Source organism: Delphinapterus leucas, chromosome 3 (assembly GCF_059928025.1).
Source record: "Delphinapterus leucas isolate spDelLeu-1000000601 "Yukka" chromosome 3, BTC_Dleu_Yukka2, whole genome shotgun sequence".
Classification (NCBI taxonomy): domain Eukaryota; kingdom Metazoa; phylum Chordata; class Mammalia; order Artiodactyla; family Monodontidae; genus Delphinapterus; species Delphinapterus leucas.
In genome coordinates this window covers 35,395,575-35,683,932 of record NC_143131.1, presented here as the reverse complement: position 1 = coordinate 35,683,932, position 288,358 = coordinate 35,395,575, and the positions used below count along the sequence as shown (strand labels likewise).

Genomic DNA, 288,358 nt, shown 5'->3' with positions numbered 1-288,358 from the left:
TATGGTACTTTGAAAAGTATCTTGCAAGACATAAAATACTACTCAAATATTAGATTGTTATTTTCATCATAGTGGAGCTTTAGGAAAATGCTGTAGGTTGAATGTTTGGGTCCCCACAACATTCGTATGTTGAAACCTAATCCCCAATGTGATGGTATTTGTAGGTGGAGCCTTTGGGAGGGGATTAGGTCATAAGAATAGAGCCCTCACGAATGGGATTAGTGCCTTTATGAGAGATCTCAGAGAGCTCTCTTGCCCTTTCTACTATGTGAGGTTATAGAGAGAAGACGGCGACCTATGAACCAGGAAGTGGGCTCTCATCAGACACTCAGTCTGCCGGCACCTTGATTTTGGACTTCCCTCCAGGATTGTGAGGAATAAATTTCGGTTGTTGATAAGTCACCCAGCCCATGTATTTTTCAGCAGCCCAAACCAAATAAGACAGAAAATTATCTTGGTAACAGTGGTGAAGATGCATGGGGCAACTAGAGGTCAAGAAGAAAACTAGGAAGCTGACCCAAAAGCTTAGGCAAGACCTGCTTGATCTCAATCAGCTTTTTTTGTTGCCCTTTTCCAGACGGCCCTGCATTGAAATCTAACCCAGGTTTCTCTATAATCCTAGAAGGGGCAAAAGCTTGCAGAGGTTTGAGTTGTTTTATCTTAAAATACATATCTATTACATAGATATCTGTAAGTTAAACCAGTTTTTTTTAAATTCTTTTTCATATTCTTTTCCACTATGGTTTATTACAGGATATAGGATATAGCTCCCTGGGCTATGCAAGAGGACCTTGTTTTATTTATCTATTCTACACATAAAAGTTTGTATCTGCTAACCCCAGACTCCCAATCCAACCCTCCCCCACCCCTTGGCAACAACAAGTCTGTTAAACCAGTTTTAGATTAGGAGCCTAACTAACATTTTTTTTTTTTTACATTCCAAAGAATCATCAAAAGTTTTATTCAATTTAATATCATCATTATGCATCACTGAATAATTCAGCATGTAAATAAAAACAATTCTTGGAGCACTTTGCTGCAGGAAAGATTGTTGCTTCTTATGCCAAAAGAGTGAGAACATACATGGTGAATTTTAGTTAAGGGCATGTATCTAAAGGCATAATGTAAAATTCAACAATTTTCTTGCAAACTCATTGTGTATAGACAACTTAACTCAATTAACAATTAACTTCTATGTTAATCAATTACAAAGATGAATATTATTCAGGTCCCATCATTAAGGAGCTTTGAATATATTGTATGGAGTAAGGGAGACTAGGAGATAACATACAAATAATCATAATACCTGGCAATATCTGATGAGTTTCATATAAGAGCTTACAAAAAAGGATGAAGGAATCGTATAGCATCTGACCTTAAGGGCAAAAATGTCTATAAAATGTAGAAACGTTTAAGAAGGAAACATATTTGGAATGGCCTTAGAAGAACAGATGCACAATACACTAATATTTCAGAATTTGGAATTGAGGAAAAAAAGTTTCAAGAAAGAAATACAATGGTAGGAGAAACTGTACCCAATTTTGAAGGAAGAGCAAGTTATCCAATATAGCTGGATGATGGAGAATACGAATGAAAGGAGAGAAAATAAGTCTACAGAGGTAATGCAGGATCAAATTGCTCAGGGTTTTAAAAATTAGGTATTACAAGAGTCTTTGGAAAAGAGCAACATTGAGGTTTTGAGTCGTGTTGTGACACTGGGAGGTGAGCTATAGAATGACTAACCTGGCAGAGGGTAGTTCAGAAGGAATTAGAGGAAGAGTCCTAAGGCTCAGAGACCAATTAAGCCACTGATGCGATCTTCAAGGTATGAGTTCATTGTTGCTCGAGGTGGAGCTGTAGCTGTAGACATGGTGAAGAGGTGGAAAAGATGGGAAATGCATAGACAAGAGACACTTCAGAGGTAAGAGTTACAGAAGTTAGCATGTAGTAGAATAGACGAAGCGGGAGAGAGAGAATGTCAATGTCACCATTGTGATAGGATGTTCTATTTGGATACTATTAGTGAACGAATATTAGAATACAGAGATTGGTGGACAAGAACCAATCAACACAAAGGTGATAGGTAATGACATGGAAGCAGATAAAATGCCTTATGAAAGAAAAGAGGCTGAGGATATAGTTCCAGGTGGGAGTAGAAAGAGAATCATAAAGAGAGGAAAGAGAGAAATTTCCTGAGAAAAAGATGTATTGTACCATGTCCAGGAGCCAATAGAGGATTCAGAAGTGGTTATTCAGTTTGGCAATTAGGGGGTTACTGATGGTCATTGAGAGAATAGTTCTTTAGGCTGGTTGTATTTATAACCCAGATTGCAAGTAGTGAAATTAATAAGGAGTAGATGGTAAGAAATTAGATGCAGTTAATTTAGACTATTCTAATAATTTTAGTAGCAAAGGAAAAGAGAAAAAGATCGTGGCAGCCTGAGGTCCAAAGCAAACTTCTATTTTCTCCACTTGAGACTTTTGATCTATGATTCTCCGAGTGAAATAATTTAATTTGCAATTTCACTTTATCGATGCACACATTGACTGACAAAGTACACTCAAAAGGACTTGTGAAATAGATGGGATCATTGGTCTTGGCTCTAATGAGAAATTATAGTATTTTTGCTATAATGAAAAGTTGGCATGTGACTATTTAGCATATGTAAAAGCCTCAGAGAATCAGCAGCTTCCACTGATCGTAATCTTACGTTTGGTGTTATTTTCGTGGCTGAAAATACCATTTGGATGTGAATCTGTCATCATTAAGACAGGCATAAATATTTTTAACAGAATACATATTCTCCTTCTGGAAAAATGATAATTGCTCCATTTTAACTTTCCACGTCCTGGCTCCTCCTCCTGTGGGTCCTTCCCACACTCTTCTCTTCCTTTACAATTAAAGCCTTTTCTACCGATCAGTCTACCTTTAAGCTCACTAGCAAAGTTCTACATTATGAAAATACGGAGCATCTTGTACGAAAAGGTATTCCACGTCACCAGCCAACATTTTAGAAAGTCTGCCATTGCTTAAACAGCTCTGGAAAACTTCATTATATGCTTTGTTTCTCAGCAGCATGCATCCAAATATTGTTTAGAGAGCACTCATATTCTCACCCAGAGGCAGACCTGAACACAATTGTACACAAGCATTCAGTTCCTAGCTCTGGAACAATCATCCATTTATCAGATCCAAGTAAGACTACTTCTGCTTCCCAAAGCCAACTGGATATTGTGGTTGTATTGATCAGACCAGAAATCTCTCCCTTTTGGGCTGTAGGGTTCACTTTTTCTGTAAAGGGCCAGATAGTAAATATTTTTGGCTTTGCATGCTATACAGTCTCTGTTGGAACTACTCAACCCTTCTGTTGAAGTGCAAAAGCAGCCATAGACAATGACTAATTCTGTGACTTTATTCCAATAAAACTTTATTTACAAAACAGGCATCAGGCTAGATTAGCCTCACTGACTGTAGTTTGCCAATCCCTACTCTAGAAAAGGATCCTGAGTGGGATGTGTCATTTAACCATTCATGGGGACCCAAGATGGAGAATCCAAATACATCATTTGGATGTATTTGGATGCTAGATTCTCCTTTGATGCCAGGTCAGTTCTGGGTCACAGACATTTGCATTCCCTCTCAAGAATTCCTCTATACGGCCTTCAGCTGTTTCCACCTGTATTTTTCCTGTGCCATGACACACACCTTTTCACTTCTCTGTCTTTCTCATAGGCCAGGTTAATTAACAACCCTATTTAGCCTCATCCTATTGGCTCCTGACTCTTGCCTCTCCAGGGTCTGACTTTTAGCATTTTCCCTTAACTCCAAACACCCTGACCTGAGGGAAAATGTATTTAAATTTTAAAGAACCAACTAGAAGAAGTACACACATTTAAAGGATATATTTTCTTGCTCAGTCCTAAAATATTTTCTCTCATCTTTATTGTCTCAGATACTCATGGGTGAAATTGCTACACCAGCCCCAAGTGTCTTCAGCACAGGTCTGCAGCATACCACTCTTCCTTCCTAGCTTAAATTTTCAGTCTTTAAAGTCTCAGTACAGTATAGGAGAAAGAAAACAGACCTGTATTCTCGGTCTGACTTGCTTTGGTCTTGGATAAGTTACTACCATGCATGTTAAAGCATGTTATCTTGGAGTACTGGCTCCTTGCTGTGCTTCTACGAATCTTTATACCCACTGAAATAATCACTCCCTGTCACTTGGTGAAAGTTTAATTTTTCTGAAGAATATTTGTTTTAGCCATTTTTCATATTAAGGATATAATTAGTATTTTTAAAGAAATTTTCTACTATTTTGAAAAAAAGTTTGAAAAACATTTAATTTACAAATAAGGAAACAGTTACAATGAAGTAAAGTGACTTGTTGAAAGTCACCTAGCTGGTTATTGCAGATTCAAGAGTAAAATATGTCTCCACATTCTCAATCCCTAGTTTTCTTTTTTTTTTTCTATTGCACTATTTTGTCTCACTTCACCTTAGCATAATTACCCATATTAGCAACTCTCAAGCTATACTGTGAACCTTTCATAGAATCATAATTGTCATTAGATGTAAAGAGCACATTTGACCATTGCTATTTTAAGTCTTTCCAGATTAAATATTTTATTTGGTTTTGCTGGGATACAGAAATAATTTTTTCTGTAATAAAGTTGTATCTAGTAATCTTATTAAATTCATTTGTTAATCCTAATATGTATCTGTAACTCTTTTTGGATTTTCTATGTACACAATCATTCTGTCTGCAAGTAATACCATTTTCCTTACTTTCTTTTCAGTATAATACCTTTTTTTTCCTTCCTTCTTGCACTGGATAAGATCTCCAGTACAGTATTGAATAAAAGTGGTGATAGGGGCTTCCCTGGTGGCCAGTGGTTGAGAGTCCTCCAGCCGATGCAGGGGACACAAGTTCGTGCCCCAGTCCGGGAAGATCCCACATGCCGTGGAGCAGCTAGGCCCGTGAGCCATGGCCGCTGAGCCTGCGCATCCAGAGCCTGTGCTCCAAAGTAGTGATAACGGGCATCTCTGTTCTGCCCTTAGGAAGAAAAGGTTCAATATTTTTCCACTAACTATGATATTAACTACAAGTGTTTTAGGTTTTGTTTCATTTACTTTATTCTACCTCATATCATTTATAAAATTATAGTGTAACTATAGAGAACTAAAGACGATTTCTGAAATATAAAACTATAGGATTAACTGAAGAAAATTTAGGACTATATCTGTGACTTTAGATTTCTTAAACAAAATGATTTCTTAAGCGAAAGAAAAACTATCCAAAGCAAAAATTATTAGGGAAAAATAGACAAATTAAATTACATTAAAGTTAAGATTCTCTCATCAATCAAAGATACCATAGATAAAACTAACACATAGGTGACAGACTGAGAGAAGAGAGATCTGTAAAATCCAAATCTTACAAGACACTAATATCTAGAATGTATGGGGCACACCTGAAAATCAGGCAACAAAAGTATAAAGGAGCACAATAGGAAAATAATCAGAGAATATGAATTGTTAATTCACAGATAGCCAGAATGTCTGGCGAGCATGGTTTACTGAAGTTCACTACTGATCAGAGACATGCTACTTAAACCATCTTGAGATACCACTTTACATGCATCAGAGGTAATATCAGTAGGTTGGCTAACAAAATATGCTAGTAAGAAGTCCACATAGGCTGCTGGTAAGTGTGTAAACGTGTATAGTTTTTCTGAAGAGCAACCTGGAAGTCTTTAGGAATTTTCTCACAGGTTCACAAGGAAAGAGCAAATTGTGTTTATAACTGCAGAGAGTTGAAGCCAACAAAAATACCTGCTAAAAGAGTGGATAAATAAAATGTAGTTGATACAATGAATGTCTGTGTTCCAGTAGATTTACACTGAATAAGGCTCAGAAGCATAATGTTGAATGAAGGAAGTAAAAAACCAAATAAAACTTTTAGCAAAATACCATTTGTGTAAATTACAAAAATGCACATGGAAAATAATCTTTGTATTTTTACGATATAAACACATATATCTAAATAATCATATGTAACGACAAACATGAAATATACTAACACATAACTAATCTGGGAAAAGAAATTAAACAAGATCATGGAGGAAATTAGTGAAATAAAGTAAAAGATCTGGGCTTCCCTGGTGGCGCGGTGGTTGAGAGTCCACCTGCCGATGCAGGGGACACGGGTTCGTGCCCCGGTCTGGGAAGATCCCACATGCCGCGGAGCGGCTGGGCCCGTGAGCCATGGCCGCTGAGCCTGCGCGTCCGGAGCCTGTGCTCCGCAACGGGAGAGGCCACAACACTGAGAGGCCCGCGTACCGCCAAAGAAAAAAAAAAAGGTAAAAGATCTTTCACAGACCAATGACGATATGGTTCTATAAACTGTGGAATGTGATAAATTCTGTGCAGTTAAATCTTTTTAAAAATATATGCTCTCAGACTTCCGGGAAGATGGCGGAAGAGTAAGACGCGGAGATCACCTTCCTCCCCACAGATACACCAGAAATACATCTACACGTGGAACAACTCCTACAGAACACCTACTGAACGCTGAGAAGACCTCAGACCTCCCAAAAGGCAAGAAACCCCCCACGTACCTGGGTAGGGCAAAAGAAAAAAGAATAAACAGAGACAAATGGATAGGGACGGGACCTGCACCAGTGGGAGGGAGCTCTGAAGGAGGAAAGGTTACCACACATTAGGAAGCCCCTTCGTGGGCGGAGACTGCGGGTGGCAGAGAGGGAAAGCTTCGGAGCCGCGGAGGAGAGCGCAGCAACAGGGGTGCGGAGGGCAAAGCGATGAGATTACCGCACAGAGGATCAGCGCCGACCAGCACTCACCAGCCCGAGAGGTTTGTCTGCTCACCCGCTGAGGCGGGCGGGGCTGGGAGCTGAGGCTCGGGCTTCGGTCGGAGCGCCGGGAAAAGACTGGGGTTGGTGGCGTGAACACAGCCTGCAGGGGGTTAGTGCGCCACGGCTAGCCGGGAGGGAGTCCAGGGAAGAGTCTGGACCTGCCGAAGAGGCAAGAGACTTTTTCTTCCCTCTTTGTTTCCTGGTGCACGAGGAGAGGGGATTAAGAGCGCACTTAAAGGAGCTCCAGAGACGGGTGCAAGCTGCGGCTAACAGCGCGGACTCCAGAGACGGGCATGAGATGCTAAGGCTGCTGCTGCCGCCACCAAGAAGCCTGTGTGCGAGCACAGGTCACTATCCACACCCCCTTCCGGGGAGCCCGCTATTGCCAGGGTCCCGGGATCCAGGGACAACTCCCCCCGGAGAACGCACGGCGCGCCTCAGGCTGGTGCAACGTCACGCCGTCCTCTGCCGCGGCAGGCTCGCCCCGCACTACGTGCTGAGCCAGAGCTCCCGAATCAGCGGTTCCTTTAACCCGCGAAGAACAGACGCCCACAGGGGACCTACACACAGAGGCGGGGCCAAATCCAAAGCTGAGCCCCTGGGAGCTGTGAGAACAAAGAAGAGAAAGGGATATCTCTCCCAGCAGCCTCAGAAGCAGCGGATTAAAGCTCCACAATCAACTTGATGTACCCTGCACCTGTGGAATACATGAATAGACAATGAATCATCCCAAATTAAGGAGGTGGACTTCGAGAGCAAGATTTATGATTTTTTCCTCTTTTTGTGAGTGTGTATGTGTATGCTTCTGTCTGAGATTTTGTCTGTATAGCTTTGCTTCCACCATTTGTCCTATGGTTTTATCCGTCCATTTGGGGGGGGGGTTGTTGTTTTTTTATTTTTTATTTTTTCTCTTAATAATTATTTTTTTATTTTAATAACTTTATTATATTTTACCTTATTTTATTTTACTCTATCTCCTTTCTTTTTTTCCTTCCTTCCCTCCCTCCTTCCTTCATCCCTCCCTACTAATTATTTCTTTCTACTTTTTCTCCCTTTATTCTGAGCTGTGTAGATGAAAGGCTCTTTGTGCTGCAGCCAGGAGTCAGTACTATGCCTCTGAGGTGGGAGAGCCAACTTAAGGACACTGGTCCACAAGAGACCTCCCAGCTCCACATAATATCAAATGGTGAAAATCTCCCAGAGATCTCCATCTCAACACCAGCATCCAGCTTCACTCAACGACCAGCAAGCTACAGTGCTGGACATCCTATGCCAAACAACTAGCAAGACAGGAACGCAACCCCACCCATTAGCAGAGAGGCTGCCTAAAATCATAATAAGGCCACAGACACCCCAAAACACACCACCAGACATGGACCTGCTCAAGAGAAGGACAAGATCCAGCCTCATCCACCAGAACACAGGCACTAGTCGCCTCCACCAGGAAGCCTACACAACCCACTGAACCAAACTTAGCCACTGGGGACAGACACCAAAAACAACGGGAAGTACGAACCTGCAGCCTGCAAAACGGATACCCCAAACACAGTAAGATAAGCAAAATGAGAAGACAGAAAAACACACAGCAGATGAAGGAGCAAGATAAAAACCCACCAGACCTAACAAATGAAGAGGAAATAGGGAGTCTACATGAAAAACAATTCAGAATAATGATAGTAAAGATGATCCAAAATCTTGGAAATAGAAGAGACAAAATGCAAGAAACATTTAACAAGGACCTAGAAGAACTAAAGATGAAAAAAACAATGATGAACCACACAATAAATGAAATGAAAAATACTCTAGATGGGATCAATAGCAGAATAACTGATGCAGAAGAACGGATAAGTGACCTGGAAGATAAAATAGTGAAAATAACTACTGCAGAACAGAATAGAGAAAAAAGAATGAAAAGAACTGAGGACAGTCTCAGAGACCTCTGGGACAACATTAAGTGCACCCACATTTGAATTATAGGGGTTCCAGAAGAAGAAGATAAAAAGAAAGGGACTGAGAAAATATATGAAGAGATTATAGTTGAAAACTTCCCTAATATGGGAAAGGAAATAGTTAATCAAGTCCAGGAGCACAGAGAGTCCCATACAGGATTAATCCAAGGAGAAATATGCCAAGACACATATTAATCAAACTGTCAAAAATTAAATACAAAGAAAACATATTAAAAGCAGCAAGGGAAAAACAACAAATAACACACAAGGGAATCCCCATAAGGTTAACAGCTGATCTTTCAGCAGAAACTCTGCAAGCCAGAAGGGACTGGCAGGACATATTTAAAATGATGAAGGAGAAAAACCTACAACCAAGATTACTCTACCCAGTAAGGATCTCATTCAGATTTGATGGAGTAATTAAAAGCTTTACAGACAAGCAAAAGCTGAGAGAGTTCAGCACCACCAAACCAGCTTTACAACAACTGCTAAATGAACTTCTCTAGGCAAGAAACATAAGAGAAGGAAAAGCCCTACAATAACAAACCCAAAATAATTTAGAAAATGGAAATAGGAACATACATATCAATAATGACCTTAAATGTAAATGGACTAAATGCTCCCACCAAAAGACACAGATTGGCTGAATGGATACAAAACAAGACCCATATATTTGCCATCTACAAGAGACCCACTTCAGACCTAGAGACACATACAGACTGAAAGTAAGGGGATGGAAAAACATATTTCATGCAAATGGAAACCAAAAGAAAGTTGGAGTAGCAATTCTCATATCAGACAAAATAGACTCTAAAATAAAGACTATTAGAAGAGACAAAGAAGGACACTACATAATGATCAAGGGATCGATCCAAGAAGAAGATATAACAATTGTAAATATTTATGCACCCAACATAGGAGCACCTCAATACATAAGGCAAATACTAACAGCCATAAAAGGGGAAATCGACAGTAACATGTTCATAGTAGGGGACTTTAACACCCCACTTTCACCAATGGACAGATCATCCAAAATGAAAATAAACAAGGAAACACAAGCTTTAAATGATACATTAAACAAGATGGATTTAACTGATATTTATAGGACATGCCATCCAAAAACAACAGAATACACATTTTTCTCAAGTGCTCATGGAACATTATCCAGGATAGATCATATCTTGGGTTACAAATCAAGCCTTGGTAAATTTAAGAAAATTGAAATTCTATCAAGTATCTTTTCCGACCACAACGCTATGAGACTAGATATCAATTACAGGAAAAGATCTGTAAAAAATACAAACACATGGAGGCTAAACAATGCACTACTTAATAATGAAGTGATCACTGAAGAAATCAAAGAGGAAATAAAAAAATACCTAGAAACAAATGACAATGGAGACACGACGCCCTAAAATCTATGGGATGCAGCAAAAGCAGTTCTAAGAGGGAAGTTTATAGCAATACAATCCTACCTTAAGAAACAGGAAACATCTCGAATAAACAACCTAACCTGGCACCTAAAGGAATTAGAGAAAAAAGAACAAAAAAACCCAAAGTTAGTAGAAGGAAAGAAATCATAAAGATCAGATTAGAAATAAGTGAAAAAGAAATGAAGGAAATGATAGCAAAGATCAATAAAATTAAAAGCTGGTTCTTTGAGAAGATAATCAAAATTGATAAACTATTAGCCAGACTCATCAAGAAAAAAAGGGAGAAGACTCAAATCAATAGAATTAGAAATGAAAGAGAAGTAACAACTGACACTGCAGAAATAAAAAAAATCATGAGAGATTACTACAAGCAACTCTATGGCAATAAAATGGACAACCTGGAAGAAATGGACAAATTCTTAGAAATGGACAACCTGCTAAGACTGAATCAGGAGGAAATACAAAATATGAACAGACCAATCACAAGCACTGAAATTGAAACTGTGATTAAAAATCTTCCAACAAACAAAAGCCCAGGACCAGATGGCTTCACAGGTGAATTCTATCAAACATTTAGAGAAGAGCTAACACCTATCCTTCTCAAACTCTTCCAAAATATAGCAGAGAGAGAAACAGTCCTAAACTCATTCTATGAGGCCACTATCACCCTGATACCAAAACCAGACAAGGATGTCACAAAGAAATAAAACTGCAGTCCAATATCACTGATGAACATAGATGCAAAAATCCTCAACAAAATACTAGCAAACAGAATCCAACAGCACATTAAAAGGATCATACACCATGATCAAGTGGGGTTTATTCCAGGAATGCAAGGATTCTTCAATATACGCAAATCAATCAACGTGATATATCATATTAACAAATTGAAGGAGAAAAGCCATATGATCACCTCAACAGATGCAGAGAAAGCTTTCGACAAAATTCAACACCCATTTATGATAAAAACCTTGCAGAAAGTAGGCATGAGGGAACTTTCCTCAACATAATAAAGGCCATGTATGACAAACCCACAGCCAACATTGTCCTCAATGGTGAAAAACTGAAAGCATTTCCACTAAGATCAGGAACAAGACAAGGTTGCCCACTCTCACCACTCTTATTCAACATAGTTTTGGAAGTTTTAGCCACAGCAATCAGAGAAGAAAAGGAAATAAAAGGAATCCAAATCAGAAAAGAAGAAGTAAAGCTGTCACTGTTTGCAGATGACATGATACTATACATAGAGAATCCTAAAGATTCTACCAGAAAACTACTAGAGCTAATCAATGAATTTGGTAAAGTAGCAGGATACAAAATTAATGCACAGAAATCTCTGGCATTCCTATACACTAATGATGAAAAGTCTGAAAGTGAAATCAAGAAAACGCTCCCATTTACTATTGCAACAAAAAGAATAAAATATCTAGGAATAAACCTACCTAAGGAGACAAACGACCTGTATGCAGAAAATTATAAGACACTGATGAAAGAAATTAAAGATGATACAAATAGATGGAGAGATATACCATGTTCTTGGATTGGAAGAATCAACATTGTGAAAATGACTCTACTACCCAAAGCAATCTACAGATTCAATGCAATCCGTATCAAACTACCACTGGCATTTTTCACAGAACTAGAACAAAAAATTTCACAATTTGTATGGAAACACAAAGGACCCCAAAGAGCCAAAGCAATCTTGAGAACAAAAGACGGAGCTAGAGGAATCAGGCTCCCTGACTTCAGACTATACTACAAAGCTACAGTAATCAAGACACTATGGTACTGGCACAAAAACAGAAAGATAAATCAATAGAACAAGATAGAGACCCCAGAGATAAACCCACACACATATGGTCACCTTATCTTTGATAAAGGAGGCAGGAATATACAGTGGAGAAAGGACAGCCTCTTCAATAAGTGGTGCTGGGAAAACTGGACAGGTACATGTAAAAGTATGAGATTAGATCACTCCCTAATACCATACACAAAAATAAGCTCAAAATGGATTAAAGACCAAAATGTAAGGTCAGAAACTATCAAACTCTTAGAGGAAAACATAGGCAGAACACTCTATGACATAAATCGCAGCAAGATCCTTTTTGACCCACCTCCTAGAGAAAGGGGAAATAAAAACAAAAATAAACAAATGGGACCTAATGAAACTTAAAAGCTTTTGCACAGCAAAGGAAACCATAAACAAGACCAAAAGACAACCCTCAGAATGGAAGAAAATATTTGCAAACGAAGCAACTGACAAAGGATTAATCTCCAAAATTTATAAGCAGCTCATGCAGCTCAATAACAAAAAAACAAACAACCCAATCCAAAAATGGGCAGAAGACCTAAACAGACACTTCTCCAAGGAAGATATACAGACTGCCAACAAACACATGAAAGAATGCTCAACATCATTAATCATTAGAGAAATGCAAGTCAAAACTACAATGAGATATCATCTCACACCAGTCAGAATGGCCATCATGAAAATATCTAGAAACAACAAATGCTGGAGAGAGTGTGGAGAAAAGGGAACCCTCTTGCACTGTTGGTGGGAATGTAAATTGATACAGTCACTGTGGAGAACAGTATGGAGGTTCCTTAAAAAACTACAAATAGAACTACCATATGACCCAGCAATCCCACTCCTGGGCACATACCCTGAGAAAACCATAATTCAAAAAGAGTCATGTACCAAAATGTTCTTTGCAGCTCTATTTATAATAGCCCAGAGATGGAAACAACCTAGGTGTCCATCATCGGATGAATGGATAAAGAAGATGTGGCACATATATACAATGGAATATTACTCAGCCATAAAAAGAAATGAAATTGAGCTCTTTGTAATGAGGTGGATAGACCCAGAGTCTGTCATACAGAGTGAAGTAAGTCAGAAAGAGAACGACAAATACCGTATGCTAACACATATATATGGAATTTAAGAAAAAAAATGTCATGAAGACCCTAGGGGTAAGACAGGAATAAAGACACAGACCTACTAGAGACCCAAAGGATATGGGGAGGGGGAAGGGTATGCTGTGACAAAGCGAGAGAGAGGCATTGACATATATACACTACCAAACGTAAGGTAGATAGCTAGTGGGAAGCAGCTGCATAGCACAGGGAGATCAGCTCGGTGCTTTGTGACTGCCTGGAGGGGTGGGATAGGGAGGGTGGGAGGGAGGGAGACCCAAGAGGGAAGAGATATGGGAACATATGTATATGTATAACTGATTCACTTTGTTATAAAGCAGAAACTAACACACCATTGTAAAGCAATTATACTCCAATAAAGATGTAAATATATGCTGTCACAAAATTATATACCACGTTATATATATATATATACACACATTCCTTTGAATGTGTATACTTACACAGAGAGACACATACACATACATATTATATGACTGGAAGTATTTACTCCAAATATCAATAGTGGTTTTGTTTGTTTATAAAAAATGATTTTACTTTTCCTCTTCATACTTTTCCACATGTTCTAAATCTTTCTCAATAAATATTATATAATGAGAAAAAATCTATATTTTTTAAATTAAATGGACAAATTCCTAAAGGGGGAAGGCAATTTTAAACAATTTATTCTAAAAGTTTTTCGAAATGAAGTCAGAAACTTTTCAGTAGCAATACCCATTACATTACTTGAATGGGAAAATCATTGAAAAATCAGGACCCTGTGCAATATCTCACTCTGAAGGGTTGCAGGGTTACTGCTGATTTAAGTGATCATTTGCAAAGTCCAGAGTTTCTAGGGAATGTTTATTTTAACAGCACTCTAGGTGTTGTTATATCTCTGGGACATGACCTTGTGTTAGTTAGCGATGGGGAAAAAAGACTTGTTTGGATTGTCTTATAAACCCTTTTCACTGTGAGTACCTATTGTTTCCTTAGCCATCGCAGATTAGTTCCCTGGATACCACAAACTCTGTTTAAGGTGAGTGACATAATGATCTCCTTTGTATTCTTAATATTTCAAAATCATATATCATGTTTCTAACAAACTTACCCTTTCATGCATGAAAAACATAAGCGCTTACAGCCATTTGTCTTTCTTTTAATATAAGATATAACGATTTTGCTTAATTCTCAAAAGAACCAAAATATTTATATTTCTTAAAGAAGTGTCTTTCCAGAGAGCTGCCTTGGTGAAATCAAGTTTTTCTATGAGCTAATCTACAGTTAAAAGTAAAACAAACATACCGTTTAGCCAAAGACTAGTCATGTGCCAGAACGCCCCAGCCGGCCCTAGCAGTGGTAAACATAATTTCTTGAGCTTCCAGGGCATGTGTGGAAGGAAAAAATAAGAAAAAAGAGATTCAAGACATTTACAAGAAGATGGAAAGGAAGAACCTGCAGTTGGGGGCAAACTAGAGCATCCTCTGAACCTGTCGGGTAAGATGTGTTGAACTGCCTTAGGGACAAATCATTCATGTAAGTCAAGGACCTGGGAAGGTGACAGGTCAGAATAAAATGGATTTCATCCTGTGCTAGAATTCCCCAAATGCTCACAAAAGCCATCTTCAATTGTTCAATGGGATCACTAATTTTTAGAGTTCAAGAGGGGATGACAATTATGAGAAAACTGCAGACTGCTGCTCTTCTACTATGTTACTGCAGTGGAAGATTTTTCATAACTATCTTCCTCTATTCACTGAACATTCTTTTTGTTCCATGTTTATAAGAAAATTGTATGGTAATGGGTATAATGCCTGCATGAAATTTTGGATATCTCCAAAATGCCTAGAGATGTTGAAAATTAATAAATAAGGAAGCATTTGATATTAGATGCTGGGCTATGCTAATAAAAAAATAAGAGAAATAATTCTCTTTATTTGAATTAAAATTATCATTTTAACATAAAACAATTTTTCCTTATAACAATAAAATGTTATAAAAAGAGAACCTACTAATTAGCTCTTTTATTAGCATCTCCTCAAATAAGAAGCTTTGGCATTACCATCTTCATTTTAGCATTTTCCAAATTGTCTCAGAATACTATAGCCAAAGAAGAGATCAGAATATTTTACATGAGTTCTGTTCTTACAGTTTTTGATTATAATTGGAATAAAATCCACCTATATTTTTCAAGCTTTTCGACGTTAAAACAGATAGCATCTGCTGAGAATTGAGAACTGGTAATCTCTTGTAATTCAACTTCTACCTATTGTTTACATGCTGATTCCAAAAAATACTTTAAGAATTTGTTTTCTCTACAGTTGAATTATTCTGGAAAATATCTATCTGTTCAAAATTTAATAAGAACAACAACAAAAACCCCCTCTTTTAAGTTTCCTTGCTGAAGCATTTTCTATATGAGAAGATCCCAATTTGAGGGTGGAAGGATGGGGTGGTGGTCTGTCTAGTGATTAACAGGGAAACTTCACATTGTTTAGGAGCCTCAGCTGCCAAGGGCCCTGAAGACAGTTGAAAACCAATCTCAACTTGGGTCTGATGTATAGGGTATAGGACTCATACTATGTATTTGGTCTGATCACAGCCTAATTTCTGGACACTCTTGTCCCAAAGTCTATGGTTCTGTGCTGCTGAAGAAAGCCAGAAAAGGTGAGTTACATACCAGTGAAATAAAATTGGCAGGCAAGTGCAGTGGTCTTTAAAGGAGCCTCTCTTTTTTATGATTGAAATAGCTTAGGACCGTAGCAGCTTATCTATGAGTTGGATAAAAAAGCTTGGATAAAAATCATGGGGAGCATCTTCAGTTTCTCTCTACCCTCCCCAGACAATGATAATGAATTCTATTTCTTTTTATTTCACTCAATGGATACTCAAATGTGTGTCAATTCCATTTTAAATTGAAGGGTATATTCAGCCATATGTCAGGGGATTTAGTTGCTTTTATTCTAGCAGTTTTCTCTGAGCTTGTAAGACAGTTTAAAAATGCTTACTGACTTACATACTAAGTGAAGTAAGTCAGAAAGAAAAAGACAAATACCCTTGATATCACTTATATGTGGAATCTAAAATATGATACAAATGAGCTTATTTACAAAACAAAAGCAAACTTACAGACATAGAAAACAAACTTATGGTTACCCAAGGGGAAAAAGGGTAGGTGAGGGATAAATTAGGAAATTGGGATTAGCAGATACAAACTACTATATATAACGTAGATAAACAACAAGGTCATACTGTATAGCCCAGGCAACTATACTCAATATCCTGTAATAAACCATAATGGAAAAGAATCTGAAAAAGAGTATATATATATATATATATTCAGTTATGTATGTATAACTGAATCACTTTGCTGTATGCCCGAAACTAACACAACATTGTAGTTCAACTATACTTCAATTAAAAATTAAAAAAAATTTTAAATGCTTACTGATTTATTATGAAGAAATGCTCTAACTTCTGAGCATATTGGAGAAAAAAATTTTTTTGTGGGGAAACAATTCTTATATCTGATCTCAAACTCTTGGCTTGAATGAAGATTTATAAAATGAGGAGACTCATTTTTTTAACTGAAGTACCCTTTCATCCAAATAAAAAACAAAGTAAACACATTAAAATATAATTTTAACTCATCCTCTGAGACTTTTGAGGGAGCCATATTTCAGTAGGGCAATTTGGCAAAATCTATCAACATTTTAAAATTTATATCATTTGACTGAGCCATTCTACTGCTAGGAATATTTGTTGGTCCCATGGATATACTACAAAAGTATGCTAAAATATAAAGATGTTTATTGCATTATGTATGTATACTAAAAGTCTACAGTTAGAATAATGGTTAAGTTCAGTATAATACATCTATACAGTATAAAACTATGCAGTCATTAAAAATAACGAAGTAGGGCTTCCCTGGTGGCGCACTGGTTGAAAGTCCGCCTGCCGATGTAGGGGACACGGGTTCATGCCCCGGTCCGGGAAGATCCCACATGCCGCGGAGTAGCTGGGCCCGTGAGCCATGGCCGCTGGGCCTGCGCGTCTGGAGCCTGTGCTCCGCAACAGGAGAGGCCACAACAGTGAGAGGCCTGCGTATCGCAAAAAATAATAATAATAATGAAGTAGATAGGACTTCCCTGGTGGCACAGTGGTTAAGAATATGCCTGCCAGGGCTTCCCTGGTGGCGCAGTGGTTGAGAATCTGCCTGCTAATGCAGGGGACATGGGTTCGAGCGCTGGTCTGGGAGGATCCCACATGCCGTGGAGCAACTAGGCCCGTGAGCCACAACTACTGAGCCTGCATGTCTGGAGCCTATGCTCCGCAACAAGAGAGGCCGCGATAGTGAGAGGCCCATGCACCGCGATGAAGAGTGGCCCCCGCTTGCCACAACTAGAGAAAGCCCTTGCACAGAAACGAAGACCCAACACAGCAAAAATAAATTGATTAATTAATAAACTCCTACCCCCAACATCTAAAAAAAAAAAGAATATGCTTGCCAATGCACGGTACACGGGTTCAATCCCTGGTCCAGGAAGATTCCCACATGCCATGGAGCAACTAAGCCCCTGCGCCACAACTACTGAGCCTGTGCTCTAGAGCCTGTGAGCCACCACTACTGAGCCCATGTGCCACAACTACTGAGCCCACACACTGCAACTACTGAAACCCGTGCACTCTAGGGCCCACATGCAGCAACTACTGAAGCCCGCATGCCTACAGCCCGTGCTCCGCAACAAGAGAAGCCACCGCAATGAGAAGACCATGCACTGAAACAAACAGTAGCCCCTGTTCGCCACAATTAGAGAAAGCCCAAGTGCAGCAACAAAGACCCAATGCAGCCAAATAAATAAAATTTTTAAAAAAAGAATGCTAGGGGGCTTCCCTGGTGGCGCAGTGGTTGAGAGTCCGCCTGCCGATGCAGGGGACACGGGTTCGTGCCCCGGTCCGGGAAGATTCCACATGCCGCGGAGCGCCTGGGCCCGTGAGCCATGGCCGCTGAGCCTGCGCGTCCAGAGCCTGTGCTACGCAACGGGAGAGGCCACAACAGTGAGAGGCCCGCGTACCGCAAAAAAAAAAAAAAGGAATGCTAAGGGAAAAAAATTGAAGTAGATATACATCTATTAATATGGAAATATCTTTAAAGTATAATGTGAAGTGAAAAAAGTACAGAGTAATATACATCATACTTCTTTTTTGTGTATATATTTAAAGAACATGCATACATGTATATGTGTAAGGGAATGTGTGGAAGAATTTTCCCTCCATTTTCTACCTATAAAAAGAGAAAAGTGATTATGTGTAGGAAGAGGTTCTGGCTATAGGTAGAAGAGACCTCAGGTGTTACATTTTTCTTTCTGTTCTTTTTAAACTTTTCAAATGCAGGCGTATTTTTTAAATGTCAGCAGAATTTTTCTGGTTGGTTATATAATAAATCATCTTAATTTTCTTCTTCATGCATTTCTATATATTTTAGAACACAATAAATATTATCAAATAAATAAGAGGCAGACTAACTTAATATATTATGGTGTTCTAAAAATAAATTTGAATCTCAAGAGATCTAGTTTTTTATTTCAATCAACTATTACAACAAACTAGAAATAAACCAGTTATGCTACAAACTATCACTCTTGCTGAAACAATGGGTGACAACTGAACAGACAAGTTCATTTCTAGTCTATGAAATATACTTAATCTGGCAGAAATTTTGAGAATAATATTACAGAAGTGGCTGTAATTATGGACTTAAATTACATTATTCAGATTTCATCAAAACCCGTTTCTAAACTGTTTCCTAGACTCAATTCTACAACATTTATTCATTGCGTGGTATGCTTGCTCTCATTCTTCTAAATGCTGAAATGAACAAAACAGACAAAAAAGATCAACTGTCATGGTGTTCATATTTTAGTGAAGAAGGAGAAAGGAAAGAGGAAATATTTATTTAAATTACATAGTACTTTATATATTAGGAAGGTATGAATAACAGAGAAAAATAAAGCAGTGAAGGAGGATAGGAAACACTGGTGGGAAATTGTAATTTCAAAAAAGATGGTCAGGGATCTGATTTTATTTGTAAGATGAAAAGTAACTAAAGCCGTATTTCTAAATCATGTTAAACATGGATAGTCTTATTTAACATCAAAACATATTTTCAATTTTCACAAGATTCTTGCTGTAATTTGAGGAGCCCATTATTTTGAAAAATTCATGACCGATAGCTACAATTAACTTTGAAACACTCAAGTGTTACTACTCTTTTGAAAAACTAATATTTATTGAGTGATGATTCTATACCAAGGATTGTTCTAAGCACTTTACATGAATTTTCTTCTTACTGAATCCTAACAGAAGTCTTATGAAGAAGGTAAAAGTATTATCCCTATTTTATGGATAATAAAACTGAGACACAGAGAAATTAGGTGAATGGCATTCTATTAATATTTCTTTAAATGGAAGTTACTATACTAATTACAGCAGCATTTTCTGTACATATTTAACCATGTTGTGTGTTTTGTTAGAGATACAAAAATCAAAATGGCAATATTGGGAGGGCAGATAACAGTTTTGCAATTTCCATCCAATAACACACAGATCCTCAAGGCTCCACAGCACATGAGGAACCACTGGTCCAAGTTTTCTCTGGCATTCAGCCACATCTGAATAAATCCTCTCGTGTTCTGGGTAGTGGAGTTCCAAGCATCTAGATGCTCCAGGAACACTAGTTAGCGTTATTAGAAATTCAACGAAGGAATGCATCTCATCCAAGAATGAGGAGTCTTGGGCTGTTACTTGTCATGTAGTCTCAACCTTACTGTTCCTGCATAAGCCTCCGTCTCATCATCCATAAAATGAGGGAGTTTAATCTGAAGGTTTCAAAGATCCATTCCAGCTCTAACTTCTATGACTCTAAAACTAGAGATAGTTGGACAGTGAACTCTCTTTAACAAGCTTCCAAGGTGCCAGAAAAGTAAATAGAGCTTCAAAAAGAAGGGTTCCAAAGTCCTTCCCCAGGCCCAGAAAAGTATGAAAAACTGAAAGGTAGTACTAGGCAGTACTTGAGGGCACTGTCCACAAACAATAAGCAGTTATTTTGAAAAGTATAAGATTACATAAAAATTTCCATTTAGGAATGAAATGAGATACAAATATATACTACATAGTTTGTCTTGTAGCCTATCACTGACAGTTCAGAGAAACTTACTAGTACTGGGGTTTGTAACTATGGGAATGTCCACCCTAAAAATCTTTAGAAATAACATTTATACTCATAAGCATGTGAATTTACAGGTGTTACTTTGCCTTAAGAAAGGCAAGATGTTTTCTAAGATCATATTTGAGGTTGTAACTGAGAATGACCTGTAAAGTTTTACCTCACAGATGTTTGGTATGTTTTATATCATTTCTTTTCAGGATCTGGAGGCTCTCCAGGCATGGCCAGACACTCCGTCTTATATTTCATCCTGCTGAGTGCTCTGATTGACAAGGGCCAAGCCTGTTTCTGTGATCATTACCCATGGACTCAGTGGTCCAGCTGCTCAAAGACCTGCAATTCTGGAACCCAGACCAGACAGAGGTGGGTGTGGACTTTGTAGCTTTTCTTTGTGCCCTGTAAAACCTCAAGGACAGGGTTAGCAAAATCAAAAGTGCCACACTAAGTGATGGGAAAAAATATATCTAAAAGTATAACTTTTGCAGACTATAATCCACAATTTTTTTTTAATTCTGAAAAGAATTCATGAATTTGGATGGAATTTGAGGTCTTTTCCACATAAGGTTGAAATGGAGTCTACTTTTGTTCTCCATGAAAATTGAGGTGTTTCAAAGAAATTTAATTAAGAATCTGTGCAATATTTTCAGTTGACTAACTTACTTAGAATCACTACTCAGGCTTTTTTTCAATCAGCACATAACTCTGCTTGCCTACAGTTAGAGAGTTAATTATAGAGAATTTTCTACTCAGTCTAACAGGACCTCAATTGATCAGCACTGCTAGCTATTAGCTTGATTGTTGTCATGGACCAGTAGGCAAGAAACTGTGTTTACTTGATAACATTTAATAATTCAGCCTTTTCATCAATTCAGACTACCCATCCCCCACAGTTTCTTTAAATCTGTTAGATATTTCTAGTCCATGAAGATGCACACATGACTTGGAGGAGAAAGGCATATATTTAATGTGTTTTAACTGTTATAGCACTTTTTTGAGATCTATTTTAGAAAACTATTTTTACATATGTAGTGTGTCATTAAATCACCAACTGACTGCCCCAATAAACCATCCACGAAGGATGTAAGAACAGATTTGTTTATAATACTTCTCTACTCAAGAGTCCCTCAGTAGCTCTCTACTGCCTACCAAATAAAGTACCACAATATATTCCATCCCTCTCAATTATGCACTTCTCAGGTCCGTCCCACAAGTCCCTCCACGGACGTGTCATACTCTCCACCTCTAATCTTTGCACATGATCTTCCTTCTGAATGCCCTTCCCTTTCTTGCCTGGGAAATTCACATGAATTTTTCAAAATGTATCTCTCATGTCACTTTCTCCCTTACTCTTTGGGCCCACGGCACTCTGGCTCTATCACAATCATTGTATTTATCACCCTGTGTTGTCATCTTTTAAGCAATTTGCAGAAACTTTCTTCTTCCTTTTCTTTCCCTTTTAGTCCCTTCCAGGAATTCAGTCAGGGCCAGCTTCATGGACGTGTGACCTGTGCAGTCACACAGGACCGCACACTGAGAAGGGCTCTGTGCTTGGCTTAATGCTCTGCAGTCATTTTCTTGAAATTCTTAATAAGCTTTGAACGTGAGCCCCCCCCATTTTCATTTTGCACAGGGCCCAACAAATTATGGACCCAGTGCTGAGTTCCAGTAAGTGGTAAGAATTGCACATATGCCACACTGCCTGATTTTCCATGAAAACCTTCTTTCCTTGTATTCACTGTAATTGAGTCAATGATCTTTTTCTTATGGAGCTGGAGCCACAATGAATACACTCATTCTGAGCAGCTTTTTCCTCACTGTTACAGACAAATCGTTGTGAATCAGTACTATCTGGAAAACTTTTGCGACCAGCTTTGCAACAAGCAGGAGACCAGAGAATGTAACTGGCAAACTTGTCCTATCAATTGCCTTCTGGGAGATTATGGACCATGGTCAGACTGTGACCCTTGTGTTGAAAAACAGGTAGGTGATATGTGGGTGTATTCAGGAAGTCGGAATCACAGTAAAATTCTCGAATTCCCTGACAGACTCAACAGTCATAGAAATGCTGAATTTCTTCAATATTTGAAAATGAACTGTCCCAGCTTCCATTGAAGGAAAATTCCATTTAGCAACATGTTGGGGGGGAAGGAGGATTCATTTTGCATGGTTTATTGTCATGTGAACACCAAAAACAATGTTCTACACCCCAGAATTGGTATTGCACTCGCCCAGCTCTGAATTCCACTGCCTGTGCCCTCTGAGAGCTCACAAAGCAAAAACAAGTGCTAAAAAATGGGGATTTCAGTCCAAGGTTTAAAATCAGACAGAAATGAGGGGCATTAATTAAAATGACTCCTTGCCTTTCCTCTAACATCCCTCTCCCCATGGGAAAGTCCCTCTATTTGTTTATTGTTCCCAGCTGCAATATTTACCCATCTCAAGCTCATTCCTGTAAGGACACTGGCCCATGTGAACCCCAGTCAGGTCAGGGGCTAAGCATTCAGACATTAGGGAAGTGGAAAGAACTCATTATTGGAGCACCCACTCTCTGAGAGAAATTGTTCTACGCCCTTTATGTACATCACCTTATTCAAACTTCACATCACATTGTTTTTCTACCCATTTTATAGATGAGGAAGTGACAGCTCATTAGGGGTTAAGTAATTTGCCCAAGAATACACCACTAATGAATAGAAGACTACATTTCGAACTTGGATTTTTCTGACTTCAAAGTCAGTACTTTTTAATCCTGTCCTATTTCTTTCCGTCTCTGACTCTTTGTTTTACTACTGCCTGTTTAAAATCTTTTAAAGTGAGGAGAATGTGTCAGCCCTGGTTTCCATGGTGACTTCCTCATGCAAAAGAGCCCCCAAATCCTTTCACATTTATCACGTCACACTATCTTTGAGGAATAAAAGAGCTACTGTTATTACCTGGAAGATTTATTGCACTCAGGACACGCTCAGTAAATATGTGTGCATTTGATTTCTATTCAATTTAGAATCATATGATTTCAGAGTTAGAAATCTTAAGAAATCTTTTGTCCCAGTTCCTCATTTTACAGGTTGGAAAAGTGAGACCCAAAAAGTACTGACTTCCCTAAGGACACACAATAATAGAACTGGAAAAAGTCATTATTTAATTCAGCAAACGCCACTATAGGAAAAATCACTATTGTGATTGAGAAGCCCAGTTTTCTTAGATAGTTTTTGGCTTTGACCCAGCCTCAGTTACTCACCTTTCTCTCCTTTTCTTTCAGTTTAAAGTTAGGTCCATCTTGCGCCCCAGTCAGTTTGGAGGACAACCATGTACTGAGCCCCTCATGACCTTTCAACCATGCATCCCTTCTAAGCTCTGCAAAATTGAAGAGGTTGACTGCAAGAATAAGTTCCACTGTGACAGTGGTAATGTACTTTTGGAAAATGTTCAGTCTTCATTAAAAATGGCTAAATAAATTTATTCCAATTGACTCCCAGTGAAAGTCATGATAGAGAAGTCCCACCATATTTTAAGCCTGTGGGGACAGGGGTGTTATGCTACCAATTACATGCTATTCATGTGTAAAATTACAGCTTTCAAGCTATAATCATCTTGACCACTTACTTGATTCATTTGCTCATCAAGTACGACTCCCAGGTTCCCACACTGTGATACAGCAGTAAGAAGAGAATGAGGAGAAGGAAACGGAGGAAGAGGCAGATACCTTTAAAAATTGGCTAGGGCTTCCCTGGTGGCGCAGTGGTTGAGAGTCCGCCTGCCGATGCAGGGGACATGGGTTCGTGCCCCGGTCCGGGAGGATCCCACATGCCGCAGAGCGGCTGGGACCGTGAGCCATGGCCGCTGAGCCTGCGCGTCCGGAGCCTGTGCTCCGCGACGGGAGAGGCCACAACAGTGAGAGGCCCGCGTACCGCAAAAAAAAAAAAAAAAAATCGGTTATTAAGAAGCACAAATCTAGAATCAGAATAAGCAATTGAAAAGGGGTGACAGAGTTTTAAAATTTTAATATAGTTTATTAAGATAAGAATATTAAAGCTAAGATAGTATGTCAAGGGGATGACTAGAGATGATGTGACAAATTTTCTGGTGTGGTCCATTGAATGACTCCAAAGGTAATTGTCAGAAGAGGAGGTTGAAAATGATTTAAATGGTGGCAATGTTCCCTTCAAGTCCAATTCTCATTCAGAAAATTGTAAATTTTTTAAGTATCATTAGATTATAATCAAATTTTGAATATACCACTTAATCTATGTATTCTCTTGCTAATTAATGGCTCTCCAAAGCTCAACACTTTGAACAGTCTAGATGAGATTTCTACACAGTTTTTCAGGAAAGGTCCAGATAGCAAATATTTTAGGCTTTGCTGGCCATACGGTCTATGCAGCAGCTGTTCAACTCTGGCATCTTAGCATCAAAGCTGCCATAGACAGTAGATAAACAATTGAGCATGGCTGTGTTCCAACAGAATTTTATTTACAAGAGCAAGTGGCAGGTCAGTTTTCATCCATGGGCCATAGTTCACTGATTTCTTATATAAATAGTCAATTTAAAGTTAAAATTAGAGTTCAGATGAATAAAATCCCATCATTTCTGTGTACTCTGAGATACACTGAAAAGTATTTAGAACTAAATAGCAGATTTCAAATTCCTATAGAAAATTGACCCCAGACCTGGGTCTAATGTTTCTCTCTTCTTACTCCTTGCTTGCTGCCTTCAGCTTTGCCAGTCTTTTCTGAGTGTCAGGCAGGAATGCTCGTGTCAGGGTTTTCCCTCTGTACCTCATCCCCCAAACCTGAGATGTGAGGGTGGGACATGGGTAGGGAGATAGACATTATGCCTACAAAAATAAGGTCATGTCACATATTGACAAAAGAGGGAATATAAGAAAAATCTTGATGGCAATGGCTCAGGGGAATGCAGACCTTAACATTAGAACCAGAATATTAAGATAAAAATTTAGAACTGAAGCACAACTATTTGAACCTTGAAGGGTAGTTTTTAGAACAGATTACCAGGAAGAGCTCTTTTATTCAACAGATGATAAATCTGTGAGATTTATTGCAAAAGAGCTTTGTTTAGGCCAGAAATATCCACAAGTTTGAGAAGGCTTTAGATACATCCATGAGCTAACAATTCATAATGAGGGAGTTCAGGAAAGTTAGTGGTATAGGCACAGCTGATCTCTAGTTCATCAGCAATATGTCCATAACTAGTGATAGAAACTGAACTGTTGAAATACATCTGTAATGGTTGGTAAGCAACTGCTACCCTGAGGTCTCTTAGTGACCTCTGCCCTACTGTCCAGATCCCTTCACCAAGAATCTAGATCTTCCTAGGATCCAACCACTAACCAGCTAATCCCTGGCACAAATATGGTTGGAATCCATTCTGACTGAGTGGTGCCATGGCCTATTGGTTGTTAAATATTCCACTGAAGATGATATACCACTGTGCTCTCCTAGAAACATCCACTAATGCCACTCTGAAAGGGAATAAAATGTTGAATGGACCATTATTTGTCTGACTCAGGATACTCAGAATGATGTTTGGCTCAGTTAACAACAACATCAAAAAATGTCTATCTTTCCTTTCCTCTCATCTTCAGAGTCCCCCAAGACTGAATATATTACTTTAATGTATACATGGATCTTTGAGAAGTACCCATGAGGGTAATCCCCATGCACTATGCCAACTCCTCTCTCAAAGTTGTAACTTTAAGCATAAAGATGAGAATTTGCAACTAGTTATAAAAATAATATACCATTGTAGTAACACAAATCAGTTCAAGTAAATAGGAAAATCATGTACCATTCAAATGACTACATAGTTCCAGGTGTAAGTATATATAGGCATGTGCTGGCTAAAGCATGCTGACTTCTACAAATCCTGTATTATCCGAATTTCCCTTCATTTTTCCCATTCCTTCTTTGGTATAGGATATATTTATGGCTTACAATCTCTCTCCCCTTGTGCTTCCTATTCCATTGTGTTTCCAAGTCCTGGAATCATTCTCAGCTGTGTCCCGTCACAGACCTATATCACTCCTGCCACCCATTCCTAAACATCACTGAAGAGAATTCCTCTTGCTTTCATCCCTACCCTTGTTAATAAATCCTCTCTAATATCCCTGGAAGTACCAAATGAATAGAATTCCTAACATATCTGGTACCCTGCTCACAAACCTAGGTTAATGAGAACCGTACCTTACATGTGTACCCCTATCTCCACCTGATAAAATGGGAGATTTTTTAATGTAACGGTATCAAAAATTAGCTTTTGTTCAAATTTGTAAGTGCTAGGTTCAAAACTTTTAAAAACTATCATATTTGTCCTTTCTTTTTCTTTAGGAAAAGCATCTCTATTGCATACTAAATTACCCATTCTGCTCTGCCCTAAGAAAAACAAACAGAAAAACTAGAGATGTGCTGTTTTAAAAACAGAGCATCTTTCAGTTTATATCTTGGGAATGACAGGAATTCAATTCCCTCTGTATTTTCAGTCTTGTATGTTTATGATGCTCAGAACTATAATAATGGTCTCAATACAAGATTTTGAATAATCAAAGGAGGACTTAATTACTTTCATTACATTCTACCTTCTTACTGAATGTTATTAACAAAAAAACTAAGTACTTTCTGGGGAACTCCCTATTAGTACAAAAACTTAATTCAATAGAATACCCAATTTCCCCAAGCATTTCAGTTAGTCCAAATAGTCATGCATAGCTGTAGTGAGATGTTGATCACAATTTAAAATAGGTAACCAGATAATCCTGAGTAAAACATTTAATCATTGTCAGTGAGACCTGTACGTAATGGTACAGATGCCAGCATCCCTGACTATAGGCAAGAGGCTGAGGGGCAGGAGGCGGCTATCTGTCATTGTACATAAACCATTTCAATTTCAGTAATATATAGGCACATACTGATTCCTAGGATCCTTATGAAATTCATCAAGTTTAAAAAGGAAGGGAATTGTCTGGGTACATGGGGTTGGTACTATTATCTAAATTCACTCAAACTGCTACCTAATACTGTAGTACACAGGCATTTAATTTGTCCAAAAAAAATAATTAGATATAGTAAATTATATGCAGTGAAACAATTATTAACAGTAATCATAAACAGTGAATATCTACATTAAAATATGTAATAATTATGTATAGTAAAATACACTGATAGTAAGTGTGCCATTTGATTTTGACAAATATATACACCCATGTAAACAATCCCCAATCAAGGTACAGAAAATCTCCATAAACCCAAAAAGTTCCTGCTTTCCTCTTTCCAGTTAATCTCTCTCCTTGTTGTTGAACATCAGATAAAGGATTCAAACGGCATGACTCTTCTGTGTCGGGCTTATTTCACCCAACATAAAATTTCAGACATTCAGCCACGTTGTTATGTGTACCAGTAGACGTGTGTGTGTGAAATTATAGTTTTTTTGAAAAAAACAGTGACCTTGAGTCTGTTATCCTGAATCAAAAAAAATTCTGAGCCTATTGTTAATTTTCTCCTACAGAAGATGATTTCTGCAGCAAGCTCACTGTAATGGTAATGGGATTCTAGAATTATTTCCCTTATTTAAGACAATGAGCTCAACAGTGACTAAATAATTATATCCTGACTCTTGTAATCCTAAAAAATAAGGGAAAACATCAGTTTGTCATTCCATTTCCATATTTCCTAATTTTTTATCAAAAATAATGAAAACTTGCCTTCAACCTTCCCTTGAAATTTAAAGTACTCATGTTTCAAATCAGCAAATACTTTCTTAAATGATCATTTGTTGTCAATGTTGCTGTTTCTTGACTAGGTCGCTGCATTGCCAGCAAGTTGGAATGCAATGGAGAAAATGATTGTGGAGACAATTCAGATGAAAGGAATTGTGGGAGAAAAAAATCAGTATGCTCACGGCAGTATAATCCCATCCCTAGTGTACAGCTGATGGGCACTGGGTATGTATCATCTTTTTATCATTTGGGAAGTAGGACCATCTCAGAACTAATGAGTTGGAAGCAACAATGAAGCAATGAGACCCACCACTGTCTACATTCCTCATGAATGTCTTACTCCTCTCACCAGCCCTGTCCCGGACACTAGGCTACCACGCTCAAGCAGCTCACGCAGGCCATAATCCTCATTCCTAAGGAATAAAAGAATTTAGCATTTTCACATTTAGTTCGTAGCGGACAACGCTGTGAGTACTTCATAAACATAGTTTATTTTAATTCTTATATAGCCTTCTGACAGCTCTGGAGGGGATCGGGGGAAACCGGTGGGAGGCCAGCCAAGCTGGGAGGTACCAGGGTGGATTCCCGGGACTATATCTTGAAAGGGTGAGGACCCACTCAGAAATGTGCAGTCTCCACATCTGTATGTTGGAAGACTACAAACTGATTTGAGGTTAGGTCCTAAAATTTCCTAATTAGAGTTGATTTCAATGAGAGTGCTTCAACAGCATCTTCTTATCGATGTGCAGAAATCGTTTCCTTCTTCTCCATTCCCTGGAAGAAAACCTCAGCCAAAAACGCCTACTGACAATGGAGAAAAAGGGCATCAAAAAGTACGCTTGTGAGTGTACTGAAAGTGAAAACACTGTTAAAAATAGCAAAACCATTTTTCAAGCATGAGAGGCAAGCCCTGAGCCAATAGTGGAGACAGAGCCAGAAGGAAAGGAGTCAGGCAAACACAGAAAAGATAGGGTGATCAAAAAACAATGATGTGAAAAAGTAGGGGAGTAAGAGGAGATATGAACATGGCGAGGGCGTCCAAAACTTCCTCTTACATGGACTATGTGATGTATGGGTAGGTCAGTACAGTTTAAAGGCAGAAGGTCAGACCTGCATTACCATCTGGTTCTACTTGCCCAACTTACAAACCAGGAAAAGGAGCCTCAGAGAGATTAACTAACCTGTCCAAGTTTAACAGCTAGTAAATGGAGGAACAGGATTCAAACCCAAACTCCAAGACCTGGGTTATTTCTACCATTTCATTCTGATTTGGGACAATATCCACCTTAGAGATGAGAACGTAATGGAAGAAACCTCGGTGGGCCACGCCACCCTCCTCCTGATCTTTAAATAGTGCTCAGAAATTCTAATGTTCCTCTTTTAGGTCACGAGGACATTGGAGGTTTGGCAAGGGATTCTAAATTCATTAGACTGAGACAGTGTCTGAGAAAACTTGAGGAAATACAAGAAAAATTGAAAACAAGAGCTAAGCCTTAGTTGGAAGCATAAGAAAACCCAGTAATCTCTTGTACTCTCCTTTTCTCATGGTAAAGAATTCTTCTTTCAATTTTTGCCCAGAAAGCAAATAGTTTTCTACAAACTTTTACTGCTTTGTAGTGGGGTTTTTTTTGTCTTTACTTGTATGGCCAGACTTGCATAAAATGAAACCTTGAGGCACCAAAGACAAACAACAGAAATTGCAAATACAACCTCATTTGATTAGAATAAAAACTAGAAGCTATTGAAACAAACTCAAGGACAGCAGTACAATGGAACAGCCATTAGTCTGGAAATAAGGGGAGCCGTGTTCTAGACCTACTTCTGTATTAATTCACTAGATCATGACCAAGTAATTGAACATCTCTGGGCTGTAGTTTCCTCATCTGTATGTTGGATGACTACAAACTGATTTGAGGTTCTGTCCTAAGAACTCCTAATTAGAGTTGATTTCATCGAGAATGTTTCAACAGCATCTTATCAGGGTACAGAAATGGTTTCTTTTTTTCCTTTCTTTGGAAGAAAAACTCAGCCAGAAACTCCCACTGATAATCACATTTTCTAATGTTCTGATTGATTAGGGATGACATTACAAACTCACCTCTTGTTCAGTTGGTCGAGACTCTCGAGTTACAGCTGGGGAGGACCACATGCTCTGTGTACTTTGGCAGAAGGACTGTGTGGGCCCCTGCCAACCAGAGCTGTTGTCCCAAGAGTTCTCAGAAATGAGCAAAACCTACTGGCTCAGGGACAGCCAGTCTTCTCCTCGCCTCCCCAGAGATTGAGAGTTTTGAGAGCTGCTTACTGGAATCTCTCTAACCTGCTGGCCTTAGAATCTCTGCCTCCCTCCAACACATTTCTACCCAAAATAAGAAGTTTCCGGGGTAGCTATCCCTCTTTTTAAATGGCATCTCTCCAAGAAGGAATTTAATAAGACATACCAACATTGCTACTTCGTCAACATCAGTCACAAGGTCTGAAATCTGAAGCAAGAATCAGGCGATAGTAGTATGCTGTTTGTTTTTTCTCAGGCTCATCCAAAGTACAAACGCGTATACATACACACACACACACACACACACACACGTATAATACATGAACACACATGCATATTTATGTATCTGTATATATGAAATTTTTAATTAAATTCAAAAAGTTACAAAATATAACATTAAAGCCAAATTAGATAAAGCACTTTAGAAACCTAAAATATTAAAAGCCACAATGTATTTGAAACACCAAAATATTTAAAGTCAACTTAAATGCCACAGAGGGGAGGAGAAAGAATAGAGCTCAAAATTGCTGCATAGTTGGCTTCACTCCTAAAAGTTTCCTCAGACGCACCCTGAAAGAGTCACCTCCACAAGAATCCTACCTTCAGGCTCTCTGCCAGCAGCTGCTACCTTCACAGATTCCTCATGACCTGGGAACCATTCTTCTCAAGCCCTTTCTTGTTTGTGACAAATTTATAGTACATGGTATAAGGCAGTTAAAGGTAAACAATTCTTTTTTCCTCATTGATCCCTCTTAACTCAGAAAATGAAAGAGTCTTAAATACACGTGTTTGTCATGCAACTTTAAGTACTTTGGAAAGTTCTTTCCAGACCAGCTCCTCTTATTTCCTCTCTCAAGTACCCATTGATACAAATTCAATAAGGGTGAGAATTTGACTAAGAGATACAACTTACAGAACCCAGAAGAATCACTCTTTTTTTAAAAAACAGCTTTACTGAGATCTGATTCACATATGGGTCCTCCTGCTGTGTACCTCATTTATTCTCACACTACTGCCACACTCACAACACTTCTGATGCCAGATGTGGGGTAGGTTTCCCCCAACCAAGCAATTCTCTGTGTCACCAGCCAAGAGCCCTACAGTTTAACTGAATTTTGACCCAATCTACTTGGAGATAGTGTCAGATCCCATAGGTTAAGGGCTCAGTCCTGGAAAACTGCCCCTGCCCCCTGCAATGTCAGATGCCAATTGCAACTTCAGGTTCTCACCTGTGCCTCTGACACATCGAAGATTTCCAAGAACTCATCCTTGGGTTTGATTAATTTGCAAAAGCTGCTCACAGAAATCAGTAAAATAACTTACTTATATTTACCAGTTTACTATAAAAGGATATGATAAAGGATACAGATGAACATCCTATTGGGAGAGATGGGTAGGGCAAGGATGTGGGAAGGGGAAGGAGCTTCCATGCCCTGGTTAGGTACCACTCCCCCACACCTCCATATGCTCACCAACCCAGAAGCTCTCTGAAGCCCATACTTTGGGGATTTTTATGGCGGCTTCATTACAGACGTGTGATAGATCATTACTCCTATTCCTAGCCTCTTTCCCCTCTCTGGAGAATGGAGGGTAAGGCAAAAAATTCCAAGCCTTGAATCATGGCATGATCTTTCTGGTGACCAGCCCCCATCCAGGAGCCCACCAAGAGTCACCTCATTGGAACAAAAGACACACAAGTGCTGTCACACAAGAAATTCCAAGGGATTTAGGAGCTCAGTGTCAAAAACTGGGGTCAAAGAACAAATACTAGAAGAAAAGATGCTGTTAGTGCTCTCATCATGCAGGAAATTACAAGGGTTTTGAGAGCTCCGGTCCAGGAAATGGGGGCAGAGACCAGTATACGTATTTTCTATTATCTCATCTTATGTAATCCAGCATCATCAAATTTTTGACACAAAACTTTTATTTTCACAGAATACATATTAATATCTATAAGAACTTGGAAAACAATTAGCATTCCGAAAAAATTTTCATCTACCACAAAACAATTTCTTAAATACTTGATTTGTACTAAGCTAATTAATCTCTCTATGCTTCAGTTTCCTCATTTGTAAAATGGGTATAATAATTATATCTATATCACATGGTTATCATAAATATTAAGTAAATATAATATTAATATTAAATACAGATCAAACAGTACTAGACTTATAGTAAATATTATGTAAGCATTTGTTAAACAAATTTTAAATATCATTATGGTTATTAATAAAAACTATAATAATGTGATTACAATTCTATTAAAAGATTGCTATTACTATTTCATTATTAGCTCTCTATAAGAATTCTTTTACTGGATCATACTGAAGGAAGAGAACCCAGATTGGCATTAGTTATGTAATAATTTATTTCATAATCTACTTCCAAAGTTTGTACTGGTTCTGTAACTCATGAAATAATTATAAACTCAAATTTTATGTCATGATGAAAGCCTAGAACAATTAAATAAATGGAATAGGGAGAACCTAACAGAGCCAGAGGGGCTGAGTTTGGCTTCCAGCCCTTTTTGGATACCTCACCATAAACTACAAAAAATGGGCTTTCCTTCAAGCCATTTGTCATGAGTCAAGAACGTCTAAGAGAATAATTTCTTTCATATACAGTAAATTTTAAAGATTGCTCTACATCTATTGAATTCTTAAAAATTACTTTGTTTATAGGTTTCATTTTCTGGCAGGAGAGGCCAGAGGAGAAGTCCTCGATAACTCTTTCACTGGAGGAATATGTAAAACTGTCAAAAGCAGTAGAGCAAGTAATCCATACCGTTTCCCGGCCAATCTGGAAAATGTCAACTTCGAGGTACGACAGCTTATCATGGGGCATTCCAAGTGCCAATGGTGATTATAAGCTAAATTTCCAATGAAAAATGAGTCATGAAGGAAGGGACAGAATAAAAAGGTAATGCACATTTTTCATCACCTTTTATGTGTTGGTGTTTAATCCTTCTACAACCCAGTAAGGTCAGTGTTATTATCATCAATTTACAGATGGAAAATAAGGAAACTAATTTGTCCAAAGTTAAACAGCTAGTAAGTAGTGGATTAGAGATTTAAGCACAACTTTTCCAAATTCCAGAGTCCATGCTTTCTCCCGTGAACAAATAGCTGTAACATGTCCCCACTCAGATAAATGACTTGGTTTATTCAGAATTTTCTTCTACCATAGTTCTCTCGGATAACCACAAAATTTAGACATAAAAGAGGGCCTGGCTTCCAAAAACAAAAATTAAGATAAACTTAAGTATAATGGGGGTACTTCTGCTTACCTTCCACCCCATTTTATTAGTTGGTTTGGTTTTCTGTTTGTTTTCCTGAGAGGTAACAAGCAGCATACTATATATTCTCAGAATCCAGCCCAGTGCCTTACACATGATAAGTACTCCATACTTGCTGAACTAAACAATTTGTTTCTTTTAATTTATAAGAGAAACAGGAAAGACATGACTTTAATGGCTACATCCATGCATACAAATTTGACATACTAGAGAGAATTTCAGAAAATCTAATGATTTCTGAGACCACTTTACAGATAGTATGTGTTCAGCAAAATTCACTCAATCCCTTCTTAAAAATAAAAAAAAACTTTTATATTCATATAAATACAGGCATTTGACAAACTCAATTTAAAAACCATCTAATATATGCTAATGGGTGTGGGAAAATGTCCTTGGGGTCCAACTGCCAAATTCAAACACGTTTGGGGAGACTTGCCCTGAGAAGTCCCATCCCTGCCTGGAGGTAGATGCGACAAGAGTAACACGTGACTCTGACCAGGTAAAGAGAATACTCACTATCTCCCCACAGATCCAGAAGATGCTAACCCCAGAGGGCCCACCACTACCAAGGGAGGTAGAAAAGGTCTTGCTGGTATGCTGAAAAGGAACTCAAAAGAGACCTTTTTCCAAAGAAAAAATAACATCAAAAAGTCTGTCAATGATGGAAGATGTATTCTATTCTTAAGATGTATTGAGTAGGCTTTGTAGACAGAGCTAAAACCCAGACATTTACATATAATATCATTATGTTGGAGGATGCTTTCTAACTCCTAAACAACCAATCCATAAGCTTACTTTCAAAATACAATAATCTCCAAAGAAACATACTGCCTATATTCTCTGCAAGCATCCCTTTTATACAGTTTTACAAGTGACAAATGTTAATTAAGCTCAGCACAAGAGAGCAAACACGGGCTTAGATAACACTTTACACTTATATGATACTATGCCCTTGAGGTTACTTACACCTATTGTATCTTAAAAATACTATATAATAATTTGCAGGACAAAACACTTAACCATCAAAGCCAACTGTCAGTCCTTGCTAAACATTATAAACCATTAGTTGTCCCACCAAAAAAATACTAATAATTTGCTACTGTGCATCTCTTCCCAAGTTTGAATTCAGGGGCATCATATAGGTAGCTTGAAATCAGCTATAGTAGGAATATTTATGGCACAAGAAAAGGCAAACGCTGTAGTAAATCACAGATTTTTTTTTCCCTCTCAGAGAATTGGTTGTTAAACATTTACCAGCAGAATGTTGGATCCACCCATATAATTTAGTAACCCAAGCGTGTATGGCAAGTTATATCAGGAAATACAGCCTGAAAAATCCTCATTCAGAAGAAAGTAGATTCATTTCATTATCCGTGTAGTTCTGAAACTTGTCCAACCTTAAGAAGCTGCCTGAGCTGATCTCTAACTATACGTCATTGAATTTTAGATAATATTCAATTGCTGAGGAAGGTCATAGTGATATTTCTTCAAACAAAGATTTGGAAAAGACCAGACCCAAGGTCACAGCTATTGGTTTACTTTCCACTGATCTCTTTATTACTTTGTTCATACCGTTAACAGGCAGCTGTGCAAATCTAAGCTATTCCTTACTGAAAACAGTAGAGGAAGAGAAATTCAGCAGGCATCTGACTTCCTTTCTTCTACAGTATCAGAGCTTATTGAGACAGATGAAATCATGGGCTGGCTGGCACACAAAGATTAGAGGGGGCTCCTGAAAGGAAGGCAATTGGACAGGAAGTCAGAATGGAAGACCATAGGAAGAATTCTGCCCCTCAGGGATCTTCCAAACGCTAAATGCAGAGCTAAATATCATAAGATCCCTGCACCAGTCCCCAGAGTTGTATCAGTGTCTCAGGAATCCTCCTCTCGTTTCTTTGGAGCTGCTGCTCGCTACTGGGTGTACGCTAAAGCACTTGCTGTCACCAGCAAACTACAGAGTGCAGTTACCACTAGACTTTTGATTCTTACCAATATACTGACCTACCTAGACAAGGTCTCTTGCTATATCCCAAAGCCTCAAGCCTTTGTAGATCTGCAATGCCCCCAAAGCCTCCCTAAATCCCTTGTGAAATTCACAACTTCAGGTTCTGTCTCTAACCCTCACACCACAGAAAGTAGGTGTCACCCTGCCCCCTCCATTCCCCAACTCTCTCTTAACTCTCTTCTGCCCCTCCCTACAAACCCAGCTCCTTTCTTCAAACACAAAAGTGAAAGTGTCAACACATATCGATCCCCAGGAGGTCATCAGCCCACAAGATCCACAGGTAGTCAGGAGGGCTAAGAATAAGATGTAAAAGAGGATTAAACCTTTTCCCCAGAGTTTGCTTAACATCTCTTCCTGGAAAAAGCTAGGAAGATGGAGCTAATCAGAGCCCACCAGCTGCTCCTTACACCTCACGAAAAGAGCTCATCTTTCTCCTTTCAAATGTTGTCTTGGCTTTCCATATTCCCATTCATCAAACAGCATTCCCATTCATTCACTCATTCTCTCTCTCTCTCTCTCTCACACACACACACACACACACACACACATACACACACACACACACACATACACATTTACTTGGTCAAAAACTTCTGTTGACTTACCTCTTAAATATCTGTCAAATCCACCACTTTCTCTCTACCCAGCCACCATTCCCCTATACCTGGCCATTCTCCTGAATCACTTGGCTGATTGCAACAGTTTTTTAAACTGCTCTCCTTGCCTCTACTTTAGTTATCTGTAGCTAACATGATCTTTACAAAACAAATGTGATGACAACATTCTCAACTTTTCAGTCACTCAAATAATATTTTTAAAGAACTTATCAGATGCAAAATCTTGCATTTAGACGTCAATTCGAATGCTTTAGCAGGGCATACAAGGCCAGGCCCCAGTTTCCCAGTTCAATCTAATTTTCCAGCACTGCTCATCTATAAAACCGCCTTCCCACCAAGCCAATATAGGTGGTCAGATTTTCTCTGAGCTTCTGCCCAGGATACCCAATGCCCCTACTTTACGTGCAAATATTGTTTTCTTTAGGCTGACGCATCTTTTCTTGTGTAAGAGTTAATTTATAAAATAAAATATTTGTAGTCTGAATTATTTTAGGCAAATGGTAAAGAGATGTCAGCAACTACATTTAAATATGGTTGTACTGCTTTGTTAACAGATGAGCCTCATTTGTGGACATTTTAAATGCTAACTAGCAGGCCCTGCAATGTCTCAAAAGAACACTGAACTTTTGACTGTATTTTACTGTTGAGCAAGATTCTCTTACAGCTGGGTTATTTCTTCCCTTGACTAATTGTGCAAGCTATTTAATTGTGACATGTGGTTTGCCTCACAGTGCATTTTAATATTGAATATTTTAAAACAAGGGATTTTTCCATTGCAAACCAGACAAGCATTTTTTTTTATTGGAATATAGTTGATTTATAATGTTGTGTTAGTTTCAGATGTACAGACAAGCATTTTTAACATAAAGAAGTACTCTTCAATCAATTTACTTTGCAACTTTAAAAAAATTGTCCATTGTTCTCTTCTTACCAGCATAACCATAACAAAGATTTACCTTGGACTTGGCAAATACCTGCTCCACTCATAATTCAAGTCCCACTGGCTTTTTTTTTCTTCTTCCCAGACCCAGTCAGGTGAAAACTGATAACCACCCACCAGGCAGAACCAATGGATTATTTGATTATTTGTCCTCTGTCTTGCAGACTTGGCCAGTGGAGTGCTAATGCCCAACATATGAATGAGACTAAAAGGTTGGTGATGGAGCCAGAGCAGGGTAGGACAGGATCTGCCCTCCCCTTTTCTAGGCCTCACTTTTCTGAAAGATACCTTCCATTAGCTTGCAAATGGCATCAAATTCACAGGCAGATTAAAAATAACTCTCTATTCTTATCACCTCACTAAATCTCAGTTATGGAGTCATTTCCTTGATAGAGGTTTCCCTGGTATTGCCTCTCTGAGTTTTATAGTTATTTGTGGCACTCCCCTTGGCAACACAACACTACCCACATTGAATTAAGTGTCTGTGATTATCTTTCTTCCTCACTAAACTTTGACTCCCTGAAGACAGGGACTAACACTATACCTCGTTCTCTAGCAAGATGGGTCTTCAACAAACCATTTACTGAATGCATAAATGAATGAATGATCATTGCATTAAGTGTTCACAAGTAACTCCAATATTTCCTAAATTATGTCTTACTTCACATGGATTTTTCTCCAGGTACAAACTGAAGAAGATGATTTGGAAACAGATTTCTACGAGGATTTAATTTCTCTTGATGATAATAAAGATCAACAAAGTTTAGCTATGGGCCAAGAGAAGAGCTCTTTTCGTGTACCAATTTTTTATTCCTCAAAGAGAAAGCAAAGCAGCACCCATAATTCTGCCTTCAAACAAGCCATTCAAGCCTCTTACAAAAAGGTAAAGAAATGGTTCCTGATCTTTTTATTCTTTCCTGAAAATTAACACCAATTCCAGCAATCATTCAAGGAGGAGAGAGTTTTTAATATCAAATGAATAGGATTTCTAACACAGATTTAAATAGACTTACATTTTTGTGGTTATATCCCACTTCAAAAGTTATAGAGATAATATGTATAATAATGCTTCTTTTTTGCATGCATTTGGCTGTGTTTACGGTTGTGTTCTCTTTAACATTTTTCTCATTATTTTAGGTGTATTTCTTACAAATCACATGCCACAAAATGTTCCTTTTTAAATGTGATCTGACAGTCTAGGGTCTTTGCTAGAGAAATTCAGCCAACTTATATTTAGTATATTCCCTGAAATATTTGATCATATTTCTTCCATCTTTAATTTTTTGTACTCAACTTTATTGCTGGTTTCCTATTTCTTTACTTTTGTTTTGTCTGGTCACATTTCTGTTGACTCCTTTTTGTCCTTTTGGTTATTTTGGAAGTTCTACTAAACTTTTAAATTCTGCTGGTAGTTACCTTTCTCTAGTTAACAAGCATAATTGAACATATGTTTTTCTTTTATCCCTTGAAGTAATATCTGTATCCTCCCAAAGGATGTTTTATTTACCTATTCCCCATATCCCATTCCAAAGATCTCCTTGAAAACATATTTCCTTGTCTTTTTCCCAACACTATAATAACAGGGCTCCAAAACCTCAGTTTTATTGAGGTGGTTCAAAATCTTTGTATTTCAAGTTATTCCTAGGATTCCTAGGGATTGTTTTGTATTCATTTATATATTATATATGTTCATTTGTAATTTATTCTGGTTCTTGTCTTCCCAATTAACAATTCCCCACATAACACTTATAAATTTCAAGTTCATAATCTGTATTTTATATTTGCATTATATTTTATATATGTGTGTATATGTATGTGTATATATATACATATATATATGTATATGTATATATCCATCCCATATACTCATTACTGTTTCCTCTTCTTTCATCTTCCCTTTCTTGAGATCCTGTTCTCATTCAATAGCCATATTTTTAGTATTTTCTTCAGGTAGGATACATGCAAAGTATATACCCTAAATCCTTATGTATCTACAAATGCCTACCTTTTCACTGAGCAATAAAGATAAAGAACATTATGGCTGGATAAAGGAATCTTGGAACATTGTCTTCTTTTCTTGATAGCTGGTGGATGTTATTCCACTATCTTCTAATTTCTATTGTTACATAGGAAAAATTACATGTAAGTTGATCTTTCTTTTGTTTTCTCTCTGGAAATTTACAATTTTTTTGTACTCTAAGTATTGAACTTTTTCCACTAATCTTGCCAGAAACTAATGGAACTCTTTCAATATATAAAAATGCATCTTCATCCATTAATTTTTCCTCATCTGTTCCTGTTTCTTTTATTATTTGCTTATAAAATCTCCTAGATATGTATTCCAACTCTTAAATGATTTAGGGGATAGACATTTTCTATTAGACATTTTTAGACATTTACAAGTGTCTTTTAAAATGGTATCTGTTGCTCATTACAACCACCACTCTAAGTAGGGTTTGTTCTTTTGAAAGAGATGAATGGGGAGACTGAGCCCTGAATCATAGAACCTGAGGGGAGAGGTGAAAAGAATAGACAGAGGTACCAACACCAGAACCAATGGCACCAACACTGGAGGGAACCATTTTATGGCTTCTCCTGTTTTTACCGTAGTGCCCCTCATATTTTTTATTTATTAACCATACATTTATGTAAATATAAGAACTTATAGCACTACACAGATAATCTTTCCAAGCATTTCATTTATCTTCAAAAGAACCCTAAAAGGTAATAGTGAATTTTTTTTGCTTTATTTTTATAATTGAAGTATAGTTTATTTACAATATTGTGTTAGTTTCCGGTGTACAGCAAAGTGATTCAGTTATATATATATATATATACATATATATATATATATATATATATATACATACATATACACATGTATATATTCTTTTTTGGATTCTTTTCCATTTTAGGTTACTACAACATATTGAATATAATTCCTTGTGCTGTATGGTAGGACCTTGTTGGTTGTCTATTTTATATATAGTAGTGTGTATCTCTTAATCACAAACTCCTAATTTATCCCTCCCCCTACCTTTCCCCTTTGGCAACCATAAGTTTGTTTTCGAAGTCTGTGAATCTGTTTCTGTTTTGTAAATAAGTTCATTTGTACTGTTGTTTTTTTTAGATTCCACATATAAGCAACATCATATGATATTTGGCTTTTTCTGACTTACTTCTGTCTGACATACTTCACTTGGTATGATAATTTCTAGGTCCATCCATGTTTCTGGATAATAATTTTTTGATGTACTGTAGAGTCCAGTTGTGTCACTGGTGAAGTCAACTTGATACCAGTGTTCTTTGAATGGGAGACTGATCACTGTTTTGCTGAAATCCAAATGTACCATATCCATAGCAGAGGTTCAACCTCCAAGTGGAGGAATGCAGGACTTAGTTCCTGGCCTCTTCTCTCTAGCTGTCTCAGGCCTTGGAGTTCCTGGCCTCTTCTCTCTAGCTGTCTCAGGACCTTGGAGATGCCAACCAGACTCACAGCTTCAAATACTATCTATATGTTGATGAAGCCAACATTTATGTTTCCAGCACTGTCAGTTGAACTCTATTCCAACTGCTTGTTCAACATTTCAACTTGGATTTTAATAAGCAACTCAAAGACAGCATGTCCAAAACTGGGCTCTTGACTTTTCTTCCTGCTGTAACTTGTCCTTTTCCCAGTCTTCCCCATCTTGGGAAAGGCAATTCTAACTGTGCAAGTGGCTGTGGGTAAAGACCTTGAGGACATGATTGATTCCTTTCTTTTCTTCACATCCCTATATACAATCGATCAGCAAATCCTACTGGCTCTGCCTTAAAAATACATCCAAATTCAGACCATGTTCTATCACTATCCAGACACTATGGCCTGGATAATACCAATAGATATCCAAGGGGTCTTCTTCCTTCCTCTTTAACTGTCTTTCAGTCTATTTTCAACAGAGCAGCCAGAGTGATACTGACTGGATACTGGCTATAAATCATACCATTCCACTGCTCAAACCCTCGAAGATTAAAAGCTTAAGTCTGTCCACTGACCTACAAGACCCCTCATTATTTTTCTGCCTTCATCCCCCATTATTCTCCCCTGTCCTCATTCAGTTCAGCTCATAATGCCTCCTCACTGTTCCTCAGACACAGGCTGGCCACACTCTTACCCCAGGACCTTTGCACAAGCTGTTCCATCTACAAGCTTTCCCCCAAGATTTCTGCTTGCCTTCCTTTCATTTTTTTTTTTTTTGAACTGGAGTATAGTTGGTTTACGCTGCTGTGTCAGTTTCTGCTGTACAGCAAAGTGAATCAGCCATACGTATACATATATCCCCTCTTTTTTGGATTTCCTTCCCATTTAGGTCACACAGAGCACCAAAGAGAGTTTCCTATGCTATACAGTAGGTTACCATTAGTTATCTATTTTATGCATAGTAGTGTATTTATGTCAATTCCAATCTGCCAATTCATCTCACCCCCCGTTTCCCCCTTGGTATCCATACCTTTGTTCTCTACATCTCTGTCTCTATTACTGCTTTGCAAATAAGATCATTACCATTTTTCTAGATTCCACAAATATGCATTAATATACCATATTTGTTTTCTCTTTCTGACTTACTTCATTCTGTATGACAGTCTCTGGGTCCATCCACATGGCTGGATGTAATATTTTATGGCTGAGTAATATTCCATTGTATATACGTACCATATCTTCTTTATCCATTGCTCTGTTGATGGACATTTAGGTTGCTTCCATGACCTGGCTATTGTAAATAGTGCTGCAATGAACACTGGGGTGCATGTGTCTTTTTAAATTATGGTTTTCTCTGGGTATATGCCCAGTCGTGGGATTGCTGTATCATATGGTAGTTCTATGTTTAGTTGTTTAAGGAACCATACTGTTCTCCACAGTGGCTATATCAATTTACATTCCCACCAACAGTGTAAGAGGGTTCCCTTTTCTCCACACCCTCTCCAACATTTGCTGTTTGTAGGTATTTTTGATGATGGCCATCCTGACTGGCATGAGGTGATACCTCATTGTAGTTTTGATTTTCATTTCTCTAATGATTAGTGATGCTGAGCAACTTATCATGTATCTCTTGGCCATCTGTATGTCTTCTTTGGAGAAATGTCTATTTAGGTCTTCTGCCCATTTTTTGATTGGATTGTTTTTTTTGATATTGAGGTACATGAGCTTTTTCTATACATTGGAGATTAATCCCTTGTCAGTTGCTTCATTTGCAAATATTGTCTCCCATTCTGAGGGGTGTCTTTTCATCTTGCTTATGGTTTCCTTTGCTGTGCAAAAGATTTTAACTTTCATTAGGTCTCATTAGTTTATGTTTGTTTTTTATTTTCATTACTCTAGGATGTGGGTCACAAAAGATCTTGCTGTGATTTATGTCAAAAAGTGCTCTATTTTTCCTCTAAGAGTTTTACAGTTTCTGGCCTTACATTTAGGTCTTTAATCCATTTTGAGTTTATTTTTGTGTATGGTGTTGCATTCTTTTACATGTAGCTGTCCAGTTTTCCCAGCACCTCTTATTGAAGGACTGTCTTTTTTCCACTGTATAGTCTTGCCTCGTTTTTCATAGATTGGGTGACCATAGGCGGTGGGTTCCACGGATATATATTTCTGTTTTTGTGCCAGTGCCATACTGTCTTGATTACAGTAGCTTTTTAGTATAGTCTGAAATCAGGGAGTCTTATTCCTCCAGCTCCATTTTTCTTTCTCAAGATTGCTTTGGCTATTCAGGGTTTTTTGTGTTTCCAAACAAATAGTAAAATTTTTTGTTCTACTTCTGTGAAAAATGCCATTGGTAATTTGATAGGGATTGCACTGAATCTGTAGATTGCTTTGGGTAGTATAGTCATTTTCACAGTATTGATTCTTCCAATCTGAGAACATGGTATATCTCTCCATCTGTCTGTGTCATCTTTAATTTCTTTCATCAGTGTCTTATAGTTTTCTGCATACAGGTCTTTTGCCTCCTTAGGTAGGTTTATTCCTAGGTATTTTACTCTTTTTGTTGCAATGGTAAATGGGAGTGTTTCCTTAATTTCTTTTTCTGATCTTTCATTGTTAGTGTATAGGAATGCAAGGGATTACTGTGTGTTAATTTTGTATCCTGCAACTTTACTAAATTCATTGATTAGCTCTAGTAGTTTTCTGGTGGCATCTTTAGCATTCTCTATGTATAGTATCATGTCATCTGCAAACAGTGACAGTTTTACTTCTTCTTTTCCAATTTGGATTCCTTTTATTTCTTTTACTTCTCTGATTGCTGTGGCTAAAACTTCCAAAACTATGTTGAATAATAGTGGTAAGAGTGGACACCTTTGTTTGTTTCTGATCTTAGTGGAAATGGTTTCAGTTTTTCACCATTGAGAACGATGTTTGCTGTGGGTTTGTTGTATACGGCCTTTATTATGTTGAGGTAGTTTCCCTCTATGCTCACTTTCTGGAGAGTTTCTATCATAAATGAGAGTTGAATTTTGTCAAAAGCTTTTTCTGCATTTATTGTGATGATCATATGGTTTTTCTCCTTCAATTTGTTAATATGGTGTATCACGTTGATTGATTTGCGTATATTGAAGAATCCTTGCATCCCTGGAATAAACCCCACTTGATCATGGTGCATGCTCCTTTTAATGTGTTGTTGGATTCTGTTTGCTAGTATTTTGTTGAGGATTTTTGCGTCTATGTTCACCAGTGATATTGGCCTGTAATTTTCTTTTTTGTGATATCTTTGTCTGGTTTTGGTATCAGGGTGATGGCAGCCTTATAGAATGAGCTTAGGAGTGTTCCTCCCTCTGTGATTTTTTGGAAGAGTTTGAGAAGGATAGGTGTTAGCTCTTCTCTAAAAGTTTCATAGAATTTGCCTGTGAAGACATCTGGTCCTGGACTTTTATTTGTTGGAAGATTTAACCACAGTTTCAATTTCATTACTTGTGATTGGTCTATTCATCTTTTCTATTTCTTCCTGGTTCAGTCTTGGAATGCTGTACTTTTCTAAGAATTTGTCCAATTTTTCCAGGTCGTCCATTTTATTGGCATATAGTTGCTTGTAGTAGTTTCTTATGATCCTTTGTATTTCTGCAGTGTCAGTTGTAACTTCTCCTTTTTCATTCCTAATTTTATGGATTTGAGTCCTCTCCCTTCTTTTCTTGATGTGTCTGGCTAAAGACTCAATTTTGTTTGTCTTCTCAATGAAGCAGCTTTTAGTTTTATTGATTTTTGCTATTGTTTTCTTCATTTCTATTTCATTTATTTCTGCTCTGATCTTTATGATTTCTTTCCTTATACTAACTTTAGGGGTTTTTGTTGTTGTTGTTCTTCTTCTTCTTTCCTTAGTTGCTTTAGGTGTAAGGTTAGGTTGTTTATTTGAGATATTTCTTGTTTCTTGAGGTAGGGTTGTATTGCTATAAACTTCCCTCTTAGAACTTCTCTTGCTGCATCCCATAGGTTTTGGATCATCGTGTTTTCATTGTCATTTGTCTCTAGGTATTTTTTGATTTGCTTTTTGATTTCTTCAGTGATCTTTTGGTTAATTAGTAACGTATTGTTTAGCCTCCATGTGTTTGTGTTTTTTACAGTTCTTTTCTGTAATTTATTTTAATTTCATAGTGTTGTGGTTGGAAAAGATGCTTGCTATTTCAATTTTCTTAAATTTATTGAGGCTTCATTTGTGACCCACGATATGATGTATCCTGGAGAATGTTCCATGTTCACTTGAGAAGAAAGTGTATACTTTTGTTTTTGGATGGAATGTCCTGTAAATTTAAATTAAGTCCATCTGGGCTAATGTGTCATTTAAAGCTTGCGTTTCCTTATTAATTTTCTGTCTGGATGATCTGTCCATTGTTGAAAGTGGGGTGTTAAAGTCCCCTACTATAATAGTGTTACTGTCAATTTCCCCTTTTATGGCTGTTAACATTTGCCTTATGTATTGAGGTGCTCCTAAGTTAGGTGCATAAATATTTACAATTGTTATACCTTCTTCTTGTATTGATCCCTTGATCATTATGTAGTGTCCTTCCTTGTCTCTTGTAACATTCTTTATTTTAATGTCCATTTTATCTAATATGAGTATGGCTACTCCAGCTTTCTTTTGATTTCCATTTGCATGGAATATCTTTTTCCATCCCCTCACTTTCAGTCTGTATGTGTCCCTAGGTCTGAAGTGGGTCTCCTGTAGACAGCATATATATGGGTCTTGTTTTTATATCCATTCAGCCAGTCTATGTCTTTTGGTTGGAGCACTTAATCCATTTACATTTAAGGTAATTATCAATATGTTTGTTCCTATTACCATTTTCTTAATTGTCTTGGATTTGTTTTTGTGGGTCTTTTTCTTCTCTTGTGTTTTCCACCTAGAGAAGTTCCTTTAACATTTATTGTAAAGCTGGTTTGGTGGTGCTGAATTCTCATAGCTTTTGCTTGTCTGTAAAGCTTTTGATTTCTCTGTCAAATCTGAATGAGATCCTTGCTAGGTAAAGTAATCTTGATTGTTAAGTTTTTCCTTTTCATCACTTTAAATATATCCTGCCATTCACTTCTGGCTTGCAGAGTTTCTGCTGAAAAATCTGCTGATAACCTTCTGGAGATTCTCTTATATGTTATTTGTTGCTTTTCTCTTGCTGCTCTTAATATTTTTTCTTTGTATTTAATTTTTGTTAATTTCATTAATATGTGTCTAGGTGTTTTTCTTCTTGGGTTTATCCTGTATGGGACTTTCTTCACTTCCTGGACTTGGGTGACTATTTCCTCTCCCATGTTACGGAAGTTTTCAACTATAATGTCTTCAAATATTTTCTCAGACCCTTATCTTTCTCTTCTTCTGGAACCCCTATAATTCAAAAGTTGGTGCATTTAATGTTGTCCCAGAGATCTCTGAGACTCTCCTCATTTCTTTTCATTCTTTTTTCTTTATTCTGCTCTGCAGCAGTGAATTTCACCATTCTGTCTTCCAGCTCACTTACCCATCTTCTGCCTCAGTTATTCTGCTACTGATTACTCTAATGTATTTTTCATTTCTGTTATTGTGTTCTTCATCACTGATTGTTCTTTAGTTCTTCTAGGTCCTTGTTAAACATTTCTTATATCTTCTCAATCCCTGCCTCCATTCTATTACCGAGATCTTGGATCATATTTACTATCATTACTCTGAATTCTTTTTTAGGTAGATTGCCTATTTCCTCTTCATTTATTTGGTCTTGTGAGTTTTTACCTTGCTCCTTCGTCTGCAACATATTTCAATGTCATTTTGTTTTGTCTCACGTACTGTGTTTGTGGTCTCCTTTCAGCAGGCTACAGTGTTGTAGTTCCTCTTGCTTCTGTTGTCTGCTCCCTGGTGGATGAAGTTGGTCCAGGTGCTTGTGTAGGCTTCCTGGTGGGAGGGACTGGTGCCTGTGCTTTGGTGAGTGGAGCTTAGTCTTTTCCTTCTGATAGACTGGACCACATCAGTTGGTGTGTTTTGGTGTTTCTGTGAACTTAGTACAACTTTTGGCAGCCTGTCCACCAATAGGTGGGGTTGTGTTCCTGTCTTGCTGGTTGTTTGGTGTGAGGTGTCCAGCACTGGAGCCTGCATGCAGTTTGGCAGAGCTGGGTCTTGGTGTCAAGATGGTTATCTCCAGGAGAGCACACACCGATTAATATTTCCTGGCACTAGGAATTCTCTGGTGGTCCAGCATCCTGGACTTGGCACTCCCACCCTGGATGCCTAGGCCTGATCCCTGGCAGGAAACAAAGAGCCCACAAGCTGCACAGTGTGTCCAGAGGAAAAAGGAAAAAAAAGGAAAAGAAAACAGACAGATAAACAAAACCCAATACAAATGACAAAAACAAACAACACAAAAAAAGGAAAAAAGAAAACAGACAAAACCCAAAACAAACGATAAAAACAAACGAATAAAAAAAGCCAAAGAAAACAAAAAAACAGGAGAACAAACAAAAGAGCTCAAAAATGAAAACCATTAAAGACTAATTTAACAAAAACAAAAAATAAAAAGCTAAACAAAAAAAGAAAGCAAACTAAATAAAAGGCAAAGAAACTATAAAACAAACACACAAAATGACTAAAAAAGAACAAAAAAGAAAAATAAACACAAACAACAAAAAAGTAAAGTAAAAATAGAAAAAATTTTTTAAATATTAAAAAATAAAATATAAAACATAATAAAAACAACAAAAACTGAACAAAATGAAACAAACAAAAAAGAATAATAGTGATAAGAATATTTTCCTGGGGACTCTGCTGTCAGTGTCCTTGCTCCCACAGTGAGCCACAGCCCAAATCCACCTCCCCAGGAGGCCCTCCAATACCTCTATGTAGGTCTCAACCCTCTGTGGGCTCTGTAGGGTCAGCTCAGACTCCAACCTGGCCCAGCTTGCATGTGTACTTGCCCCCAAAGTCCACTGCTTTTAAAGCTAGACAGGTCTCTGTTGTGGGAACACTCATTGTCTATTCAGGTATTCCACAGATGCGGGATTTACCAAGCTGATAATGGGGGTTTAATCCACGGCTTGTACAGCTGCGTGGAGTGATTTCCTCCTCCTTAGTCACACCACCACTGAGGCTCAGCTTTGGCTTTGGCCCCACCTCTGCATGTGTGCCCCCCTCCAGCATCTGTTCCCTGCCAAGGCAAGAGGGAGCAAAAGCCACACTTGATTGGAGCACACTTACTCTATCAGGCCAGGGAGGGGTATGGCAGCCACAACTGGGGTGTGTGTGAAGTGTCTGTGCCAGCAGAGACCAACAGGCAGTTGCAACAGACTGGGATGCACTCACTCTGGTGGGAGTCCTTCCCTGTGCTGCAGAGACAGGGGCTGGCATGTGGGGGCAGTGGCGGCCCTGCCCCTTGAACACCACTCAAAGATGGCACTTTGTTTCCTAGGCAGACCACACTTCCTCTAGGGGCGTTCCTGGCCTCAGAGCCCCTCACTCCTGTCCCCTGTTGTATCCGTGCAGCCAACAGTGGTCCTTTCCCCAGATATAATCTCTTCACCCCACACTTTAGCACTCAGCCCCTGCCAACACTGGCAGATTCCCATCTCAGGCAGGGGCACCCAGGGCTGACTCCTGAGGAGGCTTTGGCATGGGCAACGCTCAGGAACCTGGAGCCTATGCAGGGAAAGGAGGCCTTGGATTGAGGGGCAGGTGAGCCTGCTCAGATGGGTGCTCCTCCCAGTGCCCATGGAGGCCAAAACAGTTGGGTGGGGAAGGAGGTTGCAATGGTGGCCCCACCCCTTGTGTGCCACTTAACAATGGCATCTTGCTTCCATGGTGTCCCAGGCTTCTGCAAATTTTTCCGGTTGTGGATCTCCTTACTCCTGTCCCTTTCACAGCCAACAGCTGTCCCCTCCCTGGGTCCATGCTCCAAACCCCGCTTTCCAGCACCCAGCCCCCCTCTGCACCAGGAGACACACGACTCAGGCTGGGATGTGCAGAGCTGTGTTGTAGACCATGCGCACAGCTCTTACTTTGTCCTGCCTTCCACAGATGGTCTGCTGCATTCCCCTTTGATCCTCTGAAGGTCCCTTTCTGTCCCAGCTGATTTCCCCACCATGAGGGGGTTTTACTGAGTGCAGGAACCTCTCCTCACCTTTGGCTTCCTACCAGGGGTACTGGTCCCTTTTTTGATTCCTCTTTTCTTTTGTCTTACCCAGTCGTGAGGGGATTTTTCTTGTCCTTTTAGGTGTCCGAAGTCTTCCGCTAATGTTCAGCAGGTGCTCTGTGAGAATTCTTCCATTTGTAGATGTATTCTTTTTTTTTTTAATTGGGATATAGTTGCTTTACAATGTTGTGTTAGTTCCTGCTGTACAATAAAGTGAATCAACTATATGTATACATATATCCCCTCCCTCTTGATGTACTTGTGAGGAGAGATGAATCCAGCATCCTCCTATTCTGCCATCTTGACTCCTCCCCCTCAGTAGTAGATGTTTTTAACACCATCTTGCAGATGAGTAAATTGAAGTCCATATATTTATTTTTAATTCAACAGAATTCATCAAATACCTACCATGTGTCAGGCACTACACTAAAGTCCAAGAAGTCAAGTCACTCCCGTGATCTTACTATGAGTAAATGCCAGAGTTGGGAATTAAAATCAATTGTCTAATTTTTGCCCACTATCACATCTACCACATTATATCTCAAGCTACTTGCTTATTCATTCATTCCTTTATTCATCATTTCACCAAACTCTGGAAAGAGTATAGCTCTGGTGATATGAGCATGTTGAAAAAGAATAAAATAAATTCCTTTTGTAACACAGACTGTTAGTTCACTTTTGAATGGACTCTGGGTCATATTGTTCCCCTCACACTTACCAAATTATATTCTTAAGACAAGTTAGTGTCAGAATTACCAGGAGGTAAAAAGACACCTCCCCGACCCTTCTTTTAATTTATTGATTCAGCATGTCTGGGATTGGGCATGTGAGTCTGGCTTTTTTTCAATAAGCCCCCCAGCTTGCTCTGAAGCAAATCTATTATTTATAAATATATACCAGTCTCAAAATTAAGGTTTGCTTCACAGAATTTGTTTATAAATGTTTCAAACATGCTAGAGAACACTTGTAAAACCCTTATCTGTAGGTAAACAGCTGTTATTTTATCTCTAATAGTCTGAGCCAAAGTGGAAACATTTCAGGCTATTCACAGTATCAGGGTCGAACATATGAAACTGCTGATATTCAACCATTTTTGACTTACAAGATTGTCAACTTTGTGTGGTTCAACCCAACATCTTTGATTAGATCTGAGCGGAATAAGGATATCTCAGGTTAAATAGAAAATGCTACTGCAAACTCTCTTAATCTTCAAATAGATAAAATAACATCCCACAAACTTGAAAATCAATCCAAGCCCTTAAGTGGAGTTTAATGCTTTATTTATCTTGTCACTAAAAGGTCTGACTAAACATTTGTTGGGCAGATAGTCTGTTTCAAGTCAAAATACCAGTTATCTCAGCAAGATTCAGTGTTTTTTGAATTTTTTTACAAAATTGAACCAACAAAAAGATGGTTAAAATAAAGCAAGCTCTCACAGAATGTTGAAATAGACCACACATGGTTAATAACATACTGTCACATAATTTTTTAGTCCAGAATAGCCAGTTCTAGCCACCAGGCACTGACAAGTGGGGCACCAAGGAGGTGCTTGTGCTAAGTTGAGTTACCAAAATTTCACTTGTATTTTCCACAATTTCATTTTTTAAAGCAACCTGGAAATTTTTAACAACCCATTTCAATGCGCATATCCAAACAGGCACGTTTCAGTTATTCAGGAAGTTAAGTGTGCTTCTTTCTAAAAGCACAATGTCCCTCTACTTTTCCAAAGCCACACCTCCATGACAAAATTCAAGTATTAAACTTAGAATTAATGGACTCTTAAAATGTAAGCTCCATAAAGACCTGAATTTTTTCTTCCTTGTTCACATCTATGTCCACTGCATATGAGATAGCTGAGAGATAAATGTATTGAAGGTAAGCAGATAGGAAAGAGTATGGAAAGGGACAGAAGGAGGGAGGAAGAGAGAGGAAAAGAGAGAGAGAGGTAGATGAATATTGACTCTTCCTCAAGCCTTGTGAGGTTTTTCTTCTTTTGTGTTAATAGTCATTTTGTTCCACAATTATAGCACACTGAAAGATAGCTGTTTAATAATTTACAGCTATAATAATTTAATTAATAAAGTTAACAATTTAACTAATAAAGACCTTTGGCTAAAATATGCCCCTCTCTCTTTTTATTAAACTTTACAATTTGCTAAAATTGAGAAATCAGTTACAGTATATAAATTTTTTTTAAAAGAACAGTATACATGGATACACACATAAAACAGTGGCTATGGAGAAGGACAGTATAATGAAATGAAATTTGGGGCATAATACCAATCACCTAATCCTAAATTAATTTGACATAACAAAAGACAATTAAAGAAAAAAGAACCTCCAAACAAATATTTCCGTTTACGGATAGAGAGAGAATACAAATAATTTTGTTTAATTTTACTCCTTATGTAATTTTAAGTCATAACATTTTGGAGTTGAAAGGGGTGTGAAATGTCACAGATGAAGGCTGTGCAGCAGGTGACATTTCCCAGACAACTGAGGCCCAGAGAATTGACATGCTTTTCCTGAGTATATGACAAAGTTATGACTTGAATCTCATTGGGTAACTTCCAGTCGAAAATTTACACAATCTTTGTTCAATTATTTGCATTAGCTAGGCTTTCTAAATAATAACGTGGTAGGGGTGCACCCACAATTGACCATCAAGAAAGAAAGATTTACTTTTTGATACTTAGATCTCTTTTTGGTAGACAGCACATGCCTCAGTCACACAGTTTACATGATTGAGGTCATCTTAATCTGTTTACCATTTTGAACATCTGAGGAAGAGGTACTGGAAAAAAATAAAATGAAAATTATCATTTTGTCTGTGGGAACATGCAATGGAGAGTTAACAATTATTGTAATGCTGTGGTTAGAATGAAGCTGATGGTAAACATTTAATGCTTGATCCCTCAAGCTTTCATTACCTTTAATAATCTTTTTTTTAAATCCTTTCTCCTCTTCCATTTAGGATTCCAGTTTTATTAGGATCCATAAAGTGATAAAAGTCTTAAATTTCACAATGAAAACTAAAGATCTGCAGCTTTCTGATGTCTTTTTGAAAGCACTTAACCACCTGCCTCTAGAATACAACTCTGCTTTATACAGCCGGATATTTGATGACTTCGGGACTCACTATTTCACCTCTGGCTCCCTGGGAGGCGTGTATGATCTCCTCTATCAGTTTAGCAAGGAAGAACTAAAGAACTCAGGTTCGCTTTCTTCAACCTTCATTTTTAACTGATAAGATAGTGTGCAATACATTTTTCTCTTTCTCTATCCTTTTAGTTCTTCTTTATTGACTTTATTTCGACCCTGCTTTATTTCCAAAACGATATGAAGAAAACCCAAAAAGTACACTCAAGGAAATAAAATAGAAATAGAAAATTCAGACAAAAAGAAGAAGGAAAAATAAACAGGCTTCACCTCTTTGGGCATCAGATTTGACCCAGAATTTCCTGACATTAAGAACATCATAAGCTGCTTAGTAGTGGTAAACTAAAGAGAGACGCATGCCATCACCTCAAGGAAAACAAAATTTGTCTTGGAACTAAACTCTAAAAGATAATTTACTTATAGCAATTTTATAGGAGATAATAATTTTATAAAACTGTAATTACAGCAAATCCACTGGCAGTCTTTTTTCTTGCTTTCTTTCTTTTCTTTTTCTTTTTTTTGGCCGAGCAGCTTTTGGAATCTTAGTTCCCTGACTAGGGATTGAACCCAGGCCCTCAATAGTGAAAGCGCAAAGTCCTAGCCACTGGACTAATTCTTTTTCTTTTAATGATTTTAACTGAAAGTCAAGGGCAAAGGATGAAAAGCGATTAAGGACTTGACAAGGGACTAAGTTAATATGGGCCAGATATGCACCTACTGGTGACAAAACTTGAAGCCAGATGGGAAGCACTTTCATTTGAAGAAAGATTGCAATTTTATATCTTGGGATATAATCAGTGATATTTTTCTGCTTACATATAAAATAACAATATAAACCTTGGTTTAAAAAATAAATCTTGGGGCTTCCCTGGTGGCGCAGTGGTTGAGAGTCCGCCTGCCAATGCAGGGGACACGGGTTCGTGCCCCGGTCCGGGAAGATCCCACATGCTGCGGAGCGGCTGGGCCCGTGAGCCATGGCTGCTGAGCCTGTGCGTCCGGAGCCTGTGCTCCGCAACGGGAGAGGCCACAACAATGAGAGGCCCGCGTACCGCAAAAAAAAAAATTTTTTTAATAAAAAATAAATCTTGGTTTCTTATTATCCTAGATTGCCAATATTAATTACTATTACTTAAGTACCTTTGTATAAATTTTTCAGGCTCCTGTGTGAAATTTTTCAGGCTCCTGTGTGAAATGACACAGCATCCTTGTGATGCTTCTATCTTGAGAACATGGTTAGGAAATTGTATAATAACCAGAACCCAACTGACAGATTCCCCTAAATAAATCAGAATTCTTGATAATTTAACTTTTTTTTTTTTGCAGTACTTGGGCCTCTCACTGTTGTGGCCTCTCGCGTTGCGGAGCACAGGCTCCGGACGCGCAGGCTCAGCGGCCATGGCTCACGGGCCCAGCCGCTCTGCGGCATGTGGGATCTTCCCGGACCGGGGCACGAACCCGTGTCCCCTGCATCGGCAGGCGGACTCTCAACCACTGTGCCACCAGGGAAGCCCTGATCATTTAACTTTTATACAAAAGAAATTAAGAATTTATTTTAAAAGACACCAAGCCAACTCTGAGGTCAATAGAGTTTCAATCCTTCTGTTCTTAATATCTCATTATGGCAAATGGTAATGTTTAATGGGGCTTCCCTGAGTCCTTCTAAACCTTAATTGATCAGATGTCCATCATGATCTGCTTTTTAAGACAGGAGATGGGATAAATGTCTTTGAGAAAGATTTTCAGTAAGAAGGTCTTCAAAATTTTTTGCCTGACAGAGTTACTGAAATCCAAAAGACTTATGCTGTGATGGGCTTTCCACACTGCCTGCCTCTTATGTCTCCTTACAGTTATCCTTTCCACTGGAGCAATGTTTGCTTGATGAATTTCATCAAAATTTATGATGAGCAAAAATCGTTTGGGGAAGTCTCTGGCCCTTGACTTGGTTTCATCTCACCCTTGGGATAAAATTATTCTGGTCACTGCTGCTGTAGCCAAGAATAATTTCTCACTTGATAAGCTATACTCATCATGCATTCACAGCAAAGCCTCTAAAGGCTTAGAGTTCAGGTCAGTTAAAGAACTATGTGAATCTTTAATCAACCATCCAGCATTTTAATAGTTGAAGCCCCATAACAAAAATGAAGAGTGATGAGCTATACTTCCTGAAATATTCTCACCTTCCATATTTTTCTCTTTAAATAAAAATAGAGACTTCAGACACAGAGCCACACATAATAAGAGAAAGAAAGGGAGTTTGAGATATGATATAAAACTGGAAATATATAACCATACACACCTATGTACACACACACACACTATATATATACATAGTATTTTAGTATGTGTATATATATTTAATATATTAAGATATATATCCTTATATTCAATATTTTTATATGTAATATATATTCTTATAGCCATTAAATATGTGCATTTCCATGTATATATATACTTCTCTGAGTCACAATAATAATATTGGAGCTCAATTTTAATTGTGGTTAAGATGAAGCTCACTCAGACAGAAACAAATCTCAATAAAATGGAATTCTCCGGTGGGTGTGCTTACCTGTTTTTGCCCACTCTTCAGATGAATACATATTCTGGCCTCCTCCCTTTTCCCTCTTTTAGTCCTTCTCCCCTTACTTCTCAATAATGTAGAGTTAGAGTTTAGGCTTAGTTTTTATTTGCTCTATTCAATAAGAATTATTTGCTTTATTCAATAAGAATTATATCCCTTGTCATTATTTTTTTAAATGACTTGAATACTTCATAGTACTTTCTCCAGTGCAAGAAGAATAAAACAAAATTAAATTGTTTTTTATTTGCATCCCTTGATTTATTCCTCTACTGCACAGTGTCCCATAGTCAATTTAAAACCTTGAATAAAAGTTGGCATTGCTTCAGCGTGCAACGTAAAAAGAATTTCAGGAATACAGAGACAACATTAAACAATTAAAATATCATGTTATACAAGATGGTAATTTTAAAGTCCTTTGACTGGGAAGTCATTTTCTGCTCTGAATTAGAGGAGAAAAACTGTACACCCCACTATTTATCAGTATGACTTTTTTTTTTTTTTTTTGGTACACGGGCCTCTCACCATTGTGGCCTCTCCCGCTGCAGAGCACAGGCTCCGGACGCGCAGGCTAAGCGGCCAGGGCTCACGGGCCCAGCCGCTCTGTGGCATGTGGGATCTTCCCAAACCAGGGCACGAACCCGTGTCCCCTGCATCAGCAGGTGGACTCAACCACTGCGTCAATCAGTATGACATTTTTGATTGACACTGTTGACCTTTGCCCAGTCAGAGTAGCTGAGGACATTTCTGAAATACTCATCTCTGTGTCACATCAGAGGGACACTCAGGCTTGAGAGGGCAAGTGCTTCAGCATCAAGAAACTCCTGTGTCAGTGTGGATATGGGTCAGGCACAAGCTATAGGACATCTTGTGAAGAAGAAAAGGCCGGCACAGAAATTCACTGATAAAGCCTTGATATTTTGATCACTGCATGACCAACACCACAACTCATAAGAGAGATTCATCATTCAAATCTTTAAGCATTCTCCTATAACCCTCAGCAAATGTAATTAACTTTACAGTTAATTAATTATGTTATAATTAGTGAATTGGTCACATACAATTTAATTTTCACTTATAAATCATAGAAACCTAATGAAAGGATAAGAGTTGTGAACCACAGACGTATTAACTTCCTCATGTGGCCTAAACATTTGCCTGACCCACTTATAAGAACAATACTACCAGAAGAAAAATGAGTTGTGTTTATTCAGTCTGACCAAAACAGCCATCAAACCAAGAATTCTTTACTCCAACCTGTAATACATCTCTTTGAATGGGTCAAACTATTGAAAGAACGGTGAAGTAGGAAGCCCCATCCCCATCTACTCAGCCTCATTCCTCGTTGATCTGCGCCCTCAGGTTTAAATTTCAGCATCATACTCACATGACACATCCAGCTCTGAAAACATTCTTCCCTGCCTCTTGTAACCTGCAACCCTAAGAATCAGTATCTGATAAACTACTTTGCTTTAAGTTGCTTAAGAGCTCACATAACAGCTCTATCTCTCATGAGCTTGTATTTTTCAAGGCAATTTTTAACTAAACATCAAAAAAACTGGATTCTAGTTTAGGTGTTTGGGGTACCAGGTGACTTGGGAAGCTGTTAAAAAAAAAAAAAAAAAAGGAAACATTTATTCTCCTCAAATTACCCCAGATAAGCAGTACAACTTAGCCTCCAAACAGCCAGGCCTGTTTCTCTGTGCTCTGTCCCACTCAATCCCTGACATCCCCATCGGTTTTGAAGTCATTAAGAATAATAGCTGGCACTGGGGTGGAAAAGACTGATTCAGATACCAAAATCTTTAACAAATGATGCTTCGAAGTTTGTTAAAAGATAAGAACAATGAAGACCAAAGGAATTAGAATTGGATGTCCTGGGCTTCAGAGCAACAAGACTTTTAGAAGAGTTATAAAACTGTGGAGTGTCATCCTATGAAAGCAGCACTGGGAAAGTAGGAAGATATCAAGCCCAGCTCCAACTCCTAAAGAGGCTGGGAATGAGGCAGCATCAACCTCCCTTGGAGACAACAGTGGAAATATATCAAGTATAGGCTTGAATTAAGATGAGGAGAAAGAGTGAACAGTCATCGAGGACATAAAAGAAGAGTTCATGAGTCAGGAAGTCAGAATTTCTGATAGTAAAATGAAAGCGTTTTGGAGGTAGAGGTGGAGTGAGCAGCTAAGTCAGGGAGAGGAAGCATAGCCAAGTATGAGAATGAGTGTTCCGGGAAGGAGAGGTGACCAATGAGATCTACATTTTAGGTGGTGAACAGGGGAAGAAGGGATATGGACTCAGTTCTCACAGAATCAGCTGTGGCCCCAAAAGAAGGCCTGTCAGCGGGGCACCAAACAGAGCATGTGTTTATCTCTTGACTTGTGAGGCTATACAAGGGCAGTGGCCAGCAGGACAGGAAAGCTTAGAGATTTATTGTGTGTAGGCAACATGGAGACGCCAACATGATCCCCATGGGGGAGACGGCAGGGACTCATATATACCTCTTCTCTTCAGCACGTCCCAGGGCCTGTGAAGGACTGCCTCTGTAGTAAAAGCCATTAATCTTTTGAGCTCACGGGAAGTGGAGGAGTTGTGTGCTGATATGGAGTACCTGTAGCTCCCCAAGTGCCCAGAGCCTCATGTTCCTCTTCCCTGAATTCTCCATGGTACATTCTCAGGGTTTTTTGCTTGTATTCCATTTCCTAGGTCTAACGAAGGCAGAAGCCCAAAACTGCATCCGGGTTGAAACAAAGAAACGCTACCTCTTCTTTAAGCAAACAAAAGTGGAACACCGGTGCACCACTAACAAGCTGTCAGAGAAATATGGAGGTAACAATGCTTTCTCTTAGCAGCTTACCCAGTGCGTCCTGACTGGCCATAATTTAAGTACCATATTGCACATGATTGTGACTACACTATTTTTCACTTTTCATTAGCTTCATTTGTTTGCCTCAGAGCCCTATGTGTGGTGGGGGAAGGGAGCAAATCAAATATTAGTACTGCTTAAAAGGGGACATGGTTAAGATTTTCTTTATCTCCTATTTAGTTTATTTAACTGAATAATTAATAAATTATTATTGATTTATTGATTCTTCCTATTTATTTATTGATTCTTCCTATCGGCCAAAACTCAGTATTAAGCATTGTAAAGCATTGTACAGATGGGCATGAACTAGGTCTTCCAGTCAAGGAACTTACAAAGTAAGGATACATATAGACAACCATTAAAAATACAGAAGATGTAGTACATATATACAATGGAATACTACTCAGCCATAAAAAAGAATGAAATAATGCCATTTGCATCAATGTGGATGGACCTAGACATTATTATACTAAGTGAAGTAAGTCAGACAAAGACAAACACCATATGATATCACTTCTATGTGGAATCTAAAATATGATACAAGTGAACTTATTACAAAACAGAAACAGACTCATAGACATATTATAGAAAACAAATTTATGGTTATCAAATGAGAAGGGGGGGTAGAGACAAATTAGGAGTTTTGGATTAGAAGATACAAACTACTATATATAAAATAGATAAGCAAGGTCTTATTCTATAGCACAGGGAACTATACTCAGTATCTTGTAGTAAACCATAAAGGAAAAGAATATGAAAAAGAATTATATATGTGTGTGTGTATATATATCCATATATATGAAAAATTGAATCACTCTGCTGTACACCAGAAACTAACAAGACATTGTAAATCAACTATACTTCAATTAAAAAAAAGACAAATAAGTTGTAAGAGAAGTACATTAAAAAAGCTCAGGCAACAAAGCCAGAAACCTGAGTGCTCTCTTTGATTTCTCCCTCCCTCTTTCTAGCCTCTACATCCAATAAGTAGTCATTCCTCCTCCTTAATATTTCTCCCAGTTCTCCCCAGCTCTTCATTTCCATACACATGCCTTCCATTCATCATTTCCAACCTGGATTACCACAGAGGCCTCCCAACTCATTCCCTTGCCTCTGGTCTTGCCTTCTTCCAATCTATTCTACACATTTTCTGTTAAAGGAATATTCTCCAAGGCAAATCTTATGAAACACTCATGCCTTAAACTTGTCATGGTTTCACACAGCCTTGAAGATAGGTTCCTGCCTCTCTCCCTGCCTAGCTAAACTTTATGCAGTCTCTTAAATAAGTCATGCTCTCTTCTGTGCCTTGCCATTATAAATAGCTCCTTCCTCTGTGTAAAATTTTCTTATTTCCTTACTCTTCCTGACTGATTGCTACTTCTGCTCAGAACAAAGGAAATCAGAACCACAAAATCTCCCAAAATATGAAATTTATATGGTCATGGGAGGACAGCCAAGGAACAGATAATAATATCATATTTACTATAATAATAAATAGGTAGTTTTAAATGTCAGAGCCTATCAATGGTCTACATGTGGATGCCCATGTTGAGCATAAGCAAAATGAGAGTTGACATGACAACTACACATTTGTATTATACCCCCCCAAAAAAGAACAGTATGCAAACAATCAATCTAGTAATATAAACCAAACAATGTACAGATTCTATACCAGTTTGTCTTGCAATAGAATAATTTAATAAGAATGTGAATTCAGTAAATCAAAAGCTCAGAGATAAAAACATTAAATATAAGAATTAATTGAAAAGGAAGATTTCAAAGCTAAGATACAAAGACAGCAAATATTGAAAAGTATTGCCATTATAGTTATAAATAGACACTGCAACTTCAAAATATAATTGTCTGAAGATAAAATTAATAAAGAAAAATCTAAAGTAATTCATAATGAATGCAGAGAAAAAAATCCAGATATTAACCATTACTAAAGAATATCTAATGGAAATGGAATGACAAATGTAATTCTATAGATGGGAATTAGTGTTCCTGAAATAGAGAGCCCAAGAAATGAAACAGAAAAACTATTATTAAAAATATATATAAATAAATATACACACACACACACACATATATATATATATATATATAAAGCCCCTGAAATAAAGGAAGAAATTTGTCTTCATTATTTGTATCAGAAATATTGTTCAAATATACAATTTCAAGACAAATTCTAGTTAATTAACTAAATACAAAGATTTTTAAAATGAATTCAAGTATCCTAGCTGAAAGAACAAGTTCCCTACAGAATAACAACAAAATCTGGCTGGCGTCAGACTTCTTCTTGACAAAATGCAAAACTACAAGATGATAGAGGAATGTCCACAAATTTCTAAAAGAGAAAAGAAAATGTGTTCATATGTAGAGGTAACAGAAAGATGTCTCAAAACATGAGAGAATTCTGGTAATATTCATTCTTGAATACTTACTGAAAAAAAACGACTATAAAATCCATCCAACATAGAGATGAGAAAATGTCAAATATGAATTCTAGTTTTCAGCTTGTAGGGACACTGCAAAATCAGAGACTACTGCAATAGTCTCCAAACTGGTTAATCAACTATCAATCCTGCCCAGCTGACACACTGCTAATATTCCTGAATTGTGTCAACTCCCCAACCCAAGTTTTTAGTGCCTGGCTTATAGCAGATTCTCAACTAATGCTTATTAATCACAATGACAATTTGCCTAAAAAAAGAGACACATTTATGTTGTTTTCTAAAAGCAAAGCACACTTAAGAACATAGATTTGGATGGACTGGTTCAAGATGGCAGAGTAGAAGGATGTGTGCTCACTCCCTCTTGCGAGAGCACAGGAATCAAAACTAACTGTGAAAAATCATTGATAGGAAGACACTGGAACTCACCAAAAAAGATACCCCACATCCAAACTCAAAGGAGAAGCCACAATGAAACAGTAAGAGGGGCGCAATCACAATACAATCAAATCCCATAACTGCTAGGTGGGTGACTCACAAACTGGAGAACAATTATACCACAGAAGTCCACCCACCAGAGTGAAGGTTCTGAGCCCCATGTCAGGCTTCCCAACCTGGGGGTCTGGCAACAGGAGGAGGAATTTCCAGAGAATCAGACTTTGAAGGCGAGCGGGATTTGATTGCAGCACTTCAACAGGACTAGGAGAAACAGAGACTCCACTCTTGGAAGACACACACAAAGTAGTGTGCACATCAGGACCCAGGGGGAAGGAGAAGTGACCCCACAGGAGACTGAACCAGACCTACTTGCTAGTCTTGGAGGGTCTCCTGCAGAGGTGGGGGGCAGCTATGGCTCACCATGGGGACAAGGACACAGGCGGTGGAAGTTCTGGGAAGTACTCCTTGGTGGGAGTCCTCCAGATTAGCCCCACCAAAGAGCCTCTAGGCTCCAGTGCTTGGTTGCCTCAGGCCAAGCAACCAACAGGGAGGGAACTCAGCTCCACCCATCAGCAGACAAGCGGATTAAAGTTTTACTGAGCTATGCCCACCAGAGCAACAGCCAGCTCTACCCACCACCAGTGCCTCCCATTAGGAAGCTTGCACAAGCCTCTTAGATAGCCTCATTCAACAGAAGACAGACAGCAGAAGCAAGAAGAACAACAATCCTGCAGCCTGTGGAACAAAAACTACATGGACAGAAAGATAGACGAAATGAAAGGGCAGGGGCTTCCCTGGTGGCACAGTGGTTAAGAATCCACCTGCCATGATATACTTAAAGTGATGAAAGGAAAACCTACAACCAAGTTTACTCTACCCAGCAAGGATCTCATTCAGATTCGATGGAGAAATCAAAAGCTTTACAGACAAGCAAAAGCTAAGAGAATTCAGCAACACCAAACCAGCTCTACAACAAATGCTAAAGGAATTCTCTAAGTGGGAAACACAGAGGAGAAAAGGACCTACAAAAACAAACCCCAAAAAATTAAGAAAATGGTAATAGGAAAATATATATCAATAATTACCTTAAACGTGAATGGATTAAATGCTCCAACCAAAAGACACAGGCTTGCTAAATGGATACAAAAACAAGACCCATATATATGCTGTCTACAGGAGACCCACTTCAGACCTAGGGACACATACAGACTGAAAGTGAGGGGATGGAAAAAGATATTCCATGCAAACAGAAATCAGAAGAAAGCTGGAGTAGCAATACTCATATCAGATAAAATAGACTTTATAATAAAGAATGTTACAAGAAGGAAGGACACTATGTAATGATTAAGGGATCAATCTAAGAAGACGATATAACAATTATAAATAAATATGCACCCAACATAGGAGCACCTCAATACATAAGGTAAATGCTAACAGCTATAAAAGAGGAAACCAACAGTAACACAATAATAGTGGAGAACTTTAACACCTCACTTACACCAATGGACAGATCATCCAAACAGAAAATTAATAAGGAAACACAAGCTTTAAATGACACAATACACCAGGTAGATTTAATTGATATTTATAGGACATTCCACCCAAAAACAGCAGATTACATTTTCTTTTCAAGTGCATATGGAACATTCTCCAGGATAGATCACATCTTGGGTCACAAATCAAGCCTCAGTAAATTTAAGAAAATTGAAATCATATCAAGCATCTTTTCTGACCATAACACTATGAGATTAGACATCAATTACAGAGAAAAAAACATAAAAAACACAAACACACGGAGGCTAAACAGTATGCTACTAAATAACCAAGAGATCACTGAAGAAATCAAAGAGGAAATAAAAAAATACCCAGAGACAAATGTCAATGAAAACATGATGATCCAAAACCTATGGGATGCAGCAAAAGCAGTTCTAAGAGGGAAGTTTATAGCTATACAGGTCTACCTCAAGAAACAAGAAAAATCTCAAATAAACAATCTAACGTTACACCAAAAAGAACCAGAGAAAGAAGAACAAACAAAATCCAAAGTTAGCAGAAGGAAAGAAATCATATAGATCAGAGCAGAAATAAATGAAATAGAAACAAAGAAAACAATACCAAAGATCAATAAAACTAAAAGCTGGTTCTTTGAAAGGATAAACTAAATTGATAAACCTTTAGCCAGACTCATCAAGAAAAAGAGGGAGAGTACTCAAATCAATAAAATTAGAAATGAAAACGGAGAAGTTATAATGGACATGGCAGAAATACAAAGCATCTTAAGAGACTACTACAAGCAACTCTATGACAATAAAGAGGACAGCCTGGAAGAAATGGACAAATTCTTAGAAAAGTATAACTTTCCAAGACTGAACCAGCAAGAAATAGAAAATATGAACAGACTAATCACAAAGAATGAAATTGAAACTGTGATTAAAAACCTTGCAACAAAAAAAGTCCAGGACCAGATGACTCCACAGGTGAATTCTATCAAATATTTAAGAAGAGCTAACACTCATCCTTCTCAAACGCTTCCAAACAATTGCAGAGGAAGGAACACTCCCAAACTCACTCTACGAGGCCACCATCACCCTGATACCAAAACCAGACAAAGATACTACAAAAAAAGAAAATTACAGACCAATATCACTGATGAATATAGATGCAAAAATCCTCAGCAAAATACTAGCAAACAGAATCCAACAATACATTAAAAGGATCATAGACCATGATCAAATGGAATTTATCCCAGGGATGCATGGATTCTTCAATATATGCAAATCAATCAATGTGATACACCATGTTAACAAATTGAAGGATAAAAACCATATGATCATCTCAGTAGACGCAGAAAAAAACTTTTGACAAAATTCAACACCCATTTATGATAAAAACTCTCCAAAAGCTGGGCATAGAGGGAAGCTACCTCAACACAATAAAGGCCATATATGACAAACACACAGCAAACATCATTCTCAAGGGTGAAAAACTGAAAGCATTTCCTCTAAGATCAGGAACAAGACAAGGATGTCCACTCTTGCCACTATTATTCAACATAGGTTTGGAAGTCCTAGCCACGGCAATCAGAGAAAAAAAAGAAATAAAAGTAATACAAATTGGAAAAGAAGTAAAACTGTCACTGTTTGCAGATGACATCATACTATACATTGATAATCCAAATGATGCCACTAGAAAACTACTAGAGCTAATCAATGAATTTGGTAAAGTTGCAGGACACAAAATTAATGCACAGAAATCTCTTGCATTCCTATACATTAACAATGCAACATCAGAAAGAGAAATTAAGGAAACAATCCCATTCACCACTGCATCAAAAAGAATAAAAAACCTAGGAATAAATCCACTTAAGGAGACAAAAGGCCTGTACTCAGACAACTATAAGACACTAATGAAAGAAATCAAAGATGAGACAAAGAGATGGAGAGATATACCATGTCCTTAGATTGGAAGAATCAATATTGTAAAAATGACTATAGTATCCAAAGCAATCTACAGATTCAATGCAATCCCTATCAAATTACCAATGGCATTTTTTACAGAACTAGAACAAAAAAATCTTAAAATTTGTATGAAAACACAAAAGACCCCAAATAGCCACAGCAATCTTGAGGGGGAAAAATGGAGCTGGAGGGATCAGACTCCCTGACTTCAGACAATACTACAAAACTACAGTAATCAACACAGTATGGTACTGGTACAAAAACAGAAATATAGATCAATGGAAAAGGATAGAAAGCCCAGAGATAAACCCCCACACCTTTGGTCAACTAACCTGTGACAAAGGAGGCAAGGATATACAATGGAGAAAAGACAGCCTCTTCGATAATTGGTGCTGAGAAAACTGGACAGCTACATGTAAAAGAATGAAATTAGAACACTCCCTAACACCATACACAAAAGTAAACTCAAAATGGATTAGAGACCTAAATGTAAGACCGGAAAGTATAAAACTCTTAGAGGAAATCATAGGAAGAACACTCCTTGACATAAATCACAGCAAGATCTTTTGTGACCCACCTCCTAGAGTAATGGAAATAAAAACAAAAATAAACAGATGGAACCTAATGAAACTTAAAAGCTTTGGCAAAGCAAAGGAAACTACAAACAAGATGAAAAGACAACCCTCATAATAGGAGAAAATATTTGCAAATGAATCAACAGACAAAGGATTCATCTCCAAAATATATAAACAGCTCATGCAGCTCAATATTAAAAAAAAAAAAAATTAAAAAATGGGCAGAAGACCTAAATAGACATTTCTCCAAAAAAGACATACAGTTGGCCAAGAAGCACATGAAAAGATGCTCAACATCACAAATTAGTAGAGAAATGCAAATCAAAACTACAAAAAGGTATCACCTCACACCAGTTAGAATGGGCATCGTCAGCAAATGTACAAACAAATGCTGGAGAAGGTGTGGAGAAAAGGGAACACTTTTGCACTGTTGGTGGGAATGTAAATTGATACAGCCACTATGGAGAACAGTATGGAGGTTCCTTAAAAAGCTGAAAATAGGATTACCATATGACCCAGCAATCCCACTACAGGGAATATACCCAGAGAAAACCCTAATTCAAAAATACACAGGCACCCCAGTGTTCACTGCAGCACTGGTTACAATAGCCAGGTCATGGAAGCAACCTAAATGCCCATCGACAGACGAATGGATAAAGAAGAAGTGGTACATATATACAATGGAATATTACTCAGCCATAAAAAGGAACAAAATTGGGGCTTTTGCAGAGATGTGAATGGACATAGAGACCGTCATAGAGAGTGAAGTAAGTCAGAAAGAGAAAAACAAATATCGTATATTAATGCATATATGTGGAATCCAGACAAATGGTACAGATGAACCAGTCTGTAAGGCAGAAATAGAGACACAGATGTAGAGAACATACGTATGGACACCAAGGGGGGAAAGCGCTGGGGGGGGGGATGAATTGGGAGATTAGGATTGACATATATACACTAATATGTAGAAAATAGGTAACTTATAAAAACCTGCTGTATAAAAGAAATAAAAATTTAAAAAAGAGCTTTGATTTGTCTATTTCTAACTCTGAGCTACTTTGATTAAATCATTTGACTCCAAATTTTTATAATCTGTAATGGTACCATTAAATTTTTTTGAGGCTATATCCCTAATATATGTATACTTACTAACAAATGTTTATAAATATATTATTTCTAAAAATACATTATGGACAAAAATATATACAAGTGTGCAAAATAGAAAATATCAAAAGATAATCTATATGAAATAAACAGAATTTTCCTTGTCTTGCTCATATCATAATGATAATACTTCATAAAATTCCTTAAAATTTTTGATATGTTTTGAGAGTGGCTTGCTGTCAAACTCATGTTGTGATTGATGAGAAGCTTGTGGAAGAAATAGAAGTGTCTGCTCTTCCTTCTATTAGTTGTTTTCCTTATGTTTGCACTGTTGGTATCATCTTCAGTCTGCATTTTCTTTCTGGAATCCTTTTAAGCAATTTATTCACTTGTAAGCGTTCTGTTCAAAGTAGCTAATAGAATAGTAAATAGACTTAACTAGTTCTTTCTTCAGGGTCCCATTCTTAGCATATATAGCTCTTACCAGTGTCAATCCATTTATGACATATATCAATCTGCATATCAGAGTCACCGTCAATAGGTATATGATATATTGGCAAATAATAATTTCTCCCTTATTTTATTTGAAAATTAAATGCAAAAAAACTCTAAAAATTTCTTCTTATACCCCTCTTAAGCAGCTCACTTTGAAAAGGACCATACTTTTTTCATAGAGACAGTATTTCACCCATTGTTCTAATCAACCTAGACTCTCCTACTGTAGAATTTCTAAACAGTTGGGGGCATAGCTGATCCTTACTGACACTCCAGAACAGACACCAGATTAATGCCATTAACTATTACCCATATCACTAGCCTCTTTCCCATTTGATTTTATTTCTCACTATAATTTCTTATTACTCAGTTCCTACCCATATTAAAGACACCATTAGTTAAGAGGAATAGTTTTGAAAATTTATATGAAAGATCTGTGCTGTATAGAGTAAACGCCAGTACCTCTAAAGCAACATTGTGCCAACTTTTAACTTGAGATTTTTTTTTTTTGGTTAGTTGTACTTTTACTCCTGTCTTTAAGCTTAAAGGTATTCTATCAACATTTTTCTGTAATTGTAGTCAGTTATGGCATGGCAGTCAACTGATTGGGTACCAGAAACCATGTGGTTTACGTTATTCCAGGGGCCCAAGACATATGCCCATATAAGTCAAAAGTGGGAGGCTTGGCATCAAAGAGCAGGAGACAGAGTCCTCAGGCCTTGGGCTACATCTGCATCCCAGCCCCACTCCGCCCCCTTAGTATCCATGTGTTCCAGGCCAAATTACTTCTGGCTTCAATGTCCATGTTTGTAACACCTACTGCTCCGGGTTGTTAAGAGAATTACATAAATAATGAGTGCAGAGTGCCTGGCATACATGTGTTGCTTAATAAATGGTAGCTGTTGGCACTATTATTATCATTTCTATTATTAAACTCCCTATAGGGACAAGAGACGTGTTCTCTTGCTTTTCACTTAGTTTACTTAATTGAGCTACATGACTCTGCCATCTGCTTCTTTCTCCTGTGCAAATAGGCTTTACTTTCAAGTTTGAATTTGCAATAAAATTAAACGAGTAATTTTCTTGAAATACCTTGCAGGTTCATTTATTCAGGGATCAGAGAAATCCATATCCCTGGTTCAAGGAGGGAGGAGTGAGTATGCAGCAGCTTTGGCGTGGGAGAAAGGGAGTTCTGGTCCAGAAGAGAAGATATTTTCTGAGTGGTTAGAATCAGTGAAGGAAAATCCTACTGTGATTGACTTTAAGGTAAGATTGAAAAGCATTATGGGTAAGAGCTAAGGCAGTTCTCTGGCAGCCCAAACTGTACATCACACAACTCCTTTTCCATTTTCTTCTCAGATGATAAAAGAAATGTCTTTCTTTAGTGTGTATGCACAACATACCTTTTTAAAAAACATTAAATTAAACATCTCTTGTTTATGCTGTTCAAACAAGCATTCTGTAGTACAGCATTTAGAATTCCCAGCACACATTAAATACCAGAAGAGGGAGTTTAGTGCATGAAAATGCCTAAACTTACCTGGAGTAGTGTTCTACTCCCCATGTATGTAATAAATTTGATTTCTGTACTTTTCTTGCAATTCTATATTTAATAAGCCCTGCTAAATCTTCATTTATAGCTCTGTGGGGTAAATGGGATTTTAGACCCATTTGATTTTCTGTTTCTATCACCATTGATTAAATTTACCAGTCTTATATTTGTTGTAATTACATTAAAGGGTGATTTTTATTAGGTATGAAATACTTTGTCCACAAATCAGTCATATGCCACTTTGAGCCAGTTTTGCCTAAAACATAAGCACATTTTAAAAAGCTCCTTAAGGAGCTATTCTGCTCATTTCATTTAAATGAAAATAAAGGAGTTCAATCATCATGAAGGCAGAATGATTTACATGTAGCATGAAGATACTTGGAGCTCTACAGGTTATGGTAGGAAAATGAGGTCCAGCTGCCCATCTCGGCACTTGTGAGTCATACACTTCACTAGAGAGTCATTCCTCTGAGGTTTTAAAATGTTAATTAAAATGAGCCCTGGAAGACCTAAATAGACATTTCTCCAAAGAAGATACACAGATTGCCAACAAACACATGAAAGGATGCTCAACATCTCTAATCATTAGAGAAATGCAAATCAAAACTACAATGAGGTATCACCTCACACCAGTTAGAATGGGCATCATCAGAAAATCTACAAACAACTAATGCTGGGGAGGGTGTGGAGAAAAGGGAACCCTCTTGCACTGTTGGTGGGAATGTAAATTGATACAACCACTATGGAGGCTCCTTAAAAAACTAAAAATAGAACTACCATACGACCCAGCAATCCCACTACTGGGCATATACCCTGAGAAAACCATAATTCAAAAAGAGTCATGTACCACAATGTTCATTGCAGCACTATTTACAATAGCCAGGACGTGGAAGCAACCTAAGTGTCCATCGACAGATGAATGGATAAAGAAGATGTGACACACATATACAATGGAATATTACTCAGCCATAAAAAGAAACGAAATTGAGTTTGTAGTGAGGTGGATGGACCTAGAGTCTGTCGTACAGAGTGAAGTAAGTCAGAAAGAGAAAAACAAATACCATATGCTAACACATATATATGGAATTAAAAAAAAATGGTTCTGAAGAACCTAGGGGCAGGACAGGAATAAAGACACAGACAAAGAGAATGGACTTGAGGACATGGGGAGGGAGAAGGGTAAGCTGGGACGAAGTGAGAGAGTAGCATGGACATATATACACTACCAAATTTAAAATAGATAGCTAGTGGGAAGCAGCCACATAGCACAGGGAAATCAGCTCGGTGCTTTATGACCACCTAGAAGGGTGGGATAGGGGATATGGGGATGTATGTATACATATAGCTGATTCACTTTGTTATAAAGCAGAAACTAACACACCATCGTAAAGCAATTATACTCCAATAAAGATGTTAAAAAAAAATGAACCCCGATTTTGTGTTAGCTCCATATTTGTTACTGTAATTCTTCTATTGATCCTACCAGCAAGTTCATTTCTCTATTTTGTCTCTCCACATTTTCTCATCTGGTTCCATCAAAAGCCAGTAGTAGTGTCCCTGGAAAAACAAAGAACACTGAAAGCCTCTCTTCACACTTTCCAGATTTTTCTCCTTGAGTCAAACTTGATGAGCCTTCAGCAAAGCATTCCTGAGCTGCCTAACTCTTGGTCACTTTTCTCAGTACTTTGATGCATGCATTTGATGCTTAATAAACAAGTCGATGTAAATCCAAGTAAGAGACACCTCATGTGAGGCTTCCTCCATAGTAGAATTCTGGGGAAAGTAAGCTCCAGATACTTTACACCTGCCATGTTTTAGGGACAACAGAAGCCAGCTAACCTTGCAGATAGCTGCTCTACCCACTGTAGAAGGGAAAGAAGCTCCCCCACCCTCATGGGAAGGGCTTTTCTCCGCTAGTCCAATCGACAGATATACCATATTCTACAACAATCCCTTTGAAGTGTGGGATTTTCCGTACCTTGCCTCTCGTTCTACGGGAATTGGGCGATGATGGCAACATATGCCAAAGAGATGTGACTCTGACTGGACCTCCTCTCTCCCATCTGCTCTTAGCTTGCTCCCATTACAGACCTGGTAAGAAATATCCCCTGTGCGGTGACAAGACGGAACAACCTCATGAGAGCTTATCGAGAATATGCAGCCAAGTTTGACCCCTGCCAATGTGCTCGATGCCCTAATAACGGCCACCCCACGCTCTCAGGGACTGAATGTCTGTGCGTGTGCCAGAGCGGCACCTACGGTGAGAACTGTGAGAGGCGCTCTCCGGATTACAAATCTAGTAAGTGTCAGTAACTTGCTATGAGGTAGGAAGCTTTCCCCTCCCAAAGGTATTGTAGGTTGGTCAATGAAAACAACAAAACAAAACAAAACTTCTCTGCATAAGAGAACTGCTTAAGCAATTTCCACCTTATGCAAACTCACAAGGAAAACAGGCCTGGAGAAAGTTAGACTCAAAGGTCAAACAGTCCTGATGTGAATCTCAGCTGTAACCTACCAGCTTTGTGACCTTGGGAAAGTCACCTAACCTCTCTATGCCTCAGTCTGTTCATCCATAAAATGGGGATAATGCCACTATATACCCAAAAATTATATATGTGTATATATATATAAAATATACAGCACAATGCCTATAACATAAAATAGATAAAATAATAAAACACACTATAAAGTAAAATATGTGATGCTCTTGTTAACCTCTTGTGCATTATAATGTAGAATGAGGGTGGCTTGTAATAAGGGATAAATTAAGACACAACCAAAGTTTTCATACAGGACCAAGCAATGTTCATACCTCTAACCCTCCTTAGAAAGAGGATTTGTCATGGGAGTAAGAATATAGTCTATTACCTTTAAAAATGTAATTTTATATATATTCTATTTGGAAGAAGTTCACATGTATACATATATTTATGTATATATGTATGTGTGAGATATGTTGCTGATAGTTGAAAATGATTCATAGTTGTTGCCATTTTATTCAGGCTGTGGGAACAGGAAAGGGAAATCAGGTGATATGTCAGGCCCTTTGCACAGATAATTTCTTTTAATCCTCACAATAACCCTATGATATTCCACAAAGGCTCCCACAGCTAAACTGTGAGGAAGCCAAGTTGACCTGGCTTCAAAGCCCCAATTCTCCCAGAGGCACCATGATCGGTGGATGGGTCTTCCTGTGTTCCAGATGCTGTAGACGGGAACTGGGGCTGCTGGTCTTCCTGGAGCACGTGTGATGCTACTTACAAGAGATCAAGAACCCGAGAATGCAACAACCCTGCCCCCCAGCAAGGAGGGAAAAGCTGTGAGGGGGAGAGGCGGCAAGTGGAGCACTGCACATTTTCCATAATGCAGAACGAGTAAGGATGGATACGGGGAGAGAGCAGGGCATCTCCCCCAACACCACTACTAAACTAGACAGTTAAGATATTTATTTTCTTACTGCTATGTAAAGAAATGATTAGAATTTTACCTATTCCAACACAACATATCAGTGAGGTGTTAGATCGGCTGCTACCCCTTTTTCTCTCTGTTTTCTTTTTTAAATGTATTATATACATATATATATACACACATATATAATGTGTATATATGCATGCATATATGTGTATACACAAACATGTAAATGTGTATATATATATATATATATATACACACACATATTTATTGTATTATACACACGTTTATTTTTCCCTTTTAGTGGACAACCATGCATCAGTGATGATGAGGAAGTGAAAGAAATAGACCTCCCTGAATTAGAATCAGATTCAGGGTGTCCTCAACCAGTCCCTCCAGAAAATGCATTTATCCGGGTAAGCATCCTGACCTTTACTTTAGGTTTGGAATCCAAAAAAATAGAACTTAGGAAACATACACTTTCTTTTATTTACAGTTATTTTTTTCTTAGTTTAATACCTGTTGACTTAAAAAGTAAAAAAGGAATATTTAGAAAGTCTCCATCACTTTTCACTGTGAATTCCCTGGAGGTGTCCTCATACCTGGTTGCTAGACCAAACTAACACACACACTTTTGTGTGCCTGCACTACTAACTCGTGTGGTGGTACATTTATGTGAGTGGAGAATGGTTTGGATGACTTCTGTAGGAATCTGCAACTAAGATCTGACTGTTTATTTCTGAATCTGAGCAAAGTAACCCCCTATCTAAGGCACGTTATCAGAGAAACAAACTAGTCTTTACTGTAACATAGGAGGTGTTGAGTCTGTAATGGCTTCTTAGGTTAAAAACCTATAGAACTCTTAAGCAGTCAGTACAGTTTTAATACCTTTTAATTTTATCATTTTTCATTAAACCACTATATGTTCCTATGATTAAAAACAACTAAATACTTTTTGTTAGACAGTTCTGTGGCTTTAGATATAAACTTTCAGGAGATAGATAATATTTAAAATTGATCACGGGAGGCATATGCCCTAATCAATTTTACCTTTATTAAAAAAAGTTTACCTTTCTTAAACTCAGTAAGGCCTTTAATCTGTTTCCAACTGTATCATATTTATGATGAAAAATCAATACCCTCGATTCTCCAGAGCCAGCAAATAAATATCGATGGAGCATAGTCTGGGCTAATGTATCTTCCCTGTTCATTCATCTTCTGTTCATGTATAAGGTACCAGGCCTAAAGTTGTGAGGGGGAGGAAATATTTTGGAGGGGGAGTAATGTCGATTAGTCTTTACTCTAGAACCAGAGATTCTCACACTCCAGATGCACTAGAGGCTAATCTTGAGCAGGGCCCAGAAACTTCCATAACTAACAAGATCCCTGGTAATACCGATGCTGCTAGTTCAGAAGTCACACTTTGGAAACGAATCCTTTAGAATAGGAGTTAACAAATTATGGCCCACAGACCAAATCTGACCTGCCCTCTGTATTCTTTTCTTTTCTTTTTTTAATGAAATTTATTGGAACACAACCACATTCCTTTGTTTACATAATGACCATAGCTGTTTTGTGCAACTGTGACACAAGGTGACAGACACTGCCTGACCTGCAATTGATGATCAAGGCCCTTTTTAGAAAAAGTTTTCCAGTCCCTGCCCTACAACAGTATCCTCAGAATTACATTTTATCAGATCCAGATACCTAAATAATTTTTAACCTGTTTGTGCCAGCTGCTTAAATAAAGTATTAAAATGATTGACATTCTAATTTTAAAAACACACAAAGGGTTTAAACAGTGGTTCATTCTTCTAATGACTCTTTACAAAATTAGATTATATGTTTCCATTTCCATGAATAAGTTCACTCCTTGTTTTAATTTGTTCTTTATTAAAGGCCTAATTCCTACCTGATGATAGCTTTTGCACAAAAGTAATACAATTTTAAATTTTCCTAATGAGTACCTTCTAGATTCCTAGTAGCAAAATGCTCCTTATATGGAGTCAAACAGAGGCAGGTATGCCTCATTTCAGGCTAGAGCAATCATGTCATTGCACGTGAAGATATCTTTTCAGTGACCAAGACACAAGTCCTACCCCCACTGGCAAGTGACAGTGACTATGAGTTCTTGTTTAGTCGGTCTAGCAGATATGTCGGACAAAGCTTGATGGTTGCAACATACACTTACATGTTATAGCTTCATAAAAGAAATGGAAGCAGAAGTTTATGACAATAATTTACTTCAGGATGAATGTGCAGGAAAAATGTGCAGCCTTTGAATAAAACATCTAGATCATTAATACTACTCATCATGCCATTTCCCTTGGAAACACAGCCACACCCATAATAACCAAAGATGGAATGCTCTTTTTTGTATTCAGGAAATTAATCATCTTCTAGGAGAAAAGTTGAATCACATGGCCAAGTAATAACAAATGTTGACGATTGAGCTTTCACCTCCCTCAAAATTCCCAACTTCGATTCTCAGAGAATAATTTCCTAGTCAATTCTCTGTACTTGTCTCCCACTAGGTAAGGAAAGAGTTACATTGCTATTACATTACTGTCTTCCTAAGAAGGAGAGTGTTTTGCATTTTTTCAGCAAAGAGTTATTAAGCCCCGTGTAAAGGTTTGTGAGGGGAGACCTGGTAATAGAAGTGCCACTCAAGTGTAGGGGTGGGGATGATAAATGTGATAAACATAAATTAGAGCTTTGTACAAGTTTCCCCCCAAAACTGAAAGGATGGTACACCTGATGAAGCTGGGGAAATGAAAGAGATTCTCCACAGAGGAAGTTCTATTTGAGTTGGGCCTTGAGAGAACAGAAGAGAGAAGATGTTGAGGATAGAGGGAACAGCCAGGTAAAGACAGGGAGGCATGAAAGAGAGTATTATGTGCAAAGAATAGCAGATGGCTTTGTTTTGCTAGATGATAGGTTCTATTGGAAGAAATGGCAAGAGGTGAGGATGGGAAAGTGGGTTAAATCTCATATTCCAAGCTAAGAATATAAAACCCATCTTATCTTTAAAATCTTTTAGTGAACCCCAAATGCCAGGAGTTGTACTTTAATTACACATTAACTGGGAAAGTATATGATGATAAATAGGTTATTAGGAACACTTTCAAATGATTTGTAGTCAGTGTGTTACCACAGCATCTGCCTATATTTGCTGCGTATGCAGGATACATTTTTTATTCCATTTATAGCCACTACAGGATTCATATATAGTTTTCTTTTTCTTGCAATAGTAAGCCATCTCATATACAGAGGAGAGCAAGTTATTAATTAAAATAAGTATATATATTCTAATCAATTTAAGCAGCAATATGGAAGATGGATTAGAAGAGGGACCAATTAGATAGTTGTCCTGGTAAGAGATAATACATGCTGTAAGCAAAGACAATGATGATGGCAAAAGAAAGGAGAGAATTTTGAGACATATTTAGAAGTAGAAATTGAGCAGACTCTGAGTAGATACAAGAGTGAAGGAACAGAAAGAATCCAGGAGGACCCCGAGGTGTTTGAAGGTATTATTCATAACATTAGCAATGTGCTGATTTCTGTTTTAATTCTAGAATGAAAGGAAACTGTACTCCGTTGGGGAAGAAGTTGAAATCATATGCCTTACTGGTTTCAAACCTGTTGGATACCAGTACTTCAGCTGCTTACCAGACAGAACCTGGAGGCGAGGAGATGTGGAATGCCGACGTGAGAACTGGGCAGGCCTTCCACATGACTCTGCTAGAGAATGGATGTGCCCCAAATAGAGCAAAGTCACACCCTTAGATTAGTACACTTTACTATTTTTTTAGTAACTCTAGTGAAAAGGTTTAGTAAGGCAGAAAGTAGAATTCATCTGCTCAAATTAGATTTCAAACTATCTTCATATTTTAGTTTTCCTGCCCCTGAGTATTAGCAGGACTGTGAGGCATGTGTTTAAGAAGAAATCTGGGAAGTCTGCTAACTGCATCTAACCACAGGCATCTGCCTTGCCCGATGTACAAAGAGATGCGAAATAATGAGTCCCAGGAAGCTGATACTTACACTCTTTATGTATCAGAGATGGGATTTTTTGTGTGAAATGCAATTTTCTCCTTGGAGCACATCCACATCTTTTGCTCAAAGAGAGAGGAGGAGTTCGCAGGCTCCCCACATACCCATGCTTCAGGAAAGTCAAAATGCGATTAAACAAGGCTCAGATGGGGACTCCAAAGAGTTATTCTGGAATATCATGACACAGAGTTGAGACCAGTGTCAATTAGAACATCCTGTCTCTGTGTCACCCACAATGTGGTGACTTGCTTTGGGGAAGACTCACTGGGGAGAAGAGTGGAAAAGATTATTTCTTGAAAAGCTCCCAATGATATAATGAAAGGAGTATCTGAAGCCAGTTCCTTAGCAAGTTCTTCAGTTAATGGAACTAAAGACAGTTTCCCACTTTCCAAACTGGGATCCTCAACCCCCAGTCTTTCTCATCAAAAGGCAGCATTAAAGCTGAACCAATGTGGTAAATCATATTAAAATCACTTCTTGGATTGCACAAAATCTGCCTGTATCCATTGAGTATTCTGCTCCACCAAATACATCTGAAATATTTCTCTCTCTGCAGGGACAGAGTGCCTCAAGCCAGTGGTGCAGGAAGTACTGACACTGTCACCATTTCAGACATTATATAAAATTGGTGAATCCATTGAGCTAACCTGCCCCAGAGGCTTTGTTGTTGCTGGGCCATCAAGGTACACATGCAGTGGGGATTCCTGGACACCTCCCATTTCAAGCTCACTCGCCTGTGAAAAAGGTGAGTAGCTGCTCAGGATACTGGGGTCTGCTAAGGTCCTTTGTGGTTGGTCGTGTAGCATCTACAGAGGAGCTATTTCTTAAGAAGATTTCACTGGCGGGCTGGGTTGTATTTCACCCCGTGTCGATGATGAGGTCAGGCAGCACATAAGTAGCTATTGGTCAAGTGGATATCTTCAAATATTAGACAGTGAGGTCAGTTTTCTTTTCCAATTTAATACTTCACGATTTTGAGGGAGTGCAAGTGCTCTCATATGAAAAAATCAGAATTGATGGTTAACTGAAAATTTAGTTCAAGTGGAGAGCCATAGAAAAGTAGTCCACACTGCTTTTTAATTAAACATTTTATTTTAACTTAGAACATAGAAATACACAAATATTCGCCAATTTTCTGACATAGGACCAACCTCTTAGTTCCTAAAGGGTCTCCTGATTTGAGTTTCAAGATTTTCCTCAAATAAAACAAATACATAATTCATCATCTATGTTATCCCATATCAGTTTCTCTAAAACAATGGGTTTTTTAACTCCAAGTGGGGCACTTCTTTAAGAAACACCTCTGCTTAAGTCCCATCCCCTGGTTCTGATGCCATTGAGCTGGGAGGGCCCAATATTTTGTGTTTGTATAAAATCTCTCTGAGTTAATCCAGATACAGACAAAGTTGAGAATTATCTCTCTTTGGAAGAGAGGTGAAAGATTAAAGGCAACTTTTGCATCAAATTTGACTACAAAATGCTTTTATTTTTCCTTAATCTTTTATAGTAGTCTGATCCACATTAATTCAAAGCAAAATTTTTGCAAACCACTTTCAATTATTCAGCATTTTCAACTTAGTTTTTATAAAAATAACTTTTTTTCCTCCTTTATCAGTTGATATGTTTAATCAACTTACACAATTACAATAGTAACTAGCATAAATAGACTTGGAAACAAACAAAACTGACTCTTGGTAAGTCTATAGCTGGACTGGTAGGGGCAGAAGTGTGAAGCTGTGGAAGAGAGGAGCCTATAAAACTTGCAGTTCAGTGTTGGACAGGCAGCTGGCATGGAGCAGCTGAAATCCCTGGTTAGTCTGGCCTGTTGGTTACTTGGAGGACAGTTAAGGGAGCTTCTACTAATTCATATCTTCCAAACTTCTCAACATGCTTTTTCAAATAATGTCTCATTTTTAATCAGAGAATTCTTGATGATCTCTCTGAGCTCAGACATGATTGAGCCTATTTTGTCAAGGAAAAACCAAAGGCACAGAGAGGCTAAATTAGACCCAAAGTCAGACAGTTTGGGTCAAACAAGAACTGTGCAGCAGCTCTGATAATTCCTCAAGCTCTCTGCCATCTTGCCTTCTTTATCCTCTTCTGGGCTTTTACCATGTGTGAAGGAAAAGGGGAAGCTTAACCTATTATAAAAACCTTAAAACTATTGATAAAGAGACCACATGGAAATTTGTGAGAACTTCAGGTTAGTATTGTAGCTTGGTTTCACTCGACTCCTGATCATATATGTCAGAGGTATGAATGCATTTGGGGACCACAGGGTTTAGAGAGTTAAGATCCTCTGGGCATCTTAGGTAGCATCCTCCTCTTTATAAAAATAACAGCATATGTATACACACACACACACACACACACACACACACACACACACGCAAATGCACACACATCTCTGTGTTTGGAAAAGAAATTAAAATTATAATCCAAACTGAGAGATAACAAAATGTTCTACATCGAGATAAAGGAAAGAAATATCCCATCTCATATACTTTCTCTCAACAACGTTGGCAGGAAGATCAATGAAGGGAGTCACAGAAAAAGAAAGAAAATCATCAATAAAACTGAGCACTCTTTCCTGTCAATGTGGGAGGAGCTGTGTGATAAAGAGACTTCAGGTCATTTGTTGGCCAGGAAGACTTTTAATTTTTTCAATGTGAAAAAGAATTTTGCTTCCTGAAGAAATGAGATGCTGCACACCTCCACTGTTAGTTTTTTCCCTTCCTCTGAGAAATCAACACCTCCAGAATATCCCCTTGCCCTCAGCACTTAAAAATCACAATGTTCTCATTTCCGTGTTTCTCAAAAACTGTGCAGGGCAGGCAGCATGGGCAGCTGAGGGCCAGTTTGGGCTTCCACCTGACGCTTAGTGAGGGAGCAAAGAGTCCTTGCAGGTGATCATTGATGATGTCAAATCGGTAGGGAGGGAACAATGCTCTGTGTGCTTGAGAGTTGATGCTCTTTGGAAACAATGTATAGCTTAGGGTCCCTCCTTGACCTAAGCGTGGATTTATTTACAAAAGCCAAAGGCCACACAGAAACCAAAGAAAAACGAGCCCATGTCAATGGAAATCTTAGTATCTGAGACCTTACCATCAGCTATAGGTCTCCATGTTCATGAAAATTCTGAGCCAAATTTCACCAGATGGAATGAGGGTCCTAACAGAGAGTAATAATAGGGAATGGAAATGCATAGCAGCAAAGAAGAAAACCTACCAATTTTCTAAATCTTTATTTTTGCCTCTAATATAAACTTCCTTCCCTACCAAACCTCTTGCCTGATATACCTGCCTACAGCCCTCCTTTGACAATTACTTGCTTACAGAGGCCACTGTGGTTCTGTGGATGCCTGATTAGTCAGATCCAGTCCAGGGACTAGACTGTGTTTCATCCAGGAGCCTCAGGATGTCAGCTCCAGGTTTAATTCAACCAGTCTAAAGCTTCTGTGGATGAGCCTGAACAAAAGCAAAGATAACCAAGATTTCCCCTTCCATATAATACATCCAAGTGTTCTTCCTTCTATTTTAATCTCCCTTCCTCTCGTACACACTATTCAATTGCTCATCTTAGGTCAAGCATCATTTCCTTATAGATCTTCCTTACATTTCTCAGTTGGATTTTTTTGGTGATATGATCTCCTGGAACTTTATTTTTTCAAAATACCTATCTCTGCCTTTAATTATAAACCCATCACTGTGATTGTTTGATTAATGTCTGTTTTCCCACTATTAGGGGACTACTGCTGTTTTCATTCTATTTTTTTTTTCCACATAACATCCTAATATCTAGAATATCATAGGGATAAATAGCCACATTTGGGAGTTGCATTTCTTCATTGATTATTCTTATAAGAAAAATCTGACTTTCAAGCCATCATCCCCCCAAATCTATTCACATGATTGTCGTCACTGACATCCATATTGCTTAACAGAATAGACAATATTTTGGTCCTCATCTGCCTTGCCCTCCCAGCAGCATTCAACAGTGTTGACCTTCTGCACATTCGTTCTTTCCCTGGCTTCCAAGACACAGCGCTGTCTGGTTTAGCTTCTACCTCTCTGGCTGCTGCCCTCTATTTTTGGCAGGCTCCTGCCTTTGCATGGACTTTAAATGTAGTTCCTCAAGGCTCAGATCTGTCCCCTCACCTCATGCTACGCTCTCCTGCTGGGGAATCTCACCCATACCCATAGCATCAATGATTTCCCCCATAGGCTAATAACAAATTTAAATCTTTATCACAGACTTCTCCACTGAGTTTTAGACTTCAATATTCAAATTCCTATGTGTCTATTTTGTTTGGCTGTCTTAAAGAGACTATAAATTCAACATATGCAGAGAGGAATTCTTGAGTCATCACCGTAGCTTCCCTACAACTAACATCTTCTAGTATTTTCTATTTCAGTTAAGGCACCAATATCTATTCTCTCATGCAAACTATAAACCTAAGAATTATACTTGGCAGTTCTCATAACTTACCCACAATATGCAATATCATCCATTTTATGTGCTTAAAATGTCTCAAGTTCATCCACTTCTCTCCATTTCTACCTCTGGCACTTCGGTCAAAATTCCCATTCTCTTTCACCCAAACTACTATAATAACCTCATAAATTGTCTATTCTCTTGACCACCATGCCTCTCCAAATTCATTCTCCACAGAGAAACCAAAATTAACTTCTTTTCCAAATCCAGACCTGATTTTGTCACACCACCCCCTGCTAAAACCTATCAAAGACTTGCCACTGCTTACAAAATAAGACAAAAATCCTTTGAAAGCCCTTTATGACCTTACACAGTCTGCCACACAGCCATCTCTCTGGCTGTACCATTTCCATGTCCTTGTTTCCCTGGCTTTCTTACAGTTCCAAGAAAGTCACACATTACCTCTCTTTTGACCATGTTTATGCCTGCTATTGCCTTTGCTTCAAACACACTCCCTTTTCTCTTCCCATTTTACTGTTCATAACCTTCCTGGCTACATCAATTTTCTTGATTATATGCTTTCTCTTCAATAGCACTAATAACAGCCACAATTCTATGTGTACAGTGTGTTTTTTTGATTAATGTCTGTCTGCTCCACAAGACTAGAAGCTCTGAGAGCATGGGATATGGGTCAAATTTTTCTCAACCCACTATCCCCAGAACCTACGGCGGTGCTGGGAAATCACAGTCGCTCAATAAATGTTTGAATAACAAATGAGCAAAAATTTCACCAATTCCATTTTCTTTAGTTCTCTGAACTTAGCAGCAGTTCTAGGTTGGAAAATGACAGCTCCTAGAGCTAGAAAGGAACTTTCAGATGGACTATTTCATGACAACATATTTGGAAAAGCCAAAATGAATGCTCTAACTCCAAAAGATAAATGAGAACTTTTCACCACTGCCTTTTCTCCTAAATTCAAACTTATCACTTGAAATCCACGGTGTGCATTGTTCTTATCTTCATTTTCTTTTGTTTCAGATACCTTGGCACTCTTAAAAGGCCATTGTCAACCAGGACAAAAACAGTCGGGATCTGAATGCATTTGCATGTCTCCAGAAGAAGACTGTGGGTAAGAGATACTCTATGGACTCTGTTTAGAAATGGAAAACCAGTCTAGTGTAACCAACTTAATGGAGGAGCTGGGCTTCTTGAGCCATGAAGACAAAGCATATTAATTCTTCACATAACCGATACTCCTTATGCTCTGTTGAATTCTTCCTTCCCACTTGGTAGCAAGCTTTCTTAATTGCCTCTCACCCTTGTCCACTAAGTTTGCATGGCTTTTGTTACTAAAACAGTCTCATTCTGCGGGCACGAGCTGCAACTATCAGTGCGGACACCAGAGATGGGCATGAAGCGCTAAGGCTGCTGCTGCAGCCACCAAGAATCCTATGTGCAAGCACAGGTCACTATTCACATCTCCTGTCCTGGAAGCCTGTGCAGCCCGCCACTGCCAGGGTCCCATGATCGAGGGACAACTTCCCCAAGAGAATACAAGGTGCACCTCAGGCTGGTGCAACATCATGCCAGCCTCTGCCACCACAGGCTCGCCCCTCATTCTGTACCCCTCCATCGCCCCAGCCTGAGTGAGCCAGAGCACCATAATCAGCCACTCCTTTAACCCCGTCCTGTCTGGGTGAAGAACAGATGCCAGAAGGCAACATACATGAAGAGGCGGGGCCAAATCCAAAGCTGAACCCCGGGAGCTGTGCGAACAAAGAAGAGAAAGGGAAATTTCTCCCAGCAGCCTAAGGAGCAGCAGATTAAATCTCCACAATCAACTTGATGTACCCTACATCTATGGAATACCTGAATAGACAAGGAATCATCCCAAAATTGAGGAGGTGGACTTTGGGACCAACTGTAGACTTCGGGATTGCTGTATGTGACTGACTAGTTTCTGATTTTTATGTTTATCTTAGTATAATTTTTAGTGCTTGTTATCATTGGTGGATTTGTTTATTGGTTTGGTTGCTCCCTTTTTTTATTACTTTTTAAATTTTATTAATATTTTCATTTTTTATTTTTAAAACATTTTAATTTTATTTTTTTCTTTGTTTCCTTTTTTTCTCCCTTTTCTTCTGATCCATGTGGCTGACAGGGTCTTACTGCTCCAGCCAGGGGTAAGGCCTGAGCCTCGGAGGTGAGAGAGCTGAGTTCAGGACACTGAACCACCAGACACCTCCCAGCACCATGTAATATCAATAGGCGAGAGCTCTCCCAGAGATCTCCGCCTCAGTCCTAAGACCCAGCTCCACCCAACGGCCAGCAAGCTCCAGTGCTGGACACCTCATGCCAAACAACTAGCAAGACAGGAACACAACCCCACCCATTAGCAAAGAGGCTGTCTAAAATCATACTAAGTTCACAGACATCCCAAAACACACTGCTGGAAGCAGCCCTGCCCACCAGAAAGACAAGATCCAGCCTCATCCACTAGAACACAGGCACCAGTCCCCTCCATCAGGAAGCCTACACAACCCACTGAACCAACCTCACCCACTGGTGGCAGACACCAAAAAGAACGGGAACTACAAACCTGCAGCCTGGGAAAAAGAGACCCCAAACACAGTAAGTTAAACAAAATGAGAAGACAGAGAAATATGCAGCAGTTGAAGTAGCAAGGTAAAAACCTACCAGACCAAACAAATGAAGAGGACATAGACAGTATACCTGAAAAAGAATTCAGAGTAATAATAGTAAAGATGATCCAAAATCTTGGAAATATAATGGAGAAAATACAAAACATTTAACAAGGATCTAGAAAAATTAAAGAGCAAACAAGTAATGATGAACAACACAATAAATGAAATTAAAAATACTGTAGAAGGAATCAATAGCAGAATAACTGAGATAGAAGAACGGATAAGTGACCTGGAAGATAAAATAGTGGAAATAACTACCACAGAGCAGAATAAAGAAAAAAGAATGAAAAGAACTGAAGACAGTCTCAGGGACCTCTGGGACAACATTAAATGCACCAACATTTGAATTATATGTGTCCCAGAAGAAGAAGAGAAAAAGAAAGGGTCTGAGAAAACATTTGAAGGGATTATAGTTGAAAACTTCCCTAACATGGCAAAGGAAATAAAGTCCAGGAAGCACAGAGAGTCCCATACAGGATTAATCCAAGGAGAAACATGCCAAGACACATATTAACAAACTATCGAAAATTAAATATAAAGAAAAAATAATAAAAGCAGTAACGGAAAAGCAACAAATAACATACAAGGGTATCCCCATAAGGTTAAGAGCTAAATTTTCAGCAGAAATTCTGCAAGCCAGAAGTGGCAGGACATTTTTAAGGGATAAAAGGGAAAAACCTACAACCAAGATTACTCTACCGAGCAAGGATCTCATTCAGATTGGATGGAGAAATTAAAACCTTTACAGACAAGCAAAAGCTAAGAGAATTCAGCACCACAAAACCACCTTTACAACAAATGCTAAAGGAACTTCTCTGGGCAGGAGACACAAGAGAAGGAAAAGACCTACAATAACAAACTCCAAACAGTTAGGAAAATGATAATAGGAACATACATATTGATAACTACCTTAAATGTAAATGGATTAAATGCTCCAAACAAAAGACATAGACTGGCTGAATGGATACAAAAACAAGACCCATATATATGCTGTCTACAAGAGACCCACTTCACCCCTCGGGACACATACAGACAAAGTGAGGGGATGGAAAAAGATATTACATGCAAATGGAAATCAAAAGAAAGCTGGAGTACCAATTCTCATATCAGACAAAATAGACTTTAAAATGAAGACTATTACAAGAGACAAAGAAGCACACTACATAATGATCAAGGGATCACTCCAATAAGAAGACATAACATTGTAAATATTTATGCACTCAACAGAGGAACACCTCAATACATAAGGCAAATGCTAACAGCCATAAAAGGGGAAAGAGACAGTAACACAATCATAGTAGGGGATTTTAACATCCCACTTTCACCAATGGACAGATGATCCAAAATGAAAATAAATAAGGAAACATAAGATTTAAATGACACATTAAACATAATGGACTCAATTTATATTTATGGGATATTCTTTCCAAACACAATAGAATACACTTTCTTCTCAAGTGCTCATGGAACATTCTCCAGGATAGACCATACCTTGGGTCACAAAACAAGGCTTGGTAAATTTAAGAAAATTGAAATCATATCAAGTATCTTTTCCTACCACAATGTTATGAGACTAGATATCAATTACAGGAAAAAAACTATAAAAAATACAAACACATGGAGGCTAAACAATACACTACTAAATAATCAAGAGATCACAGAAGAAATCAAAGAGGAAATCAAAACATACTTAGAAACAAATGACAATGAAAACATGATGATCCAAAACCTACGGGATGCAGCAAAAGCAGTTCTAAGAGGGAAGTTTATAGCAATACAAGCCTACCTCAAGAAACAAGAAACAACTCAAATAAACAACATAACCTTACACCAAAAGCAATTACAGAAAGAAGAACAAAAAAACCAGTTAGCAGAAGGAAAGAAATCATAAAGATGACATCAGAAATAAACGAAATAGTCATGAAGGAAACAATAGCAAAGATCAATAAAACTAAAAGCTGGTTATTTGAGAAGATAAACAAAAGTGATAAACCATTAGCCACATTCATCAAGAAAAAAAGGGAGAAAACTCAAGTCAAAAGAATTAGAAATGAAAAAGGAGAGATAACAACTGACACTGCAGAAATACAAAGGATCATGAGAGATTATGACAAGCAGCTATATGCCAATAAAATGGACAACCTGGAAGAAATGGACAAATTCTTAGGAAAGCACAACATCCCAAAACTGAACAAGGAAGAAATAGAAAATATAAACAGACCAATCACAGGCACTGAAACTGAAACTGTGATTAAAAATCTTCCAACAAACAAAAGTCCAGGACCAGAAGTCTTCACAGGCAAATTCTATCAAACATTTACAGAAGAGCTCACACTTATCCTTCTCAAAATGGTCCAAAATATCGCAGAGGGACGAACACTCCCAAATTCATTCTACGAGGCCACGATCACCCTGATACCAAAACCAGACAAAGATGTCACAAAATAAGAAAACTACAGGCCAATATCACTGATGAACATAGATGCAAAAATCCTCAGTGTAATACTAGCAAACAGAATACAGCAGCACATTAAAAGGATCATACCCCACGATCAAGTGGGGTTTATCCCAGGAATGCAAGGATTCTTCAATATACGCAAATCAGTCAATGTGATACACCATATTAACAAAATGAAAGATAAAACAACACGATAATCTCAATAGATGCAGGAAAAGCTTTCGACAAAATTCAACACCATTTATGACAAAAAAAAATCCTCCAGAGAGTGGGCATAGAGGGAACTTACCTCAACATAATAAAGGTCATATATGACAAATCCATAGGCAATATCATTCTCAATCATGAAAAACTGAAACCATTTCCTCTAAGATCAGGAACAAGTCAAGGTTGCCCACTCTCACCACTATTATTCAACATAGTTTTGGAAGTTTTAGCCACAGCAATCAGAGAAGAAAAAGAAATAAAAGGAATCCAAATCGGAAAAGAAGAAGCAAAACTGTCACTGTTTGCAGATGAAATGATACTATACTTAGAGGATCCTAAAGATGGTACTAGAAAACAACTAGAGCTAATCAATTGAATTTGGTAAAGTAGCAGGATACAAAATTAATGCACAGAAATCTCTTGCATTCCTATATACTAATGATGAAAAATCTGAAAGAGAAATTAAGGAAACACTCCCATTTACCATTGCAACAAAAAGAATAAAATACCTAGGAATAAACCTACCTAAGGAGACAAAACACCTATATGCAGAAAACTATAAGACACTGATGAAAGAAATTAAAGATGATACAAACAGATGGAGAGATTTACCATGTTCTTGGATTGGAAGAATCAACATTGTGAAAATGACTCTACTACCCAAAGCAATCTACAGATTCAATGCAATCCCTATCAAACTACCGCTGGCATTTTTCACAGAACTAGAACAAAAAATTTCACAATTTGTATGGAAACACAAAAGACCCCGAATAGCCAAAGCAAACTTGAGAAAGAAAAATGGAGCTGGAGGAATCAGACTCCCTGACTTCAGATTATACTGCAAAGCTACAGTAATCAAGACAGTATAGTACTGGCACAAAAACAGAAATATAGATCAACGGAACAGGATAGAAAGCCCAGAGATAAACCCACGCACATATGGTCACCTTATCTTTGGTAAAGGAGGCAAGAATATACAATGCAGAAAAGACAGCCTCTTCAATAACTGGTGCTGGGAAAATTGGACAGCTACATGTAAAAGAATGAAATTAGAACACTCCCTAACACCATACACAAAAATAAACTCAAAAAGTATTAAAGGCCTAAATGTAAGGACAGACACTGTAAAACTCTTGGAGGAAAACATAGGCAGAACACCCTATGACATAAATCACAGCAAGATCCTTTTTGACCCACCTCCTAGAGAAATGGAAATAAAAACAAAAGTAAACAAATGGGTCCTAATGAGACTTCAAAGCTTTTGCACAGCAAAGGAAACTATAAACAAGATGAAAAGAGAACCGTCATAATGGGAGAAAATATTTGCAAATGAAGCAACTGACAAAGGATTAATCTCCAGAATTTACAAGCAGCTCATGCAGCTCAATATCAAAAAAACAAACAACCTAATCCAAAAATGGGCAGAAGACCTAAATAGACATTTCTCCAAAGAAGATATACAGATTGCCAACAAGCACATGAAAGGATGCTCAACATCACTGATCATCAGACAAATGAATATCAAAACTACAATGAGGCCTTACCTCACACGGGTCAGAATGGTTATCATCAAGAAATTTACAAACAATAAATCCTGGAGAGGGTGTGGAGAAAAGGGAGCCCTCTTGCACTGTTGGTGGGAATGTAAATTGATACAGCCTCTATGGAGAACAGTATAGAGGGTCCTAAAACACTAAAACAGAACTACCATATGACCCAGCAATTCCACTACTGAGCATATACCCTGAGAAAATCATAATTCAAAAAGAGTCATGTACCACAATGTTCATTGCACCTCTATTTACAATAGCCAGGAAAAGGAAGCAACCTAAGTGTCCATCAACAGATGAATGGATAAAGAAGATGTGGCACATATATACAATGGAATATTACTCAGCCATAAAAGAAATGAAATTGAGTTTTTTGTAGTGAGGTGGATGGACCTAGAGTCTGTCATACAGAGTGAAGTAAGTCAGAAAGTGAAAGATACCGCATGCTGACACATATATATGGAATCTAAATTAAAAAAAGGTTCTGAAGAATCTAGGGACAGAACAGGAATAAAGACGCAGACGTAGAGAATGTACTTGAGGACACGGGGAGGGGGAAGGGTAAGCTGGGACGAAGTGAGAGAGTGGCATGGACATATATACACTACCAAATGTAAAACAGATAGCTAGTGGGAAGCAGCTGCATAGCCCAGGGAGATCAGCTCTGTGCTTTGTGACCATCTAGAAGGGTGGGATAGGGAGGGTGGGAGGGAGAGGCAAGAGAGAGGGGGTATGGGGGTATACGTATACGTATAGCTGATTCACGCTGTTATACGGCAGAAACTAACACAACGTTGTAACGCCATTATACTCCAATAAAGATGTTTAAAAAAAAGTCTCATTCTGATGTTAAAGACTCATTCCTGTCCAGTTTAAAATCAAACTCATGTATATCAAAGGCTTTCTCTTCCCCCTAAATATAGGGCAAGTTTGTGCCTCCAAAAGCTTAGAGAAAGAGGCGTGAGCATGGACTTCACACACACACACACACACACACACACACACACACATCCCTTTGTGAGATTAGTCTTTCATGTGGTGGCAGAGAGCTTGACAAAAAATGATATATCCTTATATGGCTGCCACGACTCTCTGCTGTTATAACTGCCTTTTTTTACATGAACTAACCCTGGCATGTCGAGGGTGCTTATTAATTTAAGGGATACTTTCAGGGGAATTTAATCCGAAATAACATTAGCTTAAGGTAAAGTTTTGTTTCTCTATCTCACAAAATAAATGCAGGGGAAGGCAGTCTAGGGATGGTCTGGTGATTCTCTCATTTCAGATAGGACTGCTTCTCCTTCCTGCTTTCTGTTCTGCCATTCATTTTTTAAAAATCTAATATTCATAAATTATTTTTTATTGAAGTATAACTGATACTTTACTTATTTATTTTTATCAAAGTAAAGTTTTCTCTTCTGACATTCTTAAATTTATTTCATGATCCAAGACTTCCCTGCTGGAGTACAAAGGAAGGAAGACCAGAAATGGACACCGTCTCTCTTTTTAAGGAGAGTTCCTGGGAAAATTATCATGGCGTCCATCTCATTACTCTTCTCTTATTCACATGGCCCGGTGGACCTGCAAGGGAGGCTATGAAATGCAGTTCTTTGGCTAGAAGCAAAAGCGTTTTTGAATAAAATTAGAGTTACATGACTGAGGGAGACAATGAATAACGGAGTAGGAAGCCAACAGACTGTGCCTAGCTGTGATATTTCACTTTTTTTTTACTTTGAAATATATATTTTAAACAATGCAGACTGTTCTAAGGCAATTTTCATCTTTAAAACTGTGTGTCCATAATTGTTACTTTTAAATTTTTCTTCTATTTCTTTGCACCAACTTTTTTTTTCACTTTTAACACTGATTCACTCCCACATTCCTCTGAGCTACAAGTGAACAAACACTTGTAGGGACACATTAATTTGTTTGTTTATTTATTTATAAGAACACTACAGGGTCTTTTTCTGTAACATTCCACTGATAGAATTCAACCCAAGGATGGCTCTATCTACCCTCCTCAGTATTAACCACAAGTGGTCCACTTTGTATGAGCTTCTTGCAGCTGGGGTCCCCTCACCCAGCAAATGGCCTTCTAGGGAGTACTTAAAATGTTCCCATTGTCCATTTAACCCAGAGGAAACTTCTATCTTTATCTTTGCAATACCCAACCATGAGAATACAGACTGTCCTCTGGAACTGTCTGAATTTCAGCTCAGTCTTACCTCTCTAGCCCCTTTCTATATTCCTCAGTCCTCTTTTATATGGCATTGAGGATGTTTCTGAGAGTGACTGACCCCACAGCTTAAGTTCTCAGAAAGTGGCCTTTTGTTCTCAGCTATGGGCTTCAGTTCCCGGAAACAATTTTACATACTGGTGCACTGATTGTTAACTCTCAAGTTGACATTAGAGAAGAAATTCATATTTGGAGTAATCAAGGCGTTCTTGTCCTCTCAGCAAGAGAAGGACTATGGCTAACCTTTTGTTAGCAGGACCCATCCATTTACTTAGATTTAGCAAGTTACCCAGGGATTAATTGACTTAAAAGCTCATGCTCTTAACCACAATACAAATACACTTACAAAGCTATATAATTATATATAATATATAATTATATATATATATATATATATAAAATTATATATAAGACTCTTGTATTACAATTAATAAGTGTTAAAAAGTGTTCAGAGGAGGTATAGGCTACCATCGGCTAGGTCGATCAGGATTAGCTTCAAAATGTAGCCAGGAATTGATCTGGATGCAGATAGGCAGAGAGGAGACACAATACGACATTGATTGAGTAGGGCTTGGCATGGTAGCAAAGGAACAATAATCTTATTAGTTTAGAAAATTGTCAATTTTTCAGATGATAAAGAGGGATTAAGGAGGATGGAAAAATGATTCTAGAAAGAAAAGTTGATTGGATCAAAATATGGAAGATTTTGATCATCAGAATTTAATAATTCAGACTTTAATTTGAAGGCAATTGGGAGTAGTACCATGCTTAAAGTGAAATTTTAGAAAGAGGAATCCCAATGCATGCCAGATAAAATGAGAGCAATTGGGGGAAAGAATAGCTGGGTGGTAAGTTAACATGTGAGTTAGCTACACGCCATCTCTTCTTTTCTAGTCTTCATATATAAATGCTTGCTTTCCTCTCTTGGACAGCCTTTATTCAGAAGATATCTGTGTGCTTGATACTCACTCCAGTCATCACTTTACTTCAACCACTTGTAAGTTTTTGGCCGAGAACTGTTTAAACAATCAGCAACTCCATTTTCTACATATTGGTTCATGCCAAGATGGTCCACAGCTAGAATGGGGTCTTGAAAGGACAAAACTTTCATCCAGTAGCACAAAGAAAGAATCCTGTGGCTATGACACCTGCTACGACTGGGAAAAATGTTCAGGTAAGCTCCAGCAGTGACCCATACTAGAAAAGCTCTCACTTAACCTTCATCTCAACTAGTATATCTTACTTGCATTTATACATTCTTTCTTTAAAATAACTTTCCTTAATCAAAAATAATTCTTTTCATTGTAAAAAAAATTTATGAATTGATTGAAATAGAAGGGAAAAGTAGAACCCAGCCCATCCACAATTTTGGTGTAAATCTCTCCAATCTTTTTCTGCACATACATAATCAGTCCCACCCTTAGACCCCAGTAAGAAGAACACCCATCCTGACCTATGCTTTAGGTACTCTTCTTCCCCATCCCCAGCTTTGGAGGGCCTTTATCAAAATTGGCTAAGTTTCCTCTGGCAGTTGGAACCAGCTGGGTCCAGCACAGGTACAGTGCCCTGAGCCTAGACATGGATACCAATTACCAGAAGCATCTGCCTCAAATTTTTTGAAGTCCTCTTGCAGTGCCTGGAATCACCCCAGGTTGGCAGGGTTAGATAGGCAGGATGTCTTGAGCCCACACATAGACCCTCATGGGCCAAGGCCCTGTTTCTTCTTTGTGGGACATTCTCCTACCCTCTCCTGCTTTTCTCCCCCACCAGGCATGGGGTCAACCAGATGTTCCAAGGAGCTCTGGGACTCCACCTGTAGAGTCATACCTCACTCACAGCTAGACCTCGTTCCCAGAGAGAAGCCTGGTGAGCCACTGGCCAGCAAGGTAGTCTTTCTCCAAATTGCTTGAGATCAGAGAGCTAGGATGGTGCTGACACTAATTTGAAGTGACTTTAATCATTTATATAAAGAGGCACCCCATTAAAAAATGTCCCTGGGGCCTCACACACCTCAGAGGTGGCATTGATTATATTACAAGTTTTTAAAAAATAGGATCATCTACTACATTTTATTTTATATATTGCTGTTTTTCACTAAATATATCATGAAACTATTTCCATGTCATAATATGTTATTCTGCCACACAATTTTCTTTTTTAAATTTAATTTTAATTATTTTTTTATACAGCAGGTTCTTATTAGCAATCCATTTCATACATATTAGTATATATAAGTCAATCCCAATCTCCAAATTCATCACACCGCTTTCCCCCCTTGGTGTCCATATGTTTGTTCTCTACATCTGTGTCTCAATTTCTGCCCTGCAAACTGGTTCATCTATACCATTTTTCTAGGTTCCACATATATGCATTAATATACGACATTTGTTTTTCTCTTTCTGACTTACTTCACTCTGTATGACAGTCTCTAGATTCATCCACATCTCTACAAATGACACAATTTCGTTCCTTTTTATGGCTGAGTAATATTCCATTGTATATATGTACCACTTGTCTTTATTGATTCATCTGTCAATGGGCATTTAGGTTGCTTCCATGACCTGGCTCTTGTGAATACTGCTGCAATGAACATTGGGGTGCATGTGTCTTTTTGAATTATGGTTTTCTCTGGGTATATGCCCAGTAATGGGATTGCTGGGTCATATGGTAATTCTGTTTTTAGTTTTTTAAGGAACCTCCATACTGTTCTCCATAGTGGCTGTATCAATTTACATTCCCACCAACAATGCAAGAGGGTTCCCTTTTCTCCACACCCTCTCCAGCATTTCTTGTTTGTAGATTTTCTGATGATGCTATGAGGTGTGAGGTGACACCTCATTGTAGTTTTGATTTGCATTTCTCTACTAATTAGTGATGCTGAGCAGCTTTTCATGTGCTTATTGGCCATCTGTATGTCTTCTTTGGAGAAATGTCTATTTAGGTCTTCTGCCCATTTTTGGATTGGGTTATTTGTTGTTTGAATATTGAGCTGCATGAGCTCTTTATATATTTGAGAGATTAATCCTTTGTCCATTGATTCGATGGCAAATATTTTCTCCCATTCTGAGGGTTGTCTTTTCATCTTGTTTGTAGTTTGCTTTGCAAAAGCTTTTAAGTTTCATTACGTCCCATTTGCTTATTTTTGTTTTTATTTCCATTACTCTAGGAGGTGGATCAAAAAAGATCGTCCTGTGATTTATGTCAAAGAGTACTCTGCCTATGTTTTCCTCTAAGAGTTTTATATTGTCCGGTCTTACATATAGGTCTCTAATCCATTTAGTGTTTATTTTTGTCTATGGTGTTAGGGAGTGTTCTAATTTCATTCTTTTACATGTAGCTCTCCAGTTTTCCCAGCATAATTTATTGAAGAGGCTGTCTTTTCTCCATTGTATATCCTTTCCTCTTTTTCATAGATTAGTTGACCATAGGTGAGTGGGTTTATCTCTGGGCTTTCTATCCTGTTCCATTGATCTATATTTCTGTTTTTGTGCCAGTAGCATATTGGCTTGGTTACTTTAGCTTTGTAGTATAGTATGAAGTCAGGGAGTCTGATTCCTCCAGCTCCATTTGTTTCCCTCAAGACTGCTTTGGTTATTCGGGGTCTTTTTTGTCTCCATACAAATTTTAAGGTTTTTTGTTCTAGTTCTGTGAAAAATGCCATTGGTAATTTGATAGGGATTGCACTGAATGTGTAGATTGCTTTGGGTAGTATAGTCACTTTCATAATATTGATTATTCCAATCCAACAACATGGTATATCTCTCCATCTGTTTGTATCATCTTTAATTTCTTTCATCAGTATCTTATAGTTTTCTGCATTGAAGTGTTTTGTCTCTCTAGGTAGGTTTATTCCTAGGTATTTTATTCTTTTTGTTGCAATGGTAAATGGGAGTGTTTCCTTAATTTCTCTTTCAGATTTTTCATCATTAGTGTATAGGAATGCAAGAGATTTCTGTGCATTAATTTTGTATCCTGCTACTTTTCCAAATTCATTGATTAGCTCTAGTTGTTTTCTGGTAGCATCTTTATGATTCTCTATGTATAGTATCATGTCATCGGCAAACAGTGACAGTTTTATGTCTTTTTTCCAATTTGGATTCATTATATTTCTTTTTATTCTCTGATTGCCATGGATAGGACTTCCAAAACTATGTTGAATAATAGTGGCAACAGTGGACATCCTTGTCTTGTTCCTGATTTCAGATGAAATGCTTTCAGTTTTCCCCCATTGAGAATAACGTTTGTTGTGGGTTTTTTGTATATAGCCTTTATTATGTTGAGGTAGGTTCCCTCTATGCCCACTTTCTGGAGAGTTTTATCATAAACGGGTGATGAATTTTGTCAAAAGCTTTTCCTGCATCTATTGAGATGATCATATGGTTTTTATTCTTCAATTTGTTAATATGGTGTATCACATTGATTGATTTGCATATATTGAAGAATCCTTACACCCCTGGGATAAATCCCACTTGATCATGGTGTATGATCCTTTTAATGTGTTGTTGTATTCTGTTTGCTAGTATTTTGTTGAGGATTTTTGCATCTATATTCATCAGTGATATTGGTCTGTAATTTTCTTTTTTTCTAGTATTCTTGTCTGGTTTTGGTATCACGGTGATGGTGGCCTCATAGAATGAGTTTGGGAGTGTTCCTTCCTCTGCAACTTTTTGAAAGAGTTTGAGAAGAATGGTGTTAGCTCTTCTCTAAATGGTTGATAGAATTCACCTGTGAAGCAATCTGGTCCTGGACTTTTGTTTGTTGGAAGATTTTTAATCACAGTTTCAATTTCATTACTTGTGATTGTCTGTTCATATTTTCTATTTCTTCCTGGTTAAGTCTTCGAAAGTATACCTTTCTAAGAATTTGTCCATTTCTGCCAGGTTGTCCATTATATTGGCACGGAGTTGCTTATAGTAGTCTCTTAGGATGCTTTGTATTTCTGCGGTGTCTGTTATGACTTCTTTTTCATTTTCTAATTTTATCGATTTCAGTCCTCTCCCTCTTTACCTTGATGAGTTTGGCTAATGGTTTATCAATTTTGTTTATCTTCTCAAAGAACCAGCTTTTAGTTTTATTGATCTTTGCTATTGTTTTCTTTGTTTCTATTTCATTTATTTCTGCTCTGGTCTTTATGATTTCTTTCCTTCTGCTAACTTTGGTTTTGTTTGTTCTTCTTTCTCTAGGTTTTTTAGGTGTAACGTTAGATTTTTTATTTGAGATTTTTCTTGTTTCTTGAGGTAGGCTTGTATAGCTATAAACTTCCCTCTTAGAACTGCTTTTGCTGCATCCCATAGGTTTTGGATCGTCGTATTTTCATTGTCATTTGGCTCTAGGTATTTTTTGATTTCTTCAGTGAACTCCTGGTTATTTAGTAACGTATTGCTTAGACTCCATGTGTTTGTGTTTTTTACATTCTGTTCTCTGTAATTGATTTCTAATCTCATAGCGTTGTAGTCAGAAAAGATGCCTGATATGATTTCATTTTTCTTAAATTTACTGAGGCTTGATTTGTGACCAAAGATGTGATATATCCTGGAGAATGTTCCATGTGCACTTGAGAAGAAAGTGTAATCTGCTGTTTTTGGATGGAATTTCTTCTAAATGTCAATTAAATCTACCTGGTCTATTGTATCATTTAAAGCCCTTGTTTTCTTATTAATTTTCTGTTTGGATGATCTGTCCATTAGTGTAAGTGAGGTGTTAAAGTCCCTCACTATTATTGTGTTACTGTCGATTTCCTCTTTTACAGCTGTTAGCAGTTGCCATATGTATTGAGGTGCTCCTGTGTTGGGTGCATGTATAATTGTTATATCTTCTTCTTGAATTGATCCCTTGATCATTATGTAGTGTCCTTCCTTGTCTCTTGTAACATTCTTTATTTTAAAGTCTATTTATCTGATAGGAGTAGCGCTACTCCAGCTTTCTTTTGATATCCATTTGCATGGAATATCTTTTTCCATCCCCTCAGTTTCAGTCTGTATGTGTCCCTAGGTCTGAAGTGGGTCTCTTGTAGACAGCATATATCTGGGTCTTGTGTTTGTATCCATTCAGTGAGCCTCTGTCTTTTGGTTGGAGCATTTAATCCATTCACGTTTAAGGTAATCATCAATATATATGTTGCTATTACCATTTTCTTAATTGTTTGGGGGGTTTTTTGTAGGTCCTTTTCTTCTCTGTGTTTCCCACTTAGAGAAGTTCCTTTAGCCTTTGTTCTAGAGCTGGTTTTGTGGTGCTGATTTCTCTTAGCTTTTGCTTGTCTGTAAAGCTTTTGATTTCTCCATTGAATCCTAATGGGATCCTTGCCGGGTAGAGTAATCTTGGTTGTAGGTTCTTCCCTTTCATCACTTTAAATATGTCATGCCACTCCCTTCTGGCTTGTAGAGTTTCTGCTGAGAAATCAGCTCTTAACCTTATGGGAGTTACCTTCTATGTTATTTGTCATTTTTCCCTTGCTGCTTTCAATAATTTTTCTTTGTCTTTAAGTTTTGCCAGTTTGATTAGTATGTGTCTCAGTATGTTTCTCCTTGGGTTTATCCTGTATGGGACTCACTGCACTTCCTGGACTTGGGTGGCTATTTCCTTTCCCATGTTAGGGAAGTTTTCAAGTATAATCTCTTCAAATATTTTCTCGGGTCCTTTCTCTCTCTCTTCTCCTTCTGAGACCCTATGATGTGAATGTTGTTGTGTTTAATGTTGTCCCAGAGGTCTCTTAGGCTGTCTTCATTTCTTTTCATTCTTTTTTTTTATTCTGCTCCACAACTGTGAATTCCACCTTTCTGTCTTCCAGGTCACTTATCCGTTCTTCTGCCTCAGTTATTCTGCTATTGATTCCTTCTAGTGTAGTTTTCATTTCAGTTATTGTATTCTTCATCTCTGTTTGTTTGTTCTTTAATTCTTCTAGGTCTTTGTTAAATATTTCTTGCATCTTCCCGTTCTTTGCCTCCATTCTTTTTTGGAGGTCCTGGATCATCTTCACTAACATTATTCTGCATTCTTTTTCTGGAAAGTTGCCTATTTCCACTTCATTTAGTTGTTTTTCTGGGGTGTTATCTTATTCCTTCATCTGGTACATAGCCCTCTGCCTTTTCATCTTGTCTATCTTTCTGTGAATGTGGTTTTTGTTCCACAAGCTGCAGAATTGTAGTTCTTCTTGCTTCTGCTGTCTGCCCTCTGGTGGATGAGGCCATCTAAGAGGCTTGTGCAAGTTTCCTGATGGGAGGGACTGGTGGTGGGTAGAGCCGGCTGTTGGTCTGGTGGGCAGAGCTCAGTAAAGCTTTAATCCGCTTGTCTGCTGATGGGTGGGGCTGGATTCCCTCTGTCTTGGTTGTTTGGCCTGAGGCAACTCAACACTGGAGCCTACCCGGGCTCTTTGTTGGTGCCAATGGCGGACTCTGGTAGGGGTCACACCAAGGAGTATTTCCCTGAATTTCTGCTGCCAGTGTCCTGTCCTTATGGTGAGATACAGCCACCCCCCACCTCTGCAGGAGACCCTCCAACACTAGCTGGTAGGTCTGCTTCAGTTTCCTAAGGAGTCACTGCTCCTTCCCCTGGGTCCTGATGTGCATACTACTTTGTGTGTGCCCTCCAAGAGTGGAGTCTCTGTTTCCCCCAGTCCTGTCAAAGTGCTGAAATCAAATCCTGCTAGCCTTCAAAGTCTGATTCTCTAGGAATTTCTCCTCGTTTCCTAGGTTAGGAAGACTGACGTGGGGCTCAGAACCTTCACTCCAGTGGGTTGATTTCTGTGGTATAAGTATTCTCCAGTTTGTGAGTCACCCACCCTGCAGTTACGGGATTTGATTTTATTGTGATTGCGCCCCTCCTACCATCTCACTGTGGCTTCTCCTTTTGTATTTGGATGTGGGGTATCTTTTTTGGTGAGTTGCAGTGTCTTCCTATTGAAGATTGTTCAGCAGTTAGTTGTGATTCCAGTGCTCTCACAAGAGGGAGTGAGAGCACGTCCTTCTACTTCGCCATCTTGAACAAACCTGTGACTGGCCTCTTTCCACATAATGTTCAATGTCTGCAAAAGCCTATATGGACATTCTGCGATTTACTTAATCAGTCTCCTGTTAGTCCTTCAGATTTTTCCCAAGATTTTGCTATTATAAGCAGTGTTGTAATAGACAAATCTATCACAGATAGATCTATACTCTAAGACCATTTCTTTAGGCTATACCTTAGAAAATGGAATTTCTAGATAAATATTATTTTAAAATATAAAGTCTTTCTTGGTACAATGTATCAACTTGCTTTCTAGAAACGTTTTTATCATATTAAATTCATATTGACCATGTGTCATAAAGATTGCCTTCCATACCCTCACCAAAACTTGGAACTGTTACCCCTTTATAGCTCTGCCTATTTGATACTTAAGAGGTAGCATTACCTTTCCATTTTCTGTAAGTGTATTGCCTATTGGCATTTCATTTGTGAATTGCTTAAAAACAGAAACTTCACAGCAGTACATTTGTCTAAGATGAAATTGGAACCTGAAATAGTAAAATTAAGCTTCATATAATACATAAATATGGGTTGAAGATTAGGATTTAACAGAACTCAAATAAGCAGCTAGATTTCCCTTATGGCACATCTTCAAAAACTCATCTGAAATCAAGGCATAAATTAAGCAATGGAAAATTATTGAATTGCTAACATCCAACTTTTGCCGAAACCACGTTACTTTTCAAAAACAAAGACAAAAATCTTATTATTACCCTTAGCTTCTCTTTCACTTTTCAAACCAATATTCTTCAACTCAGTCCTTGAAAAGGGGAGAGACCTTATAACCCACATCTAGGTTCTTCCTGATCCACTTAAAACTGATTATCAAGACCCAGCTCCCTTGACGGGTGGTGGGATTGAATCCATGACAGAGGGTCACCATGGGTGGCACAGTCGGCAGGCCATCTGATGGTGGCAACTCAGCAGGTCAGTGTCTGGGGGTTCTGACCTTCAACCATATCAAAACAAGGCAATTTCATATAAGAGACTGCAAACTAGTGCCAGACATGTACAGTGCCCAACTCTAATCATCATTAAATCATCACGTAGGTAAACATTACTACTCATTTTTTTGCTGCCTGACCAACACCATTATCCAACTGACATCTCTCTCAGAGAAAATAATTTGCAGTAGACAAGAGCTGAAAATACTATGCAACTATGTATTTATTTAAATAGTGTATTTAAAATATAACTTTTTCTCTAAAAATTATAATGTACAAACATTATTGTCAAATATACATACAGAAAATAAAAGGGATTTGGACAACAGGGAGGATAAATGGTTCCTGTCTGTACCACAATAGGTAGTACACGTATTTGGGGATGTGTTTAGTGTTAGCATTTGTTTTCCTTAATTATCATGGAGAAAGAACTTCATGGAACTCTTCTATTGCAAAGAGTTTCTTTTTTTTTTTTCTTTTCCTTTTCCCACAAATAATTCTTTCCAAGCCTGTCTAACAATATGTGGCTTATGATTTAGTCAAAATCTACCTTTACCATTAGCCCTTTGTGGGACGTATATCTAAATACCACAATTCCTAGGAGCCTAAGTTTGCCTTTTAAAAAGAACATAGAGAAACACCCAGCTCTACCCACCACCAGTCCCTCCCATCAGGAAATTTGCACAAGCCTCTTAGATAGCCTCATCCACCAGAGGGCAGACAGCAGAAGCAAGAAGAACTACAATCCTGCAGCCTGTGAAACAAAAACCACATTCGCAGAAAGATAAGATGAAAAGGCAGAGGGCTACGTACCAGATGAAGGAATAAGATAACACCCCAGAAAAACAACTAAATGAAGTGGAAATAGGCAACTTTCCAGAAAAAGAATTCAGAATAATGGTAGTGAAGATGATCCGGGACCTCGGAAAAACAATGGAGGCAAAGATCGAGAAGATGCAAGAAATGATTAACAAAGGCCTAGAAGAATTAAAGAACAAACAAACAGAGATGAACAATACCATAACTGAAATGAAAAATACACTAGACGGAATCAATAGCAGAATAACTGAGGCAGAAGAACGGATAAGTGACCTGAAAGACAGAATGGTGGAATTCACTGCTGTAGAACAGAATAAAGAAAAAAGAATGAAAAGAAATGAAGACAGCCTAAGAGGCCTCTGGGACAACATTAAACACAACAACATTCACATCATAGGGTCCCAAAAGGAGAAGAGAGAGAGAAAGGACCCAAGAAAATATTTGAAGAGATTATAGTTGAAAACTTCCCTAACATGGGAAAGGAAATAGCCACCCAAGTCCAGGAAGTGCAGTGAGTCCCATACAGGATAAACCCAAGGAGAAACACGCCGAGACACATACTAATCAAACTGGCAAAACTTAAAGACAAAGAAAAATTATTGAAAGCAGCAAGGGAAAAATGACAAATAACATAGAAGGTAACTCCCATAAGGTTAAGAGCTGATTTCTCAGCAGAAACTCTACAAGCCAGAAGGGAGTGGCATGACATATTTAAAGTGATGAAAGGGAAGAACCTACAACCAAGATTACTCTACCCGGCAAGGATCCCATTAGGATTCAAGGGAGAAATCAAAAGCTTTACAGACAAGCAAAAGCTAAGAGAAATCAGCACCACAAAACCAACTCTAGAACAAAGGCTAAAGGAACTTCTCTAAGTGGGAAACAAAAGAGAAGAAAAGGACCTACAAAAGCAAACCCAAAGCAATTAAGAAAATGGTCAAAGGTACATACATATCAATAATTACCTTAAACGTGAGTGGATTAAATGCTCCAACCAAAAGACACAGGCTTGCTGAATGGATGCAAAAGGAAGACGCATATATATGCTGTCTACAAGAGACCCACTTCAGACCCAGGGACACATACAGACTGAAACTGAGGGGATGGAAAAAGATATTCCATGCAAATGGATATCAAAAAAAAGCTGGAGTAGCGCTACTCCTATCGGATAAAATAGACTATAAAATAAAGAATGTTACAAGAGACAAGGTAGAGCACTACATAATGATCAAGGGATCAATTCAAGAAGAAGATATAACAATTATATATGCAACCAACACAGGAGCATCTCAATACATAAGGCAACTGCTAACAGCTGTAAAAGAGGAAATCGACAGTAACACAATAATAGTGAGGGATTTTAACACCTCATTTTTACCAATGGACAGATCATCCTAAATGAAAATAAAAAAGGAAACAGAAGCTTTAAATGACACAATAGACCAGATAGATTTAATTGATATTTACAGGACACTCCATCCAAAAACAGCAGATTACACTTTCTTCTCAAGTGCACATGGAACATTCTCCAGGATAGATCACATTTTAGGTCACAAATCAAGCCTCGGTAAATTTAAGAAAATTGAAATCATATCAGGCATCTTTTCTGACCACGACGCTATGAGATTAGAAATTAATTACAGGGGAAAAAATGTAAAAAAGACAAACACATGGAGGCTAAACACTAAGTTACCTAATAAACAAAAGATCACTGAAGAAACCAAAGAGGAAATCAAGAACTACCTAGAGGCAAATGACAATGAAAACACGATGATCCAAAACCTATGGGATGCAGCAAAAGCAGTTCTAAGAGGGAAGGTTATAGCTATACAAGCCTACCTCAAGAAACAAGAAAAAGCTCAAATAAAAAATCTAACCTTACACCTAAAGGAACAAGAGAAGGAAGAACAAACAAAACCCAAAGTTAGCAGAAGGAAAGAAATCATAAACATCAAAGCAGAAATAAATGAAATAGAAACAAAGAAAACAATAGCAAAGATCAATAAAACTAAAAGCTGGTTCTTTGAGAAGATAAAATTGATAAACCATTAGCCAGACTCATCAAGATAAAGGGGAGAGGACTCAAATCAATAAAATTAGAAATGACAAAGGAGAGTTACAACAGACACCACAGAAATACAAAGCATCCTAAGAGACTACTAAAAGCAACTCTTTGCCAATAAAATGGACAACCTGGAAGAAATGGAAAAATTCTTAGAAAGCAATAACCTTCGAAGGCTTAACCAGGAAGAAACAGAAAATATGAACAGACTAATCACAAAGAATGAAATTGAAACTGTGATTAAAAATCTTCCAACAAACAAAAGTCCAGGACCAGATTGCATCACAGGTGAATTCTATCAAACATTTAGAGAAGAGCTAACACCCATCCTTCTCAAACTCTTCCAAAAAATTGCAGAGGAAGGAACACTCCCAAACTCATTCTATGAGGCCACCATCACCCTGATACCAAAACCAGACAAAGACACTACAAAAAAAGAAAATTACAGACCAATGTCACTGATGAATATAGATGCAAAAATCCTCAACAAAATACTAGCAAACAGAATACAACAACACATTAAAAGGATCATACACCATGATCAAGTGGGATGTATCACAGGGATGCAAGGATTCTTCAATATACGCAAATCAATCAATGTGATACACCATATTAACAAATTGAAGAATAAAAACCATATGATCATCTCAATAGATGCAGAAAAAGCTTTTGACAAAATTCAACACCCGTTTATGATAAAACTCTCCAGAAAGTGGGCATAGAGGGAACCTATCTCAACACAATAAAGGCCATATACGACAAACCCACAGCAAACATCATTCTCAATGGTAAAAAACTGAAAGCATTTCCTCCAAGATCAGGAACAAGACAAGGATGTCCACTCTCACCGCTATTATTCAACATATGTTTGGAAGTCCTAGCCTCGTCAGAGAAGAAAAAGAAATAAAAGGAATACAAATTGGAAAAGAAGAAGTAAAACTGTCACTGTTTGCAGATGACATGATACATAGAGAATGCTAAAGATGCCACCAGAAAACTACTAGAGCTAATCAATTGAATTTGGTAAAGTAGCAGGATACAAAATTAATGGACAGAAATCTCTTGCATTCCTATACACGAATGATGAAAAATCTGAGAGAGAAATTAAGAAAACACTCCCATTTACCATTGCAACAAAAAGAATAAAATACCTAGGAATAAACCTAGCTAAGGAGAAAAAAGACCTGTATGCAGAAAACTATAAGACACCGATGAAAGAAGTTAACAATGATAGTAACAGATGGAGAGATATACCATGTTCTTGGATTGAAAGAATCAATATTGTGAAAATGAATCTACTACCCAAAGCAATCTACACATTCAGTTCAATCCCTATCAAATTACCAATGGCACTTTTTACGGAACTAGAACAAAAAATCCTAAAATTTGTATGGACACACAAAAGACCCCGAATAGCCAAAGCAATCTTGAGAACGAAAAACGGAGCTGGAGGAATCAGACTCCCTGACTTCAGACTATACTACAAAGCTACAGAAATCAAGACAATATGGTACTGGCACAAAAACAGAAATATAGATCAATGGAAAAGGATAGAAAGCCCAGAGGTAAACCCATGCACCTATGGTCAACTAATCTATGACAAAGGACGCAAGTATATACAATGGAGAAAAGACAGTCTCTTCCATAAGTGGTGCTGGGAAAACTGGATGGCTACATGTAAAAGAATGAAATTAGAACACTCCCTAACACCATACACAAAAATAAACTCACAATGGATTAGAGGCCTAAATGCAAGACGGAACACTATAAAACTCTTAAAGAAAAACATATGAAGAATACTCCTTGACATAAATCAAAGCAAGATCTTTTTTAATCCACCTCCTAGAGTGATGGAAATAGAAACAAAAATAAACAAATGGGACCTAATGAAACTTAAAAGCTTTTGCACAGCAAAGGAAACCATAAACAAGACAAAAGGACAACCCTCAGAATGGGAGAAAATATTTGCAAATGAATCAACGGACAAAGGATTAGTCTCCAAACATAAACAGCTCATGCAGCTCAATATTAAAAAAACAAACAACCCAATCAAAAAATGGGCAGAAGACCTAAATAGACAGTTCTCCAAAGAAGACATACAGATGGTCAAGAAGCACATGAAAAGCTGCTCAACATCACTAATTATTAGAGAAGTGAAAATCAAAACTACAAAGAGGTATCACCTCACACCAGTTAGAATGGGCATCGTCAGAAAATCTACAAACAACAAATGCTGGAGAGGGTGTGGAGAAAAGGGAACACTCTTGCACTGTTGGTGGGAATGTAAATTGATACATCCACTATGGAGAACAGTATGGAGGTTCCTTAAAAAACTAAAAATAGAATTACCATATGACCCTGCAATCTCACTGCTGGGCATATACCCACAGAAAACCATAATTCAAAAAGACACATGCACCCCAATGTTCATTGCAGCACTGTTTACAATAGCCCTGTCATGGAAACAACCTAAATGCCCATCGACAGATGAATGGATAAAGAAGATGTGGCACATATATACAATGGAATATTACTCAGCCATAAAAAGGAAAGAAATTGGGTCATTTGTTGAGACATGGATGGATCTAGAGATTGTCATACAGAGTGAAGTAAGTCAGAAAGAGAAAAACAAATATCGTATATTAACGCATATATGTGGAACCTAGAAAAATGGTACAGATGAACCAGTTTGCAGGGCAGAAATTGAGACTCAGATGTAGAGAACAAACGTATGGACACCAAGGGCAGAAAGCCGCGGGGGTGTGGGGATGTGATGTGATGAGTTGGGTGATTGGGATTGACATGTATACACTGATGTGTATAAAATTGATGACTAATAAGAACCTACTATATAAAAAAAAATAGGGCTTCCCTGGTGGCACAGTGGTTGAGAGTCAGCCTGCCGATGCAGGGGACACGGGTTTGTGCCCCAGTCCAGAAAGACCCCACATGCCGCGGAGCGGCTGGGCCCGTGAGCCATGGCCGCTGAGCCTGCGCGTCCGGAGCCTGTGCTCTGCAACAGGAGAGGCCACAACAGTGAGAGGCCCGCATACCGCAAAAAAAAAAAAAGATAAAACCTATTTATTAGGTTTATAGACATGTGTGCAATTAAAAAACAAAAAAACTACTGTTACCTTTAGAAAAAAAAATAAAAGAACATAAAAAGTTTGAATACTTACCAATACTGGTCAAGTTAGCAGAATGTCTTGGGGTTATCATACTAAAACATGAACATTTCTTAATAAGAGATTTAAGTCATTTAAAATATCTTTTGGGGCTTCCCTGGTGGCACAGTGGTTGAGAGTCCGCCTGCCGATGCAGGGGACACGGGTTCGTGCCCCGGTCCGGGAAGATCCCACATGCCGTGGAGCGGCTAGGCCCGTGAGCCATGGCCGCTGAGCCTGCACGTCCGGAGCCTGTGCTCTGCAACGGGAGAGGCCACAACAGTGAGAGGCCTGTGTACCGCAAAATAAATAAATATATAAATAAATAAAATATCCTTTGATCCTACACACAGTTAGAAAACTGAAAGCCTTTTTCCCCCTAAAGTTATGGTCTGCCTGTGCCAGCCTTCTTAGTTGGTGAGCAAAAGTCAGTGTCACAGAGATTTCTGTTCCTGTAGCACTACAGAACAGAGTCAATGTACAAACCACTGCATTTATAAAGAGAGGAAACTAAAAATGTATTTTATACCCAACCCACTCATGGAAAATTGGGATATTACTAATTTTGGGTTGAATTGAATGTCACCTTGATTAAATTGTGTTCTTGATTACATTTTGTACTACTTTGTTACTCTTTTCCTTCCCTATCAAAAATGAAATGATAAAAAGTTTAAAATGGAACTCCAAAGTAACATGAAGTTCACTTTGCAAAACTTAGAACACAGAAGCCTCCCCAAGGAGCCTACTTTTATAGCTATGAAATGTTTTATCTGAATTTCAAAAATATCCAGCATCAACCAACAGGCGGGGAAAATGTATTCAATAAACATCCATTTAGTATCCAATACGCCAAAGTCACTGTACATAGTAAGGTGAGAGGTGTGACGATAAAGGAGCTTTGTACCCTCAAATTGTTCAGTTTGGGGAGTTAATTTTCACAGTTTTTCAAATGATTACATGAATAACTTTAATACAAGACAGTATGTGACAAGAGTGGTAAGAGAGATAAATACCTTCTGGCCAGGAAGGGTTTCATAAGGATGGAAACATGAATTAGTGGAAGTGACAGGAAGGGCCTTTTCATGCTAATAATCTGAAAATCATCTTGCTAAGAGTATTTAAGCTATAACCATACTACAAGAGTTGTGACCATGGCCTTTCCACAAGCCTGGGGAACTGACATCCTCTCTAGAGGTAAAACAGTCTCCTGTTCTTCACCAAACCCTATAGTTTCCAACAACAAACAAGACTCTCCCCAACTAGCATTTCTCTAGCTGGTTGGCAAAAGTGTAAAAGGGAAATTCACGCCTTTTCATGAACTATTTCCTACTGAGGACAGGAAGCTTATACGCTTAATGATCATCTCCCCATTCCCTTTCCCTATTTTCTCCCATCAGTTGAGACACGTGGGAAAGAACTGATACCTGCCCCAAAGAGACTACAGCCTGATTCTCAGGCTGACTCAGATATTTTGGCAACAAATTATCACAGATCCACCAAATACATTTCTTTTTGAATAATTATACCTGCACCCTCAAATTCGGAATTGAAATCAATTGATGAAGCAGAATTAATTGAGCACCTTGTTAACAACTGAATGGGATAAACAGATGGAGGAGCCATAGTTACTGCTCTCTAACAAAGCACTTGTAACTGTCTTGAGAGAAAGACATATGAAAAGCTAACTGACAAGAAAGTATAAAAATATCAGAGGTAGTGCTGACAAATTTACACCATTAAAGTTTATTTAAAGGAAACATCAGTGGGGGTACGTGGCTATAAAATGCTTCATGAAAGAGGTGAGGCTTGTAGACATCAGACGTGTGGGGAACTGGAAAGAACACATCAGTCCGGCAAAGGAAGGGGCTAGTGTGGGCAAAGGACACAACCTGGAACACTTTCGGGGTCTTGCTTGGGAAAGAGAGGGAGTCACTCTACCTGGGATGGAGAAAGCAGAAAAGATAATGTTGTGAAGGGATGTTGAGACCATCTGTGGAGGACCTTGAACTTTGACTAAAACATGCGTGTGTATAAATGAGCCTATATCCATTTACTTAAAACTGGTTTAATATGCTTGGCTTTGGTAACTTTACCCCTAAATGATCATTTTAAAACTCTTTCATGAACACAAGATTTATATGAATTATGAAGTGTTGGGGTGGTTTTGAAACCAGGCCTTATAAAAGTATCACCCAATTTAACTGCTTATTAAAAATCCAGATCCCTAGTCATAACCCAGGAATATTCTAGAAAGAAATTTAAAATGTGACACAGAGTTATGTTAAAAGAATTCAGGCTTGCGAGTCATTCATGATTTAAAATATGCCTCTACCACTTACTAATTGTGGGACCATAGGCATATCACTTAACCTCTCTGAGCTGAGTTTCTTCATCTGTAGAATTAGTATAATGCCATATAGTTCATATGTTTATTGTGAGAATTAAATGGAATAAATCACACAAAGCACTTGGCATAGTGTGTGGTTTCATGGTGCAGGCTCAATAAATGATACCTTATATAACTGTTCCCAGGTGGTACCAATGAGAAAAGAACATGAAAGACAGACTGAAGACATTGTGTAAATGGATTGATTGGATGTGGGCAGTGAGTGAGAGGGAGGTGTCAGAGGTAGCCCAGCTCTTGCACCTTACTGACTTACCAGTGCCCTCTCCTCTCTTATACCCAGATCACTCCATTCAGCCACAGTTGGGTCATTGCCTTTGTTCCAGCATTCTCACTCATTGCCACCAAAGTGCTCACTGCTCTGGGGACAAGTTAGGTAAAATCAAACCTTAAAGCACTGTGGTGAGTCACACTGTCTCTCTCATTGCAGCTGCCACCTCCAAGTGTGTCTGCCTATTGCCCTCCCAGTGCTTCAAGAGTGGAAACCAGCTCTTCTGCGTCAAAATGGGATCATCAATGAGCCAGAGAACAGTGAACATCTGTGAAGTAGGAGCTGTCAGGTGTGCCAACAGGAAAGTGGAAATACTGCATCCTGGGAGGTGTAAGACCTAACACAGTTACTGATAAACAGATTTACTGCCCCCAAATAATCCCTACAAAAGGACACTCTTGAACCAACAGCAGACTGTCATATCCAGGAGTTACCAACATAACTCCTTTTGTGTTCATTTCACATTATTGTTCTCCCTGCCTCCCGTGTCTTCTCCCCTGTCCAGTTCCCATCCATGATGCTCTGTAGCATACCCCTAGGTAATAACGCCCACATCAATCTAATAAATTCTTCTGTTCATGTTGCACTAAAATGATGGGACTTCTGAGGACCTTATGAAGCCTGTGGTATTAAGCATCCTGACAAGTAGAAATCAGAACAAAAACTGTAATTTTCTTCAATGAATCAATAAGCATAGAAATCTACAACAACTTGTATGACACATTCTTGAAACCCAACCTTCATGCATTCACTCAACAAATAATTGTGAATGTCTACAATGTTCCCAGTACTGTTTAAGGTGCTGGGGAATCAGCAGTGACTAAAACACACAAAAGCCCTTGCCTTCATAAAGCTCACATTCATGTGAAGGAAGACATACAGAACATAAAATAAGCAAATAAAATATATGGTATGTTTGATGGTGATAATTGCTATGGAGAAGATAATGCAGGGAAAGGTGAGTCCCATCCTTAATCCTCGTCTTACACGAGGAAATATTCTATAGTTAATAAGCATCACAGTAAGGATGATTGGACTCAAGTGCAAGTTGCCTTGCTTAAAGTAGTTAATAAACTTCTGGAGTTTTCTCCTTAGGAGACTCTCTTTGCCTCAGCTAAAGCGCATCAGAAAGCTTTTAAGCTAAAGTGTGTGATGGATGGAAAATCATAAGAGAATTTCAAAGGAATAATTTTTAAGGTAAGGCATATCTTTTGTATTAGGCCATACCAAGTAGACACCCACTTCTTAGAGTATCATTTTGAATTGGGGAAGAGAAACATCTTTGGAACAGCAGTTCTCAAACATGAGTGCACATTGGAATCGCTTGGAGCACTTGCTAATATAGATGCCTGCGACCTAGCCCCAGTTTCTGGTTCAATAGTTCTGGGGTGGGGCCTGAGAATCTGTATTTCTAACGACTTTCCACGTGGGACTGCTCATGATGATCAGGGGTGTTGCACTGTGAGAACACTTAGCCTAGAAATGGAGTCATCAAACAGCTAATACAACTACTGAAATAATGACCTCAAAACCTTAGCCAGCCAATCTCCAAGCAGGTGAGTGGAAGCAGATTCCCTTCCTCTAAAACTCACTGGGATGCCCAGCTAATGGAAGGGGTCTATGAGTCACAGCCACCTGGCAGCACCCTCTTTAGACCTTATACATTAAATCTCACTCCTCCATCTCATTAATCATAAGATCTTGGCAAAAATATAAAACATCTTGGAATATCAAAGGCTAAGTATGAGGAAGGGAAAAACCAAGAAAGAGAAAACACATTTTCCTGGTGTAACGGCTATTGAGTGGGAATTGATCTTTGCCCAGGAGTCAGTGACGCATCTTTTCCCCAGTCATGCCACCCTACACCCCTCTCACTACAAAAATGGTGCAGGCCACTCTTGTAAGCTTCGCGCCTTCAGCACTCCCAAGACGCCAAAGTGAGGGCAAAGTTTAGGCATGAAATATTCCCACATTCAAAGGAGAACCACCAACAACTGAGTCAAGACACTTTGCTCAGGACTGACGATTCTCACACCAGCTTCACACCTTTCCGGGCTGTACAGCAAGACTAGGGGTGGGAGGGGAGCCATAGGGAGCTGCAGGCGCAGGAAGGCAGTGCTCATAGTAAGAGTCCTGTTATCTCCCTCAAGTCCTTTTCTTCTCCTTGCTGAGGAGGAGGAGGATGCTCTAAGTATCCACTGAAGCCAGGCAACCAAAGCCTTGAAAGAATCATTTGTTAGGGCACCGACATCCAGGATATACAGTGCTGCCCTCGACGGCTGGAGGATGTGGAATCAGAGCTGCCGCTGGTGAGCAGGTTGCTGGAGGAGTTTCTGGGAGGCATGGATTCACACCGGGAGAGTTCTCTCTTACAGGAGCACAAGACCACTTCCTGCCTAGGGCATGCTGAAGGCAGGATGATGACAGAGTGGTCTGCACTGTTTCCATAGTGACAAGGGAGTGCTGTGGCATGACTGGGAAAAAGATGGATGCAGCCCTTTCTCCATCTCAGTCCCAGGGTGTAAGGAAAGAATGGAGAACTTTGGTGGTTCCCATGGCTCCCTAGGAAGGAGCAGAGAGAAGAGGAAAAGCAGGCGCTCTGAGGCCACCCTGCATCTTGGACATGAACCTATGGGAAGCACCAAATGGAGACTTAGCTGTCTCTCTCACAGGAAGTTCTGGGGGACATTGTTGGTAGGAGAAAAGCAAACATCACCCCAGGGAAACACAGGGGCCACCAATAACATAGGACCAGATTCATTGAGAACAAGACCAAAGGGGACACCCCATCACTGACTCCTGCCGTCTCTCTGAGTTCACTTCCTTCCAACACCAGATCCAGCAGATGCAGGGGACAAGGTGTCCTAGAATGAGACATGCCTCTCCATCACTTCTATGAGGGGTAGGAAATTTGCGAGAACAATCCTCATCAAGACCCCAAGTCCTCTGACCCAGAAGCCTGGCTGACACTGGAGGTGGGGAAAGAGATGAGATGTAAATTGGATATAACATTAGAGACTTAAACTGGACTGCATTTTTAAAATAGTGACTGACCAGCAATCCATGTGATCTGTCTCAGACTTAATTGAGGCAAGGGAAGACAGAGATTTGGCAGAACCTAGAGAAAACCATGACTATTATTAGCTTGCTGCGGCTACCATAACAAAGTACCACAACCTGCATGGCTTAAAATAACAGAAACATATTGTCTCACAGTTCTGGAGGCCAGAAATCTGAAATCAATCTGTCCACCAGGCCACGTTCCTTCTGAAGGCTCTAGGAGAGGATTCTTCCCTGCCTCTTCTGGCTTTTGGTGTTTGCCAGAAATCCTTGCCATTCCTTGGTTTGTAGATGCATCACTCCAGTCTTTGCCTCCATCACCTCATCACCACCTTCACTGCCTTCCTTCTGTGGATGTCTGTCTGCCCAAATGTGCATCATCTTATGAGGAGAGCAGCCTTGTTGGATTAGCGTCCACTCTAATGACCTCATCGTAATTAGATTACATCTGCAAAGACCCTATTTCTAAATAGTTTTACATTCGCAGGTACCAGGGGTTTGGACTTCAACTTATCTTTTACTGCAGACACCATTCAACTCACAGCACTGTGATTGGGAAAAAAATGTTTCCTGTTTACGCCCCATAATATAATCAAAGGTTTATACCAGCTATTGCATTCATATTGTTTGATTAAAATCAGTCAAGCTTGCTTGTTTGCCTTAAAGTATTTTATTCTTTAACTTGTAGCAACCTTCCCTTTTAATGGTCATTGGTTGGTCTTTTTTACCACTTTAGTCACCTTTGTTTCAAAGGATTTTTTGAGTGCAGGAATCCATTAAAGTTTGCATTAGGCTAATTTACATACCATTTACCCGTTGAATTTTTCACACTTTGACATTAATATTTTTTTAACGTTTATATTGGAGTTTAATTGTTTTACAACCTTGTGTTAGTTTTTATATAACAAAGTGAATCAGCTATATGACATTAATATTAATATAGCAATTTAGTACAGTGTTAAGAGCTAGTGATAAAATTGTCATCATGAAGCAGAGTGCAAAACTGAAACATATTAAATACCTGGAATTTGGACCTAGAATCTCCTGCACTGTCCTAGAAGATAAAACAAATTCTAGATCAAAGGTAAAACCTTCATCCTCTTAGGCTATTAGAGATGAATGCTAAGCTTTGGTGCCTGTAGCTTAAATAACTGGAAACCAACTCAGGTCTTTTTTTTAATATGGATTTTAATTTTTGTTGATTCTGCAAGATATTGACAAAATAAATGAGACCCCAGTTTAAAGAACTTTATAAATAGACGTGCTATATATCTCAGATGTCCTAGAAGCACAGAGTTCTAAGACTGTGCTTTTTTCCAGTCTTCTGGTGGGGTGATATTCACGTTTAAATGATGATTTCCTCTTTTTGGCGGTCTTCAGTAAAGTTCACTAAATTTTAGACTAAATTTTTACTCTTTCTACAAAAGCCTGCAACTCCCACAACCAACATTCCTTAGAGTTAAAGACTGAGATCTTCTGTTGTTTCCAGAAGACCACCCACAAGCTAAACAGAACCCACATCCCTTCCTAAATTCTGAGTAACAAGAATCTGACAGATCATGATGGCTCTGGTTGGTGTTGGGAACCAAATACCCTGAGGCTTGATTAATTGGATTCTGAATGACTGGCTGTCTCCAAGGTCACCTTCATTCTTTTGGGATATATTGTGTGTGGAATCAATGAGGCATCCAGTTTTTAACCAAATAAATGGCCTGCAAAATTATACTTGTATCCATTTTATTTTATGAGCGTGAGACAGGCCACTGCTACACTATTTGTCTTCTTAACAAGTTCTAGCTACACAGCTTCAGCCCCATGTGTCAAATATCAGTTAGCAGAGGTACGTGTCACCAATCAAGGGACTCCAAAGGACGGACGGTACATTGAAAATCATGCTCACAAAGATTTATATAGAAAGATATTCATCACAACATTATTTATAATAGCAAAAAAATGACAGAGCCTAAACGTCCAATAATAAATTATACCCCCTTTATATGATGGAACAATATGAGACCACTGACAAGCATCTTTCAAAAAAGATTTTAAAGGACATAATAAAGTGAAAAGTCAGGCTGCAATACTATATATACTGAGAGTTGTGTAAATTGTGTGTATACACATGCCTTTAAAAACAATGATTGGGAGAACGAATCTCTGGAATTTGGAGTTATTTTTATTTTCTTATTTATGTTTTTCTGCATTTGCTAGATTTTCTACAGTCAGCATGCATTTTTTTAGAAATCTTTTTTGTTTTTATTCCAGTCATGAAGGTAACACAAGCTTATTGCAAAAACCTTAGAAAATACAGTACAAAATTTATTCTTTAATAAGTTATTTTCATTTTGATTTGTTCTCGCGCTCACACATTTGTTATTATTTGTTGTTGTTTGTTGTTGAATATATTATTCAGCATGCATTTTTTAATATAATCAGTCATGAAAATCATTCTTAAATCTTCTCTTCTACTTAGGTAGAAAAAACACATAGCTAGTTCTGCTTGTTTAGAAAACTGATAGCAAATAGGCCTTGGAGTTCAAGCCAGCTCAACTGGTCTGGATTGGCGTGCGTAAAGCAGGTAGTAGCTTTCAGCCAGACATGTGAACCTCACACGGATGCATTCATTCATTCAAAGCATTGTCTGAATACCTGCTAAGTCACAGGGTTAGACCTATAATTGTGCAAAGATTTTGGACGTACTTACAGTACACTGGGAAGATTTTAAAGATATAATTAAATCAGTATTATACAAAATAGAAAGCTATTTAAAAATTACAGGTATAAATAACATCTTTAGGGAATTAAAAGAAAAGAAATTAAAAGAAATTAAAAGAAAACTGGACAGTTAATAAAATAAAATCAAGCCTAAATTCTCAAAGTTGGAGACACTGAGTAGCTGTTTGAACTTGGACAAACATCTGAGACTGTTTCCTCATATGAAAACCAGACGATACCAGCCAACTCACTCTATTTGTGCTGAGGATTGGCTAGAGTGTACTATATATTTGTATATATACACACACACACACACACACACACACACAGCAACTACTAAAGAGCCTAGAATGAAATGTGCATTCAACTATTCAAATACTATTATTATTATTACTATTATTATTTAACACCAATGGAGAAGAGTGGCTGGACTTCTCCCTTTATTTCCTGTCACATGAGACACTTCCCCTATTGCCATTCTTGCCACTGAAGCTTGATTTATTAAAGAGTCCATGGACTGACTTAGATTGTTCAGGGGCGAGAAATGGCTGGAGTATTCAGACTAAATATTCAGACTAAGTTTTCAGACTAAGTTGATTAAATGTACTTGTTCACTGTGCTTGCACAGGCATGACCACAATTATCAAAATCAGCAATAAAGGTTTTAAGTTCTCTTTAGAATGAATCACCCTTTATACCAAATAAATGGAGATGGCCCAACATTTACAATCAAAAACCTAAAAATCTATGATATCAAGCAATGTGGACAGAAGACCCATGATTAGAAAGTGAAGAGGAAATTAGACTGGGCAGCTGGAAATACACTCCAAGGATTACTTGCTTGATACCACCCTTCCAGTATGCAGTGACACAACAGATTTGAAAAAGGCTACATTTTTACCTAACATGAGGGAAAAGCCATACTGCAGTTCAAGTCATGAGATGAGATTTTTTGTCCTTGCTGAAGCTGTATTTGTAGTCATACCAGGGTATAGAGCACCACCCTAACTGAAGCACTTCCATTTTGGTTATAACAACTGAGGACTAATTGTTCCTTAGGGCATGTCTCCCCTTCCGTTGAAAGACAGTGATACACACTGGTACATTGTTGCAGTTGTCAAAAATACTGCTCACCAGTGTTGCTGGCTCTCCATCTCCCAGGGACTTGGCAGGAACATACTTCTTGGCCCCCATGGGTTAGGGTGTCACGTAATTGGTTCTGACCAATAAAATGACTAGAAGTACATGTGTAGCTTCTGGACAAAACGTGTAATTGCTGGCATGAAGTTTCCCCCAAGCCCCCTTTTCCCTGTGGCACATTTGAAATGCTGGCTCCCCCGTCAACCTGAGTCCCTGAGTCAGTAACATGAGCAGAGTCCTCTATACTCCATTGAACTTCTATGGGTATATGGCATGAACAAAATAGAAACGTTTCTGAGATTGGGGTTGGGGGGGTATATTTGTTACACTGTTATCTAGCCTACTTGTCTGATATTAACTGTAACAGATGACATGATGACCTGGGAAGCTGGTCATCTGCACAAATTGCACAAGCTGCACAAGCTGCACAAATTGCATCCCAGGACTCTCGGTTCTCCTATGGGCATTACTGAGTAAATAGGAATTGTACTGCTGTGAACATGGCCTATAATCAGTAGTATGCTTGGGACAAAAATACAGAACAAATTAGGAAAGGGAGTGATTATACTTAGCTCTTAAATACATTCTTTTTTTTTTTTTTTTTTTTGTGGTACGCAGGCCTCTCACTGTTGTGGCCTCTCCCATTGCGGAGCACAGGCTCCGGATGCCCCCTGCATCAGCAGGCGGACTCTCAACCACTGCGCCACCAGGGAAGCCCCTTAAATACATTCTTAATTGCATCCATCATTTTATAGAGAAATTGATTAGTGGAAAATTAAAATTGAAAGAAAATAAATCCTTACATAGAGAGTTTACCTTCTAGGACTATAAAGAAACATAAATGCAAAAATGGTGAACACACTTTTAACAAACTCCTTAGTATACTTGGGAAATTTTTTAGACTCTTAGAAACACTTATTATTTTAAAAAGCATTTCAAAGTTAATTAAATCTACTTCATCTTTCTTGATTACCAAATCATTACTATTATGCTTCATGTCAATTGCTTATCAAAACTACATTCTAAAGAACTTCAGGCATTTGCTAATGATGCAGATATACAAACATGGATTTTTCATTCTAATTTCTAATGCTTGGATATAACAAAATCTAACTAGTATACTGTAGCACAGGGGTCCCCAACCGGTCCGCAGCCTGTTAGGAACCAGGCCGCACAGCAGGAGGTGAGCGGCAGGCAAGGGAGCCTAGGTAGCTTCATCTGCCGCTCCCCATGACTCCCCATTGCTCGCATTACCGCCTGAACTGTCACTCACATTACCGCCTGAACCATTCCCTGTCCGCCAACCCCGTGGAAAAATTGTCTTCCATGAAACCAGTTCCTGGTGTCAAAAAGGTTGGGGACCGCTGCTGTAGCAGGTGGTATTTATTGCCCCAGCTCCCGGCCAATGGCCAGTATTTCAGGAGAGGCTGGTGCCAGTCCCAACACCAGACCCAAGAAGTTAACCACAACTGGTTTAAGTCAGTTAATGGGGGTTCCATTTCCCTTCCACAGGTGGTTTGGACATGGGCAAGTGATGCAAATCTGATGAATAAGCGGTGAGGAGAATCTTCTGGAGGGCTTCTTAGAAGGAGTTTCTCACTCTCCAAGAGTTCACAGGAAAAGATGGTCTCTTCTGAATGTTGCCATGTCTGAATGTGATGCTGGAAACTACTGCAGCCATCTTGCCACCATGAGAAGGTTTCCATTTGTGGTCTAGGCCAACCTATGGAAGAGGCTCCAATAGAGGCTTTTGTGGTCTCTTAGACCGAAACCTTTGTGGACCCTTGTGAGATCACTGAGCCACTGAATTACCCAACTCTGGAGCATTCATGCTTCTGGTCTTCCTGTTATAAAATAATACAATTTCTCTATAGCTTAAGCTATTTTTGAATTGGGTGTTCTGCTACTTGTAGCCAAAAGTATCCTGATTCAGAAATTAGGTTTGTTGTACCTTCATGGTGCTGGTAGATTGATAATACGTTTTTCTTTTAAATGACTATAACTTGTTTTTAAAAAATGGAGAATTCTCTCTCTTGGTTGATGATACTTAACCTGCATCTAACAAAAAGAAGATGAACCTTCAGAAATGGGAACTCATAAGGCAACAATTTAAGTGTATAATAAATTTCTTCATTATTTCTTAGAAAACCAAAGTCGCCTCTAAAGCTTCCCAACCGACCAGTAATTAACTGTAGGCCTATTGAGCACTCAGTGACATGTTTAATTCTCTGAGGTGAAAGGGAGACCTAAAGCTTACTAAGCCACTACCAGGTGCCAGAATCATCGCGTAAGTATTTTATTAGGCCTCACAGCCACCCTAAGACATAGGTATTATTGGCCTCATTTAGAGATGAGGAGACTAAAGATTAGGGGCCAGAGCTACTTACCAAAAGTCTATACCTCATAAAAAGCAGAGACAGACTCCAAACTTGGCAGTCTAACTCAAGAACCAGGGGCCAACGGTACTGTATCAGTGCTAAATGTATTGATTTTATAACTATACTGTGGTTATTGTAGTGGTTATAGAGATTGCTGCAAATCTTCGACACTCTTCCATTAAGATATGGGTTCTACAATTGTCCATCAGCAGATGAGTGGATGAACAAACTGTAGTATATACTACATACAATGGAATATTATTCAGCTTTTTTTTTTTTTTTTGCGGTACGCGGGCCTCTCACTGCTGTGGCCTCTCCCGTTGCGGAGCACAGGCTCCGGACGCGCAGGCTCAGCGGCCATGGCTCACGGGCCCAGCCGCTCCGCTGGGCATGTGGGATCTTCCCGGACTGGGGCACGAACCCGTGTCCCCTGCATCGGCAGGCAGACTCTCAACTACTGCGCCACCAGGGAAACCCTTATTCAGCTTTTAAAAGAAAAGAAATTCTGACTATATGCTACAACATGGATTAACCTTGAAGACATTATGCTAAGTGAAATAAAACAAACATTGTATGATTCTGCTTATATGAGTTTCTTCAAATAGTCAAATTCATTGAGACAGAAAGTAAAATAGTGGTTGCCAAGGGCTGGGAAGAGGAAGGAATAAGGAGTTATTTGTTTTACAGGTACACAGTTTGAGATGGGAAGATGGAAAATTTCTGGAGGTGGATGGTGGTGATGGTTGCACAAAAATGTGAATGTATTTAATGCCACTAAACCATACACTTAAAAATAGTTAAAATGGTAAATTGTACGTTTTGCATATCTTACCCCAAAAATTAATAAATAAACATAAATAAAAAAGATGTGGGTTCTAATCTCCCTACCCTTGAATTTTGGCAGACTTCTGACTACTTTCATTAAGGAAGTAGAGCAAAAGTGACGTTATGTGACTCTGAGGCTGTCCAAAAAAGGCCTTGACGCTTTCACATTGTTCACAGAAACACTCATTCTTAGTGCCCTGAACTGCCATAGCAGACGCCCAACAGCACTGAGGCAACCCAAGTAAGGAAACCCAGTGAGGAAACCAAGACACAAAGAGGCCACATGTAGGGGTCCTGGTCAGCAGTCACAACTTAACCCAGATGTTGAGATAACCAGTCCAGACACCAGACATGTGAATGAAGAAAGTTCTAGGTAGTTCCAGATTCCAGTGTTTAAGACATCTCCAGAGGTTTGAGTCTTCCCACTTGAGGCTCCAGACAGCATAAAGCAGAGGCAAGCCATCTCCACTGTTCTCACGCCAAATTCCTGACCCACAGAATCCATAAACAATACAAAATAGCTGTTGTTTTACACCATTAAGTTGGAACCGGTTTGTTATATAGCAGTGGATAACTAGAATAATTATGCAAGAGAATGTCTCTGTCTCAGGAAATATACATTGAAGTACATAAGAAGAAAGGACATGACGTCCACATCTTACTTTCAAATGGTTCAGGGGTGCAAAATATATATATGAATATAGAATATATATATTTTCTCATATATATATTAAAGAATTATAAAAGTGGCAAAATGTTAACAATTGGTGAATCTGGTTGGTGAAATGGGTATCGAGTTCTTAGTGTTATTCCTGAGATGTTTTGTAAGTTTGAAACTGTTTAAAAATAAATGTAAAAAGAGAGAAGCCATGGGCTTGCCACCATTACACGTATGAGACATCATACCTTATAAAATCATAGTAAAAACCCAAAGCAATATCTAATTTTTTGTTGTCACGTGATACAAACCACTTCATTCCATTTCTGCACATCAATCTCAGTCTGGAAGGGAGATATTCAGAAGTAAAATAGAGCTTCTTTTTCACCTCAGAGTAAGAGACAACCACGTAAGCAGAACACAGCATTGTGGTCTGATCTGGAGCATAGGACGTATTTTAACATGTACCCATTTTCTATCCAAAATATGGCTTTGTAAAACTGTAACATGCAATTATGGTGTGCTCTCCAAAATGTTTGTTTGAATAAGTGTTTAAAAGATAACAGGCACCTAAGAAACTGAGTAGGGTCTCCCACTCTCCAAAGGAGAGTTGGGTGCTCTTATAAAGCCAAAAACCTAGGTGAGAGCAGATTAAAAAAGCAAACAAAAAGAGCTGGATTCTATTTAACTATAAACAAGAATCAGTTAGTACTCTTTGCCTGGCTGATGGCAGCTAATCATTCCACACTGAGCATTAGCGATCACAGCCCTGATTGCTCACAAGCCTCTCATTATGGGGCCTGAGTAGGCAGAGGGAAAGAGCAGAGCTCTGGGGTTGAATTTCACTTTGTGGACGCTGTATTCTTCACCCGATCAATATGCCCATTTTACTCAAGACCAGAGATCTCATTTTTCAGATTGTTGTGACTTTCTGCCCTTCCGTCTAAACAATGGCTGTAGTCTTTGGAGGACTTTACTGCTTGCCTCTCTTCCCAAAGAGAGTGGCTGGGCAGGAGCAAAGAAGGAGGATCGGGTCCAAGCCCAGTATCTTCTGTCTGTTAATGCAAGGGCACCAGAATCAATGACCATAAGACATGTTTTCGTGGAGCTATGGGCAACTGAACTGAGAGTAACTCAGGAGTGTGGCTTCTGGGTCCTCAGTCACTGGAAGCCATCCCCTTAGCACCACAGGATTGGCCAATAACACTAAGAAAGTCTCAATTGTGCCTTTGTTTTCACCAGGTGCTGCCTCTATAACAAATTAGCATAAACTTGGTGGCTTAAAATAACATACATTTATTATTTTATGGTCTGGGGGTCAGAAGACCAAAACGGATCTCAGCTAAGAGCAAGTCTGCATTCCTTCTTGTGGCTCTAGGGGCAAATCCCTTTCCTTGTCATTTACAGCTTCTAGAGATCATCTGCCTTCCTTGGCATGTGGTTCCCTTCCACCACCTTTAAACCCAGAAATCTCATCACTCCAACCTCTGCTTCTGTCATCACATTCTCCTCCTTATCTCTCTTTTCTCTTCTCACTTTCTCTTATCAGAACCCTTGTAATTACATTAGTCCCACCCAGATAATCCAGGATCATCTCCCTATTTCAAGATACTGAACCTAATCACATCTGCAAAGTCCCTTTGTACATGTAAGGTAACACAGTCAGAGGTTCTGGAGATCGGGACAGACAGCTTTGGGGAGTCATAGTTCTGTTTGCCACATCTGGTATACCCCCACATGTCATTAGCCATAACAGATCAGAGTTCTCCATGAACTTGGAAGTTGTTGGTTTTTTTTTAATTAAAAAAATCATTTTACAAAGCAGAAGACCAACATCATTCCTGCAAATAGTAAGGATATCCTGCCCTCTTTGCTCCTGACCCCATAACAAGGGACCACAGTTGCTAGAACCTTCCAAAATACTTGGATTTGAATATTATCAAGACTGTCTCCCTATCTCATATTTAAGTTTCTATAAGCATTCTGCTTTATTCTCTATCTCCACAGATGAGCTCTACCCCATAGTAGAAAACATGATAGCCAGATTTTAAGGAAATATTGAGTAGATAAAACTTGGCTCTCTGAGTCTCAAGTTAAAACCCCAAGAAAGACTCTCATTAATCCTGCTTCAGGGAACTTCCCTGGTAGCGCAGTGGTTAAGACTCCACCCTCCCAATGCAGGGGGCCCAGGTTCAATTACTGGTCAGGGAACTAAATCCCACATGCATGCCATAACTAAGGTGCCTGCCTGCCGTAACTAAGACCTGGCACAACCAAATAATAAATAAATAAATAAATCCTGCTACAGTAAGATGGCTACCTCTAGACCAATCAACTGTGATCAAAGAGCAAGGTCATGTAGAGCAAAGCAGCTCTGGCACTAACACTCTGGAAGAGAGAGAGAGAGAGAGGTGGGGGGGTAGGGGCACAATCCCCTTGAGATTGGATACCATAACTAATACAGCAGTGCAATGTCACAACAAGCTTCAAAAACGATACCTCCCTCAGAAAGTGGAGACACTGTTACCACAATAAGAAATCTCCTAGCAGTGGTTCCCCAACCTGGTAATCATCAAAATCATTTGGAGAGCTTTTTAAAAATATTGACTCCCAGGACTTCCCTGGTGGCGCAATGGTTAAGAATCTGCCCGCCAACGCAGGGGCCACCAGTTCGATTCCTGGTCTGGGAAGATCCCACATGCCATGGAGCAACTAAGCCCACGTGCCACAACTACTGAGCCTGTGCTCTAGAGCCTGCAAGCCACAACTACTGAGCCCACGTGCCACAACTACTGAAGTCCGTGTGCCTAGAGCCCGTGCTCCGCAACAAGAGAAGCCACCGCAATGAGAAGCCCATGCACTGCAACAAAGAGTAGCCCCCGCTCACCACAACTAGAGAAAGCCCACACACAGCAATGAAGACCCATCCCAACCAACAATAAATAAATTAATTTAAAAATATATATATTGACTCCCAAGTCCCACCCCCATCTACTAAAATAGAATCTCCAGAACTTAAATAAAAGCACACATTCAATTAAAAGCCCAATCAGGAAAACTCTTTCAGATCTGGGCTGAGGCAGGCAATTCATAACAGGAATCATATTACCTACCTGTTCTGAGTCCTTGGACACTGGGGCTAATCCAAACTCTATCCCTCACCCACTTTCTTACACCCACTTTAAAGCCTCCACACCTTTCCCAGGTTTGTACCAGTGCAATAAGATCACTTGGCTACCTGAACCTTTCTCTGAAAGTTTGTTCCTTTACAGATTGTGCTCAAGTCCTCTACCTTGGCTGGACGCACTGGCTGACTCTAGCTTTAAGCTCAGGAATCACAGAAATCCACACCCACTGGTTAAGGGAACTATTTCATTCCTACCCATTACCCCTAGAATGTTTACTGCTCTAAAATAGCAAGGAATGGAGGAAAAATGAGGAGAGAAAAATGGTGGAGAGTAAAATGAAAGTACTATGACAGACTGCGATGAAAGAGAAAAGAATGTGTCATGTAGGCAATTTAGGCACAAAAACAGAGATACAGACCAACGGAACAGGACAGAAAGCCCTGAGATAAACCCATGCATATATGGTCACCTTATCTTTGGTAAAGGAGGCAGGAATGTACAGTGGAGAAAGGACAGCCTCTTCAATAAGTGGTGCTGGGAACACTGGACAGGTACATGTAAAAGTATGAGATTAGATCACTCCCTAACACCATACACAAAAATACGCTCAAAATGGATTAAAGACCTAAATGTAAAGGCCAGAAACTATCAAACTCTTAGAGGAAAACATAGGCAGAACACTCTATGACATAAATCACAGCAAGATCCTTTTTGACCCACCTCCTAGAGAAATGGAAATAAAAACAAAAATAAACAAATGGGACCTAATGAAACTTAAAAGCTTTTGCACAGCAAAGGAAACCATAAGTAAGATGAAAAGACGACCATCAGAATCGGAGAAAATATTTGCAAATGAAGCAACTGACGAAGGATCAATCTCCAAAATATATAAGCAGCTCATGTAGCTCAATATCAAAAAAACAAACAGGGTTTCCCTGGTGGCGCAGTGGTTGAGAGTTCGCGTGCCGATGCAGGGGACACGGGTTTGTGCCCCGGTCCGGGAAGATCCCACATGCCACGGAGCGGCTAGGCCCGTGAGCCATGGCCGCTGAGCTTGCGTGTCCAGAGCCTGTGCGCCGCAACAGGAGAGGCCACAACAGTGAGAGGCCCGCGTACCGCAAAAAAAACCCCAAACAAACAAACAAGCCAATCCAAAAGTCGGCAGAAGGCCTAAACAGACATTTCTCCAAAGAAGATATACAGATTGCCAACAAACACATGAAAGAATGTTCAACATCACTAATCATTAGAGAAATGCAAATCAAAACTACAATGAGGTATCACCTCACACCAGTCAGAATGGCCATAATCAAAAAATCTACAAACAATAAATGCTGGAGAGGGTGTGGAGAAAAGGGAACCCTCTTGCACTGTTGGTGGGAATGTAAATTGATATAGCCACTATGGAGAACAGTATGGAGGTTCCTTAAAAAACTAAAAATAGAGCTACCATATGATCCTGCAATCCCACTACTGGGCATATACGCTGAGAAAACCATAATTCAAAGAGTCATGTACCACAATGTTCACTGCAGCTCTATTTACCAATAGCCAGGACATGGAAGCAACCTAATTGTCCATCGCAGATGAATGGATAAAGAAGATGTGGCACATATATACAATGGAAGAAACAAAATTGAGTTATTTGTAGTGAGGTGGATGGACCTAGAGTCTGTCATGCAGAGTGAAGTAAGTCAAAAAGAGAAAAACAAATACCATATGCTAACACATATATATGGGATCTTAAAAAAAAAAAAAAACTGGTTCTGAAGAAGCTAGGGGCAGGACAGGAATAAAGACACAGATGTAGAGAATGGACTTGAGGGCACAGGGAGGGGGAAGGGTAAGCTGGGACGAAGTGAGAGAGTGGCATGGACATATATACACTACCAAATGTAAAATAAATAATGGGAAGAAGCCACATAGCACAGGGAGATCAGCCTGGTGTTTTGTGACCACCTAGAGGGGCGGGATAGGGAGGGTGGGAGGGAGACGCAAGGGGGAAGGGATATGGGGATATGTGTATAGTATAGCTGATTCACTTTGTTATAAGGCAGAAACTAACACACCATTGTAAAGCAATTATACTCCAATAAAGATGTTAAATAAGAAAAAAGAGCAGCCACAAAAAAGGCATTGCTAACTTCCACACTATCAATAATAATAAAGACTAGTAACCAAGTGTGAAGACAGTTGTTTGTCTTTTTAAAATATATTATGGCAAGAAAAATCATAAGTATAATGTAAGTTCTCAAATTAAATAAAATGTTGATTCACGCTGCTACTAAAAAAAATAATAATAATAATGGTTTTACAGTTAATGGAGATTTAGAATCAAGGAAATAACTTTGATCCCCCAGGCCATTCATTCCTCAGCAACAGGAGTTTTAGAAGGCTTAAGGCCTATTCCTGGCCCCCCACTTGGATAGTAAAATTTAGTTTTCCTTAGATCCATTTTGTGAAGTCCTTGTGAAATTGCCAGTTTCTCTCTCTCCCTCCCCTGCTCTTTTGCTCTCTCCAGCCTGTAAAAATCTTTTTGAAAGTCAGGAGTGCTTGTCAGCGTCACTCTAGCTTCTGGCTAGAGTAAAAAGATGAAATGTTCCTTTTTTTCACTATTCCCTGGAACTGTCTCAATGGTTTAGGAATATTTAAAACTTAAGATATGAAAAAAATGTACCTTTGAAAACTTTTTTTTTCAGTGTCTCCTATGCTTACTGAGCTATTTAAACATTTCATTTCTTTCTGCATCATCTTTTTACAACTATGTAGTCCTAGAATTATTTCCTTTTTATCTAAATTTTAAAAGTTATTAACATAGAAGTATGTAGAATATTTGTATAATTCTTTTCTGTTCCTCTGTATATATAATGCTCCTGTTGTATTCCTAATTTTGTTTGCTGAGTTTCACCTTTTTTTCTTAATTAGACCAGTTAATGGATCATCTATTCTTTCTCATTTTTTAGGAAAACACAATTTTTTTCTGCATTTTCATTTACTAATGTCTTTCTATACTTATGAATGAATTTCTTCTGCTTTCCTTTGGTTTATATTTCTTATTATTTACTTCTTCAGTTGACTGCTGGATTCATTTATTTCATTTTTTCTTGTCTAGTAAATGGCTGGTAATCTGGGGGAAAAAAGGTAGGCAATTTATCCTCTAACTCAAAAGTTGGTGCCAAGATCACTTGTACTGAAATCATCTCAAGTAGTGCTACTCAAAATGCTTGTCTGTGAATTATTTATTGTGGTCTCCAAGAAGATAATGAGCTAGCACCAAAATGTAAATCAACAAACTGCTTCCTTTATCCACAAAGTCTTGCTTAAAAAAAATAAAATAAAAAAGTAGGCTAAACTAAGCAGTGTAATTAGTAATAAAGTTCACATGCATTCTGTCGTAGACTCCTTGTCCCATGAAAACCAGCAAAAATCGGTTCTCAGAAGGCACTTCAAGTATACTTGACCTAGGGTACTTGTTTAAATAATAACAGCAACAACAACAATAATAATATACTGAATGTTTACTACATGTTTCAGTGTTATATATATTGTAAGTTTTATGAGTTGTCTACTAAAATTGATAGCACTATATATGAGGAAAGGAGCTATACTAAAATTCTTCGTAGTAAACCTCAAAATAACTGGCACAGAGCTACTGATACAGCAAGTGATCAAAATATACTTAATTGAATAAAGTAAAAGCATAAGAGAAATAAAGAAAATGTTGGACTAGAAATATAAATTTAGAAGTTATCTACCAGTGACACAAAAAAACCATATAAGTAAAAATTTCCCTAAGAGAATAAAGCCCAATTTTCTTTTTTGAATTATTCATCCACTAATTCTTTTTAGTATTTATTCATTCAATTGAGAGCTTACTAGAAGCATTATTAGGGACTAACATGACTCTTACTCATGGAGCATAAATTATTATGGAAAAAACAGAAAATAAATGATTAAGTACTAATAAGTAAGTTATTACAAACTGAGATGAGATCCAAAGAACTGGAAGAAGCCACACAGCACGTGAAGTCAGAGGGCAAGTGGAGCAGACAATGGGAACAGCCCAGGTAAAGACCCTGAGACGAGAAAGGCACTGGGGCCTTTCCAAGAGGTGAGGCTAATTTAACTTTTGCTTTCAAGTAGGTTGGAGGCCAATATGCTGTTGAAAACAAAAGAAAAGCCAGACAAATTTTAAATTATATATTAAGGCGTAAGAAAGCTGTAGAAGCAACAAGGACCAAACGGGATAACATTTCAGAGAAGGAACTTTCAAGAGGTGAGCTGAGGATTTGCTTCTGTCCCTGGGGACACATGCTGATCCTGACGTTGGCTACATGCCAAAAATCAGGGCGAGGACAGGCAGGGGGCCAATGCTGGGAGACAGAGAAACCAGTGGGATCTTTTGGTTGTGCAGGATGGTGATAAAACTGGAGAAGTGAATGGCCTCAGGCACATGGCCACTTTCTCCCTCAAAACACTGACATTCCAAAGATACAGAACAGGAGGCTAAAACATTAAACTGAGACCTTAGAAAAGCAGAGGGATTTCTTGCAGTCTCCCAGCGCTTAGGAGCAAAAGACCTGGGAGGAAAAGAACAAGTAAGAGTCAGGAGCCCTTGAGGGAATGATGAGATGACCCTGGCAATATCTTACTACATTTTACATGAGGGCATGGGCCAATACGGAAACATCAGCACTTCTAGAAACTGAAAATCCAGGCTGGTTCCTGGCAGTGTCACAGGTGGGGTATGGAAAAGCCAGCAGAACTTTCAGCAGTCCTGTAGGCTAGGAGAGTGACAAAAATGGAGATTTATGGGCTTCAGCACAGAGTAAGTCTCTCCCTCAAGACATCTGTCAATTCCGAAGCTTCATGGGGTAGGAGGCTAAAGAGCTAAGCCCAAAACCTCTCAAAATAGCCTAGATTAGATTGCAGTGATGGCTGCACAACTCTGTAAATATACTGAATTCCACTGTACACTTAATGTGGGTGAATTTTATAGCTCAAAAAAGCTATTAAATAAAAAACTCTCAAAATCAGAGTAGAAATTCCACACCATATCTCTCCACTGAGAAGATGCAGTTCCACAAGACACTCATTAAGAAGCCCCAGAAGACCAAGTCCTAAGAACAGGGGTGACCTGGGATAAGCTGCAATCCAACCTCAACCAAGCTCAGTCAATGAGTAGACTAAGGCCATCAGTGCTGCCCTCTATCTCCCTAGCAAAGAAAAGAGTGAAAGTTCCTTGATGAGTTATAGCATTAACTGGAGCCTCTACATTTTTTAAAATATATATATACTGGGCTTCCCTGGTGGCACAGTGGTTGGGAGTCCACCTGCCAATGCAAGGAACACGGGTTCGTGCCCCAGTCCAGGAGGATCCCACATGCTGTGGAGCGGCTGGGCCCGTGAGCCATGGCCACTGAGCCTGCGTGTCCGGAGCCTGTGCTCCGCGAGAGGCCACAACAGTGAGAGGCCCGCGTACGGCCAAAATAAAAAAAAATATATATATATATATATATATATATATATATATATATATATATGTATATATATACACCGTCTAATATTTAACTAAAAATTACTAGACAGGATCGTATAATGGTTATAAAACCAATAACCAAGAGAAAAAAGTAGACAATAAATACAGACTGTCATGTGACCCAGATATTGAAGTTAGGACATAGGACATTTAAATAAGTATGATCATTATGTTCAACAAAATACTTTTAAAATAGAGAAATAAGGCCAATGTGGCTGGACCATACAAGAGAATGAAATATAAGATTGAAGATACAAGCAGGGGCTGATCATTCAGGGTCTTTTAGGCCATGGTAGAAAGTCTTAATTTTATTCTAAGTCATAGTTTTAAGTAAGAAAGGAAAACAACCCAATTTGCATTTAAAAAAGAAGAATCAAGGTAATCATCTAAAAAGCTATAGCTCTAACCCAGCTAAGAGATGATGGTAGCTTCGACTGGGATTGCTGTAGAAGATCTGGAGAGAAGGAGCTAGATTCAAGATATATTTTGGAGGTAGAAGCTACAGGACTTGCTCATGGTTTGAATGTAATGGATCAAAGAAAGAAAGACAGCAAAGATCTCTCATGTTTCTGACTTGAGCAAGATGGAGTAGAATGACAGTAGAATAGGTTAGGGAGCAGAGGGAAGTTCCATAGAAGTTGGGAGGCTTTCCTAAGATTACCAACAAGTTAGTAGCAAAACAAGGACTGGAATCCAAGTCTCTTGATTCTTACTCCAGTACTTTCTACCATAGTGAACTTACTTTCCTCTAGGAATTCTTTTCAGTACTATGATGTCTGCCTGTTTTACATAGACAGTGAAGAGTGTGTTCAGAAGTCTAGTGTCCAGGAGTAGTCAAATATTAATTTTGAAGCTTTAAACATGGGTGGAAAATGCCAGTGCTTTCAGAGCCAGGACATAAGATGGGTAAAGATTGGGTTTTATGCTAATAGAGAATGGGGGGAGGGCTCTTTTGATGAACCTGCAGCATATACACCACCTACAGCCATTCAAATTCAATTTTTAAAATATTTTTAATTACCCTCATGCCAATGAAAACATATTTATATGCAGTTTACCAACTTCTGCTAATTAGATGCAAATATTTTTGGTAACACCTTATTTTGCCTTTGAACATGAGCAAAAGATAGGAGAGTTCCGTTCAAGGACTTTACTCTTGTCTAGCCACTTATTGGAAATGACAACGTGTTTCTAATTGCATGAATATTTATATGTAAAATAGAATTCTAAGGTTTATTCCATAAACAAACAAAGAACTAAAAGAAGGCCACGCCTAAACCAGTGATGATAATGTATCGTGATCCAGCGACCATGATTAATCCAACCTTTTACAACCAAAATCCAAAAATCAGTTAATTGGATTACCTTGCCTGATGCACTTATTGTTCTCTTGAGATATGATACCGGGAACCCTCAAGCTCATCACCTAGGAACAGACAACAGAAAGAGGAAGAAAAGCATGATTACAAAATGGAAGCTGCCAGTGATGTACTAACATATGGGTATTCAATAAGAAAGCAATGGGAAAAAATTGTGACATGAAAAAACCTAGTTTGCACCTATTTCATGAAATTGTTTAATGCCTCCAGAAAATGTTTAATTTTTGTATGTTTCAACTGGGAAGACATTCAGCTTAAATGTTTCTAGCCAGTTTTATAATTTCTAAACTCATTATATAGAACCAAATTTGGCAGGATATCAGTGTAGTGTGTTTTTGACAAAATTCCTGAATGTCTTTTATATGTTTAATTTTTGAAAATGTATTTAATGAAAGGACAAAAATTCAATTCATTATATAATCCATAAAGCAAAATAATTAAATAAAAATGAAACATCTTGAAAGCATATGACCCACAGGATTGTCATTATCAAGTTAATATTTTAGAATTTTTATTATCACTTTTGCATCTGTTTTTTCATAACATTTTATCTTTTCGGGGGAGCTCTCAATATATCTGTTGTGACTTGATGAATTTATTTCCTTCCACTCATTAATAAAAGTGAGCAATTTGATTGATCTATTTCTTCTGCTGTTTTGTTATAAACAGTAACTTTAGTGTGATTATATAAACATGGCTGTTTCCCTTCATCTGCTTCCAAAAATATATGAATGAACATCAAAAGTATTGCTGTGCGTGTAGAAAATCAAAAGCTGTCTTGCCGACAGTTTGTATGAAAAAAATCTAAGAATTTTAGGTGATGACAATCTTAATGGGAGCCTACACAGCACTAATTACTAGTATTATTTCTACTGTTACTATTACTACCACTGCTAATAACAACAATACTTTATTCTAGTCAAGGTAGTATATAAGATTTTCCATTAAATAAACAACCTTAAAATAAACACATAACAATGATAAATAAAATATTTGCATATGTAAAAAAAGTTGTATTTGTGCTTAAAATGATATTAACCAGGTATTCATGAACCAGAAAGAGAATTACACTGGGTTAGGACCCAGACCTACTAAACTTGAGGATGGAACCAAACCAAACATCTACATCAATTTCTGGTTGATTATTAATTATAATGTCACATACATTTTAGACAACCAGGGTTAGTTTTGTGGCATGAATTCAAAGACCAGCAGAGGCTCCTTGTCTCAACAAAGTCTTTTTTTTTTAAAGCCCATCCTATCTGGAGAGAGTAGTAGCATTTGAGGCCCCAAACTTGGGTCAAGCTAGCCTGTTGGCTTACAAAATGGGTCTTTGATATTCTCCCAGCATAGTAGATCCATGTTACCAAAGTAAGGTCTGGTTCCACAATGAGGATCCAGCATACTGGGTAAAGCCAACTGGAAAATATTAACATAGAGATATGTGTGAGGCAAGGAAGAAAGAAAACACAAACAAGTGCATACACACATACACATACATCCTATACAAGTTAAACTTGCAAGTAAAAACGTCAAAGCACATGAGAATAATAAACATCATAGAGCTCAACAAAACAAGAAATTACTCTAAAATAATAGCAAATATTAAAACATTCTTCAAAGGACTTTAAAACCTCCATAAAGAGGAGGGGAGTGGGGAGAGGAGAATAATAATAAAGTCAACAACAAATAATAATAGTAGCTAAAATGAATTGAGTACCTCTGCCACAATTCTCAAGTGGACTGATTTATTTACTATAACAAATCAGTGAGGAAAATAAAGGAAAAAATACAATTTTTACCTGGACCCCATTCTTCCACTAAAAGCAATGCTTAACTTCTCAACCTCTTGACTTTGGAATCAGCAAACACCTCAAGGAAAACAAAAATGTTGCCAAATACTGAACACTCCTTTGTGAACTTTCTCCCCTGAATCTCGCTCTCACCTCTATAAGACAAAATCAATCATCATGAAACAATGACCGGAAGATAGGAATCAAGATTTAGTAGAACAAGAGGAAAACAAATCACAAAAATGAAAAATACAATCACTGAAATAAGAAAAGACAGAATAAGGATCTAACTGACAGGATAGCTGGGGAATTGGAGGATAACAGTCAAGAATTTTCCTGGAATGAAATGTAGAGGAGCATAAACAAAGATAAAAACTTAGAAGATGTGAGAGAAGGAGAATAGATAAGAAGCTCCAACATATACCTGACCATTTTTCCAAAATTAAAGACTAGAGAATACGGCTAATAATTTTCCTGAATTAAAGGAAGACAGAAATTATCAGAAAGAAAACTCTTGGTGCACAACAGAACAAATCATAACAAGCCTACGCCTATGAGTTTGATTATAATAAGAGTGACATTTCTATAGCACTGCACACTGCACTGTCTCACATAGGAGTTCTGCTTCTAGCAATGGCAATGAGGACAGCCGGGAAATCTGGATAATTTGTTAACAAGATTTATATGAAAGCATCAGAGAGCTACCAAGGGGATGAGGATCTGTGGTATCAAGATCCATGCAAAGAGCAGAGGCACAGAAGCCAGCTCCTCCCGTTACGATAACTGCCAACTCTGAAAATGGCAGCTGAGGGGTTGAGAAGCTGAGCAAAACTTTAGAGCAATTTGTGATGTTACTGCAGTTGAGTTCAGGGATCACAAAAAAAGAGAGCACTGCTAAATATGCCAGGCTTTTGAGTGAGCCTGTGAAGAGCTACACCCTAAGAACAATGCTGAATTAGACCACATGTAGTTCCTCATGGTCCAACTGCTAAAAGCTAAAGACAGAAAAAATCTTTAATGTCATTATGAAAGAAAAAAAAGACCCTCAAAGTAGTAACAATTAACCTTACGGTTTACTTCTAAACAGAAATAACGGAAGTCAAAGACAAGAGAATTGTGAAACGACAGAAAGAAAACACCTATTAATATAGAATTCTATATACAAAAAAATACCTTTTGAAAATAAAATGATGTAATTATATTTTCTAAGGAACAAACTGAGAGAATTCATCATTAGCAGACTACACTAAAAGAAATTAAAAAAGCTGTTCTTTAGATAGAAGGAAAATGATTGAGGTGGAAAAGCTAATATGTGGGTAAGTGAATATAGACTACATAATCAACATGTGTGAGGATTGAATAAAACATGAAGAAAAATAAAGAGAAAAATATATGAAAACAACACTACATAATTGGAGAAAAGGGTAAATAAGGTTAAAATGTTCTAAGGTCCTTGTACTGTCTAGAAAGTGGTAAAAGTATTAATTTATAATATAATTTAATAACTTGAAGATGCAGATTGTAATCTCTAAACCCACATTTACTAAATAATAGTAAAAACATATATAACTAACAAGGTAATAAGTGGTATCATGATTAAAAATACAATTTTAAAAAAGTCAAAAGGAGCAAAAGGAATTAAGAATAGTTAAGACAAGGAGAAAGATAATAACACGATAAATTTAAAAGTATATCAGTAATTACATTAAATTTCAAACAACTATATTCTGTCAGTTTGAGTCTTCCTGGAAGCAGGCACCAAGATGGAATGAGAGGTACAAAGATTCATTGACAAAAATAAAAGAGGAGAGGAAACAGTATGCAGAGAGAATCTCAGATCACAATGCAGATCTGACACCTGTGAAAAAAGTAGGGGGAAGGAAGGATTGCAGAAGAAGCTCCTCAGACTGCAGTGCAGCTCGGCGAGAGTCTCAGCCAGGCTGATGTGGAGCCCACAGCAAAGACTGTCCGTTATATGGACAGAAAGTCTTGGCTTTTTTACCCTTGCCATGCTTACTTATTGCTGGGAGCAGCCCAAGTAAGGATGACTTTGGGCTGAAGGCAGGGAATTGGATCTACCCAAAGTAGTTGGAGGCTGTCAGCTAATTACACTCCTTGTGGCAGCTTCTCTTTTAAAGACAGATCCGACAACATACCTCTCAGATGCCACAGTCCCCCATCTGTCCTGTGCAGATCCACTTCCACACTTATTCAAAGACCACCTTCTTGTGGGCCTTTCGTCCTGAGGTAAACACGGAAGAAGACGAACTACAGCCCCTGTCATTACTTTTGATCTGGGGGTGACAACTGACACTCATTGTCTCTCTGCTCTGCTTTGCATTTTCAATTCCCCTCACCCTCAGCCATCACCTGCAGGTTTTAGTGCTATGTAGTAATATTACCCAAAGCCTCATTCTGGAAATGTCTGAGACCCTGGTAATCGTCACCTTTCCTGTTCAGGATTGCTACTTTTGTCAATTCACAATTACAGTTGGGTAAGGGAGTAACAAAATGGACCCAATTGGATCACTTGGATTCTATATATATTCTTTCCTGCCCCCACTGTGTATAAGCAGCCCTACCTACTGGATCCCAGTTGTATCATTTTGATCCCTACAGTCTCGATCCTGGATGTATCATTCCCATCTTATAATGGACTGCTTCTGGGTCTCTCTGGCTTTAGATTTGGCAGGTCTGACAGAACCTAGATCATAACAGCAAATAAGGGATGGTCACCCGGTACCCATGGTCAAGTGTTCTACCAGGACTCAGTAACACTCCAGGAGCTGTTTCTCAAAAAGTATAATTCTCCACCACACATGACTTTGTCTTTCTCTAGAACACCAGAGTCCTGGATTGTAATTCTTCCAGTGGGGCTTGCCGTAAACTCCATAATGAATCGTTTTTACCTTAGACTCTTCAATACCATAGTGTTGACTAGATCATATGGCCCAATGGACAAAGGTGTTTGTGTCAAGGCTGTCAGCCTTCCATGTTACTGTATGTGAGCTAGAGCACAATTCCTAGGTACTGAATGTGTACTTCCAGAGCCTGAAAATGACCATCAGGTAGTGTCCATTAACTTGTCTTTTACTTTGGATATTCTGACACATCTCTGACTACATCCTCTAAAAACTTCACTGAAGTGTCAAGTCCCTGAATCTCTATAAGATTTATCTCTCATTCTCTGAAGTACCAAGGCTTCAAGCATGCTAGTTACCTCTTGCTCATCTTGCCCAATCAGCTTGGCATCATCAGTGTGGTGTTCTGTGAGATATTCAGATGATACAGGTGGTCCAGATCTCTTTGAAGTATGTTGTGACAGAAGATGAGAGAATTACATAGCCCTGAGGCAAAACTTTAAATGAATTGTCTACATGGATGCAAATTGTTTCTATTCCATTGAAAATGGAAAAGAACACATTCACCCAATAAAAGGCCACATAGTATGTACCTGACACTTTATTATTCTGGTCTACAAATGATGTCATGTCTGGCATGGCAGGTGCAATTGGGACTACTACAAGGATAAGAGTGCAGTAGTCTATACTCACAAGCATCCATCAGATTTCTTCAGGGGCTGGACTGGCTAATTAGAGGGATAGGTTAGGTACAACCACCCATGCATCTTTTAGATCTTTATGTCCAACATGAATATCCATCCCCCCTTCCAGGATTTTATATTTAACATCTTGTTCAAGGTTTAACACAATTCAGAGTCTTAAATTTGTCCTTCCCCATCATAGTAGCTGTCAACCCACAGGCCAAAAACTCAATGTGAGGATTACTCTAACTGCCAAGTGTGTCGATTCCAATCAGTGACAAGGAATGGACCTGTTGTAAGGCAGGCTTTGGCCAGGACTCCATTTATTACTTAGCTCCTGCATGTCTCCACTCTAACAAGAAAGATTCAATGGTGCTTTGAGTCTCTGTATCAACTCAGACCCTGTGTCCTAGGGTCCTCAAAATATTTGACATCCCTATTTTCACAGTGTATAGTGACCCGAATAAATGGCTGTAAGTCCTTTGGAGAAGGACTAGAGGTACTTTTATAGTATGCATTTGCCATGGCTTTGTAAGTTCCTTCCTTTTGACCTGACCATCCCTTGATTCATCGAGTTCCGGATCTGAAAATGGGCTCATCAAGGAAAAGTTGGCTGAGCAAGGAATCATGACATTTTATTGGGCAACTGTCCCCACCCTCTTGCTCCTCTATTGTTTTTTAGTTTTTATGTGCATCTCAAACTTCTTTAAACATAGGATTACTTCATAAAAGAATAAAGCAAACTCAAAACCCATTGATAAAACCTGAAGTAAATAAAGAAGGGAGGATTTTTTTTTTCTCTTGAGACAACAGATTACAGGTCAAAAAAAGTTCATGCTCCAGAAGATTCAGAGAAAGAAGAGAGGTGAGGACACATATCAGCTTTTACTTGCTGCATGAGAAGCCATTCCAAAACTTAGTGACTTCAAACAATAATCACTTGTATTTTTCCCACAAAGATATAGTTTGGCTTGATGGTTTCTACATTGGTCTTGCCTGGGCTCACACATTGGCTACATTCATCATGTGAGCATATTCCACATGGATCAAATTTCCCCTCCTTTGCTAGAAGTACTCCTCTGTTCTTGCCTTCTTCTGATAGTAGAATGAAGCAGCACCCTCACTGGCTGCCCCTCTTGGGCAGATGGTCTTAATGAATGGAGTGTCCTCTGGGTCCACCTATGCAATGCAATCTTCTGGTGGATCTGCTGACCTCACATAATACATCTCCTCCAGCATGCATAACTCCCTCAGCCTTTTTGCTTCCTCTACAATCTGCCTCAGCAACTCAAGCATTTCAGTTTCACTCAGCGTGAGCTACTACTTTCTCCAGGCTTCTAATAACCAATCCAGCAGTTAACTTGCCCCCATTTTCTGGGGTCCTTAGCAGGGTGTTAAATCCCATGTTTGAGAAAGTGCTCCTAAAACACTGAATTCTTGCTTATGTTGTCTTACATTCCAACAACTAGATCAAAAACCCTAAGGGATAACACTTTAAAACCTTTAAAAATATATCAGCTACAAAATAAAGTACTTACAACTGAAATGGTTTGACACCTGTGAATTTTTTTAAAACACTCAATAGAAAAGTAAAGGAAATAAAATGTGTGTGTGGAAAGTGATAGATGAAATTAGAATACCAAAATGTTGATAAGTACTGAAGCTGGTTGATAGACTTATGAAGGCCTATGTGTGGTCCTTATTACATGTTTTCTTTTTTTGTGAGTATGTTTGAAATTTTCCATAATAAAAAGATAAACAGCAAAAAGGAATTTGAGAGCTTCAGATTTTTTATTTTCCTATGGGGTTTCAAGGTGAAAACATTTTTGGATTTTTTTATAGAAGGCAGGAAGGAAGGTTTAAATATAATGGAAGTGGGCAACATGAGAGAGAAGGAGAAAGCCAAGGAAGAGAAGAGGAGAAGGAAGAGACAGAGAGGGAGGAAGGGAAATCTGACATATAATAGGGGACGGAGATCCAAAACTTAAATGTAACTTAAACACTGCCCATTGGACATTCCTTTTTCACAGAGCTGCAGTCTCTGGGAATTATATGCCTTGAGAAGATGCTGTGTGTAAGGGCTCTTCTCAGTCTCATAGGTGACCACACGGCCTTTGGAAGATGAGAAACTGGTGTTCTGAAACCTCCAAGAGCCTCAGGCATGCTACCTTGAGGTACTATGTCTATGTTTAACGTGTGAAATAACTCGCTTTGCATAAGGGATTCTAATTTGGAGTCAGGGTTGAGAACCACTGGATTAAGGGATAAAGGTGTAGGCACTGCCCTTCACTGGGAGTCTACATTGAATTATGATCAGGAGCATTATTTTGGAGTCAGACAGGCTTGTGTTTGGATATAATCCTGCTATTCTTAGCAAGTCATGTAACTTCTCTGGGCCTCACTTTTCTTGGTTGTCAGGTATAAATAGTGATACCTACTTCATAAAGTTGTGAGCAGTGAATATAATACGATGTGCTATTGTTTGAAAAACATCTAACTCTACTTCCTAGATAAGTGTTCAATGAAGGGTAGCATTGTTACTTTACAAAAGGTTCGTGAAGCCAGAAAGCCTTCAAATTTCCAGAGGAAAAAGTCTCTAATTATGAAACAGCATTACAGATGAGTAGGGGAGATTTGGGTTGTTTTGGTTTTTTTTAAATAAATCTATTTATTTATTTATTTTTGGCTGAGTTGGGTCTTCATTGCTGCACGTGGGTTTTCTCTAGTTGTGGCGAGCGGGGGTTACTCCTCGATGCTGTGCAAGGGCTTCTCATTGCAGTGGCTTCTCTTGTTGTGGATCATGAGCTCTAGGTGCGTGGGCTTCCGTATTTGTGGCTCACAGGCTCTAGAGCACAGGCTCAGTAGTTGTGGCGCACCAGCTTAGTTGCTCCGTGGCATCTGGGATCTTCTCAGACCAGGGCTCGAATCCATGTCCCCTACATTGGCAGGCAGATTCCTAACCACTGCGCCAGCAGGAAAGTCCTTTGAGGGGTTTTCATAGGAACCCTCAAATTACACAGGAGGCGGCGTTAACCCCCATGGTTCTAAGTCTGACATCCTCCTCTTTCCACACATGCCTATGTAAGGTTACAGAAAGGGGCATTTCAAAAATGTATGAGAGGGACTTCCCTGGTGGTGCAGTGGTTAAGAATCCGCCTGCCAATGCAGGGGACATGGGTTCAAGCCCTAGTCCAGGAAGATCCCACATGCCTTGGGGCAACTATGCCTTGGGGCAACTAAGCCCTGTGCGCCACAACTACTGAGCCTGCGCTCTAGAGCCCGCGAGCCAAAACTAGTGAGCCCGCATGCCACAACTACTGAAGCCTGCGCGCCTAGAGCCCGTGCTCTGCAACAAGAGAAGCCACCGTAATGAGAAGCCCGTGCACCGCAACGAAGAGTAGCCCCCGCTCGCCGCAACTAGAGAAAGACTGCATGCAGCAACGAAGACCCAACGCAGCCAAAAATAAATAATTTTTTTAAATGTATGAGAAAATGCAAATCAAGAGCACAATGATAAACAAATGTACCTCATATTGTTAGGAAAAATTACTCCGACAATACTGAATGTGAAAGAATAGCTATATCATTGGGATTGTTTATCTACTGCTGATGGGGTATAATTGTGACACTTGGGAAAATACATTGGTATTATATTGGGTAGCTGAGCAGCCATATACCTTACTATCTAGCAATTCCACTCCTAGGGTTGTAACCAGGAGAAATTCCTGCACATTTTACCTAAAGACATGAAAAAAGTTCATATCATTTCTGGGTTGTAATTTAAAAAAAAAACACAAAAAAAAAACCCTGGAAATAGCCAGGGCACTAAAAAAAAACATTGTAAAAGATTTAGAAAATATGGGCAAAAATAAAGAAAAATCATAATTACATTGTCTTCAGTATTTTTCCTATGTATAAACACAATTTAATGGGATAATACTACACATAGTTTTATGTCCTGTCCTTCTGAGTTTACATATGAGTTGATATTAAGCTGGAATGCACAGTACAAACATTTCAGTTACTAAAATATTGAAATATTTCCATAGTGGTTGGAAATAGTTGCTACCCCGAGGCTTCCATATGCCCCTCTTGAATTTGGTGTGGCTCCACCCGAGAACTTACTCAGACTCCCTCACATTTCAGAAACTAGAGGAATGTGTCTGACACTGCCAGAGGGTTCCAGAACTCTACTGCAGCACAAATACATTAGTACTTGTGCCGTACCAGTAGCATTTGTGCCATACTATACTTCTACCATGCCATGTAGGATTATAAAATTTTAAAAATGTTTATAATGTCCATGCTGTGGTCATGCCATAATTTATTCAATTTTTCCCTTATTTCTTAACAATTTTTTAATATTTTTATTTTGTAAATATTACCGTGGTAAGCATCTTTGTTTCACTGCTTCTTTGGGAGATTGTGACTAGGTCACACAAGGATGAACAATGCTGAAGCCCTTGGTATATGCTTTCTAACCTTGGTGATGCTATTTAAATATGGCACTGGGTTGACTTGAAAAGAAACTTATATAACAAAGGAACCTCAAAGGCTAAAAGATCCTGAAAATGTGAGACTCCCGAATGAGGGTTTTCCTGACATAGATACAGCACTTTAACCTTTAAAAAGAACTTTCTCATTATATATTGTTTCATTTCATACTCAAAACAATTCTGTAGAAGATATTACCATTGGTAATGTGTTCCAAACCTATCAGTTAATAATCTATGTAGCTGAGATTAAAACAGGCCTTGTGAATGCATGTGCACTCTCCTTATTCCACAGATTTCAACTTGATATAATATTGTATATATATGTGGATCAATACTAACCCTTTTTAAATGAATGTTGCTGAAGTTTTACTCTCATGCTTGTGCTTAAGTTCGATATTACCAAAAAAAAGCCACTAAGAACAAGTTCTGACTTTAACCAGATAATGGCCTTACCATCCTTAAAGTCAGATGACTTTTCTTCCATACACGTAAATAATTTCCAAGTACTGATGAGTTTAGACAAAATGTCATGGATAATTTTCACCTCTAATATAATAAAAATGATTGTATTACTCCTGCTCAGCACTGGAATAAAAATTGCAGTGCTCCAGGAAAGGAAAATATGATAACAGATCTAATGATTCTAGTAGAGAGGATGTATGTCCCCAGAGTTATTTTTTCACTTTGAGCAGAACTTTCATTTGGGCTCATCCTTCCATTCTGCCTCAACTGTACAAACTGGCATCCTTTCATAGCCAAAGCCCATTTTCCTAGCACTGAAAATATTCCTGCTAGAAACTAATATATTCTTTTGTTTGTTTCTTTGATGGGAATTTGATACGGCCCGTGACAATTCTGCCATGACAACAAATTTGATTCCATCCTGTTCTGTAATGTCAGTTTGGTTGCAAGCATACCACCTCATGCACTCCCAGCATGCAGCATCTCTCTGTTATTTCAGTCTGCTGCAGGATCAGAGAACACTGTGGTGTGTCTGTAATTCATGTTTATTTTTAGAGTTATATGGCTTTCATTAGAAATCACAAATCTATCTTAACCCAGTTTAGACTTGTGTTCTGACAAAAAAGTGTTCTTTGTCAGGACAGTTTTCAGTGAGCAGGCTTTGAAAAATAATTGAAGGAATTATTCTTGGGGAGATATGATGATGGTAGAATATGTTCCTCTACATCCCTCTTGTAAGATTAAAAGAGTCCTTTTAGGTAGTTAATTCATGCCACCAAACAATATCAGGTGAGGGTTTCATTAAAGATAGAGATTATAAAATGAATCTGATAAATAAACCACAGTTCCATAAAGCAAGATGAAGAGATATTTGAAAGAAAGCATGTTTGAAGAGGGAGGAACTAGCACTTACTAAGTGCCTACCAGGTTCCAAGCACTTTCTACAGCATAAGTAGATATTGTTACCATCCCCATTTTAAAGTTAACCAAACTGAGCAAATAAAGAGCAGAGCCAATGTGTGAATCCAAGTCTGTTTAAATTCCAAAACCATTTATTTTTTCAGCCTTGAGAATGAGAGTGTGATCTATCTCTTAGTGATAGATTGCCTTAATGCTCCCGAATTTTCACTGCTTCCTGTACAACCAGCCTTTGCCATGTAGCTCCCAGTTTTTTACTACTTCCTGCATATACACCCTCTGCCAGGTAACTTTATAGGGCCCTCTCACTGTAGATGGAGAGTAAACTCTACATCTCAAGTCTGGTCTCAGCCATGTGACTTGCTTTGGCCCATGGGATATTACTAGACATAATGCAAGCAGGCACTTTAAAGCATTTGCAAGATAGGGTTTGCTTTCTTGTACTTCTGCTAGAACCATGAGAAAGACTCACTGGTCCAGAGGGAGGATGAGAAAAACATGAAACAAATCCACCCAGCCTGGATCAGCTGAACCCAGCAAACTGCAGACACATGAGTAAACGTAGCCAAGACAAGCAGAACCATCCAGTCATACTCTGCCTAACTCAGCCACCCTCAGCCAACCTATAGACCTGTGAAAATAAATCCCATTGTTTTAAACCACTGAGCTTTGGGGTGATTTGTTACACAGCATTTTTGTGGCAATAGCTGACTAATCTACCCCCCAAACCTGTCCCAACATAGCACAGGAATTGGGTTGTATTTTTCTTTTTAATCCTGCAGGTTGCAAAACCTACAAAAGAGTGAATGTTGCTTCTATGCACAATGAAGGAAAATCCTTCAGTCAAACAAGTATTCCTAGAAATATTCCCTAAGAGTTCTTAAAATGTTAAAATGTTAGCCACACTACACAGTTAAGCAACTATGAAATAATAAGTACCAAGATCAGCAGTCGTTTGACTTCACAGAATGTAATCAACATTCCAGGGATAAGGGTGATGTGTTTCTAAGAGACACTGGCCAGCTATGACTCTGAAAGCAGGGGTTATGTAAAAATTTCAACCTATGAAAATCACACTTTAAATATAATAACTGTAGGGAAAGTTTAACTAGTTTTTATCTTTTATCCCTACAGTTTCATAGAGTCTCTCTTCCTCCAAAGAACTTACTTAATTCTCCTTTATGTAAGAGAAAAATGACTATGTGAAGATAAACAGATTAGTTATATTTTCTCTTTTTGCTTATTATTGCCCCTTATACTAACACCCAGGCATGCTTTTATTTTGCATACTCTTTAGTGTCTGAAGGCCACTTATTAGGATAAGACTTTTTACCCATGATTTGAGACTCAACTCCAATTTTTGCTCTTTAATAAAGAGTTCCATAGATTGTTCTCTCTTTCTAGCCTAATGACTTGCCAACTAGCCAAAAGTTCTCCCCTGGTAATTTATTTGCACTTTTTTTAGTAGTTTTTTGATACTTTCCAGTTGGGTTTTGAGGTATTTTTGTGCATTTTGACCCATCTGCAATACAACAGGTCATAAATTGAATTGCCTCCAAACACCAGAAGGGTAATGATGAGTAAAGAGAGTTGACAAATGGCAATTCTGGGTGGTGGAGTTCCTGGCTATCTGAAAGAGCACATCTCTTCTGAAGGGTGGAAGCTATACTCGGGTCCACTTAATTTTTGCCAATAGGGAAATATAGGCTCAGAAGAAAAATCTATCAAATTTAAGATTTGAGAATCCAGATTTTTCTATAAATTTGTCCACTTTTATGTGAAAATCACCGACTTTAAATGTTGTGGTAGAGATTTCATTATGGATCTAAATTACACACCAACTGCCTTGTGGTGTAGTGTAATTCCTATCCCCACTGAGGAAGGGCTTGGCTATGTGGCTTGCTCCAATTAGTGATCATTGTATTCCATGTCTAACCAGAGCTGTAAACATGCCACTGTAGCCCCTGATCTTAAAATGAAAGACACATGGAAGAAACCCCTGACCTGCAACCTAAAGCAGAACCACCCCAGCTGACCTGCAGACTCAGGAGCAGGAAACATAGATGTTTGTGGTTGCATGTCCATGAGATTTCCAGGTTGTATTCTACCCAACATTATTGTACCTGAAATATCACTAAAACATTTGGCCATAAATTTAAAGACAAAAAGCTTCTCCTTTAATACTCAAGCACCAACCCTAGCTCTCTTTGGGTATCTTTTGTTTTGAGGGAAACACTACGGGATTTCCGAAGAATATGCCACTCGGAAATGTAGCTTATTAGCTTCCTGGCACCACAGTTATGACTTTTAGGCCTGCTCTATTAATATACCAATTAATCTTTACACCAGTCTAGCTCTCTACCAGAAAAGCTGTGTAGTCCATATGAATAGAAAATAGCTCAGGGATGTGTTTGTCCCAAGCCATACTCTCTGCTTCTTTCATGAAAGTCTTGTTGAGCTGCCAAAATGATAATAGACCTCATCAAGAGCATCCCAACAGTCAGTGCTCAGCAGAAATTGAACAGGAGGATGCTGGGAAATTACCACTGCTGTGCCAAGATGCTGGGTGTAAATTAAAAGCAGCAGGTTTTTCCTGAAGGAGAGTAAGGTCCAAAATAAAGTAGCATTTCTGGATTATACATGATCCAGGATATTTTAGTGAACTATGGTTTCTATTTTTAGGGTTTCCATTCTGAACCCTAATTTTTTTCTTATTTTATTATTAATATTATTAATATCTTATGGCTATTGCTCTCACAAAATCTCACTCAGTCCCCTGCCTCCTGGGCTAGTTGCTCCCTTTCTACACTGCTGCCTCCTCCATGACACCCATAAATATCAATTAAGTCCATCTTGTTTAATGTATCATTTAAAGCTTGTGTTTCCTTTTTATTTTATTTTAATTTTGGATGATCTCTCCATTGGTGAAAGTGGGATGTTAAAGTCCCCTACTATGAGTGTGTTACTGTCGATTTCCCCTTTTATGGCTGTTAGCATTTGCCTTATATATTGAGGTGCTCCTCTGTTGGGTGCATGAATATTTACAATTGTTATATCTTCTTCTTGGATTGATCCCTTGATCATTATGTAGTGTCCTTCTTTGTCTTTTGCAATAGTCTTTATTTTAAAGTCTATTTTTTCTGATATGAGAATTGCCACTCCACATTTCTTTTCTTTTTTTTTTAAGCAGAGGTCTTCTTAGAAGCCCATATGATTTAAATTTATTTATTTATTTATTTATGGCTGTGTTGGGTCTTCATTTCTGTGTGAGGGCTTTCTCTAGTGTGGCAAGCGGGGGCCACTCTTCATCGCGGTGTGCGGCCTCTCACTATCGCGGCCTCTGTTGTTGCAGAGCACAGGCTCCAGACGCGCAGGCTCAGTAATAGTGGCTCACGGGCCCTGTTGCTCCACGGCATGTGGGATCTTCCCAGACCAGGGCTCAAACCCGTGTCCCCTGCATTAGCAGGTAGATTCTCAACAACTGTGCCACCAGTGAAGCCCTCCACCTTTCTTCTGATTTCCATTTGCATGGAATATCTTTTTCCATCCCCTCACTCTCAATCTGTATGTGTCTCTAGGTCTGAAGTGGTTCTCTTGTAGACAGCATACATATGGGTCTTGTTTTTGTGTCCATTCAGCCAGTCTATGTCTTTTGGTGGGAACATTTAATCCATTTACTTTTAAGGCAATTATCGATATCTATGTTCCTATTACCATTTTCTTAATTGTTTTACGTTTGTTATTGTAAGTCTTCCCTTCTCTTATGTTTCCTGCCTAGAGAAATTCCTTTAGCATTTGTTGTAGAGCTGGTTTGGTGACGCTGAATTCTCTTAACTTTTGTTTCTCTGTAAAGTTTTTAATTTCTCCATCGAATCTGAATGAGATCCTTTCTGGGTAGAGTAATCTTCTTTGTAGGTTTTTCCCTTCCATCACTTTAAATATGTCCTGCCACTCCCTCCTGGCTTGCAAAGTTTCTGCTGAAAGGTCAGTTGTTAACCTTACGGGGATTCCCTTGTATGTTATTTGTTGCTTTTCCCTTGCTGCTTTTAATATTTTTTTCTTTGTACTTAATTTTTGATAGTTTGATTAATGTGTGTCTTGGCATTTTTCTCCTTGAATTTATCCTGTATGGGACTCTCTGTGCTTCCTAGACTTGATTGACTATTTCCTTACCCATATTAGGGAAGTTTTCAACTATAATCTCTTCAAATATTTTCTCAGTCCCCTTTTTTTCTCTTCTTCTTCTGGGACCCCTATAATTCAGATGTCGGTGCGTTTAATGTTGTCCCAGAGGTCTTTGAGATTCCCCTCAGTTCTATTCATTCTTTTCTTTATTCTGCTCTGTGGTAGTTATTTCCACTATTTTATCTTCCAGGTCATTTATCCATTCTTCTGTCTCAGTTATTCTGCTATTGATTCCTTCTAGAGAATTTTTAATTTCACTTATTGTGTTGCTCATCATTGTTTGTTTTCTCTTTCGTTCTTCTAGGTCTTTGTTATATGTTTCTTGCATTTTCTCCATTCTATATCCAAAATTTTGGATCATCTTTACTATCATTACTCTGAATTCTTTTTCAGGTAGACTGCCTATTTCCTCTTCATTTTTTTGGTCTGGTGGGTTTTTACCTTGCTCCTTCATCTGCTGCATATTTCTCTGTCTTCTCATTTTGCTTAACTTACTGTGTTTGTGGTCTCCTTTTCACAGGCTGCAGGTTCATAGTTCCCGTTGTTTTTGGTGTCTGCTCCTAGTGGGTAAGATTGGTTCAGTGGATTGTGTAGGCTTCCTTTTGGAGGGGACTGGTGCCTGTTTTCCTGTAGATGAGGCTGGATCTTGTCTTTCTCGTGAGCAGAACTATGTCTGGTGATGTGTTTTGGGGTGTCTGTGAACTTATTATGATTTTAGGCAGCCTCTCTGCTAATGGGTGGGATTGTGTTCCTGTCTTGCTAGTTGTTTGGCATGGGGGTCCAGCACTGTAGCTTGCTGGTCATTGAGTGGAGTTGGGTCTTAGCATTGAGATGAGATCTCTGGGAGAGCTTTCACCATTTGATAGTACATGGGGCTGTGTGGTCTCTGGTGGACCAATGTCCCAAACTCCACTCTCCCACCTCAGAGGCTCAGGCCTGACACCTGGCCGGAGCACCAAGACCCTGTCAGCCACACAGCTCAGAAGAAAGGGGAGAAAAAAAAAAGAAAGAAAGAATAAAATAAAGTTATTAAAATGGAAAAAATTATAAAATTTTTTTAAAGTAATTAAAGAAAGAAAGACAGAAAGAAAGAAGAGAGCAACCAAACCATAAAACAAATCCACCAATGATAACAAGCACTAAAAACTATACTAAAAAAAAAAAAAAGGACAGAACCCTAGGACGAATGGCAAAAGCAAAGCTACACACACAAAATCACACAAAGAAGCATACACACTCACAAAAAGAGAAAAAGGAAAAATATATATAAAAAGGAAGAGAGCAACCAAATCAATAAACAAATCTACCAATGATAATAAGCTCTAAATTCTAAACTCAGATAAACATAAAACCAGAAACAAATCAGATGCAGAAAGAAACCCCAAGTGTACAGTTGCTCCCAAAGTCCACCACCTCAGTTTTGGGATGATTCATTGTCTAGTCATGTATTCCAGAGATGCAGATACATCAAGTTGATTGCAGAGATTTAATCCTCTGCTCCTGAGACTGCTGGGAGAAATTTCCCTTTCTCTTCTTTGTTCGCACAGCTCCCGGGGTTCAGCTTTGGATTTGGCCCCGCCTCTGTGTGTAGCTCGCCTGAGGGCGTCTGTTCTTCGCTCAGGCAGGACGGGGTTAAAGGAGCAGCTGATTGGGGGCTCTGGCTCACTCAGGCCGGGGGGAGGGAGGGGCACGGAGTGCGGGGCGAGCCGGCGGCAGAGTCCAGCGTGACGTTGCACCAGCCTGAGGCGTGTCATGTTTTCTCCTAGGGAAGTTGTCCCTGGATTATGGGACACGGGCAGTGGCAGGCTGCATAGGTTCTCGGGAGGGGAGGTATGGAGAGTGACCTTTGCTTGCACATAGGCTTCTTGGTGGCTGCAGCAGCAGCCTTAGCATCTCATGCAGTCTCTGGGGTCTGCACTGATAGCCGCAGCTTGCATTCGTCTCTGGAGCTCGTTTAGGCAGTGCTCTGAATCCCCTCTCCTTGCACACCCCAAAATAATGGTCTCTTGCCTCTTAGGCATTTCCAGACTTTTTCCCAGACTCCCTCCTGGCTAGCTCTGGCACACTAGCCCCCTTCAAGCTGTGTTCACACAGCCAACCCCAGTCCTCTCCCTGGGATCTGACCTCCAAAGCTGGAGCCTCAGCTCCCAGCCCCCAACCTGCACCAGCGGATGAGCATACAGGCCTCTCAGGCTGGTGAGTGCTGGTCGGCACCCATCCTCTCTGAAGGAATCTGTTTTGCCCTGTGCATCCCTGTGGCTGTGCTCTCCTGCGCAGCTCCGAACCTCCCCCCTCCGCCACCTGCAGTCTCCGCCCGCGAAGGGGCTTCTAGTGTGTGGAAACTCTTCCTCCTTCAAAGCTCCCTCCCAGAGGTGCAGGTCCCATCTATATTCTTTTGTCTCTGTTTTTCCTTTACCCTACCCAGGTACTTGGGGAGTTTCTTGCCTTTTGGGAAGTCTGAGGTCTTCTGCCAGCATTCAATAGGTGTTCTGTAAGAGTTGTTCCACATGTAGATGTAGTTTTGATATATTTGGTTGGAGGAAGGTGATCTCCACGTCTTACTCCTCCGCCATCTTGAAGGCGCCCAGTCAACAAAATTTTTAAACAATCAGTCCATTTTCCAACTCATGTTGAGCACCTGCTGGTTTCACTAAAGAAATTAAGGAAGGGAATTTTTCCTGAAGTCAGGAGATGTGAGAAAGTTGCCATGTCAGTGGAAGCCTTGGTCTCCTCAACAGTAAAATGTAGTTAAAAATAGATGCCCTTCTTTACCTTGTGGGGCTTTGATGAGATGAGGTATGTGTAAGCATTGTAAAGATGACAGCGTACACTATATAAGCCAAAGACATGAGAAGCAAGGTATCCCCTGAACACACTGGGCGTGGGATGTTTTAAAGACTCTGAAAATCTTGCTGTCTTCATGACTTCACTCCTGCCTCAAATCTCAGAATAATCCAGCTTATCATGATACCTGAAATTCCCACACTTGTCATTTTCAGGGGTCTCAAGAAGTCCCCCTGAAAATACACAGATCTACCCCATATTGGTAACATCTGAACCTCGAGGGTAGATGCAGAGAGAAATTTATTGGATTATTCCATTCTGATCTTGCCAAGTGGAAGACATACCTTAGAGAATGGGATATGACATAAGTAAATTTGGACTGAATTCAAGCTTGAACTACTTATGTGCTTGGGTAGGACACAAGGAGGACAGACATTAGAATTGGTCCCAAAAGGAAAATGTGAAGGCAGTACTATAGAGAAACTTCCCTACTTAACCACTTGACTCAATTCTAGATCATAAAGACCAAGTTTGCCTTTGAAATTTAATTATCTTTCTTTCCAGGTCCCTTTCATTATATCCTCTGTCAGCCTTGGTTTCCTCATTTGTGAAATAAGAACAGTAATGCCCACTTTATAGTTTTCTTGGAGGATTAGACATTAAAATAATTAAATGCACCAAGATATTGTATCTAGCATCTAGTATGTGCTCAATAAACCTACTTTCCTCCCCTTGTATGCTCTGTGAAATTTTACTGTCTGATGTTCTGATCAGGGGTGCAGAAGGAAGAATGAGCATAAAGGGGAAAAGAAAAAGTGAAAGTGAGAACTAGGCTCATAGAGAATCACTTTGATAGATATGGACAGTCATAAATAAATGTACAATCTTTATAAAACAAAACAAAAGCATTAGGAGTGCCTTAAACAGCATAGTTTTATTTCAACTGAGCAATTAACAAAAACTCTCACAACCATATAGTCAAGAGAGAAAACTATGTAATGGATACATACAGGGAGAAAAATTCACAGAATTATTGAGAATCAATCCTCAAATAGGTGGTTCATTAATGTCAATAAAAACAGAATAATCTAGGGTCCAGCCTCAAATTTCAATTCCTGCGTGATTTTCCTTGCTCCATCTGTCCCATTTCTAGAAAGTGACTCTCCAAATTCTCCCTATAGGCAGTCCAGAACCAGACCCCTTTCCCAAGCCAATCTTGACAGCAGAATATACACCAGCTTCTTGTTGTAACCTCACATGGCAGAAAGAGGGCTAGAGACCTCTCTGGGGTCTCTTTTATAAGGGCCCTTATACCATTTATGAGAGCTCCACCCTCATGACCTAATTACCTCCCAAAGGCTCCACTACCTAATACTACCACATTGGGGGTTAGAATTTCAACATACGAATTTTTAAAATTTATTTTACTGAAGTATAGTTGATTTACAATGTTGTGTTAATTTCTGCTGTACAGCAAAGTGATTCAGATATATATATATATATATATATTCTTTTTCATATTCTTTTCCATTATGGTTTACCACAAGATATTGAATATAGTTCCCTGTGCTAGACAGTAAGACCTTGTTGTTTATCCATTCTATATATAATAGTTTGCATCTTAATCCCAAACTCCCAATCCATCTTCCTCCCATCCCCCTTCCCCTTGGCAACCACAAGTCTGTTTTCTATTTCTGCTTTGTAAATAAGTTCATTTGTGTCATATTCTAGATTCCACATATAAATGATATCATACAGTATTTTTCTTTCCCTTTCTGACTTACTTCACTTAGTAAGATAATCTCTAGGTCCATCCTCAACATATGAATTTTGAAGGAACACAAATATTCAGTCCATAACACTGACACTCTTATCCCTCAAGGTCTTCTTCCAATTAGACCCAGATCTCAAGAACTAGGAGTAAATCTTGGGCACCAGGGTAGCAGTCCTCAAAATGCAGTGCTAGCCCCACTCCCTTCCCCATGCAGTCCATCTGTAAACCTATATGATCCTGTTTTCCATTAATTATTATTCTGCTCTCTTCCTTCTAGTAGCTGAGTTTTGTCCATTGGGTTGGGGTTGTTGAGGCCTTCAGGCTCCTGCTGTGCTCCTCTCTGGGACAGTCCCTGGTCCTCACAAACTCAATTCTCCTTCCTGCTGACAAGTATGTCTCTCCTCGTATCATATGTAGCTATGATTTGTGCTATATTTGTATGCCACCTGAAATCCCAGGATCCAGAAGTCAGCTCACCTACCTGGGTAAGTGTAAGCTTATTTTCTTAGTTCTCTAAAAATATTTATCCTTCATCTCAATAAATATGTCTCTGGTCCCTTAATATTCTCTCCCTACTGGCTGGCCAGTGTTATCAATTCCTAAATATTCCTGTGGGGGAGATACCCAATTTATAGGCTCTAAAATATTTTTAAATGTTTATTTTAATTTATTCATTCAACAAATATTTATTGAGCATTTATTATATGCCTAGCACCATTTTAGGAACTAGAAACAGAGAAATGAATAAGCAAGTAGAATTGCTTGCCCTCATTTAAGGTAGATATATTTAATTTAATTTTTTTCTAAAAACTAGGAGGTATATTCAGTAAGTTAGGAGACAAAATGATCAAAGTAAATTATAATGATAAACCAAAATAAATAAGACTATATTTAACAAAGTAATACATTTGGGGATTGGCTTTTAAAACTCCTTTGCACAAACGTAAGTTGGGGAAGATCTGGTATGCTGGCAGTTCAAGTGAAAAAGCTTCCGTGAGTTAATTACAGCATAGAAACCCAATGTAATGGAGCTGCTAACAACTACCAAAAAACAAAACAAAACAAAAAATCCTTAAATCTTATGCTGAAGTAAGAGAAATTCAATGTCCACATCAATATGAAATATTGTTATCAGTTACAGACAGTAAAGAGGGGCTTTTAAACACTAGAAAGTATTCAGAAGAAAATGAGAAGGATGGTAAGAAAGGTGGAAACCATGTTATTGGAAGAACTATTTAAGAGAACATTTAGAGAATTTCCTAGAAAACAGAAAATCTGTGAGGTGTAGAATGGTTCTGGAAACCTTTCCAAATATTTGATGTACTATCATATGGAAGCAAGAACAGAATTTTCCTACTACAAAGGACAGATCTGCAGCAAACATAGGCTTTCCAAAACCGAAGAAATGGACTCATCAGATGGGCTTTCTAATGATTTGGAGTTGTGTCAAAATGGTATAGTCTAACTGTGTGGAAGCAGTAAAGTTCCTGTCCCTGCACATTTTCCAGCAGAGGCCAAGTTGCCACCTGATAAGAACTGAAAGAGTGAGGAGGAGAGTAGGAGTCCTGCAGTAGACGTAGGTGAGCCTGTACAACCACCTAACATCCCTTCCAATTATAAGGTCCTCTCATACATACATGCTATTCCACCATATGCCAAAGGAAGGAGAGATATTCCCAGACATTAGCAAAATACGCAGCGAAGCCCGATGATCCTCCTGCAGTGGAGAAAGCTAAATCTAACAACAATGCAGTCAGCACAAATTGAGGCAAAATGGCCCTTGTGAGAATTTCTAGTTCAGTCGCTTAAATAAAACTGTCTAAATTTAGATGTGCATATGGTACTCATTTAATAAATCTTATAAGTGACATTTCTTGACAAGCAAGGGAAATGTTTAAGTTCCAACTTCAGAGCTACAAATCTGTCTAAATACTATAACTTGTGAATGAGATACTCTGCCAATTTTTAATGCAAATAAGGTATATACATACACAGACAAACACGTAGACACACACACATGCTTTTAAAAGTATGCCTTCTTATGTTGTATAGTTTATCTTTATAAAGCAAATGTTTATAGTTTAAATTGTACAGTGTTGCTGTCTTTAAGCTTATTTTCTCTTCTCTTCCTTAGTATTGTCTTTTCTAATGCACTAATGTTTTGTAAATTGGGAAAAACAATTATCCTGATAGAGCCCACATGTTGTTCAGTTACAGCAGGCAGTAGCAGATTTTGATTCATGTTGGCCTTAAAATCATATGCAATATTGTTATATATAAAAATATATATTTTTATCATTCAGATGATCAAAACATATTTGTCATATATGTCTGTTTTCCACCCAGGTTCCTGGCTCAGGGCTTCTAAAACCCTTGGAATTTCCTAAGTATTAAGAGTGATAAAGAAGTTTTTGTTATGTTAATAAGGGTGACTTTTGGAAAGCATCAAAGGATGGGACTAGTTGCCAATAGAGCCAGCTTAAGATCTGAACTTTCAGGCCATGACCTCTGCAGATGGGAGAGGGGTTGGAGATTGAATTCAATCACCATTGGTCAACAATTTAATCAATGAAGCGTAAGCAATAAAGCCTCTATAAAAACCCAAGAGGGCAGGGTTCAGTAAGTTTCCGGGTGGGTGAACACTGGGAGATGTGGGCAGAATGATGCACTTGGGGAGGGCATGGAAGTTCCGTGCCCTTTCCCCATACCTTGCCCTATGCATCTCTTTCATATGGCTGTTCCTGAGTTATAGCTTTTTGTAATAAACTGGTGATCCAGTAATAAAATGTTTCACTAAGTTTCTGTGAGCTGCTCTAGTAAATTAGCGGAACCCGAGGAGGGGTTCATGGGAACCTCCAGTCTGTAGCTGGTAGGTCAGAAGCACAGGTGATAACCTGGGCTTGTGACTGGCATGTAAAGTGGGGAGTGGGGTGTGGGGCAGTCTTTTGGGACTGAACCCTTTACCTGTGGAATCTGATGCTATCTTTGGGTAGGTATTGTTAGAGGTGGATTGAACTCTTGAACAGAGAATCCAGCCAAAGTGGAAAACTTCATAATTCATGGGACTCAGTACTCAGAAAGGCATCACCTCGGTAATGGGGCCAAATTAGACCTATATTAAGGTTGCCTGGTCCCCACACCTTATAAAACTTAAAAGCAAGCTCAGAAAGGATCAAATTGTTTCCAAGTGACTTAGCTGTGTCACGGAACAAAGTTCAAAAATATTCAACACTTGACAAGAAAAAAATTAATAATGCCCATCATCTAATGGGAAAAAAAAGACATTCAAAGAAGCAGGAAAATATGACCGATAAGAGAAATAAAAATAATCAATAAAGAGAAACAGACTTAGAAATCACATAGTTTAGGTTGTAAAATGATCTGTGTATTTGCTTTTGTTGAATTAATAACCTATCAGGAAGCAGTGAGGATTTAAGGAATATTATTTGACAAAATATAATATAAATGAGAAATGCTTAAGAAGTAACTACTATTGAGTAACAATTAGATTGATTATACCATGAGTATGATTATTTCATAAAGAGTCCTGGAAAAACACATTTTCTTAAAATCAGAAACCATACTCTTAAAACTTCAATAAGCATAATGCTGCTGGAATAATGTGGCCTGATTAGTCTGTTTTCTGTTTACGTTATAAATTCAACAAGAACAAGAACAACACAAACAAAATAACAATAACTTAATGAAAACTTGGTGCCATGCCTTTCCCTTGCATTACCCATTTAATCTTCTCACTTAACCATTTTATAGAAGATAAAAGTGAACCTTGGGTAGGTCAAGTAACTTTATTGCTAAACATCTCCAATATTCATTAATGAATATATCTGCTTTTCTATTTTAGTCAGCACAAAATGCTGTCATGGGCTCCAGTTTCCTCTACTTGAACTGTGTGTTCATCTCTGTGCACTACAGAAGCAGAGGAAGAATTACATACATCAACACAAGGACCAGCCATGAAAGTTATGTTTGTTTCTCAATCCTGGATCCAGAGTATGGTCTTGTGATTTGCCTTCTTTCCAGCAAAAATTCCTACTCATATTTGAGTGTGACTTGTAACCAGAAATTTTATTATTTGAAATTTTACCTAACAGTTTACTATCACTTGATTAAAATGTTTTGAACAGTTTTATTTAATAAGTTGTTTTTAAAAAGTTAATTGAACAACTGTAGAATTTTTTTTTTTTTTTTTTTTTTTTGGCGGTATGCAGGCCTCTTACTGTTGTGGCCTCTCCCGTTGCAGAGCACAGGCTCCGGACGCACAGGCTCAGCGGCCATGGCTCACGGGCCTAGCCACTCCGAGGCATGTGGGATCCTCCCGCACTGGGGCACAAACCCACGTCTCCTGCATCGGCAGGCAGACTCTCAACCACTGCGCCGCCAGGGAAGCCCAACTGTAGAATTTTTAAAGTTTCTTAGTCTAATGTGAAGATATCCACATTTTTCAGAGAGTAGCATTGACATATATACGCTACCAAATGTAAAATAGATTGCTAGTGGGAAGCTGCTGCATAGCACAGGGACATCAGCTCGGTGCTTTGTGACGACCTAGAGGGGTGGGGTAGGGAGGGTGGGAGGGAGGCTCAAGAGGGAGGGGATATGGGGATATATGTATACGTATAGCTGATTCACTTTGTTGTACAGCAGAAGCTAATACAACATTGTAAAGCAATTATACTCCAATAAAGATATAAAAAAAAGATATCCACATTTTTACAGCATACCTAGAAGCCACTGAAACCATCAAAATCATGAATTAGAAATGTGTTTTTAATCTTATAAAAATAATAAGATTACTTATTACAAAAAACAACAGAAACGTGATTGTTTCTTCAAAAACAAAAGATTTTTCTTTCTAAATATAAGATAATCACCCATAGGCAATGGAATTGTCTCTTTTTTATAGTATTTTTAATTTATTTTCTCTGAAGTAAAAAATAATCATTACAAAAATTAATACAGCAAAACTTAGAAATATTTGTTGGAGCTATAAGAGCACAATGAATGAAACAGCTGAAAACAATATTGTATTTCTAGAACTATTTTTCTATTCCTTAAAAATATACTGATGATTGTTTCTTCTAAGATTTGTATGCAGTTACAGGACCCAAGTAATTCATTCTGAAATGCTGTGGTAATGAAAGAATCTTCCTTTGAATTTTCTAGAAACCATTAAAGGTGAACTCCTCAGCCCAAAAGTTGATGTTTCATTTCTCACTGATGCAGCCTGAGGGTCCAAGAGGTCACTGAGACAGTTAAGATCTAGTCCTTCTAAAATCTCTGACTAGGGTTGAATAAGCTTCAGAAAGCAGAAAACCAACTCTCATGATGCCAGGCCACCAGGCATGGTGTTCAGCGGTACAAAGGTCTCCTGTCGCTTCTCTCACTACTCCAAATTACAAAGTCAGGCTGTGTTCTTCTCCTGACACCTGTTAGTAATGAAGCTAGAAATGCCTGATATGAGAGGCTTTGGGGAAACGATTTGCTAGAAAATTACTTACCCATCTGCAGAGGCTTGAATTATTTATCACTTGAGAGTGAAACCACTTTATAAATCCATCAGCAAGTTCCCTTGTCAAGACTAAATTCTTAAGCTTCTTCTGAATTCCTGAGGGGTGACTTGAAAACCATAGCCTCAATTTTAAAATGCAGCATGCTTAATAATATACAGGAGAGTAACTGCTGTTTATACATGTTTCAGATTAGCAATTCATAGCTCATGTCTCTTGAGGATTATTAATCAAGAATCATTAACTGAGGCTCAAGTCATTTTATGAGGCTTTGTGAAAGTACATTCACGTGTCTTCCTTTGCTGTCCACAGTGCTGGTTGCCTTGTATTCAATCCCTAGATGCTCCTCCAACTTCCTCTCCCTACATCACTGGCTGCTGCTATCAGTGCAAGGAAGAAGGAAGTCTCCATGCTGGGTTTATGTGGGGAAGAGTATCAGAAATTCCCTATCCACAGAAGGGCACAGTCCATACAATTCATTTATAAGTTTGTTGTTTAGGGATCAAAAACAACAGTATACCTGGTTTTGGTATCACTGAGAAAGTGAAAACAAAGTTGCTTCATGCAGGGAATGATTTTTATGTTAACTAACCTGATTGTTTCATCTTTGCAACTGAAAACTCAAACTCCGTCCAGAGAGACTGATTTTTCCCAGAGTAATACAACTAGTTTGTAGCACAATTTATACACAATCCAAGTTTCTGAACTCCAAATCTCATACTGTTTCTTCATTTTATTTTTGTTTCCTATATGAATTCTGCTCTGAAGAAAAAAAAAGTATTTTGAATATATATTTTATCATAGTATCATGGCTGAACACTGTACATTTGCTTTGGATAGCAGTCTAAATTTTGGTAAATAAATAGAAAAAATCAAGAAAATGTTATTATTTATGTTCACTATTCATATTGACGAAGAAATAGGTTAATTAGAGGGTCTGCTGTCTTCTACTTAGAGAAAGAAGATGAGTTTCTCTGTATGTTGTCCAGAGGCCTCATCTCTACTTTCAAAGACCATCTCAAGCACTACCCTTGTGTTCTGTGGACAGAATTCACAATTCGTTATGCTCTTTGTTTATGCCTTAGCATAATTATCACTACTCTGGATCATTTCTCAGTTAGTTGTGTCAGTGGACTGCCTTCTCCCCATAGATTGCAAATTCCTTGAGGTTAGCACGTGACCTCTCATGATGGTACATCCATGCACCTCCATCACGGGGCTTCTTGCCCAACAAGTAGTCAGTAAATGTGTGTTGAATTGAACCACACTTAACTATACTGGACATCATTCTTTTGTTGTTATTGTTTACTACAAGAAGAAAAAGCAAAGAAAGAGGAAGAGAAACAGGAAGAGAGACCAGAGAGGAGGAGAGAAGCAAAGAGAAGACAGGAGAGAGAGGAGAGGGAGGAGGGAGGAAGGAAAGAGGAAGGGAAAATAAAAAGAGGAAAATGGGCGCCCACTTACAACAGAGACATATTTAATCTACTTCTGTATGAAACTGCCACCTCATATTTACTGCCTGTTTATGTACTAGAGTACAAGGAAGTAGGCTTATATCATGAAACAAACCCAAAAAATCAGAGCCTAATTTCATTTTTAATATCTTTTATAAAATCCAGCACTTCTTCTAAAGAATAAAAAGATTCATGTTAAGGTTTAAGTGAATTGTACTCTATGATGAAACCATTAAAACCGCAAAAATTTTAAATTTTATTTTCACAAAATTTAAATTTCTATATTTTGATAGTATTTTCATATATCTATTCCCCCATAGTTTTATATTTTTCCTTTACTGCCTTATTAATATTCTTTTCCGATAACACTGCATTTGGGAACATAGTACTCCTAGGGTTGGGTAGTATTGTCTGACAAGTCACACTGAAAGCAAGTGGTTACACTATACCCAGGGAGACACCTCAGTTCTTTAGCAAGTTGAATATCAACTCCCCTGCAATCATATATCTAGAAACAATACTTCATTAGTTAGCACCTGCCATCCTATTAGCTTTGAGAATTAGGGTTTAGCACGCTTCTAGGGCTTCAGAGAAATCAAACCCATATTGTGCTAGCTTAGCATAAAGAGTAGGAAATAATGGGAAAATGACTTTAAAAATATCTATCTGCAATATTACCTTATGAAAAGAGAGGTTGATGGGTAAATTGCTTTATCTGAAAGAATATTTAGCAAAAAAGATGTTTTGATTGCCCTGATGAATAAATTACAAAGTCAGTATAAATCAATCATCTCCTAGCTTCCCAAATCTCTATGAAATTGAGAAAATCTTTATGTACAGACACTCGAAAAAATCGTTTGTCACAATTCACGAAAAGAGTAAGAAATTGATTATAACAATCACCTACATGGCTGGCTTTCTTAGTATTGATTCTACTGTACATTGTTTAAGATTCTAAGGGTACATCATTTCCAACATTTTTATTTCCCTATAAGACATTAAGAGATTCGGGTTGCCTCTCATCACCTCGTTACCTCTCTGACCCACTAATTCGTGGTCTATTCTCCAGTGGGTGAGTGAGTCACGGTTCTGGAGATGAGGAGCTGCTGTTCTTGCCAAAACACAATGAACACCCTTCAAGTAAGTGTTAAATTTTCAATTATCCACTAGTGGGTGATTGCACAAGGATCTTGGCCAGTGCCTCTCAGACTTTAATGAACCTAAGGATCACTAGGGGTACTCATTAAAAATACAAATTCCAAACCCCGCTGTAATTTACCAGGTGAGGTATACCTGGGAATGGATATTTTAAATACAGACACCAGATTAAATAAGGACAACTGTTACAAGACACTTGTGGGTCACACTCTGAGAAACAGTGATGCTGGCTCGGGAAGCTGAAAATGTTTTTAACCACCAGCCTACTGAAGACCTCTGTAATAGATCCAGAGCAAAGTATCTATGAAAAGGAAGATGAGTCCAAAGGTTTAGTTGGAAGCAGTTAACCTCTGAATCGGAAATATCCTTAATGAAGGGAAGATGACAGCTGGAGAAGCAGCAGAAGCTGACAACGGTCATGAGCCCCTCTCCTTGGCACCTTTCACACCCAGACCTATAGATTGCTGGTACCCAGTTCCTACTCTCTCTGACATCTGCCACCTTAACATACAATCTGGACATACATTGGAAATTGTATATAGATTTAGGATTGGGGTGGGGGGGGGAGTTGAGAACAGATTGAAGTACTAGTAAAGTTGAAAGCATTATAGCCAAGAGGTCTAGATAAAGAATGATTTGAAAACAAGAAGAGAGAATGGAGTCAGAGAAAAAAGCCTGAGCCTGGAGTGAGGGCAGCATCCAGATCAAATCAGTGATAGGGGACATAGCGAGGGAGGCTGAGAAAGCGAGGGAGGCTGAGAAGGCGGGGGAGGCTGAGAAGGCGGGGGAGGCTGAGAAGGCGAGGGGGGCTGAGAAGGTGAGGGGGGCTGAGAAGGCGGGGGAGGCTGAGAAGGCGGGGGAGGCTGAGAAGGCGGGGGAGGCTGAGAAGGCAAGGGAGGCTGAGAAGGCGGGGGAGGCTGAGAAGGCGAGGGGGGCTGAGAAGGTCTTGCTTTGCTGCTGTCAGTTGGAGGTTCCATTCAACTGCCCCTGACGGGCATTCCGGTCCACTGAGCATGCCCAGATTGTGGACTGACTTTCACCAAGTAGAACAATCAACAAGATCACCATAAAGGCCTGACCAACACCAGCCCAGTAAAGTGACCACTGAAAGCCATTCCCAAGTCTGTGTGTGATCAGTGGACCCAGGCTTAGGGAGAAGAACTCCTTCGGTCTACCAAAATTGTTTGAGTTTCAGTCTCTAATTTCTTCCTTCTCAGATACTCTGGTCTCCACCAAAGGGACACTATTCAGTGAGATGAAGCCATTTTGTTCGTCAGCAGGAGCTCAGAAGCAAGAAAATGTCCTAGTGGTAGAATACAGCATCATCTTTCTCAGCAGCAGCCCATCACTGGAAGCTTCCAGATCACTGTGCCAATCAAGTGGTGGAGGGACTTTCATTTAAAGACCCTTATGTGAACCTTATGTGAGAAAGTTGCCAACCTGCTTCTTCGATTTGTTAGCCTTATTATTTCTGATACTTAGGTGCTGTCTCTTAGAGAGCCTGAAACAGCCAAGACATGGCCAAGGACACAGAGGAATCTGTAGGTGAGCATCGTCGGATCCTGAGGAATTAGGTGTTTTGTGTCTGTGTGACGATATGCATATGTGAGGTGAGGAATGGTGTACATCATTGAGGGAGATCTGTACACCTTAAAAGGTTTTATGAAAAGCTATGCTACAGTAAGATTGTTTCTCTCTACTCTCCCTTTATTCCAAAATAATAAAATCACATGGATTGTAAAGGACCAATGATGACTGTGTCCTACCTTCTTTAAAAATGTATAGTCTACTCGAGGAGAAAGTGGGGCTACAACACAAAGAAAGGCAGTTTCTTATTTAATCTTCAATACTGGCAGAGTCCTTTGGAAATATTCTGCTTTGCCAAAAAAGACTGTTCTAAAGGGTTATGTTGTTTGATTTGGAGGCTTGTGGAAAATCACTACATCGAGAAATATCTCTTCTACCAACTTGCCATGTGGTGTGAAATTGCTCAATTCCCTGGACTCAAATATGTGTTTTCAGTTTTCCAACAAGCTTTATTCAAATAATTCCTGGAAGGTACAAGTCAAAAATATTTAGATCATTATCAGAAAAGAACAAGGTTGCATGAGCATGATACCAGAAGAGGGACCTGAGAGGGCCAGAAGGGAAGTCAGAGAGAAAGAGGATGTGAGTAAATAAGTTGGGGGGTGGGGGCAATGAGGAAGGAGGTGGAAAATAACAAGCTCTATTACACTCTTGCCCTACCCTACTCAAGTCAGGTGTAAGGAATTCAGTTCATGGAATCTGAGAGCTGAGCCTGTCTCAAGAGGATATAGGGTGATGCCTACATGACTGGAGAGATAAACAGGGATCTAGCATCTTTTATCTTCCCCTCCACATTTAATTCAGGTTTTGAAACATACTAAGCATCTTCTATTTTCAAGTATGTCAATTATAAAAAATATGAATAAGACACAGTTCCTGCCATCAAAGAGGTGGCAGTCAAGAGGAAGAGAAGAGTAGGAGAAAGGGAGAAGGGGAGAGAGGAAAGAAGGAGAGAGAAGGAAAGAAGAGAGGAGAGAGAGAGAAGGAGAGAATGAGAAGGAGAGAGAGGTAACCATAGCATAGTAATTCACAGGAGGGCATTTCAGCATGTTCTTAATTCTTCTTTTCCTGCCCATTTTAGAGATTTTTGGAGAGATTAACCTCACTCTCGGCATGCTGAACAAGGAAGATAATATTAGCAAGGTAAGGAAAATAGAGAAAAGTCTCTTCCCCATTCGCTTTTTCTAATCCAGTTAATGCAACATTTCATCTACATCGTTCTTTGCTTCAACTTCCCCTTTTCTCTCCCACTTAAGTGGCATTCAGTTTTTCAGAAAATGCAGTTTTAATGGAAGGCATTGTAATGTTTAAACAATGATATTTGGCATTTGAGGATTCAGAGTATCCAACTGTAGAAGCTAGCAAAAGAATGCCCCCTTACGTAACCTTACACAGATAGATGTGGCAAAAGGGAGATGTCAGACTTACAACCATGTGGATTAGAGCCTCCTCCTGTGGAATTTGAGGGTTAGCAGACATTTGGTCCTGTCCAAAACATGTCAAGGACTTTTTGGTGTGGACCAAATGTCTTATGAACGTTTTGGACAGGACCAAATGTCCTGTAAGGAATTTGAAGGCTCCTATGAAAATCCCCAAGTATCTCCCCCTACTCATCTGTAATGCTGTTTCACAATTAGAGATTTATTTCTCTGAATTTGAAGGCTTTTCTGGCTTCAAAAACCTTTCGTAAAATAACAACAGTTACTGTTCATTGAACACTTACCTAAGGCTGGAGAGAGCTAGATGCTTCCTAAACAATAGTGCGTTGTATTATGTTCACTCCTCACAACATTATGATGTAGGTATTGTTATTTCCATTTGACAACTAAGAAAAGTGAGGCCCAGAGAAGTTACATGCCTAAGAACAGCAGGATTAAATCCAAACACAAGCCTGTCTGACTCCAAAATAATGCTCCTAATCATTATTCAACATAGCTTCCCTGTGAAGGGCAGTGCCTACACCTTTATCCCTTAATCCAGTGGTTCTCAACCCTGACTCCGTATTAGAATCCCTTATGCAAAGTGAGTTATTTCACACGTTAAACATAGGCATAGTACCTCAAGGTAGCATGCCTGAGGCTCTTGGAGATTTCAGAACACCAGTCTCTCATCTTCCAAACGCCATGTGGCCACCTAAGAGACTGAGAAGAGCCCTCACACACCAGCATCTGCCAAGCCATATAATTGCCAGAAGCTGCAGCTCTGTGGAAAAGGATTTACAACTTCTTCTCCACAAAGGCATGAACGAAGGAAGGGCCTATAAATCCCCTTTAGGAACAAGTTTCATAACTCAGCAGCCTCTTTGGGAATCGCATTGCATTCCTTAATGCCATAGTCACTCTCTGGTAGTAAGAGCAACAATTGGGTTTTCCATTGCCCTGAGTGCCCTACAACAGTGAATTTCAAGAGACTTTAGTATGTTGGGTAGCCCACCCCTACCTTCAGTTAGATTTTGCCATAGAAATGTAGTCAAATTAAAATAGGTTTTAGAATGAACTTTGCTTTACCTGTAAGCCTTTGATTCCTAAAGTTAAATATTATGTTAAGGAAGTCCCACTTAGGATATATAAAATCCATTGTGTAGTAGAGATATGTTGCTTAGTTTAACGGTGTTATTCATTTGGATTTTATCTGACTCCTTTAGTTTTGCAACTCAAATTTCTGTGTGTAACCTTGTATGTTCACAGGAAGACATTTATGGTCATCTCACTTCCGTTATTCAGAATACTGACATCTTGGATGATGCAATTGTCCAAAGGCTGATTTATTACGCTTCTAAGGACATGAGAGACGACAATGTAAGTTTGATCCTTGATGATGAGTCAGTGTCAGGACCAGCAACAGGTCTTTACCTAACCCAACTGCACCCATGCAGACACCCATAAACTTTTCTACATCACTGCCAGGACCACAGGTCACTTTTATTAGTTCTTCATGGTAACCTGGATACAGTTACAGCACATATTATTTACCCCGACACAGATGAGGAAACCGAGGTAGAGTTAAGAAAGTCTTTAGGAGTAATATTCCATCCACTTGTAGATGAGGAAGTTGGTGCTTAGAGAGATTGTTTGCAAAGTAATACAGCTATCTATTGACAGAACAAATAACTAGAACCAAAGTTTCTTGGCTCCCGTATGAATTCTTATCTCTTCTCATGCCTACTTGTCTATATCTACTAGACATTGTATCTGAAAAATTATTTGTAGAAATAATTTGAGTCTTAAAATAATGTTATTTCCTTCCAGAAAGAATTTTTACTTGTTTACCTGCCAAGGGCACAATCTATGATTAATTTCAGGGCTTGAGATTTTTCCGGGCAATTTCTGTGACTCAACATTGTACTACAGTCTATGGAGAGCCTATTTAACCTTTCATATCAATGCAGCCCTTTGAGGTCTTAGCCAAAAAGATAAGAGGTGAGATAACCAGGATCTCACCATTGGTTGGCTACAAAGCAGCCTCAAAAGCAGGGCTTATCTCTCTGGATTTCCAGTCTTGTCCAGCTCTCAATTGAGTAATTCATTCCACCTTATATTGTGATCTCTTTGATGTTCCTATGAGTATATTTTTTAATATCTTGCCCAGCACTTTTTATTTTCCTGAGCAGGAAAGTTGATCAAATTGACCTTGTTCACTATTACCAAAAGCAGAAGTCCCTCTAAATATCTCCAACATCAAGGATAATTAGATCAGGACAGTACTAAAACCCAAATCTCTAGCTAGCTTTGGGTTTTTCTAGCCCAAATCCTAGCCCATTCTTCATTCTCCATTCCCTTCAGTAATTCATATCACTTCAACATAAAACGTAAATCTTATGTTCATGGTACCTGATTAATTAACAAGAAAACATGTATTGCCCCAAGTTTACAAGAATCCTATTAAAACCTGCCTTTGAGGTGCTTTTGAATTACCTCTGCTTTCCCAGCTACTGACACCTACCCTAGAGTCTTACACGCTGGGTTTGTAACAGCCTGTTCTCCCTCTATTGAAAAGGTAAGGAACTTATAAATATTATGTAAACTATCAATATTTCCCCTCTGCTGACTCGTTCCGTTCTTCCTAGCTGTTACTGTTATTTTCCTTTTCTTCCTCAGATCCTTAGAGAAATCAGAATGCTAGCTGGGGAGGTGTTGGTGTCTCTCGCTGCACATGATTTCAACTCTATGAAGTACAAAGTAACTTCAGGATCCTGGAGCTACCAAATGAATTCGTTGTGCTTGCCCTGGCTGAACTGGCAACGAGCTACGGTACGGAGGGAATAGCGTCCACATTTTCCCTGGGAAACAATCATTCTAATTGTGTAAACCCAAATGGGAGCAAACAGCAGAAGGGAGAGGATCTCTCCCTTCTTTTATACTAAAGAATATTGATAGCAGCATTTGGGCTGTTGTTTATGAGCATAGATGAGCCTGTTGGCCAGTCACGGGTCCACACTGCTCTGAATTTGTCTGGACTCTCTCCCACCCTCATTTTCCCTTTCGTCTGGCTTTGTGTTTGCAGAAGCACATTTTCCACAAGCCGTATTCTGCAAACCACTCAACTCCTACATGAAGTAAGGGTTTCCTAGGATGTTCTTTTCTAAACCACTTTATTTAACAGATACTTATTGAGCACCTATCACCTGTGCTAGGCCCTGGGGATACAGGCAAGTTCTGGTGGGAGGGACGAACATAAATAAAATAATTATTCAAGTAAGTAATTGCTACTAAGCAACAGGTACAGATGGCTGTATAGCCAGTACCTTATTTTAAGGTACTCTAACTACAGATTGATTCTCTAACTACAGCCTGGCATTACAGTAGGGGTGGGATAGAGAACAACTTCCCGCTGCACCTCATCTGCCTCCCCTACGAAGCCTTGAAATGCTTATCGATTCCTCACTGCAGTGTCCCAGAGCATTCCCTTCATGATGATGACCCTGCTCACCATGCAAACCATGCTCAGGCTAGCTGAGGAGGAAAGGATGAAGGGAGCTTTCTGTATCGGTGAGTATCCCTGTGGTTTCCTCTTTGTTAAGACCAGACTATGAATGGAGCAAATGTCTTATTTTTCCCTTTACTTCAGTCTTGTCCTTTCTAGTAATAGTAGCTACCAGTTACTGAGTGCCTACCACATGGAAGGTCTTCTTCAGGAGTTATCTCTGTCAATCCTCACAGCAGTTCTGCAAAGTACTATTAGCCCATTTTACAGATGAGAAACTGAGGGTCATGGAGGTTAAGCAATTTTATCAGGGTGGTGACAGTCAGTGAGATGGAGAGGTGGCATCCAGGTCTACATGACCACCCAGTCCATATTCTTCCCACTGTCTTACACCAGGTCCATTTATACTAGCCTCCTTCTTCAATTGGATCACACTTTTCAACAACGATTATGAGAGCTTATGAGCTCTTAGCCATAGGCTCAATTTTGGCATCTCTTTGTAATGCAATATTGTGAAAGTGATAAGTAAACAATTTAATCAAAATACAAGCAATTATACAATCAAGGAAAATGGGTAAACAAGCTATGGTCACAAATCCCTCTACCCCAAAACTGAAATACATCTACGGTAATCAACAATCTACAGAGAAAAACATGCCCTTGAGTTCCTGGAAAAAGCATTTTCAGCACAGTGAGAGACTTCTTGGATGAGTCTGAAGACCAGGACTCTTTTCTCTGATCAGTCACTGAGCCATCAGGTGTCTGCCCTTCTCTCAACCTCAATTTCACCTCTAAAAACAACAAATGAAGTGACTGCTAAGACCCCTTCCACCTCTGACATCCCCAGCACTACTCTTTTATAATGTTTTAAAGCCTATACTGTTAGGAATATCTTCTTTATCTATCAACCAAGTCTTTTCTATTCTATTTTACCCATTTCCTCTTGTCTGTCCTCAATAAAGGTAATATTTGTATCTGATAAATATTGAGAATTTACCATGTGCCTGGGCACTGCCTTGGGTATTTTAAGATTATTATTTCATTTAACCCTTATAGCGACCCCATTAGGTGGCTAACATTTTCTGTTCATTTTACAGATGAGAAATTGAGGCTTAGAAAGGTGAAACAGCTTGCCTGCAATCACACAGCTGGTATGTGGCAGAGACACGTACAGTCAGACTCAAGGACTCAAACTACTATACTAGATTAGCCCACTTTTCAATATATTTTACTTTCCCTACTTACTATCACAGCTAACATTGTGTCCCAGCAAAAAAATGTTGGTGCCACTAAGTGCATTTCTACCTCCAATATTAATAACCAAGAAGGTAAAAGAAAATAAAATCAGAAATCATCGTGGCAATGAATAAGGGAATTCTCATTTGTATGTTATAAATTTATCTAAGTGTGCTTTAGTCTTAAAGCAACTTTGCCTGACTGCCAGTAAAGAAAAGGTATAAAATTTAATAGCCATCCATCTAGCTATGTGTTCAATGAATCAGCAAATAAACAGACATTGTGCTTGTTGTTTCAGATACCATCAACGAACCAGGCACCATCCCTTCTCATTATAGGGCAGTGCAAGACACACACACATACACCCACACACACATGTGCGCGCGCGCGCACGCGCACAAAATGGATTTGACAAAATGTAACATGAGATTATGAGAGAGAGTTTGGAGGGGATAGGAATAAACCAAAACTGACCAGCTCTAAAGCTAAGATACTTGGGGTATTTTCCATAAAGTTATTTGTAGATGAGGTATCCTTGAGAGAGTAAACTACAGTTTTTTTACTATCTAATGAAAGGAATAGCATGAGGGGCTGAAGGAAAAAATATTATTTAATGCATTTGATGCAAATATATATGTGATATATATGATATTTTGCAGGCCTAAGATTTTTTAATTTTATTAAAGTAAAACATACATGGAGAAAAACATAAAAATCAAAAATATACAGGTTGATGAATTGTCATGAAGTAGCTCATCCATTTGGCCACAACTCAGGAAAAAATTTGGATATTACTAACTCCCTAGAAGCCCCCATCTTTTCTCCCAGTCATCACCTCTCCATCCTTTCCAAGGGTAACCACAATCCTGAATTCTAACACCGTAGATTAGCTTTGCCTGTTTGTGAGATTCATACATGTTTTGTGTACCTGCAGTCCATTTTCATTTCTGTATACTATTACATGTCTACACTACAATTTTTCCATTCTACCTGTTGGCAAATATTTGGATCATTTTCTTTTGTTTGAGGCTATTACAAAAATAATTGAATAGGAACATTCTTGTACAAGATTTTTAGTGCCCATATGTATGCATATCTAGTGCCCATATATATACCTTGGAGTGGAATTTCTGGGTCATAGACAAAGCATATTCAACTTTGGTTGATAATGCCAAACAGTTTTCTAAAGTGTTTGTAATCAATTCACACTCTCACCAGCACAATGTAAAAATATCAGCTGCCCCTTCGTCCTGTCAACACTTGACATTGACTACCTGAAATTTTAGCAATTCCAGATAGTATGCTGTAGTATCTCATTATGGTTTTATTTACAGTTCACTAAAGTGGCTTGAACACTTATTATATATTTACTTGGTGCAGTCAAAAGATTTTATGGAAACTATTACACATTTGCTAACCATCAGTACATTTTTCTCAAATTACATTATGGTCCTACCTACCTTGATATTTTTCTCAGTCTGTGGTTGTTTTTTAAATGCAGCCCTTGAGAAGTTCAGCAGAGCCATTTACAAGTATGTCAACCACTGGAGAGACTTCCCCTACCCCAGATTGGATGCCAATCGCCTCTCTGACAAAATCTTCATGCTGTTCCGGTATATCATGGACAAGTGGGCTGCCACGACCTTGCCCACACAAGTGAGTGGGGTTCAGCATGCCTCCAGCTAGCTCTCCTGGCATAATGGTTGAACTTCCACTTCTCTTTTTGACATGATAATTCACCTTAGTTCTCTTGGAAATCTGTGGGTTGTACCTTATCAGGTTTATAAAATCTTTTGTTTTTCCTGTTTCAAATCACTATTTACTCATTATTTCAACTAATATTTATTGAGTCCCCATGACATGCCAGACATCATTCCCATACTGGGGATACAGCAGAGATTAAACAGACCCAAATCCCCACTCTCATGGAATGGACATGCCAAAGTGTGCAGAGAACAATAACTAACTAAAATGAGCAAAATATATGGAATTTTAGCTATATCATAACCCATATTTGGGCTGTCACTGATTAGGAAAAACACCAGTCCAGAGAAATTTCCTGTGTCTGTGAATATCGCAATGAATTAAAATGATATCTAAAGAAGGAGCGTGTCTGCTTCAAAATACTGTAATGACTTATAAAGAATAGATTACAAAGTGCATTCACATATATAATCCCATCCTTATCTTGCTTAATTGCTATGATTTTTTTTTTGCGGTACGCAGGCCTCTCACCGTTGTGGCCTCTCCCGTTGCGGAGTACAGGCTCCGGACGTGCAGGCTCAGCGGCCATGGCTCACGGGCCCAGCCGCTCCGCGGCATGTGGGATCCTCCTGGACCAGGGCACGAACCCATGTCCCCTGCATCGGCAGGCAGACTCTCAACCATGGCGCCATCAGGGAAGCCCCCGCTATGATTTTTTAAAGTAGGCGAAATTATATTCTGTTTCAATCTCTTTATTGCTATATTATAAAAGATTTAACACTTAGCTACCTTCTCTAGTTCAGTTTCTTTTCTACATTTTGAACTTTTAAAGCAGTCATTTTTTAACATGCTGGGATAGTTAAATCATTAGCAAACACGAAATTTTTAAAATATTCCGAGGAAGTCTTTTCTTCAAGCCACTTGAAAAACAAAATTCAACGCAAATTTGCTGACTACTTTCCTAGCCTCCCACAGGAAGTTAGGCAAGTAACAAGAAGGTGCACAAAGTAATAAGGGAGCACAGGGAGAGAAGCACTTAAGCCCTGGTGAGCTCTGGAAAGGCCACGACATTGGAACTGAGCTTGCAACCCATGGAGTCATCACTACAGGAGACATGCAGTCCCTAAAGAGGGGATGAAACCCACTGAAGCACAGGTTAGGGATGGGATAACGTGATGCTTGAGTGAGTCCAGCGGGAGAAGGGGAAGTGGGGAGAGGAGAGGGGATATAAAGAGGCAGAAAGAAAAGAAACCCAGAAGGGGGTCTTGGCCACATAATAAAGAATGCTACACAGTACTTTTTTTAAGAAATAAGAAACCTTGGGGGACTTCCCTGGTGGTCCAGTGATTAAGACTTCACTTTCCAATGCAGGGGGTGCAAGTTCGATCCCTGGTTGGGGAGCTAAGATCCCACGTGCCTCGCGGCCAAAAAACCAAAACATAAAACAGAAGTAATATTGTAACAGGTTCCATAAAGACTTTAAAAATGGTCCACATCAAAAAAATCTTTAAAAACCAAAAGAAAAGAAACCTCAGAAGGGCTTAAGCAAGAAGAATGAGATCTTAGAAACTAAGAAAGAAGTGATTTTCAAGAAGCAGAGACAGATCTACAGAGGACATTGCTATGGTGCTCAAGAAAGAAAAATCTTGAAACATGTCTACTGCATGGAAATGTGGTAGAAGAACCTTCCAGCTGACACACAGTGTTGAGTGAAATAAATGGTTATTGTTATTAGCCACTAAGTTTTGACGTGTTTTGCTGTATAGCGAAATTTAGCTAATAGAAAAAAAGCATTTATTAGGTAGAAAAAGTAGAATATAGAACTATAAAGAATGGTGTCAATTTTTAAGAAATTAAAATACATAAGAAAAAGATAGGAAAGAATAGGTCAAATAAAGAAATAACTTATTAAATATACACCAGACAGTGCTTAGCTATGAGTACTGTGGGTACTGTGTTTTCTGCTTCCTCCTAATTTTTGTGATTTCTACATGTTTTTAAATAAATCTATTTATTTATTTATTTTCGGCTGCGTTGGGTCTTCACTGCTGCGCACGGGCTTTCTCTAGTTGCGACGAGTGGGGGCTTCTCTTGTTGCAGTGCGTGGGCTTCTCATTGCGGTGGCTTCTCTTATTGCAGAGCACGGGCTCTACACACGCAGGCTTCAGTAGTTGTGGCACATGGGCTCAGCAGTTGTGGCTCACGGGCTCTAGAGCGCAGGCTCAGTAGTTGTGGCGCACAGGCTTAGTTGCTCTGCAGCATGTGGGATCTTCCCCGTCCAGGGATCAAACCCATGTCCCCTGCATTGGCAGGCGGATTCTTAACCACTGTGCTACCAGGGAAGCCCATGATTTCTACATTTTTATCATCAATATATTGCATTTATATTTTGTACTGGTTCATTTTTCATGTCGTGTAGAAGCCAGATGACAGTGGATTGAGAAATAAAGGGGAGGTGGGGAGTGGAGGTAAAAACGGTAGACCACTCCTTCCAAAAACTTTGCTCTGCGAGAAAGGAAAGAGAAACAGAATTGGATGAGGATAACAGTGGGGCTAAAATGATATGGAATCAAAGAATTTTTTTTAATATAAGGGAAATTTTAAACTTGTTAATATAGTAAAAGAAAGTGACCATTAGAGAGAGGTTAAAGAAATAGAAGAGCGGGACAAATATTGAAATGAGCATCAATATAGATGTAGATACAAATATAACTCTCCTTCATACAATGATCTTAACCTAAACATTGTTTGAAGAAAGCTTGCTAGGTTGAAAGCAGTGAGGAAAGTTTTTTGGGGGGTATCTAAAGCTTCTGGTATACTGAGAAATGTACAAAAAGCATAATGAAGTGTGAGAAACAGTATTTGTTTGCTGCCTCTGCAGATTTCCGCCATCATTAAGGCTCACGGCCCCACAGTGAGCCTGCTGCTGCATCGGAAAGACCTCTGTGAATACGCCCTGGGCCAGGTCCCTTGGCTCCTGAAGCAGTATAAAGACAAAGAGATTGATTTCCACGTCACTCAGGTGAGAGCCACACCCTAAAGAAACCGATTCTGATAGCTGATCAGCAATCATCCTGGAGGATGTTAATTTTCAAGGGGGGGGGCGTCAAGGAACTCAAACACGTGTTTGGGCAGCCGAACTTAAATACCTCTTGGGAAATATGAGGTAGAGAAGCGGTCGGTGGCATAGCTGGATGGTGGAAACTCCAGAAAGGAATTTCTGTTCAAGCTGCTGGGGAACTAAACAAGGTAGAGGAGCAGAATCACTAAAGACAACTGGTAACCACAGAAAGGTTATGGGTTTGTTCTCCTCACAAAAGGTAATGAGTAATGATTTGCTTTCCACATCCTGTGCTGTTGCTCCATAGGCAGCCTCCAGCTAACCTTAGAGAGCTTCCATTCCAGAGTCTAAGACAGATATTGACCGCGGCAGTCCTTTATGACGTTAGCCTTCCAAAGGCCTTGAGGAAGACCATCTTTATCAATTTACTCCACCAGGTAAGAAGACCATGTTGTCAGACCTGATTGTTTCATTTTCAACAGGTTTCTCTTTTTAACATCTAACACCTGAGTTTTTTCTTCTCATTCAGGTGTGCAGAGTTCTAGATCCTCCAGTAAAGGAAAATGAAATCAAAGCTTCAGACTGTTTCCTCATTCTAGGTAGGACCCAGCATCCAGAGGGTTTTTAATTAAAATGTCTCCAACTGATGATGACGACAAGGATGAAGTGCGTGCAAACTGTCACATCTGTTACTTTCACACCTACACACAAAATGTTTCTTCAACTCAAAGTATTCTGTGCCTTTCCCTATCCTCCCTGCTCCCAAGAAGAGTGCAGCTGGTAGGGTGACCAATCATTCTGATCTGCCCGGGACTAAAGGATTTCCAGGAAAATAGAACTTTCAGTTCTAAAACCAGAAAAGTCTCAGACATATTTTGGATATTAACTCCTTACTGGATGTAAGGTTGGCAAATATTTTTCCCCATTCCATATGTTGTCCTTTCATTTTGTTGGTGGTTTCCTTGTCTGAGAAGAAGCCTTTTGGTTTGATGTAGTCCCATTTGTTTATTTTTGCTTTTGTTGCCTCTGCTTTGGGTATCAAATTCAAAAAAATTCATTGCCAAGACCAATGTCAAAGAGCTTCTTCCTATGTCTTGTTCTAGGAGTTTTACAGTTTCAGGTCTTATGTTCAAGTCTTAAATCCATTTTGCTTTAATTTGCATGTTTGGTATAAAGTAGGAATTCGATTTCATTCTTTGGCATGTGGCTGTCCAGTTTTCCCAGCACCATTTATTGAAGAGACTATTCTTTCCCCATTGTTTATTCTTTGCTCCTTTGTTGAAAATTAATTGACTATATATGCATGGGTTTATTTCCAGGCAAACCTGTAAGAGTTGGCAACCCTAAGGCTAGGAAATGCTTTTTTCTTGGCATTTGAGATTATTTGAAACTCTATCAAACCCCAGTCATCTTTTTTCCTCCTTGTCATTTCTTTGTATCTATCCCTTGTCTCTCTCTCCCTCCTTCACTCTCTCCCTTTTGTTCTTGCTTTCACGTCACAATCCTGCCCATCACCTGGTTAGAATACCAGACACAGGTTGTCAAGGAAGCACCAAGTTCCCAGAGTCAGGATACAAAACTATACTCTAATATGGTCCCTCAGGGCAAGAGACAAGAGCAATCCTAGACCTCCCACACCTGCACCCTCCCAAAATATGTCATTTCCTCTACTTCACTGCATACCTTTCTAGTATGGTCTAGTTCTCTCCTAACTGACCACCTCTGTTTCTATAGTTTCCACTTCTCTATGCCTCAGCCTAATAAAGTTCTTCACTTTATCTCTAACATTTCCAACCCAAACCTCTCTACTCCATCCAGGTCTTTCTTCACTCTTCCCTGCTTCCTTCTTACCCTTGCAAGTCTCCAGCTGCACAGCTGGTGAAGCATCACTTTGATCTCTGCCTCCATGTTCACAAGGCTTCCCTCTGTGTCTGTCTGTATCTTCTACCCATTTATTATAAAGACACCAGTCATATTGATTTAAGACAACCTCATCTTAACTTGATTTCATCTACAAAGAATCTAATTTCCAAGTAAGGTTACTTTCACAGGTATGAACAGAAATGGGTCTAGCTCTCTTAGTGACCAAACTGTTTAATTAATTCTGTGATACTAAAGAAGTATGGACATAATAAAATCTGGTTACCAACCAAAGAGTGACTTTGACAATCCTCAATGGAATGATCCTCTTCCCATTCACAAGTATTTTACCTAAGGTGAAAAGGAGTTCTTATGACTCCAGTATTTCTTAAACCCACAGCCCATTCCAGCCCTGCAGACCTGATAGAATTTTTTGATGAACAAATGAGAAGTAATAATGAAGCCACTCGAATGGGAATCTTGACTTTGTTAAGATTGGCTATCAGTGCTGAAGGTAAGCAGTAAAAATGACAGCAGAGTGGTTTATTTTGTACCAAAAAGCAAACTGAAACTTGTGCATTGTCTCTAATTCTATCCCATGTCTTTGGGAAATTTATAGAGCATCATATTCAGGTGGAGCTTGGTTTTCTTAGTTGTCTACAACCTACTCCTTCTAAACAGGCATTTCTAGTTACCTCTCTTCTTTCATGATATTTATGGATGCACCCACTACATGAGTAGAATATTTGAGAATTGAATCTAGAATTTAAAAGAGCTAGTAAACTGGTTAAGTAGCCTGATAAACAGGGAGTGGGTGGGAAGAATGTACAATATTCTAAAAATTAGTACATTTAGAAAAGAGGAGAATTTAATAAATTTTCATATTTCATTAATTCCAAAAAGCACATATTTTCACAGTATCAGAATGCATCTTATAATTGATAGCATCTTTAATTATCATCAGCCACTAGAGTTTTTCACTTGGCACAATATGAGATAATGATGCCTCATAAAATTATATCTTGGATTCAATAAAATATGACAATTCATTTTTGCACAGCATTGTAATAGTTTTTTAACACCTTTATTACAGTATAATTGCTTTATAATGGTGTGTTAGTTTCCACTTTATAACAAAGTGAATCATTATAATAGTTTTTTAAAATTCAGTTTACCTTGGGATTTACCGAAGGCTTGGCAGAAGAAACATGAAGTCGTCTACGAAATTTAAAGCCAATCCATTTTAGGCATGATGTATTAAATCCACTTAAGAATCTAACATTTTAAACAAGGTGAAACAAAATGTAATAGAGAACAAAAAAAAGCAATAAACATGTGTAAAGAGTTGGAAAAGGAGAATGTAGGAGGGAACTGAATAACATAAAATGTTAAGGACCAGAGACTTTGCAACTATGTACCATAACTCTAATGGGTTTTCATCAATTCTAGAACATACTGTAGTCCTTCTGAAGCGGGTCTCTCAATTTCTCCCTCTATCTTTCAGAGCCCAAGTTGAGGGATCACATCACTTCAATTGAAAAAACAGTCAAAGTCGTCATGGGCGACCTCAGTATTAAAGTAAGAGAATTAATGGGGACTTTTATTTGGATAATGACAGTTTTAGGAGTAAATGAAATGGTTTTGACTGTTTAAGAATCTGCTTATGAGATTGCTTTATAAAGAATTCAGTGATCAATTCTACTTTTAAAAGAACTCCATCTTTCCCCAAAAGATAAACTCTATCGAAGTAAAGTTCTAAAGCACATTCAGTTCAACGGCTTCTCAGTAGAAAAACAAAAGATTTTTGCCCAGAGCATCACTCTGCCATGCTCTTCAAAAAGTTTTAAATTTAATTAGTTGAAAACTTAATTATAAATATAATACTTCTTCCTCCAAAAAATAATAACCCCTGAACACTGTTCTGAGCAGAGACATCCTATTTTCCAATCAGGGAGCACCTAGAGCAAGTCTTGCACACAATAGATTTGTCATTATTTCCTGATTATTTGATTAAAGTATTCCACGTTGGAAAAGACATAGAACTTAAATGGGAACAATTTTTAAAATTAGCAATTGTAGTATTATTTGTATGAAAACCATATTTTGTTTGGATCAAAGCCCTACACAGAAGCCAATGAAGAGGAAAAAATTCCTCTAAGAGGCTTTGGTCACCAATAACTATGTTTAAAATAACCAAAGCTATGCAATAAGTAACAATGGAGTGATTATATATAAAAACCTGACCCAGTAACTGACCAAGCCAATCAAAGAATTGCTAGGATTTAGGGTAGAATAAAAGAGCACAGAAACTTTAAGGAAGGCCAGTTAATCAGGCAAAAATAAAGAGAAAATATATCTCTTTCTCCTTAATTAGGGAGATTACTGAGTCCCTGTATGCTAATTGTTAATTGCCACCTTGTGGCCCTTCCTCCCTGTGCAAAATTATTTTCTTCCCACCCTCCATTAAAAGACCCGTTCACTAAGGAATTAGATCTGAGATTTCTATCCTCCAGGGAAGCAATCCAATAAATTAATTGAAGCCAAATTATTAAAAACCTGTGACACAGGTTCATAATTCTTTATTCGAATCCGTAGAGCCAGACTTATTTCAGAATTCACAACTTTCCAGATTTCAGAAAAACATTACTGTGACAGTAGCCCACAATCAAACCTATTAATATTTTTTCAAGAACATGTAGGCATATCACACTACATAAAAGAGGTAGGGCTTCCCTGGTGGTGGCAGTGGTTGAGAGTCCACCTGCCAATGCAGGGGACAGGGATCCGGGAAGATCCCACATGCCGCGGAGTGGCTGGGCCCGTGAGCCATGGCCACTGAGCCTGCGCGTGCGGAGCCCGTGCTCCGCAACGGGAGAGGCCACAACAGTGAGAGGCCCGTGTACCGCAAATAATAATAAATCTAAAAAATAAATAAATAAGAGGTAAAGACTACAAATAGCTTTAAAACAGTTCAGTTTGGGTTTTGCTACCAATTAGTTGGCACCAAATTTAAGAAACAAAATTCCAGTTTTCAGAGTCATTTAGTTTGAATTTGTGGATAAGGAATTGTGGAACTTTATTTCAGTGTGGTATCTTTCACTGAGGATTTTTAAAGCGAGGCCATGTTTTAGCCCAAAGTTACTAATGTTTCATAATATATAGTAATAGAGAATATGTCTTGGGAACTAGGAAGAAAGATTTTGGTTAAAGAGAGCTTTGCCAGTGACACTTAAATCATAACCTGTAGATTACTTCCTGCTCCATATATTACAGTAACATCATTCAATTTATACTCTTTTTTGGAAAGATTCCACTGAATGATCCATGAAGGTTACAGAATAGGAGAATCTAAATTTTTATTCAGAGTAAAATGTTGTGAATGCATTTTCCTTACTCTAGGTGAGGAATTCCGCCCTTCTCCTCATCCAAACCATGTGTGAAAAATGCTACATCGAAGCCCAGGAAGGCTGGCCACTGACTGACTACATCTTCTCGCAGTTTGCAATGTCCAACAAGAATCTGGTACGTAGAGGGTGCCATTTTGAGTGCTGCCCTGTAGCAAGTTCAGTTGACTCAACTGGATTTTAAAAAAAATATCTGTGGTCCAAGTTAGAAACTGACTTAGAGGTTATATTTCAGCCTTATCACTTTCACTAATAAATTTTTCAGCTTCTAGTATTCTCGGTTTTCTTTCAGTGATATCCTTTTTAACTTATAATAAACCCAAGGTAGGTTAAATCAGTTTTTCCTAAAAAGGAGGTAACCTGGCCTCAAAAGCTTGGGGGTGGTTTGGAGACAGGCAGAGAAAGTGAATTGTTTCTAGAAAACAAGAAACATCCATACTTGTTACACCAGTTCCTTGGGATGAAGAGCCTGAAAAACATGTGCTTAAGATCTCAGTAATCTCAGCAAATTCATTGCAGCTGAAATTACAGTCCACTCCACTAGGAAGCAGTGTCATTGGAAATTTTTGCCCCAGAGATAAAAAGGGGAAAGGCCTGAGGGAGAAAAGGAGTAACTGCAGTCCAAGGATCCTCACAAGGTTTGTTTTTCTGCTTCAGCCAGGGGTGTTTTTTTCTAGCCCATTCCTCCAAAGAGCACTTTATAACAGGATTAGATACTGGAGACCAAGACTGCTGGATTCCACAAGCCCTTTAAGTTGAGTGACTGCATCCTCCACCCCAGAGGCTAAGAACACCTCCAAGTAAGGTCAGAGGCGACCGACAGCAGGGATTATGAACAAGTCACCTATTTCATCTTTCTTAAAGAGAAACCAATAAAACCTAACTCCCAGGAGGCCAAAAAGGCAGAGAAATGTATCCAAGAAACAAGCCTGGAGGTCTTAAAAACCCTGGACCCACTGATCATTGGAATGCCTCAGGTAAGGGGTCTTTTGTCACCACTCATAGTTAATTTGATCACCTTTCTAAAGCTCTGAACATTTAGGAGTAAAGATACGAGTTGGTACTCCATGTGTCATCAGCTTTTTGATGCTCTGACTAGAGGAAGTATGTTGGGATGCTCAGTGCCAGCACATAATAGTTCCTCAAAAACAGGTGTAAAATTAGCTAAATAATCCTTTATATCTGGATGGCAAATGGCAGTTTATAAGCATCTTAATATATTATTTTTCTTCTTCCCCTGACATACTTAGACACATACTGTAAGTGGTGATTCTAACACAGTGAATGCTAAACTTTCCCCATTTATCTGGGAAGGTGTTAAAAGCACACACTCTCAGACCTCACTTGAGGCCTAATATAACCTGAACCTCAAGGGGAGGAGCCTTAGAATCTGCATTTTGCTTAAGCAAAACAACCTGGAAAAGGATTTAATGGCCAGAAATACATGGCACAGCCAGGAGACAATCAGAAGGCCAGTTTAAGGGGATCACAGGCTTTATCTAGGATGGTTTTTTAAGGTGTGGGTTTTGGATTACCAGGGCTATTTATTTAAAATGCACATTTTCAGGCCACGTGCCAGACCTAAATGAATCAGCGTATCTGGGCATGGGGCCCATAAATCTGCATGCAATATATTCCAACATTTCTGATGCATATTAAAGTTAGGGGAATTCTGATCTAGTAGTAAATGATGGAAGAGTAGTCTAAGGCCAGACTCTGAAGGGTCTGAAATGCCAAATTCCTTCCTTGTCCTTGATAAGCCAATGAAAATTTTAAGCAAAGGCTAAACATTTTAAATGATAACTGTAGGAAATCAGTGTGTTGACACTGATTTAAGAGTAGACACTGATTTTAGAGTAGACTAAGCACAAAGAGTCTATATATGAGATGAGATGAGATTCATAGGGACTGGAACTGGGTCATAATGGTAGGAAGGGCGTGAGAAATCTTACAATTTAAGAAAGACTAGGGAGCTTCCCTGGTGGCGCAGTGGTTGAGAGTCCGCCTGCCGATGCAGGGGACACCGGTTCGTGTCCCGGTCTGGGAAGATCTCACATGCCGCGGAGCAGCTCAGCCCGTGAGCCACGGCCGCTAAGCCTGCGCGTCCAGAGCCTGTGCTCCGCAACGGGAGAGGCCACAACAGTGAGAGGCCCGCATACCACACAAAAAAAGAAAGACTAGGCTTGGGACTTCCCTGGTGGCACAGTGGTTGAGAATCTGCCTGCCAATGCAGGGGACACGGGTTCGAGCCCTGGTCTGGGAAGATCCCACATGCCTCAGACCAACTAAGCCCATGCGCCACAACTACTGAGCCTGAGCTCTAGAACCCATGCTCCGCAACAAGAGAAGCCATTGCAGTGAGAAGCCCCCGCACCGCAACGAAGACCCAACACAGCCAAAAAATAAATAAGTAAAAAAATAAAATTGTTTTTTTAAAAAAAGAAAAGGATTAGGCTTAGGCTTGGTGATTAAATACAGATGCCAAGACAAAGGGAGGAATCCAAGTGGACACCTAAGTTTCCATTAGGTGATCAGCAGAAGATCAGCACCTGGGGACTTCCCTGGTGATCCAGTGGTTAGGACTCGGCGCTTTAACTGCGGGGGCCCTGTGTTCAATCCCTGGTAAAGGAACTAAGACTCCGCAAGCCATGTGGTATGGCCAAAAATAAATTAATTAATTAATTGAAAAAGAAGAAGGAGAAGATCAGCACCTGGAGCACAGCCAGCAGCAGCAGCGCAGTCGCCATCCATTCCCCATCATTCTCACTCTGGACAGTTCCACTCGAGTCTTGGAGTTTGGAGAAATATTTGGGGACATTTTTGGTTGTCATATTGACAAGGGGTTTAACGGCACTTGGTGAGTGGAGCCCAGCCCTCCCTGCAGTGACCCACAATGACGACTTGTCCTGTCCCAAATTCCAGCAGCAACCTCACGGAGAAACACTGACCAACACTCACTGCAAGTGGCACCTGAAAGTGAATGTGCTGTGCAGAGACTGTGTTTCATGATTTCATTTTGATTTGGCCTGAAGAGCAAAATAATAACACGGGAGAGAAAGTTTTCTAAATTAGAGGGAAACACACAGAGAGGACCAAAGAGGAATAATGAAAAAGAATAAGCAATCCTTGCATCTTGCCTTATGTTTTCCACAGGTGCTATGGCCAAGAATCCTGACTTTTGTGGTACCTGCAGAATATACGGGAACGCTGAAATACCTGTTTAATACCATCAGAATTCTGTTTATGGCAGAGAGGAAGAAGAATAATGCCAAGGAGTCAACAGCACTTGTCATCTCTACAGGAGCTGGTGTGTACATTCAAAAACAAAGCAAAACATTTCTCTTATGAGAGACTAGTTTCCGGAAAGGCTACAGGGCTTTGCTTGTAAACCCAAGCCCCATCTGATTTTTTCTAGGCCCCATAGCAGTAATGAAAATTGCTTTGTCTTTCTAGTGAAACTTCCTTCACCACAACAGCTACTGGCCAGACTTCTGGTGAGTGAGTTATGAAAAACCAATGTGGTATGAATTTAAACCAATATAGACAATTCAGCTCCAAATAAATGATAATAAAAATTACATAGATATTCCAAAACAAAAGAAACACTAAAATGGCATAATAAATGTTCTGCTATACTAATGACTCTGATGAAGGTTTATTATTCACAAGATTATGTTCTCACTCTGAAATGTTTGTTAAACTTCATTTATGATTTTTTAAATAAACATAGACTGGATCTGATCCATAAGAACCATTCAAACAAATTCCACATCTGTTGTTTAGATTTCTCTCTCTCTCTTTTTGGCCACATATGTGCTTGAGCACTATTTCCACATGCCCTTATTTAATTAATAGATATATCTAAGTGTTGGTATGTTTCATTTATTTTTGGTTGATGGTTTCCATATATTTTTACACCTTTATCCTCAGAATAAAATTGGGCAGATGGATTGTCTAAGTATTAGCTTTGATCTAGAATAAGTAAGAATAGACTGTGATGGTTTGTTAAAAGATTATCTAATGAAGGATTCAAGAGAATCCAGAACAGTGATAAAAAGGAAAAGGTAGGTGAGCCTTCTAAGTATCCCTGAGTTGATTAAAAATTTTTCTTCCTTCCTCCAGGTAATATCTATGCTCGCCAGTTTAGGGAAATTACGTGGGGTTGGTGCAACAGGACTTTTGAAGATATTGCCTGAGATAATTCACCCAAATTTGGTAGAGCTATGGAAAACACGCATACCTGAGCTCCTGCAGCCTCTGGAAGATACAAGGGAGTGGGATCAGGTCTTTATCCAAGGAGGCAAGAACACAAGGAAATGAGGCACCACTTCTATGTCTTAAGCCATTAATGTTCACATTAGGCAATAAAAACAATGAACTTGACATGCAAGGTAGACAGCTCTATTTTGTCCTGGACTCCTTATGTTCTATTTCTCTACCAAATACTTATATTGATATTTTAAGAGGACCAGGTGTGTTACATATTTAGCAGGAACTTTTACTTTTGCTCTGGTCTTTTTTTTGTATTTAGAGAAGTTCTCTTTTGGTATTGTTCTAAAAAGTTATTATTCATCCATGCTAGAATATTAAGATATGGTAATTCAGTAGTTACTGTTGAAATTGGCAAAAAGCCTGGATTTTTATCATGGATTGAAGACCCTCTGTCCAGCTGACTAGCAATTTAGAATTGCCAACATAGTAAATTTAATCTGAAATAACCATCCTGCATAGGGAGAAAGCCTGAAATGGAACAGTAGCAGTCAGTGCTGACCTGGATACTGGGCTGGGTTTTTTTTTTTTTTTTAGCACTTATTGCATCAATTTCTATTTCTAGGAAAGAACACTAGTATCGTGCTGTGGGAGACCATGCTGCTTCAGGTAAAGCTGGCTCCTAGACTAATTGTTGATCATGGGGTGATGAAATCACCAAAAGTTACCCATCTTTACGAAAAAGAATTAGATTCCAAAGGACAGGAAACAACATTTCCTTTTCTTGAGAAAATCACTGGACTGTTAGACATGATCATATAAGAATTTTACACTCTTTAAATCACAATTTGAACAATAATCTTTAGTCTTCAATTTGATTCAGAATTTAAGACAGTTCTGAAGGTATCACTTACTAATATTTTTCTTACTAATATTTTTTTCCGTCTTTCTTAAATCTTCTCTAATTTTCAGTTTTTTCCTCTCCTTGCAATTGCATTATTTCACCATTCATAAAAAGAAACAGAGATTAACATAATTTCCACTTCTTTGGTCCTAAATACAACTCCATCTCCTCCTCTATCTGCTTCTCACTATCTTTTTCCTGATGTCTAAACACCAAAAGGCCATGTTGTACCCCTTCTCCAGAAAAGAATCTTTCTCTCATCCATAACTTTTTGGACCTTGACAACCAAACAGTGCCACAGACAATGTCAAATCCCCAAAAGAGTAAATTGCAGACAGGAGTTGGACAGTGGCTTTACAGAGAGCATTTTGATTTCAGGAGCCCACAGGAGATCAAGAAACCCATGGGCAGGGAGCTTTTAATCCAGCAGAGTTTTGGTTCATAAGCCACCTATATACCTCTCACTGTTGTGGCCTCTCCCGTTGCAGAGCACAGGCTCCGAACACACAGGCTCAGCGGCCATGGCTCACGGGCCCAGCCGCGGTGGGATCCTCCTGGACCGGGGCACGAACCCGTGTCCCCTGCATTGGCCGGCGGACTCTCAACCACTGCGCCACCAGGGAAGCCCCTACATTCTTTTTTTTAACATTCTTTTCTGTTACAGTTTATCATAGGATATTGAATATAGTTCCCTGTGCTGTACAGTAGGGCCTCGTTGTTCATCCATTCTGTATATAAAAGCTTCCATCTGCTCACCCCGACCTCCCACTCCATCCCTCCCCCAAGCGCCACCTGCTTGGCAACAGCCAGTCTGTCCTCTATGTCTGTGATTCTGTTTCTGCTTCATAGATAGGTTCACTTGTGTCCTATTTTAGATTCCATACATAAGTGATATCATATGCTATTTGTCTTTCTCTTTCTGACTTCACTTAGTATGATCATCTCTAGTTGCATCCATGTTGCTGCAAATGGCATTATTTTGTTCCTTTTTATGGCTGAGTAATATTCCATTGTATATATGTACCGCATCTCCTTGATCCATTCCTCTGTTGATGGACGTTTAGGTCGCTTCCATGACCTCCCTATTGTAAATGGTGCTGCTATGAACATAGGGGTGCATGTATTTTTTTGAATTATAGTTTTGTCTGGATATATGCCCAGGAGTGGGATTGCTGGATCATACAGTAACTCTATTTTTTGTTTTCTGAGGAACCTCCATACTGTTTTCCATAGGGGCTGCACCAACTTACATTCCCACCAACAGTGTAGGAAGGGTCCCTTTTCTCCACACACTCTCTGGCATTTGTTATTTGTAGACTTTTGAATGATGGCCATTCTGACCAGCATAAGGCGGTACCTCATTGTAGTTTGTTTCTGGTTTTTTGTGGGGTTTTTCTGTATTTATTATAGAATAGGTAACTCTTTTATTTAGAGAAAGCTCAGGGTATTTTTAATGGTTTTTAAATTTATATTTAAAAAAATACCTGTCAAATGTTTTTGAAGAATTTGATTATAAAATTTGCTAGATTTTTAAAATATTTTAATTTTATTGGATTATAGCTGATTTACAATGTTGTGTTAGTTTCAGGTGTACAGCAAAGTGATTCAATTATACGTATACATATATTCATTCTTTTTTTAGATTCTTTTCTCATATAGGTTATCACAGAATATTGGGAAGAGTTCCCTGTGCTATACAGTAGGTCCGTGTCGGTCATCGATCTTAAATATAGTAGTGTGCGTGTGTTCATCCCAATCTCCTGATTTATCCCTCCCCCTCCCCCCCCAAATCCTTTGGTAACCATAAGTTTGTTTTTGATATATATAAGTCTGCTTTTGTAAATAAGTTCATTTGTACCTTTTTTTTAAATTAGATTCCACATATGAGTGATATCGTATGATATTTGTCTTTCTCTGTCTGACTTACTTCACTTAGTTTGATCATCTCTAGGTCCATCCATGTTGCTGCCAATGGCATTATTTCATTCTTTTGTATGGCTAAGTAATATTCCATTGTATATATGTACCACATCTTCTTGATCCATTTCTCTGTTGATGGACATTTAGGGTTGATTTGTATTTCTCTAATAATTAGCAGTGTTGAGCATCTTTTCATGTGAACTATGGCTTCTTTAAAATGTCAGATTTCAGTGACCTCTCCACAGCACCCCACCCCCAACACCCCCCTTCCAGAATCAGAATCTCTAGGTGGGGTACCTGCGAGCTCACAGGTTTTAATGATACCCACAGTGAATCTTATCCCATATGAGGTTTGAAAGCAACGGCTCTATGCTTCCTGGTCCTTAGCTCTTGGATCCACCTCTCCTCCTATATTCAGGCTTCTTTTATCTTCCCCTCCCTCTCTCAAAATTTTTATCTTATTTTCCCCTGCTACCATTTTTTTTTTCTTTTCTTTTTTAATTTTTTTTATTTTTAGCTGCATTGGGTCTTTGTTGCTGCGTGCGGGCTTTCTCTAGTTGCGGCAAGCGGGGGCTACTCTTTGTTGTGGTGCGCAGGCTTCTCATTGCAGTGGCTTCTCTTGTTACAGAGCACCAGCTCTAGGCGCACGGGTTTCAGTAATTGTGGCACATGGCCTCAGTAGTTGTGGCCCACAGGCTCTAGAGCACAGGCTCAGTAGTCATGGCGCACGGGCTTAGTTGCTCCGCAGCATGTGGGATCTTCCCTGACCAGGGCTTGAACCTGTGTCCCCTGCATTGGCAGGCGGATTCTTAACCACTGAGCCACCAGGGAAGCCACCCTGCTACCATTTTAAAATAACTGTTCTTACTAGGAAGGAAGGTTCTTTCTTGAGAAGCCTTGAGAACAGTTCTTTTCCTTCCTCCAATCTTGAGTATACTTCTTGGCTTCTTTTTCCAAACTGTCTGCATTTGCTTTCTTCCCTTATACTGCCAAGGTTGTACAATTTTTTTCTCTTCAAAGGATCCACTCAATGAGTTTCTATTAAGAAAATGAATACAAATATTTTCATTGGTTTTGACATTGTGTTCTTTCCAAGCTTAAGGTAGAGAAAACACAGGAGAAATTGTAGATTTTAGAAATTGCAAATGGATTTTGTCCTCCAAAAAGACAAAAACACCTTTTTGTGTACTGTTCAATGAAGAGGGACATGGGTTCAGACAACTGATTGCGGCTCTGGCTCAAAATAATTGATGAAATGAGGAATATTTCACGACTCGAGTTGAAGTTGGCAACTTGTGTTTGTATATCTAATTGGTTCTTCAAGGCATTTAATTCACTATTCCAAAAATGTCCCTCTTTCTTAGTATGGTGTAAAGCAAACTAACTTTGACAAATGGAGTTTTTTTCCAAATCTACCCAAACCTTGAAAGATGTTAACTTCAATTTTAAGTTTCAGATTGGATGAGTTTCTATTTTACGTTTTTTGGCAATTTTTATTCAAAAGGAAAAAGGAAGGCACTTACACGGAGTTACTTGCCCTTCCTGTGCATCTAATTCTTAATGGGAATTCGGAACACGTTGTTATGAGAAAAGGAATAATCCCATGTAATATATACTTTATGCTTTTAGAATACATTGTAACAAAAAAGCACCAAGAAAGCACATTAAACCGTCACATTAGTATCTGACTTTCACCTCCTACAACAGTTGCTCAAAGAGTCGTTATTGGAAGATCAATGACGTAGCCTGGACCATTCAACTGAGTCGGGATTTCAACCAGCAAATGGACAGTTACGGCAACACCTCTGTTGAGAAGGTTGGTTTTTTAGCTCAGAGACCTTAGCTTCTACTTTATGACCAAAAGGAGGAAGAAATGGTTAGAAAAATGCTCCCTTCTCTTCACCCTACATTTGACCAAAAGTTACAGGGCCACACCTATCTGCAAGGAAAACTGCCAAGTATAGTGCCTTCAAGATAAATACATGCCTAACTAAAATTCAGGGGTTCTGTTCTAGAGAAGGAAGAAAAATGGATACTGGAAGGCAAATAGCAGCCCCTACCATAGCACTAGTTTAATGCAGCTTATGCCTTGGTTTACATTGGGCCAGTCTTGTGAGTCTGGCTACGAGAAATAATCTACTACAATTTTTTAAAAACTTGAAAAAAAAGAATGCTCAAAGGCCACTTCTTTCATTCCTCTCTCTCCACATGACCTCTACCAAACCCTCCACATTGTAACCATCCATTCCAAATGGGGTTTGAATCCAGCTTCTGCTACTTACTGCTTATGTAGCTTTAAGTAAATTTTTTAACCTCTCTGGAGCCTCAGTATACTCACCAACAAAATGGAAATTTTATTTACCTCTGAGGATTGTAGTGTTATGAGGGTTCAATGAGATAAAGTATATAAAGTCCCAAGTGAAGTGCCTGGCACATGGCATGTGTTTAATAAAAAGTAGATGGTGGTTATCATTGTGGTTATATTATTCCTAATTTTTTTTTCCGAAAAAACATTTCCTAAGTCATTAAGTGTTCCCAGTATTAAGTGTCTCTTTCCCCAAATTCTTTATTAGCAACCTCTAACTCTTCCATGTAATTTTCAAACTTCCTCTCACTGACTGACTCTCTAATTTGGTACAGAGTACTGATTCTCCAAATTGGTCTATCCAGCCTGCAGACACACCCATCAGAAAAATTTGGTGAGCAATGACTCATCTTCTTATACACGAAGTAGCCTTGTGCATCTCATGTAGTACCATTCACCCAACAGCTTCCAAACCCACAAGATTAGTCCAAGATAATGGTTGTATGAGTAGGCAGAGCAATTCAAGCAATGAGCTGCTTAGATGGCTCTAAACCTTTACACTTAACACCAGAAAAGTAAGTGTACCAGCTAGCTTTAGAAGCATAACGAACTACCCCTGGTGGCTTAAAATAATACGCACCTAGTTAGCTTATAATTTTGCAAGTTGACAGTTTGAGTTGGGCTCAACTGGGCAGTCTTCTGATCTCAACCAGCCTCACTGCCGTGCACTGGGGATTGGCTGGTCTGGGATGATCTTAACTAGGACAGCTTTTTTCTGCTACTTGCAGTCCCTCATCCTCCAGCAGGCTAGCCCAGGCTTGCTCTCATGGTGGGGGCAATGAAGTATGCAATGTCTCCTGAGGTCTAAGCTCAGAAGGGGCATACTATTGCTTCTACCAATTCCATTGACAAAAGCAAGTCACAAGACCAGCCCAGATGCAAGGAATGGAGAAATAGAGTCGTCTTGATAGGAGCTGCAAACTCCCAAAGCAGGGAGGCGTGGATAGAGGTGGGATAGAAAGGTTATGGCTATTTTTGCAATCAATGACATTTTTTTCCCCAATTCTGGGTTTCTGATTTCTGGGATTCCTAGCCAAGTCCCCAAGTAAGAATGCACTATACATTGAATCTGACCAAATTCAGCAGAGAAGCAATAGATCAGCAGTACTGGGGGCCACTGAGGCTAGCTAGCCCTTCACACGTAAGTCACATTTCCTCCTGATCAAATAAATTTTTTCTCAGCACAAGACTTTTCCAGACTCTTTCCTGTCCTTCTCCCAAGATGGAGTTAAATAGACTCTAGCAGCTTTGACCCCAATTAATACTTACTCCAGTTCTGTAAACAGTTTTCCTCATTATGATTCCATGATCATGGGGGTCTTTTGCCTGGACAACCGAGAGTGAAGTGGCTGCTACCTCGTCAGATTCTTACTCTGGTTTTACTCTTACTCTGGTAGTTCTTCCACCTGTTTTATCACCTTAGGTCCCCCTCTCATCCCAAGTCAGACTAATGTGTACAATTTCTCCTGAATGTACTAATTTAACTTCATTTGTTACTACTAGATTTTCCTTTCCTCCTGTGCCATACATCCTTTCTGATCAATAATGACCACTCCATAGCTACAATCCTCGGAGCTCTGCAGGGTCCTTAGAGTGGACTTCCAACTGGCCACTTTACTCTCCTGTGTGTAACAAGATGGACAGTCTAAAGAGATGCCAATCTGGTATTATATAGCTATATATACACACATGTTCATATACCTATTTACATCCAGGAGTGTGCTATACTGTTCAAACACAAGCCACTGAGGGGCTGCCCCACACCTCCAGGCATAGCTCTACATCACACATGGCCTCTAACGAAAGATGACAGGAAGACACGACTTTCCTACTTGCCTTTTCTCCATCCCGACACTGCAGAAGTAACCAGGGTAGGGCTGGCATACATAATGAATCCAACATTCTCACCACCTGTAAGGGAGGTGGAAGCCACAGAATGATTCCCCACATGCTCCGCCTCCAGTGTTCCTCCGTGGGGTGCTTTCCCTCCCCAGTTTAGAGTTCCGTACTAAAGACACAATGCGTGTGTAAAAGTTCCTATGTGAATTTTCTTTTTCACTCCTAATACCATTCTGGCAGCACTTCTGGACAGACAACTCACTCTACTCCTGGGAGAGAGATAATAGTAGAGCACACAAAGTATTATTCTCAAAATTACTATACTCTAAATCTCCTAAACTATAAACTAAGCCAATATACTGTGGAGTTTGAGAATATCCGATGACATTATCTTCAAAATTACCCAATTTTATTGAGCATGTTAATGCAATGAGCACTTATTAGCTACCAGTGACTGTCCACTGGAAATAATAAGACCCTCTGCAACCAAGAACTGAAATTCTGAGCATAGAGATAAATAAGAAAATTAAAAATTACAGTAGAGAGTGAAAGGTATTATGATGGTGGAGCACATGGCATAGAGGAGAGCAGAAGAACACAGGTAGAGGACAGAGCCTTGGCGGGGTGTGGGGGGGAACGCTTTGAAGAGACAGTATAGGAAAGTACATGGTTAGTAAGCAGTCATAAGTTACCTCAATGTCTTTTCTTCAAATGATTGTTTTAACTCTTTGCATTTTTCATCAGTCTTGCTTTCCAACCTTTAACTGTGTTGCTTGTCCTTTGTTTTCCAGAAATTTCTTTGGAAAGCCTTGGGAACCACCTTAGCATCCTGCCAAGACACAGACTTTGTAAGCTCACAGATTAAGGAAGCTCTGGCTGCTCCCAACACCTGGGGGATCAACGCCAGGTGGGACCCCTTTCTTTCAATTTCCTCTCATGATAATGATAATGAATTCCTTCTGGAAAACCTCTTGACAGTTCTTATGTTAATGTCTTACTTATTCAGAATTATCCATGCATTCAAGAGAGTCCAACAGAATTATTCAGAAAAATGAAACTTCCTTATTTAAATATCAATGCTGCATTATCTAACCAGGTTTGTGAAAATATTGAAAAATGAATTTTAATCACTCACTTAACAAGAGTATTTTAAATATATTTTGACCTTGGCTTTATAACTTAAGAGTATGATTGTAAGTATCAAAATCATTAAACTTGTAAGCTGAAAGTAAGCTTATATACGATTGGTTTTCCACCTAGAGAAAATATAAGTATAACCTGGAGAGCTTTTGCAAAGTGTTTTTGCCTCTTCCCTACCATAGCCTAAGCTGGAGAGCATATGTGAATGTGGAAGAAAAAGGAGGATGTCTGTTAAAAAAAATACAAAAACAAAAATCAAAACTCTGCAAGGCTAATAAAGACCAGCTAGTAAAAACTAAATTTTCATAGTCTGTCTTGTTATATACTCTTCTCAGAAATTCTCAGATGTTTAGGGTCCTTTCCCCATCATAAATGGCTAGAAACCACTAGACTTACCGAACTTTTCAAACTGTTCCTTCTCAGATATTCAGTCATCACATTTCTCATTGGCATTATTCCTAGCACCATTTTTCCCATCCTAATTGCCCTTTTAGTTCTGCTCTAGGCTAGGAAACAATGTCAGTTTATTTCAGATATAAGCATACAATATGGCCGTCATTCAACGTCTGAGGGGTTCACAAACTTTAAAAGATGAACTTTGTGACATCCATTTGAGCTTCTCAAATTCCTCTCTTACTTAACTTTACTTCAAGTTCTTGAGTGTGTCCCACACACTCAAGTCACTTAGTGAATGAACTCTGGATGGGTAAGGTGTTTAACGCGTAACTTTCTTAGTCTCACTGAGCCTGCTGGCCTTCCATCTCCCGAGCATGACTCTCTCCCTCAGGTGACACCTGAGCTCTGATTCTGATGTCAGACTAGCTGGATTCAAATCTTGCCTCTACAACATGCTACCTACATCCCTCAGGTTCTTCCAAGTAAAATAAGGGAAAATAGAACCCTTCTCAAAGTTCTTATTCATGGAGAGTGCTTAGTGAACAGTTTTAGGAGAAGAGAGCTGAGGTTGCAACTGTGAGGAACTGGAGAGAGAAAATGGACTCAGGGAAAGATGAAGGACATCTGTGCAGATTTGAGGGCCCCATTGGGGGTTGAAATCATCTTCTACTGGCACCTATTTTCTCCGTGGGGTCACTTATTTTTCCAGTAGCCTCCTGCAGATGAGGTGTAGGGATAGGTGATCGGCAAATGGGGAGTCAGATTTATCCAGGGCTTTGCCAGACTTACGTGATAGAAAGACAGTGGGACATAGGTGGAAAAGTAGGGGAAGGAGTTAAGACATTAGGAAGATGGGTTGGGAGAGGAGAAACACAGAGCACTGTGGCGTGACAGGACCCAGAGGCTGAAAGACACAGGTTTATATCTTAGGCCATGACCAAGGAACACAGAGACATCAGGCACAGCCTTTAAAGATCTCTTCCAAGCATCTTCTGATAATGGAGAGTATGTGGCCTGGTATCTGAGGACTAAGAACAGTGCTGGTTGAGACCTTGGTGACAGTGGTCATGGTGGTTCTAGCCGGGTTATGCAATCGGATGAAATGTAACAGGACTCATAAACAAACTGCCATGAAGGTACAGTGGTGAAGTGAGCCTCGAGCAAGAGAGGTGGGAAGAATGTGGGCAAGGGGGGAATATGACCACAGAGCATGAAACAGGAGCTACCAGCTTTCAACATTTTAGCCACTTGAGATATAGTAAGCGTTCAGCAGGAGAGGGATCCTATAGAAATGACAGTCAACTCTAGCTCAAAAAAACCTCCACTGGCTTCCCACTAGTCTAAGATTAGAAATCCAAATTACTGGCTGTGGCCTGAAAGGCCCTACCCAGACCAACCCCCACTTCCTCTCTCACCTCATCCTGTACTTCCCCTTGATTGTTCCTTCTGCCCTCCTCGATGGACCTCAGGGCCTTTGCACTTACTCTATCTGTTTAGAATTCTGCTTCCCAGGTAGTCCAATGGCTCAGTCTCTTGCTTATTTCAGGACTCTTCTCCATGTCACCCTTGTATTGAGGCCTTCTCTGGGCACCCTATTTATATTGCCAACTCCCCCCAGTGTGCAGCTTCTACTCTTTTTTTTTTTTTTGCTTTTCTTATCTCCATAGCACTTATCACCTTCTGACATACTATACATTTACATTTACATGCTTACCAAATGTATGTGTTCACTTTATGTCACTTCTCAGTCACTTCCCCTGGCTGCACACTCAAAAGGTTGGGGAGTTTGATGTGTTTTGTTCAATCCTGTATCCCCTGCACCTAGAAGAGTTCCTGACACATAATGGGTGCTCAGTATATATTTGTTGAATAGATGAATAAACTCAAAATGCCCTATCTCTTCTGATTTTAGGGAATAACATCTATCTTAGGATACTGTGCCAAGAACCACTTTGAAATTGTTTTAAAAGTTCTTAAAACATTCCAAGATCGGGAAAAGTTTTTCATGAATCGATGCAAGGTAAAAAGAAGAATTTTCTCCTCCAAAGCCCTTGGTCATTGCAAAGGCAAATGACACTGACTGCTTCAGTGAATATCCTTTCTCCATATTATACCTGCTCCCGGCCCCAGGTCTTTATTCCAGGTCAGAACTGTCTGAACCCAGGCCCTGAAGAATGACCAGCTAGGTAACAAGTCTCCTCCACTTTCTGTCACTAATGATGACCTGGGAGGCCCTAAGGAGCTCCGTGTGTGCCTAGGTTTGTCCCAGCTGCTCAGGCCTCATGGAGAGTTTCCATTGTGTACACTCTGCTTCCCCTAAAGGAGAAGAATTTAATGAGTAAAAATTAATGCAAGCCTTCTCACAGGTACCTCTCTTAACGCCTGATAGATCCACAACACCGTCCTGTGTGTTTAAATTTATATAGGCAAGAGTGTCAGCTTTAGACTAATTGTAATAATCTCAGTCCCATTTCTTAACTCCCTAGTGGCCCATAGAATTAAGAAAAAATATGAGAGAAAAAGAAACTCCTTCAGTCATATTTTTTATGTCTCTCTTTCCTCCTGTTCAGGGTATTTTCTCTGGGAAAAAGAGCCTGACCAAGACTGACGTCATGGTAATCTATGGAGCCATGGCCCTCCATGCTCCCAAGAGGCAGCTCCTCCCCAGGCTTGATCAAGACATTGCATCCCAAGTCATTTCTTTATGGCCAGTGCTCTCAGGTAACAACCAACACAGGGCCACCTCGATTTCCAAGGCTGGGGTTCCCAAAACTTGGAGGGACTCAGCTCTTGGAAATCTTCATGCTCAAAGGACACAGACCAAAGGCAAGATAGGGTATGGTATAGTATGTTTGGAGGATGAGAACTTACGGAAAGAGAACATTTTATTATGAAACAGAGTTGAGTGATTTGTTTCTTTCTTAAGACCTTGGGCAGTTCACATACCACCACTCCCGCATTGCCTTCCTAGACCAGTTGTACCCACCATGATCTCACCCTCATTTAAACTTAAAGCAGTGACTCCTGTACTACTTTAGGGCAGCTGGCTTATTACTTCCCTGTAATAGTCTCTGATGAGTTGCTAATGGTAGCTGTTTAACCTTTTATAGGGTAATACTTATAAGCCATCTAAAAGAGTGTCTCACAAACAGTAAGAGCCATTTATGTATTTTTAAGTGAATAAAATGCATCACTTGTCAATCTACTCAATCCACCTCAAGTTGTACTAATTTCCCACTCCACCATCATCCCAGCCACGCTGACCATCCCTGACACTCCTCAACATGCCAAGGATGCTTCTGCCTCGGAACCACAAAACCGAGTTGGAATTCATCCAATCATTTCTGTCCCCCATAGCACTTTTTGTATCTTTAATAAAATGCTTTCTACAGGTTGTCAGTTCAGCCATTTTGCTGATTTAGTACCAAGTCAGCCACCTAAGACCCACCTAGCAATCAAGTTTAAAATATGGCTTCCCAGAGTCATTATCCAGGGAGGTTGCCTCAGTAAGTCTGGGGTGGGGTCTGCCATTTGTATTTTTTAAAGGTTTATGAATGATTCTTATTCACAGCCAGGTTTAGGGGTTTTCGTTGATTACCTGCACATCTGCTTCTCCATTAGATTGACAGCACCTTGATGTTAGGTATTGTACACTATGTTCCTTTATCTCCTCTTCTGTGTCCTCCACAAACCACCTATTTGATAAATCTGTGCTCTTGACATTTATTCATGTGTGTAGGTGAGAAGAATGGACTCATAGGGAGCTCACGGTATTGTAGATAAAGGTACATGCTAGTGGAAGGATGTAGGGCAGTGATCCTCACACCTCAGCTGCATGAGAATTACCTGGAAAGCCTGTTAAAAATGGAGATCCCTAATGAATCAGTCTTCAGGGATGGATCACTGAATCTGTAATTTTAACACCTTCCTCAAAAAGTGATTCTGACATACCCAAAATTTGATAAGCAATGATGAGAACTGAAAACAAAATTTTCAAAGATGTTTTATGTTACATTAATATTTAGTCCATCATTGAGGAAAATTATTATAAAAATAAAAAAGGAAAGAGACAAAGATGTTTCAGATAAAGATCACTGGACACTTTGAGGTCAGTTCTGCTATAAGGCAACATTTGCACAAGATAGTACCAGAAAAACCACAGGGATTATGGGGGAAATGGGGTGAGGGGAACAACATTCAAAAATACCCCATCAATGACACATTAAAAAAAAAACGGAATTAAATTTTCAAAAGTAATTTAAAAAACATTTAGGAAATATATAAATACTACCAAGGAATGACGGCACGTTTCCTTGAAAAACACCTGAAGTCAGCTGTGCAATTTATGAGCTACTATGAAATGGTGGTGGGAAAGAGGGTTATCTGAAATCTGACAAACAGCTGTAATGCCAGATTTGAATTAGAGCAGCTCATCACACCCAGTAAACGAAGGCAGCTGACGGATATTCGAGGTATGTGCACAAGTCTTCCTATGCGGCTCAGTTCAACTGTTGCACCTTTTTGCTCTCACGGACAAAACTGTTCATAAGCAAACTCAAAATTCAGAATATGCTAAAAGTATTCCCTCATGTATCAATTTCGTTGAAACAAATTTGCATTTTCAACACAGGCGTGGTCACAGAACTAACTATATCTCAATTCCAAAGTCAGCTGCCCTATTAACTTTCATTTTATAACTTTTCACCACTTTTTCTGCCAAGAGCTTTAATACCCTTTTTCTTACCAAAGTCTGATAGAGCCTCTTTAAAATGAGAAGGCTGAAGCCCAAAGGCTTGACATCTTTATGCTGCTTTCTGTAGTTTAGTCATGATTCACCCAGGGCAAAGAATCTACCAGTGTACAGGGTCTCCCTTTGAAACTGGGAGAGGGAGGCAACAGCTCCCACCAGTTGGAAGGACTCGGCACTGTTGTCCTTCAGGTTGATGGGTCGGTCTTTTTGTTGGGATGAGGGAACTCTAACTGCTGCTCTGGTGTCTGCTTCTGCCTTTGATTTTTTTCAGGTTCTGGGCATGGCTGTGATGAACAAAGTATGCAGCATATGTGATATATTTGAATACCTGTGTTTGAGTATAAATATATCTGAATACAAATTATGCTCTGTGGAAGTACAGTAAGCATAAATGTTCTCTTGATTTGATTCCACAGGAAAAGATCCCAAAATATAACTAATTAATCCAGTTCTGAAGCCAGGAACCCTGAACCTAATTTAAGACAGAACAAGGAGCTGTATTTGGTTCTAGGTGGTTTGGAAGTTAGACTGTAAACTAGAACACTGTTCTTAGAACTGTGGGTTGTAAACCACCAGTAGATCATGAAATCAATTTAATATATCTAATAGATCAAAACCAGCAAAATGTTTGTAATGAAATAAAAGAGAAATAGAAGAGTACATTGCACATAGCAATAATAAATATCATAAAACTTTTATTTCAGTTATGTATTTTATATATATATATTCACTATATTGTGCATGTAAGTACTGGGTAGAATTGTAAACTGTTCCCTATTTTGATTTCTGATCAAAAATGTTTGAAAGCCACTGCTCTAGAGAAACCTCAGTTTATGATGGGAGCTGGAGGGGCTGGAGATTGACCTTAGTTTCTCAACTTCCCTGCAACTTGGATCCGAGACTAAGGTGGAGATGGCAAAAGGAGCAGAGTGTCACTCCTGTCTGGGCACATATTTCAACCCTATTTGTAGAACCGGGTGTGGTGCCTAAGACCCTGGCTTGCACTGTGAGTCATTTTGCTTTAGGACATGGATCTGCAGATAAGTTTTATAAGAAGTATACGGAAACTGGCATTGCTGTCCAAGATGCTGAGGATGAGAAGTTCAAGTTTTCCTACAAGGAGGTGCTGCTGAGTTACATGCTGGTGAGTGTGCAGGGAGGACATGGGCAAAACCCTGAGAAGTTCATTACCAAGAGTGCAGGTAATGGGTAAAACTCGCCAGTCCGGAAGAACAGACCTTGGGCGTATTTCCGCCTGAGGGTGCCCAACGGTCCAATGAGGTTTCCACCTCTTTGTGTCTAGAAACTCCCCTGGTCCTTCCTGAGACAGTTTACCTCCTTTTCTGTGTTGCAGGACTTCATCAGGGATGAGCCCCTGGATTCCTTGGCTAGCCCTGTTCGGTGGAAAGTCTTAATTGCCATCAGATACCTCAGGTAGAGAATTTTTTGTTTGTTCTCATTGAAAAAATATTTCCTCCCCCATATCCTCATTCTGATCAACTGACTTATCGATCTGTGCAGACTCTAGTGCACGGATCAAACATGAACACAGTTCATCAACAGGTTATTTCAAATGGGGGCTTTTTCTCTTTCCAGAGTGACAGAATTGACTGAGAGCCTGATCATTTGTTGACTCACAGGGACTAACGGAGCTGCTTACAAGAGTCAGACTTATTGATATATGAGGACTGAAACTTCTGTGCAAAAATAATTTATCTTGGCCTGTAGGCAAATTTTAATCGTCCCATTAGAAATATATGAAACCCTTAATCACATCCTAGTTTGGTTAGCAGCAATAAGCCTGAAGAAGATAATAATTTTAAGCACGTTTTTAAAATAATATTTTTCCCCTGCAGTAAAAGAAATAGAAGTTCACTGTTAAAACCTGGAAACTATAGAAAGTTTTTAAAAATAATAAAAATCATCCCAATCCTCCCCCCTTTATTATCAACATTTTGGTATATTTCCAGGTCTTTATTTCTAGTCTTCCATGTTGGTTACAGAGTTGAGATTCTACTCTGCATATGACTTTTTATCCTGTTTTTTTTTTTCTCACCTCATCTTACATATTCCCATGTTATTACCAACTCTTCACAGACATCAGTCATTTTTTATTAATTTTTTTAATTTTTGATTGTGGTAAAGTATACATGTTTATCATCTGAGCCATTTTTAAGTGTACAGTTCGGTGTGTTAAGTACTTTTACATTGTTGTGCAAAGCAATCTCCAGAACTCTTTTCATCTTGCAAAACTGAAGCTCTGTACCCGTTAAACAACTCTTCATTCCCTCCTTCCACCAGCCCTGGCAGCTACCATTCTACTTTCTGTCTCTGTGAATTTTATACTTTAGGTAACTCATATAAGTGGCATCATACAGTATTTATCTTTTGACACCTGGCTTATTTCCCTTAGAACAATGTCTTCAAGGTCCATCCATGTTGTAGCATGAATCAGAATATCATTCCTTTTTTAAGGCTGAACAATATTCCATTCTACGTGTATACCATATTTTGTTAATCCATTCATCTGTTGGACATTCATCTGATGGGTGTTTTTCACATTTCGGCTATTGTAAATAATGCTGCTATGAACATGGGTGCACAGATATTTCTTCCAGACCCTGCTTTTAATTATTTGGGGTATATATCCATAAGTAGGCCTGCTGGATCATATGTCAAGCCTATTTTTATCTTTAGAGTAACCACCATACTGTTTTCTCTGGCAGTGACACTATTTTACATTCCCACCAGCAGTGCACAAGGGTTCTAATTTTTCTGTATCCTTGCCATCACTTTGTTATTTTGTTTGTTTGTTTTTACAGTAGCCATCCTAATGGGTGTGAGATGGTATCTCATTGTGGCTTTGAGTTGCCGTTCCCTAATGATTAATGACTTCGAGCCTCTTTTCATAGCCTTACTGCCTATTTGTATATCTTCTTTGGAAAAATGTCTGTTCAATCCTTTGTCCTTTTTTTTTTTTGGTTCTTTCTTTTTGTTGTTGTTGAGTTGTAGGAGTTATTTATGTATTTTATATTCTTTCTATTCTCTATAAGGTTATTAACCCCTTATTAGATATATGATTTGCAAATATCTTCTCTCATTCCATAGGTTGTCTTTTACTCTAAATTGTGTTCTTGATGCACAGAAGTTTTTAATTTTGATGTAGGCCCATTTGTGTATTTGTACTTTCATCATCTGTGCTTTTAGTGTCATATCCAAGAAATCATTGCCAAATCCAATATCATTCCCCTCTGAATGGTCTTGGAACCCTTCTTGGAAATCATCTGACCATATATACTAGAGTTTGTTTCTGGGCTGTCTATTGTATTCCATTGGTCTGTATGTCTGTTTATTTATGCCAGTACTATACTGGTTTGATTGCTGTGGTTGTGTAATACGTTTTGAAACCAGGAAGTGTGAGATCTCCAACTTTGTTCTTTTTCAAGATTGTTTTGGCTACTTGGGGTCACTTGAGATTCCATGTGAGTTTTAGGATGGATTTTTCTATTTCTTCAAAAAGTGTCATTGGGATTCTGATAGGAATTCCATTAAATCTGTAGACTGCTTTGTATGGACATCTTAACAATAATAAATACTCAAATCCAAGGACATGGAATGTCTTTCTCTTTATTTGTGTCTTCTTTAATTTCCTTCAGCAACATTTTGTGGTTTTCAGTGTACAAGTCTTTCACCTTCTTGGTTATTCCTAAGTATTTTATTCTTTCTGATGTTATTGTAAATGGAATTGTTAATTTCTTTTTTTGATGGTTCATTGTTTAAGTGTATAAAAATGCAACTGATATTTGTGTGTTGATTTTGTATTCTGCAACTTTTTTTGTGTGTGTGTGGCTGCGTTGGGTTTTTGTTGCTGTGCATGGGCTTTCTCTAGTTGCGGCAAGCGGCGGCTATTCTTTGTTGCGGTATACAGGTTTCTCACTGCAGTGGCTTCTCTTGTTGCAGAGAACGGGCACTAGGCACATAGGCTTCAATAGTTGCAGCACATGGGCTCAGTAGTTGTGGCACTCAGGCCCTAAAGCACAGGCTCAGTAGTTGTGGCACACAGGCTTAGTTGCTCCACGGCATGTGGGATCTTCCCAGACCAGGGCTTGAACCCATGTCCCCTGCATTCGCAGGAGGATTCTTAACCACTGAGCCACCAGGAAAGTCTCTGTATTCTGCAACTTTGATGAATTTGCTTATTAGTTTTAATATTTTTTGTAGATTCTTTAGGATTGTCTATGTATAAGATCATGTCATCTGCAAACAGAGATAATTTACTTCACCTTTCCAATCTGGATGCCCTTATTTATTTTTCTTATCTAATTGCTCTGGCTGGAACTTCCAGTATTACGTTAAATAGAAGTGGCATCTTTGTCTTGTTCCTGATCTTAGAGGGAAAGTTTTCAGTCTTTCACCATTGTGCATGATGTTAGCTGTAGGCTTTTCATATGTGGCATTTATTATGTTAAGGTAAAAAACATCATTTTTAATGGCTACCTAATATCTTGGTACATAGATATGCCTCATATTGTTACATTTAATTATTAATCAACCTCCTATTGCCACATTTATTTCTTGTTTTTAAAAACTATAAGTAATACTTTGGTGAACACCCTTGTGCAAAAAGTGTTCTCTGAACTTCTAATTACAGAAGTTGACAATTCATTTCAATAAATATTATTGAGTTGCATCCATGTATCAGACACTGAGCTAGGTTCTAAAAGGACAATGTCGAACAAAATACAGCCTTGCTCTGAAGGAGTTTTAGTCAGCTAGGGGAAATAAATGCAAAACACATTCACATAATTTCTCTAAAACTCGATAAGAAGCAAAATAAGGGAAGGCACAAGTTGCCATGTTTACAAAGATGAGGGAGGTTTAAAGAAAGTGCAAATAAATCTTGAAGATCAATTAAGAATTAACCAGGCTCCAGAACAGTATTGTCAAGTAGAAATAAAGTATAATACAAGTTACATATGTCAGTTAAAATTTTCTAGTAGCCACTTTTAAACATGTAAAAAGAAACAAGTTAAATTAATTTTAATAATTAATTTTAATCTAATATATTCAGTATATTATTTCAAGTATTTAAAATAAAGAAGTAATAAGATAATTTACATGATTTTCATACTAAATCTTCAAAATCCAGTGTGTTTTACAATTACAGCCTATTTTAAATCAAACCAGCCACAACTCAAGTGTTCAATAGCCACATGTTGCTAATGGCTATCCTCACATGGACAGGACACCTGTAGAACTTGCAAACTAATCTCTAATGGCAGAAAGCAAATCAGTGGTTGCCTTGGGCCAGGGTAGAGAAAGAGACAAGCTGCAAAGAAGCATGAGGAAAAATTGGGGGATGATAACAATGTTCTATATTGATTATAGTGGTGGTTCCATGAGTATGAAACTCATTTGATTGCACACTTTAATGGATGCAGCTGGTTGTGCATAAATTATAGCTCAATAAGTTTTTTTAAACAGCCAGCCAGACGGTAAGGATGAGAAGATTGTTCAGCATCTATCAACACATTTAACACTCAATAGAGTTGTCCCAGCTGTTACTGACTTTTATTCTCCAGTGAGAGAACCAATTTCACCTTTCTCTGAGAGTGTCATCATTTTTAACTTCTTTGTTAATTTGGTTGCTGACAAGTGGTATTGTATTGTCTTAATTTACACTTATTTAATAACAAATGGAGTTTTTCATGTTTATTGAACATTTACATTTTTCCAAGTTTGTTTATATCCTCGTAATGTCTATACTATATGTCAGAAAGAAAGAAAGAGAGAGAGGAAGGAAAGAAAGGAACAAAAGAAGGAAGATTCCATTATCATTTATTCACTTGTGCATTTATAAGAACCTATAGCATGTGTGACATTACATATAACATGAGAGGACATATGAAATTTATAAAACTCACTGCTCCAAACTTAGAATCAATCTCTCTCTCTCTCTCTCTCTCTCTCTCTCACACACACACACACACACACACGCACACACAGTCAAGTGCTGAAGAAAACAAGTAGATTAATGTTAGATCATATAGTAAAGGGTAAAGTAATGCAAAGCAAGTGATGGTTTGTTTATCACTCTAATAAATTAGACCCGAAGCGTGTGGACTATGCCCACTGCTACAGTCTGGTTCTATGTCCCCAATCTCTCTCTACTTCCATCACCACCTCCCTCAACATCCCAGCCCATCAGAAATGTACCTGACCCCTTCAGTCCCTTCAGACTGGCAGTTCTTGGGAATTCTACTGGGTTATGTTTTGTTTGTCAACATAATATCCACTCCTCCCTGTGGTTCTCGTTTCAGTAAACTGAAACCTCAGCTCTCACTGAATGACCATCTTAATATTCTTGAGGAGAACATCCGGAAGCTGCTGCCCCTTCCACCTCTGGAAAAACTCAAAAATGAGGGCAAGACAGACAAGGACACGGAGCACATTCATGTACGAGGGGGTGAGGCCCGAGGGGAGTGCAGAGTGGAGTAGAATGAATGAACTTGCTCCCCTCGGCTTGACCCTCGCACTCACTTTGATTTCAGTTTCTCTACGAACGATCCATGGATGCTCTGGGGAAGCTGCTGAGGACCATGATGTGGGATAACGTGAAAGCAGAGGACTGTCAAGAAATGGTCAATGTGAGTAGGGCCACTGCTCAAACTGACTCCCATAGTCCCTAATCGGTGCTCCAAGGCACCCTCCAAACTCTGCCTCATCCTTGTCACAGGGACTCGTCCAGCCCAACCCACGTGGCCCACCATGTAGGGCCAGCCCACTTAAAAAGGGTTTGTGGGGAGGCCAGCACGCCGTTCCGGAGGAGGCAGAGCAAGAGCGAGAGAACGAGAGCGAATGAATACGAGGATACTAAGGAAAGACTTCTACTTTTTGACCAACAGCTTCTCCGAATGTGGTTTGTTTCACAAAAAGAGTGGGAAAGGGAAAGAGCCTTCCAGATCACCGCGAAAGCGCTGACAAATGATATTGAGGTAAGGAAGCCCCTAAAATGGATGGATGGCATTGCTTTGCTAACAGCAGGGACCCCTGAGGCCGCTGGAATCCAAAACTCGTGCGTGACGGATCTCCAGTCCCGGGTGGGGTCTTTCCGGAGAACCACCAGCGAGGTCTGTCCTAACCCAGAGCGTCTTTGCTCGCTTGCTCGCTTACTTGACCACCGCCCTTAAAGTCTGAGATTCCATTCTATTCTAAGGGCCTGCATGGAAGGAACAAGGGACTTAATATCCAGTGTTGGGACTATCCTGGGACATCGCCAAGCCACCCCGTCACCTTGGGGTCCCCCTTTGTCCTGCAGGCACCAGAGAACTTTAAAATCGGCTCACTCCTCGGCCTCCTGGTTCCTCAATCCTGTGACACCCTGCCCTCCATCCGCCAGGCGGCTGCTAGCTCAGCTATTGGTCTGTTCTGCATAAAAGGTGAGGGAAGGATGTGAAACCCACAGATGCAGAGAAGATACCTGTTTTCTTTCGTTCTCAGCTTTTCTCGTCGTCCATCTATATCTCTCTCCTTCCTCCTCTCTTTCTCTTTCTCCTCCCCCAGTTCAGCCATTTCTGAGTTCTGATACCTTAATTATGTCACACAATTTGTCTCTCTTTTAGATCCTTTTTCCTCAGTGGCTCTGCCTTCTGGTTTTTTAAAATAAAGATAATAACACCAGAGCATGATAAAGAGTCATTAAAGCAGGTAAAATGTTTTGAGAGAGTCCGATTTAAATCACACAGCAATTGGGCATATTAGCAAAGCTTTCTCTATCACACGGCTTTCTTCCAGAGGAAATTGCACTATTATTATGGTGCTAAAGTGCCTTTCAGAGTTTCCTAAGAGAGATAACTTTGTGGAGGTTTTTCCAGCTTGCATAGCTGGACCTCTGTCTGCTCTGCCAGGACACGTGAGTAACTGTCAATGTCAGGAAATATAAGGAATTTTAAAACATCAGTCTCAGGCTGAAACCAACACTCAGGGCTTCCTGATTAAATCCAGGTTAAATAAGCAGGTGTTTCGCTGAGCTGGGCCCTGCATCGTATGCACAGTTCTCTGCAGACCAGGTGCAGCCAGGAACACTCAGCCAGGTTGACTGCAGCTCATGCCCACCCTCGGCTCTTCATTCTCTTAGGTACTCGGTAAACATTTCTTGAGTGACTTTTCATGTGTCAGGCACTGTTCTGATGCTGGAAGCACAGAGATATTATAATTCTAAGATTCGCATAAGAAAAGTATGTTAGGTTTGCTGTGCAAAAGCTTTTGAGCCAAAAGGTGGAATTTGGTTGGGGGCAGAGGGTAGAGTTAGTCAAAAAGGCCAAACTATTCAACAGAGCCCGAATAGGTCTCTTGGGCTATGGGACAGTCCCTTGGGATATGGGAAGATAATTCATGAAGGGTATATGCTTTTACCAAAGCCAGGAAAAAAAAAATGAATTAAGCAAGTGATAACTAAAGGACCATTTTAATAAGAGAAGAAATGTGCCAGAGGGGGACCTCATAGGAAGAAAGGAATTAGAATTCTATTATTGTTCTACCCATTCTCCCTTTAGTGTCCTTTATTTTCCTGAAACATGCAAAGTTCAGGTCCTTAAATATTCTTTGTTAACAAGAAATCCCATACTTCATTATTCACGTTAACTCTTTTTCTTGGTTGACCAAATAAATATGGTAGAGAGAGAGAAAAACGATGATTATTTTTTTTACTAGATACAAGTAACTAGTGCGACACTAAATTAAATACCCATTTAATACTCATGGGTGTTGTTCAGTCAGTTGTTAAAGCAGATGAGGGATCTAAGGTTAAGAAATTTACCAGTTGCTTGGACAATTGAAAGCAGCGGAGCTGGACTTTGAGCCCAGGTCGTCTGCCCATTGGCTAGGCTGCCTTCCAGAGTGGTTCAGGTGTGAGTTTCCACAATTACTATACTCCATTCAAACAACAAACAGAATATCATTACCGTTTAGGTCTGCATTTACAAATTGGTATCAACAGTCACTTAACACAGCTGCTGATGTTCCTATTACAATGGTTGCCTTACCATTTCCTCCAAAGTGGCTCAGTGCAGAATGGAGCTCCAACAGAGACAGCAGTATAGCAGAGCAGTAAGAGCCTGGGCATTGGTGTCAGACCAGGGTTCAGGTTCCAGCTCTCCTATCTTTACTAACTGCGTGATCCAGCCAAATGGCTTTACACCTCTCTGCCTCAGCTTTCTCAACTGCAAATAACCTCAGATCATTTTTAGGAGCAATGAGATCATTACGTGCAGAGTATTTAGCATGCTGCTGGCATGCAGAAACTACTCAATCAGTGTTTGATCTTATGCTCACCACCTAATCAGACAGGCTTTAGTGGGTTTGTTAAAGGCATCCAGCAGCTGAATTAGTGTCACATCAAAATACAGACAGCTTCTTCAACCCCTGTCAGCTCTTTGAACTCCTATGTCACCCTTTGTTGATTGTAGGCATTCGCCTGGAAGTGGAAAGACTACAGGATTTGCAGGAAGGGCTGCAATGTGATGATGTGCAGGTCCAGATCAAGATTTCCTCCAAAATAGCAAAGGTAAAAGATATAGAGGACTGGCCAAGGGATATAAGGATGGTTCCGGGTTGATTTCCAAATGAGTCATCTGTGTACACCCCGTTACCCAGGAGGGCAACAGCCTAGCCATTCTACCTGAATGGAAGACCTTTGTCCACTCATTTATTAACTCTGGGTCCATGTGCACAGGCAACACCTGCTACTGATCATTTCAAACTCTGGGAAACCTGGGGAACCAAGTGGCCCTCTCCAGGGTGAGGGAGGCAGTGGGGTGAAATGGAAGGAACAGGACTTTGGGGTCGATCAGACGCACTCTGTGTGCACTGTTTGAAGTGTGTGCACTGGGTGATCAGTCTCATCTTAAAAAAAAAAAAGCATAACCTTCCTCTCAGAGCTGTTGTGAGGACTGGTCGATCAAGTCATTCATTTATTCATTCGCCTAATATGCCCTGTGCACCTACCACATGCCACACTTTTTTCTAGGCTCTAAGGATAGAAACACCTGCCCTCATTGAGCTTGCATCCTAGTAGATGGAGCAGCCAGATAAATATGATGTCAGGTAGTGACAACTGAGAAAAATAAAATCAAGGAAGGGAATAAAGAGTACGGGAGGGGTGATCCCCTAGGAAGACCTCTCTGAAAGGGAGAACCATGAAGACATCTAGAAAAGAACATTCCAGGCAGAGTGCAAACAGCATGTGCAAAGGCCCTGAGGTGGAGAAAGAAGTGGGTCATGAGATCCAAGAGACAGCCCAGAGCTGATTGAAGTGCCTTCCGGGACTCGTTAAGGATCTTGGCTTTTATTCCAATTGGAATCAAAAGCCAGCAGAGGGTTTTGAACAGAAGAGTCAAGACCACTAGGTACACTGTGGCAGTTGTGAAATGTACAAGGGCACCCTTGTGTGAGGCGGCATCATTCCTAACGTGGACATTATAGGTTTATATGTGTATTATGGCAGTTATCCACAGAGGGCAGTAAAGGGTCCAACAAACTCAGTCACTGTGACAATAACAGAGAACTCTCTTGAGAACAGGGCACTTTTCCTAATTTGCAAAAGCTCCTTATGGGCTAGTGGTGGTTCTGCGAGGAGGAATGTGATTGGACTTATATTTTCTGAAGGGTCATTGGGCTGCCATGTTGAGACTAGACTATAGGCTGGCAAGAGTGAAACTAGTGAGGTTAGTTTGAAGGAAACTGTAAGAATCTACATATGAGATTAGGTGGGCTGGACTAAGGAGGCAGCAGCGGGGATGAGAAGGTGATGAGGACATAGGAGACAAGCCCGTGGGGGACAGGGAGGGAACATATGTCAAATGCCTAAGAAAGTGTCTGATGCATGAGAGGTGCTCAAAAACATGAATTCCCTTTCTTCCTTTCTTCCTAAACCAATATCCATCCCAATATGGAAAAAAAAAAAAAAAAAACCGTAACTGTTGAGCTTGGACCCAGGCAAGCATTTCGTGTTATACAGAACAGAGGCACGAGTCTAGGCCTTGATCTTGGAGCCACGGTAACTCAGAAACCGGCTGGGATATGCAACTACTCATGAAAAGGAACCCATTTCCTCTCAAAGATGGTTCTACCAAACATCATCGGGCCATTTAATACTGGAGGAAGTCGGTTGTGAATAGGAATGTTTTCATACCCACAAACTCATAATCATGACCATCTTGCTTGGCTAAAGCCCCAGATAATGCTCCTGGACTTTATTCAAGCTTCTAACTTTTCACCTCCCCTGCCTGCCTTTTCATTCATACACACGGAGAGACATATACAACCAAACATTGTGTATAGTTCTTGTTTAGAGACCAAAATTGCAAAGTTTTTCTTTTCTTCACTTTTTATTATTGACTACTCTTGATATTGAAACATGCAAAAGCAAAAGACAGCGTTCATAATAATTCACCCTCTGTGTGAAGTGCGTCAGAAAGAGAAAAACAAATATCATATGCTAACACATATATATGGAATCTAAAAAAAAAAAATGGTTCTGAAGAACCTAGGGGCAGGACAGGAATAAAGATGCAGATGTAGAGAATGGACTTGAGGACACGGGGAGGGGGAAGGGTAAGCTGGGATGAAGTGAGAGAGTGGCATGGACATATATACACTACCAAATGTAAAATAAATAGCTAGTGGGAAGCAGCCACATAGCACAGGGAGATTTGATTGTTGCTTTGTGACCACCTAGAAGGTTGGGATAGGGAGGGTGGGAGGGAGACGCAAGAGGAAGGAGATATGAGGATATATGTATATGTATAGCTGCTGATTCACTATGTTATACAGCAGAAACCAAGCACTGTAAAGCAATTATACTCCAATAAAGATGTTAAAAATAATAATAATAATTCACCCTCTGTATGGATACTGTGAGGCACCGAGTATTTAGCACAGCACTTAGTACACAGTGATAGATTTCCTGAATTTTCAAGCCTAGCTATTCTTTGGCAGACACAAGACTTATTTCTATGATTCATGAAATGTATGTGAAAGTACTTTACAACACATAAAATGGCATACAAACATTATGCATTATTTTTCCTTTATGGGGTATGATGTAACTTCAGGTCTGGAGAGCAAATTGCCTTGGCAGGCCTGAAATTTAATAAATAATGAAATGATCAAGAGACAACTTCAAGGAAAGTTTACTTGAAGTTGAAAGGTCGAGTCTATGTCCTATTTTAGTATTCTCTCTGGTTTCTATGGCCCCAGTCACATGCTAACTTTGTGGAAAGCCCAGTGGTTTCTAACATCCTAAAACCAAGAATAGGTGTCCAGATATGAAGTGAGGTGGCTGATGACATGAGTCTTTCTGGTTCATTCTCAGATCATCAGCAGACTCATCCCAAGTGAAGAAATGCTCATGTTCCTGGGGGAAACCCTGGATGGTCTGGAGAGCCTCAACCCCACGTGTACAAAGGCATGTGGCATCTGCATGATCGCTGCCCTGAAGGAGCAGGGAGCTGCTTTAGAAGATCAGGTGAACCAAGAGCCAATCGGACAACTGAGCAGAATTCTAACACTTCTGAAATGCCAATACCAGAAGTAGGTCGCCACTTCTCAGTTGGTCCTCTGATGGGCCACAGGCGGGAGTGCGCACGGCCTCAAGAGGCCTCAACAGAGACCCAAGTTGCGTGTGAAGAGCCAGGCTCACACTGAGTGCCTGTCTAGCCTGACTCAATTGCTTCTCTAGTCTGTGATGATAAGAACTTTACAGACTGCCACTCTCTGGTCAGAGGCATGTGGATCATGGAAAACTGGGTTGTGAGGTCTGCAAGGATGAGCGTGACCTTGTGAACGAATGCCTTTAAGATGGCCACTGAGGGCCAAGAGAATTTTCTAATCCCACTGCCACTCTGCGAGCTGCTCTTGAACACCCCTTAGGTATTTTCTGGTAAAGAAGGCTGTCATTGGGGAATTGACTAAAAGAAAAGTCTCAGTCCCTCCTCCCAACTGGAAAGTTAAGCAGAGAGAACAGGATTTAAATTCAGGAAGCCTGGTTAAGAGCTCCAAATGGAGATACTCTATTCTCTCTCTTAAAGTCAGAAACAGAACACCAGCAATTCAGAGATTGAGGAGGAAAAGAATCTTTAACTCAATAAAGGCTTTCCAAGGGGAACAGGAGGAGGAACTTATGGTCCCCATAGCCCAGAATCATCCACCCTAAATTTAAAATTTTTCCAAAGCATGACTTTTAGAGGTGACCTCTGTGCTAATTACTGTCCAATCAGCTTTTTTCAAAATCATTCATTGAGTACATACTATGTGCCAGTCATGAGAGAATCAAAGGTTAATAACTTTGGAATGTCCATGTATTTGTGTGTTTAGCATAAAAGGGGAAGTTGCTCACACACTAAGTAAAGGCTTACAATAGGGACCTAAATCCTCTCCAAGAATGATTGAAATGGGACCGTGTGGTATTCATGTTTGCAGGATATTTATGATTAAGGAATTATAATTCTAAGAAAATATTGTATTTACCTAAAAGTGTCTATCCAAAGTAAGCGGGAAAAATTTCCACTAGAAGCCAACGTTCTTTAGCATGGAGACATGCCCTTACCCATGTCAAAAGCCAGGTGTGTAATATCATTCCCTACTGCACACAGATTAACACCCAAACTCAGAAAGGTGGCCCTCAATGCCCTTTAGCACCTGGCTTCATCTTTCCTATCAAGTTATCTTCCTTTTATCACCTTTGTTCTTTCTTTGCTCCAAACTGGACCATTCTCCTATTCCATAAACCTTTTCCACATTTGCCTCTACCATGCTCTCATGCCACTTTTCTATATAGATTTTATGCTTTTACAGCCATCATGTTCACAGCAAAATGGAGCTGAAGGTACAAAGTTCCCGTATACCTCCTGTCTCCACACTACCCACATCCCACATAACAGTGGTACATTTGCTACAATCGATGAACGCACATTGACACATCATATAATCACCCAAAAGCCTTAGTTTACGTTAGGGTTTAGTCTTGGTGTTGACAAATGTATAATGACACGTGTTCACCACTGTAGTATCATACAGATTAGTTTCACTGCTCTCTAAACCCTCTGTGCTCTATTCTCATGGTGTCTGATTTTACATCTTTACCTGTGCTCTTCCTTCTGATGAGGATGACCTTCCCCACCATCTCCACCTTGCCTTTTGGAATTGCTATATATCCTTTGAGGCCCAGACCAGATGTCCCTCCACAGTAACCTCAGTTACTTCTGGATTCCCCTATCAGTCCTGTACCTCTTGTACACCATTTGCCATACAGAGCCTTCTGCACAGCCCTTGGGTATATGGCTGATGTCCTTTATGAGACCACCCATTCCTTCTGAGAAAGGGCTACATCTTATTCATCCCTGGTAAATGCCCCACAGCGCCCAACACAGCACCTGGCATAATGCAGCCTTTCGCTAAATGTTTGCTAAATTGATTTAAGAATAAATGCCCAATTTATCGATAATCGTCCTGAGCAAGAGATAGGCCATGTGTAGAATCAACTGCTTTTTTAACATTATTTCTAATTCATCAACCACCGCCTACAATATGCTGACCGTACGTGACCTAAGCCATCCATGTAGAGGAAAAATGGCAACTCAGCGTTTGATTTGGCTTTTTCTTTTTAGCTGTTGGAGATCTTGGGCATAATTTACCATCACATGCCGGTCCTCAGACAAAAGGAGGAAAGTTTTCAGTTTATGCTGGAAGCCATCTCCCAAATAGCCAGCTTTCACATGGATGCAGTTGTTGCCAACCTTTTACAGAAGCCTCTGCCCTTTGACAGGGAGATTCTAACTGAGTTGGTCCCTTTTCCTAGGAAAGGCCACTCTGTAAGGTATTGGGGAAGAATCTGTGGTTTGAGAGAAAGATAGCAAACAAAAGTTGAAAACATCTCACCTGAATAATTTCAAAAATGGTGTTTGAATCACAGGTAATGGTTTTCCAAGTATTTTTCAAATATATGTCCTCATTGGATGATGAGAGTTTTAGGAGTGTGTGTGTGTGTGTGTGTGTGTGTGTGTGTGTGTGTTTAATAGGAATAAGTATTAGAAAGTGAGTATTTCTTCCCTTTCTGGTTGCCTAAAACAAATCTATATGAGAGGTTTCTGTCTTGATGGACATTAACAAACCTCAGCAACCCAAGGCCAGAATGCTAGATTGTTAAATAAAACATCCTTATTATCCCCAGGCATGTTGGCATGTCCATCCGTCCTTGCAACTGTGATTAGTCATAATGTGGTTTTAGAGTGGATCAGATGAAAAAGCTCACATCCCAAGGAGTAGAGCCTTATCGGCTTCCTGCCGTGCTTCCCTAGGGACACAAAGACACTGTGGAAGGCTCTGGCTGAGAACCCAGCCTCCAGTGGCAAACTCTTGCAAGCCTTAATAGACTAACTGGAGAATGAGTTAGAAGATGACCTCGCGGGGACAGAGGCGATCTCCGTGAGTTGGACAACCTGCCACCCGCCCGGGATGCTGCCCCACTCCATCCCACCTGGCACTGGGTGATGTAGCATTAATCGCACTTCTTCCCCTCTCATACCCCGGTTTTTAAATCAATTCCAGTTTATATTGGACAAATATGGCAGTGATTTTGTCTGCAGCTGATCACGTTCAGAAGGAAATTTCTCATCAGCCCAAAGAAAATCTGTCTCTCTGTATTTCCAAGTTAGTCTTCAAGATATCCACTTGTTATTGAAAGACCCCAATACTGGTGCCCCCTGGAGTTTGGAGTCGCCCCACATGACAGCCCTGAGAGAGAAACACAGCAGGAGTTGAGAACTTTCCAGACAAATAAACCCTCCCTTTTCTATGTGCTTTCACCACAAATGTGGTCAACCTGGAAAGCAATCCTTTGTAGAGAAAACAAACTGGAAGATCAGCCCTGCCTGACCACAGGGTCCTTTCTCCCCTCAGGTGGCCTGTGCAATTCATGAAGTGGTGTCAACAGGCACCCCTGTCGCAGGCCTGTACCCAAAGCTGTTCGCCCTTTTCCTGAAGCTGGTCAGCTGCACACTGGGCCAGAAGATGCCCACGTCGACCCTAAACCGCTGCCGGCGGGTGATGCAGCAAGGGGAGCGGCAGCAGATCGCAGACCCCTGCAGGTCAACAGCCAGGCAGAGAGGGACTTCCAGAGCAGTCCTGACCCGACTCCAGAAGGGGCTGGCGTGGCCTCAACTACCCGTGAAGAAACAAGACGCCTCCATCCTTGAGCCTCGTAGCTCTTCTTCCCTGGGGACCCAGCATAGTTGCCCAGAACGGTCATACAATGAATAAGCAGTTATGTCCTCTTCCCTAGAGGGCCCAATCCACTTCCTTTGTTTTCTTTCATTGAGACCTTTCAAGGAAAGATGGAATTCTGTGATTTTCAAGGCCACCAAGGAAAGAATATAAAATAAAAATAAATACCACATTTCCTCAAATCTAAGACTTCTCCAGTTGAAGGAAGCAACATTATTTCGTGTAACATTGAGAAAGGAAAAAAAAAAAGAGTCCCAATTAAGTCATGAATCAGTGCTTTCTTATACTATTAAATTTGCATTTTATATTGATCCAAAAAGCTCTTTGAGGATTAGTAGGTATAGTTACCCTTTATCACACTGCTCTGCTTTCCTGTTTTTTTGCATTAACTTTTTGTTCCGATGTCAAATCAACCTTTTTTTTTTTTTGCGGTACACGGGCCTCTCACTGTTGTGGCCTCTCCCATAGCGGAGCACAGGCTCCGGACGCGCAGGCTCAGCGGCCATGGCTCACGGGCCCAGCTGCTCCGCGGCATGTGGGATCTTCCCGGACCGGGGCACGAACCCGTGTCCCCTGCATCGGCAGGCAGACTCTCAACCACTGAGCCACCAGGGAAGCCCCCAAATCAACCTAAGACATTTTAAATAGCAGTTAGGCTCAGCACATGTAGTTCCAATAGTACATGTAACTTTACTAAAATGCCCACAGCTCAAAGAGCCATACCTAAATCCATGCATGTACACGCATTGTATACACAGGCAATAGCAACTGCATCACAACTACTGTCTGGCCAACAACTGCAACGCACTACCCATTGCGAGATGCATCCTGATTTCCAAGGTGCTGTTTTGTTTTAGAACCAGTGAAGCAACCTCCATTCATCCAGGAGTGAGCGAGCATTGTAGGGAACATTTTTTTTAAAAAGAAACACAATGTGCTATATTTATTCTGTAGAATACAGTGTTTACAAGTGACCAGATCCACACATATCAATATAGAGCCCCAAGACATAATAAATGAAAATACAGAATACAGACAGCTTGATGTTATTTATTAAGGACTTGGGGATTCACAATTCCTTGCATGGTACTGACTTACTTTTGTGGTGCCAACTGTCTCCTTCAGGCTCTCGACTACAACTCTGAAGTGTGTGCAGGCCCAGGCCATGAAAGAAGGGCTGGCCAAAGAATCTGACGAGGGGGACAACATGTGGACCCTCCTCAGCAGTCCCAGTAGGCACCACATAGGAGTCTGTGCACTGGCCAGGTAATGTGCAGATACTCCAGAACTGGATACGAAGGAAAACACTGAAGACAAAGTAAAAATGCAACGCAGGCAACTTCACTGACAGCAATTGATTCAGTAAGGACTTAGAGCCCAGGAGAAAAAAACAGGGAAGAAAGAGCAAAGGGGCTGGGAAGAGACAGCAGGATCAGCCCCAAACTCACCAACCCCACAGAAAATAGTGATACAATGAACACTTTTAGGCAAACTACACTTCAGTCTGGCACTTGGATAGGCTATTATAAAGTTAAGCCTTGGTGCTCTTTCCTTTTTAACATTCCTTTTTGGATAATTTAGTTTCCTGATAGAGAAATAGACTAAAGTGTCTTCCACTGTTTAGAAAGCAAAAAGCCTCTGCTACAGTGGGAGCCTTGGTTTTCTAGGAGCACGGCAGCGTGGCAACACAGACTCATTCTGGACATCATGGAACAACTCTTCCCATCCCTGACCTCCTCCTCGGAGAACTACCGGATAACGGGCGCAGCTTTCTTCTCTGAGGCAAGGGAGCACAGCCATCCCAGCAGGCTCATTGGGACCCAGTGGGGTATTTCTCTCAGGAGTTCAGTGGGAATTTGAGCCACGGAAGAGGGACCGTCTCTGGGATCTTTGGCAATGGAGAGATCCAGCTATTGCCAGAGACACAGTACCTGAGCAGAGAGAGGGAGAAAGAGAGAGGAAAAAGAACCCAGCCTCATCCTCTTCCTGCCCTGTGGTCTGCAGACATCAACTCTCAAGACAGAGAAGGGTAGAGAATCAACCTGGAAGGGACAAAACAAAATGCAACCAACAAATATATTATGGTCCTTTCAAACTCTGGGATAAAGGCTGACCCAGCCAATGCAAAGAAGGAAATTGTCAGTAACTCTTGTTTTCCCTGCTCCATGTTTCCATTTAGATTAGAAATACCTTCTTGACTAGGTATTTTGGTTCTCATCACCACATAACCTTGACCTGTGGGGTGCTCACTTCTACAGCTTAGTTGCTGCCAGACATTTGAATTCACCCGAGGGCTCCCTCCTCTGCCCCACAAGCAGCTGGGGCCCTACTCTTTAATCACAGCTATAATGCCTTTGGAACTCTCCTGAAGGGAGGCCCTTCCCTGAACTAAAGGGGAGGAGTGTGTCACTTTCAGCTCATGAAGGAGCCAATCCTTTGGAAGCACGGGAATCTACAGGATGTGCTGATCTTGATGGATCAGACTGCCTGGGACTCCAACGCCATTCTGAGGCAAATGGCCATCCGAGCCCTCGGTAATAGTGCTTCTGGAGCCCCTCACAAGGTAAAAGGAGTTTGGGGGGGCTCGCAAAATAGTTCATCTAAGTAGAGTTTTAAAATAATTATTTACTAACCCACACCCTGTGGTTGCATAGAAATTAAGTGAAAATCCAAATTAAGTCGCTGAAGTGGTGGCTCTTGGGTTGAAGGACACGTGACCCTAAGAGAATGTCAATCCCCTTATCTGGGGTCTCCTACCCTATTCCAGATACACACAGAACAATTTTCGAGATTAAGAGACCTTATTTCAAAATAGTAAAGAAGCACAAGCAGATAAAGTTAGAATCTATCGTCAGAGGCCTCTATCACCTGGCCCACACCAAGGTCGTCTGTGAAAGCTTGAAGGCTCTAAAAAAGATCCTGGAGCTGCTCACAGACCGAGATGTAAGCTTCTACTTCAAAGAAATAGTGCTGCAAACAAGAACCTTCTTTGAAGACGTAAGTGAGCCTGTTCAGGAATCTTCCCTCCCCAGAAGTGAGTTCAGGTAGTGCTTGTAGCAGAAAGAGGTTCAGGTAGTGCTTGTAGCAGACCAGTTTGGTGTCCATTTGCATGCCTTGGCCTGCCCTAGAAATCACCTGCCCCAGAGGTCACCTGTCCCAGGGATCACCTGTCCCAGGGATCACCTGCCCCAGAGGTCACCTGCCCCAGGGATCACCTGTCCCAGGGATCACCTGCCCCAGACGTCACCTGCCCCAGAGGTCACCTGCCCTAGAGATCACCTGCCCTGGAGATCACCTGCCCCAGAAGTCACCTGTTCAATTCCTGTGCAGCCTGTTGGCTTCCTGTGTGTCTGCCTGAGGGTATTCTCTGGCCCAGGAATCATGATTGGTTTGAGCAGGGTGGGCCGGATGTGTTGGGAAAGGACCCTCAAACAGCAAGAAAAGAAAGTTTGTAGATAAACTCCCTGGCTTCCTCACCTCTCAGGAGGACGGTGCTCCACTTGCCCATAGGGGTACCACACTCACTAATGTTCCCTTTCGTAGCTCTCCTCTCTTGCCTATCATGCTTCCTGGGCCCACCTCCCAGATAAGTGACTTACACCTAAATCCCCATCTAAAAGTCTGCTGTTAGGATGAACCGGTTTGCAGGGTACAAATAGAGACACAGATGAAGAGAACAAACGTATGGACACCAAGGCGGGAAACAGGGGGTCGGGGGGATAAACTGGGAGATTGGGATGGACATATATACACTAATATGTATAAAATAGAGAACTAATAAGCTGCTGTATAAAAAATAAATAAAGTTCATAAATTCAAAAAAAGGAAAAAGAAAGTCCACTGTTGGCGGTACACAGCTTATGACAGTACTCCCTACAGGGCTAGATGTTATTGCCTCCAACACTACCTTCTCCACGTGCAAGATTTCAAAGACTCAAAATGCTGGCACAGTTCATTTCATCCAGGAGTCAGTATACTGCCCCATGGCTCATCGGCCAAATTCGACCTGGAGCATCTTTTTGTAAATGAAGTGTTATTGGAACACAGCCATGCTCATTGGTTACATATTATCTATGGCAGCTTTCACACTTCGTCCCGCAGAGCTGATTAGTTGTTACAGAAACCGTGTGGCCCGCAAAGTCTAAATTATTCACTGTTTGGCCTTTTACGGAAAAAATTTGTCAACCCCTGACATGGTTTATAGCCCTCATTTCAAAAAAGATCAGTCGGGCTTCCCTAGTGGCGCAGGGGTTGAGAGTCCGCCTGCCGATGCAGGGGACACAGGTTCGTGCCCTGGTCCGGGAAGATCCCACATGCCGTGGAGCGGCTGGGCCTGTGAGCCATGGCCACTGAGCCTGTGTGTCCGGAGCCTGTGCTCCACAACGGGAGAGGCCACAACAGTGAGAGGCCCACGTACCGCAAAAAAAGATCAGTCAACAACAATCCTAGGCAAAGGAAGGTATTTTTCTTTATACCTTCTGGGAAACCAGATTTTATTATTTCGTTTTGGTTTATTCACTGACATCAATGTAAAAAATCTATTTCATATCTAACTTAAACCTATTTTTTGTGATCTAAACCTGCCTGCTCCTGTTATGTGGTCAGAGGAGATGGAAATTTCTGGCTGCCTCCTCCAATGCATCCTTCTTAAACATTAAGGCTTTATTAAATTACCTATTCACCTGATAGTCTCCAGACTGAAAAGTCCTTATTTCCTTCATTATTTACCATAAACCTAATTTTTCAGCTCCTTAAATATTTTACAAGCCAGTGACTGTGTTGTATCCCTAAATGAGACCTGAGAAGTATTAAATAGAATCTAAAGAAAAATTGCCTCTCAAATCCAATCTTTTCCTATTTATTCACTCCAAATTTTTTTAATCTTGCTCTTTCTTCCTGACTCTTTAGCAATTTATTAACTACACCAACCTCCAGACTGCAGTCTGCAACACTCGCCCTCAGTCAATCGTCCTCCAGCGTTGTATTTTTCAGTTTCTCTTGTTTGTGTACTAGCCTAAACCTGGCCTTTGAGAGCAGCTATCTGCTGGTTTCCAACTATTTTCTCCAGTGTACCAATATTTACTTTTAATTCTCATCTTGTCCCCAAAAATACTTACTGGGCTCTCACTCAATTTAGTATCTTCTGTAAAATAATGAAGATGTTCTTTTTTCATTACACAAATAATTGATGACAATCTTTAACAACAAAGGGTTAAAGTCAGCCCTACAGAGCCCCCATCTGTTAGGTTTCCCTGGACTGTTGCTGATTCAATGATAGTAACTCTCTTGGATCTGAGCCTCCAATAATCACAAGTCAATCTACAAGTTTTGTGGTCAAGAGAATATTTCTCAGTCGTAATGCTTAAGAAAAAAATAAACAACTAAAGTCTATCTGGTTGTTAGGTTAGACCTTTCGCATTCCTAATAGGTATCAATTTCATCACATTTGCATAAACGTAAAGTTTGACAAAAATTGAGTCTTAGTCATGACATGCTATTTACAGTCCTATAACGCTCTCTTTCTGCAAGTATATTCAACTATGATACTTTGCCCCTATATTTTTCTGTAGATTAAGCATACAATTCTGTAATCTCTAAGTTTTCCCTTTCTTCTCTTCAATATTTAAGTACTTTGTTGAAAGTCTAAAAATATGGCTACACTTTGAAAAAGCGGTAGAACAGAAAATATTGGCTGCTGTCCCATGCTCTAGGATCTGCTCACTGCTATTTCCCACGCTGGCACCTGAGTAAAACTTTAATATCTCTCCCAGCACCCAAAACGCTTTACCCCTTCTTTTTTCTGTTTTTTCATCATCCCAATTGGTTGATTCTCCCTTGACCTATCATCAGGTCTTTGATTTTAGAAAATTCAGAGGACTCTTTTTAAGTAAATACCTCTCTACCTTTTAGATACTTTGTTACTGGTTTGCTTTCTTTTTCTAAAAAGAGATCTTTAAAATATATACCTTGACCTTACTCCTAGTACATTTAAAGAACAGTTCTACTTACATTTCCCTTCTATGAGGTCACATCTCATGTTATTCAATTAACTTTTCTAGCCTTTTCCTAACAAGCCATCTTTATTCTTTTATGGAAGATCTTTGTTAACTTCCTTTTTCATGGCATTTTTGTGTATGTGCCCACTTCTCACACATTTTATTTTGCCATCGAAATAAACTCCTCTATCTTCTCCCCCTCATATTCATAGGAGTGCTTTTTTATTGGCCCTTGTTTGTTGCTAATCTGAATAATATTCTGGGGAATTCCCTGGTGGTCCAGTGGTTAGGGCTCTGCGCTTCCACTGCAGTGGGCATGGGTTCGATCCCTGGTCAGAGAACTAAGATCCTGCATGCCGCGAGGCGCAGCCAAAAAAATTTTTTTTAATTTTTTAAATAAATAAATAATATTCTGCTACTCAGAATGGCTTTTCCTCTCATCCCTCTGCCTTTCTATGGGTATTTGAAACTAGTTTTCTAGATACCCCCCCCAAAAAAGAATACTTCCAGAAAATTCACCAGAACTCTGAACCATATCAACAAAGTGTCTGAGATAATAGAAGGCCATCTTTCTCCACCACCTTACCCTTTGGCTCTAGAAAGCATTGCCATACTCTGGTTCCTCTTCAGATCGCATACATCCTTCATCTTTTACTAAAAAGCACTGCCCACCCTCCCGGACAACAAGCAAGGCAGTTCCATAACTTCACATACAAGAGTAGGGCTAAGCACTTGTTTGTTTATCTGCTCTCTCTCTCTCAGACACAAGGCCCACATTTCTGAGCTTCCTGTAATCCCTTTGGAAAGTATTTGGGATCTTGGAAAAGAGTCCTAGGCCTTGGGCAATTTAGATCAGAGGCCCCATAACTCCAGGCTAATGACGCAATCAGGCTAATTTGTACAAAGCACAGAACAAACAAGCGCCCTCCCCGGCCTTGTGCTGCCAGCAGTCCCTGTTTATTACTCCTGTGGTCACATTTCCCCACTAGCTCGTCAGAGTCAGAAACCAAGTCTCCAGCTCTAAATTCATGTCGTGTGGGTAGAGAGCTGCTGGGAAACGAAAGGCATTCTTGGGACACCCAGGGGCTATGCCAAAGGTGCGCCAGGGCTCCAGCCTGCCTCTACGGAAGTGGGAAAGGGCGGGTAAGGTAGGGGTACCAGCTGGGAATGGCCTGTGTGGAGGACCCACCCACAACACGTATCTGTCAGCACAGGAGCAGGATGAGGTGAGGCTGACTGCCGTCCTCTTATTTGAGAATCTGGCATCCCTAACAGGAAGAAGGTGGAAGATTTTTTTTGCTGAAGAAATAAAAAAGAGCATGATTTCGTTCCTTCTCCACCTCTGGGATCCCAATCCCAGGATTAGAACTGTAAGCGGCCCTTGTACAGACACCTGCACCTCCTCCTCTCTCCATGGCCGAGAGGGTGCCGGGAAGCCCGGTCTAGCTGGACCGGAAGCCAGGTCTGAAGGCACCACTCGCAAATGAACCTGAAAACCAATTTTCCCATCCTGGGTGCTTTTTTGCCATCACTTCCCGAGTTTGCGCTTCCATCTTTGAAACTGGGAAGGTGGCAGCGCTGACTGTAAAGCCCTCACATCACTGACTTTTACTGCTCCTTTCCCAACACACAACCAGTCAGTGTGTCTTCCCATCTGGAAGGCGAGCCAACATTATGGACTGTGTTGCAGGAAACTGTTTTCCAGGCTCGCCGTGAGGTCCTGATCATCTGCGTTCCTTTTCTGGGCCTCCAGGAACTCTATGGGGTATTAGATCATCTCCTTGATGGTCAGGATCTACCAAGGGCCAGGGATTTCTATAGGCAATTCTGTGTGAAGCTGGGGAGTGTGCAGTAGGTGCTGCTTCCAAAAAAATGCAGGCCAAGAGTCCAGGCAAATCCCAGAAGGCAAAGAGCAATAGCAAGGAATCCCAGCCAGAGCCAGAACCATCTGGGAAGGACAGCAGTGATTCTGGGTATCCTGTCACATCACCTTCTGCTCTGTCCCCAAGTCCCAACTGGGATCTGTTCTCGATTCCTGAAACTCATCTGTTGATTAGCCCTATAAGCCCCAGTGCCACCCTGATTAAATTTAGAATGAACTAGCCATAACACACCTTCCAACAGAACAATTAATGGCTGTATGCGTGCTCACTCCTTTAGATGTGAGCACACATCTAAAGGGCCTATAGGATGCTGAATTTCGTAAAGTGTCGCTTCTCAGTTGCCCTCTGTTCTTTTTTAATTTTACTGAAGTATACAACTATACTTTACATTATTGTGTTAATTTCTGCGGTACAGCAAAGTGATTCAGTTATACATATATATATTCTCTTCACATTCGTTTCCGTTACGGTTTATCACAGGATACTGAATACAGTTCCCTGTGCTACACAGTAGGACCTCGTTGTTTATCCATCCTGTATATAAGAGTTTGCATCAGCTACCCCAAACTTCCAGTCCTTCCCTCCCCTACCCCCTCCCCCTTTCAGTTGCCCTCTGTAACACACATCTCTTCCAGGCAAAGAAAAACCAAAAAATCCTGTGGATCCTCCACACACACTCATTCACCTTCTTCAGCAGCAGCTGGGAGCTGATCACGAGCGTGGCCACCAAACTCACAGGTGAGGGCACGTCCACGCTCTCCACTCACAGGTCTGCTCTCTGCCATCCAGTTTTGCTTTGCCTGGAAGCTACCCCAGCGTGAATGCCGATATGACTGGGAAGACCGAAAAAAAAAAAAAAGAAAAACAGGAAAGCCAGAAAGAATTCATTTTACATCTTACAACATCTTCCCTCAGAAGAACCTGTTCTCTTTGCAGACTTATAGTAACAGCTTCTGAATTGCCAACACTCACTTTCTTTCCATCAGACCATTCTCCCTACTGGGTCCTTCATGCTTCTTCTGGTTCCAAGTCATTGCTCCTTCTTTTCCCCAAGTCTTTGATCCAAGCCTGCTGCCCCTGCCTAAGTGTTTTCCTTTGCATCATCCCTTAGTATAAACCATAGTCAACCTTCTAAGCTCAGTTCGAGCTGAGAGCTTTAGCAGCAATGTGATACTAGTGGAAAGTGTGTGGGCGTGGGGACCAGCGGACCTTGGCTCTGCTGTGTGATTCTGGACAAGTCACTTAATTTCTCTGTGCTGCCTCTCTGTCTGATCTATAAAATAAAAGAGGAAAGTAAGTGAATCTCTGAGGATCCTTCTATTAGGAAATTCTAAGTCTTATCATGAAACCCATTCCAACTAATCCAGCCCCCAGCAAATAGGCCCACTTGGTTGGCTACATTTAAGACTGAGTTAAAACCTAAGGACTCTTACTGGATCATGTAGAGGATCCCCCTAACTACACTGTAACTTTTTGGAAGACAGGGACCATAGCTTATTCACGTTGGAAACCCTGACAACTGGCGCCCCCTGGAGGACACGGTGTGAGTTTTCCCAAATACATGGTGGGTGAGTGACCACTTCCAGACGTGGCACTCAAGACCCCATAGACATCACCCTCACATCATCCTGGGGGTGCAAAGGGAGTCTATAGCTTGTGCATTCACTAGCTAGATCACTTAACTTCTTACCAGGTGCAGTGTGCCCCGACCTGCTTTCTGTGGCCTCTTCCTCTACAGTGAAATCAGTAACTTTCTCTCCTGTTGATTTTAGATGCCATTGTTCTCAATTTGACCTACCAATATGTGGAGTTAATAGACAGAGAACAGCTGACCACACGCGAGTACCAGCCCTAGCTTCTGCCCAGAGCACTGTTACATTCTTAGAGAAAGAGAAACTAATGCTGCTCCAAGTCCCATGTCAGCCGTAAAATCATAGTGTAAAATCGTAGTGCACCCCATTATCAATCGTCTCTGATGCTCCCTAGACACTGGAATTTCTCCAGAGTGTAAGGTGACCCCCAGCTCCATCCCACTGCAGGCATCATTCCCAAAAGACTTCGATTTTCCAATTGTTTATAAACATACTGCTCACAAGGTCAGGATCTTCTCTTCCCTTATTTCAGTGTTAAAATAAATGCTCAATTTGTGGATCCAAATCCTACCTCTTAGGGTAAAACGTGAGCATGGCGGCCTGAGCCCCACCCAGCACTGACCCTAAGTGGGAGCCTTCCTGTGCTGCACAGCTTGGGCCTTGGCTTTCTTCATTCACTGGACATTGCTATTCTCTCCATTTCAGGGCTCCAAGCACTTCGAAAAGGCCCCTGCATGAGTGTCCAGAGAGCAGCCGAAGCTGCCTTGCAGACCCTCTCGAGAAGGTGCAAAAAGATGAGCATCCATCCGTAAACCATCAGGAAGTAAACCGCTAGGCCTTTTCTATAACTGACTCCTGTCTTCATCCTCATAACTCACAAACTTGCAACATCTTGAGGAAAGAGACGGCACCTAGTGTGGGGATGTTGAAGTGGTGTATCTTCCTTACCCTCCAGGCTCTCCCTGGTGGCTTCTGTTAGCAAAAACCATGCCCACCAATTCACTTGAGGAATAACTTGTGATTTGAGCGGTGACAGCCCCATGGCTTTGCATACGACAGCCCTCTACCTTGGGAAGCTTACATCCCAGCAGATATCAAAAAATGACAGAACATGAAACAATTCTGCCGCCATTAAGAGGAGAACCACTGCCATTTCCCACACGGAGCCCTTTTGTCTCATATCTTTGCCAGCTTTGGCTTGCTACTCACGCTCTTTTCTCTTAAGACAAACTTTAACCTGTCTGTTGTTAAGTTGTAATTTACGTGTCGAGACTGTGCCAGGTACTTTTCTACAAAAGCCCCTTTCTGACATTCTATTAAATCTCATAGTTTCCTTTCCATTTTTATCCTAGAACATTGATCCCTTTGAACTGTGTGTATGCGGGTGCGCATGTGTTAACCTTCGTAGCATCTGAATAATAACTCTTCACTCTTTTTTCACAATGCACACCTGAAAGGTTACATACAGGAAATCATGTACAGACAAAGAAGTTTCTAACACAGAGCCTGGGACTCATTTAACACCACCGCTATCAGGATCATTCATGAGCAACATTATTTTTTTGCTATTATTTTTATCTTATTGACATTTAAAGTTCAAACACTGAACCCAAGTATATACTGGCCCTTTGTTCAGATTTTTGAAATAAAGATAAATGGACAGACAGCTTTAAGGGTGCAATGTATTTAACACTGCACGTTAAATAATTAGAGAAAATCTAAGGGGTGGCATAACTATATACCTTTATACATTTAGTAGCACAAGTATACGGACAAGCCATGCAATTGGAGGAAAAGACCTGTTCAGGACCGAACAGAGAGGTCCTTTGGCTGCTGACAGAATCTCCCCTTAACTTCAGACTTGAGAAAAACCAGGAGTCTGTCAGTATACAAAAACCACTGAATTCAGGACAAACAGTAACAGGATATTAAGGAATTGGCTCTGGCCAGTTGGGATTGTGGAGGCCAGTCTGAAGGAAGCAGGGTTAGCTGGAGGCTGGAAACGTTGCAGCTCAAGTCCAGGATCTGTAGATTAGAACAGTAGTCTAGAGACAGAATGGTTAGTGCATTCTTCAAAGATCCCCAGTTTTCCAAACAAGTTTTAGGATGCTTTATTCAAACAGCGGCAACTTATTAAACTGATGTTCCTCTTTATAAATCCCTATTACCTATATTCTAACCCCTTCATCCCCAAGCTCTTTGGAAAGGCATCTTTTGTTTCTACAAAACATTTTAAGAACCAAAGGAATCTTTTAGGTCAGAGATTTTAGGCCAGAATCCCATTTATTCATTCACTTAACAAATATTTGTTGACTGCCTATAATTTACAAGGCACTGTTATAGCCACTGGGGCTACAATCGTTGAGGAGAAAAATTCTACCCTCATGGAGCTTATACTCTATGACATCTGTGTAGAAACTCCAGAGGATGGAGCCAGCCATGATTCCTTCCTCCTGATGGTTACGTACCCCCCTCCCACAGTGAACAGAAATGCCCTGTGCAATCAATACAACAGTTCAGAAATAACAGTGTAACTTCCAAGCCAGGGTTATAAATCGTATTGCACTCTCTTGAATCACTCACTCTGGGGGAAGCCAGCTGCCAACATAAGGACACTCAAGCGGCCCAAAGAGAGGTCCATGTGGCCAAGAATTGACGCCTCCTGCAAACAATCAGAGCTAACTTACTAGGCTCGTTAATGAGCCATCTTGGAAATGGATCCATGAGCCCCCGGTAAAGCCTTCAGATGACTGAAGCCTCAGCTGACACACTGACTGGACTATGGGATAAAAGACAGACTGCCCAATTAAATTTGAATTTCAGGTGAACAATGAGTAATTTTTTTAGTAAAAGTATGCCCTGATTATTGCATGGGGCACACTTCTACTAAAGAATTATTTATCATTTTTCTAAAGTTCAATTTTAACTGAGCATCTTATATTTTTATTTGCTAAATCAAGCAACCCCAGTGCAGTCTAACGGGAGTCCTGGGCCTGAATCACTAAGCTAAACCACTCCTGAATTCCTGAACCACAAAACTGTATGAGATAATAAATCCATGTTGTCTTAAGGCACTAAGCTTTAAGGTAATTTGCTACGCACCAGTGGATAACTATTACACAGAAAGTCTGTGATTCCACTCAAAGTTGTATGCAAATTTCTGTGCAGAATTGCATAGGTATATTTTCTGGGTAATGGCTTTGATTAAATTCTTAATGGAGTCAGAAGCTATTCCCAAGCATAACATACACGAAACAGAGCAAGAAAAAGAAGGCAAGAGACGCAGGTTTAGTTGACCTCTTTGGAGGGTTAAGTCAAATGACATTTCCAATAGAACTTTCTGCAATGACAGAAATGTTCTATATCTGCACTGGCCAATATGGTGGCCACTAGCCACGTGTGGCAACTGAACACTTGAAATGTGGCTAGTGCATCGGAGGAATTAAGTTTTTAATTTTAAGTTTAAGTAGCCATATGTAGCTAGTAGCTACAGTACTGCACAAGACGATATCAGAACATGGGGCAAAGAGTCGTAACAGAATTTGGGCTGAGCCACCCAGAACTATAGGACGTTCTCAAAAAGTATAAATTCACTGACACAAGACCTTGTCTGATACTTCTTTATATATCCATCCCCACTATTACTCTCCACCCATCCTAGCAACCAGCAGAGCCTTCCTTATCATTGATTTGTGGAAATTAGGTAGAATGGCCCCACGGAACACGCATCACAGCTAAATCTTTGTCTAAACCCTAATCTTGGAAAGATTCACCCTGACAAGAATTTCCGAGTCTCTTTTTACCATATTCCAGCTTCACCCCTTACTAGCTGTGTGACTTGGTAAAATCATTTTACCTCTCTGTACTTCAATTTCCACATCTGTAAATTGGGATCATAATTATCTACCTCAAGGTGCTATTGTGAAGATTAAATGTATTAATGTACATGTAAAGCACTTAGAAACCCCGCACAGAATCATTTTTAAGCAAATGTTAACTATACAATGTATATAGTAACTGTAAGGCGCGGCAGGGGAACGCAATCAGACTCACAGCTTGCATCAGACCGAAACTTTCCGGACCACCCAGTTCCAGAAACTGACCTGGAGACTTTCCAGACCACCCAGTTCCAGGAACTGACCTGGGGACTTTCCACCCGGCCCAGCCTTCCCGCCTTTCGAGGGGCGGGACTAACGGTCCCAAGACTGATGCAACCGGCACCAGATATTGCAACGATACCCGAAAAGACCACCAAATAAGGAATACCCTGCGCCCTCTCGGATTCGCCACACCCCTTTCCCTTCTTCTCCTATAAATTCTGCCCAAACCCTCAAACGGGCGCGACTTCTCTGGCCCCTTTCTCTCGGACCAGTGAACCTCGCCCGGGAGCGTTCCCAAATAAAGCTTGTTTAAGCTCTCCTCCGTTTCTTGGTGCCGTTCCTTACAGTAACAAACGTATTATTAGAATCACAAATTTTAACATAAACTCAGCGACTTGCATAAAGCCAGGTGATTATCCTTACCCCACGTGGCCACGTTCCTGGCTCGGCGAACGTTGCTGCGCTTCTTGAGAGGATGTAGACAAGGCGGCCCCTCTAGTCAGAGGATCCCAGCTCAGCTGCTCTGGCGGCCTCTTACTGACTGCAATTCCCCATCGCAGCCTTCTTACTTGCTGTCTTATCATACAGAATAAGCCACAGTTAGGGTGTGTGACAGGGGAAATTTAGACCTATTTGCTCTCCCCAGCAATTATTTCTCATAATGCCTCCCAACCCCTACCTTCCGCTCTCAAAGAGTTACCCCCCGCCCCCCTTGATGCCTCTCTTTCCGTCAGTCCTCCACTGGCCTCCATGGTTCATCTCTATGGTTCAAACACAGCCATGTTACTTGGGGCAGAGAGACTTACTGAGGGTCTTAGGGAAAGAGAGTTCCAGAGAAAAATTATGTTCAAGAACTCGTGAAGAAATTACAGATTTGTTTACCATTGTTACTTCTGCTGCTTGCCTCACTATTATTTGCACATGTAATTGGTTTTCAACTTGTGTTTACTTTAGGATAGAGATTCAACGATGTTCACAGACTGCTTAATGGGCCAGCGCTACTTTGAAGCGCTCTGAATCACATTATTTTGCAATTCAGCGCTCTGCCCTTTAACCCAACAATGAGAGCCAGTGTTCTGCTGGTAAATCAGGGACGTTTAGCTTGGCTGACCTTGCTAAGAAGGCAGTTTTACCAGAAAAGAGGAAAATAAAAAATCACAGATGGGAAGAAAGAAATAGGCTTCCAAAGAAAGAAGCCAGGGGGATTGCTTCTTGGAATTGTCCCCTTGCCGCCATAGTTTTAAAAGTTAAAATCAAGACCAGGCATTTCTTCTGGAGACCTCAAGAGACTCCAAGATTGCAGCAAATTATTTTCTAAAAGTGTTTTATTATCACTTGATTTAGTCCCCAACTCTGCCACTCTCCTTCAGATTACCTAAGTATAAAACTAGAGAATGCATGTCAGTCACACATGGTAGCATCCTGTGAGCTAATCAGGAGCTTTGATCTACACCCCTGACAGAAAGCAACTCTCTGACAAGCAATCTTCTATAGCTGCAGTCTGGGAATTATCATTTCTTGGAATTTCTCTTTCTTTCTAATTTACTGCAGGTATCCCTAAGACTGGGACAGTAGAAAACATGGATAGAGTCAGGAGCAACATGAGGGAAAGACAGTGGGGTTCATTACAAAAATGTACATGTGTTTGTGTACATATAAAAATCACCAAGAGAAATGGCGTTTACTTCTTAACTCTACTTTGTCAAACTTTATTTATCCAAAAAAAAAAACAATCTTACTGATTTGTATTCCTTCTGGACACACCGTCCCAGATTTTATTTATTGAATTATGTGGTTATCCTGAAAGCAAGATAAATTTGGAGAGCACGATTTTCTACATATATGTGACTCATAGTTTCTTTTTCAATTTGGGAGCCACCGAAAAACACAAGATAAGAAATCCTTCCTTCTACCTTAGCTACCACTTCCTCCAAATATTCTGAGGTAAATCTTGAGGATTAAATTGACCAATGCCCTAATACTTCAATTGAACATTGGTCAAAAAGAAGCTCAATCTTAAAAATGGGAAACCTAGAGAATTGCTTATTAGTCTGCAGGACAGTTTAACCAGGACTTTTAAAATTTTTCTGGGAAAGATGGGGGAGTTGAAATTTATCTTTACCTTGAGTCCAGTGGAATTATAAGAAAGTCATTAATTATCCCACATCCAACCCTCAGTGACTCTGCTTAGGGCTGGGATGGTAAGAATGTGCCAGACCCGTGGATGGAGGTAGACAGGCCTGTGGGGCCATTATCCAGTCTGTAACTTCCATAGAGGATGGAATGGAGCCCCGTGACAATAGCGGAAAGGTGTTACTAAGAGATGAAGACGCCTAAGTAGCAAAGGGCCAAATACTGAATGACAAATCAGGTTACACTGTATCTGGAAGACACTGGGTAGCCAGAAGAAGTTCTTGAACAAGGTAATAAAATAATAACTTAGTATTTTAGCATGTAATTACCGGATTAGATAAACTGGTAAGTCAGACAGTAGGTGATAGACTTTTGGACTCAGGAGCTATTATAAAAAGAAATGACAGGGTGGTAAATTACTAGTAAGGAGATCGAATCAGTAATCAGAAACCTCTCAACAAACAAAAGTCTAGGGCCAGATGTCTTCTCCGGTGAATGCTACCAAACATTTAAAGGAGAGTCAATACCAATCTTTCTCAAAAGCTTCCAAAAACTAGAACACTTCCAAACTCATTTTATGAGGCCTGCATTACCCCGATACCAAAAGCAGACAAGGATGCTACAAGACAGGAAAGTTACAGACCGATGTCCCTGATGAATATAGATGCAAAAGTCCTCAGCGAAATATTAGCAAATCAAGTTCAACATTATATTAAAAGGATCATACACCATGATATGCTTGAGTGAGATTTATGGCGTAACTTAGTTCATAGGAATCTAGATCAACTTTCTCTTCTATGAAATATCATGTCAACCAATTGCATTGACGACATGCGGATTGGACCTAGTGAACAAGAAATAGCAACTACTCTAGACTTATTGGTAAGATATTTGTATGTTAGAGGTTGGGAAATAAATCTGACTAAACTGAGAGTATCTCAGTGAAATTTCTAGGGGTCCAATGGTGTGGGGCCATGTGGAGACATCCCATTTACAGTGAAGGATAAGTTGTTGCATCCTGCCACTCCTACAACCAAGAAAAGCACAACGTCTAGTGGGCCTCTCACTTCACAGCAAAAAAAAAAAAAAAAAAAAAAAGTGCTGCAACAGGCCTTAGTATTTTGGAGCCAAGCCCTGCCATCCTCTGCAAATAAATGCTCTTCTTTCAGGAAACAACTCTTGGCTTGCTACTAGGCCTTAGTAGAGACTGAACGCTTAATTGTGGGCCACCAAGTTACCATGTGAGCTGAGCTGCCCATCATGAACAGGGTGTTATCTGACCCACCATGCCAGAAATTTGGGCATGCACAGCGGCACTCCATCATCGAATAGAAGTGATGTATGTGTGATTGGCCTGAGCAGGCCAAAGCACATAAATAAGTTATGTGAAGAAGTGATGCAAATGCCTATAATCCTTACTCCTGCTACACTGCCCTCTCTCACCCATGTTCACCTATGGCCCCATGGTACACGATGAGCCCCATGATCAGCCGACGAAGGAAGAGAGAACTCATGCCTGGTTTACAGATGGGTCTGCACAATGTGCAGCCGCCACCCATGAGCAGACAGCGGTGACACTACAGCCCCTTCTCTGAAAACAGCAGTGAAGGGAGATCCTCCCAGTGGACAGAACTTTGAGCAGGGCACCTCATTGTCCACTTTGCTTGGAAGGAGCAGTGGTCAGACGTGCGATTATATACAGATTCCTGGGCTGTGTCCCATGATTTGGCTGGATGGTCAGAGACTTGGAAAGACGTGATTGGAAAATTGGTACCAAGAAAATATAGGGAAGAGGAACATGGATAGACCTCTCTGAATTTTCAAAAAATATGAAGATATTTGTGTCCCATGTAAATATTCACCAAAATGTGACCCCAGCAGCAGAGAGCTTTCATAATCAAGTAGAGAGAATGACTTGTTCTGTGGAACCAGTCAGCCTCTTTCCCCAGCCATTCCCATCATAACCCCATGGGCTCATGAACAAAGTGGCCATCGTGGCAGGGATAGACGTCACGCTTAGACTCAGCAACATGGAGTTCCACTCACTAAGGCTGACCTGGCCACGGCCACCACTGAGTGACCAGTCTGCCAGCAGCAGAGGCTAACACTGAGTCCTCAATATAGCACCATTCCCCAGGGTGATCAGCTAGCTACCTGATGGCACATTGATTACATTGAACAAAACATCTATTATGGAAGGGGTAGTGTTTTGTTCTCACTGAAATTGACACTAAGCGTGCATATGGATTTGCCTTCTCTGCATCCAATGCTTCTGCTAAGACTACCATCTGTGGACTTACAGAATGTCTTATCCACACATCACCGCTTCCAATCTAGGATCTCACTTCACAGCAAGTGCTGCAATGGGCACATGCTCATGGAATCCACTGGTGTTACCAGGTTCCTCACCATCCTGAGACAGCTGGTTTGACAGGATAGTGGACTGGCCTTTTGAAGATTTAGTTACAGTGCCAGCTAGGTGGCAATACCTTGCAGGGCTGGGGCAAGAATCTGCAGAAGATTGTCTGTGCTCTGAATCAGCACCCAATGTATAGTGCTCTTTCTCCCATCCACTGTTCAGAAATCCAAGAACCAAGGGATGGAAATGCGAGTGGCGTCACTCACCCACTGGCATCACCCACTGTTATTATCCCTAGTAATCCATTAGCAAAACTTTTGCTTTCTGCTCCCATGATCTCATGCTCTGCTGGCCTAGAAGTCTTAGTTCCAGAGGGTGAATGCTTCCACCAGGCGACACAAAAATGATTCCATTGAATGGGAAGTTAAGACTGCCACCTGGCCGCATTGGGCTCTTCAGGCCTCTGAATCAACAGGCAAGGAAGGAAGTAACTGGGCTGACTGGAGTGACTGATCCTGACTACCGAGGAGAAATTAGACTACTACTCCATAGTGGAGGTAAGGAAGAGCATGTCTGGGATACAGGAGATCCTTTAGGGCCTCTCTTAGTGATACCACGCCCTGTGATTAAGGTCAATGGAAAACAACAACATCTCAATCCAGGCAGGACTACTAATGGACCAGACCATTCAGGAATGAAGGTGTGGGTCACTGCATCATGTAAAGAACCACAAGTAGCTGAGGTGCTTGCTGAAGGCAAAGGGAATACAGATTTGGTAGCTGAAGAAGAGAGCTAAAATACCAGGTACAACCACATGACCAGTTTTAGAAACGAGGACAGTAATTGTCCTGAATATTTCCTCTTTATTTTGTTATGAATTTGTGTGTGTATATTAAGCAAATATCATTTTTTTCTTTCCTCTCTTATTTCCTTATCATGCAACATAAGATTATTTACTTTATATCATAGTATTTAAGTATTGTTCATTTTACATCATAGTATTTAAGTTACAGGATATCAAGGGGAAGTGTAAACATCCCTCAAGTTCTCAACCTCCTCTTCTGGGGAAAGGGTTAGTATGTTATCAGTTGTATGTAAGATAGTTGTATCATGTGAGATGGAATTCTGACCTTATTATTATCTTTATTTGGAGATTAAGTATGGTTTATAGAGATGTGTATGGGGGTTAATAAGTTAAGCCAAGTTAATAAGGGGTGGACTTGAGATGATTAATTTTCTGTGTCAACAACTTGACTGGGCTGTAGGATGCCCGGGTATCTAGTTAAACATTTTTTCTGAGTGTGTGTGTGACGGTGTTTCCAGAAGAGATTGACATTTGAATTGGTGGACTGAGTAAAGCAGATTGCCATCCCCAATGTAGGTAAGGATCAGTCAATCCATCGAGGACCCAAATAGAACAAAAAACAAAGGAAGTTTGAATTCTCTCTCTCTCTCTCTACCTAATTGCTTGAGCGGAGACTGGTCTCCTCCTGACCTTGGAATGAGGCTTAAACCATTGGCACTCCTGGTTCTCAGGCCTTCAGAGCTGAACTGGAATTTACACCAGGGGTGTTCTGGATCTGTAGCTTGCAATGGTAGATCATAGGACTTCTTAGCTTTCATAATCACATGAGCCAATTCCTTATAATAAATTATATATATATAATTATAGGGTTCTCTGAAGAACCCTAACTAATACACTCTACTTATATGTACAATATTTATATACACTACTTCTAAAATCCAATGAAAACTGAAGTAGCTACATTAATACCAGACAAAGTAGACTTCAAAACAAAGAATATATCAAAGAGACATTTGACTGGCAACAAACGGGTCAATTTATCAAGAGGACATAATAATCCTAAAAGTTTATTCACCTAAATCTACACGAAGTTAGAGATTTCAGTACTCTCAGTAACTGATAGAACAAGCAGTCTGAAGATCAATAAGGATACAGAAGACTTGAACAACACGACCAAGTTGAACTTATTGACATGTGTGGAACCCCCCACTGAACAACAGAAAGCAACTACTTTGCAAGTGCACATGGAACATTCACCAAAATAGACTATATTCTGGGCCATAAAACAAATCTGTACAAATTTAAAAGGATTGAAATCATACAAAATATGTTCTCTAATCACAGTGGAATTGAACTAGAAATCAATAACAGGAAGATATATTGAAATCTCCAAAATATTTAGAGAATTAAATGTTATTCAATAAAGAACAAATCAGTGTTTATTAAAGCTCCATATCCTCAAGATCAAAATCTTGGAAGTCCCATTCCTAGGTGAGTACACCTCTAGACCCATTCAAACACACAGACACACACACACAGACACACACACACACACACACACACAGTAGATTCATGGAGCATGAGAGCTTTAAAAATCTATTTCAATCCATTTAAAAATATCAGTTTGAGAAATTCATCATATTTATACAGCTGAATCTTTCTGAAAAGTTATGGAAATTAACTACTGTGTTTTTATTTCAGTAACCAAATTTTATCTTGAATGTTGGTTTATTTTTTTTTAATTCTTTATTGGAGTATAATTGCTTTACAGTGGTGTGTTAGTTTCTGCTTTATAACAAAGTGAATCAGTTATACATATACATATGTTCCCATATCTCTTCCCTCTTGCATCTCCCTCCCTCCCACCCTCCCTATCCCACCCCTCTGTGTGGTCACAAAGCATGGAGCTGATCTCCCTGTGCTATGCGGCTGCTTCCCACTAGCTATCTATTTTACGTTTGATAGTATATATATGTCCATGCCACTCTCTCGCTTTGTCACAGCTTACCCTTCCCCCTCCCCATATCCTCAAGTCCATTCTCTAGTAGGTCTGTTGGCTTATTTTTGAATAGGACCAAGTATTACAAAAAATTTAGAACATGTTAACGTCCTATATCAACAAGAAGTTCTATTACCATCTTCAACATATCAGAATAGTGGTTAAGAGTATGATCTACTGAACCAAAGGGCTTGGATTTGAATCCTGTTTCCTCCATTTGTTATCTGTGTGAAGTTGAGTAAATCACTTACTTAGCTTCTCTATGCCTCCATTTCCTCATTTGTAAAACAAGGCTAATAATAGTACTTATTCCTAGTGTCCTTGAGCTGATTGAATGAGTTAATATAGGTAAAGTGCTCCCAGCAGGTTTAGGTTTAAATATTAATGTTGCTCTTTTCCTGTATTTGTGTCTTTGCAATCCACAGCCCAAGACTAAGTTCCAATGTTCCTGCTCAGAAGAGATGGTATATCCTAGCCTGAGTTGCTTGGGACTTGTATTAGGCATTTAAAACACTGTAATTATAATGTGAGAGAAAAATGTCTGCTAGAATATGTAGGGAGAATATATCACGTTCCATAAATTTACTTTGCTCTCTTTACATTATTTGCCAAGATTGCCAAAGGGCAAGCTCGTGAGATAAGATTCCTCACCAACCCACTGGATGAAGCAACAGGTTTGACCAATAAATTAAAGTAACTTATGGTCCCTTCTACGGGCTAAATGTGTCCCCTCAAAATTCATATGTTGAAGCCTTAATCCCCAAGGTGATGGTATTTGGAGATGGAACCTTTGGGAGGTCATTAGGTTTAGATGAGGTCAGAAGTCATAAGGGTAGCGCCCCCATGATAGGTTTAGTGCTCTTATAAGAGGAAGAGACCAGAGCTCCCTCTCTTTCCACGATGTGAAGATACAGCAAGAAAGCAGCTGTCTGAAAACCAGGAAGAAGGCCCTCACCAGACACCCAATTTACTGGGACCTTGATCTTGGACTTCCCAGCCTCCAGGACTGTGAGAAATAAACGTTGTTTAAGCCATCCAGTCCGTGGTGTTTTGTTATAGCAGCCAGAACTAAGACATTCTTGTTCTCTCTCCCACCAACATGGGAAAGACTGTTGATCACAGATTAGAATTCCCGGTCTGCGTTCCAGCGACCTATCAGCTGCAGGCACCCCCACTGTTAGAAGCAGGAAAAACAATCTCTTAATAAGCCAGCATCCCAAGATCAACTTTTCCAGAACTTAGCCTTGCTTGTCAATATCGTTTGGATCTCAGGAATTTCTGTTTCTTCCTTAAGTCCTCTGCCTCATTCTCTACTGCAATTCTTGAGAGCGAGCATCCTCACCCTCCATCAATCTTCCACAGGGGACATGAGACAAAATCTCCTAACTGTATTCAAAAGAAAAAAGGGAGAGAATTAAGAGGCCCACACTTCCATGGCACAAAAGATTAGTATTTCAGAATACCTGCCCTGTGGGTGTCTCAAGAGAACACTCCCACACTGCACGTGAACCTGCCCCTGCCTGGCAAGACACAAACATAACAGCCACGTGTCCACAGGACAGTAAAGGGGCCAGCACTATAGTGAAATGAGATGAGCACCACCCTGGGAGGCAGAAGAGCCATTTCTAGAGTAAACCAGCTATGTCACAATGGATAATAACTGTAAAATGGCCGTTTTATTGAGTATATACAGCCAGTGTCCTGAGTCACAGCGGGCACAGAGCCATATCGTCAAGTCCCTGCCCTCACTAGTCCAGAGGAGGCTTGGGGACCAGCTCTCCTCAAAGGTGGCTTTCTCTCACATTTAATGAATCTGCGCACCACATCCGTGGGAAACAGCCAATCATTGCATTTTTAAGAGACTCCAGACACTTAGGAAGCCTCCTCATCATCCTACCAAAGTATTTAATCCTACGGGGCCACAATCATCCACAATCGTTAGAGATCTTGTCCAGGTTTACATCACACCTGACTTCAGCAGTTCCCCCCTCAACACCCCGGTGCTCAGTGTCTGTGCAGAGAAGAGTTTCTGGACTTAGAGTTCAGTGGGGGCCCTTTATGAACTACTGTTATGGTACACACTGGGGACGCATATGATCTAATAATACACCAATCCTGAGACTTTCATGTTAACCAGTTTCTCCTGAGGGTGTCTGGTAAAACTTTCCTTCGATGAGAAAATTCCACTTCACTATTACGGAAAGTTCCTTCGACCTGTCTGTGTTCCCAGCCCACTTGGTCAGCTGATTATTGCACAACAGACCCCCATCCAGCAGCACATCTGCTTTATTCTCTCAATCAATGCTTCTCTGTCTTGAGCATCATTGATCTGTTATGTACTTGAGGCCCCTCCCCTGGGATTCAGTACCAGCCCCCTCTCATAGGGATGCACGGAAATAACAGTGATAACAGAGTAGTTCTTAATGTTTGTCCTTTCACAGGAAATTGTCCTCAGCCTGTGAATCAAAAAGAACATTTTATTGTTCCTTCTTGTGCCCACCTTTTCACCTTCAGCCCACCCCTTCTGAAACGACAGCCCACCCCTTCTGAAACGACAGTCTTCCCATCTAGTCTTGTTAACCCTTGGATGAAAAAAGCAAATTTTTTTACATGATTGATGTTTTGAGGATAAAGCTGGAGCTTTGCCTGACAGGAATAAATAAAAAGACAAATTGTAGGCGCTTTGGTGGTCACAGCAGGGACTCCTATCATGCCATCAGCTTCCTTGTCCCCAAATGTGTGAACTGCCTGAAAGACCAAGGTAATTGAAAAGCATGCATATACCTCGGGCTTCTCAGATATTAACGGAAATTGCCTCCTACTGCGGTTGCTTTCTGGCCCAGTGATCTGAAACAGAACAGGTCATTCCATTTCTACCTAAAGTATTGAATACACTTTAACTAGTCCATCAAGGAAGAAAAGTCTCAGTGGACTGGTAGGTTTCAGGACTAATGCAGCGGTTCAATTCTGCCACTCCTGTACTAAGGATGCTCCAATCTTCCCCCCCCTCCCTTCTTTTCATTTCTCTTCTCTCCTCTTGTGTCTCCTCCTCCTCTCCTACCTCAGAGAAAGCAAGAGTCGTAGATACACCTGAACACCCTAAGTATGTAACATCTTCCTTTATCTTCAAATTTACGATGACCACCTTCACTAGCTATTATGCTCATCTTACAAATAATCCAAACGCCTGTGGTGGGTCAGTATGTGTGTGAGTATGAGGGTGTAAGAAATGTTGGTAGGTATAGAAAAAAATATAGAACAAATGATAAACTGTGGGGTCGGTCCAAACATATTGATGAATCCATATATCTTAACCAAAAGGAAAAGTGATGAATAATTTATGTGCAGCTGTTTCAGGGAATGTTGAGTAAACCAGCCGCTCAGCACCTGCAGCTCTGAGTGACTACTTAACAACAGGATGGACGCACAAGTCCCATATGAAGCTGAGATTAGCAATGACCTGCCTAGCTGAGAGGGGGAGCTCTCAATCAAATGAGCCAGTTACCTGGCTTGTTGCTAGGCAACTCAAGAGTTCCAGCTCAAGATTTCGCGTCCCCACTGTACCCCACCTGAATACCAAGAAAATTCCCTCTGTTTCAAGGGACTTACAAGCACCCTGGACTGTTGCTGTTGGGAGGGAGGTTCCATACAGAGCAGTCAGGATGGGGTTCAGTAAATCTCAGGGCATTGATAAGCAGCACTTCTGTTGGTCAATTATCAGGAAATGTGTAGAGTGTCACAAGAAGGCACACTCTGACGCAATTAGGAGACCTTCCAAAACAGCGTCTCTGCCCAGGTGACTTACAGTGTCCACTTAAAATGTGAGTGATGGCCAGCAGGATGTGACTGAGCTCCCATGGAGCTCCCTGAAACTGGTCGATGCACCAGCTGATTCCCTCCTCTCCCTCTGTCCCCTGCTAGGTCCAGATGACTTTAACTTCAGCACTTTCTGCCTTCTCTTCCAAGGCTAGATCCCATCCCAGCCCAGGTGTCCCTCACCTGGTCTGCGGCAGAGGGAGGGCAGATGGGGACAGTCTCACACTCCCTCTGCTCTCATTGCAGTCAATTTTCATGGCATAAACAGTCCTCCCAGCTTTCCTCAAAGTCTTCTCTTCAGGTGTTCAAGAACTTATTTTGGAAGTTTCAAAACGTGTTTGAAGTCTTAATGTTGAAAGTTACTTTCTTCTTGCAGCCCTGCTGCCACGATCCTAATTCGCGCATAGACAATTGTGAAGGTCTCTGTCCAACTAGAGGAAAGGTCAAGTATAAGGATGTTCGGAAAACTTAAAAAGGCATGAAATTTCGTATTTCAAGACAGCAGCTCTCTGCAACCTCATTCACTGGTCCCCTCCTTCTAAACCAACTATTCACTCATCCCTTGGATAGACCTGGAGGACATGACGCTGAATGAAATAAGCCAAATACAAAAAGATAAATACTGTATAATCTCACTTTTAGGAGGTATATAAAACAGTCAAACTCATGGAGCAGAGCAGAATGGTGGTTGCCAGGGGCTAGGGGCAGGGGAAAATGGGGAAGTGATGGTCAAAAGATATCAAATTTCAGTTATGCAAGGTAAATGAGTTCTAGAGATCTACTGTATAGCACAGTGCCTGTAGCTATCGATGCTATAATGTACACTTAACATTTTCTAACAGGAAAGATCTTATGTTAAGTGTTCTTACCATAATAATAATAATAATTAGGGTGGGAGGAAACTTTGGGAGATGCTGGATATGTTTATGGTCTGGATGGTGGTGATGGTTTCACAGATGTATACTTATCCCCAAACTCATGTACAGCTCTTTACATGTCAATCATACCTCAATAAAGTAGTTCGAAAATTTTAAAAATATAAAAAAGAGCACATTAGCCATCCTTCATGGAAAGTCTTTAAAATTAAACATAACACAGATTTTAAAATTCCAAAGTATAGTATCTTTAATGAGTTTTTTAATCATTGTCATTTAAACTAAAGTTTCATTGAAATGTATCAGAAAAATACAGAGATATTATTTGTATATAAAAGCATATTTTAAATTCCATTGAAGCCCACTCATTTCATCAACTACAGCTTTTATTTTGTTTTGATGAAAGATGAATAGGGAATAAACAGAAGGCTAATGCCTCAAATGGATCTACCTGTAGAGCCCCCTCAAAAATCTAAGTATGTATCCACATTAGAGAACACTTCTCCCAAATACGCAATCACCCAATAGCTCAGGCATGAATGATGCTTCCTACAAAAGGAAAGGGGAGGAGGGGGACAAATTACAGGTCTTGTGTTTGGAAAACACAAGAAAAGCTCCAGAGAGAAGCCTCAATTGTAAATACTTGTTCTCAGACAAGAAGGTAGAAGGTGCCCCTGTGACCGTAACATGATGGATTCCACTCTGATAGCAGTGATTCAACCTCCTGACAAGATTAGGGATCTCTAGGTGTGGTGCTTGGCATGGAATAATTGTATCTGCCTTTTTCCATTCAAGGTCCCCTTTGTATTCAGTTTCACTGAGCCGAAGCCAGCCTCTCTAATCTTTCTGTTTTCATAATCAATTTGTAGAGTGTGTTCTGGTCGGTTCTTTTAATCATACTAAAAAGAATCATAGAGCATTCAGATTTCTCTAGTCCAACCCTCTAATTTTCAGATTAAAAAAAGTCAAGGTCCAGAGAAGTCAGCAATTTTTCCAAGAACATACAGCTCCTTCAAAGGTTCATCAATATCCTTCAGCCTGACTGACACTTAAAAAGAGAATAAAAAGAGGATCTGGATTCAGGTTTGGGAGAACAAAGGGTTGTGTAATTATGCAGGGCCTGGGGATTGGGAGAAGTGGACCTGGAGTGGAAGGAGAAAGAATGGGCCTGCGTGCTGAGAATCTGTCTACAGGGCCGGGCGTGCAGAGGTTTTAACTCGGCCACGCGGCTGCAGGATCGCGAACAGGCCCACCGGCGCAGGGAGCTACGGGGCTTCGGCGGCGCAGGGCCGGATGCTGGTGACGGAGATGCTCTGACCTCGGCACCTCAGGACGCCGGCCTCACACTCTGTCATCGTCCGCTCCCTGCCATTCGCCTCCACGCAGACGCTGAACCCTGTTTCCTCGCACTCCGAGGCGGCTCTGCAGACACATTTGCTGCTCTGGGCTGGAAAAAGAAGCGAGAGAGGCTTGGTGGCCCATGGTGGAGGTGGAGAAGACAAGGCACATCACGTCCAAAGTCGTGATGTTTGGTAATTGGAGAGCTGTAGACGCTCCTGCCTCGCGTGATGCAATCAATTACCCTCCCCTCTCCCGGACCCCCAGGAAAAGCTGCAGGATTGGGCAAGGGAGGCATTTCACTCCACTCCGACAGAATAAGCAGGTTTTGAGGCTGCTGCCAGGCTTCCTATCGATGGGACCCCCGCGGAGCGGTTCTCTCCTCCACGCGCTGCACAGGGGGGACCCAAACCCCCGGTGTGACCCCTCAACGCCCAGACCAAATGCAGAGACCTCAGCAAAACGCCGGGCTGCAAGGCTCAAACAGAGGGAGACAAAAGAAGAATTAACTTGCTTTGAGAGAGAGAGGGTATGAGATGCAAAAGGCCTCATGCCCCATAAAGACCCATCAGAAACGAGTCGGGGAGGAAAGCCGTGTGTGCGCTGAAGGTGCGAGGCTGGAACACACCAGCCAGGCGTCCCCAGAAGGAGGGTAACCAGGTCTGCCAGACCACTGTGGTGACTGCCAAACCGAAAGTGACCCAGACGTGGCTATATGTGTCATCGTCTCTGCTGCAAATGGGATGGGAGTGAGGGGAAAGGTGCCCAGCGGGTACCGGCCAGGAAAAGGAGGGCCTGAGGATCTAGCAGAGACCTTACAGATCAAGATCGCACAGTCCGGCTCCCAACTTGACAGATGGGGAAACTGAGGACGGTGACTTGGCTCTGGCGACCCAACTCTTCCCCCCCCCCCCCCGCGGAGGAGGGCTGGCCAGTGCTGGTTGTCAAGATCGCTGTTAAGTGCTACCTGGACACAGCACCAGCAAGTACGGAATCACAGCTTGAGAATGTAGTACCTCCTTTTCTATTCTCTTCACATCCTTCTGATTGCTTCTAGGAGAAAGTGTCAGCTTGGCACGGGTGTGCTTTCAACACGCCCCTGACACTTGCTAAACACCCTTTATCACAAGGAAGCTTCATCCTCCAAGCTTTGAGCAGCATCTGGCTAGAATCTCCTACCTTGTTTTGTTTCATTGTATGTATTTTCATGGTTACCTAATATTTATGGCAAGGGACGTTTCCTATTAAAGATGTGATATAACGTTTCTTCTTTTAAAAATTGTTATTTTTATGGGAGTCTGTTTCTTTTTGAATGAGTACATAATATGGCTAATACAAGGACACAGCAAAAATCATGAAGGTGGAACGTGATGTTTGGGAGGACATTCAGACCATCAGGGAGAGTTCTTGATCGACCCCCTCCCCAGGGAAGGCAGTCAGGGAGGATAGTTCATGCTCAGACCAGTCGGAGTCTTTGATATCCTCAGGGATGTGCTTTGATCTGCCGCTAAACTAGAAAACTTCACTCCTATTACTTGAGCATTTTTGTAGCTACAAATATGAAATGCCCCTTACCGTCACATTTTCCCCATAGTGGACACACACCGCAAGCTTTCTCAGCTGAGGCAGGTAGAGTACAGCTCTCCCTACCAGCAACAGTGTAATTTCTACCCTGACATTGGAGAACATGCATCTTGCAAACTGTCAGAGGCAGTATCCTTTTGCTTCTCTCATCTCGAGCACACACATCCAAGGAGGATCTGAAACAAATTTTTTAAATTACTTTATTTACAAGATTTTCTTTCTTCAAAGCTGAGAATGAGAAGTGAAAGGTGAGGCTCTGGGTTCGATGCCTCAGATGTTGTCACCTACAGCAAAAAGATGGAACAGAAATGCAAATGCCCCTCATTACTAGGGCCCAACCCCCTCCAATCTTCAAAATGAACATATTTTGCTCTTTATTTACTCACAAGTTTTACAAGCTTAGATATCTAGTGTCAATGTGGTTTCATCTAGAACAGATCAGACACAGCAAATTAGAAGAGAAGGCAATGTCTGCTAGCCACAGATGGTAGATTGACGACAAAGAAGGAGACAGAAAATTAGCAAAGATCAAAACACTCAGAGGAATGGGAGTCAAATGGGACCACTGGCTGCAGAAGAAAGTATCTCCTCCCAAGCCAGCAGCCCTGAGAGTTCAGGTCCATATTATAGCATTATCCACAGCTGATGACTGAATCCTCAAGGGAAAATGAACTCTATTTTTCAATGCTATTTTTAGAGTATCTACGTTTACAGAATAGTTTAGAAATATCTCCATAAAATGGGTTACTTTTTTTCGTATGCATTGGTGTTAAAATAGTGCCAACTACTTGAAATGTCACTAATAAAAACAACCACATTTCTGAATGCTGATGGGTAAGAAAACAATTACTGTAGTGAAACCCTAGACAGCAAGGCTTTTTTGAATAGTAAACAGAATCTATATTTACTTATATATATTTAGCTCTAATGTTTACTTCTCTGACCAAGAGTTAAATTTATTTGGACATTTACATAACAGAAACAAATCCTAGTATTTCTTTTTTATCTGTTTATTTAAACTTTAAATAGAAGTACGCAGAACAGCTTAAAGGGCAGAGAACTTACACGGCCATCTATCTTGTTATCAGTATCTGACGTTAAAACTCTTACCATATTTATAAACAGGCTGCAGATAAACTCAATGAATCAGAGAAGTTGGAAAGAGGATGAAAGTGAGTCAAAGCAAACAATGATTAATAGAGAATAACAGCGCAGTCAGAAGATTCTGGGCTGACCATTTCCACTTATGCTATTCAGTTTTATGTTCTCCTTCACATGAGAAGTTACTTCTTATAAGATACCACCATAGTCATCATTACCCAATGTAGGTGTTCAAGGAGATGTGTTTTGGTGACCATACTAATTGAAAGCCAAGTAATTGGCTAATAATTTGTGTTTTGATTCTTAACCTTAAAGATGGTCAGCAAGTCCTGGGGACTGGATATCTTCCATTTGCCTCTCCAGATTCACCCTCCACTCTTCTCCACCCTGCCTGGGAGGCTGACACGTATGGACCACATCAATAGACTTCCTTGTCCTCTAGCTTCAGGGGTGTTTGATCAATGGGGGAGTCTAGCAAGAGATTGGAGGGAGAGAAGAGGGTACAATGGGGGGTTTTATTTCCCTGGCTCACTGCTGGAGATCTCTGAGGTCCCCAAATGAGGCACTCAGCTCTTCCTCAACTAGCGCTCTGTCAACAGGTTTTCATAAGTGCTCCTCTCTCACACCTTCTGGCTTGGGCACTGAGATACTATAAACCCGAGCTGCTACCAGTCCAGGGGTACTGCCCCGTGGCTTGCAGTTTTCTTTACTCTGTCCACATTTCTGTAAATAGTTCCACCAGTAAACCTCCTCTTGTCTCAATTTAATCATGCCCTCTGTATCCAACAACCAGTAATTACTCCAGATATCTTTCTACAGTGGAGTGATTTCAAGTGCGGTGGTGTTCTTAGAATGCAAATCTAGAAATAAACATATTTCAAGAATCAGAAAAGCGGCTGCTTTTGTTTCTCTTGGTATCTTTAAGAGTTTATGTCTCATGGGAATTTCAGGTGACGGTTTTGTCATTTTGCCCGATTTTATGTAGAGAACAAGCGGTCTCAAGCAGTCCTTCAGCCTTTCTCACCAGCCAGATTAGAACACTGCCTAACACCACCAATGGTCAGCCCTGGTGACCCAGGCAAATAACAAGCAGCAAATGGACTGGACTGAAATGCAAAGACCCTTAACCCATGGTAAGTAACACCTTCGAGCTAACAGAGACTAGCATCTAAGAAATCATCCCATCTATTTTTTTTAATTTAATTATTATTTGTTAACTTTTTCTTTTATATTGGAGTATAGTTGATTAACAATGTTGCGTTAGTTTCAGTTGTACAGCAAAGTGATTCAGTTATACATATACATGTATCTATTCTTTTTCAAATTCTTTTCCCATTTAGGTTGTTACATAATACTGAGCGGAGTTCCCTGTGCTATGCAGTAGGTCCTTGTTGGTTACCTATTTTAAATATAGCAGTGTGTACATGTCAATCCCAAACTCCCTAACTATCCATCCTCTGCACCCTTTCCCCCCGGTAACCATAAGTTCGTTCTCTAAGTCCGTGAGTCTGTTTCTATTTTGTAGATAAGTTCATTTGTATCAATTTTTTTTTTAAGATTCCACATATAAGTGATATCATACGATATTTGTCTTTCTCTGTCTGACTGACTTCAGTTAGTATGACAATCTCTAGGTCCATCCACGTTGCTTCAAATGGCATTAAGAAATCATCCCATTTATTTTAAATAAAACAGAGAAGAAGACAGAGCTTACCCACATTCATAAGGCATTTTACAAACACATCTTGAATTCTGCAGTTTCTCCCAGCGCTGACATTCAGGCACTTCCGGTGCCAAAGGGGCATCTAAAAGAAAACGATAATGGAGAGGCAATTATTAGGTGAAAAGCTTCTTCATAGCAAACAAGGTATTATTTTAATTGTTGAACCAGGCTCTGTAATATTCTCAACTGCAACAAGTTTGTACAGTAAAAAATAAAGCTATAAAGCATTTTACAAGAGCTAGAGCATTCCTAGGACCACCCAATTTTATTGGTCATAATAGCTACCATTTCTTGAGCATTTACTCTTGGCCCTGCCCTTTTTATACATTGTGATATTTAATCCCCTTAATAAGTGCTCGTTTAAGAGATGAGGAAACTAAGAGACAGAAAAGTTAGGAAATTCATGCTAGTTAACAAATTGGCCAAGCCAGGATTGAAGTCCATGTTTGTCTGAATTGAAGGCCCAAAGAGTAGGCTCCCTTTCATCAAGTACATGGGGGTTTAAAAGCTGTTTGGTATGTGGACGTATTTTGCCCAGTGCGCCTATAATGAGACAGAAAGCATACCCTCACTTGACCTATACAAGAAGAACTCTCAGTATCTCAAGGACAACTATAATAACCTCTTACATGTAAATGTCCAAGTGGTCTCCCCTCAACAGTGACTGAATGTCTGGAGGTACTTACATTAATAAAATCCTTTCCTTTATTTTATGTTTCCTACAAACTGATAGAAAGCCAATCATCATTCCAGTTTTGACAGGAAAACACTTTGGTCCAACTTACAAGAGCATAATCTGCCGCGGCCTAGGCTATGCCTGCTTATAATGTGAGCAGTCTACACCACCCTGCAATTTCCACCTCCTGCCAGCCTCATTACAATGGAATTCAGTGGCATATACTTTTGCATCATAAAACTAGCTACCTGCTGGATATATCTATAAAGGTCATTTGTCTGAAGGATGTGTTTGTATGGGTGCACAAACTATGGAATACTTCCTTACTTCGGAAAACGTAAGAGCTTTAGACATGACAGGAAAATCTCATGAACAAGGAAGGCATAAACTTGTGAAAATGGTAGCAAGGTGAAGTATGCCTGCCATGTCCAGCAAGGTCTCTAGCAAGTACTTATTCTTTAAACATTTTTCTTTGAAATGGTATTATCTTTTATTTTTTTTTACACAGCAGGTGCTTGTTAGTCATCAATTTCATACATATCAGTGTATACATGTCAATCCCAATCGCCCAATTTGAAATGGTATTATCTTAAATGCAACGTAGTATCCTGAATTGGATCCTAGACCATGAAAGGGATATCGGTGGAAAAACTGTGATGTATGAATAGAGTCTGTAGGGTAGTCAATAGTATGGTACTATTTAATATTAATATCTTGGTTTTGACCAACTAAATTGTGTCAAGGTATGTAAGGTGTTAATATTATGGGAAGATGGGTAAAGGGTATATGGAAACTATACTTGCAAATTTTCTGAAATCCTAAGTAATTCCAAAATAAAATATTTTAACGGTATTATCTAGATCAATGCTTCTCAACCAGGGGCAAATGTTTGCCCCTGGGGACATTTGGCAATGTCAACAGACATTTTTGGTTGTCACCCCTGTGAGACGCTACTGGCATCTAGTGAGCAGAGACCAGGGATTCTGCCAAACATCTGATAAGGCACAGGACAGGCTCCCACAACAAAGAATTATCAGGGCTCAAATTCCAGTAGTGCTGGGGTTGGGAAAGTCTGATCTAAATGGATCAAAACTGAAGTTCAGTGATTAAGCCATGTACATTAGTTCTGTATTATTATTAGCAGTTTATTTGCTAACCGTTCATAAGGATAGAATTTCAGATTTTAAATATTTTCTAAAAGTTATTATAATTTCTTTGCGGAAAATCGCTTGTAGAATTACCTACACCAAAGACTTTTGCATTTAAAAAGAATATAGCTTTGTTATCTTCATGGCTTGACTAACCCAAGTAAACACACTCTTAGGACCCACCTACAGTATGTACGTTTACTATTTTAAAATCAAATATCTTCCCATCAAGACTGAGTACTGATGCGGGTGCGGATAAATAACGGGCTAGTGTTTAATGGATACAGAGTTTCAGTTTGGGAAGATGGAAAAGCTCTGGAGACGGGTGACAGTGATGGTTGAACAATAATGGGAATGTACTTAATGCTACTGAATTGCACATTTTTAAATGGTAAATTGTATGTTGTGTATATTTTACCACAATATAAAAAAGACTAAATACTTGTACATCAGGTATTTTAAAACTCTGGAGGCTGACAAACCTGGAACTTTTGGTTTGTTACAGGCTTATTTTAAGGGTAGTTATTGTTATCTAAGTCTTCTGAAAAACACACAGATCTGAAAAACACCCTTAATTAAAACCTTAATAGGATTTGCTACTGAGTGGGAGAAAATTCATACCAAATGTGTTATAAAGTGACTGAAAGAGACATTTCAGAAAAAAACAAGTATATAAAGTATATAATCTCATTTGGAAGAAAAGAGCAACCTCATCAACTGTACATTGTTCTCCTTAATTTTAGCATTATTGGTACAGGTCCATTACTTTATCCCAAATAAACTCATAGTTATACCTCAGTGCATGTAGAAAACAAAGCAGCTGTCTCTGCTCTGACAGCTACAGAACATGTGAGAACAGGCAGGGCAGACATTCCACTGGACACGCAGCCCTCCCATTCTGTCCTCTGTGATCTATTTAACACAATCAGTCACAGAGTGCTCTCTTTTCAATTGTGAAGATCTAATTCACCTAATATTACTATTCATGGAATCAACTACTTCATCTTCACCATAGAAGACAAATTTCAGCATCGAATTAAAAATTATATACTCAAGAAATAAGAATATCATATAAAATAGAATGCAAGTGTGATTTTCCTCTTGTTTTTAATTGTACAAACATAATATTTTCCATTTCTTAAAAGAAATGTAAAGAAAGAGGAGGTTATTCTGAAAACAAATCTATCCCATTTTAAGTATCTCTAAAAGAAATAGTTTGGCTTTCTAAATCTCTTCCTGCCTTAGCTTCTTAAAAGACCATTTTATACCAATGGACTTATTTACAAAACAGAAATAGAGTCACAGATGTAGAAAACAAACTTACGGTTATCAGGGGGAAAGGGGGGAGAGGGATAAATTGGGAGACTGGGATTGACATGTACACACTACTATGTATAAAATAGATAACAAATAAGGACCTACTGTACAGCACCGGGAACTCTACTCAATACTCTGTAATGGCTTATATGGGAAAAGAATCCAAAAAAGAGTGGGTATATGTATATGTATAACTGATTCACTTTGCTGTACACCTGAAACTAACACAACATTGTAAATCAACTATACTCCAATAAAAAATTTTTTTAAAAACTATTTTAATTTGCCATGTGTTCAAAATACTGGACATTTGGATTTCTACCTGTAAGAACAACTTCACAAACCACACTACTTTTCCTTCAATAACTCTGCTTTGCAGGGTTATATGTAAGTGCTTTTATATTTTCAATTTCAATACCACTAATAAACTCTAAGAGCCCAAAAATGAAACATACAGAATTTTATATAAATTATGATCTCAACTCTATACTTCATAAAAGTACATTTTTAAAAATCAGGAGGAAACCAGAAATCAGCTTTTAGAAATTCTTTATTTTCTTGGCACCTTAACAAATATAAAGCTAATCTTTGATATGAAGGATTTAAGTTAAAATTTCAGAATCACCAGGGCTATTCTTGCCTTTCCTTGAATTCTGTGAGTCTATCTGTGCCATGTGCAAAAAAGTCTGTTACCCACTCTATGAACTGACCTCCTTCTTGTAGCAGGGCAAGGATGGAGGGAGTGACTCCGTTATGGAGGTTCAGTGCCTTGCAGAACTGCCGCAAGGACTCTCATTCCCTGAGTGTACGTGTCCTTGGACAGACCCAAGAGTCACTCACCTTTTTGCACACACTGGACGTTCTTCATCTCAGGGCTCCACTTAAGGCTGGATCCGCAGAGAAATGTCGAAGGACCTTCTAAGGACCTGCCACCTGAACAGGAAAAGGTCACCTTCTCACCAACGGTGTAGAAAGGTTTGTGGGGATGACTCTGTATGCCATCCATCAGTGCAGGTAGAACGCAAGCAATTTCTAGAGAGAAAAGAGAGAAGAATACAAGGGTCACTGCTTTCCTAAACCATCTTTTAAAAGAAAAGTGACAGCCTTGAATGGTGCTGATACACTTGCTCTGCTTTTTCTAATTAGAGGACAAGGAGGAAGAGGTGAGTTCACTCTTAGGATGCCCTGAAAGACATATCCCAACATGCCTGGCATGTTAATGACATGAATGACTGAAGGCCAAAACAGTTCCCATTCTCTCACCCCTGCCCTCAAAGCCATGTGACAACTTAAAATGGATAAGCCTTTTGGAGTCCTGAAGTCCAGCCTGCTGTTAAAACCAGACTTTTTATAGCTGCTACTTCTTGTCTGGTGAAGTCCCACCAGAAATTTCCCAAAAGCTGTGTTCATTTGCATATCATTAGCATGTACCCAATTAGATATTTTGCTATCTGAAATCTTTAAAGAACCACCTTTAACCTTGCAACCATAAAAGTGTTAAATCATTTTTGGTTTCCCAGTTCTATCTTTTCTTATTCCATCACATTCATTAGCTCAAATCTTCTACTTGAAAAAACAACAAGGAGAAGAACGAGAAACATGCATAGTCATGGAAGGTGAGTCAGAATTCATGATTAAAAAAAAAAAATCTTGCCAATCTCTCTAGTGGACTTTGGACAATATTCTACAAAGTACTGCTTTATTTCTGCACCATTTTAATCAGACAATCCATTCATTCATTCAAAATCAGCATTTATTGAGTGTCTATATTTTGCCAAATATGCTGTGTGCTACTAGGGACACAAAACACTAGTCACATAATCTGCCTTCAGAAAGCTAATAATTTAGCTTCAGATTTGTTTATTTCTGGCCATGACACATTTGCTGGTTTCACATGAATGCTCCCACTAAGACATATAGAAAGGCTGTACAAAGTTAGAAAAAGTATTTCTGAGAGCAACAGACAACAATCAGAGCAATGGAAATTTGAAGGCCCAAGGCTCTAGAAAAAGGGAAATCTAAAGTAGTGATTACAACGTTTGGTAATGTTTCTGTCCTTGAGGTTATTTGTAAATTTGAAAAAAAAACATTTTTTTTTTAATGTGCTGAAGGGCTGCTAAACTAAGGAGAAAGCTGCAACTCAGAGGCTGAATAGCTGCATAGAGTTTTTAGCAGTCTCACAGGGCTAGGAGACCAAAAATTAGAGTCCAGTCCTGTTACAAAGGAGGAGCCTCAGTAGAAATCCCATACTTTCCCTTATGATCCCTTAATGGATACAACCTAAGATAAAGGTAAAGCAGACATAAACAAGCCTTGTTCTTGCCAGAAACAAACCTAAATCTTTTCTAGAGGAAGATAATACCATCCATATGTATTTTTTTTTACATATAAATCTGGCATTCAACCAAAACTAATCTAACATTCAAAAATACAATAGAGGGGCTTCCCTGGTGGCGCAGTGGTTGAGAGTCCGCCTGCCGATACAGAGGACACGGGTTCGTGCCCCGGTCCGGGAAGACCCCACATGCCGCGGAGCGGCTGGGCCCGTGAGCCATGGCCGCTCAGCCTGCGGTCCGGAGCCTGTACTCCGTAACGGGAGAGGCCACAACAGTGAGAGGCCCACGTACCGCAAAAAAAAAAAAAAAAACCACAATAGAAACATCTACAGCAGATCCAGATGATGGGGTTAACAGACATGGACCATGAAATAACTATGATTAATATGTTGGAAAAATGAAATTAGAAGATGGAGATTATCAACAAAGAATTAGAAAGTATAGAAAAGTAGACAAATGGAATATCTAGAATTGGAAAATGAAATTAAGAACTCAGTAGACGGGCTTCCCTGGTGGCGCAGTGGTTAAGAATCCGCCTGCCAATGCAGGGGACATGGGCTCGAACCCTGGTCCAGGAAGATCCCACATGCCGTGGAGCAACTAAGCCCATGCACCACAACTGCTGAGCCTGCGCTCTAGAGCCTGCGAGTCACAGCTACTGAGCGCATGTGCCACAACTACTGAAGCCCACATGCCTAGAGCCCATGCTCCGCAACAAGAGAAGCCACCACAATGAGAAGCCCACTCAAGGAAGAGTAGCCCCTGCTTGCTGCAGCTAGAGAAAGCCTGCACACAACAATGAAGACCCAACGCAGCCAAAAAGAAACAAATAAAATAAATTAATTAAAAAAAAAAAAAGAACTCAGTAGAGTTCTTGAAAGCAGGTTGTCACAACTGTAAAGAGAATTAATAAACTGGAATATAGATCAATAGAAAATATTTAAAATGAAACAGAGAGAGAAAAATTGATGTAAAACAAAGAAATGTAGGGAATTCCCTGGCAATCCAGTGGTTAGGACTCGGTACTTTCACTGTCTTGGGCCTGGGTTCGATCCCTGGTTGGGGAACTAAGATCCTGCAAGACACAGGGCATGGCAAAAAAAACCAAAACAAAACAAAGAAATATATATATACACACACACACACACACACACACACATATGTATATGTATATACATTCTAAAAAATGTATAATTTGTGTCTCATGAGGAGACTTGAGCAAGAATGAGACAGAGCAGTATTTGAGGACAAAGGTGAAGAATTTTCTAAAACTGACAAAAGACATTAAAGCACAGGTTCAAGAGTGCTTTGAAGATCAACCAGGACAAAGACAAAGAAAATCACACCTAGGCACATCGGAGCAGAGTTGCTTCTGGAAAAGAAAAAAAAAAATCTTAAAAGCAGCCAGACCAAAAAAATACAATTTTCAAAGGAGAAACAATAAACTTGAAAGTTGACTTCTCACTAAAAACAATGAAGTCAGAAGGCAATGTAATAAAATCTTTAAAGGTTTTAAAGAAAATAACTTCTAACTTAGAATTCCTTATCCGGTAAAACTATCCTTCAAAAGTAAAGATAAAATAAAAACGTTTTAGATGAACAAATACTGGGACAACTTTTCACCAGTAGATACACAATAAAGAAAAAGAAGCTCCTCAAGCAGAAATGTCTTATTAATCTTTTAAAAGAACTAAAGTTTGGCTTTAATACTCTTAGCTAGGGAATATTTATATTCTATTTTGGCAATATTGATAGTTTATTTATTCCCAAGGACTCTAGGGCAGAGAGACAGACAGAAAGAGAGAGAACAAGAGGAGACCTTTACAAATCAGTAAGAAAAAGACTAACAAACCAACAGAAAAAATGCCCAAAAGATTAGACAGCCACTTCACCAAAAAAAGTATCCAAATACCCAATAAATATATGAAAACAGGCTTAACATCATTAGTCATCAGAAGAAATACAAATTGAAAAATACAAATTGAAAAATAAGGTATTGCTACACACTCACCAGTATAGCTAAAAAAAAAAATTAAGATAGACAATATCAAGTGTAGGTGAGGATACAGAGCAATCTTGACTTCTCAGATTCTGTCCAGGATGTATATTGGTACAATCACTTGGAAGACTGGTAGCATCTACTAACTCTAAATGTATGTATACCTGACAACTCAGAACTTTTACTAATATGTATGTACTCAAGAGAATAAAATGTACCTGTGTGCACTAGGACTTTCCTCACATAGCCTAGACCAACTGATATAGGATAAATACATCCCTGTAGTGCTGTCTATCCATCTGCTGAAGAATCTTATATTGTAGCACAGCTGAGATAGAAACCAGAAAATAGCGTTAGGGTGATACAACATGCAGAAGCACTTACTCAGATGCCTACATCTAAACAAAATAGGATCAAAAGCATTAAAGAAGTAGATTGGGTAAATCCCTGCTAATTAAACTCTAAAGAATATCCTGATGGTCTTAACCAGAACTGAGCTCCCTGACCTATTCTAATTTGCACCAGAAAATTTACAATTGCAATAAAATGTGCCTCACCTAACAGGAGCACTAACAACTAGAGAAAGCTGAGGGGTTTTTCAAGATATTCCTGAAATTTGGACAGGATCATATAAGCCTTTCAGGAAAAGGAGATCAAGACATGGGCATATGGTAAGCAGTTATATATCCTGATTTATTCCTTTCCACACTATTCTTTCATCTTAAATTATATACTATAATCAAGGCCACTCACTCTGACAATGCATTTTCCCAACAAGCCACTGTAAATTTTCTCCACATCTGGCAACAGGGTCTCCAGCAAGAGAGTATCCTTCATTGCAAGTATACACTATGTTTTTCCCAACAGGAAACATGGCACCTTCATCCTAAACAGAAATAAAAGATGGAGAGAGGAAGACTATCTCTTTTGCATTAACAAAATGTTTCTTTAGATATATTCAGCCTATAAATCATGACTTCTTTAATCATCAGGCAATCTACATTCAAATAACTCATTTTGAAAATTGTCTGTAAAATTATTTTTTCCTGTAGAGTCTAGCCAAAACACTGGTACCACTATTAATTGAAATAAAGCTATTAATGCCACTGTACTATAATTTATTGGCAGCTCCCCAAAACCAAGCATTATACTAAATATTTTACTGAAATTACTTTAGTGGTCACTGCTCAAGTAACTTCTATTATACTTTCAGGAAAGCATCGGATTTTGGAAATGTCCTCGTCAGTCAGCTCTTCCTAGTGAGGTGTTATGGGCTGTCCATTGGCAATACTGCCCAATGTCATTATGAACAGGCAGAAATGTTCAAATGTCCTATCAACATGTTCACGAAAGTTTGAGGTTCCCATTGATGACTTTCAGGGGAAGCATGATGTAGATCTTCACCCACTACCCTCCCCAGCCCCATCCTGTAAGGGAAGTGATGCTGAGGCTGAGTCAGATTCAAGGACATGCCATTAGCCTATGATGCCAGGAGGTGAGATTTCATTGTGAAGCAAGGAAGAATCTGAAGTCTGAGCCTTGAGGGAGTCATCATTCTTGTTTGGTGTCTCTCTTGGTTCCTTTCCTTATCCATCTAGCTCTCGGCTACTCAAGAAGATGGGGAAGAAAACTGGTCTGGGAGAGGGCGTGGAGCTGGACCAGCTCTGCTGTAGGCAATAGAATAAAATTCTGTGGCGCCTTCTTCTCACAGACAGTCTTGCTCTTCCTGGCCCAGTCTGGCTCCATCATGAGAGTTGGTAGGAAAAAGAGTACCCAGATTGGCATTGTGATTTGAAGAAAATGGGGAAAGATATTTGATTTGCCTTGGTTCTAGCCCCTAGGCCTTCCACTGCCTTACAGAAGGGACTTCTATATGAGAAAGTCTAACTCAACAGTGTCTAAACCTGGCCGTCTCTGTCAAAACCATTAGTAACAATTAAAAAAAAAAAAACAAAACTCTCAGGCTCTACACTAAACTTACAAAATGAGAAAAAAAAAGAACAATGGGCAAGCAGCAATCTATTGTTAAGTTTCCTGGGTGCCTATGATGTAGCCAGTCCACGGGACAGTGTTTGGAACCCCCAGCTCCTTACAGGACACCACATGCACTACAGTTGAAGACAGCAGCTTCGTGGTTTGCTGAAGTCTATGAGTCTGCCTGGCCTCATTCTATAAGCATATTTCCTTCAGGAACTTCATGGATTGTAGTGGGACAATATGAGTGTTAGAGAGTCTAGGTTCGCTTTCTCTCTCTCTCCATACACACACACATACACATCTCCCAACAGTACCTACATTTGGGGAAATTTCAGCAAACACTCAGTGAGCATATGTTCAAGGGTCTGGCATTTGAGAGGCAAATTCTTCACGGAGAAACCAAGGCTGGTGGCATTGAGAAAATCCTGATGAACAATAGCTCCTATGTACCATGAAGAGATACTTCCTGATGTTTGGAGCCAAAGCCTCATCGTAAGAAGTAGTGAGGAGAGCACACGAATTAATATGGCCCCAAAGCCATATTAATTTCCCAGAATGACAAATGGCAGATGACTTGTGTTCCTTCCTGAACAAGAAAATTGCTCAAGTATAATACAATGACCCATATCTCACCAGACACTGGCTAAATGTCTTACTGGCCCCTGGAATAAACCTAATGCTTTACCCCAACCCTTGTATTTATGAAAAATTTAAAAAGACTCCTTGCAGTGAAAAGAACCAGGTAAGTTCTCTATGCTGAAAAACTTGCTTATAGATCCCTACTTTTGTGTTCAGAATGGAAATGTTTATCTACCCTCTGGCATGATTACATTTCTAATTCATTGGGTGGCGATATTTCCTTTACCACAGGAGATATATTACCTCCTGAAGAATTCTAACCCCCTTGGGCCAAAGAAGAAAACTCACAAACTAAAACCCTCACTGCTAAACTAAAACGCACACATAAAATGTTTTTAGCACTGTTTCATCATGGAAGGAGGAAATAGATTATGACATCAGTAGAGAGCTAGAACTTGGAATGAACAGTGTATGTAAAGGAAAAAAGTATCTTTTATAACCAACTTGAACATATCCGTCTTTCAAGGCAGGAGGTGATGGACAGAATTCTGTTGGAACCAAAGACAAAGGAAAACAATGTGGTTCAAGCAATCTGAAAGGAAAAGGAAAGAAAACATAATTAACATGATGGACTTTCCACAATCTAACAAATATTTTACAGCACAGTGAATTTTTCATTTGCATCTGAAGGGACTCCATCAAGTAAGTAGTGGACACTGCTCTGTGATGTGATCTTTTTGTCATTCTCAGAATAAAATATCTGATCACATCCCATGATAGAAAACACAAATATCAACTCACGCTTCCAAAAGATAACTACCAGATCAGTAGTATGGAAAACAAACAAAGAAAAGAAAAAGAAATAAAGCCATTGGACAACACATATGATTTATGGGATTCCTAGAGGTCACCTGTCTCACACCCACTTTTTCTCCTGCTATTTGGTTCTTAAATACCTTTAATACAAAATTAATTCTGTATTGAAAATAAGGTAATTCAAGTTTGTGATCCTGCGAGAGGTAACACAAAATAATAACTATTTTTGACTGAGTGCTTACTATGTGCTAGGCATCTTTTTTTTTTTTTTTTTTTCCGGTATGCGGGCCTCTCACTGTCGTGGCCTCTACCTGTTGCGGAGCACAGGATCCGGACGTGCAGGCTCAGCGGCCATGGCTCACGGGCCCAGCCGCTCTGCAGCATGTGGGATCCTCCCGGACCGGGGCACGAACCCGCGTCCCCCGCATTGGCAGGCGGACTCTCAACCACTGCGCTACCAGGCAAGCCCATGTGCTAGGCATCTTGACAGATGTTCAACAAATGTGCCTCAGCTCAATTCACACTCACAGTAACCCCATGAGATAGGTGGAGAAAAGGCTCAGGAAGTTTGAATAACTTGTCCAAGGTTATAGAGTAAAAAATACCAGGGCTGGATTCATGTCTAGTTAAGCTCCTAAAATCATGCTATTTCTACCTCTCACAAGGCAATCTCTAGGGGAGCTCACAGTAATTGAAACCGAGCAGGGCCCTGTGGGACTCCAAGGTACAGAGGCCTTTTTCGTTCCCCATTTCTTGTAGGCAAGACTCCAGCCTCCATGACCTTCCCTGAGTTCCAAAGGGCAGATTTGAACAGTTGCTAATCAAGGGAGAAGCATCCAAGTAACCACCTGAGGCAAGATTAAAGGGACCAGAGAGACCTCCCTGGTGGTAGAGTGGTTAAGAATTCGCCCTCCAACGCAGGGGACTTGGGTTTCATCCCTGGTCAGGGAACTAGATCCTACATGCTGCAACTAAGGAGCACACACACTGCAACTAAGACCTGGTGCAACAAGGATAAATTAAATAAATAAAACTTAAAAATAAATGTTTTTAAAAAAATTTTTTTAATGTTTCATTGCTGAATCATACCCCTGGGTTAGAGTTCTTTATGCCACACCCCACTCTTTAATACTCTGCTTATTAACCTTTTCTGATCAGGTATTGGCAAAAATTCTAGAAAGATAATTTGAATGTCGAGTTGAGGAAATGTGTAACATGATTGGGTATCTGGTATTAGCATAGGGAGGTGAGATGCCTTATTCCTTGGGTGCTTTGTAATCCAACAATAACCAATATCTCTTGGCTGAGGAAGCTGGCAAACATATGAGACTCTGGTAGGAGGAGAATGTTGCCTTCAAGAGCACAGATCTCTGGGAATATGAGGGTCTCTGAGGAGACCTCTCCCTCCGTGGGCGTGTTTCCTCTGCCTGTAGACATAAAGCTGGATGGACAGCAGCATCCTAGGGAAGCACTGAGAGAATTCTCACTCTTCTTGGCGCTCAGAGGAGAGGAAATATCCTCTTCTTCCTTAGTACAAAAAGGAAAATTATGCTTATACTTCACATCTGAGTTTCCTCAGTGTGTGGCAAGAATATAAGGAACTCAGCTCGGAAGGCGGCAACATTCACAGGCTATTTGTAAGGCTTCCCCTCAGATTTCCTGTTTCTGGAGTGGAGATAATACTGGTGTAGAGTGACCTCAGAGGCACTGCTGAAAATCACTGTTTAATGATAGATGTCATTGTTATCATGATTATGATGCCAGAATCTCGGCATCTCTGTACACCAACGCCGAATCAAATCTCAGAGACAGAGTTCTGGGTGAAGTAGAAAAGGATAGCTTTTGTACTTTGCCAGGCAAAGGGGGACACAGCGGGCTCCTGCCTTGAAAAACTATGTGTGTCCCCCCACTCCCTGCCAGAGGATTTGATGAGGGGGTTTATAACAACAGTCCAAGGGTGGGGTTTCTGACAAGATCAGAGTGTGTGCAGGGCTTGTCCTCTCTCGTCTCCAGTAGTCGGGCTCCTAATCTTTTCTCTTTATTTTTTGCGGTACGCGGGCCTCTCACTGTTGTGGCCTCTCCCGTTGCGGAGCACAGGCTCCGGACGCGCAGGCTCAGCGGCCATGGCTCACGGGCCCAGCCGCTCCGTGGCATGTGGGATCTTCCCGGACCGGGGCACGAACCCGTGTCCCCTGCATCGGCTGGCGGACTCTCAACCACTGCGCCACCAGGCAAGCCCGGGCTCCTAATCTTGATGAGCTTCTCTGGTCCCTCCTACCAGAATCCCATACGTTTGCCAGCTTCCTCAGCCAAGAGATATTGGTTATTGTTGGATTACAAAGCACCCAAGGAATAAGGCATCTCACCTCCCTATGCTAATACCAGATACCCAATCATCTTACATATTTCCTCAACTCACTTGACCTTCAAATTATCTTTCTAGAATTTTTGCCAATACCTGACCAGAAGAGGTTAATAAGGACAGTATTAAAGAGTGGGGTGTGGCATAAACAACTCTAACCCAGGGGTATGATTCAGCAACGAAGCTTTTTTTTTTTTAATATTGATTAATTGATTGATTTTTGGCTGCGTCGGGTCTTAGTTGCCCTGTGGCATGTGGGATCTTAGTTGCCGACCAGGGATTGAACCCGCAATCCCCTGCATTGGAAGGCGGATTCTCAACCACTGGACAACCAGGGAAGTCCAGCAATGAAGCATTTTTGAAGATAGCTTTTGCAAGGTCCTGGCAAACAGGAAGTTAGTATCAGACACCTGGGCTAATCAGTGAAGATGTTTGCTGTCTCAAATGTATGCTTCATGCTTAGTCCAAAGTAAATAAATAAGAGGGAGTGGGGGCTTCCCTGGTGGCGCAGTGGTTGAGAGTCCGCCTGACGATGCAGGGGACACGGGTTCGTGCCCCTGACCTGGAAGATCCCACATGCCGTGGAGCGGCTGGGCCCGTGAGTCATGGCCGCTGAGCCTGCGCGTCCAGAGCCTGTGCTCCGCAATGGGAGAGGCCACAGCAGTGAGAGGCCCGCGTACCGCAAAAAAAAAAAAAAAAAAAAAAAAAGGGAGTGGTATATCTGAAAAATAATGCAACTATTAGTGAATGCCTACTATATGCCAGGCACAGTACAAATCACTTTATATTCTTAATCTCAGGCAATATCCTATTATCATTGTATCTACTATTTTTATCCTAACTTGCCCAAGTTCACAGAGCAAGTAGGTGGCAGGTCTGCCTGATGCCAAAGCTGCTGCTCGCATCCACTGAGCCAGACTGCTTTCCAGTTCCCCAGCCTTCTGTAACACCTGCGTCAGGAAAGCTTGAAGCACACAAGTGCAAATTGGCCACAATATGCCTCTCCTTCAACTGACCCCAATGCTAAGAGCACAGCACTCCCTGATAAAAATCACCATTTAAGGTTTAAATCTTTCAATAGCAGCAATCATGTATTCCGTGCTTACTGCAGAGGGCACTGAGTTTTACATAATTGCCAGGAGGTCTGGTCTCTATTACCGCAAATGCTCCAACTCCTGGTCTTCGCATTGTCTGGTTTCTGACATTTCTCCAATGCAGGATTTCCCACCCTCACTGGGAGGTGGGTTATTGCATTCTCGGCTCCTTGTTTTCTTCCCTTGAACACAGGGGCCCCAAGAGGACCAGCAGCTCCACCCTCCATCAACCCCTCCTGTAAATAAGAGAGACATGGTTCAGAGAGTACTTGGAGAGGAAGATTTCAGAGTTCAGTGAGCTAAGCTTCCTACTATGTGGTTATTGGGGGAGGGGACGATCTGGGGTTTATTACCTTCACTCTGTTCACTGAGGTCTCCACAGTGGCCAGACTGTCTCTGCACACTGACTAGGATTGCCCGTATTAAGGCCGCATTAACAAACTTCTTGCAATACTACCTTAAATTTATTATTTTACAACGGTTTCAAAGCACTTTCACATGCATTTTATCATTCATTTACTTCTTACAAGAACAAATGGAGGTGACCAAGAGGTCTGTTAACATTCTCATTTGATAGGTGTGGAATCCAAGACAAAGTGGTTAAATGATATGCACAATGCTGTACTGGTGGGCAAGAACCATATCCAGACTGTAACCTGGTCTTATGGCTGAGTCCAGGCTCTTTTTATCACCCCACAGTCTCTTAGTAAGGCAAATAAGTTCCTAATGTTAAAGCAGTGATTGGGCATGAGAAGAGCATAGTCTATTGCAGTGGTCCCCAACCTTTTTGGCACCAGGGACCGGTTTCATGGAAGACAATGTTTCCATGGACTGGGGAGGAGGGGACGGTTTTGGGATGATTCAAGAGCATCACATTTATTGTGCACTTTATTTCTATTATTATTACATTGTAATATATAATGAAATAAGTATACAACTCACCATAATGCAGAGTCAGTGGGAGCCCTGAGCTTGTTCTCACTTGCCACTCACTGATAGGGTTTTGATCTGAGTCTACAAGCAATTGATTTATTATGGTCTCTGTGTAGTCGAACCTCCCTGCTAATGATAATCTGTATTTGCAGCCGCTCCCCAGCACTAGCATCTCCCCCTCAGCTCCCCCTCAGATCATCAGGCGTTAGATTCTCATAAGGAGCGCACAACCTAGATCCCTCACATGCACCAGTTCATGCTGTGAGGGTTTGCGCTCCCATGAGAATCTAATGCCGCTGCTGATCTGACCGGAGGCAGAGCTCAGGTGGTAATGAGAGCTATGGGGAGCGGCTGTAAATACAGATGAAGCTTTGCTCCCTCGCCTGCCACTCACCTCCTGCTGTGCAGTCCGGTTCCTAACAGGCCATGGACCGGTACTGGTCCATGGCCCGGGGGTTGGGGACCCCTGGTCTACTGGGTACTCCAGGCTGCCAACCCCAGGGCTGGTGCTGTACAAGATGAGGAAATATGTAAGTAGGAAAAATGCTTCTACCTCCTGTCAGCACCCTTCTTCAATCTACAGGCACCTCCTCAACTTGCTCTGGCCACCTTCTACCTCAGGGCTGGTTCACAGCTCACAGGTTTTAGTATTTTTCCCATCATATTCCTTGGAGGACATTAGAGAGAATTTGAAGCATATTCTAAGAGCTTTGCTTTCCTAGTTAGAAACTGATCTCAGGAACTATTCCCCCAAAGCATTACTTCTGATAATAGATGGGTGTGTTTACTGCTCCTTAGCTATTTCTACTGTGTGACCTACATCCCTCTTCCCTCCACTCCCTCCACAGCCACTCCTCAGTATCACACACAAAAAAACTAAAATAATTTGTATAATTTTTCCCATGATCTTCCTTACCCTTTCTTCCACAATTAGAAATCGAGTTAATAATATAGTCCCCTGAGTATGTTAATAATAGGTAATAAGAGCTTGAGGTATTATGACTGCTACTCCACTCCTCACAAGCAGGGGGAGCGTCCATTTTATCAAATAGCTGTAAATCTAAGCCTCAAAGGAATGAATCGCAGTGGTGGCATTTTAGTTTACCAGGACAGGCCACTTGGGGAGACATTTGGAGGCAAGGATGCTTTCTTGATGCTTGTCTATAAGTAGCCGTGGTTTAGCCATGTACTTATTCATTTATCAAACATTTATTAAGTGACTTTATGAATCAAGCACTATGTCAGGCTGTGGGAATAAACAAAGGAATCAAACAGTTCCGAATTTAAGAAGTAAGCTTTCTAGAGGACAGAGACACACAAATGAATATAAAAATAAATATACACAAATCATCTCATACTTTGCCTACTCATAAAGTGAACTTCACATACTAAATACCTAAAACACCAAATGCACTGTTGAGCACACAGCCAATGTTCAACAAATATTTGTGAATGATTGATTGGTGGGACATAACACAAAATAGAAGTAGAGGTGTTTCCAATAGCTTGCCACCAGAAAGGTTAGTCAGTGCAGACACAAGCTCTGTAGACCTAAGTTATGACAAAACCTTACTGAGATGACTATGGAAGGATGGAAGGTGTTTCAGGCATAAATCTGTTCTAATGGAGAGTGGAGAGTAGAAGGCAGTTCTGTTAGTTCAGATGGGAAAATAGAGAGATAGCAAAGGGCCCGACCTCAGTAGCTACAACCCGGAGGTGGAATAGGGAGGGAGAGACAAATTCAAAGCCTTATGAGACTTCCCCTTCTCCATACCCGAGGAAGCACACTCTCAGGGGCCAGAGGGAAAGGGTAATTCCCTTTTCATTGTGTCCAGCATAACTTGAGAGAATGCAGCACACTGACCTGCTTGATCCCCTACGAGGGCTCCTTGTTCACACGCCACACCAAACGTGTATGGTTTGCAATGGCACTCACACTGGGTCCCCTTCACAGTGGCCATGCCACCATTTTGACAAGGCCGGCAATGACAGGGGTCAAATTCATCGAGATATTCCTCAATGGCCCGTTTCAGGTATAGCCTTTTCACAGAGGCACAGGGTACTTCCTTTACCAGCTCATACAAAGGTGTCAGCTACACAGATAAAGACATCACGGTCAGTAATCAGGGTTTGGAGCGAGAATATTTTCCTTTCAGCATTTTGGCTCAATCTCCACTAAAACAAAATCAAAAGCCACTCTTATCTTAATTCCAAATATTTCTTGTTCAAATAAAAAGAGAAAGCAATTCACTACCTTTACAAGACAAACCTAGGGAAAATTAGAAACAGATAGGGAGGGAATATTTTTTTGTATTTTGTGTGCATACATAAAATTTTAAAAAACCAACAGGATGTTCATTTTCTAGCTACTGAAAGATTATTTTGAAGACAACACATTTCCACTCCTGCAGAGGATAGAAGAAAAGGAAATGCACTTAAATTACAGTAAAGAAGCAAATGCAATTAAATTTGAGATTAAATATCCTGACTCTGAGATACTTAACATATCTCTCTAATGGAGACTATGATTCTCTATCCCTGAAGAAATTTAAAACAGGTAGGCATTATCGCTCTGGGTTGGACAGTTCTGATGAAGAGCAACTTCAAGACCGGAGATGGATTGGCTAAGCTCTAACAATCTGCTCTCCCAGGAACAAAAAGGCTCTCGTTTGTAGCCTTTGCCAATTTCTGCTGTGTAACTACTCTTACCATGGCCAGTTTCAGGCTACCACCATGATGTCCCTGAGCACGGAGCTGGGAAGAGATCTGCACCATTGGCTCTTGAGAGAGTCAGAGTGAGTTGGCTAGAGCACCACTGCGAGTACGGAGATTAGCTCAGAGGGTCACATTGCCCTCCATCTCTGCCCAAGCTCTTCTGAACTGAACAGTATTGCATGGTTATCTACCTGTAACATGTCTCTTCTTTCTCTGTCCCTTTCCTGTCCAACTAATAAGTTAACATAGCTATGACAGTTACAGTCCTATGTGGGAAAGCACATAGTTGAGAATGGAAAAGAATGTCTGTTTTTTACCCTAAACAACAATTTAGGATTTTTAAAGATTTGTATGAGATACTGACAATGAAAATAGATCATTTTGAATATTAATGAATGACACTTTAAGGTAAGACTTCCCAGGAAAAACTGCCCCTCCCACTGTCACTGTTATTGGGAGGCAACTGGGCTCAGTATGGTGTCAGGAGGGTACCTGAGGAGCACTCGTAACTTTTGAGTTTATAAATGTGTCCAAGTTTCTTAATCTCAAAAGTCAGGTTGGGGCTTCCCTGGTGGCGCAGTGGTTGAGAGTTCGCCTGCCGATGCAGGGGACGCGGGTTCGTGTCCCGGTCTGGGAAGATCCCACATGCCGCGGAGCGGCTGGGCCCATGAGCTGTGGCCGCTGAGCCTGTGGGTCCGGAGCCTGTGCTCCACAACGGGAGAGGCCACAACAGTGAGAGGTCCGTGTACCGCAAAAAAAAAAACACGTCAGGTTGGACCTGGGACACTGCCTGACTCCTGTGGCAGGGAATAGATTATAGAATCACTTCTGCTATAACATGTATTTTGAAAATGTGAATTTGTTCCATTGAGATTGAGATATTAAAAAATAAAATGAGTATATCACAAATTTTGTGTTTTCTTCTGTACAATTTTGTCCATAAGAAACATGGGGTGAACACAGAAAACTGCACACAACTGAACCAAGCTGCATAAGAATACACAAAACACTCACACACAAGCACACATCTCAAACACCCATCTAGTTCACCACCTGTATAATAAACCACACCAACCACAAATGGTGTTACGACTGTCTGTCATTTCTGATAGCGCTCCTTCTACCACTTCACAATAATTCACAATCTGTAACCCTCCCATCACCCAGCAAGCTTCAGATCCTCTTCTAGGTAATGTGCCACCTTTGTTGTAGTCCGTGCATTCCTTAAAAATTTAACATGTATAAAACTGCTACTGTTTTTATTGGAGCCTCTTTTTTTTTTTTTAATGAGTGTCACAAAAGTTTTTGAGTGTTGTGTTCCTAACACATTTTTTCCCATAAGCCCTGTGGTCTTTATTGTGCAATTTTGCCTAGCTCTCTGATTTTTAGGAACACATATGTTGTGTTATAAAAGAACTGACTGTGCCGATAAAACATCCTAAAATTCTGCCAGCCAAATTGATTCTATCTTTTTAGAACTAATTTGCATGACCAGGAGCCTACAAGCCATGGCCACAGGGAGAAAGGTGATCTGACAAATGTAACACTAGACAAGCCCTTAAATGCCTTCCTCTTGCAAGAATCTATAACTCCTCTGAATCAGGGACCAAGGAAAACATAATCAAATTTAGGTCAAAAGCTTGAAATGCAAATTTTAGCATTAATTTCTCTTGGGATTTACAAGACATTTAACCTTTACAACTGAAATATGGACATACAAGATAATGAAACTTGTTTCCTATTATGTATGCATTCATTTTACTATACAAAACATAACTGGGATACAGAAAACGCTAATTACAGCCTTCTCTGTTTAACCACCTTAATTTAATCTCATTTTCCCAGTGCAAATAAATATGACTGCTTTTTGGTGCTTTCAACAGAGTGTCACATACCTTTTGTTTTATGATTTGCGGAAGTTCAGTCACAGATCCTGCCCAGCGAGAATATCTCCATTTGTTTCCAGCAGGGTTGTCCAGTTCCAGGTAACTAAGGCCAGACACAAGGCCAGGACGTCCCCCTCTGACAAATGGGACCCCTCGTAACACATTGCCCTGAGTTCCTACTCAAGGAGAAATCAAACGAAATAAGTCTGGATGCACAAATGAAATGAGAATGAGCATATGAAATTGAAAGTCAATGAAGTAACACAACCCATTCAACTGTATGACATTCTGGAAAAGGCAAAACTATGGAGAGAGTAAAAATACCTGTGATTGCCAGAAAGTGGGGTAGGAGGGATTTTTAATATTTTTAGTGGATTTTTAGGATCTTTAGAGGACTTTTAGGGCAGTGAAATTGCTCTGTATACTATTATGGATACATGTCGTTATGCATTTCTCCGAACCCACAGAATGTACAAGAGTGAACCCTCATGTAAACTATGGACTTTGGGTGATTATTATGTGTCAATGTAGGTTCATCAGTTGTAACAAATGGACCACTAAGGCCTGGATGCTGATAACGGAGGAGGCTGTGCCCGCGGGGACAGCAGGGATATAGGGATTCTCTGTACTTTTTGCTCAATTGTTTTGTGAATCTAAAACTACTCAAAAAAATAATATCTATTAAGAGAGAAAAGAAAAGAGGCACAACCATTACCTAACAGTAGATGATTATTAAGAAATTATTATTCATATTCTTAATGTTCTTAGTGTAAGAAGAAAATTTGTTATACAGGTGACTATCTTGTTTCTTAGAAGATACATGTGTGTATTTAAGGATGAAACATCATGACATCTGAAACTTCCAAATGGTTCAGCAAATATCACAAATATTTTAAATATATATTTATGCATTGCTAAACAGTCAACATTATAAATACTATATGTAGATATATATATATATATCAAAACATCAAAATAATAATTATTGCATGTAAGAGGTGGGTACGTTGGCATTTTTTACTATGTTTTTTCAACTTTTCTGTATGTTTGAAAATTTTCATAAGAAAATGTTGGGAGGAAAAAGTTCATTGCATCTGGAATACTAACAGTAACCAAAATGCTATTAACAGGCATATATTAACACATAAAAAGTGTTCTAAAAAGTTTGAATACTAATCAAATCCTTTTTCTCATTTCTGTGCCTTATAATTTCAGAAATATTTTCATCTCCGTGTCTAATTGATTTCCACACTGGTCATGACCGGAAGTTCCTAACTTGCTGATCAGACTTACGTTGATTTTCATTTCCTTTTTTAATTAAATTTTGCAATTTCATAACACTTTCATAAAATTTTGCAAATTCAAAAATTACACTTTTATCATCAGAAGTTATTAAAGTCTCATATTTTTAAAGAACTGCCTGAGTGCTTCCTCATCTTCCTTGTTAGTTACATTTTAAAATGCAAATAGTCACACTTTTAATGCAGTGTATTGCCAAGTTCAGTCCCTGAACTACTGGAATCAGAATCACCTAGAATGACTGCAGATTTCTGAGCTCCAGCCAAGACATAGAAGGACGTAGCTGAGAGAAAAGTCAAGTACTCAGCATTTGAACAGGCTGCCCCAGGTAATCCTCTTGCATACCAAAATTTGAGAATCACCACCTAAACTGACATGCTTGTTTACAAACTACAGAGTCTAAGAAATCAGCTTTTATATTTATTTTTAAGCCTGTAGCCTCTCTCTCTACACCTCAGTGAGCTCTGTGCTCCAGCTGGCCCTCTTCCCCTAGACAATCAGCCTGGGGCAACAGTGAAGGGCCCAGATTGTGAAGCCAGACATTGGAATCTTGTGCCTGACCCCAACTGTGGTCTTGGGCAACCTTTCTGTGCCTCAGTGTCCCTGTCGGTAAAATGGAAATATGAATAATACCCAGTTCTTAGGTAGGAGTACATTGGTTAATTTTTGTAAATCACTTAAAATTGTGCTGGGCACATCATAAGTGCTACATGTTTGTTAAACATAAAATAAAATAAGATAAAACAAAGCAAAATTAAAATAAAATAAAATCAGAAAGCAGCTTCCAATCACCAGCCCAACTGATAACTGATGTCAACAACTTCTCAAAGCTCCCACTTTCATTTCTATTTCCAGATCAGTGTATTTCCATGTTGTTCAAAAACTTGTCCTCCTCCTTTGTCATATCAGGTCCAAGAAGACAGGCACTTTTCCTGGCATATTCACTGCTGTATCACCAGTGCCTAGAACAATTTCCGCGTGCACTATAGGTTCCGTAAATAGTTGATGAATAAAGTAAGTGAATGAGGAATTAAGCCTGGCTTAACACTCTGTCTCCCTCCTTCTTGCAGTCATCTGCTAAAGGATCCTCACTTCCTCGATGAGGACTTTAGCACCTGGGTCAGTCTTCTCCTTCATCCCATTTTCTGCCATCACCCCAAGAGAACTTGAGCTCTAATGCTGCTCCATGGCTTCACACAATGCACCACAGTCTCATTTCCATCCCTACTACACTAAGAATCTCTTCATTTTAAGGCAATTAAGTCTTAATCACCAAATCCAATGACGTCTTCAGACCTCCTCTTACGTCACTTCACTGTAGCATTTCTCGCTGTTGATTTCTTCTCCTCTACCTTCCATGTTACTCATCTTTTCTGGTTCTTATCCTATCAGATTATTCCTTTTCAGTCCCTCTTCTTTCGCTACAACTTTATATTTGTCATCTTTCATTTAATCACTCCCTGTATTAACGGCATCCCTTGCCATCAGGATGAAACCCAAACTCCTTAACATGGCATCTAGACACAGTCTAAATCAGCTTACCCTTCCAGTTCCTTCTTCAATCACTCAAGACTAACACACCACCTCCCGCACTCTGCCACCACCGTCACCACCACCACCATGCACCAAAAACTTTTAACTGCACTGAGCATCCATGTCACAGAGTGAAACTGAAGCTTCTCCTCTTGCTGTCATTTTTCTAGGCTTGTTTGTCAACCTTCCTCATAGGAAACAAAGATGGTGTTCACTGAGGACATAGTTACAGTACACAGAGATGCCCAGTGAAATTTCCACTCTGCATGATGGATCACTGCCATGACATATGACAGAGAGATCAGAGGTAAAAATAACCAAGTATTTCAAAAACACAAAATAGAACACCCGCTAGAATTTCAAAGGCCCTTGGAGACCAGGAATTAACCACAAGAAAGAGGGATGGAAGTAAGTTTGTAATGAAAATTACCCCCTTCTCATTTACCTGCAGCCAATTTTAAGGTCTCTTCCATCTCCTTGCATGTGTGCTCTGATAATTTAAACAAAAACTTGATATGTGAGGAAGCACATTTCTTCTTCTTCTCTGAACTAAAACCTGGGGGGAAAAATTTTAAAGGTGCTTAGTTTCCACATTTGTTGAAAATCTCCTTTGAGATGCTGGCCAGGTGTGAGAGTGGCATAAGAGGTTGTTTCCTATCACTGGGGCCATATAATCAAAAATATACTATACGTACATTTTCAAGTGCTCTAGAAGGGTCAAGGGGCAGAAAAAGTGATATTTGATGTTTGTTATAAACAAAATAAGATACATGCATTATATTTAGGGGTAAAGCATCACATGTCTGAAAATTACATTCAAATGGATCAGCTGCTCTTGGCTTCTATTAACTTTGACCAGAGGGTGGGGGTGGGTGAAACAGTGGAGGGAGCAAAAACTGAGCACCTCACAGAGTGATACCTTTTACCCAACTGCAGTCAGCTTCTCAGGCATAAGGCAAATAGGTAAAAGTAGATGTGCAATGGCCTCCAGCCCACCCACTGGAGACCCCAAAAGCTGGGTTCTGGTTCTACAGCAATTAATTCCTAAAATCTTAGTTCTAGTGCCTCAGTCTCTCCATCTTTAACATCTCTGGTTTCTACATTTTCTTCCTATGACATATAATCTTAGATGGTTACAATTTCTACTCATTATCAAATGGAGTTTTGCCAATGCATTTTTTTAAAAGAGGATAGAAAATAATAAAGGGTAGAAATATATTTTTATATAATTTTACTAACTATATTATAACAAACTCAGTATTTCTTAAAGAACAATTGGGGGCATATAACATATCCCAGAATCCTTGATTAATTTCACTTAAAACTTTTAAGAATAAAAACTGCTCAAGAGTAAAATTTTTACTCAAAATTTTTTTACCAACTCAGAAAGCTTAAAAAAAAAATCCTCTTCGTTTCTTTTTAAGCGTTAAAGAAAAAAAAAATGGTCATGAAACTGAGTTTAGATCAAGCCCCTTTCTGGATTAATTCCTCAAAGAAATATTACCTCTGTTGTTGCTACAAAAACCTGTGCTTGTGCATTCATTTCCAACCTGCTGAGGTTGGAAAAGCTCACATTCTAATTAAATCTTAATTGGTAAAAATTAAGCCCAATAGAAAAAAAAAATAGTCAATGGAAACACAGAAAAATATTGTAGCTCACTCACAAAAGAAGGCTACAAGACCTCCTCTGAATCTCAGGTAAGCAGTCTTACTCTCCTTCAAGGTGGTAAGAAAGTCTTGACTGAAGAGTAAGATGCTAACAAGATGATTTGGGATGGAGAAGCAAGTGTGGCCACGAGCTTCAGGACAAAGTTGGAAAGGAGCAGGTTGGACTTGGAACGTAAATAAGCCAAAAGGTCTCTGGAAAGGAGGAATGGATACTAGGACACACACTCTTCTCCAACATGGCAGCAGCTGGTGAGGAACATCCCCTCACTGTGAAGTCAACCAAGTATGAACTCAGTAGCATGCCCTGAGTCTAACAAAAAGCAGGCAATTCCTGCAGCAACATAGCGTAAGGAAAAAGCTAAGCTGATGCTGGAGCCAGTTAGACCGGCTTACAATCAGTATGCCCTTGGATTTCACTCGGTAGCAGTGAGGATTATTGCTAACATAGGCAACCTGCCTGTCTAGAAGAAGGCATCCAATAAATTTAAGCTATTGTTACAACTTTTAGGTAGTAAGCAAACTCACGATATCCAGAGCAGATTTTTTTTAAAGGAATGTGAGTGGTAAAGAACAGAGGTGAATAAGAAAAGACTTCATTGAAACGTTTTGATTTCTGCAATATCAGTAAACTCCTCATTAGTTTTCCTCGAGGAATATTACTTAATCTGAGAAACGGGGAAGATTAAAAAGTATTCTAAAAATCCAATCAACACCCTCTAGAGAGAGCAATAATGATAATGGCTTAACTCTCACTTCAGGGTACTATCCAAAAGAGTAGGCAGGCTTTTTCTTAAACCCTGGAAGATTCTGAGTAGAGTATAACAGATTCTTGCAAGTTTTGATTCTTTTGCAATTTAATCTCTATTTGTCATATTTCAAAGCTCTAAAGTTTAACTACTAATTACAATCCCTGCGATACTTGTATATAACAATATTTTTAATACTCTACCGCTTTGTTTGATTTTTTCTGAGTCCAAATAAAAGATAACTTTGTATTCTCCTCCTAAGGACCCAGACTGAAGATAATGTGTCCCATACTGGTCGATCAGTCTTCGATAGGCGCTGTAGTCATACAGAGAGGGAAGGTAGGAGAGTTCCTTCCAGAATGACTCAGCAAGTTGTAAAAAGTCCGGATTGTTATTGATAAACTGAGCCACTTCAACAGTGTTCTGAAGAACCAACAACTGATAACTCTATAGGAAGAAGAAAGAGTAAAAGGAGTTTTAGGATGAAGACTAAAAGGCAATGGAAGTAGTTCCTTGTCCAATGTCTCCATCAATAGCCACCTCCATCAATGCAGACTAAATGAATTTTTATTTTTGATGCATAATGAGGTCTCTTCTGGGCCCACCCACTTGAAGCAATCTAAGGAATTTTCAGAATCCCAAACAGAAATAACATCTGAGTGATGACATGGTAACTGGTTTTATACACACCTTTTAAAACCCCCAAGACCAAGTTGTTATGCCCTCCTCAACTAGGAAAAAAGATTCAACGTTTTTAACTGCTAAATAATCTCACAAACAGGGATATAATATCCCTAGAGTCCACATCGTAACAATGACTTATAGGTAAGGTGACCATATAATTTATCTCCCATACTGGAGTATTTACAGGGTAAGCTACTTTATAACGAGGTCTTTTAAACCCTTCCTAAGCATCTTTTCATGACGTCCAAGACAGAGCTACCTTACACCAAATCCTCACTTATGTGAACAATATAATATGGGTATAATAAATGTTTTTACAGCTCATATTTCCACAATTAACTTCTTAGTCATAAAACAAAATTATATTCCTTTATACCTCGCTTATGTGATCTATTAATCAAGTTACTGACTTTAAGAATGAGATGAATTATGTATATTATAAATGATGATCAGCCTGAAAAATTCTTCAGCAGTAAGTGTGAATCAATTAGAACAATTCATTTCAACTGTTCAGGTTGCCCATGATGAAAGTTTTAGTATCTCAATACAACAGAGTATCTAAAATTAAGTCTTTTAACCTCCTCAGATGAAAATGTTGGTATCTCCAAAGTAATAAAGTATTTTAACATCTTTTATTTTCATGCACCTTCTTTAAAAAACTCTAGTATTAGTGTTTCGGAAGCACATTTCATTGGATTTTTGAAATTGTATATAATACTTAAAATAGTAGCATCAGTAATCATGAATTAGAAATTTAGGTTAGTTTTAACTAGAAGATTTGAAAGTAATAAGTTTTTTTTAGATTTTTAAATAAGAACAAATACTTCAATGAGAAAATAAAAAGTGTAACTAAATGTATTATCAAAGAGAATTAACAAGACAAAAACCATACCTTTTAAAGAAATATATTGGATTATCTCTTTGAAGAAGATACTGTGCCCTAATTAAAAAATGAAAGCTGATTCTTTTAGTAAATGCACTTCTGTTAATGTTAGAAATACCTAAACCAGTAAAATATGGAAAAGTTAACTAATATATTTCATACTAACCTTTTCCTTAAGGATATTTTCAGTATCTGAAGAGTAGCTGTACGAAGAAGATGAAGAACTAAAAAAGAGGAAGCGTCCTTGACTAGATGATGAATGTTCTGTTGATGTATGTTTTACATAAGACCAGGTACTATTGTAAAATTCATAATTAAAATCATTATTTATTTTCACCTATAAAGAAAATGAAAAAGTTAGATCTCTGGGGCTTTGTTTTTGAAATGTTCTATGTGATCCAGTAGTGGATTTAAATTTCTAATTCTGTTCGACTTGAACAAATGTTAAGATTGGAATTGTGTTTCCTATGCTAGACGGTAGAAGAAAAAGTCATCCCAAACAAATTTAAAAACAGACAACAGGATAGTCACATGTGGTTGACAAGGGACAGCTCCAGCATTCATGAAGACTACTATTTCTTTATCCTTTATTTTGTCCTAGATCAAGAGTCAAAATGAAATGCCCACAGAGGACTGGCAAGTAATATAAATGTTGGAAGCATCCAGTGGAAGGCGGGGTAATGAAGAAGTGAGCACACACCCTGTCTAAAAGGGTCTAAAAGGTACCCAACACTCAAATCCATCCAACAGTCCTATACATTTCTACAGGTTCTAGCACTGACAGATATCTGATTTTTCAAGAAAAGAGATATATCTGAATCTTCATGAAAAAATCTTTAGTGTTTTTAAATCATAGGCAACTATCTTGCTAAAAATGTCAGTCACCATGAGAATAAAACAACATGAAATATGACTCTCAGTCTGTTCTATATAAATATTCAGATCAGTAACTCTCCTTTCACAAGTATTTGTGTTTTTATTATATGTCCATACACATCTGTATTTGAGATCAAGTATAATAAACAGAGAAAATTTAAATGATGAATATGATACATTTTAAAAATAAAGCTAAAATCTGAAAAAGAGTGGATATATGTATGACAGATTCACTTTGCTGTACACCTGAAATTAACACAACATTGTAAATCAACTATACCCCAATAAAAATTTTTTTTTAATGCTAAAAAGCAAATAGAATATTATGCAGCCATCATAAAGGATGAGTGTGAGGACAAATTGTTCATGTTAAATGAAAAAGCAAGTATAAATGTGATATTTATAAATCCTATTAACCACAAATATGCAAGTATATGCCCAGTCAAAAAAAGACTAGAAGGAAATTCAACAAAATGCCAGAAAATATTAAAAATACTTTCATCACTACCCATGTTAAAAATTAGGCATTTATGCTAGAAGCAAGACAGAAGAGAAGAAAAAATAGATTTAACCATACCTTTTATTCCAACATTATTTTCATTATATTATGAAATTGGTTTGTTTAAAAGTCAAACGCAAAAATTCAGCTCAAGTCAAAATGAAGAATATATTATTATTCTTAACTACAGAGGACATTATTATTATTGAATACAAAAAGGACATTATTTAAAAATGTACTAGAGGGCTTCCCTGGTGGCGCAGTGGTTGAGAGTCCGCCTGCCGATACAGAGGACACGTGTTCGTGCCCTGGTCCGGGAGAATCCCACATGCCGCGGAGCGGCTGGTCCCGTGAGCCATGGCCGTTGAGCCTGCGCGTCCGGAGCCTGTGCTCCGCAACGGGAGAGGCCACCTCAGTGAGAGGCCCGCATACCGCAAAAATAATAATAAAAAATAAATAAATAAATAAATAAATAAATAAAAATGTACTAGAGATTTCTAGAGTCACTAGATAGTGTCTCAGTCCTATTTGGTTTTGGACAGACACAGAATTTAGTTTTTTCTCTCAAGAAAGAAAAGTTACCTACCTTTCTTTCAATGCAAAAAAAAAAAAAAAATTAGCCTATTTTTTTCTCTTTTTCAGGTGTACAATTCAAATACTTGATTCATGATTTATGCAGATAAGCCTCTTAAGAACTTTAGTTCAGCGTCTCCTCACTCCCATGTACTCTACACATAGCCACAAGAATCCTTTCTCAAGGTAGTGTGATCTTAAGTTTTCTTTAATACCCTCTTCCTTCCAGCTAAGATCCTGAAATTTCCCCAGACCGAGTCTTCCTCTGAAGTCACAAATTCAAACATCCTACACTCTGACATCTCTTACTCTGTTGACACTCATTCTATTATTGCCATATCTATTATTCAACCTCATAGAGACAGCCCTTCAACTTACTTTCCCTTCTCTTTCCCTATCAGCACCTTCATTTTGTCACTTCCTTCATGTTGTAGTTACGCTTCATGGCTCATGACTTATTATTCTCTTGCCAATGAACCTAACTCCTGCCAATGAACCTTGCCTAGGTATATTCTGCCACCATATTTGCCAGGCAAAAACTCAACCTTTGTTCAGTGCTCGCAGCCAGGCACCTTAGCACTGCTATAGAAAAATCACACAACTATCGATTGGTGTTACTGTAAGTCCATTCATAATTTCCAACCTCAGTGGAATCCTCAATACATTCCAGCAACCCTAAATGTCTAGCCAATTCTTTCTCCCATTCCCTACAGTATCTATTTCAAAAGTTCTGCACCCATCTCAATCCCCCAATCTTACAATCATTTCCTTCACTCTCAGAAGATAAACTTAACTTCTTTCTTTACAAACATTCCCACTATCAGACACAGACTTCTTACACTTCTGGCTAACAAATTTACAGACTTAACGAATGTCTTTCGCTTCCTTTCCTGTGCAGGTGTTCCTCCCCCTGTCTAAGGCTAACTTCTCTGTCTTTTTTCTGTATTGCATTCCCTCTCACCTCTTTTTTTTTTTTTTAACATCTTTATTGGAGTATAATTGCTTTACAATGATGTGTTAGTTTCTGCTTTACAACAAAATGAATCAGTTATATATATACATATGTTCCCCTATCTCTTCCCTCTTGTGTCTCCCTCCCTCCCACCCTCCCTATCCCACCCCTCCAGGCGATCACAAAGCACAGAGCTGATCTCCCTGTGCTATGCAGCTGCTTCCCACTAGCTATCTACCTTATTACCTTTGGTAGTGTATATATGTCCATGCCTTTCTCTCGCTTTGTCACAGCTTACCCTTCCCCCTCCCCATATCCTCAAGTCCATTCTCTAGTAGGTCTGTGTCTTTATTCCTGTCTTACCCCTAGGTTCTTCATGACATTTTTTTTTTCTTAACCCTCTCACCTCTTCAAAGGACTAATTAAATTGACTGATTACTCCCTGTCTTACAGCTTCAACTTTTCTTTCTCTACTGGCTCATTCCTATCAACGCTTATACATATTCTAACCCCACCTAAGTACAGTGTGCTGCAAGGGCTCTGAGCCACACTTCTAGGGTTCAGACCCCATAGCTGTCATCTACTACCTCTGTGATTGTAGGTAAATTACTCAGCATTCTTTTTTTTTTTTTTTTTTTTTTTTTTGCGGTATGAGGGCCTCTCACTGTTGTGGCCTCTCCTGTTGTGGAGCACAGGCTCCGGACGCGCAGGCTCAGCGGCCATGGCTCACGGGCCCAGCTGCTCCGCGGCACGCGGGATCCTCCCGGACCGGGGCACGAACCCACGTCCCCTGCATCAGCAGGCGGACTCTCAACCACTGTGCCACCAGGGAAGCCCCTACTCAGCATTCTTTGTCTCAGTTTCCTTATCTGTAAAAATAGTAGATGACAGTACCTACATACTTAGGTTATTATAAAAAAAAGTTCTATTTAAAGCACTTGAAACATGCTTAGTATATAAAAGGTTCTTAATATATGTGAGCTACTTTTATTATCATTCAAGTTATTTTCTGTTAACAAAGTAGATTTAGAAGTCTCAGATATCTAGACACATACCAACAGAGGAAGCAGAGGATCAGATAACTAAGCATTAGTTAAAATTGCCTTTAGAATATGTTTTTGTTATTCATTTGATATACATATAGGATCTTGCTTTAAAAAATATAATGAAGTATACTAAGTGAACTAAATCAGAGAAAAACAAACATCACATATCACTTATATGCGGAATCTAAAAAAAGGACACAAATGAACCTGTTTACAAAACAGAAACAGACTCACAGACATAGAAAACAAACTTATGGTTACCAAAGGGGAAGGAGAGGGAGGGATAAATTAGGAGTTTGGGATTAGCAGATACACACTACTATGTATAAAATAGATAAACAACAAGGTCCTACTGTATAGCACAGGGAACTATATTCAATATCTTGTAATAAACTGTAATGGAAAAGACTATGAAAAAGAATATATATATATATATATATATATATATATGAATCACTCTGCTGTACATCAGAAACTAACACAACATTGTAAATCAACTATACTCCAATAAAAATTTTTTAATATAATGAATTACATTCAAGATCAAAACAGGAGGATCCAGGAAGTTATTTTCTCCACCTTAATCTTTACTCACTCCCATCTGCAACTCATTACATGCTGAGAATAAACAAGACAGTCTTTCAGCATCTCCCAGGCTAAACTAAGCAGGGTGGCACCTTCCCAAAGTGACCGTGGAGCTGGAATGTGCTTATGTTTCAAAGGCTTCCTTGTGGTATGAAAAGTATGAGCAAACAGAGAGTGTGCACGGCATCAAAGTAAGTGGCTTACTCAATAAGTAATCTTAATTGTTTGGTTTTGGGTTTGTCCTGGGTAAACCACCATGCTGATTTCCAAAACAGAGATTAGAAGAGAGATGGACTGATTTTTCTGTTTTATGTTTATTTACTAACATTTATGTTCCAACAAGCCAAAAGTCATGTTCCACCTGTAGAGGCCTGAATCCCCAGTGGCTCCCCTTCTATTTGAACTGAGGAGGACATTGACCGCCTCCATATTCGCACCTGGGTTTCCCGCTGCAGTGATTGACTCACTGCCTATTGCTTCCACCTCACTTCCCTTCGGCTGGATCCTAAATAACAGGCTATAATTTCCCTCTACCTCTGACAAACACCTTCACATTCAGTGACTGGCAAAGCATTTCAGATGTCAATCCAAAAACCAAGCCATGCTGTAGAAAACGAACGTCAGAATTATGCTGTTATTAAATTATTCTTCTTCTTCGGAAGCTGCAGGTTTCCAGCATGTCTCCTTTCCAACCATGTCAGAAATTCTCTCCCTTATTACTTCCTCTGTTCTGTAACTTTCTAAATTTGGCTACATACACACACACACACACACACACACACACACATATACACATATATGTGCATATATATATATACATATATGCAATTCTCCCCCTTATAATTATGAAAGAATTATCAACACATCCTCTTAGTAATATAAGGAGAAAAAATTCTCTTTATATGCCTATCTCACATTCTCCTTTCTGGCCAAAGGGTAAATTACAATATAGGTTTTTCACCAAGCAGAATTTAGAGTCAAAAAAGCAGTTAATACAACACATTGGGAGAGTAAAATATACTAGAAAAATGAAGGGCTGTGAAATCTGACAGACTGGATCCAAGCTCTACTGCTTATTAATTTGGTGACTTGAAGCAAGTCTGCTGAAGTCCTCTGAGCCTCGATTTCTATATATATAAAACAGTAAAATATTACTTACTTTCCACAGATGTCCTGAGGATTCAAATTACACAAATTGCCTAAAATAGTGCAGATGCCACAGGAAATATTCAAAAATTGGTAGCTATGATTATTTTTCAAGTCAGTTCCATTTTCTACTTTCATGATTCAGTAACTCTTAAATGTAATTTAATTCCATTATAAGTCGAAGGTTGGTGGGTTTGCTCCTCATAATCAGAACAGCTTTCTGAAGATGACTAATGTTGGTAAACTAAAGCCCCTTCCTTCTGAATATCCTAATAGTTTTGGTTTACAAATTTGGGAGTAATCAGTAAGGAGGGCTGAACTGGAAATTTTTGAGTTCTGGGAAGATGGGAGGAAAGGCATGAGAGAGGAGATCTTGGAAGAGATGAGCAAGAAAGAGGCTAAAACAGGATGAGACCAGAAACTTCTTTTGGCTTAGGTTGTGGAAGGACAGACAATTTAAGATAGAGGATCTCAACTGTTTTCGTCGGATGCATTGGCACTATGAGGTAGACAATCTCTCCTCTATGTTCCCTCTAAATCTTCAGGAATTTCCCCTAAAGCCATTACTGTTTTGTGTGAGTAGATTTTGTGTTGAAATCAATCAACAGGATGAGTTTACGTGTGTATGACAGAAACAGCCTGCAAGAAGCAGAAGCCTGCAGAGGAAACCTTGAGACCATAAACAAAATTTTAAAGTTTGGCAGTATGGATGCGGGCAAGGATGTGGAACACAGGGCACTCTTCCACACTGCTGGTGGGGTACAGATTGGTCATATATAGGTTTTGGAAACTTTAGTGAAGTGTAACCTAAACATAGCCTACAAAGCAGCAATTCGAGTTCCAGGTGTCTGCACTAGAGAAGCTCATTTGTATGATTAATACAAAATATAAGATAGTGGTTGTATGGGCAGTACAGGTAGAGAAGATGTGACAGAGAGAGGTAGAGAGGAGCCTTTAAGTCACTGGTAATATTCTATTTCTTGAGGTGGGTGGTGGGCATATATAGTCCTGTTTGTATTATTAGTTTTCTCCAAACTGCAAGTATATGTTATTCACAGCCTTTTGTACATAGAAATATTTCATAATTAAAAAAAAAACATTTTTAAGTAAGGCGACACTGTGGCAGTGGTTAGGAGACTATCACAACCAGTCACGAGCAGGGCCTTGGGTTTTAACACCCACACAGGGACAGACCATCAGGTTCTGGACCCACATGGAGTATGGAGTTCAAAATGAGACAATGGATATTTCAGCTTGAATGACATAAATTAAAAGTATCACTGTGCTATAACACAGATTTAAAGAATATATATTCCTAAATAGTGAATGCAACATAAAAGAAGAAGACTCACAGATATAGAGAACAAACTGGTGGAAAGGAGGGGGGCAATATAGGGGTGAGGGAGTGGGAGGTACATACTACTGTGTGTAAGATGGGCTCAAGGATGTATTGTACAACACGGGGAATAGAGCCAATATTTTGCAGTAACTGTAAATGGAAAGTAAACTTTAAAAATTGTATTAAAAATTTTTAAGAATAAATAAAACATTTCTTAAAAAAAGAAAATGTATTCTTTTTAAGCCTATATAAGACATTTCTAAGAACTGACCACATATGAGGCCACAAGTAAATTCTCAACAAAATACCAAAAAAATCAATATCATATAAATAATGATCTCTGGCAACAATTCACAGATTAGAAAGAAATCAAATCAATGTAATTAAGTACCTGGAATGTATAGGAGAGGATATTTCCGCTCAGTCTGTAGAAATCTCTCCCATCCCCGCTAAACACCTTTCTGCATTGACCACCAAAACTTTTAGTGTTGAGGACTTTGTTCCTAAACTGGCTTGTGAGCGCATTGTAACTGTTTTTTAAAAAATGAAAGAAGAAAAGGCTGTTAAAAACCAGAAACACCACTTGCTGAAACAGGCATCATTAGAGAACTCTAGATATTCTTGAAATACATTACAGTTAAACATCTCTGGGAGAGCTCAAATAAAAAGCCTCCTAAAGCACACTATACATTACCCAACTCCCCCTGCTTGCTATAATGGTTAAAACTAATAGCTGGGGAAACCCAACATCTTTTTAGCCTAAGAACTTATTTAGGAAACACACAGCCCTTTTGTATCTATGGCAACAGCTGGTTTTGAATTGAATCTATAGAAAAAACCAAACAATTAAGATTACTCTTGAAGAGAGAGAACTCTCTACAATGATTTACAACTAGTCGGCCTCTTAGCATGCTAACTGGTATACTCTATAAAGTAACTTTACCATTTTTCCATTAATGAATTTCATAGTAGTATAGAAAAATCACATCTAAGCAAAGAGATTATCTTAAAACCTTGAAACTTTAACTTGGGTCTGACCGTTAAAAGTTTTTCAGAATTCTTTTTAAAAAGGCTAACAGGATTGCCTCAACTTCACTTGAAAGTTCCCAGCTAGTTTAGGTGATTACTTTTCAGTCTGAGTGTTCCAACACACTTTCTCTTCTTCCGCTGCTCTCATTCTGCTGTCTCTTTGTTCCCTTAAGTAGCCCCACATCATTGAATTAGTTCTCCCCCCTTCCCTCCCATAGGGGGACTGACTGGCCAGGTTTTCCCAGGTCTGAAGGGTTTCCTTAGATGCAGGACTTTCAGTGCTAAACCCAACAGTCCAGGGACAACTTGTCCCTCTATGCTTTACCACATATATTTACAGGTATATAGATAGGAATTTTTAAATTGTTTCAGGATGTGGCAAAGAGCTCTAAGCAAAGTCTTGACTATTAGGTGATTTGTTATTAGACTTACCAAACCACAAAATAAAACACAACAAAATAAAAACTACAACCCAGCGATGTGTACAGGAAGACACCCAACACCTTACCCCTGTCCAGTAAGTTCTATGTTGGGAGGAGGTTTATCAAGGTCACAGGAAGGCCTGCTTTCTGAGTCCTCACACCTGTCTTCATCAGCACTGTCCTCTTCACAGTCAGAATCCCCATTGCAAACCAAAGATCTGCTGATGCACTGACCTGAACACAAGAAAAGCCACCACACAAAAATAAAAGAGGTGAAAAGGAAAACGCTACCTGGGATCAAGAGATTTCACCCTGGACCCTCAACACAACACTGATACTCTAATGTGAGTTTGAGATAAACCCTCAGTGCCCAGGGAAGGACTGCTGATTATTTTGGTCCTCATTTTTCAACATGCAAATTGATTCTGACCTTGGCTGGACACAAAATTGAAAATAGAACCTGAATTCAAATTCCAGGCTCTCACCCATAGCCATCAAGCACTTTGTCTGAATTCTCCAAAATCACTCAATGCCAATCACTGGGAAGACAGATTGACTTCCTGCCCTTCAACTTTCCATTTCTCTTCTGTAATCACTGACCAAGATGCCAAAGCGCTGTCTTTCTTGGTGATCTAGATATATATGCTTTGAGAGCATGGGAACTGGATTAAAAGATTAAAATTCAACATTTCTTTAGCACCTTCTCTGTTCAGGACACTCTTGGGTGTTGGGATACAAATATGAATAAAAAGCGTATTCACCAGGGTTTTCATATACTTTACAATCTAATAGGAAAAAGTATGAAGTTAGATCATTACAATTCAGCAATGTAATTGTTGTGATAGATATAAGCCCAGGGTACCAGAAGCACGAGGAAGCACTAGAGGGTACCAGATGATCTAGCCCCGGCCTCCCTCCGCATTATATCCAACCATTCTCTTACTAGCTTCCTACGCCCTAGTCATACTGGATCATGTACATAAATCAAAGACCAACCTTTTTTGCCATCTCCACTGACTTTGCACCTACAGTTCTTCAAAAATCAAATCACACATTACTTCCTCTCAGAAACCACCCTTGCCCCACAAGCTACAATGTATGCCCTTCATTTGTGCCCTTATAGTATGCATGGCACAAAACTGTCCTGATAGCACATACCACTATGCTGTCACTTGATCCAATGCAGCAAACATTTGTTGAGAGTCTACTATGTACCACACACTCCAGATGCAAAAATAAAAGAAATATAATACACACCTTCAAGGAGTTCAGTCTACCAAAAGATATCCAGGGCAACAAATACTTCAGATTACAGATGATACAATGCACACAGAGAACACAGAAAAGTAATCTGTTAAATAGCTCTATCAGTTGGGCTTTTAGGGTAGGTCTCCCTAAGGCGGCGTCATCTGATTTGGGTTTTGAAAGTACAATAGGAGTTTCACAGGTATTGTTGAGAAACATGTCTAACACAGGAAATATTTATGTACTATTTTGCCCATAAAACTTTAAGAATTTTGAGGGAAGAGGCTATGTGTTTCATTCTACATCCACAACCCTCATTTCTGTATCTGGAACATAACAAGAATAAAAAATGTTTGCTAAAAGTTGTTGAATTAACCTTTCTGCACAAATGCAACATAGACAATAGGTCAAATATTATTCAATACAAAACTGTTTCATTTCCCCATGCATAGAGATGACCCGTATTGCTCCTTGATTAACTAATTAGAGTTGCTTTTCTTGTAAACATAAAAATAATTTGGGCAGTAATATTGTTTTTGCCCAATTTCAGTCTTCATTCCAGACTTATTCCATATCTTCACCAAAAATGCAATGTCAAGAACAATGGGTCTGTCAATAGCCATATTTCTTTTTCAAAGAAGCAAAGAGTATCCCCACCTTTATTACCAGATAACACCCATGCATTTAAAAGAATGACAGTTGAGTGTGTAACTAATATGCCAATAAAAATCCAACTGATTTGGGGGAAAATTAATTTATAGGCTAATATAAATGTAGTACAATTCAACAAATACATACTGAGCAAATTAAACAAAGAGCATTTGAACTTACACTCTGCGTGCCGAACCTATGGGAAGCAAATACCTGAAAAACACCTGAAACGTTCTCCACATCCCTCTTCTGTTGGACATCCTCGTGTAGGTTCACACGATTGTGGTTCAAAAGCACTTCCAACACAGGGATGGCCGCCATACTGCCCATAAACAGCAACTGACCGCCTGCGAGTCTAAATACAAACCAAATAGCTTTTCAATATCTCCAGTTTCCTTTATCTGAGAAATAAAATCTGGGATAAATTAATACAATTGGAGAAATAATGTTTGTAAAATTGTTCTGGTGTACTACAGAAGTAAAGCCTACAAAATCAATGCACCCAGAAACCCACTTGTCTTTGAGTACAGTGACACTTGGGTTATTATTTATAGAGCACTCCCAGTTATATATTTACTCTTAGGGTTGAATGAAAAAAGAAAATTAGTGAATCTTTAAGAAAGTATGCTGGATAGACCAGATCACAACACAAAATGACTAATTTTTTGCCAAAGCAATGTACCAAGAGCTAATTAGAAAAGGTGAAGTGAATTTTGCTGGAGAAAGAGTAAGCATATTAGGAAGGGAAGTTAAGATGAACAGGAGTAAGGGAAACCTTTAGAAAAGCGGTGGTAATTAATTTGGGCTGAACCTTAAGCCTTCTTCAGGAAGGCAAGGTGAGGCAAAACAATCCAGAGAGACATATATGCTAACATGGAAGTCAAATTTACAAAACAGAAGCCTAAGTGGTCCACAGGTGAAGGTACATCTACAATGATACTTTACTGGACAACCAAAATTACTGACCTCTGAAATGGGAAAGATGTCAAAGGCCTATCTTAGGGTGGGGTGAGGTAGGAGGGGGTAGAAAAAATTTTGAGGAAATCTCTAAGGCAAATGAGAAAACTAATTCATTCTAAAATTCATTTACTCAATATGAAGACATGTATCTAATGTTTAAACAAAAAGAAAGATCTGCAAAATCATTTTCCTCCCCAAAGGCAATCAAAGGTGCATCTTTTAAGCCTCTTCCTATACTCAACTCTTACCAGTTAATAAAAATGGACAAAATCTGAGATTCCAGAGAATTTAAACCTTTAGCAACAGGGAAGGCTAGGTATACAAACCAAAGTTGAATCTATTCATTCATCCTAAATTGGAACAAAGGGTCACAGATATGTAATTTGAACTCTGAGCAGGTTTGCAACAGCCTGGGGCTTTCATTGCGTCTAAGCAGAGGAGTCATAGAGGGGTATGAGTGAGGAATGGAACTCAGTACAGTTTCTTAGTAAGTTTTTAGTTTCTGTATTTAATTGATGAAGACACCTCTTATACGTGGCTTAGTAACATTGTGCTTTTCTGAAGTTCCAAAGCATAGATTGCGTTGTCGTATAAGTAATGTTTTCCTTCTCCATAGACACCAGGATGACCTTGATGGCTGTCTGCTCTCAGGGTCTCATTCACCTACCAAATTCTGATCTTATGACCCCTTTTTCATTTTCACTTGTCTTCTTCTGGGTGAAAATTCTGTTTTTATAATCTAAGCATGATGACCTTCACACAAAAAAATTACTCATGAAAAATACCTTCGATCTACCTCTATTTAACGTTCTTTCTTAACTTGTTTTTAAATTATAAAAATGTTTTCTGAAGTTGGTGTTTGTTTGACTTTTGTTTTGTTATTCATGTACCTGTTTGCCTGTAATCAGAGTTGTCATCTAATATTATATTTGCCAGAAACCAAATCCTAGTTACTTGTGTAACTTGTTTTGTAAATACCCCTCATGTAGATACTAAATAAATGCTGAAAAATGAGGATAATGATGATGCTTCAAAACACAAGTTATCTTCTATAATATGGTTCTGTTATTTTAATAATTTTAAAATGATTTTAAATGCACATTTTTATCTAAACTGAACCACCTTTAAAATATTTTACAAATATCAAATCATGTTGTACACCTGAAACTAATATAATGTTATATGTCAATTGTATCTCAATACAAAAAAAAAAAAATTTAGCCATTCAAATGTTCAGAACCTTTGAAACCAACATTGTATTTTTGGAATTTATCCTAAGATGATTATCATAAAAAAGACATATCTATGTGCAAAAATGTTCACTAAAGTTTTATTCATAATAACAAAATATATAAATAACCTAAATCTCAAACAATAGGAAGTGTATAAATAAGATTGGTATATACATATAACGGAACATAATTCAGCTGTCAAAATTCATGCTGATAGTATAATGTTAAGTTAAAATAGAATACAAAATCATGATCAAATAATCCTATTTTAAAAATCATAAGCACATAGAAAGAAAATAAATTAAGGAAACACCCAAATGCCAGTCAGTAGAACTCTAATTAAATTATTTTAATGTACATTCATACAATAAAATGCCATGTAGCTATTCAAAAAGAATAAAGCAGATCTGTGCTTACATGGAATAAAAAAGAAGAGAAATTGAAAGAGTAAATACTAAAATGCTGACATATTGGTTTCTTCTAAATGGTAGAATTATAAGTAGTGTTTTCTTTATTTATATAGAAATAAACCATTTTATTTCATTTATAAAACTATAAATCATTTTCTCCAATGATTAATTTATAATAAGGAAAAAAATGGACATTTTTAGAAGTACTCTATAATCTCTCAGTCAAGTCTGGTATTTTATTTATATTACTTTTGCATTAAACTTTAAAAATGTTTGACTTTCCATGCTCATTCACTATTAGTTAGGTAAAGCGAAGCAGCTATTTTGCTACTCTTTAGTGTTTGTTTCAAATGAAAAGTTGAATCCAGTAAATATGAAATTTTGAATTATCTACTAACTTCATTTCATGCTATTCTTATTTCTCTGATAGTGAAAGAGTTTGTGAGTTGCTTTAAGTGTCTCTCCTATGTATATTTCTAGGCTCAAATGTAAGATTTAGAGAAGTCCTGCAAGAAAAATGAGAATGCAGAAATTTTTTATTACAATATTAAGTATGAAATAAATCATACTTTTTCCCTTCAAAATTACTAATTACATTTTCAAACAATATAACAACATTCAAAAGTTAATGCCATTGTGTCCACACCTAAGCTATTTCTACATATAAATAGTAAATACAAAGTTTTCACATGGTCCTACCTGAGTCTTGGTACAACCATTGCATTCTGACCAAGGGGCATAGGAAGCCCACTGGCAATTGACTGGCGAGGAGGCACTGTCATAGTGTCAAATTGTCCATCATAAAGCCGACAGAAAGGTAGGAGAGAAGACAAAAAATTGGCAAGAATAGTCAAAAATTGCTTCACAATTTTTTTCCTAAGAGGCACCAAGAGGATCCCAAAATATATAAAAATATATGTGAGAAGGACTCACTTTTTCAGAGATTTATTAAATTTCATTTATGAAATATCTAGAATGTACCAGGCACTATTTAGACACTAGAGCTATATACATAAAAGAGATAGGATACAGACAATTGGTACAGGGGAGGATGAAGACACAGATGTGTAAACAAAGAATCATAACACAATAATCATGATCCTTTGTACAGTATAGCTAATGAGATAGATTTCCTAACAGAAATGTGTACAGTATAATGCGTTGTGGAAATACACATAAGAGAGTGTCTAAAGTTGGGAGGCTAAGTGAGAACATATAAAACGAAGGTATTATGGCCTTTGACAGGATTTTGGACGATGAATTGAAGAGCTATACAGAAGTTTAACTGAGAGACAAGCTCTAAAACGACCGTATGAGAAGTAGGAAACCAAAATCTGGCAAAGGCTAAATGGACGAGAATTGAGTTTTACGTGCTCCCCCTGTTTATCTAGGTCACTTCTCAAGCACACACCCAAGTACAGTAGCGTCAAGTTGAGCTCAAAGAATTCCACCCAAATAAAATACATGTGGAAGATGGCAAGCTGACTCTCTTACAATGCTTAACTCTGGCTGTGTCCAAGAGGTCATGTTGCTTAGTCCAAAGAGATTAAGGAAGCCTTACCTAAAACCACACTTTACAAGGGGTAGAGGAACCAGGACTCCTGCTTTCTGGACTTTGAGTACATTCCTAACCTGGGAGACATCTCAGGTCAAGGTGATTCCTGCTTAGTTAAGCATAGCACTGCCAGGTGCTGCCGATAAGGAGTGCCATTTGTGGCTCAGGTGCCCTTATGGGGCTAATCTTGCTAACCTGTCGTCTTGATATGGCATCAGTGATCCAAATGCCTTAGTGTTTTTGACCTTTAAACAATCTGAACTTAATGCTATGTGTCTATTTTGTCTCCCAGAGACAGGCAGAGGCCTTCCCCAAACACCGAGGCTTGGGAAGGGAAGCTCGCTTGGCCTCACCTCCTCTGTACACCATGTCCAGTCCCCTCACAGAGCCCTTATCACACCTGCATTGAAATCAACTCTTTCAAGATCTCAATCACCCCCTCTACTCTCAGTACCATCTGGCTCCTCTGTGTCCCAGTCACTGGCACATCTCCAGACACATGTTCTGACAGTTCGATGAGGTAAACCGACCTGGTCCTCTCCCATCAGACAGTGAAAGCAAAGCAAGGCCGTGAGTAAATGATGCTGGCTTTTTTCCAGGTCTCAAGAGCCGATAAACCCATTTTCTTAAAAAAACTCTCAACTTTTAAAATCCCAAAGACTATTTTGCAAAGATTACATTTAAAAATCAAATTCTGCTCTAAGATGTGTAAGTCAGCTGCCATTCCCTGAATTGCAGGTAAAACCATGGTACTGGGAGAAGCAGGAAACCTTGAGGTGTTTTTAGTCTTCAGGTTTCTTCCTTATAGGGAATAAAATAAAGTAAAATAAGAATAAGAATAAAACACACTTTCTCTATAATTGCCTTTTCTAAAAAAGGGAAAGAAAAAAAGTGTTGAAGGGTTAAACATGCTCAGGCTGCAATGTAAAAATCAGACCATAGTTAAGAATTTCCTTAAAATAAAAGAAATGATTGTTAATGATTTCCACACACAATCCAAAAAATTCTCACCTTGAAAAAACTTGGAACTCTCCTATAAATCCCACCAAGAAGAATAAACTTATTGCCTAGGAGGGGGAAAAAAAACAATAAAGCAATATTTTAGTTAGCATTGCTTTAATGAGTCAAAAGTGAATACATCTGTACAAGTCAAGATTTGTGAGTTGGGAATAGAAAGAGTGAAAGAACCATGGAGAAGCCTTGATGATTCTGCTTGACTTTTAAGTTTTCATTTTACATAAAAAATTAATACAATTCTCTTTTTTATTTATTTATTTTTTTGGCCGCATTGGGTCTTTTATTGCTGCACATGGGCTTTCTCTAGTTGTGGAGAGCAGGGGCTACTCTTTGTTGCGGTGTGTGGACTTCTGATTGCGGTGGCTGCTCTTGCTGCAAAGCACGGGCTCTAGGCACGTGGGCTTCAGTAGTTGTGGCGCACGGGCTTAGTTGCTCCGCGGCATGTGGGATCTTCCCGGGCCAGGCCTCGAACCCGTGTCCCCTGCATTGGCAGGCAGATTTTCAACTACTGCGCCACCAGGGAAGTCTCTAATACATTTCTCTTGAGTTCACCTCCCATTATTCATTTCTGGAAAGACAACTAGGGGCTAGGTGATGTCATTGACAAATAAATTGAAAAGACTCCCCAGAGTTAAAAGTTCACAAACATTTCTTTAGGGTCCCATCATCTTTTAATTCCTTACTCCACTCTCTTCTCTAACTTTGGTACCCATGAGGACACCAGAGATGAGAATGCCTGGAAAGAAGAACAGTTTCAAGGGCTGAGAAGCTAAAAGAGAAATAGCTTCCTAAATGGAAAAATCAAAAGTGGAGGTACATTCCTAGCCAGAGATGCCATGATACTCATCACAATCCTTAGCTCCGCGGGTGGTTCCTTCAGTCTTTAAAACACCACAGAGGCCTTTTATAATCACATTCATGTGATAGCAGCAGCCTAAATATTGAGCATCTGACAGGTTATGAAACTGTATGTAAAATGTGATTACATTTTGTTTGAAAATCAAACGTGTATTGAAAACAAATCTACAAAGAAACATAACAAAGGAGAATAGTTCATTTCTGGTTGTGAAATCATAGATGACTTTTATTATTTTATTTTCATTTCTATGTACTTTCCTACTTTGACAACTGAAGGTGAAAGGAAATACAATTCAAATCTGTACTGGAGACACCTTAAAAATACCAAACACATTCAATTCATAACCCAGTAAAAAAAGTCCTTAAATCATCTTACCTCACATTTTACCAGGCCAATGTTCTTTCTCTTCTCTTGATCTCCCCAAACCTCTTTTCTCTCAGGGTAGCTGTGGAATGGCTTCCCAACACTTTTTCCAGATGCTTCTACTCACCTTCCTAGATCACCCATCCTCTTATTAGGTATCTTTTTTTCAGTTGTAAAATCCTAGTTGCCTACTTCTGCCTTTTACAGCCTTACAGAGTTTTTAGCCTATAATCTGATTAACATATAACCAAAAGGACAGAGAGGTTCCAACAGCTGTGGGCACCCTGGAAATGTGAACAATGGTGGGAGAGGCTATGGATACTTTTCTGATTTTTCAACAAACACATGAAGCACATAATGGAAAGCAACACCTTTTAAACGTTGGGTTTTTTATTTTTTAATTATAAACTGCAGTGGGTTGTTTCTTTTCAACAATATGTCTTTTTTTGTACTATGTCAACTCATTTTTCCTGCCCTTGGGCCAGCCTATCTCATAGCTCTTTGTCACTCCCAGGTGTTCTGGAACAATCTAACAGTCAAATTTCAATGTATCATCCAATTTTAAATGTCTATCCTGCTCCCAGGTCCTGCGGGAGGGGTGGGGTCTACTTCAAAATTCCTCTGCTTTATTCTCCTTCTTCTCTTCCCCACCTCCCCAGGATGCCTGTCTTCTCCAGAGTCAGCGCAGCACGAGTGAGAGGGGCAAAAGCCAAAAGGATCTTGCTTGCCCGACGCAGCTGGAGTCCAGTGCTGGTAAATCAGGGTGTGTTGGATGCTTGAATGCCAATTCTTTATCTCTCATGGTGTTTTTGTCATTCTTTGGATATCCCTCCTTTGGGAATCTACAACCACTGTTCTCTGGCACAAATGATTCGTCTCTTTGTTCAGCTCTCTTGAGTCTCACCAGTGCCTGCTTCCTGATGCTGTCTGCTGGGGTTGCTTCATCCTGCAGTCGTCTCCCAGGCAGAGTCCCTGACAACCCAAGTCTGGCCCCTTTCTAAAGGTCCACATCTGGTCCATGGGATACCTGCACACATCCTTGCCCTGTCAAACTCTGGATGTCAGGATGTAACCAATACTGCTGTGTTGACTTACTTGCTAACCACAGGGCAGTGAACCAGCCTATGCCTTTAGATTTTCTCAAACGTGAGTAGGGTATCATTCCCTATACACCCTCATGCTCCAAGGGACACAATATTGCATACTTTTGAGGATGGAGACGGCCAAAGGGTATTGCAAATTGGTATTGCAATAATACCACATTGAATGTACAATATCTCACTTTAAAATGTGAGGGTACTGAGCACCTATTATTATTGGCCTTTGACTCTCAGGCAAAACAGGCATCATGAAAAAATCCTTTTTAACATTCTATTACATATTTTTTTAAATGTCAACGAAGTTTTAAGGGATATACTTTTTCATCAGAAAAGATAACCTTGCCACCATCTTCCTTGTATATATATTATAACCCATGAAGATCTGCTTATCACAAGTTCATGAGTTATACAAGCTGAATCTCTTAACCAAAAGAATGTCTTGAAAATTTGCTAGCTGAGTACCTGAAAAATGAAGCAGTTATCATTCCTTGCCTTTGGAAAGAGTATCTCATCAAATGGACAAGATAGAACAATTATAAATTAATAAACAAATTAATGACAGATATAGACATACATCTGAGTTAACTCTATAAAAGAATTGCTTAGCTGAAAAGATATCGTATCTTTGCAGTGTGTAATGTAGCTAAGCTGGGACTACATTTCCCAGAATTCTCTTCTCTTCTTTCTTATGACTGAATGAGCATTAGCTCTACCTCCTTCCTCTAAAGTGTTTCAGCTACAACCATTGTCTCTATGCTTCTAATTTCTCCACATCTGGTCTTTTACATTTGTCTGTTGAATCATGAGCCCATTTGAGGTAAAAAAAATAAAACATTAATTTCTGTAGCATACACTGGCTTCCAAATTCCAAGAGAAAAAAGTATGGAAAAATCAAATCTAATTTCTTAGCATGCCCTGATTAATATCTTGATCAATAAATTTAGAACATAGGGCACCAAACAGATGAAGAAGAAGGTAGATTTTAAAATCAATTTACTTACATCTTTATCAGAAATAGACATCAATTTGCAACACTTCTAGCGATAAAGAAATGCAAAAGGGCACAATAATATGATTTGAGTACTTTGTAGCCATTAGAAGCACGTTATAGATTGAACAATGACAGGAGAACAGGCTTATGATATAGTGAGCAAAAAGATTCAGATCTAGATTGATAGCAATTTCATAAAATATATTTTGTACATGCTCATATAAAAGTCTGAAAAGAAATAGATTAAAATGTTAATAGTGGTTATCTCTGAGTGGAGAAATAATCGATATTATCTTCTCTTTGAACTTATTTTTGCCAAGATGGTAGTATTAGAATCTGGAAAAAGACATTTTTTTAAAGGCACAAACACCATCACAGTATAATTGACAGAAGACAGCTGATAACGTCAGATCAGCTCGGGGTGTGGCGAGGAAGCAGAAAAGCCCTCATCTGAGACATCTCTGTGCCTGACCACATCCCAGCACCATGTGAATCATGCTTTAGGTTTACAACCCCCAGGTTCATCTCAGTCCATGGAAGAGAAAGTGAAGGTCTGGACCACAGCCAGCTCAGAGGGAAACACTTTTTGCTCTAAAGCCCTGAAACACTTCAGACCCAGTTATCTCCTATCCAAGGGATACAAAGAGAATGAAAAGAATTCTAGGACCACCTCTCTGAATTTAGTTCACATGAATGGTGGGGGGGGCGGGCCGCGGGGGAGAAAAAAGAATACTTCCTCTTAAAAGGCCAGACCTGAAAACCATTTCTAGTGGTGTCTTCATAGCCTAAGTTTACCTTCTCTGAAATGTATCACAAAAGCATACCCTTCAGATTTACTGTAAAAATATGAATCTCTACTTTCAAATATAGGTGAGAACTCTGCATGCAACTCACAAAGAAATCATGTCTTTATTTGTCGATATTTTATCAACCAACTGAAAGATAAAAGTAAATATGTTACCCCAGCAGAAAAATGTCATAATAATCAATGATCCATCTTTAAGCACAAAACAATTATTAAGATGTCTCATCATAAAATAAGTAAGGAAATTGATTGATGGTTAATACAAATATTAGGTGAAAGTATACTAGCTAGATGACTCTAGGAAATGCATCCTATTCTTTTTGAGCTAACAAGCATTTTAAATTTTTAAATAAAAATACAAGATAGAGTGATAGAGATTAGATTATATCATAATTCTAACTTTGTATGGTTACTTGACGTTCTAGCATCATAACATTAAACAAATTATCTTTATGATTTGTATGTAATTTTCAATAACTTAATTAAATGTAATTTCACCCATGAGTTACTCAAGACCCGCCTCTCACTCCGCCTCCAAAGCCCCTGGAAAGTGAGCGTAGATTCAGTATTGCAAATCGGTGGCATAGTGATGACAAAAGCAATCTAGCAGCTGACAGGGCTGAGAAATTATTGTTCCAACATTATAATGTAAAATTTTTAAAGTTTAAATACAAACCTCTGCAATAATAAAATTGTAATAGCAGGTTCAACTTATTTTTGCATCCCAGAATTCTAGTCTATGATAGTGATTTCTGTCTTCAGCCCTGCATTTCTTTATCCTTAACATTTGGCCATTTTCCATTAGACCAATATGTGTTTTTGGTAAACCTTTAGTTTCATTCCATTTATCTGTATCTTCTACTCTCACAAGCCTTATCTTCTCATCCAGATTCCAAACTCTAAAGTTGCAAGTCTCCAAATTCACTTTTCTATAAAGCTGTTAGATAAGTCAGATCATTGGGGTTCATTGCGTGACTCCAAATCAAACAAACAAAATCCGTGGGAGGGAATTTTTCCCTAAGGAATAACAATTGTATTATTGTATTTTATTTCTTAATGGCTTTCTTGGGACTTTCATAAACATTGTCTCCAATCTCTGATTCCCAGACCTCTAAACCAATAAATTAACTGCAAGAAAAGAAAAACAAATTCACTTTGGCTGAATTGTTGACTATACTTAATTAAGGATTTTTTTAAAGTCACCCTCAGAGATTTCTCTTTCCTATTTTCCCATGTATTCTTTTTTTTTTTTTTTTTGAGTTATTTAAGTTAAGCCTTACTCCCTTTTGAGTTAGCTTCGTTCACAAAAATAATGAAGTTATCTTACCTTCATGTTTGGGAAAACATTCAGGGCAGAAGACAGAAGGAAAATTTCCTCCTCCAGTGCCCAGTGAATTTTCAACAGGAGGAAGAGCCCAGCAGTCTACTCCTCGCCTGTCTCTCCCTGCTGGGGATTCACTTGGCACTCATATATAGAGCAAGTGGTTCCAGGACTTAGCTGTGACCCCAGTCAGGTTCTCTGGGGACACGGAGAGCCTGCCCTGTACTTAGTCTGTGTCTTGAAACCAGATGCATCTCATCAATTTACCCAGGCCTTAGCTACAGTCAGCTGGGACTGTTTGGAAGTGTAGTTCTGAGAAAACATCTGTAAATCGAGAAAAGCAGCAAATGTTCTCACTTCAGTGTTTAAGTGATTTTCAACCAAAGGAGACTCTGTGTAAGGCAAGGGATAAGCCTCCTTCCCGTTTCAATCTACCATGCCAAGCAGATGTTTTCATGATTCTCTAAAAGGGTGTTATACAACAGACTTTGAGATTAAACACTTTGTGGAAGAAAAAATTTAAATGCAATTCTGTCACTCAAAATGTAAATGGAACATTCTGGAGTGGAATCCCCCCAAAATATATATATCCTAACACAATATAATGCACATCCCTTCATGCTTGACTTTCAATGATCAAATGATCATTGAATGATGAAAAAGAGCATCTTTTTTTGCAAACATATTTAAAGGCATCACTAATTTCCCCAAGAACAGCCCTTAATCCTATGATATTCAGATCACTCTGTTGGAAAATTCTTGTCACAGTCATCAACCATGTCTATGTTCTCTTCTTCAGTTGCCTTGTCTTATTCTGCCAGATCTTCACTTTCCATGGCTTTGCATTGATTCTAGCACCTCTCCAACATCATTTTCATAGATTTCACAAAAGGCTGCATTTTTGCAAGATTTCAGATTTTCTATTAAAGTTGAGCTACAGTTTTTGTTTTTTTTTTTTTTTTTTGGTTTGGTTTGGGTTTTTTGTGAGCTACAGTTTTATTTGCATGGCTTGGCCAAATATTCTGAAACTTGCTGTTAGGGCATTATGGGTAGGAGTGACATAAGTGTGAAGGAGGAAAGGAAATTTGAACTGAGAGTAATTTTATAACTAAACATTCCATTCGTGAATATTTTCCAGTTTTAATATTTTTTCTTTTTATATCCAAAAAAGTTGAATAATAAAGAACGACCCCCACCCTCCATTTATAAATTAATGGTGGTCTTCCAGAGGAAAAACTTCCACATCTTTTGTTCAAACTGTTAGTGCTTTGTGTGGGAAAAAAATTTGCCACAGAGAAGATGATGTCTGATTCCTGAAAGAGTTCTTTTTTTTAATTCAACTCCAGTTGCATGAATTCCAGATGTCATGGGCTCTCCTTAAGCACTCAATGTACAATTCCACATTCAGTGGCTGTCTTAGTTTGGGTTCCCCCAGAAGCAGATCTGAGACAAGAATTCAATTGCAAGTCGTCTTTTTTTTTTTTAGTTTTTTTGGTTTGGGGGTTTCTTGTGTTTTGGGGGTTGTTTTGTGAAGTGAAGTGATCCTAGAAAGCACTGTTGAGGGATAAGAAAGTGAGACTGGGAAGGAAAGGAAGTCAATACAAGGTACTTTAACATGCAAGATACTGAGGCAATTATAGCTCAGTCCCAATGAGGAAATCTGGGAGACATTGAAGAGCACATCTCAGAGTTACTCCAACGAGGGGGTAAGGCTATATTTACCACCCTGTTTATCATTGGTTAAGGGTGGCTTCTGGACTCATCACCTCTTTGACACTTCCAGCTTGAACTGGGGGTAGGTTGAGAACACAACTGTAGCCAGGAAAGAAAGAAAAAAAAGACTTCCAGTAGAAAGGTGCAGGTATTTTCAGTATTTGCAAGATAGAGGCAGGACACCACCAGCACCTGCCACAGTAGTTTTTTCATTCATTCATGCATGCGCTCATTAATTTGTTCATTCTAAATTCAACAAATATTTACAAAGGTTGCATAATATGATAGGCTAGGGGCTTTGACAGATGGGAGGCTTGAGCAACATCCTTCTTTATTTTCATCGTTTACATGCTGTAAAGGTCATAGTAGCCCATTTATAGAGTTTCCTTAGTCTAGAGGATGAGTCACACACATACAGATGTATCTGCGATAATTTAGAACTTGCATTGTTTGGCTTCCAGAGATTGTATGCCAGAAATTAAATCTAAAAAGTTTACAAAAACTTCCTTTCACCAAGTGCTTTGCACTTGCCCCTCTCCACAGCTTTGCTCTCATATGAACAGTGTTTTTTCTTTCTGGAATTTCAACGGAGGAGCCATTGGAACAAAGGTTTCAAATATAGGTGGGAGCCACACTGTGGGAAATTTGACTGCCGAAAAAAGTTGTGTAGACTTTATTCAAAGGACAATGGGAACTCGCTCCCTGGAAGTTTTAAGGAAAGAATCAAAGTGATGTTTTAGGATGATTTACACACTGGTAGTGTGCAGGCTACATGGAAAGGACAAGGAGAGGAAACAGGAAGTGTGATTTGGATTTTATTTCAGTAATCAGACAAGGGGCAATCAAGGCCTCATTTGAGAAAAGAAAGACGAAGGACCAGAGGGTTCACCAGACTTAGTGATTAAACATAATCACATATCAGATTGACTGAGAAAATTGGAAGAATTTAAGAACAAATCA

General features: G+C 39.5%; 3 protein-coding genes across 3 annotated transcripts; 2 read left to right on the top strand and 1 right to left on the bottom strand.

Moving 5' to 3' along the window:
• The first annotated feature begins 20,596 nt into the window (after nucleotides 1–20,596).
• C6 (complement C6) lies at nucleotides 20,597–106,801 on the top strand. Its single transcript, XM_022598482.2, has 17 exons — nucleotides 20,597–20,759; nucleotides 22,220–22,376; nucleotides 23,656–23,800; nucleotides 28,209–28,350; nucleotides 33,079–33,217; nucleotides 37,937–38,137; nucleotides 51,836–52,076; nucleotides 57,300–57,422; nucleotides 67,082–67,248; nucleotides 69,608–69,833; nucleotides 70,737–70,908; nucleotides 71,250–71,361; nucleotides 74,524–74,656; nucleotides 75,558–75,746; nucleotides 80,475–80,565; nucleotides 89,525–89,766; nucleotides 106,417–106,801. Exons 1-17 carry the CDS (start codon nucleotides 20,617–20,619, stop codon nucleotides 106,596–106,598), a joined length of 2,805 nt encoding a protein of 934 aa, XP_022454190.1. The 5' UTR covers nucleotides 20,597–20,616; the 3' UTR covers nucleotides 106,599–106,801.
• Nucleotides 106,802–159,102: 52,301 nt separating this feature from the next.
• On the top strand, nucleotides 159,103–217,037 carry MROH2B (maestro heat like repeat family member 2B). Its single transcript, XM_089908810.1, is given in 45 exon segments — nucleotides 159,103–159,560; nucleotides 160,860–160,923; nucleotides 160,926–161,012; nucleotides 161,652–161,750; nucleotides 164,423–164,577; nucleotides 167,507–167,647; nucleotides 168,031–168,123; nucleotides 168,216–168,285; nucleotides 169,947–170,060; nucleotides 171,051–171,124; nucleotides 172,946–173,072; nucleotides 173,815–173,927; nucleotides 176,104–176,257; nucleotides 176,404–176,444; nucleotides 177,073–177,212; nucleotides 177,783–177,828; nucleotides 181,691–181,708; nucleotides 181,710–181,799; nucleotides 184,979–185,069; nucleotides 185,072–185,094; nucleotides 187,636–187,743; nucleotides 188,294–188,418; nucleotides 188,420–188,444; nucleotides 190,745–190,771; nucleotides 191,499–191,529; nucleotides 191,532–191,617; nucleotides 191,828–191,907; nucleotides 196,794–196,929; nucleotides 197,025–197,120; nucleotides 197,379–197,468; nucleotides 197,792–197,912; nucleotides 199,941–200,038; nucleotides 202,847–202,999; nucleotides 205,140–205,301; nucleotides 205,834–205,956; nucleotides 206,431–206,618; nucleotides 207,880–208,020; nucleotides 208,422–208,536; nucleotides 209,171–209,326; nucleotides 209,578–209,751; nucleotides 213,740–214,120; nucleotides 214,456–214,596; nucleotides 215,275–215,371; nucleotides 216,406–216,471; nucleotides 216,931–217,037. Coding segments are annotated over 45 exon segments (4,974 nt in total). The 5' UTR covers nucleotides 159,103–159,353.
• Nucleotides 217,038–232,338: 15,301 nt separating this feature from the next.
• On the bottom strand, nucleotides 232,339–285,697 carry C7 (complement C7). Its single transcript, XM_022598537.2, has 18 exons — nucleotides 285,692–285,697; nucleotides 280,241–280,296; nucleotides 278,374–278,449; nucleotides 275,286–275,427; nucleotides 273,263–273,410; nucleotides 272,117–272,255; nucleotides 264,876–265,046; nucleotides 263,346–263,589; nucleotides 261,174–261,284; nucleotides 257,906–258,072; nucleotides 255,160–255,388; nucleotides 252,427–252,598; nucleotides 248,595–248,682; nucleotides 246,288–246,420; nucleotides 242,040–242,231; nucleotides 238,050–238,140; nucleotides 235,226–235,410; nucleotides 232,339–233,759 (listed from the first exon to the last, which is right to left on the bottom strand). Exons 1-18 carry the CDS (start codon nucleotides 285,695–285,697, stop codon nucleotides 233,578–233,580), a joined length of 2,532 nt encoding a protein of 843 aa, XP_022454245.1. The 3' UTR covers nucleotides 232,339–233,577.
• Between the last annotated feature and the right edge of the window lie 2,661 nt (nucleotides 285,698–288,358).

Coding starts and splice junctions, on each gene's coding strand:
- C6 (XM_022598482.2), top strand. CDS start 20,617: ATGGCCAGACACTCCGTCTTATATTTCATCCTGCTGAGTGCTCTGATT. Junction 67,249..69,607: donor CTACTGTGATTGACTTTAAG/GTAAGATTGAAA, acceptor ATCTGCTCTTAG/CTTGCTCCCATTACAGACCT. Junction 75,747..80,474: donor CTCACTCGCCTGTGAAAAAG/GTGAGTAGCTGC, acceptor CTTTTGTTTCAG/ATACCTTGGCACTCTTAAAA.
- C7 (XM_022598537.2), bottom strand. Junction 273,411..275,285: donor ACGTTTCAGGTGTTTTTCAG/GTATTTGCTTCC, acceptor TCTTGTGTTCAG/GTCAGTGCATCAGCAGATCT. Junction 246,421..248,594: donor TGAAAGACGGATATGTTCAA/GTTGGTTATAAA, acceptor ATTTCTGTTTAG/GATGAAGGTGCCATGTTTCC.